At 42.7% G+C, this 288,358-nt stretch overlaps 3 protein-coding genes across 6 annotated transcripts in view; all 3 read right to left on the bottom strand.

Annotated features, from left to right (window-relative positions):
- Window positions 1–76,384: 76,384 nt before the first annotated feature.
- Window positions 76,385–190,115, bottom strand: LOC116990845 (LIM/homeobox protein Lhx3-like). 4 transcript variants are annotated; one of them, XM_033048902.1, is made up of 15 exons: window positions 189,777–190,115; window positions 179,786–179,886; window positions 174,102–174,150; window positions 169,721–169,826; window positions 164,443–164,533; window positions 163,671–163,816; window positions 159,369–159,512; window positions 157,262–157,391; window positions 152,218–152,340; window positions 149,365–149,515; window positions 112,895–113,066; window positions 90,003–90,205; window positions 87,811–87,962; window positions 80,982–81,153; window positions 76,602–78,474 (listed from the first exon to the last, which is right to left on the bottom strand). In XM_033048902.1, exons 1-15 carry the CDS (start codon window positions 190,048–190,050, stop codon window positions 78,062–78,064), a joined length of 2,427 nt encoding a protein of 808 aa, XP_032904793.1. In that variant the 5' UTR covers window positions 190,051–190,115; the 3' UTR covers window positions 76,602–78,061. The 4 variants fall into 4 exon arrangements, with proteins under 4 accessions (XP_032904792.1, XP_032904793.1, XP_032904790.1 ...); XM_033048899.1 differs by lacking the exons at window positions 76,602–78,474; window positions 80,982–81,153; window positions 87,811–87,962; window positions 90,003–90,205; window positions 112,895–113,066 and adding exons at window positions 136,258–140,043; window positions 143,823–144,011 and having other exon boundaries at window positions 189,777–190,110; XM_033048900.1 differs by lacking the exons at window positions 76,602–78,474; window positions 80,982–81,153; window positions 87,811–87,962; window positions 90,003–90,205; window positions 112,895–113,066 and adding exons at window positions 136,258–140,043; window positions 143,823–144,011 and having other exon boundaries at window positions 157,262–157,388; window positions 189,777–190,110.
- A 7,107-nt stretch (window positions 190,116–197,222) lies between these two features.
- Window positions 197,223–266,020, bottom strand: ccdc187 (coiled-coil domain containing 187). Its single transcript, XM_033048635.1, has 28 exons — window positions 265,887–266,020; window positions 263,050–263,184; window positions 259,753–259,890; window positions 256,344–257,092; window positions 254,260–254,342; window positions 251,651–252,369; window positions 250,645–250,774; window positions 236,873–237,021; window positions 234,479–234,555; window positions 233,567–233,700; window positions 230,722–230,861; window positions 228,924–229,093; window positions 227,427–227,617; window positions 226,814–226,901; window positions 225,428–225,574; window positions 224,694–224,866; window positions 223,249–223,430; window positions 218,256–218,368; window positions 217,678–217,683; window positions 217,135–217,255; window positions 215,782–215,930; window positions 214,794–214,930; window positions 213,255–213,328; window positions 209,147–211,869; window positions 207,399–207,743; window positions 205,577–205,723; window positions 204,770–204,889; window positions 197,223–198,600 (listed from the first exon to the last, which is right to left on the bottom strand). Exons 1-28 carry the CDS (start codon window positions 265,981–265,983, stop codon window positions 198,421–198,423), a joined length of 7,617 nt encoding a protein of 2,538 aa, XP_032904526.1. The 5' UTR covers window positions 265,984–266,020; the 3' UTR covers window positions 197,223–198,420.
- A 9,562-nt stretch (window positions 266,021–275,582) lies between these two features.
- LOC116991073 overlaps window positions 275,583–288,358 on the bottom strand; it is a 19,982-nt gene continuing 7,206 nt past the window's right edge. The window contains exons 4-6 of the mRNA XM_033049416.1: window positions 280,039–280,129; window positions 278,078–278,207; window positions 275,583–276,252 (exon numbers count right to left, since the gene is read on the bottom strand). Coding sequence (XP_032905307.1) covers window positions 275,583–276,252; window positions 278,078–278,207; window positions 280,039–280,129 — 891 coding nt within the window. The remainder of the gene's footprint in view (window positions 276,253–278,077; window positions 278,208–280,038; window positions 280,130–288,358) is intronic.

Genomic DNA, 288,358 nt, shown 5'->3' with positions numbered 1-288,358 from the left:
CAATTAAAAATACAATAAATAGGTAACCATAATAGTGCAAAACCAAAGTCCGTAGTGCAGCCAAAGATGCCGTTGAAGTAGGATCTTCACCCGAAACGTCATCCATTCCTTCTCCTCAGATATGCTGTCTGTCCCACCGAGTTACTCCAGCTCGTTGTGTCTATCTTCAGTTTAAACCAGCATCTGCAGTTCCTTCCTACACAATTCATAGCAGATCATAGTTGCTGAGGTTACTGTTCAAGAGCCTGATGGCTGTTGGGATATAGCAACTCTGGAACCTGGTGGTCACAGTTTTCCAGCCCCTGTACTTTCTTTCCAATGATAGGAGTGAGATGAGTGCATGGCCAGAATGGGGTGGGTCTTTGATGATATTGGCGGCCTGTTTGAGGCAGCGCCTCTTGTAGATCCATTCGATGGTGGGGAGGTCAGTTCCTGTGATGAACCGGGCAGTGTCTACCACTCTGTAGTTTCCTTCATTGCAGGGTGTTCGAGTTGCCGAACCAGGCCGTGATGCAACCAGTCTCCCAGCACTGCGACATGTCTGTCAGGGAATGTTGCCGACTGGCCCAAGGCTCTGTGGGGGAAGACCACAGTCTGGGTTCCTTCCACTGTCAGACATTGAGGGGCAGAATCCGGTGGGGACACTCATCAAACAAGGGAGGGGATATCACCCCATGGGGCCACATGGGTGACAATGCTGTTTGGTGTGTAGACAGGTAAGAACACTACTGATTTTGACGTTATTGAATGTAAACACACTGAGAATCCATTAAATTCTTTGCACATTTTTTTGTTTTGTATATATTTTTTATTACAAATAACGCTTATTGCTGGGAGAAAGAAAAAAGCCCAGTTTGGAGCTGCCACATCCATCTGACTCTGACTGTGGGATATCCAGGTAACGGGAGGTGATAGTCATCCTCTGGGTGACTGCGTCCCACCTGCATGAAAAGACCTCTGGTAAGGACAGTCCCACCCTGGCAAGGACAAGCTATGTAGTGGGTTTTGCCTGGTTTGACCAATTTTTCAGATTCTAGTTTGATCTGGATTTTTAACGCTCTCTTTGAAGGTGAATCTACTTTACACTCATTTTTATAAAACATGAATTAAAAATGAAGTCAAAAAGCAGCTCATCTGAAATGGCAGCCTAATTAAAGATTAACGTGTGTTACACAGATGTAAAATCAGTGATCGGGAGCCACTGCAAACAGCAGATTCTCATCCAGCTACAGTTTTCTGTTTGTTTCTTCTTTATAATTGATGAGTGTATCGTGTCAGATAGGTATAGCCGCGTGATATCGTTGGGAAGCTGGAAAATATGAGGTTATGCCGACTTTGGAAGGAAGAATGAAAAGGCAAAGTATTATTTAAACAGAGTGAGATTACAAAATGTTCCCATAGAAATGCACCTGGGGTGGGGAGGTCTTAACATGGGATAGTATGGCACAGGAACAGGTCCTTCAGCCCACAATATCCACACTGAACATAATGCCAAATTAAACTACTCTCCTCTGTCTGCACTTGATCCATATTCATCCATTCTTTGCACATCCGTATGTCTGTCCAAAAGCCTCTTACATGCCACCATCCTTGGGAGCATGTTCCAGGCACCCACCCGTACATCTCCTTTAAACTTTGACTCTTTCACCTTCAAGCTTTGCCCTCTAGAATTTGACATTGCCACTCTTGGAAAAAGGGTCTGACTGTCTACCTTATCTATACTTCTCATCATTTTATGTTATTCTATGTATCCTCAACGCAATTATAGCTGATCTACACTGACGACGAGTTCTCTTCCATGCCCATGACGCTCAGTCGCCTGAAACTGATCTAGCTCCTCTTTGAATATTTCTAATGATCTACCTCTGGGGTCAAGAATTCCAAAGATTCACCATTCTCAAGAAATTCTTAAGCTTTAAATGACCAATCTGATGTAACTATATCCCTTCAAGACTCTCCTACGATTGAAAACATCACAGCATCTACCCTATTATGAGCTCTCAAGATCTTATACGTCTCAACAAAGTTACCTTATTCCTCCACCTTCATCCAAAACACTCACCCTTCTTCATCATTCCACACATAGTTTGCCACCACTCAAATAAAATTCCCTTCCTGCTCATCCTACCCTTCCCAGATCCCTACCATTCATTGACAACTCACTTGCAAAGTCTCCCTATCTTGATTATCCCAGTGCAATTATTGCTCTCAGCAAGATGCGACTGGGAGATGCTCCTATGGGCAAATTGTTTGTAGACGCCAAACCAAATGTAAGCTGCACCTTGTTACCGGAGAATATTCCTACAATTTTCTTGTTAATTGCCGCTTACTTGTTTTATTACACAAAAACAATTAGTTGTGTCCCTCGTCTTAACACTGCAGCGAAGTAGAGACTTACAGCAGGCAGCAATGTATCAGCCAGTATCATTCCCACAAGGGACAATGGATTTTACACATTCGTACCATCTCCTGTTGCTGACTTTACAACCAGACATTGGCACAAGTACCAGCCACAGGGATAGCACCAGAAACAGAGGAGGCTGCAAATTGCAAATCTCTGGCAGTGAAAATATGTTTAACTCAATCACACCTCAAACTGTTCCAGCCTGTCGATGCCCTAGTAGTGCACTTTATAGCCAATTATGTTCTTTGGATGTGCAGCCACCATTGAAATGCCAGTTGCAGGCAGTTGCACAGAACAAGGTCTCACACCACTGGCAATAATGATCAGCTCATTTGTTTAATTCTCCCCACATTGCCTCCAACATCTTCCACATTCTACCACTCACCTACATGCCAGGGGGATGTACAATGGCCAATTGCCTGCTCCAATAATTGCTTATGTGCATCTCTATTCACTTTTCCTTTGACAGTTTTCTGTGAGGAATATTTTACTTCATTTAAGGTCAATGCAGATCGCAGCGATTGTTGTAAAGCGTAAACATAGCGACAAGGAAGAGGAGGTGAGAAATGCTGCAACATATTCAACAGAAAGCCGATAGGGGCTTTTGTCCCAATTCATTAACCACCTCCTTTTATAAAACGTGACCTTGTTTTCTCTCTCATTCCAGGGATTCATTAGCTCCTTACCTATTGAACTGAATATGTTGAGAAATCTATTTATGCCAACCATTTCATCAGTGTAGTTGTTCAGCTCACCAATTGCTCCCTGGTGACAGAACAACTACATCAGGCTGGTGATGGGCAGTATCAGGGGATGTCGATTTCATGCCCTATTTGCAACAAAAGGAAATAGGTCTCGTTGACATGCTGGTGGACAGGAGCTGATAGACCCACGGGGCCAGTTCCTGGGCAGCAATGTTCCGCCACTATTTGACCCTGTGTAAATATGGGAGGAAAGAAAGTAGTGGGGAAGGAGGGGGGGGGGGGGGGGCCATGATGATCAGAGAGACAAAGTGAGGGGGGGGGGGGGGGGGGGGGGGGGGGGGGGGGGAGTGTGTAATGGTGGAGACGGGAGAAGTTGAAATCAAAGTGAGTAAGGATAGAGCGAGGGAGGAATGTGGGAGGGGGAGCAATGGGAGAGGTTGAGTGAGGTTGGGGTACATGATGGTGAGTAATTGAATCATCATCATCATCATAGGCATTTACTCAAAGTGGCGTAGGATTATGCTTCCTCATGGTGAGTCCTTTCTGTGGGTCTATGTCCCTCCAGCTGGACCTCTGTACGTGGCATCTTTTAAGATGGTGTGGCGGCTCCCAAGGGTCGGGCAATTCTAACTGTCAAACCCCTCGGCACGGGAATGGTTCAGTCCAGAGGCAGCCCTTAACCAGAGGGTTTAAAGGCAAGGGTTTGGGTGCCATCTTTCTCTCGTGGACTTCCCTACAACCTGGAAGGACATAAATAAAGGTGCCTCCCGAAATACCTAGCTCCTCGCTTTCATTTTGGGAACTACGCACCACAATGGGAAGACTGGTGCACGGACAGCCACCTCTTTTTTTTTTTTTTAAACCAAAAATAATTTATTCAATTATTTACAATATGTACAGTACAAAATAAATTAAAACAAAACCCACCACCATAATACAAGTCAAACAAATATTCTTCAATACTAAATATACCATTATACAACTATATCACCATCCTTATCAAGGATGTATTCCACCCCCCGCGGTGCCCAGTGGACCCGGAAATCCCCCAGGGCGCCCGTGGACAGCGCGTAGAGGGGCGGTAGGGGGCGCTCGTAGAGGGCAGCCATGTCAGCAGCGTGTCAGTTTTTTTTTTTTTTTTTAGTATGTTTTAAAGTATGTATTTAATGTTCCTTCGTGTGTTTTGTGTGGGGGGTGGTGTGGGGGGGCAAGGGGGAAACCGCTTCGGTCGCCTCCTCCATGGAGAGGCGAGTTTTTCCAGGTCACCTCCCCCGTGGCCTAACATCAAGGATCGACGCGGCCTTTCCCGGAGACGCGCCCGGGGCTTCAGCGGCGGGCGCAGCGTGGACTCTCGTTGTGGAGCGGGTGAGCCCTCGCTGGGGCTCGCTGGAGGGGAGCGCTCCGTTTCGCTGGCCCGGGGCAGCCGGCAGCCTGAAGCCGCGGCCTGCAGAGCTCCAGCTGGTGCGGCGTCTACAGGCCGCGGGATCCCTCGTGGGGGACCCGGGGGAAGAGCCGGCCCGCGACCAACTTCTACGCGGTCCGGCATGGACTTACCATCACCCTGGAGGGGAGCTTCGACCGCCGGCCCCTTGCAGTCTACGGTGCTTCTGGCTGCGGCGGAGACTTTAAATCTCCGACCGATCGGCCTACACCATCTTAAAGCCGCGGTCTCCGGTGAGGAAGAGCCGATCCTGGACTGACTCTGGACTCTAGTCCTTGTCCACGGGGGGGAAATGGAGAGGACTGGCCAAATGTTGTGCCTTCCACCACAGTGATGAATGCTGTGGTGGATGTTTGTGTTACAGTTTTATTGTGGTTGTGTGTTCTTTATTATTGTACTGCTGCTGACAACCCAAATTCCACCGACCCTGGTTGTGTGGCAATAAAATTATATATATCTATCTATCTATCTATCTATCTATCTATCTATCTATCTATCTATCTATCTATCTATCTATCTAGACCCTCTCTAGTACCACCCGGGCGCTGACGTAACCCCGGAAAAGGGGTAGGCAGCCGATTCGAGCAGAGCCTTCTTCCACCTGGTGCCGTGACTCACAGATGGCCAGCTTGGCCAGGCCTAGGATTCAAACGGTCTTTGACAGGCACAGACCCGGGTCCTATGGCATGGACCCCACCACGGTTGGGAATCTCCCTCTGCCACAGCCTTCTTCTGCCTTCTCAGCCAGTGGGATGTTCCACTGCTGGCCAGCCACCATCCTCTCTCTGTTCCATCTCCGAGGTCTTCTTCTTGGGCCGCCCTGTATCAGGAGCCTCCCGCTCGTGAGTGAGTGACCCTGCCAGGACGGTTTCACTGCCAGGACCTCAGGCACACGCAGGCTTCTCCACCACAGCAAGGTGGAGACCCTCGGGGAAGAGTAATGCAATCGTGTCGGTGTGAGGAGGGGCTTGCTGCCAGGGTTGCGGCCAAGTAGAGCAAAGACTGCAACCCTGTGCAGTAGTGTCAAATTACTCAATACCTGATCTGTGCCTCCAAGGTAACTTCTTCATGAATAATCTCCCAGCAGCTGGAGGTTTTTACGAGTGCTGCTGAATAATGCATGGTGACTAGGATTCGGCCTAACAGATGGCACTGGTGGCTGTTACATGAGCTAAAACAGACACAAAGTGCTGGAGTAACTCGGTGGGTAAGGCTGCATCTCTGGAGAACGTGGATATATAACGTTTCGGGTCAGATCCTTCATCAGAATGCTTGTGGTGGGGGGAGGGTGCGGAGAGGTGGAAGAGAGCTGGGAGAGTGGAGGGGCAGGACAAAGCCTGGCTAAGTAATAGGTAGATACAGGTGAGGTGAGGGGGGGATGGGTTGATATACAGATGGTTGGACAAGGGCCAGAGATGCAACAACACAAAGAGTGAGACAAAATGATCGAGCGGTTGTGAATTCTGAAGCTAGAGGAAGAAATGTAGATGGAAGGGAGAGGGGAGAATAGGAGCAAGTCCAGGTGGGCCACGGGAGAGAGGGGGGAGGGGGAGGGAAGGGGAGATGGGGGAAAGAAGGGAAAGGGAGCTGTTATGTAATTACCTAAAATTGGATAATTCAGCAGAATATGAGGTGCTGTTTCCCCAGTTTCCATGTGACCTCACTGGCAATGGAGGAGGCCGAGGACAGAAAGGTCAATATGGCAATGGGAAAAGGAGTTAAAATGGTGAGCAGCCGGAAGATCCAGAGTTGTGCAAGAGCACAATTGTCGGCAAAATGGTTGTCGAGTCTACACTTGGTCTCCCCGATGTATAAGATGCTACATCAGGAGTTGTGACCAGCACCTGCAGTTCCTTGCTGGAAGTGCCTGGTAATCGCAACGTCAACATCTCTACCAGCCGTGCCACTGTAGTTTACCCATCTCCACAAATGACGTTCGAGTTCAGGAACAGCTTTTCCCAACAACCATCAGGCGACTGAACACTACAAACTCCAAACTTTTCACTGTACCTCGGTATATGTGACAATATTACTTGACTTGACTAAACTAAACTGATTGTGAACTAGTGTGTTAAAGAAGGAACTGCAGATGCTGGAAGATCGAAGGTACACAAAAATGCTGGAGAAACTCAGCGGGTGGAGCAGCATCTATGGAGCGAAAGAAATAGGTGACGTTTTGGGCCGAAACCCTTCTTCAGACTGAACTATTGTGAACAGACCACCACAGCCAGACAGAACATTGTGAACTATGTTCTGTCTGGTTTGCACTAGGGACTTTGTGTTTGTTTTGTTTTATACACTATACTGTGTTTTTTGCATGCGTACACACCTGTTGTACTGTTGCAAGTACCAGTCTCATTGTTCCGTTTCGATGCATGTGACAATAAAACACACTTAACTCGGCACTAAAAAGGATATTTTGGCATGGTGGGTAATCCAATAATCCCACTTAACATTGACAATAAAAGTCCCCCTCAGTTGCGTGGATCATGAGGTAAAAAAAGTTACAGAACCACTAACCACTATTGATTGGCCACACATTGGCTTTAGTAGCAACGATGGGACATAACTAGCATAGATATAAAAAAAACCCGAATAAACGCTCAAGAGCTCTCCATTCCTTGCTGAAGTGCTCCTGGCCTTTGCTGTAATCCATAACCTTCTGCTTTTCCATTTTCTCAGGTACCTCTGAACACAAATCATTGTGACAACCCAATCACTAGGGGCCAAAATTTTATAAAACCTCTCAAGTTGTGAACAATGAATCACCGCGCGAGCGTGGCTCGTGTTTTCCAGTAAATCTCGGAAAACCTGGGAGTTATTTTTGAACGTAAACAGCACGCATTCTCCATTAGCTTGCTTTTCTTTTCTGTTCCCCTTTCTGTTCCATTTTACTGACGACTGCATCCTAATGGTCCTTTTAAACTGATGATGAATGCCTATGCTGCATATTGATCGTCCCGGTGATTGATTACTGGATCTGGCTGACAGATGAGCTGCTAAGGTAGCTGCCAATATTGGGCCACAGAGGGGTGGATTACCTCACTGGAGAATCTAATGGATTCTGACCTAAAAGGGCAGCACCACAATTCCCTCATTTTATGAGAAGGAAAACGTTTTTCACTTTATAAAAAGAAATAAAAGAAAGAAAGTCAATTCATGAGCCATTTAACATGGAAAATTCTCGGTCAAAATTGCATGCTGTAAAATATGATGGATTGTAGGATAGAATGAGTAGACTAAAGCAGACTAAATAGATCTGGAAGAAAATTTTTTTTGTCCATCTTTGGTGAAAAATGCTGAACATCTACATACCTCTGCGATCTTGAGGAATAATTTACTTTTCATTCATCAAAATCTTTAAAAATAAAATCTCCATTTGCTTTTAGGTGTGTAAAAGAGTCAAAAGCTAAGTCTTCCCCCACGATCTGTCCCACCTTACAAGGCAGGTTTTCTAAAGCATTTCCTGTTCTCTGGGTTTTGCAAATTAGGATTCTTGTCGCACTCTACGAGTTTAACCCTTTGCTGGCTGTGGATCGGGAGCTGGGGGGGGGGGGGGGTTTGACAGCACGATTCCTAAACCATGGGCATCCTCGTGGGTATTAGAAGAGGAAGTGGGTGGAGAGAGGGAGTCGGAGGAAGGGTGAAGCAGATACAGGCAGCACATGAGGAAAGAGATGGCGTTCAAAGAGATTGCTGACTAGAGTTGAAGAAAAGTGATGCAGTTCAAGTGATACAATCATATAAATCATGTTAGAAAGGCACCATCATTTGTTCTATAATGCCTGCCACCATTCACCAGGCACACTGCCCCATTCAGGATGGATCTCTGGATCGACACAAGTACACCAAAGAGTGAATTAATTTACAATTCAGTAAGAATGATTCATGTTAAAGATGTGGTCTAGGCACTGCATGACTAAGAATGGCATGTATGACGGCACCTTTCGTAATTACCTTAAAGATATAGTCATAGAAACCTAGAAAATAGGTGCAGGAGTAGACCATTCTGCCCTTCGAGTCTGCACCGCCATTCAATATGATCATGGCTGATCATTCAACTCAGTATCCTGTACCTGCCTTCTCTCCATACCCCCTGATCCCTTTCGCCACAAGGGCCACATCTAACTCCCTCTTAAATATAGCCAATGAACTGGCCTCAACTACCTTCTGTGGCAGAGAATTCCACAGGTTTACCACTCTGTGTGAAAAATGTTTTCCTCATCTCGGTCCTAAAGGAATTCCCCCTTATCCTTAAACTGTGACCCCTTGTTCTGGACCTCCCCAACATCGGGAACAATCTTCCTGCATCTAGCCTGTCCAACCTCTTAAGAATTTTGTAAGTTTCTATAAGATCCCCTCTCAATCTTCTAAATTCTAGCGAGTACAAGCTGAGTCTATCCAGTCTTTCTTCATATGAAAGTCCTGACATCCCAGGAAGTCTGGTGAACCTTCTCTGTACACCTTCTATGGCAAGAATTTCTTTCCTCAGATTTGAAGACCAAAACTGTACGCAATACTCCAGGTGTGGTCTCACCATGTGGTCATGCTGTCATAGAGTCATACAGCGTGGAAACAGGCCCTTCGGCCCAACTTGCCCACTTCGACGAACATGCCCCTTTTACACTACTCCCACCTGCCTGTTTGGCCCATATCCCTCTAAACCTATCCTAATCCATGTGCCTGTCCAGATGTTTTTTTAAAGGTTGTGATAGTATCTGCTTATATTTGTTTTATTTTAAACTGGTAAGATTGATTCATTATGTATTTTCCTATTTGAATTTTCTCCATTTCCATTTTGAAACTCATAGCTCCTTCAAGAGATCGCAGGTATTTTCTCCTCCTCGTTTTGAGTGCCTCTCCCAGTTTTCGCGCTCGTCTTGCTCATAGGCTTCCAGCTGTGTGCTTTGGTGTGTCTTGGTAGCAACCCCTCCAATCCATATCCCCTCAGCAGATGCTGCATGACCTGCTGAGTTCCTCCAGCAGTTTGTGTTTCATTCAACATTTCAGCACTTGCAGTTCCTCGTGTTTCCCTTTCTATCAGTTCTGATGAAGGACACCTTTGGATGCAAAGAAGATGGTCTCAGATCTTCCATTGCACTATAGTTTTATGCAAGAGGTCAGGTGGCATCTGTGAACAGAGAAACAGGATTAACTATGCGGGTGAGGCAGCATCTATGGAGCGAAGGAAATAGGCAACGTTTCGGGCCGAAATCCTTTGGGTTTCGGCCCAAAACATTGCCTATTTCCTTCGCTCCATAGATGCTGCCTCACCCGCTGAGTTTCTCCAGCATTTTTGTCTATCCTCAATTTTCCAGCATCTGTAGTTCCTTGTTAAACAGGATTAACTATGCCTACTTTGACAAAGTTCTCCTTCTGAAAAAGAGTCCTGACCCAAAATGACTTCCGTCCACTTCTTGTCCTGACCTACCGTGTTCCTCCAACACTTTGTTTTTTTGAACAGGATTAATGTTTCAGCTCGGTGACATTTTATCAGCACTGCGAGAGGTCAGAAATAAAAAAATGTTTTAAGTTGCAGATTGAGAAGTGGGAGGCATGGAAAAGAAATCAAAGGAGATGCCTGTGGCAGATTAAAGACAAGTGGATGACATATATATTGGCGGCGGCAATGGAGCGAGGTTGGTGAAAGACTATCGATCACCGTTTCAAGGAGTGGATGCAGAATGGAAGTAGAGGAGAAGAGAGGTGAAAAACTTCTCCTAAGAAGTTCTTCTAAGAATTTTGTACGATTGATATGGGTGACCAGACAATGCTGGATGAATGGCTTCCAAAGAGACCATCAGTCAGTGCCCTTTTTAGGAAGGAAAAAAGGAGATGTGCTGGAGGACCTCAGCGAGTCAGGCAGCATCAATGGAGGGAAATTGACAAGTTGACCCTCAGGTTCCTTCATCAGTCCACTCCAGATTTTGCTCAAGATTTTAAGCACCTGCTGTTTCTTGGGCCATCCTTCATCATGATCCGGGTTTATATTTAGTTACTTGAGGTTAAATTTAAATTTCTCCGATGCTGTGTTGGGAACTGATCTCACATCTCGGATACACAAATATTGACCCTTTGATCTCTGGTCTAGTAAACATAACATCGGCAATTTCCTTCAATTCACCAGAGGTTTACAATAGCCAAAAACCCAGAGAACTCCAGGCCTTTTGATTATTTACGATTCAGGTTTAAGAAAAATGTTATTAAGCTGGAAAGAGTGCAAAGAAGATTTACGAGGATATTGCCAGGACTCGGGGGCCCGAGCCACAGGGCGAGATTGGCAGGCGGGGATTTTATTCCTTGGGGTGCAAGAGGCTGAGGGGTGATCATATGGAGGTGTACAAATTCATGAGGGAATTGGTAGGGAGAATTCACAGAGTCTTTCTTGTGGAGTAGGTGAATCGAGAATTGGAGGTCACAGGTTTAAGTTGAGATAGGAACCTGGAGGGGTAACCTTTGCACAAAGAGGTTGGTGGGTAAAAGGAACGAGCTGCCAGAGGAGGTAATTGAGGCAGGTATAATAACAACATTTAATTTGAACAGGTACATGGATAGGAAACGTTTAGAAAAAGGAAGGTACATAAAAATGCTGGAGAAACTCAGCAGGTGCAGCAGCATCTATGGAGCGAAGGAAATAGGCACCGTTTCGGCCCGAAACGTTGCCTATTTCCTTCGCTCCATAGATGCTGCTGCACCCGCTGAGTTTCTCCAGCATTTTTGTGTACCTTCGATTTTCCAGCATCTGCAGTTCCTTCTTAAACACAAGGTTTAGAAAAATATGGGTGAAACGTGGCCAAACGTGGCCTTAGAAAGGGACACGAGGAACTGCAAGTGCTGAAAATGTTGAATGAAACACAAACTGCTGGAGGAACTCAGCAGGTCATGCAGCATCTGTGGAGGCAATTACCAGGCACTCGGATCAGCACCCTTCTTCAGAGTCGATGTGGCATCTTGGTTGGCATGGATGAGTTGGGCCGAAGGGCCTGCTTCAATGCTACATGACTCTATGACGGTAATGCAAGTTCACCAAACAAAATGTGGTGAAAATGAGACTGTTTCACTGTCATATGTAGCAACAACAGAACAATAACATTCTTACTTGGTGCAGCATAACAGGACCTGTAAACACAGTACTTCGTAGATAACATAACAGGCAAAAAAAAATTCAATAAACTAAAAAGCTCAAGATTTTTTTTAAAAAGCCCAAAGTCGTCAGTACAACCAAGACAGTTCTTAGTCTATAGTCTAGTTAGCATTGTGTAAGTGTTGAAGCACCTGATGGTTGTTGGTGGAAAAAAGCTGTTCTTGAACTTGGAGGTCACGGTTTTCAAAACCGTAAGAATGGTGTCAGACCAGGTCATTTTATTTATTTGTCCTGCAAGTTGTGGCGGATGGGTTGCTGAATTGTACGGCAGTCATTTCGCAGTCACTCAGGTACTGAATATTCCCCCTCGCCGCCTCATTAGCATTCCGTCAGGGTAGCACAGCAGCTCAATCTCTGCCGCATCGCAAAGGCTGGAGGTGTAGCGCAGGCCAATCTTCCTTTGAAAACCTTCCTGATTATATTGGACAGATAATTATTGATCGCCTTGCCGTTTATCCCCGCTGACTATTTTCAATAAACAGCAGCTGGAGGAAATCACCAAGGGATTCCATTTTCTGGATTTGTCAGAAACTGGAAGATTTATCTGTATCCGAGTAAGATTCTCATTCGCTGAAAGATTCTGGGATTTGTTCACAGAAAAACAAGGTGATGTTAGCTGATTGTGTTCTGATTTACAGAACTGGGCTTATAGATTTTTTTTCTTCTTTTAAAACACCTTGCAAGTATCCTCAGAGGGAAGGATGACACTCCATATTTCTAAGATACATCAAACGGCACGAGTCTTACAAGTAATTCAACACACATATGATAGACAGAGATTAGGATGCAAAGTAAATGAAGGAATACCTACTGCTCTTTTGGGCCCAGTGCTGAGATACAGCTGGGGATCTTTGCACTGCACACACCTCCTTGTCTGGGTTCCACCTTAAACCAAAGATTAACTTCCTGTTTTAGGCTTCCATCATGCACGAGGCCCCATCCTAGTGAGTGGTACCCCAAGCAAAGTAATCCCCTGTTGGAGAGCCCAACTTTCCCTGGAGGCGAGGCTCTGTCTTGAAGAAGCATCCAAAGTAATCACGGATGCACAATAAACTGCATGTGTTGGAACGTTTAGCTAAACACAAAGTGCTGGAGGAACTCAACAGGTCAGGCAGCATCTGGGGAGGAAATGGATGGATGACGTTTCGAGTCAGAACTTTCTTCAGGGCCTTATTCACCCTGGTTATTCCCTCTTCTCTCCTCTCCCGTTGGACAGAAGATACAAAAGCTTGAAAGCATGTACAACTAGATTGGAAATAAGCTTCTCCCCGCTGGTATCAGACTACTGAACGGTTCTCCCATAGGTTAGGGTGCAGTCCAGATCTTCCAATCCACCTCATTGCAGGCGTTGGACTTTTTCTCTGTAACTGTACTGCTCTGTAAGTGCCGTCATGCACTTGCCGTCATGCACATGCTCCCGATGTTGGGGAAGTCCAGGACAAGGGGTCACAGCTTAAGGATAAGGGGGAAATCCTTTAAAACCGAGATGAGAAGAACTTTTTTCACACAGAGAGTGGTGAATCTCTGGAACTCTCTGCCACAGAGGGTAGTCGAGGCCAGTTCATTGGCTATATTTAAGAGGGAGTTAGATGTGGCCCTTGTGGCTAAGGGGATTAGAGGGTATGGAGAGAAGGCAGGTACGGGATACTGAGTTGGATGATCAGCCATGATCATATTGAATGGCGGTGCAGGCTCGAAGGGCCGAATGGCCTACTCCTGCACCTAATTTCTATGTTTCTATGTTTCTATGTCATAGGTCTTGGTGTTGTGGGCAGGGAGTAAAGCATCATCATTATTACAAAGGAGCACCTGCAACAAGGTGTCATTTCAGATGAGAAACATGTTGGTTAGCCCTCACACTCCAAGAGAGCATGTGGGTGGCTGTGCTGTAATATGAAGAACGTAGTAGGGTATTTAGGACATAGAACAGTGCAGCACAAGAACAGGCCCTTCGGCCCACAATGTTCCTGCTAAACAAGAAACTAACCTCATCTGCCGACACATGATCTATATTTCTCCATTGGCCTCCTCCATTGCCAGAGTGAGGTCACACGTTGATATGAGGAACAGCACCTCATATATTGCTTGGGTAGCTTACAACCCAACAGTATGAACACCTCCACTTTCAAATAATACTTCCCCGATACCCCTCTCCTTCCCCTGCCCCATCCTTCACCCCAGTGTGCACACATTTCCCCCACTGTCTCCCACTTTCCCTTCCTCGATATGCTCATCTCCCATTTCATATTTCCCTTTTATCTTCCCTCCTTCCCTTCTTCCTTCCAGCCATATCATTCCCTGTGGCTTTACATTTCACTCCACCTCTTCTTTCCTTATCCGACACCTTTTGTCTTTTCGTCTCTAGAAACATAGAAAATGGATGCAGGAGTGGGCCATTCGGCCCTTCGAGCCTGCACCGCCATTCAGTATGATCATGGCTGATCATCCAACTCGGTATCCTGTACCTGACTTCTCTCCATACCCCCTGATCCCTTTAGCCACAAGGGACACATCTAACTCCCTCTTAAATATAGCCAATGAACTGGCCTCAACTACCTTCAGTGGCAGAGAATTCCAGAGATTCACCACTCTCTGTGTGAAAAATGTTTTTATTCATCTAGGTCCTAAAAGAATTCCCCCTTATCCTTAAACCCCTTGTTCTGGACTTCCCCAACATCGGGAACAATCTTCCTGCATCTAGCCTGTCCAACCCCTTAAGAATTTTGTAAGTTTCTATAAGATCCCTCCTCAATCTTCTAAATTCTAGCGAGTACAAGCCGAGTCTATCCAGTCTCTCTTCATATGAAAGTCCTGCCATCCCAGGAATCAGTCTGGTGAACCTTCTCTGTACTCCCTCTATGGCACGAATGTCTTTCCTCAGATTAGGAGACCAAATCTGTACGCAATACTCCAGGTGTGGTCTCACCAAGACCCTGTACAACTGCAGTAGAACCTCCCTGCTCCTATACTCAAATCCTTTTGCGAGTTTGTCACTTACTCCACCCATCTGGCAATCAGCTTCCCACTGTCTGAATCCACCCATCACATTCCAGTCTTTGTCCCACTCCCGCAACTTTTCCAGCTTTCTCCCCTCTACTCCACCAGCATGAAGAAGGGTCCCGGCCTGCATTGCTGTTTGTCCATTTCCCTCCGCAGATGCTGCTTGACCCACTGAATTCCTCCAACACTGTGCTTTGCTCAAGATTCCAGCATCTGCAGTTCCAAGTCTCTAAATGTAGGGTCTTTGCGCTGTTCTCCAGTGACTGCCTCTCAGCTGAGATAGCAGAGACAGAGCATGCACCGGTGAAAATTGGGAGGGGGATCACAACATGGTTCAGGAACAGCTCCACCCAAGACCGCAATAAACGGCAGAGAATTGTGCACACAGCCCACTCTATCACGCAAACCTTCCCATTGACTCCATCTACACTTCATGCTGCCTCATGAATCAAGGATGAGTTTCACCCTGGTCGCTACTTCTTCTCCCATCAGGCAAGAGCTACAGAAGTTTGAAAACACACACCTCCAGATTCAGGGACACTTTCTTCCCAACTTTCATCAGGCAACTGAACCATCTCATCTCCAAGTAGAGAGTGGTCCTGACCTACCATCTACCTCATTGGAGACCCTCAGACTATCTTTAATCAGACTTTACTGGACTTCATCCTGCACTAAACGTTATTCCCTTTATCCCTAGGAACACAAAAATGCTGGAGAAACTCAGCGGGTGCAGCAGCATCTATGGAACGAAGGAAATAGACAACGTTTCGGGCCGAAACCCGAAGGAACTAAGGAAATAGGCAACGTTTCGGGCCGAAACCCTTCGGGCTTCGGCCCGAAACGTTGCCTATTTCCTTTGTTCCATAGATGCTGCTGCACCCGCTGAGTTTCTCCAGCACTTTTGTGTACCTTCGATTTTCCAGCATCTGCAGTTCCTTCTTAATCCCATTATCCCATTATCTGTACACTGTGGACGGCTTGATTGTGATCATGTATACAGTAGCGGACTGGGTCTAAAAACATTGGTTGCCAGGAGACAAAGGGGGCCCACTTCATCAGGGGCCCACTTGATATAGGGGGCCCACTTCACTAGGGGCCCACTTGCCATCGGGCAAGCTGACACCCTGGCCAGTCCGCCACTGCATGTATAGTCTTTCCGCTGACTGGATAGCACGCAACAAAAAAGCTTTCTGCTGTACCTCATTACACATGACAATAAACTAAACTAAAAAGTGATGTTAGTTGACATTTTTGGCGGTGTTTACATTTTGTGGTGTGTTACTTTCTCACTAGACACTTGTGAAGGAAAATACCAGCAGTAACTTTAGTTCCTTTTGATTTGGATTGTGGGGATGGAAGTGCATTGGGGACATGGCTGGATAATGGGGTAGAGGGTGGCAATGAAGAATTGGGCAAGTAGGATAAAGGACAAGGAAGAAAAACAATATTTGTCCTAAACATCTGACTTTGATTGTTAACTTTGAAGCATCAGAGGCCGAGGGCAGACCTGATGGAAGAATATACAGTAAAACCCATGAGAAGCATAGATAGGGCAATCAGTCGGAACCTTGTTCCTAGGGTGCATAACTTTTAGGTGGGAGGGGTAGAGTTTAAAAGGGATGTGCAGGGCAAGTTTTTTTTTTAAACCCAGAGAGTAGTGGATGCCTGGAATGCGCTGCTGGTGGTGGTGGAGGAGGAGGCAGATATGATACTGGCATTTATGCAACTTTTAGATAGGCACAGTGAAATGGATCTCAACCCGAAACGTCACCCATTCCTTCTCTCCAAAGATGCTGCCTGTCCCGCTGAGTTACTCCAGCATTTTGTGTCTATCTTCGATTTAAACCAGCATCTGCAGTTCTTTCCTACACAGTAATATGGACCATGTGCTGGCAAAGGAGATTAGTTTAACTTATCATCAAGGTCGGCACAGACATTGTGGGCCTAAGGGCCAGTTCCTGTGCTGTACTGTTCTCTGTTCGATGGATGAAATTCGCAGCTTTTTTCTCTGGTGCCATTTTCAGCAAATATAAATTTCAGTTGTTGCCCTTATACAGCAGATGTTGGTCCTATAGTTCTCTCCAATTGCTCCCTTGTGACAGTTGCTATTGATTTTTTGCCTGGGACTGCATGGCCAGATTAACACCGGTGATAAATGGCTAAGGATTGATTTGCACTTAATTGACAATTTGGTGAACCTGTTTTAAAATCCCTGGGTTTGGGCCTGAGAATGGAGCATTCAAGGGTAATTTATGGCCTGATCAATAAGACTTGGCCTAACATCTATAGTCTTAGTGAGGAGGCAGGAGAACTGTCACATCCCCAGTCAGGACTTATTGTTGCTGAGCCTTTAACTACAAGGCAATAATATTGCCTTGACAACAGAGGGCAGTAGAGTCTTGGAGACAGTACTATCGGAGGGGAGAGAAATCTTGCATTTTTAAGATTTATCTTCACTTTGAAACAGCGGATTGAAATGAGGGGGGAGGGGGATGGGGGGAGGATGGGGGGAGGGGGGTGGGTGGTGGTGGTGGTGTGAAAAACAGTGGCACAGCTGCTGCCTCACAACGCCGCAGATCCAGGTTCAATCCTGACCTCGGGTGCAGTCTATGTGGAGCTTGCATGTTCTCCCTGTGGGTTTCTTCTGGATGAGTGTTCCTGTTCCGGTTTCCTCCCACATCCCAAAGACGTGCGGATCTGTAGGCTAATGGGCCTCTGTAAATCGCCCCTAGAGTGTAGGGAGTTGATGTGAACAGTATTCTTTATCCCAAGTCTCTCTCCTCATGCAAACCACAGCCGTTTAAAATCCAAGCTCCAGATTTCAAATATTGCATCATCTTTTGCTTTCTTTGTCCCCAGCAGTGCCGTGTATTGTGGACATTCCAGTTAGTTCCTGCTCCCATTGATTGTATAAGCAAGGTACACAAAAATGCTGGAGAAACTCAGCGGGTTCAGCAGCACCTACGGAGCGATGGAAATAGGCAACGTTTCAGGCCGAAACCCTTCTTGATTGTGCAAGCAATGTCTTTGCTCAGTAAATGATGAGACTGGGGAACTTGCTACCGCAAGGAGCAGCAGAAGTGGCTGTATAAGTATCCAAGGACCAAAGGATTTGAAGAATGGCTGTGCCAGGACAACAGACCTTTAAGGCCAAGATAAGACTACACTTTTAAGAACTTTGAAACTAAAGGATACAAGATGGTGCCAGAAAAATGCAACTCATGTACTGCCTCAGTGTAATCTGCTTCTCCTACACAGTCTTGTACTTAGATATGATTGTGTCTATGTATTGTAAGACCTTTACTGAATTCAATGCAAAAGTGGAATTTCACTGCACCATTCAACCAGCAGCATAAAGCATGGAAAGCACGGTGGCGCAGCGGTAGAGTTGCTGCCTTACAGCGCCAGAGACCCTGGTTCGATCCCGACTACGCAGTTTGTACGTTCTCCCCGTGACCTGCGTGGGTTTCGTCCGAGATCTTAGGTTCCCTCCCACATTCAAAAGACGTACAGGTTTGTAGGTTAATTGGCTTGGTATAAATGTAAATTGTCCCTAGTGTGTGTGGGAGGAGAGTGCTAATGTGTGGGGATTGGTGTTCGGTGTGGACTCGGTGGGCCGAAGGGCCTGTTTCCACGCTGTATCTCTATAAACTAAACTAAACTATACTATTAAGCGTTGATATAAAGTAAGTAAGGTATGAGGAGGTGTGTGCAAAACCTAAACATCACATGACCTTTGGGCTGGAAGGTAGAGCTGTACATTCACTGGAGTTCCAATCAACAGTCGTATCAACAATTATCACGCATATCATATTTTCATTTCCACGGGCATTCACATGTTTTTTTATAGGCTCCACTACTATTTCTAAGGATTTGATGACGATACTCAGTAATAGAGATTCATACGTCAGGACAATGCTGAAGGAACATTTGCAAACAGGGCCACAAAGTGGACAGAAAAATTCCAACACCACTTCTGCATGGAGTGGCATTATTTACTGCACGACTCATTCTGTTTACATGGTTTCTCTTGAGATTCTACACCACTGAATACTCTTCAAATCATCAGCACAGCTTGTGATACATCTCTCTGATACATCAGCTGCTGCACTAAGCTGCATTGTTCAGTTAAACATCCCCTGCACCAGGCGTTTGGGGATGTAACACATACGCTGGATCCAGTACTGGGCAAACCAACTCTCCAAGTTCATTGTAACTCCATATAGGTTATCCTGATTAAACTATTACAATATAAGACCACCTGCATTATCCAGCATAAACATTACCCCAATATTGTTTCCTAATGTAAAGGTCAAACAATTCATATGGCACCACATACTTCATCTTGCACCTCTCTGTTGCATTGCACTCATCATTGTATTTAACTTTAGTGTATGTATGTAATTTACTCTGTGAACTTCATGCAACGACTTCTTCTTCTTGTGTATGGCGTGCACAGCCTAAAGTTGGAGGACAACTTGTTCTATTTGATTGCGCACACCAGGTCGATTACATTCGTCGAAACAGGGAGGGACCAAGTGAAGATTGCAATCTCCCACCCAATATTCATGCGACCAAGGAATTTCATTGCACCCTAGTGTATTTGACAATAAACAAATCTGAATTCTGGTAGAGCCACTGCCTCTGGGCTCCAGTGTATAAATTGCCCCTAGTGTATAGGGAGTGGATGCAAAAAATGGGATTTAAAAAAAAAAACAGGTTGATCGATAGTCAACGTGGACTCAGTGGACCATAGTCCCAGCTTTCACATTGTATCTCAAGTGTAGGAGTGGATGAGAACATGGGATAACAGAATTAGCGTGAACTGATGATCGATGGTCGGCATAGACTCGGCGGGCCAAAGGGCCTTTTTCCATGCTGTATCTCTGAAACCAAACTAAAAAACATGACAGAACACCATGCAGTCACAGCCAACACACATCACATTCCTTAAGGGCCTTTCCCACGAGCATGCGACCTGCATGCGGCGAGCGCGACCAAACTGGAAACGGGGGCCGCGCGGAGGTAGAGTGAGTGACGTGAAGTTTGAGCGAAGTCCGCGGGAAGTTCGCGCGTGACATAAGGCGTCAAGACGCTGCGTACGGCGTCGAGATGCTGCGCACGCCCGTCGAGGCGGTGCGTACGGTGTCGAGGCGGCTGCAGGCCGGCAGGCTGTTGCCGCGCGGAATTTTAGAACACGGTTAGTTTTTCGGAGCCCCGCGCGATGTCGGGACCAGCTCCGCACAACTCCATACGACTCCGGCGATCGAAGTGGGACCGGCCCCGCGAGGCTGTACGGCTCAAGCGACCACGTTAGGTCGCGCTTGCCGCATGGAGTCGCATGCTCGTGGGACAGGCCCTTTACACTGTACTGACCGACGTGAACCAATATAACAGCACACCTGCCAGCAAGAACTTTTCACCTCACGCCAGACAGTTGAAGGATGTACATGGACACCTGTACATGGACACCGTTCACTGCTCTGTCACGCCGTGTCTTAAAATAGAACAACTACTGAGATGCTTCCAATTGGGTACAATTAAAGAAGGATATTAAAAGCACTTTCAATTGACTTGTGTCTCGGCTTCAATGGTTAAGTCAATTCATACTAAGTATACAATTCATTTTAGAAAGAAACAACTATCTTTTTTTCTGCTTTTTGTTTAAATGTGGGTTCTGAAGGAACAATGGTGAGTAATTCCTCCCTTCACTTCGAGATAATTTCCCATCATGACTGAGACCTGAGTTTGAACACAGACCATTGTCAAACTTCCTCTCAGAGAGGGGGCTTAATTGAATTTCTGACAATGCCAACTTAACTTAATCATGCCAGGTCATCCGAGTTTGCGGATTTTGGGGGCTGGAGTACAGTGAATGAGCGGTTCCATAGATGAAGGGAGCAAATAGACAGTAGGTCCAGGGTGTAGGATCAGATAAGCAGCATTAGGAGTCCAGGTTTCTTGCTCACTGTGTGGTACCTGACCCGTAATGAGATGACCTACACTTTAATGTGTAAACAGAAGGCCAATTTGTTAGGGTTTCGAGCACTTTCACCCACAGAATTAAGTTACCGGCTTTCTTTTCTTCACAAAGCACTGACTTCATCATTGCCTGTCTGTGACTTTTTTTTGCAGCGAATTCAGTTACAAAACATAAGCAAAGCAACAGGACTAATCCCAATGTAATGAGTTTGCAAATGTCACTGTGTAAATCAGTGTAAAGGTTAAGACAGGCACATTGTTTGAAACTCAGTGGAACAGTGACATTATTGGATTTAAATCTCTTGTGTTACCCGTTGCAACCTCACAATTCCAGGTGGTAAATGGGGAGCAAGGGATGGCCATTCCATTTACAGCCCAGCCTCCTTGGTCCATAATGTCTGTGCCGAACATGATGCCCGTATGTGAGCCATATCCCTCCATTCCCTGCATATCCACGTGCCTGTATAAAAGCCTCTGAAACGCCACTGTTGTATCTACCTCCGCCACCACCCCTGGCGCCATGTTCCAGGCACTCATCACCCTCCAGGTTAAAAACATGCCCCACACATCTCCTTTAAAAACTTTGCCCTCTTGTCTTTGACATTTTAACCCTGGGGAAAAAAGTTCTGACTCTCTACCCTGTCTATGCCATTCATGATTTTCTATACCTCTATCAGGACTCGACGCCCTCTGGCAGGCCAGAGAAAACAATCCAAGCCTGTTCAACCTTTCCTGGTATCTAATATCTCCTAATCCAGGCAGCATTCTGGTAACCATTCTTCTGGACCCTCTCCAAAGCCTCCACATATTATTTCTGTAATGGGGCAAACAGAACTGAATGCAATACTCCACAGGTGGCCCAACCCAAGTCTTATCCTGTGGATAGTTGCCTGATGGTTCATTGTATTCTTTATTGTCATGTGTACAGAGATACAGTGAAGTGCTTGGTCTGCATGCCATCCAGTTAAATCATGCTATCCATGAGCACAGTACAATAGAGAGTCTGGACTGGATGCAGAGGTCAATGTTCCAGTGCCATTTCTCAACTTCCAAGTCCCTGAATCTTCTGATCTAAGCCAAAGCTCTTCCTTTGGTGGGAGTGCTGTGCTGACTTGAGGTCGATTGAAAGATACAGCATGGAAACAGACCCTTCAACCCACCGAATACATGCCGACCATTGATTACCTGTTCACAACGGTTCTGAGTTATCCCACTTCCTCATGCATTTCCCTACACACAAGGGACAATTTCCAGAGGCCAATTAACCTACAAACCCACGTGTCTTTTGGATGTGGGAGGAAACCAGCGAACTTGGAGGAAACCTACATGGGCGAACATGCAAACTCCACACAGACAGGACTCCATGTCACAATTGATCCCGGGTCCCTGGCGCTGTGAGGTAACAGCTCCACCAGTTGCGCCACCAAAGGTGTTAGCTTTGAACCAAACAGTGATGGCCAGGGACTGTTGCACATAGGGGTTGGTAATAAATACCCAACTGGCCAGGCTCATCCGCATCACACCAGTGGGTTTTTAAGCAAAGAACACCTTAACACCAGGGGTCATTGAGATTATAATTGAAAACAAATTAAATTAGTATAGTCATAAATCATGGAAACTGATGCTTCAGTCTGACTCGACCATGCCAGTCATAATGCCCCATCTAAAGTAGTGCCCTTTCCCGCATTTGGCAAATATCCCTCTAAACCGTTTATGTCTATATACCAATCCTTTAGATGTATTTATTGTACATGGCTCAACTATTTCCTCCGGCAGCTCATTCCATGTGTGTGTGAAAATGTTACCCAGCAGGTTCCTTTTAAACCTTTCCACCCCCTCCTTCCCTCACCTGAAATCTATGCCCTCTAGTTCTTGATTCTCCTATCCTGGGGTGAAATACTCCATGTATTCACCCTTTATTCCTTAGTTGCAAAATAGCAGATTTAACAGAAAAAGTCAGAACATGGAAGTTTAATAGCCAGCTCAATTTTAAGGGCAACACACCCACAATGGATAGAATAAGCTCAGCTAATGATTTCATTTACATGATTCAAGTCCTCTGCAATTAGACCCATTCTGCCCGATTCAGTTCCCACGGCATCAGGACTCGAGATTAAATTAATGGTTGCAAATATATCTTGCACTAATTCCTTTTTTTTCTGCAATATAGGCTCCTGAAGCCATCGGTAATGAACACTGTAATTTGCTGAGCTGGCGGATATGAAAATTAGTAAGTAAATCTCAAGCAAACACGGCATGCAACGGAATCCATTCATAGGGAAGTCTTATCTTGTGTTTAAAATCTAAGTTCAGACACCGCCGGCAAATATTATTTATAGCAATCCCTACATCCGTGACATGTTTCCTGGTCATCAGTAAACACAACAAACAAAAATTAAACATAACCAATATTATCACAAATAATAACAGAGGCTAAACGAGGCTGGGGAGATTACTCCAGTAAAATGGAACAAACAGAACACAGTACAGGAACATGCCCTTCAACCCACAATGTCATAGAAACATAGAAAATAGGTGCAGGAGTAGGCCATTCGGCCCTTCGAGCCTGCACCGCCATTCAATATGATCATGGCTGATCATCCAACTCAGTATCCTGTACCTGCCTTCTCTCCATACTCCCCGATCCCTTTAGCCACAAGGGCTACATCGAACTCCCTCTTAAATATAGCCAATGAACTGGCCTCAACTAGCTTCTGTGGCAGAGAATTCCACAGATTCACCACTCTCTGTGTGATAAATGTTTTTCTCATCTCGGTCCTAAAGGATTTCCCCTTTATCCTTAAACTGTGACCCCTTGTCCTGGACTTCCCCAACATCGGGAACAATCTTCCTGCATCTAGCCTGTCCAACCCCTTATGAATTTTGTAAGTTTATGTCTATGCCAAACATGGTGCCAAAAACAAATTAATCTCAACTGTCTGCACATGATCATATTCCTCCATTCCTTGCATATTTGTAAGCCACTTAAATACTTCTGTGATATCTGCCTCCACCACCACCCTTGGCAGCATGATCCAGGCAACTACAACTTTGGAGAAAAAATAACTTGCTCAGCACATCTTCTTTAAGCTCTGCCCTCTCACCTTAAAGCTTAAGGCGACCTTATGCTTCAAATGTACGTTGGCCTCTGTTTGTTGCTACATCTATGAGTCAGACAGTTGGGGTTATTTACACTGATCAATAATGGAGAAGTTAAATTATTTTAAAAGAACATATAAATGAAATAATTATATTTCAGCTGACACGCTGTTTTTGAAAGAGAAAGACCACTCAAAGCTTTTGACCAAGTTCATTAATACTCTACGATTGGCCCTTAAGTTCCTTCAAATCAGAATATTGTCCAGTCTGGAAGGAGCCCTTTGGCCTAGCGTGTCTTCTCTAGTTCTCTGCGACTAACTCTTCCACCGGTTCCAATATAATTTAATCTTCAAGTATTTATCCAATTCCCTTATGAAAATTATCGTGGAATCTACACCTACCGCCTTTACAGTTTTATGAAATCCACAACCAGAGAGTCAAGCATAGTTATTGATCACGTGGATTGGCTCTGAACAAGATCAATGAAATCCTGACTTGCCGCAGCTTTATGGACGCATTACATGCAACAATACATATACGATAAATATCAATTATTCTGCATAAACTGGACCATAATAGTGCATAAAAAATGTAGTGCGTAGAGAATCCACAGTTGTGCAAAGTCCCTGGTGGTTTGGAAGGGTGGAGCTAGGCTTGTGGTTGGGGGGTTGTGCAGGGTGGTTCAAGAAAATCAGATGACTGATGGGAAGAAGCCGCCCTTGAACCTAGAGAAGAGGGTTCTCAGGCTCCTGTACCTTTTTCCCCAATGGGAGCAGCATAAAGGGATTGTGAGTGGTGTGGGCTTTTAATGATGTTAGATGAGGGGGCAGCGCTTCCAACAATGTAGATTCCAACAACGGGGGAGGCTCAGTAGCCGTGTAGACCCAGCAATGTCCACTACCCTCTACAGCCGCCTTCATTCCCAAGCGTTCAAAGTTCCAAACCAGGCCACGATGTAACAAGTGCGGTCTCCATTTTATGCCTGTAGAAGTTCGATAGATTATTGGGCAACATGCCAAAACTCAAACTACTGAGGAAGTAGTTATTACAAATAACTCAGTCATATGGCTGTACAGTATTCAAACAGGTCCTTCGGCCCACCTTGTCAATGCCAAACAAGCTGGCATATTGGACGGGTCCCATTTGCCTGCATTTGGCCCATAGTTCTCTAAACCCTTCCCACCCATCCAACTGTCTTTTAATTGTACCATAGAAACATAGAAATTAGGTGCAGGAGTAGGCCATTCGGCCCTTCGAGCCTGCACCGCCATTCAATATGATCATGGCTGATCATCCAACTCAGTATCCCGTACCTGCCTTCTCTCCATACCCTCTGATCCCCTTAGCCACAAGGGCCACATCTAACTCCCTCTTAAATATAGCCAATGAACTGGCCTCGACTACCCTCTGTGGCAGGGAGTTCCAGAGATTCACCACTCTCTGTGTGAAAAATGTTGTATAGTTTCCTCTGGCAGCTCGTTCCAGATACGGACTACTCTCTGAGCGAAATAGTCGCCCCGAAGTCCCTCTTAGTAATTCCCTCCTTTTTGATGATTGTGTTTATTCTCTCTTATTGGAAGCAGTTTCTCCTCTTCCACTGTATCAAACCCTTCATTTAAATCTGCGTGTAATTTGCATAACCAGTTCCCGCCCACAAGTTGGCCTGCACATCTGCCCATGTTACCCTGACCTATCCCAAGATTGATACTGCAACCACCCTTTTTATCAAAGAGTCTTGAATTTATAGAGGGGGGGGGGGGGGGGGGGGGAAGAGTAACAAATCACAGGGCTGTAAAATTTACAACCTTGCAGGATGTAAATTGACTGCTTAGGCTCAGCGACCTTTGAAGCACACCCTTCATTTCTGTAATACATTTGGAAATGTAAATATGCACGCATCAGCCAGCAATCTGAATTTTATGTTAAACGCGCACAATGTTCTGCCATAACTCTCGCTTGCATATAATAACAGGAGAGTTCTGTTCAGTCCATTACGCAAAGAGGCTGGTTATGGGTTTTAGGCCACCTCTCTCGTCGTTTATGGTTTTAAATGGTGAAATGCACTAAATAAAAGTCAAACATGCCCGTGACATTTCTAAAATGAGTGTGCGAAAGGCTCGGCAGCTTTACGAGTCTCCCCCCTCTGACAGATTTGATGACTTCCAATCTGATGGGCATTAGAGTAATGCAGAAGGCAATGACCCAGACCAGTCTCACACGCAAGGGAAAGGGAGAGCTCAGCTCTTCCAAGTGTTCTTTTTATGATGCTAGTCTCGTGGGCTTATCTTTAGGCCCTGCTTCAGCCAGACACATGTTGGAGAAGGCCACTCAGCCCGTAGGGGCCACTGGATACAATCTGCCACATCTGGGATCTCCACCAGCCACTCCCTCACCTACTGCCCCATCACCAGCCCATTCCCTCCATTGATGGCCAAAGGGTAGTACTGAACACAGAGTGATTCTACCCCACAACCCACCCCTTACTCCATTTTCCTCCTTCATATCTCTTTGCATGTTTTCCAATGTTCCATTTTTGATTTAGAACATAAGACACAGGAGTAGTATTAGGCCATTTGACCATCATATCTACTCTCCCATTCGATCATGGCTGATCTATTTCTCCCTCTCAACCCCATTCTCCTGCCTTCTCCCCATCACCCTGGACACTTACTAATCAAGACTTTTGTGGATATTTACTTGATCAAGATTATAACCTGTTTTGTAGATTGAATATCATTAATCCTTTGGCCTTCTCTCACTAAAGAGGGCTTTTTATTTTATCCACTGTTTGTTAAAAATAGATGAATAAAATGCGTCACAAATCTCCTGATATCCATGTTTGATCTATGGACATGGTCTCTTCAGCACTGTGTTTTATGGTCAACTATGCAGTTCTCTCACATTTTATGAATCAGTATTTGATATTTCTTCCATCATTTGTCATCGCCTAAACACAAAGAGCTGAGATCTTTCTCTTTGTATTGTGAGAAATCCCGCAAGTCTCCTTCATTTATTCTTGTATGCAGCTCCGGCAGAATGTGATATTTAATGCAGGCTGAGGCGATCATTTTATTCTGGCATCATGTTCGATATAGACATTGTGGGCACAAGGGCCTGTTCCTGTACTGTTCTATGTTCTATGTTCTCACAATACAACCAATTGTAATGGACAGCCTTGCATTGAGAAACTGAGGGCCCTTTCAAACCATTGACTGTGGGAAACCCATTAAGCCTTTTATGGATTTTATAAGCAAATTATTGAAAGGTTTAACTTTTCTTTACAACATCATTTGCAGTGTTGTATTGATTATTTGCTCCAGGTCCGTGTAATGATCTCATCAAGGCATTAATGAAGTGCATTCCACTCCATTTAGGAGAATCAAACCTTTTTGCTTCGTGCTTCACAGTGGAGTCCACACTCCTTGAGCTGGCAATGATGGAAAGAGGGAGACCAGGCACGCTGGATGTGGATGACAGGAGCTATGGACCCATTTTAAAATGGAGGCTCTTGACATATTAAAACATTATTCACCAACACGAGGACTTGTCAGACGCTAGCACAAAGCTTTACTCTACGACATTCTGGGCCTTGCCCTTGTGGACCAAGATGTTTCCCATCAAGTCAAGTATTATGTAGGTGCGGGGAAATAGTGGGGAAATACTCAGGGGCGGCACAGCGGTAATGTTGCTGCCTTACAGCGTCAGAGACACGGGTTCGATCCTGATTACGGGTGCTGCCTGTACGTTCTCCCCGTGACCGCGTGGGTTTTCTCCGGGAGCTCCGGTTTCCTCCCACACTCCAAAGACTACAGGTTTGTAGGTTAATTGGCATCGGTAAAATTGTAAATTGACTCTTAGTGTGCAGGATAGTGTTAGTGTGCAGTCGGCGCAGACTCAGTGGGCCAAAGGGCCCGTTGCATCTCTAAATTAAACTAAACCAATATTGGGCCTTGCCTGAATGGCCCTTGATGCTTCAAAACCAAGTGCAGGAGTCTGTAGATTTACTTCACATCCAGAGACCAGCAACAGTGTGATACGACCCTGGCTTTGCACTGATGTGTCAGTGTGGGTTGTGTTCCCTGCAAAGGGACTTCACACTGTTTTCTGAGTCAGAGGTGATACAATTAACCCACCTCAATCCGTATCTGGCCCAAGATTAGGTGTAGCTATTCCAATAGTTTGGCTCAGCCCCAATCTCTGAAGATAACTAGTACATCAGTCTGAACACTTTTTCCATTTCCTGCACCCTTCGAGTGCGATGTCAAATTTAGCCTCAACTACTGGGAACTGAAAGACAATTCTAAACTTACCGAGAGTTAGAATGAGTTTGTCCCATTCCATTCCATGTGAAATAACAGCAGGCAGCATGACATCCGCCGGAGATGGATGATTAGCAGTGGGCTGGATAATTACTAAAGGGCAGTCTCACAGCATCGCCCAATATTTAGGAAAGACTTTCAGAAATCATATTAGCATTTCTAGTCCACACACAGTAGTTAGAAGTTCACTCAACTAAGTCGACATCATTTAAAACAGACAAAATTAATATTTGACAGAAACAGATAAAATTACTAATTATTAAATAAAGTCAACCACTGATGTCATTGGGTAACTCCAATCCCAAGCAAATATTTAAATTCACTTCCTATAAATCGTTATCGTTAGTGCTTCCTTAACAAGTGAATAATCTTTACCATATAATCCAAGCTAAATGATATTTAATATGGACATTTCTTAATTATTCCCATAAATCTTCAGGTTCATTAAGATAAAGCATAAGAATCCAGTAAATATAAATCATGTTTTATTTTCCAGCTTCGTTATTGTGCGAGCCGTCTAAAGTATCCAATCAACTCAAAATTAAACTAAGGCCATGTCGTAAACCCAAGGTGCAAGTTTGGAGTGAAGATTGTCCATTGTGATCTGTTCCCACCGGGAAAAGGGCCGATTGGCCAAACAAGCAAGAATTAAGGACCATGTCCTCCACAGATGATGCCTGATCTGCTAAGTTACTCCAGCACCAAATGTCCTCAAGATTCCAGCGCCTTGTGTCTCTAGGAATTAAGGCCAAGTCACTTGTGAGGCAATGTTGAAGGTTAGCAGCATGTAGGGCAGATGAACCATGGCTCCGCATCTAAAATAAGTTACCACAGGCTCACAGTATGGAACACCCACAATCATTTTCCTCAGGGTAGAGGATTTTAAAACTAGAGGTCCTCGGCTTAGGATTAGAGGGGAGCACAGTGGTAGAGATACTGCCTTGCAGAGCAAGAGACTTGGGTTCAATCTTGACAACGGGTACTGTATGGTCATGGTTTGTATGATCTTCCTGTGACCGCATGGGTTTTCTCCGGGTGTTCCAGTTTCCTCCCACACTCCAAAGGCCTACAAGTTTGTAGGTTAATTAGCTTCTGTAAATTGCCCCTGGTGTCTCCATGCTTTATCTCTAAAGTAAATTCTAAAGGGGGCAATTTAAAAATTGGGGCAACTTTTTCCAATCAGGGGGGAGTCTGTAATTGGAATGAGCTGTCCGAGGAGCCTATAGAAGCAGGTACGGAAGCACGCAACAAGCTTTCCACTGTACATGTGACAATAAACTAAACTGATTAAAACTACAACTTTTAAAAATCATTTGAACAGGTATAGATAGGAAGGGAGTTGGAGGGATAGGGGCCAAATGCACACACTGGATTGGAGTTGCAGTGGTCAGCCTGGCTTGGCATTGCTGTCAATGTGCTCCACGCCGCTGCAGACTGTCTAATGGCACAGAATGGAATTCAATCTAATCGAGCCGCAGGCTGCTGCAAGGCCTCCAAGGGCCCACTCCACGAACACATCAAGCCGCAAACCATCACTGTTCATTATGAGTGATACACAGAGTGGTGGAGGTGGCTGCAGGAGGCCCTACAGTCGCCAGGCAAGTGAGGCAAGTGCAGCCTGTGGTAGCTACATGGAGCAATGGTGGAAGGGGCTGACAGCATCGTACTGGGCCAGGCTGCCCCAGACACTATTCTTCGATACAGTGCTGCCATGGACTGTCGTTGAATTTCAGTTAGCTGAAGAATTGCAACATGTAAATATTATTATATTTACATATTATTATTATTATTATTATTATTATTATTATTATTATTATTATTATTATTATTATTATATTCAAATATTATTATATGGCACAGCTGCCTCTTCACAGCGCCAGAGACCCAATTTCAATCCTGATCTCTGGTGCTGTCTGTGTGGAGTGTGCATGTTCTTCCTGTTTCTTCTGGGTGCTCTGCTTTCCTCTCACCTCCCAAAGACATGCGAGCTTGGCCTCTGTAAATTGCACTCAGTGAATAGGGAGTGGTTGAGGGAGTGGGATAACACAGAAGTGGCGAAGCACAGAAGTCCACGCCAACCACCGATCTTAGATACAGCGTGTAATACTAGTGTGTACATGTGATCGATGGTCAGCGTGGACTCAGTGGGCCGAAGGGCCTGTTTCCATGCTGTATTTTTCCGATCGCTCAAAAGACCCCGGTCAGGTCAGCCTCTGCAGCTTCTCCCTTCAGTAGACACCCTGTGCCACAGTGCGTGCAAACATTGACGTGGAATGAAGAATAGGTCTCTGCTGACTGCAGAACGTAATGTTGCACAGAGATCCCCCTTCCCCCACCTTTTAGGTTTATAAATCTCGCCCTGCTCCGCAGCTTATATTCAAGGGAAAGAAAGAGTGATACGCAGAAATAGCATGCAGGTGATTATTTGTAAATGAAAAACGAACACATCAAGATGGATGCTGCACTTTTTGATATACTGCAGCATCTTGAGCACACAGCAAGGTACCTCCCCATCACCGCCAGCATTCATTACAATATTAAAATGGCTACAGCCCAATAAATTGTGCATCATTAACACAGTCCATTGATTTTTTTTTTGTGTGCTGCCAACAGCCCAGGCAGCCAGTCTCTCCACGTCAGTCTATTGGATTGAAATTCATTTCCTATTTAAGGGTCAGAGTCCAGGGCCTCTTTAGTCTGAACTTCCCAGAGGCCAAATCTGATCAATATTTGGAGATATATTTGATCCTTGGCTGGTGGCGTGGATTAAGTGGCCATAAATACAATCAAAAAACGGGGACTGCTGCTAACTGGTGACTGCAAAATGAAAGGTGAGCTGAGAGGAAACTCTCCATTGAAGGAGTCAATGGGCGTTTACGAAAAAGCACAGATGCTCTCAAGCACACATGCGCACAAGGTTAAAACTGTTTACTAGGCTTTCATTTCCATCACTTGCTTTTCTTCAATATGTTTGAGGCTACAACGAGGATGTTGTGAATGAAAGCATCCATTCATAAGGGACCCCTGATTAATATACCAACATATTTAAACGAGTTGGTCACATCTTGCTCCAATCAACAAAAATTGATAAGAATACAGGATAAAGACAAGAAGATTGCTTGGTGAAACGAGGAATTGCAGTTGCTGGAATTTTGATCAAAGCACAAAGTACCTGGAGGAACTCAGGGTCAAGCAGCATCTGTGGAGGGAAATGTTTTAGACCAGGGCCCTCCTCTGGACTGCCCCTTGCATTCAGTTAGATTTTCACATCAGTAAACATCTCAAAGCTAACCCCCCATCGCAGTGCTGCAGTAACAGCAGGTTGTGCGGGGTGGGAGATTGCAACCTTCACGTGGTCCACCCTGTTTCGACAAATGCAATCAACCAGGCGTGCACAAACAGAAGATCAAACAGAACAAGTTGTCTTACAACTTTGCCCGCCATACGCAAGAAGAAGCAGGTTGGGCAGTATCTCTGGAGAACACAGATAAGTGACATTCCAGGTCAGGACCCTTCATTAGACCCATCCCAACTCGAAACCTCACCTATCCATGTTCTCCAGAAATGCTGCTCGACCCACTGAGTTACTCCAGTGCTTAGTATTATTTTTGTGTACGCCAGCATTTGCAGTTACATGCTTTTAATTCCTGTTGGATAACACCAGCAGTAAATCCCACAACCCTTCCCTATCTAATATTTGAAGTTAATTTGTCCATTCACAAGGTAAGCACAACAAACAATATGATGAAAAGTCACCCGAAACATTAACAGCGTGCCCATCTCCACAATACTGCCTGACCTACCGAGCATAATTGTGACAAACTGGACCCTGGTTCCCAAAATAGCAGGGAGTTGATTCCTTACACCTTTAGGTTTATTACTGCCACATACACAGAGGTACATTGAAAAGCTTTGTTTGCAAGCCATTCAGTCCAATCAGATAATACTTTACATCGGGCAAAGGAGAAGATACAGAGTGCAGAAAATAGATCCCAGCATTTTAGCGCAAGAGCTCCTTGGACAAAATCCCGTGTACTCAATGGGATGGAGGTGAATAGAATAGTACCCAGGTTTATGGAAATACCTTTCCAAAGCCTGATAACAGAGGGGAAGAAGCTCTTCCCGAGTATAGTGGTGAGTGTTTTCAAGCTTCTGTACGTCCTGCTGGACTGGAGCAGGTAGACGGGAGAATGACTGGTGTACTCTTCAAGTCATTGATTATGTTGGCTGCTGTTCTGAGGCAGCGTGAAGTGTAGGTGGAGTCGATGGTGGGAAGTCTGGTCTATGTAATGGACTATATCTTGTGGTCTTGGGCAGAGTGGTCCTCAGAGTGAGCTGTGATGCATCGCGACATTATGCTTTCTATGTTGCATCGGCAGACATTTGTAAGGGTCATGGGAGACATGCCAAATTTCCTCAGTGTTTTCAGGAAAGAGTCGTTGGTGTACTTTCTTGGTGGTCACTTCAATGTGGTTGGTCCACGACACATCATTGGTAATATCATCTTTACCCTGCCACACAGTTGTCTGACTGGTCACAAGCCTCCTCCATCACAAACCCTGTACCCCACTCGACCATACAACAGTCAGTGCCCATTCCCCGCAAAGATAACCCTGGTTTCACACATGCCCAAGGTGAATGGAATCCATTCAGCGGAAAACCTGCAATGCTTGTGTACAATGCTTGTGAACAATAACTACATCCTGCACTCTGCTTGCTGAATGCAGATCGACTGAAGTGGTAATTCTGTTTCTCTCTCCACAGTTTCAGCCGAACCTTCTACGTATTTACAGAATGTTCTGCTTCCACGTTTCATTCCCGGCAGAAGCAATTTTTCCAATTTTAATTACTATTCACAGACTTTAACAATGAGCCCTGTTCAGGACAAGAAATGAAGAGCTTCATCACAGAGATACGTTTTTAAGTAGGTGTCTTAAAGTGGGAGGAAGACAATAATAGATTAATAACTTATGAATAGATAAGTAGAGGGAATGTGACTTACTTTAATTGCAGCACACACTGTATTGGACTTCAACATCAGGTATTATCATTACTTTGTATTAACTCCCAATTATTGTTTTTAATGAAACATTCTGGAATCACGGGGCTGGATTTGCTCTGAAACCTGCCTTCGCTGACAGGACAGGGTTCCGTCTCCTATTCTTTAAGATCAAGGTCATGGCCATGTAATATATGCATGCTATTATGTTATTAGGCAGATGAATAATATGCATGAGGATTGAACCTTGCACTTTGCTCTCGTAACCTGACAGAGATGCACTTCTTGCCCAGACTAATCGCTCCAGGTTGAAGCAGTAATTCCATTAGTTTATGAAAAGCATCTGCACATACTCAATGACCTTGCATGCAATTTCTTTATGGAGATAGGCAAAGGAATATTAAAATTTTAGGTACGCAAGACATGTAAATTAACATTATATTTATTACATGCACAAACCGCTTTCAATAATTGTGGCTTCAAAAATACATGAAAGGAAAGTTCAAAGGGCAAGGTACAATAAACAAAGGAAACCATTTGTTTTTTTAATTAATTAACGCAGGTATGTACTAACTTATCAGTCCTGTGCCAATATGCTTAGGAAATCATTTTCAGTTTACAGATAATTAGTCTTAATTTAATGTCTTCGTTCTTCACATAAGAGATTGAATAAATAAGGTACCAGCGAGGCAATATTTAAAAAATAAATTTCTGTAGGAGCAGAAAAATGCAGGGCCTGTGTGCATTCAGCCCATGGTCAAAGGATATGAAAAACCTCCAGGGTGCAGTCAATTCAAGTTAGCAAATTTGGGTTATAGCTGTGGCTTAAAGTATTAGATGTGCAATGCGTCCAGAATTACCATGAAATCCAACTGCAACCCAACAGTGATAGATCAGTGATAGACACAAAGTTCCGGAGGACCTTAACGGGTCAGGCAGCATCTGTGGAGGGAATGGACAGGCAGTGTTTTGGGTCAGGACCCTTCTTCAGACTGATGTGTAAAGGGGATAAAGCTGGAAAAGAAATGGACACAGGATGAAACCCGGAAAGCGAGAGGTGGAAGCAGGTGAGGGTAGTCCGATTTGTAGATGGACAGAGTAAGTGTCTAACGAGACAAAAGGGTGTCAGATAAGGAGAAAGTAGTGGAATGAAATGTAAAGCCAGAGGGAGGGCTATCAATGGGAGGGGGCAGAGCAGAGGGAAGAAAGGAGGGATGAAAGGAAATTGAAGGACTGGGGAATGAAATATGAGTGTAGGAAAGAGAGGAAAGCTGTATTATGACCAGGAGGTGGGGGGAAATGGGTGTGCACTGGACTAGGGACATGGGAAGGAGAGATGTGGTATGGGGCATAGATCTGGAACAAGGTTGTCATCACAATTGGCTGGAGATACAAGCAAAAAGCAGCACAGCTGGACTGTTTTATCAAGTCAAAACCAAAACCAGCTGCTGATGTTTTTGGACTGAGTATTGGATAATTGTCCATCTTGTATCATCAGTCCATTCCTCGTTATCTTTTCAAGCTATGAGTTGCCCTCCAATGTTCGTTGACATCAAGCAACACTCCCAATATAATCAGAGCTTCTTTTTGTCAGGGTGTATAGGAATCTCCGCTTTAATCACAGGCATTCGCAAAAAGAATGAACAATCCAAATAACACACATTGTACAAAGTTCTCACTCCAAAAGGGCAGTGACTTAAATTGAATCAGTGGGGTAGCAATCAAACAATGTTTATGGTTGGGATTTTGCCAGATTCAAGCCTTATTGACATCTCATGTACGAGGAAGCATGAAATATGTTGGACCATTATATGCTTGGCGCAGCGGGGAATAAAGAATGTAATACCTGCATGAACACCAGTGAAGAACTATCCTTTTATCTGTCGATTATAAATCTGTTGGCTCCTGGAGCTTGGTGATGGTGGGAATTTTTTAAAGAGCAGGATGCTAGTAGATACGAATCTGTTAAAATTCCAAACATTCAGTCCCTTGTCAAATCGTAGCAAAAATTAAAAGTCTACGGAGATCTTTTTTGCTGACCAGAAAATCTGTAGTGAGCCTCTTAGAGACCTTAGAGTCCTAGTGTTTCAACAATATAAATTCAAAGCAATAATCTGCAGATAAATTCTGGACAGCGGATTACCTGCTCAAAGAAACAAAGTGCAATTTTCTAAATTAATATCTAAGCCTCCTTCAAAGTAGATAATAATTCAAGGACACTGTTAACTGGCTCCTTAGGACTATGGTCAAATAAACAAATGGAAAACCTGGGTAGACATAGTTGGGCCGATACACACAAATAGACCAAAATAGTGATGTAGCCTTGGCCTCCCAGATGTTGCAAATATTATTCCTACCATTGGTAGATGCAGGAACCAGGTATTAGATTTGTTACCCCCTGCTGCTCCAAGCATAAAATGGACCATGGTGTTTCATGCTTCTTGTACAGGGAACTCTCAATGAGACTCAAATCCTGCAAATCTCAACCAGAAACGTTCGATTGTTGCTCTACCTCTGAGAGAATGTTTACATTGTGCTGTTTGGATTTATATATCTTTTTAATGAAGACTTTAAAGTCTTACATGTCTCAAAGACGCTACAACCAATGAATTATTTTTTATGTGTAGTCACCGTTATAGGATAAGTAATCAATAGCAAATTTGTGCATAATCAGATATTCCCCAGTTAACCTGCCATTTAACGTTAGTTAAGGCGTTTGTATTTAACCAGTCCAACCATGTGCCACTGGCTCACTGAATAATTTTCTAGCCTGAGCCAATAACAATCTGCAGTGGAGAAAGGTTCGCAGATTCAATCCCTAGTTCTGCAATGAGATACCCGATCTTGAACCAGAATGACAATCAAGAGCATAAATCAGTTATAACACTTACCACAGCCAAAAGCATACACAAAGTATTTACTTAAAGTGTTGTGACACACCTTAAGGATGTGAAGTGCACCATACAACTGTCAAGGATTATGGGGAGAGATAGATTAGCCATGATTGAATGGTGGAGTAAACTTGATGGGCAAATGGCCTAATTTTGCTCCTGTCACATGTCCTTATAGAAACATAGACAATAGGTGCAGGAGGAGGCCATTTGGCCCTTCGAGCCAGCATTCATTGTGATCATGGCTGATCGTCCCCTATGAACGATATAAATCCCAATCATTTGACAACTCTCTCAATTTTTTACTCTTGTTGAAATCATTAGACTGCCAACTAATGGTCGGAGTTAATTTATCACGCAGGAAGAAATTAACCTGGCGCTGGGTCTTGACCCAAAATGTCAAAGTTTCTTTTCCCAGGGCAAATGCTGCTCAACTTGCCGAGTTCCTCCTTTTGTTGCAGGTTCCAGCATCTGCAGTCTCTTGTGTCTCCAAGAAATGAACCCTTTTGAGTTGCTACAATAGCAGGTTAATTTCATCCGGATGGGTCCTCCTATCCAAGAGGATTGAAGGCCTCTCCTGCTCCCATCTTTGCATTCATGATTTCCATTGGCAGGATCTACACAACCAACAAAGTCGTGGGAGCAAGGGGGCCTTCCAATGGCAGAGAAGGGGAACAGTCTGCGCAAGGTTTTGACTGAAGGGCCACTACAAACCCATCTCTCACCTTTTAAAGTTTCCAACTTGCAATGGTGGGATAACCTCCAGCACTTGTGGGCAGGAAAGGTAATCTTTCCATGCACACAACCCTGACTTGCAGTATCTTGCCTGCATTGGTCACCATTCACAAGACACCAGCTGGCAACCTCTTTTATGACAGTGGCCTTAAACTAATTTGAACAACGCTGTGAGTTTAGGGAAAGACTGCAAGAAGATTACACAACAATAAACCCAAAAGATGGGGGTGATGTTTTTAGGAAATCCAGACTGCATTAATACTTCTGCAGCAAATTCTCATTTTAGTCCCCTTTTTTTTTTTTTTTTTTTTAAAAGAAAGTGGAAAAATATTTCAAAATGGTCTGCGCCCAGGGTTCAGGAACACACAGATCACAATACAAATCCTAATGCCATGCTCTCCTGACTTTGGCATCACAGATTATCTGAAACTGTACAACTCATATGAAATTAAAAATAGAAATGATTTTGTATTTAAAGCTGTAAGCCAGTTATAAAACAATAACTTTTCTGTAATACACGTGGCCTGCCCCCTTTGCACAAAGCATGGCAAATTATTGCCTTCGGATGCAAGATTAGACTCCTGATCTATTCCTTTAATCTACAATCAATCCAGTGAACTCACCACTGGAATGAATCGGTGCAAGTTCAATCAGAGCAGGCCAGCAGTTTAAAACTATGCTGGATTGTTTAATGAGATCCACTGCCAATTGTGGTACTTAAGCGAGTGCCTTACTAAAATACATATACCAATGTATTCAGAAAATAAAGCCAAAAGGAATTATAATAAATTCATGTAAATACTTATTAAACTGATAAACCAAATGCCAGGTTCTTGTAGGATTCTTTATTTGGGTCAGCGTGATTATTCTAATCCTCTCGTGACTCCATGACAAGTTGCCATTCCTTCCTTAGCTTGTGAAAGAGGCCATGGGTTGGCACCATTTGGAAAAACATGCTTTTCAATGCCTTAATTATTGTACTAGTGGACCATTGCTATCCCAAACCAAAATAACAAACTTATCACAACAGTAGATTTTGATTACCATCTGTGATGGACCCGAGGTGCTGGCAGTGTGAAGTTTGCACATTCTCCTTGTGACTACAAGGGTTTTCTCCCACATTCCAAAAGACATGCGAGTGTGTAGGTCAATTGGCTTTTGCAAATTGTCCCGAACGTGTAGGGAATGGATGTGAACAGGTACATGAATAGGAGCTTTAGAAGGATATGGCCAAACGCAGGTAGGTGGGAATAATGGAGATGGCCGTGTTGGTTGGAGTGGGCAAGTTGGGTTGAAGAGCCCCTTTCCATGATGTATAATGTTAATCCAAGACTTGAAGTAATGGCAGGAACAACTTGCATTGATATAGTGCCGCCAATAGAGTGAAATTTCTCATTCCTTTCCTTGAAGTTTATCAAACTGCAACAGGTCAAGAGATATCCGCCCAGATGTTATGGTTGTTTTGATGTATGAGAAGAAGCACTTGCTGCTTGTCACACATGTATGAATCTAACAGCAGTGTCACAGTTAGTAGCTGGCAGCTGCCCCACAGTACTAGTGAGTTTCCCCAGCAATTTTGTGTACCACAGTACTAGTTTGATCCTGACCTCAGGTGTTGGCAATGTGAATTTGGCATGTTTTCCCAGTGGGTTTCATCCCACATCCCAAGGACATGTGAGTTTCTATGTTAACTGGCCTCTGTAAATTGTCCCTAACATGTAGGATGTGGATGTGAAAGTGGTCGCCGTGGACTCGAAGGGGCGAGTTTGCATGCTGTGTCTTTACATCAATTTCAGTCGAGTGGGGAAATCTAGAAATGGTCACCGATTCCTTGTTCTGTCGCTGATTTGCAACCTTCTCCCAGAATATTCAGTGAATTGTTCAGAGCTCCGCCTGCTAATGAAATCTCTCTGAGAAACTCCCAGGAAATGTTTCACTTTCTTGTATAAAGCATAAATGACATATACAGAGAGAGAGAGAGAGAGAGAGAGAGAGAGAGACACACACACACTAGACTGCAGGTGCTGGAATCTTCAGCAAAACTCAGTGCGGAGGAACTCAGCAGGTCAAGCAGCACATGTGGTGGGAATAGACAGGGGAAGAACAAAGTCTGGCAAGTGAAAGGCAGAAACACAAGAAATGCTGATGCTGGAATCTTGTATAGAATCTGAAGAAGAATCACGACCCAAAACATTGCCATGTCCTCCAGAGATGCTGCCTGACCTGCTGATTGACTCCAGCACTTGTGTTCTAAGTGAGAGGTTGATACAGGTGAGTTCCTAGCTTGCTTTGGAGGTCTTTAAAAAAAGTGTACTAAACATTGTTTTTTTAAACCATTAAAATAGTTTAAAAAGTTTGAAAATGATTAATCCACCTATTCCTTCATATTTATAAACTCTGCTGGTTATTATTTGTAATACGAGGGTTTCGAGGGTTTCAAAGGTCTTTTATTGTCACGTGTACCAATTAAGGTACAGTGATAATCATATTACCATACAGCCATATTAAAAAAACAAGACACACAACTACATAAAAGTTAACATAAACATCCACCACAGTGGATTTAAGTGAGGTTGGCCTTTCTACCTGCTTGATGTTAGTGGGAGTCGGCTTCGAGTGACTCTTGCTAACAACAGATTCTGGAAAGGAAAAATCCTTGCCCCAAATATCCCCAAGTCCTTCGAGTGTGTTTTCTTTGAGGTCAGTATTGAGAACCATTGCGAAATCATTGCCTTCAAATCCAGGCTTTTAGAACAGCGTGATTTGGAAGGAGAAAGAGGAGTAGGTGGAGACAGGTTGAGGAAGGAGATTGCAGATGTTAGAGCTTTAATATCCAGAGGCAACATCACCTTTAGAGAATGAAGAATACGAGGGACAAGAAAAAGCGCAGAGTGAGTGTAGGTGTCTTCGTTGGACAGAAAGGGATGGACAAAGCCACAGAGGGTTTGAAACAAAGGACGATAATAAAGTCACAATGTCACCAAACATGCCCGTCCCATCACGGGTCACTGACATTGGAAGCAAAAACAACCCGTAGATACTGAAAATCTGAAGAATAGAGAACGCACATGCAACTCAGTATAAATGGACAATAGGTTCATATTCCATAGATTGAACAAGAGGTGCCGTAGTTACTTAGCGGGTCAGGCAGCATCTCAGGAGAACATGTACAGCAACATGTTGTTTAAGAAGGAACTGCAGATGCTGGAAAATCGAAGGTAAACAAAAGTGCTGGAGAAACTCAGCAGGTGCAACGGATAGACAATGTTTCAGGTGGGACTCTTCTTCAGATGGAAACGTCGGCAATCCGTGTCCTCCAGAGATGCTGCCTGACCCGCTGAGTTACTCCAGCACTACACAAGATCCCAGTATCTGCATTTCTTCGTGTCTCACTTCATTTCCTAGGTGTGGTGAGGAATATTTCTGACACCCTCCAACCTTAAACAGGATGTTTAAGAAGAGGTTTCAGAGCTGTGCTGAAAATTATGAAGGGTCTTGTTGGAACAAGTGAACTTTTATTGACAGGATGATTAACAAGCAGAGAACACAGTTTTTAAAAACTCAGAGGGAGAAGAGAACAATATTTACACAATGAATGTTTATAATCTGAAATATATTATCTGAAAGTCTGGCAGAAGCAGATTCAGAGCAGGATCTTACAAAAGGAAAATTGGATGATTATTTTAAAAGGAATATTTCACAGGGCTTAAGGATCAGAGCAAAGGGGAAGGGATTCCTCCATGTTATATCTGACAGCTATGTATTTCCTCCACTGATTCCCGTTTCGGAACCACAAGATGTTTTTTTTTTTAGGGAAACATTTTGAATCATTTACTCTACAGCAAACTACAACATACACCATTTTCCCTATTTATTTCGCATATCAACATTGAGATGTTACTCTTTAAAAAAATGTCACAGCTATTGGCTTTAAAACAGCAAACCTATACCATGGTGACTGTGCTTATACACACAGTTCTCGAGTGACCTTTCTTTCCATGTCCGATTTCAAGGTAGACTTTCTCAGTGCTTTCCAGATGTTGTTTATATTGTCTGCTGTGTATTATTGTTGACCCTGCTTTCATATTTTCCTTATCACTTATACATCCCATATACCAGGTAGCATTTAGAAACAGTTTGAACATCATGCATTGAACAGAGATGAAGAATCTCACAATCAATAGATCAAATCAAAGTTCAGCATCCTGATGTATCCAGTCATGAATAGCGAATGAATAAAAACAGCCAACACAAGCTCAGAGAATGTCCATGTCATTAATAATGGCGACTCCCTGGTAAGGAGTGTTTTTCTGATTGATAGATGCAGCCTGGAAACAGGCCCTTCAGCCCACGCTGACCATCAATCTCCCATTCACTCAGTAACTCACCAGGACAAGCAGCATCTGTGGAGCGAATGACCAGACGATGATTCAGGTCATGACCCTACTTCAGACTGAAGAAGCCTGCCTAGTCTTGCAAGATTCCTGCAGCTCATGCCTTCTATCTCCAATGTTCTTAAAATATATAGTAACAATGAAGGAAAGTGAGGACTAATTGCCCCCATAATCATCTCATGTACATTTCTTGCAGAAATAGTGTGAAAATTGATCTTTAATTCCTGGATTCTCCAAAACATTAGTCATCAAATCATACGGCATGGAAATAGGTCCTTCAGCCCAACTCATCCATGCTTCCAAGGATACCCCATCAAAGCTAGTCCCACCTGCCCATGCTTGGCCCATATCCGTCTAAACCTTTCCTATCCATGTACCTGCCCAAGTGTCTTTTAAACGTTGTTATAATATCTGCCTCAAATACATCCTCTGGCAGTTCGTTCCATGTCCCCAGCACCTTCTGAATAAAAAGGTTGCCCGTCAGATTCCTGCGGGATCCATTGAGTGTTGGCAACTTCCATCAGCAGTTTCGAAGGAGGAAATTGAGGGAGGTAAAGGAACCTCGCATTTACTCTCTACTTTTTCCATATGATAGTTCTTTTTTAAATGAAGATTTGACAGGCTGTGTATCGGGCGTCCACATATTGAGCTATAGTTCTGCGATAATCTTTCCAGGCCTTCGCGTTATTTCCCAGCAACAAAAATTGATGACCCTCTTCAATAAATCACTGCTGGTCTTTCCCCCCTCGCAAAGGTTTGACAGTGGAGGATTGACGACAGAAAGGGCACACCCGTGTCAGTCTCTAATGAAAACATCCCTGGTTTCAGGCACCAATACCAGCTGCCTGCTCGCGTAATCTATTGGCATATGAACAAGGCCACTCCAATCTTCCACAAGGTCATTAACAAGAAGGTGAAAATTACACACAGCCCGCCAGCTGTGCTCCCCTGATCTTTCCCTCCTCTCTGCACCAGACTCAGGAACAGCTTCTTCCCCCGTTTTCAGATTCCTGTACGGTCCTCCCAGAAGCTAGGGTAATGTCCTGGTTTTCCAACCTACCTTATTGCAGGCATTGGACTTTTTCCCCTCGGGAACTGCTATGCTGCATTGCTGAGGAACTAAATTCTGCACTCTGGCAGAGTATTTTTCTCTTTGTTCTTGTGTATAACTTGAATGCATTTGCGTTTAGTATGATCTGATTTGTTTGGATGGCACACAAACAAAAGCGTTTCACTGTACTCCAGTACGTGACAATTAAAAACCCAAACCCAACTTCTGTGCAATATCTATACTTCATGTTCCTTCGGAAAAGCCACCAACTTATCAAAGGCTTGTCCCGCCAGAGTCATTCCTTCTTCTCCCTGCTCCTGTCGGCCAAAATATACAGAAGCTTGAAAGTGCGCACCACCAGGCTCAGGGACATATTCTTCCCGTTACCAGGCTTCTGAACAGTCCATCCATAAACTAGGGTACTGTCCAATTAATCTCTACCCCAATGGGACTGGAGTACATGCCCAGCCTAACCTACCTGGTGTGTCTTCCTGCTCTGCATTTTTACAACTCTTAGCCTTTTGTCTCTGTTCTCACTCTCTAATGCCCCTGTCCCACTTAGGAAACCTGAACGGAAACCTCTGGAGACTTTGTGCCCCACCCAAGGTTTCCGTGCGGTTGCCGGAGGTTGCAGGTAGTGGAAGCAGGTTGGGAGACTGACAAAAACTTCCGGGAACCGCATGGAAACCTTGGGTGGGGCGCAAAGTCTCCAGAGGTTTCCGTTCAGGTTTCCTAAGTCGGGCAGGGGCATTACTGTTCCCATTCACTCATTGACCAGATAACTTAGCTTACCGTAAAACAAAGTGCTGGAAGAACTCAACAAGTCTGGCAGCATCTGTGGAAGGATAGTGACATTTCAGGTTGGGACCCTACTTCAACCTGAAACATCACCTGTCCAATTCCCTCCACAATTGCAGTAGATTCCAAGAGCCACAGTTCCTTGCATCACCAGCTTTGTTTACAGTTTATGCCAATGGTCATCTCAGTTAAACTCTATCAGAAACCTTCCCCACCATCCTTGTAGTTTAAAAAGCATCTCTAGTTTCCTTCCCAGCTACAACAGAGGGTCTTTGACCCAAGACATCAGCCGTTTCCCTTCCAACACATCCATCCTGACCTAATGCTCCAAAAGGAACAGGTCAGGTCGCATGTGGAGTATTGTCAGCAATTTTAGGCAATTGTGGACACCATATCTGAGGAAGGATGCGCTGGCTCTGGAGAGGGTCCAGAGGAGGTTAATAAGAATGATCTCATGAATTAGCATACGATGAGCAGAGGAGGGCGATTGGTTAGGAAGAGATAGATGAGCTATGATCGAATGATGGAGTAGACTTGATGGGCCGAATGGCCCAATTCTTCTCCTATCACTTATGACCTGCTAAGTATTTCCAGTATTTTCTGCTTTCATTTCAGATTCCTAGCATCTGCTGGGTTTTTTTAAAATAATTCAGCTAGGGGCAGCACAGTGCCACAGCAGTAGAGTTGCTGTCTTACAGCCCAAGAGACCCGGGTTCAATCCTGACTATGGGTGCTGTCTGTGTGGAGTTTGTATGTTCTCCCTGTGGCCACATGGGTTTTCTCCCACACTCCAAAGACATGCAGTTTTGTAGGCTAATTGGTCTCTGTAAATTGTCCCTCGTTTGTCCGTTTTTCTATATATTTTTTGATTTTTAGTTTGTTTAAAAGTGTGTTTTGGAAGATTTATTTTAGTATTTCTATGTGGGGGAGGGGTAGGGCAAGGGGGAAACTGTTTCCCAGTCACTCCCTGTTTCCCAGTCACTATTCTCCGAGTCGCGTCCGACCAACTGGATTGGCGCGGCCTTTCCTACCGGACCACAGCTTCAGCAGCAGAGTGTTGGGCCTGCTGCTTCAACATCGTGGAGCTGTGGTTTGCGGAGCTCCCAGCCGCAGGCGGCGTTGACCAACATCGCCGAGTCCTGGGATCCTTTTGCCGAGGGCCGCCAGCGTGAATCTCCGCTGGACTCGACCTGTGGATTTCGGGAGCCGCGGTCTCCGGTAAGCGGTGGCCGATTCGGAGGTCCAAGCCGCTGAGAATGTTCTCCCGTTTCGACGTCGGAGTTCCATCATCCCGGCGAGAGGACCTGAACATCGGGCCGCCCGTAACTACGACAGTGGGGGGGCTCAGGAGGCCCCCGACCATGGGTGTACAGAGGAGGATGAATGAACTTTGGTGCTTTCCCTCACAGTGGGAAAGTTTGATTCCATTGTGTGGGGATGTTTGTGTGAAAGACTATCGTGTTCTGTGGGGTTTTTTATTCGTATGGCGCTCACAAATTTCACTGTCACAAATTTATTGTCACATGGTGCATGTGACAATAAATGTCTCTTGTCTTGTCTACAATTCACTGCAATTTCTTGCGGTCTTGGATGGAGCTGTTCCCAAACCAAACTGTGATGCACCCTGATAAAATGCTTTCAATGGCACATCTGTAAAAGCTGGTGAGGGTTGTTGGGGACATGCAGAACTTTCCAAGCCTTTTAAGGAAGTATAGCTATTGGTGTTGTTTCTTGGCCATTGCTGCGATGTGGCTAGTCCAGGACAAATTGCAGGTGATATTTATTCCTAAGGACTTGAAGCTGTTGACCACCTCTACTTCAGCACCATCAATGAACAGCAGGGTGTGTGTCCTGCTTTGCTTTCTGAAGTTAATCACAATCTCCTTTGTCGTGTTGTCATTGAGGGAGGAGTTGTCATGGCCTCAGGTTATGAGGTTCACAAGGTATCAGTTCACAAGGAATTGCAGATGCTGGAATCTTGTGTAGAAATTTTTAAAAAAGTGCTGGGGAACTCAACAGGTCAGGCATCATCTGTGGAGGACATGGATGCTGTCCTCCAGAGATGCTGCATAACCCATTGAGTTCCTCCAGCACTTCGTGTCACTAGGACTGTGGCTTGGAGTTAAGACTCCATATATTCAGAAGCGATGGAAAGGGTGGAGTGGCAAGCTGAGACATTAGCTAATGATCAAAATTGTGCAAACAGATTTTTTTTGCAAAAAAAAAAAACCATACATTGTGTTCTGGCAGAGACAGTTTTGCATAAATATCTGTTCGAATGATTAAAAGTCCTGCTTATTTCATGGTTGACGTCACGAGAGAAGATTTGCACCTGTATTACGATTAGTAGTCAGTACAGTTGGCATCCAGCCTGTCACCACCCTGCAAATTATGAGGTGGTATTGAAATAAATAATGCAATGGAAGTCAGAGTGGTTGGCCTGCTGTTAACCTCCCTCCACCAACAAGGATTAGAACAAAAATGCAGAACAGTTCAGCACAGGAACAGACCCTTTCGCCCACAATGTCAGTGCTGAACATGATGCCAAGTTAAACTAATCTCTGTGTGCATGTGATCCATTCTCATGTACCCATCTAAAAGTTCTCAAATGCCACCATCATCTATTGCTCCATCACCAGTCTTGGAAGAGCATTCCAGGCACTCACCACTCAATGGTTTAAAAAAAACATGCCCTGTACAGCACTTTGCCTATCCAACCTTAAAAATATGCCCTCTAATCTTTGACCTTTCCACCCTGGAATAAAGGTTTTGATTGTCTAACCTAATGAGTTGAAAGTACATTTAAGATGTCTTTAATGGACATTGGTCCTTCGGCCTACCGAGACCATGCTGACCACCGATGTACCCGTTCACACTAGTTCTGCAGATCCCATTTTCTTATCCACTCCCAACCAACCTGCAAACCAGCAGAACATTATGCCTCATAATTTTATATCCTTCCATTGGATCTCACCCCAACCTCTGGCGTTTGAGAAAATAACTTGCATAAAGTTTATTTCGTATTAGTTACGTAAAGTCTGAAGTACTTTCAACAAGAACAGAAACCTGCATCCCCCACATTCTAGACCCAGCCCTTTGAAGAATTGGCAGGCATCTCGCTGGTTTCAATTATACATTATTGCCAAATGTATCCAAGTACCGTGAAATTCTCTGTTTTTGCATAAAAAGAGCATAGAAACATAGAAATTAGGTGCAGGAGTAGGCCATTCGGCCCTTCGAGCCTGCACCGCCATTCAATATGTTCATGGCTGATCATCCAACTCAGTATCCTGCACCTGCCTTCTCTCCATACCCCCTGATCCCTTTAGCCACAAGGGCCACATCTAACTCCCTCTTAAATATAGCCAATGAACTGGCCTCAACTACCTTCTGTGGCAGAGAATTCCAGAGATTCACCACTCTGTGTGAAAAATGTTTTCCTCATCTCGGTCCTAAAAGATTTCCCCCTTATCCTTAAACTGTGACCCCTCGTTCTGGACTTCCCCAACATTGGGAACAATCTTCCTGCATCTAGCCTGTCCAACCCCTTAAGAATTTTGTAAGTTTCTATAAGATCCCCCCTCAATCTTCTAAATTCTAGCGAGTACAAACCGAGTCTATCCAGTCTTTCTTCATATGAAAGTCCTGACATCCCAGGAATCAGTCTGGTGAACCTTCTCTGTACTCCCTCTACAGCAAGCAGACTTCACATAGGCAGTACTCAAAGAGTACAAAGTTTCAATAGTTCTTAGTACAGTCTTATCTGCTCGCAGCAGTGAACCAAGCTTGCTGCCACACACAAAGTGGATGTGGAATGGATGTTTCCACTGGTGGGACAGTCTAGGACCAGAGGTCATATCCTCAGAATTAAAGGGTGCTCTTTTAGAAAGGTGAAGAGGGACTTCTTTAGTCAGAGGTTAGATAATCTGTGGAACTCATTACCACAGTGGGATGTGGAGACAGTCAGTGGATATTTTTAAGGCAGAGAGAGACAAATTCTTGATTAGAACGGGTGTCAAGGGTTACGGGTAAGAGGCAGGGAAAAGGGATTAGGAGGCAGAGATCAGCCATGATTAAATGGCAGGGTAGACTCGATGGGCTGAATGGCCTAATTCTACTCCTATAATTTGTGAACGTGGTCACAGGCGGCCCGGTTCTTTCTCATGGTTCCCTGTCGGGTCTCTCTTTCTTCTTGATAGCCACCCACCAGTTTGTTCTCGGCAGCCCACCTGCCGGTCGTTTGGCTCCGCAGTGCATTCCTAGAGCCTTCTGCCGCAGCACGGCACATCCACGATCCATAATACGTTTAGCACAATCCATGTAGTTATGAGTAGGTATGTTGCAAAGCCTACCTGAAGCGTCGTTGAAAATCTGTCGCTGCCCGTGTGCGCGATTTTGGCGCCGTTTAGAGTGGGCGGGTTTAAAACGCGATTTTCTCTAAGCTGTTCCAATCGAAAATGTTCAGCCTAGTTAATTATTAACGAAAAATCGCTGAAAGACCCCGTCGCAAAAGCTATTATTAGGTTTAAAGGCCTTGAATAATAGTTATAGTAGTTTAAAAATCAATCTCTAAACCCGCGACCGCCAGCAACCGCAGGGTCTCATAAAGCAAACAACTGAAGTTAGGTTGTATATTTTTACATTAAAAAGGGCTTCTAAAGATCCCTTTATACAAAGTTTAATATTGCGAGTAGCTCAATTTGGGCCCATTATATCCCGCAGTATTTTTCTGGGCATTTGGGGCACAAATCTACCGCAATGTGAACGTTCTAAACCAGCGCGTTCCACAGGGACCCACTGGAAAGCTGATTTAAATGGGCATTTATTTACAGCAATTAAACACTAAATTCCTTCCATTTGGTCTATAAATTAATGTAAATGAGATTTAAAAATCATGTTTTATTGTGAATTATTTGTGAATATTATTTGGACATTTAGGCTATTTAAAAATGTTAATCATTTATTAAGAAATGGATAGATGTTTAGATCTAGTAATTGAAGTCTGAAATTAGCTACAATTAGGTAACTAACTAATTATATGCTTTAATTTCAGGTCATCCAAGTAAGATTATTTTATATTTGTTTCAGAATGCTTCAATCTATGATAACTGAAAATTTCATTCAGTTCTCTTAATTTTTAAGAAAGTTATGGGCTTTTGACTGTTCACGATCACAGCTTTTTTGTTATGTCCATAGAAAATCAATAGGGAACAAGATGCTCATTTCCCAGTATGAAAATGGCCATAACTTTTTAAATACTTGAGATATGAAAGTGAATTAGGTGTCAAATTAAACTTATTTTTATGCTTTATCTGATGGGATAAATTACAGACTTGATTTTTAAAATCTCAAAATTTTGTAACATTGCTATTATGAGGGTTCGCCAAATCCTTGCTTGAAGACCAAACTGAATCAATGTCTATGAACCTTTAACTACTCTTGCACCTTACTCACCATTCGCCTGCGACATGCAGTATCAAGTTTCGTTCGATTTTACAAAGTAATTCCCTTTAAAAACTTTAATTAACTTTCTACTCTGAACGGGACAAGTTTCAACGTGACAGTCAGGCCTGCGCAGAGCGCTCCTGCTTGCCGGGCCCGTCAGCCACGTCTGCGCAGTTGGGGGGAGGGAGTTTAAAATAACTGAACATCTCGAGGATCTCTGGCATCACAACGGGTCCACAGGTAGTCTAGTATTTTATATTTCTTAGTTGTTAGTTCATTAAATTAGTTGATTGGTCACAGAATCAAAACATAGGATTTAATTGATGGGAAAAAAATGATTGCTAATTGTAACGTAATCTTTAATATGTGGACAGGTGCATTTTTGACCACCTTAAAGGTTGTGAAGTAGACCACTGTAAATGAAATAGTTTATCATCTCAAGAGTGTAATGATACATTTATTTTCCCCTTTCCCTTTTCAATCTGAAGTACATCTTAATTCATTCCCTTACACCAGACTGTTTCTGTGATACATCTCCTCTTGTTTGGACTGTTATGTCATTATTTGCTTTATTGTGTCACTGTACCCTTGCTAAACACTACCGTTATATTTAATCAACTCTTCCCGGCCAGTTGCTGTATGATCCTCATGAACAATAATTAAGGGGATGGGTCAAGGTGGGGGATAGGGTATGTGGTAAAACATCTTGTACATCCTTATCCTACAGACTGGGTGGACACAGGTTGACCCTCAGGCATGTGCAAGTCCCATTAGTTGCCGGGACCTGCACGGAAGTGAACGAGGGCCATATCCATGACCAAACACTCAGCCATCAATTATTCTAGCTGCAACGATGACACTGAGGCCACGGGGTCAAGGGTGCTATGAACTGTGGATTTATGTCCACTCTTGTGATTTTCACCAATCTTGGTAACAAACATCACTGCAGGTGGTTAATAAGGAATTATCTCCGCTCAGACTGATCGCAAGCATTGACAGAGCGAGGGCTATTCTCTCGTTTGATGCTTTCTCCAATGCATTGATCATGACTTGTTACAATCAGCTCCTTGCCATTATCCAGGGTCATTGGTCCTTCCTGGGTGTCACTGCCAGATGTGGTGGCCTTCATTGTGCTCACAAATCTCCCACCATGATCTCCCACTACTGACACCATGATCTCAGAATAAACCCTGCCTTTCAATACCTTTAAGGAAAGCCTTATTCCAATCATTGAAAAAGGCCGAGCTGCACTTTGCAATTGTTTGCCATTCAAGTGTTTATATTTAAGAATATCAGCAAAAGGTCATCCAATTCTCACTAAACTTATTCCTTTGTCAAAAACCAAGCACACTATATTTCAGCAAAAAAAATTTCATCGTTCATCAACAGGGGTGGGAGATTGCAACCTTCACGTTGATCCGCCCTGTTTCGACGAATGCAGTCAACCTGGCAAGCACAATCAAATAAGATCATGTTGTCCTACAACTTTAGGCTGTGCATGCCATACGCAAGAAGAAGAAGTCCATCAAGAGAACTCAATGTAATTCAACAAAACTCAAACACTCTCTTTTTGGGAAGTTCAAGAAAGCAGTGAAGAACAATAGAATGACACCACCAAAGGATGGTTTTTACAAGGGGTCTTACCAGTAGATTCCTTGGCTGCACTTTCCCTAGTCGTAGAGGTGTACAGCAGGGAAACAGGCCCTTCAGCCCACCTTGTCCATGCTAGCTAGCATATTGGCCATTTGCCTGCATTCGGCCCATAGCCCTATAAACTCTTCCTATCCATATATCTGAACAAATGTCTTTTAAACTATTACATTTCTTTTTACCAAATAATTAACCAATTCCTTTTTGAAAGTTTGTGCTCTCTTTATGCCGAGCAGTTTACAACCCATTCTGTGAGTGAATGTCTTCTCATATTCTGTTGCACTTCATCATTTTTCCCCCACAATTATTTCATATCATATTGATTATAGCAAATGCCCAGCAATCCAAAAGTACTTTAGTAGTAAACTGCCCCGAGGTTGCATATGCTAAAGTCATTGCCTTACATTAACTCTACACAGCAAGTTGTACGTGACACTCTTCCTGGACAGTTGGAGCAACCCTTTCCTTCACTCAAGGGCATTGTGCTATTAACAAGTGAATAAATGCTTTACAAGGCATCTTGGCCCCGCATGTCATACTGTAGTTACAGTTTATAGACACGTTATGGTTAATATTCTGCAGATGGATGGGGAATTTAAACAGAACACACTGCAAAGGTCTTGATTAATAGCATTCACCAAATACATTCTCTGAATAAACTGAAAATGCGAACTCTGCTAGATTTATGGACTCGTCTTGTAGATGGTTCAGTACACCTGCAATGTGGTAATAGTATTCTGCTAATTAATTAAAGTCTGCTCGTGCTGTCATACTGAAGGGTTGTGTGGAATAATGTTGCTCGAGTATTTATCAGACAATTAGTCGGCCATATATTTTCTCTTCAATTAACCTTGCCCAATACTTCGTAGACTACAAAAGTAAAAAATATTAACCCTTGCGTGTTAATATAGTACAGGGAACCGATTGGCCTTGGGGTGTTGTACTCTTATCTTGCAGGAAGGAAGGATTTGGTTTGTGGTTCACCTCATACATTTGAGCAATGTCAATCCAGGCAAATGCAAGAGTGCCCTTCAGATGCAACATTAAGTTCATAAGTGATAGGAGCAGAATTAGGCCATTCGACCCATCAAGTCAATTCAAGCATGGCCGATCTATCTTTCCCCATCCCATTCTCCTGCCTTCTCCCCATAACCCCTGAATAAGATTTTTTAAATGGATTTGCAGCAGCAATGTGAAATAGAGGTAACAGTATTCACAATTCTATTTAAGCACAAGCTGCGAGCTCCATTGTATCATGGTCAATGTATCCTTCAAACCAACATTACTGTAACACCTTTCACAATCATTATCACATTGCTTTTTTGTTAAACATTGGGTACGTTGGTTGTAATATATAGTCCACTACAAAAGTGCTTGCACTTCAGGAAGTATGCCTTCAAATTTCAAATCCTGTCGTCATAAAGGCTCCTATGGAAATGCAAGTCATTTCATTCTTTGTGTACAATGCTAAACAACGAAGATAGAATATAGACCAATACAACTCAGGAGCAGGCTCATCAGCCCACAATGATGCCAAGTTAAACTAATATCCGCTGCCTGCAAGTGATCCATATCCCTTCATATACATGTACCTATCTAAAAGCTTCCAAAGTGCAATTATCATATTTGGCTCCACCACCACCCCTGGCAGCACATCCCAGTCATCTAACACGCTGCAAAAACTTACACTGCACGTCTCCTTTAAACTTTGCTCCTCTCACCTTGAACCCATGTCCTCTAATCTGAAGAAGGGTTTCGGCCCAAAACGTTGCCTATTTCCTTCGCTCCATAGATGCTGCCTCACCCGCTGAGTTTCTCCAGCACTTTTGTCTACCTCCTCGAGTCTTTGATGTTTTTACCCTGGGAAAAATATTTTTTGACTGCGTACCCTATCTATGCCTCTCATCTATATTACTAAATCTCTGTTCTTGACCGCTTTTGGCCTTCTGTGCTGCGATTGCCAAGAGAACGCCGCCACCTACGGCCGTCATTTTTGGCCACCTCGCTCAGAGCCCCCCTCCGCCGCTTGTGTGCCGAGGATTTTTCCCGTCGATTAAAAATGACAGAGATATTAATGTTTTTACAAAATTCCCCATTCTCTCTGCTGCCCCTGCTGGAGGGAGGGGGAGGGACTATAAAGCCAGAAAGTGGTGTGCCTCAATCAGTCTCTGCAAGTGGTGTGCCTCAATCAGTCTCTGCAAGTGGTGTGCCTCAACCAGAGCTCTGAATGACACTGAACAAATGTCTCCACAGCTGTGAGTACCCATAATGTGGTTTGAAAATGAAAATATGGTTAGTTTGAGGAAAAAAGCACTGCCTGCAAATGGTTGTTTGGGTTGAAGTAAAAAGGAACCCTCTCTATCTCTCTCTCCCCTCCTCTCTTTCCCCACCTCTCTCTCTCCCTATCCCTCTCTCTTTCTCTCTCTCCACCCCCGTCTCTCCCTTTCTCTCTTTCCCCCCTCCTCTCTCCCCCCCTCTCTCCTCCCTCTCCCCCCCTCTCCCCCCTCTCCCCCCCCCTCACTTCTCCTCTCCCCCCCTCCCCCATCACCGTCCCTCCCCTAAATCCCCCTCCCCTCCACACACCCCTACCCCCTTCCCTCCCCTCCCTGCTCTCCACCTCTCCCCCCCCTCTCAGCACCCCCTCACTCACCCTCTCTCTCCTCCCCCACCTTTCCCCCCTCACCCACCCTCTTCTCCTCCTCTCCACCCCCCATCCCTCTTGCCCCTCTCTGTCTCTGCCCCTTCTCTCTGCCCTCACTCTATAAACCCCCCCCCCCCCCCACCTCTCTAGATGTGACTGCAAGTTGGGGGCTATGCGTCAGTAGATAGGGTGGTTATGGGGTAAAAGGAGCAAATTAATAATATTAATATAATATCAAGGGGGGTAATTAGCGCGGGGGGGGGGGGGTGATAGTTAGTGTGTGTGACGCTGCATGCCGCCTCCCCGCCCACAACCGCATGTTGGGGAAACAGACCCAACGGGTCTGCACTTGGTCTAGTAATTTTATATATTACTACCAGGTCTCCCCAAAAACTCCAGTATTCCAGAGTGAACAATCAAAGTAAATCTATCCTCTTATACTTTAATCCAGACAGCCATCTGGTAGAAATCCATTCTGGAGAAAATGTTGGTTTTAAATTAACCGCTCTGAAGATAACATCTAAACCCAGGATGTTTCAATGGCAGGAAATGTCCTCCAAATATTTCAGTCATTCTTCATTTGGTAACCCAGTGAGTTAATCCATGGAAAGGATCACAGCAGTGCCTTTACCCAACATCCATAAGCCCTCCTTTTCACAAGATAGCTGCTCTCACTGAATGCTGGCTAGTTCTTCCATGTCATTCCCACATAGATTGGGGTTCAAATGTAGGACTTCGGCTCATTTCAACCATGCAGTAAGTTAACCAGGTTATCCACTGGGAGCAATTCAGCAGACTGCTCTAAGTACCATCCTTATTAGTGCTTGATCAATAGCAGCAAAGCAGGCTCGGAGGAACACAGCAGCCCTGATCTGGAGGCCTATTCATTGTACAATGCCTGACTATACTCTAACAGAGTGCTTGCATATCTGGAATGCATGATCACACTGAAATACCTCAAAATCCTCCCTGATACAAATATATTTTGAATCTGTGATGCAAATTGAAATTGTCTCTTCCGACCCCAGGTTGAGTTTTAAAACTTTAAAGATTTTGATTGGTAACTGAATCTAACTCAAACAAAATATTTCAGTGAAAATAGTGGGGGAAGAAGCAAGAGTGAGGTAAAATGTCAATAAGTGATTAAGACTCCAACGTTACATCCTGAACCCGGGTGCTGTATGGAATTTGCATATTCTCCCTACAATTGCATGGGTTTCTTCCGGGTGTTCCAATTTCCTCCCACACCCCAAAGACGTGCTGGTTTGTTGGTAAATTGGCCTCTGTAAATTGCGCCGAATGTGTAGGGAGTGGATGATAATGTGAGATAACATAGCAGTGCAAACAGCTGATCGCAGGTTGGCATGGACTCGGTGGATCGAAGGGCCTGTTCCCATGCTGCATCTTTTAATCAGTCAAGACTTCAAAGAAAGGATTACAATCAAATACAGTGCATGTTATAATACACAGAGGCTAGCTAAGTGGAAAAAAATGATAAGAATTGAGATACAAAAAAAAAACGAATTCACTCTTCATTACGGAATAATGTTATGATCCTAGAAGGTCTTTGACTAATCTTTGCAATTAATAACTCAATTAGTCTTCACAGACTTCAACCATTGTTGATAGATTTAGGGATAATAATCTGTATAAGCAGGAACGGCAGATGCTGGTTAAAACTGAAGATAGACATAAAAAGCTGGAGTAACTCAGCGGGAAAGGCAGCATCTCTGGAGAGAAGGAATGGGTGACGTTTCGGGTCGAGACCCTTCTTCAGCAAATCATTCCTTCTCTCCAGAGATGCTGCCTGTCCTGCTGAATTACTCCAGCTTTGTGTGTCTATCTTAGGGATAATCATCTATTTCTCTCAGACAATGCACATCCAGCACTAACTTCCACAAGAGATGATTCTTGGATAGAACTTGGACAATGGCTTTCTGCTTGCAATCCTTTAGTCATCGTTCCAGAACTCTTATCCCAAATCCTTCCTTCTCATGGCAATTTATTTTCCTTCCTTCCAAAGCCACTACAACACCACTGATAAATATATTAATGAAGTATTTGATCATCTCAATGATCCTTTACCCCTCGGTAAGCACCTCCACTTCTTTTAAGACAATCAAAATTAGTTGAGGAAACCTCAATATTTATTATAACTTTCTTCTGCATTAATCTTCAATGGAATAATTGGCTTGAACAGATGTCATTTTTGTGGATTGCATCATATCTAGACCCAACGATGCCAATCATAACTAATCCCATCTACCAGCACATGCCCTGCATCTTTCCATTTCCTACCCATGAAAGTATCTGTAAATGCTTCTTTAACATTGTTATTGTATCTGCTTTACCATCCACTAAATGCAAAAACCTAGCCTTGCACAACCCCTTTAAAATCCCCTCCCCCCTCTCACATTTAACCCATGCCCTCAAATATTTGACTTTTCTATTTTGGTTAAAAGACCTCCCCTTTCACTAACCACCCCCTTGCTCCTTAGGATTCTCCTTAATCTTACTTACCAAGAATATTGCATGCCCCCTTTTAGCACTCCTAATTTATTTCCTGCTTCCTTTCCATTCCTCAAGGGTGTTGCCTAATCTCAGCTTCCTGAACCTAATATATGCTTCCTTTTCCTTATTACTATTATCACTGTGGTTTTGGGATGCAAGCAGAAGCCTCCACGTGGCGCACCCCGGGCAATGCTGACGACAGAAACTGTACCACAGTGACTGACTGAAGTAGCCAATTCTGCAACCACCGACCGTCAACCGTCACTGACCGACCGGAAAGACGTGATATGGAAGATGGCCGGACAAGAGGAAGTAGAACTGTGGTTTTAATGGGGATAAATCCGAGATACATTGGTCAGTGTAATAAAACTGTGACTAAAATCAGAGATATTTAGACATAGGGGTCAGTTGTAAAGAGGAGCGAGGGGGAAATTCTTAAAAGTACAGGAATTTGGGAGGGGACAGAGAATGGTGTGTAAAAATATGGTTAGACCACTGGAAAGCCAGTGGCTGGTTTAATCTTGGTTTGTTAGAAACCAGGAAGTTTGTCCCTTGCTCTCCATTGAAATAATGCCATGGCATCTTTCAGAGATCTAGATTTAAAGTCAGCACCTACAATGCCACACTCTCGCAGTTCTGCACAGGGAATGTCTGCCTAGGTCTTCGAACAACATGGGCAAAAATATATTTTTGGTATAGCAACAAGAAGGGTGAAAATATTGTGCAGAATCTGTGGAAAGCCATCCAGTTATTAAGAATGCAGTCATAATAAAGATCTTTTAACGATTTCAGGAGATAAAAAAAGACCCCATTTCCAGAATTAATTTGGATTACCTTTCCCCCTTGTATACGAGCTGAGTGACTCAGGACTGATTGAACCTGCAAAGAGATTTAGAGTCCCAGAGGGACACTACAGTTTATAAACCTGTCAAGACCACAGTGCTAAGGATTATAGAGTTTTACAAGACAATACTGTTGGGATCTCGACCCAACACACACCCTGGGAATTGACTCCAACAGAATTATTTTAATCCTATACTTACCACTGATCTGCAAATAAAATAACGTCAAGTGCAGTGTCATATTTAAAAGGATCTTTGTCTATTTTAAACATGAAAGATGAAAAACAAATTGTATTTAAGACAGAGTTCGGCATCCTGCTGGAAGAACAAGCAATAGGATCAAAGGCAGTTTCTGAATGACTATTCACTTTAACTTGCTTAAAATATTCCCTTTTGAAAAAAATCCATCCCTTGATAATCTAGAAAACAATAAACCACCAAGTCATATAGAACAATGTGCAGAACAGCAGAGGAATATGCCATTTAGTTCATAATATTGGTGCCAAACACGATGCCAGGTTAAACTAATCTCCTCTATCTGCATGCGATCTATATCCCTACATATCCATGTGCCTATCCAAGAGCCTCTTAAAGGCCTCTATCATGTCTGCCTCCACTACCACACCAGGCACCCACCACTCTGTGTGAAGAAACTTGCCCGCACATCTTTTTTTGCATTTTGCCCCTTTCAGCTTAAAGCTATAGATATGTCAGAGCATCCAATGTCACATGAAGTTTTGAAATGTATGTTCTCAGTTGTTGACCTGTCTAAATCGTAGTTTCCTCATTAACCCTTCCATTTGCAATGTCATTTATATAAACCTACCATGAAATTAAAAAACTTAATTTAACTCACTATTTCATTAAAGGGAAAAATAATTATCCAAAGATGGTGTTGGACTTAGATGACTGTTAGTACTCTTGCCTCTGAATTCACAGTGCAGTCCAGGGACCTGTTCATCCAACCTATGCTGATGCTCTAATGCAAGTCCCATTAGGCTGGAGGTTATGACTTTCACACGAGACATTACATTTCAGATTGGTTTAAGAGATCCTGTGTTACCATCCAAACAGCAGAGCATCTTACCGTTTCTTTACCAGTACTTATTACTCAAGCCAGATGAGGAATAAGTTGAGTCTGAAGAAGGGTCCCGACCTGAAACTTCGCACATCCTTTTTCTCCAGAGATGCTGCCTGGTCACTAAGTTAATCCAACACTTTGTGGCTATCTTCAGAGAAATGGGCTACCTGGTCATTTATGCCGTCCACGTTTGGTGGAGGTTTACTGAGAGCAACAAGTGACTGCATTCCTCACAACACTGTCGACTCAGCAGAAATACTCATCCAGACAGCAAGTATGTAGGCTCACTATAAGGATGTGGAAATGGTTGGTATATTGTTCATTCTGGATTGCAGAGAACTGGAAATAAAACAAACCGAGCTGCTGACTTGAAATGCCAGCTAGCTTAAGTGGCCAGCTCGACGTGTGGTTGGGGGAGTGAAGGAGAGCGAGCTTGTATGGTAGAAACACATTAGAAAGGGCTTGTCCAGGTGAGGGTTTAATTCACACCAGGTCTCGAATAATTGAACATAGTACAGTAGAGGAACAGGCCCTTCGGCCCACAACGTCCCAGCCGAACATGATAATAATAATACATTTTATTTATGGGCGCCTTTCAAGAGTCTCAAGGACACCTTACAAAAATTTAGCAGGTAGAGGAAACACATGTAAGCGGAATGAAATAAATAGTAGAGACATGACTAGTACACAAAGTAAAGACAGAATTCAATACAAAACACAATACGAGGCAATTCAAGCACAGATGAAAAGGGAGGGGGACGTGGGACTAAGGATAGGCAGAGGTGAAGAGATGGGTCTTGAGGCGGGACTGGAAGATGGTGAGGGACACGGAATTGCGGTTCAGTTGGGGGAGGGAGTTCCAGAGCCTGGGAGCTGCCCTGGAGAAGGCTCTGTCCCCAAAACTGCGGAGGTTGGGCTTGTGGATGGAGAGGAGACCGGCTGATGTGGATCTGAGGGACCGTGAGGGTTGGTAGGGGGAGAGGAGGTCAGTGAGATATGGGGGGGGGGGGGGGGGGGGGGCAGATGGTGGAGGGCTTTGTAGGTGAGGACCAGGATTTTGTAGGTGATCCGGTGGGAGATGGGAAGCCAGTGAAGTTGTTTGAGGACTGGAGTGATGTGATGCCGGGATTTGGTGTGGGTGATGAGTCGGGCGGCTGCGTTCTGGACCAGTTGGAGTCGGTTGATGTAGGTGGAGCTGATGCCAAGGAGAAGTGAGTTGCAGTAGTCCAGTCGGGAGGAGATGAAGGCATGGATGAGTCTTTCAGCAGCGGGAGGTGTGAGAGAGGGTCTGATTTTGGCGATGTTGCGGAGGTGAAAGAAGGAGGTTTTAATGACATGGCGGATGTGAGGCTCAAGGGAGAGGGTGGAATCAAAGATCACGCCAAGGTTGCGATGCCAAGAGAAACGAGTTTCCTCTCCCTGCTTATCCATCTAAAGGCATCCAAGACGCCACCATCAGATCTGCCCCCCCAAATAAACATTATTCAGAATTATAAATACAAAGCAATAACAGTGGCAATCTTAGCGGCATTCATTAACGTTACATTGGGCAGTGTTCACAAAACTATCATTATGCCAGGTCCCATTGCCACTCATGTGGCCCCCTGGGGTGATATTCCTTCCCTTGTTTGAGGAGCAGCTCCTCCACACCCAGTAATGTGTTCCAGGCACCGCCACCCTCCGTGTTAAAGAAAAAAACGTCTCCTTCAAACGTTGCCCCTCTCAATGCCCTCTAGGACATCTCAACCCTGGCATCAAAGTCTTCACAGTCTACCCTATCTATGCCTCTCGTGATTGTATATACTTGTGTCAGGTCTGGCTTGCTTCACTGCAATGTTCGATTGACTGCAATGGCTGATCAACAGGATGTCAGCAGCGGGATTGAAAGTCGAGGTGAATAATTTTACCCTGTCCTGGGCCACTGCCTCTGCTGCCCGCAGTCCCCTCAGCTCAGACACAGGGCTAAGACACAGGCGGCCACAGTTCAAACAATCTGCTGCTGATCAAAGTCCAGCCTCGCTCCTCTGAGATCCTGTTCCTTGCCCCAACACAGGAGAAACGTAACTGTCAGGAATGATTTACGCCCGACCTGCTGACGAGGTGGCGGCCACCAGTTGTCCTGGGCCGGGCCGGGCCGTTTATGGGGATTAGTGGCTGCGGTTCGCCTGAAGCGGGCGGCGTCCCAGGGGTAGGATGCGGGAGCGGGCGTCAGCCGCGGGGCTTTTACATTGAAAATAAAGCAAATAACGCAATGCCCTATCGATTAAATGTTTTCTTTCTGCATCTGCTAATGCACCGATTGTCTGGATGATTTCTTCGCGAAGCCAACAATTGCTTATTTAATTGTGCGCGTCTAATCGCAAGCCACAGTCTACCCAGGACACCCAACCACACACTATATCCCAGGGTGCAACTACACTGTACCCCGGGCAGACACACACACACACTGTACCCCAGGGTACACAGTTACATGCCAAGGATACGTTTCGCATAGTGAGGTTTGACAGCTCCAAGGGTTGCTATCATTCTCTACAACTCACACATCCTGTACAGTTCCTGAGGCAGAATTGGTTTGTCAGTTAGAATCAGTGGTTTATAAATGCTTGGACCTGGGACACTCCTGGCGACTCTTCGCACCCAAATGAAATTGGAGCGTGTTTAATTGTCATATGAAATTATAACTTGCAGCAGCATAACAGGCCCATAAACAACACTCACAGATAATATATAATAAATAACAAAATTCAATCCCACTGGCAGACCGAGTGGAAATATTACCACGATATGAAGAACGCCAAGACGATAATAGTGACACACACACACACACTTGTGGAACACACCCCTGTGCCACAGCGCATGTAGTAACACACTCCTGAAACACTCATGTGCCATAATCCATGTAGCGACACACTCCTGTGCCACAGTGCATGGAGGAACACACACCAGCTGCACCACAGTGCGTGTACAGACACACTCCTGGCAATGTTTCAAACACTCAAACAGTCCAGGAGTGATTACAAGATCTGATCAATGCCCGAGAGACAGCAGGAAAGACTCCTGATAATTTTGAACAAATATTGATGCACCAACGTCACTTCACAAAAACAAATTATCCCACCCAAATAATAAAATAAACAGCTCTGTAACAAACAGTAACAAGACATGCAGCACAAAGTCTTCAGGGAATTAGTCTGCTCTGCATGTATTTCCCCTCATGGACAGAAATTTAATGGAAGAGCTGAACCTCTGATATACATTTACAAATTCCCTGCTTCCACAGAACTCATTTCAAAACCGATCGCCTGCATTCTCACTGTGGAAAAATCCTTCCTCAGAACCCCACTAAACCTCTTACTTAGACTGGCAATTTATTTTTACACTAGACTTCATGCATAAACTTCCTTCCATGGCAAGGTCAGAAGTGGGGTTATTTGTTCATGGTTGCAACCCCTCAGCAAAAGTAACAACCCACACCTGCACACAGCAAGACCAGGATATCAGCATGTATGAGTAGCAACAGTCACACCACAAAAGTGCCAGGCAGTGCCCATTTCCAACAAGAGAGAACCAAAGCCGATTCTTCCACTATCAATGTTCCAGGAAGTCAACATTGACCAGAAACTCAGCTGGATCAGCCACCACAGTATTGTGCATACAAGAAGAGATCAGAGGCTAGGTACCTTCGGTAGGTGACATGCCTCCAGTCATCACAAGGCTCACCCACTCAAGGCACAAAACAGCAATGTGATGGAATACTCTTCACTTGACTGGAGGCATGCAGTCGTAACTACTCTCCTGAGGCTCAACACCATCCAAGTCAACACTACCCATTAAGCAACCATCATTGATATGATTTAAGTGATTTCCATGAATGCCCATTAGTTCCACACCTAAAGCACAAGCATACCAGCTAACATTTACAATTTACTTTCATCACTGCACTAATTCCAGGTCCAATCTGCTAGACTCCCTCGGATTCCATGGGCTCTTAACTTTTTTTTTGATGATTCTGCTGTGTGGGACCTCGTCAAAAGCTCATAAAAATGCACAACCATTAACTCAACTGCCTTCATCAACTCGGATTGTTAACCACCTCAACAGGTTCAATCAATTGTGTCAGATACAACTTTCTTCACATGCTGTGCCTTTCTTTCAAGGATATTTAGAAAGTCCTTAAGAATAATATCCAATACTTTGGCTAGCACAAAATTAAATTACCTACCTCTAGTTACTCATTGTATCCTTTTCACCCTTTTTAAACAACAGACCAATGTTAGCAGTGCTCTGCTTTCCCTGTGGCCATTGAGGATTAATAATTATCACCAATACAAGACCCCCCTTGTTTAAACAACCTACCCAGGCAACTTATCAATTTTCCAACATCCTAAAAACTTAAATACATTTATTTTACAATGTTTATCATATCCTCTGTTTCAGACTACAAAGTCTGAAGCAGGATCCTGTGAAACGTGGTCTGTCCATTCCCTCCACAGATACTGCCTGCCTGCTGAATTCCCCCAGCTGTTTGAGGTTTGTTCAGTCTTAACTGCAACATTGGTGTCATCTATGTAATAATAGATGGAAAATATTGATTGGAAACCTTAACCACATCCTCTGTCCACACATGGGTTCCTCATCGAACAAACTCTAGGTTTAGGTTTCTCAAGATCTCTATGTATTGATAAAACAGTTTAGGCGATCAGTTGCCAATATTTTCACAGTACCTCATTAGTACTTTCAAAACTTCATTTTTTTATTGTCATTCTTACATTCTCAAATTGTCTAGTCCTTCATCTTTAACCAATAATTACACAATCCAAGCCTGTTTTAATGTTGAACACCTCAATCAGGTCTCCCCTCAGCCTCTTCTGCGGCAAGCAAAACAATCCCAGCAAATCCAATGTTTTAGTCATGGCAAAATCCTCACAATTCTCCACCCACCCTCCCCAGTGTGGCTATGTGTCAAGTTTTGATTAATAACGTCCCTGTGAAGCAGATTTGAAACACTTTAATTTATTGTAGGACCAAATAAATGCAAGTTATTGCTAATATTGGCAGAATGCTGCACGGTTCTGTTATGCAGAAGTCCCCGACTATAAGCATGCACAGCCTGCAAACAGTGTTAATTCATTGGAGCCACAGTTAGCCATCTTGTTTGAGCCAAGCTGCTAATCCATGGAACATAAACATAAAATATTGTCTGGATTCGAGGTTTTAGCTATGGGGAGACGGATGGACAAAACTGGATTGGGTTTTTTTTGAGCGTCAGAGGCTGAGAGGACGCCTGATTGAAATATAAACAAATATGAGAGGCATAGATAAGGTGGACATTCAGAACATTTTTCTCAGGGTGAATATGCCAAACACTAGAGGGCATATCTTTAAGGTGATGGGAGCCAAGTTTAAAGGAGATGAGTATGTTTTTTTTTACACAGAGAGTGGCGAATGCCTGGAACGTACTGCTGGGGTTGGTGTCTGAGGCATTTAAGAAGCTCCGAGATTGATACATGAATGAGGGGATGGAGGGATCAAGTGCAGGCAGAGGAGATCAGGCAGAAGAAAATGCAAATACTGGAATCTTGTGTAGAACACAAAATGCTGGAGTAACTCAACGGGCCAGGCAGCATCTCTGGAGGACATGGATGTTTTGGGTAGGAGTTTTCTTCAGACTCGTCCCGACCCGAAACTTGACCAGTCCATGTTTTCCAGGGATGCTGCCTGACCCGCTGAGTTACTCCAACAATTATTTGTAAACCAGCATTTGCAGATCCTTGTTTCTACATAAAAGTGGTCCAAGTTTTCGAAGTACACCCCCTCTTATTTTACCATCATCACACCTATCCACAATATTCGTCTTCCTCTGACACGTTTTCAACACAGCCCGCGATAAGATGTTGAACCATGAAGATACCAACATGGACTATGTCCGCCCAGAGGTGAGGAGTGGGGCACAGTGTCCCCCTTCTCACCAGCTTGCTTCTTGTCACCGCAATAGCCTCTACACTTGGCCGGGTTACCATGTCATGTATATAAATAGGGGCACATTTATCACAATGTTTCACATCTCAACCCCCCTCCTGAAATAAACGGGACCGCTTTCCTCTGAGCAGACGACCCACTGACAATTAAACTCTTCACATGTTTCAAACATTACAGATTATCTTTCAGCATATTCATTTTAATCAGCAGCCGTTGCCCCCCTCTGTTGTCGCCCCCAGTTCTTCGCATTGTAGTATCTACCCCTCCTCCTGAAATCCCTGAGGAAATCAGCTCCCGCGAACCGAGTCTCGAGTTCACCGAGACCGCCCACTCGCTGTCTCCACGTTGCTTACAAGCCAACACTCTAATGGGCTGTCATACATTACTTTGGTGGACTCTCGTAATAAGATGATAAACGCCACCCATCGTGTAAATATTTAATTCCGGGATGTTTGCAAAGCGCTTTTCACTGGCAACGGGAAGCCACTTCATTCCAACGCAGTCAAGTGGAGTGCCTACAGGGCAGTGAGTACACAGCGCATTGTGGGTGTATGCAAACTAGTGCGTGTCGCAAAACATCACAACTTCAAATAAATGATATCGTGTCGGGAAATAAAGAGGAATGGAAAGAGACATAAAATGCTGGAGTAACTCAGCGGGACAGGCAGCATCTCTGGAGAGATTTAAACCAGCATCTGCAGTTCTTTCCTACACAAAGAGGAATGGGGGAACAGCAACTCATTTCCTGCTTGGGTAGTTTACAACTCAACTGTATGAACACTGAATTCTCCACTGTTTGGTACCTGTGTCCAACCTATACCACCTGACAGGCTTTGTGCCCTCCAGCCTCTTTCCCAGCTTTCTCCCCTCACCCCCACCCTACTGCAATCAGTGTGAGGAAGGGTCTCGACCCAAAACGTCACCTACCCATGTCCTCCACAGATACTGCCTGGCCTTCTGAGTTACTCCAGCGCTTTGTGTGTGTGCGTGTGTGTGTGATTTTAAGAGAGAACTAGACCAAGTGCAGACCCGTTGGCTCTGTTTCCCCAACGGCGTTTGCGCGGGGGGGGGGGGGGGGGGGGATGCGGCATCATACTCACATTAACCACCCCCCAAACACACAGGTGGGGGGGGGGGGTGAGAAGAGGGGAGGGAGGGGAGAGGAGGAGGAGGAAACGGGACAGGTTTGGGAGGGAAAGGAGAGCGGGATAGGGGGTGAGAGATGGGGAGAGAGATGTGGGGGGGGGGGGTGGGGAGAGAGGGGAGGAGGGAGGGAGGGGGAGAGGGGTGGGGGAGAGAGGGGAAAGTGGGGAGGGAGAGTGGAGGGGAAGGGGAGAGAAGTGGAAGAGTGGGGAGGGAGGAGGAGAGGGGTAGCGGGAGTGATGGAAGAGGGACAGAGGGGTAGGGGGAAGGGGGCGGGGGGAGAGAGGGAACGGGGTGGGGTAGAGAGGGAAGGGGGGTGGGGGAGAGAGGGATGGGAGAGGGAGAAGGGGGAGGAGAGAAGGGGGAGAGAAGTGGAAGAGTGGGGAGGGAGGGAGGGGTAGCGGGAGTGGTAGAGGGGTAGCGGGAGTGGTGGAAGAGGGACGGGGGAGTGGTGGAAGAGGGCCAGAGTGGTAGGGGAAGGGGTGGGGGAGAGAGGGGAAGGGAGGGGAAGAGAGAGGGGTGGGGGAGGGAGAAGGGTAGGGTAAGGGGAGAGAAGTGGTAGTGTGGGGAGGGAGGGGTAGGGGGAGTGGTGGAAGAGGGACAGAGGGGTAGGGGGAATGGGGCGGGGGGAGAGAGGGAAGGGGGTGGGGTAGAGAGGGAAGGGGGGGTGGGGGAGAGAGGGATGGGTGGGAGAGGGAGAGGGGTGATGAGAGGGAAACATAGAAATTAAGTGCAGGAGTAGGCCATTCGGCCCTTCGAGCCTGCACCACCATTCAATATGATCATGGCTGATCATCCAACTCAGTATCCTGTACCTGCCTCCTCCCCATACCCCCTGATCCCTTTAGCCACAAGGGCCACATCTAACTCCCTCTTAAATATAGCCAATGAACTGGCCTCAACTACCTTCTGTGGCAGAGAATTCCAGAGATTCACCACTCTCTGTGTGAAAAATGATTTTCTCATCTCTTCCCCCTTATCTTTAAACTGTGACCCCTTGTTCTGGACTTCCCCAATATATGGAACAATCTTCCTGCATCTAGCCTGTCCAACCCCCTAAGAATTTTGTAAGTTTCTATAAGATACCCCCTCAATCTTCTAAAATCTAGCGAGTACAAGCTGAGTCTATCCAGTCTTTATTCATATGAAAATCCTGACATCCCAGGAATCATTCTGGTGAGCCTTCTCTGTACTCCCACTATGGCAAGAATGTCTTTGAGCATTGGGCATTGTGACATCACACGATGAAACGTTCACCATGGGCTGCGGCTGCTTCTATGGGTGAGAAGCCAGTATTTTTTGAAATATTGGTGGGAATGGCTGCGGCATCACACTCACATTAACCACCCCTTTGGGTCTGTTTCCCCAACGGCCTTTGCGAGCGGGGGGGGGGGGGTGCTGAGGCATCACACTCACATTAACCACCCCCCAAACACACAGGTGGGGGGAAGGGGGGTGAGAAGAGGGGAGGGAGGGGAGAGGAGGAGGAGGAAACAGGACAGATTTGGGAGAGAAAGGAGAGCGGGGTAGGGGGTGAGAGAGGGGGATGGGGAGAGAGATGTGGGGGAGGGGGAGATGGGGAGGGAGGGGAGGAGGGAGGGAGGGGGAGAGGGGTGGGGGGATGGAGGGGAAAGAGTGGGGAGGGAGAGTGGAGGGGGTGGGGGGAGAGAAGTGGGAGAGTGGGGAGGGAGGAGGAGAGGGGTAGGGGGAGTGATGGAAGACAGACAGAGGGATAGGGGGAAGGGGGTGGGGGGAGAGAGGGAAGGGGGTGGGGTAGAGAGGGAAGGGGGGTGGGGTAGAGAGGGATGGGTGGGAGAGGGAGAGGGGTGAGGAGAGGGAAACATAGAAATTAAGTGCAGGAGTAGGCCATTCGGCCCTTTGAGCCTGCACCACCATTCAATATGATCATGGCTGATTATCCAACTCAGTATCCTGTACCTGCCTTCTCTCCATACCCCCTGATCTCTTTAGCCACAAGGGCCACATCTAACTCCCTCTTAAGTTCCGATTGGACATATGTGAACATTTGGCATTGTGACATCACACAATGGAACGTTCACCAGGGGCTGGGGCTCCTGCAAAGGCATATGTAAATGAATCCATTCCGATTGGACATCTGTGAGCATCGGGAATTGTGACATCACACGATGGAACGTTCACCAGGGGCTGGGGCTGGTGCTGCTTCTATGGGTGAGAAGCCAGTTTATTTTTGAAATATTGGGGGAGGGTGGGGGGACGGGGGAAGGATTTGATTAAAAACGTGTACTTAAAGACGCCGAAATGTAATGAGGAGTGGATACTTAGAAAGAAAAGTGAAATCTCTACCGAAATGGAAAAGATGTCGGCGATTCTGCGTCTGGTTTCGGAGTTGCAGTGAATCAAAGGAAGAAATGCAGCCGGCAGCCGTACATGTAAATGGATCCATTCCGATTGGACATCTGCGAGCATTGGGCATTGTGATTGGACATCTGCGAGCATTGGGCATTGTGACATCACACGATGGAAATGAATCAAAAGGCAGACAGGCAGCTGGACGGACGTCAGGCGGCAGGCACACAGTTTTATATAATGACTAGACCAAGTGCAGACCCGTTGGGTCAGTTTCCCCAACGGCGTTTGCGGGGGGGGGGGGGGGGGGGGCTGAGGCATCCCTTTAGCCACAAGGGCCGCATCTAACTCCCTCTTAAATATAGCCAATGAACAGGCCTCAACTACCTTCTGTGGCAGTGAATTCCAGAGATTCACCACTCTCTGTGTGTAAAATGTTTTTCTCATCTCGGTTCTAGAAGATTTCCCCCTTATCCTTAAACTGTGACCCCTTGTTCTGGACTTCCCCAACATCGGTTTCTATAAGATCCCCCCTCAATCTTCTAAAATCTAGCGAGTACAAGCCGAGTCTATCCAGTCTTTCTTCATATGAAAGTCCTGACATCTCAGGAATCAGTCTGGTGAATCTTCTCTGTACTCCCTCTATGGCAAGAATGTCTTTGAGCATTGGGCATTGTGACATCACACAATGGAACGTTCACCATGGGCTGGGGCTCCTGCAAAGGCATATGTAAATGGATCCATTCCGATTGGACATATGTGAACATTGGGCATTGTGACATTACACGATGGAACGAATCAAAAGGAAGAAAGGCAGCCGGCAGCCGGACGGACGGATGGCAGGCGGCAGGCACACAGTTTTAATATATAACTAGACCAAGTGCAGACCCTTTGGGTCTGTTTCCCCAACGGCCTTTGCGGGCGGGTGGGGGGGGGGGGGGTGCTGAGGCATCACACTCACATTAACCACCCCCCAAACACACAGGTGGGGGTGGGGGGGTGAGAAGAGGGGAGGGAGGGGAGAGGAGGAGGATGAAACGGGACAGATTTGGGAGGGAAAGGAGAGCGGGGTAGGGGGTGAGAGAGGGGGATGGGGAGAGAGATGTGGGTGAGGGGGGGGGGGATGGGGAGGGAGGGGAGGAGGGAGGGAAGGGGAGAGGGGTGGGTGGAGAGAGGGGAAAGAGTTGGGGAGGGAGAGTGGAGGGGGAAGGGGGGAGAGAAGTGAAGTGGAAGAGAGGGAGGGGAGGGGAGAGAGATGTGAGGGGGAGGGATGGGACGGAGAGGAGGAGGGAGGGGTAAGATTGTGGAGGGAGGGGGAAGAGTGTGGAGGGAGGGGGAGAGGTGGGGGGAGAGGGGGAAAGAGTGGGGAGGGATAGTGGGAGGGGGGAGAGGTGGAAGAGTGCGGAGGGTCAGAGGGGTAGGGGGAAGGGGTGTGAGGGGAGAGGGGAGGGAGGGGGAAGGGAGGAGGAGAGAGAGGGGTGGGGGAGGGAAAGGGGTGATGTGAGGGAGAGAAGTGGCGGAGTGGGGAGGGAGGGGTAGGGGGAGTGGTGGAAGAGGGACAGGGGGGTAGGGGGAAGGGGCGGGGGGAGAGAGGGAAGGGGATAGGGTAGAGAGTGAAGGGGATGGGGGAGAGAGGGATGGGTGGGAGAGGGAGAGGGGTGAGAAGAGGGAAACTTAGAAACATAGAAATTAGGTGCAGGAGTAGGCCATTCGGCCCTTTGAGCCTGCACCACCATTCAATATGATCATGGCTGATCATCCAACTCAGTATCCTGTACCTGCCTTCTCTCCATACCCCCTGATCCCTTTAGCCACAAGGGCCACATCTAACTCCCTCTTAAGTTCCGATTGGACATATGTGAGCATTGGGCATTGTGACATCACACAATGGAACGTTCACCGTGGGCTGGGGCTCCTGCAAAGGCATATGTAAATGGATCCATTCCGATTGGACATCTGTGAGCATCGGGCATTGTGACATCACACGATGGAACGTTCACCAGGGGCTGGGGCTGGTGCTGCTTCTATGGGTGAGAAGCCAGTTTATTTTTGAAATATTGGGGGAGGGGGGGATTTGATTAAAAACGTGTACTTAAAGACGACGAAATGTAATGAGGAGCGGATACTTAGAAAGAAAAGTGAAATCTCTACCGAAATGGAAAAGATGTCGGCGATTCTGCGTCTGGTTTCAGAGTTGCAGTGAATCAAAGGAAGAAAGGCGGCCAGCAGCCGTCCATGTAAATGGATCCATTCCGATTGGACATCTGCGAGTATTGGGCATTGTGACATCACACGATGGAACGAATCAAAAGGAAGAAAGGCAGCCGGCAGCCGGACGGACGGCGACAGCAGGCGGACGGACGGCAGGCGACAGGTAGATAGATAGATAGATAGATAGATAGATAGATAGATAGATAGATAGATAGATAGATAGATAGATAGATAGATAGATAGATAGATAGATAGATAGATAGATAGATAGATAGATAGATAGATAGATAGATAGATAGATAGATAGATAGATAGATAGATAGATAGATAGATAGATAGATAGATAGATTAAAAAGATTCAAGATTCAAGAGAGTTTATTGTCATGTGTCCCTGATAGGACAATGAAATTCTTGCTTTGCTTCGGCACAACAGAACATAGTAGGCATTGACTACAGAACAGATCAGTGTGTCCATATACCATTATATAAATATATACACACATGAATAAATAAACTGATAAAGTGCAAATAACAGATAATGGGCTATTAATGTTCAGAGTTTTGTCCGAGCCAGGTTTAATAGCCTGATGGCTGTGGGGAAGTAACTATTCCTGAACCTGGTCGTTGCAGTCTTCAGGCTCCTGTACCTTCTACCTGAAGGTAGCGGGGAGATGAGTGTGTGGCTAGGATGGTGTGGGTCCTTGATGATGCTGCCAGCCTTTTTGAGGCAACGACTGCGATAGATCCCCTCGATGGAAGGGAGGTCAGAGCCGAACTGGGCAGTGTTTACATGTAGATTTACATGTATAAAGTTCCATTCACTGCCTCAACCATTCACAGCCACGACGTTACTTATTTTATTGCAGTCATTGTGTTGTGCGTTCCATCACCAATATACATAACAAATTAATCGAGGGTAGACACAAAATTCTGAAGTAACTCAGCGGGACAGGCAGCATCTCTGGAGAGAATGAATGGGTGACGTTTCGGGTCGAAATCTTTCCTCAGACAAAATAAACGATGATGTTTATTCTCTGTTAACAACGAGTTGGGCTGCTTCTCTCTCTCGTTTCCCTCTCCCCTGGTTCAGTCTGAAGAAGGGTCTCGACCCGAAACGTCACCCATTCCTTTTCTCCAGAGATGCTGCCTATCCCGCTGAGTTACTCCAGTTTTTTTTCCTGTCTCTCATAGCCTTAAAGATTCAGCAATAAGCAGGGAATGGTCAACAGAGAAGATGCCGAGGTAGCAACGAATATTTAGCATTGCAAATAGAAAAACGCGTCTCAAGTTCCTATCCACACATCTACCTTCTATCAAAGGCCTTCCGCCGCTACCCATGTTCTCCAGATATCCTGGAGAAACTCAGTGGGTGCAGCAGCATCTATGGAGCGAAGGAAATAGGCAACGTTTCGGAACGAAACCCTTCTTCAGACCCGAAGCGTTGCCTATTTCCTTGGCTCCATAGATGCTGCTGCACCCGCTGAGTTTCTCCAGCACTTTTGTCTACCTTCGATTTTCCAGCATCTGCAGTTCCTTCTTAAACAATTCTCCAGATATCCTACCTGACCCACTGAGTTTATGGGGGTCTTTTCGATCCATTTCTTAAGCTTACTGAACCATTCACGACTACCAGGGGGGAAGCTGTGGAGGCGGATACGATTACAACGTGTAAAATACATGCGGGGAATGGTTTCCAGGGTGTCGGGACTGGCTCGGGGAGGCATGTTGGTGGGTGTGGGCGAGTCCCGTTTCGGTGCTGAACGACGTAACGACTCTATGGTCCGATGCTCCTATGACATTAGCATCGCATCAATTCACAGTCTTGTAGCGCGTTCGGTTTAATTGCATTTTGGGTTTCAGAATAAAACATTTCAGAGAAAGTGGAGTAAAATAATGACAAGTACAAATTGGCTGCAGAACACCCGATTAAAAAAAAATTAATCCACGGTGTTTCTAAAGATGTGTGGATTTCAACTAACTTCGACAAGTGCTTTATTTGTTCATTGCATTTCATCGGGAAAATACTTTTCGATGTATTTAAGAAGGAACTGCAGATGCTGGAAAATCGAAGGTACACAAAAATGCTGGAGAAACTCAGCGGGTGCAGCAGTACCTATGGAGCGAAGGAAATAGGCAACGCTTCGGGTCTGAAGAAGGGGTTCGGCCCGAAACGTTGTCTATTTCCTTCGCTCCATAGATGCTGCTGCACCCTCTGAGTTTCTCCAGCATTTTTGTGTACCTTCAAATACTCTTCGATGCCAGTTTAGATTCCAAAGAGGATACCGTCTGAGATGGTTCTTGAGGCCACTATGTACATTCCCTTCCCAGTTAATTAATTTTTATTTCACATTTCATAACTCGCGCGTGTGTGTGTGTGTGTGTGTGTGTGTGTGTGTGTGTGTGTGTGTGTGTGTGTGTGTGTGTCTTTAAATTAACCAATCATTGAAATAACAGCAAAACTGAAAGTGACGGAGTCATGTGCTTGAGTATTGTGCAAAGTGCACAAGGTATTCAGCGAGTCAGGCAGCATCACGGAAGAACACGGATGGGTGACGTTTCAGGACGAGGGTAGCCTTCTTCAGGGATAGGGCTGTTGTCAGGGGACATAGACTAAACCCGTCTCTCTGGCCGTGGAGGTGGGGGAGGGTGCGATTTGAGGGTCCACTGCGTAGGAAACCTCATCACCCCCCCCGCTTTTGCAGGCATCAACCATGACCACCTGCGCTATCCAGAGAGAATGATTACAGTTTAAACTCGCTGGGGTGGAATAAATCGATTAGAACACGGCTTTACCTGGCTGACTTTGAATGTCACGTTTGAGCCCTGTAAATCCACCCGTGGACACACAGTATGGGAGCGCAGGCTGGGTGCAGCTTGCGAGGGATCCGGTGAGCGCTCTCTTGAAACACGAGACAGTCTTAATCCCAAAGACCAGGCACCGGCGGGGCAATGCATGGAGGTTGGGGGTTGGGGGGGGGGGGGGTCCCTGCACGACAAGTAGCGTTTAATCTGAACTATTCGATGCTTTTCGCTGAACAAGTTTCGTTGTTTCTCAACTCACTCATTAAAAACGCAAGGTGCTGGGGGGAGTCAGCGGGTCGGGCCGCGTGTTAACAGGGACTGCCCCACCCGCTGCATTCCTCCAACACTTTGCGATTGACTCAAGATTGTAGCATGTGCAGTTCATTGGGTCTTGTCCAATTCTATGTTGCCCATTTAGGCCCCAAGTCGGCCACTATATAATTCTATACTTTATACAAAATATATGTGTATGAAATAAACATTGGTCGGATAAACGGATAGGGAGTGTTTAGAGGGCCAAAGGCAGGCAAATGGGACTAGCCCAATATGCTTACTTGTTCGGTATGGATAAGGAGGGCTGAAGGGCCTGTTTCGTTGCTGTACATCTATATCTCTTTAATATAAATGTCTTCGCTCTGGCTGCTGCGCTCACTGTGTACACACTGCTCAACTTGCCATCTACCATTGCTCCTTCTCCCCACCGCGCTAATATCTCCAACATCTCCCGTGGAACAGCAGACGGGGAAAGTACTGGGCAGGGGCAGGCAGCGCGGTGGAGGCACGGTTCGTGTTGTGTGGGTGAGCTGCGCCGGAACTTGTTTCTGTCTCCTCCGACGCTGCTGAACAGTTTCTGCCTTACCCGAGCTGCCCAGCTTCTCCAGTGTCTTGCCTTTCAACCTCGCCTTCATCTTGTTTAAAGCATCAGCTCTCCCTCTGATTCCTTTATCTTAAGCGACTTTGAGTCCTTGAGAAGCGCTTTTCAAATAAAATGTATTATTATTTATTATTATTGACAGCCGAATCAAAAATCAGCTGCCACTCAGACCACATGAGCTCTTGAAGCAGAGGTACAGTACACTCAGACGCAAACTCGAAAGACAACACTCCAAGACTGTCAGAAAAAAATAATCGAAGTTAAGATTTGGTATCTGCCGGTTCACCCACCTTCCCCAAAAGTTAACCGCCACCCTGAAAAACGGTTCAGGGCCCCGAACCCTTGCGAAACAAGGGACCTACCGAACCTGACCAGCAACCTCCCCCCACTCCCCTCCCCACCCCAATTCCCCACATCCCTCTCCCCCTCTCCTCACCTCCCATTCCCCACATCCCCTCCCCCTCACCTTCCCAACTCCCCCCTCCCCCTCCCCCCCCCCCCCCCCCCCCCCCCCCCATCCCCCCCCCTCTCCCCCCCCCCCCCCCAGTGCCCCGGTTTTGACGCACAGCCCGAAGACATGCGGGTGTGTAGGCTAATTGTCCTCTTTAAATTGCTCGATGGACACTCGGGTGAAACACATGGGCCGAGTGTATCTCTACATTAAAACTAGAGATAATATATATAAGCATCTGGATAAACAGGGTCTGATTAGAAACAGTCAACATGGATTTGTGCCTGGAAGGTCATGTTTGACTAATCTTCTTGAATTTTTTGAAGAGTTTACTAGGGAAATTGATGAGGGTAAAGCAGTGGATGTTGTCTATATGGACTTTAGTAAGACCTTTGACAAGGTTCCTCATGGAAGGTTGGTTAAGAAGGTTCAATTGTTGGGTATAAATGCAGGAGTAGCAAGATGGCTGAATGGGAGACGCCAGAGAGTAATGGTGGATGGCTGTTTGTCAGGTTGGAGGCAGGTGACTAGTAGGGTGCCTCAGGGATCTGTGTCGGGTCCACTGTTATTTGTCATGTACATCAATGATCTGGATGAAGGTGTGGTAAATTGGATTAGTAAGTATGCAGATGATACTAAGATAGGTGGTGTTGTGGATAATGAAGTAGCTTTCCAAAGTCTACAGAGAGATTTAGGCCATTTGGAAGAATGGGCTGAAAGATGGCAGATGGAGTTTAATGCTGATAAGTGTGAGGTGCTACATCTTGGCAGGACAAATCAAAATAGGACGTACATGGTAAATGGTAGCGAATTGAGGAATGCAGTTGAACAGAGGGATCTAGGAATAACTGTGCATAGTTCCCTGAAGGTGGAATCTCATGTAGATAGGGTGGTAAAGAAAGCTTTTGGTATGCTAGCCTATATAAATCAGAGCATTGAGTATAGTAGTTAGTATGTAATGTTAAATTTGTATAAGGCATTGGTGAGACCAATTCTGGAGTATGGTGTACAATTTTGGTCGCCCAATTATAGGAAGGATGTCAACAAAATAGAGAGAGTGCAGAGGAGATTTACTAGAATGTTGCCTGGGTTTCAGCAACTAAGTTACAGAGAAAGGTTGAATAAGTTAGGTCTTTATTCTCTGGAGCACAGAAGGTTAAGGGGGGACGTGATAGAGGTCTTTAAAATGATGAGAGGGATAGACAGAGTTGACGTGGACAGGCTTTTCCCATTGAGAGTAGGGAAGATTCAAACAAGAGGACATGACTTCAGAATTAAGGGACAGAAGTTTAGGGGTAACATGAGGAGGAACTTCTTTACTCAGAGAGTGGTAGCTGTGTGGAATGAGCTTCCAGTGGAAGTGGCGGAGGCAGATTCGATTTTATCATTTAAAAATAAATTGGATAGGTATATGGATGGGAAGGGAATGGATGGTTATGGTCTGAGTGCGGGTAGATGGGACTAGGGGAATATAATTGTTCGGCACGAACTTGTAGGGCCGAGATGGCCTGTTTCCGTGCTGTAATTGTTATATGGTTATATGGTTAAACAAACATTTGCACTACAACATTTCTGCATGACCAGCCTCAACAACCACTATGGATTGTGGACACCATGGATAGGCGACGTTCCTTGTGCCCTGTCCATGTTCTCCACAGATGCTGCCTGTCTGACCCTCTGAGTTGCCCCAGCACTTTGTGTCTTTTTATGTGAACCTTCATCTGTAATTCCTTGTTTCTACTATATGTTATGGCGTCAGCTTTATTTAGGAATCCTTGGACTTCACGTACAAGGGTAAAGTTTGGGAGCGAGACCAAGGAAGTGTTGGTCATGCAAAGAATCTTCCAACCCGTTGCACCCAGTGTTTAAAATAGCTCTTTCAAATTTGCACTAATGAGTGCACTGATTTGCACTGACGACTGGGTAGACACAACAATTGTGTAGGAGTTATTGCACGTTTTATGTTTTCAGGGCATGTGGGGTCATAATGATTGGAGTAGAATTAGACCATTCGGTCCATCAAGTCTACTCCGCTATTCAATCATGGCTGATCTATCTCTCCTCCCTAACCCCATTCTCCTGCCTTCTCCCCATAACACCTGCACCGTACTAATCACAAATATATATATCTGCCTTAAAAATATCCACTGCTTGGCCTCTACAGTTTCTTTTGCAAAGAATTCCACAGATTCACCACCCTCTGACTAAATAAATGTATCCTCATCTCCTTCCTAAGGAGATCCTCAATGGCTATGACCTTTAGTCGTGGATCCTCCCACTGGTGGAAACATTCTCTGCACATCCACACTATCGAAATGGTTTTATATATATTTTATAATGATTATTTTTTTAAGTAAAAAATGAATATAGAAGGCGACATGGTAGCGGGTGGAGCTGCTGTTTCAAAGCTCCGGCCGCTTCGGTTATAACTTGATCTTTAGTGCTGTCTGTATGGATCTTGCACATCGCCCCAATACTATGTGGGTTTCCCCTGAGTGTTCAGTTTCCTCCCACATCACAAAGGACCGCTGGTGGGTTAAATGTCGACTCTTCAGACTGATTGGAATAGGTGGGTTCAGATTGATTTGGAGTAGGTGGGTGGATGGAGGGATCTGGAAAAGAGAGGTGGATAGATACAAAATGCTGGAGTAACTCAGCGGGTCAGGTCGCATCTCTGGAGAAAAGGGATGGTTGATGTTTCGGGTAGTCTTTGTATCACTATCCCTTCTTTGGCCCGCTCTTCTGAAGAAGGTAGACACAAAATGCTGGAGTAACTCAGCGGGACAGCGAGACTCGACCCGAAACGTCACCCATTCCTTCTCTCCAGAGATGCTGCCTGTCCCGCTGACGAGTTACTCCAGCACTCTGTGTCTACCTTCGACTTAAACCAGCATCTGCAGATCTTTCCTACTCTTCTGAAGAACGGTCCCGACCCGAAATGTCACCCATCCTTTTTCTTTAGAGATCCTGTCTGACCCGCTGCGTTACCCCTGTCCCACTTCGGAAACCTGCACGGAATCCTCTGGAGACTTTGCGCCCCACCCAATATTTACGTGCGGTTCCCGGAGGTTTTTGTCAGTCTCCCTACCTGCTTCCACTACCTGCAACCTCCGGCAACCACCTGCAACCTCCGGGAACCGCACGGAAACCTTGGGTGGGGCGCACCTTCAACACAAGTGATAGGTGGATACAGTTGAGGGGGAGGGGGCAGGGTGATTGGCAGATGGGTAGAGCAAGTAATTGAGGCCCGACCCAAAACGCCGTCTGTCCATCCCCTCCGCAGATGCTGCCTGACCCGTCGAGTTCCTCCAGCACTTTGTGTTTTGCACAAGAATCCTGCATCTGCAGTTCCTTGTGTCTCCATTCGACAAACCTATCTCCGCTCAGGGTCTCTGTGATCAGTGAAATCCGTCCGATATCGTAAGTCGCGCACCAGATGAAGCAAAGGTCTCCGCACATATCATCTTACTTTAGTTGATAAATTTATTAAAGATTTGTCTTACTGGTCGTTCAGAGGGAATAAATAAAAGACAATAAAACATGTACACTTGACCCACAACGACTTTCATATCCAATGCGTATACGTAAAACACCTCACATTTTATACCTCCGGTTGACAAAATGCATAGTCGTACCAACTACTGAGAAACGCAGAAAGTCAAATGGTGACAAGAAGCCTGTGGGTTTTTTTTTTGTGTGTTTTTTTTTTGCTTTCCCCCACCCCCCTACCAAAAAAGTATTTTTCTCTAAAATTGTATCGCTATTTTCCATCCTAAAAATACCGCTAAACAGACTGTTCTCTTTTAGCCACAGTAGAAATACACAACAGAAATACAGAGGGATTTCTCCCCATTTCCCTCCCGGCTGCGAAATATTTGGCAATTATCAGGATATTTGCAAAGTGCAATCGACGTCAGTCCCGACAGAAAAAAAAAATTTGACCCTGGCTTAGAAATGACTGTTGTTGGCCACACAGGGAACAATTCAGCAACACTCCACTACCCAGGCAGGCATTGACTGTGAGGTTTGAACGAAAATGACATGCAGAGATATTCCTTTGCACATCCCGATACGATTCACAATGTATCGCCGCACTGTTTTGTCTTTAGGGTTACCGGGCATCCAGCGTGCGAACGGATAGATGCCATCTACAGGGTGACGTGTACTTCAACCACCATAGCTGGTACAGCCGCTACCTCACAGCGCCAGAGACCCGGGTTCGATCCTAACCTCGGGTGCTGTCTGTGTGGAGTTCGCCCGTTCTCCCTGTGACCGCGTGGGTTTCCTCTGGGCGCTCCGGTTTTCTCCACACATCTCAAGGACGTGCGGGTCTGTAGGTTAATTGGCCACTGTAAAATTGCCGCTATTGTCAAGGGAGTGGAGGAGAACATGGGATTCGTGATAACCCGTGTGAACGGATGGGCCGAGTGGACTCGGTGGGTCTATGCTGTACCTTTACATCAATCCAAACCCCTCTCCTTCCCAGCCCTTGTCTGATAACATGGCCAACACTAGTCCCTGGACTGTATAGATAATAAAATATAGATTGAGAGTTGTGGGCTACATCGGACGTTTAACATCAGTTTTCTAATATACCGTATGCCGTTTTGATCAGTAAATGTTTCCACACTTTTTTTTAAAAACCCTTCGTGTGTGTCATCACTGTTTCGGGAAGATGCATTAAAATGCGCAGCCAGGATCACACAGAATCACATTAACTACGGCCTCTAGCATTTACACATAATCAGATATTAAATAAAAAAGAGAGACCACTTCGGTTGCAATGTCTGCTGCTTGGCAACTTAACACCGGAATCATATTTCACTCGGTCCGTCAGCATATGTTGAAAAAAAGCCCAACGGTGACTTGGTGTCAAGCACAGTGAGTTTTTTGTTCAAAGAAGGAAACAAGAGTCGTGGAGTGGCCGTAGTTGCAACATTCGTGTCACTGAGAGATCTTCAGACTGGAGGAGGACATGGAATCAGCCTGCCCATTCCCTCCACAGATGCTGCCTGACCCGCGGAGTTTCTCCAGGACTTTATGTTTTGCTCCAGATCTCGGCGCCTGCAGTTCCTCGCGTCTCCAACATTGTTTCCTTGATGCATCGTCGATAGTTTAAAAAATAAAACACGGGCGTGCGTGTTAAAACTGTGCGTGTTCCACCTCGTCCAGCCAAGATGCCGGACTCGCCGGGAAATCAGGGTAGCCGCCGCTACTGTCCGTGGAGAGGTCAGAATTGGGTCCGTTTGCTCCTAAAGCATGCATGGCCTGGCTCATGGCTTGTCCTCCGGCTCCCCCCGGCGCAAGAAGACCCAAGCCAGCGTCCTGATACACGAGTCCCGAAATGAGGGGCTGGTGGGATGGAATAGTCTGTAGCGACGCTGGCGACTGGGGGATCCCGTAAGGACTGTTGGATCTCAGGTCGTGGTATTGATCCTGCGACAGCCCCCCGTCCAGAGAGAAGCCTCCGTTGCTCGCAGTCTGCCTGCCCAGACCGGGAGAGGTGTCGCTCATGTTGCTGTACATCCCATTTGGGTCTGACATCGAATGCTCGTCTGCAGGTGCACACGCAACAAAAAAAAAGGGGAAAAAAAAAATCTACATTAAAATCAAACTCTCCCGAAAGACGCCTCCCTCATCCTACCTAGGTGCGGTGAAGCGGTTTGGTCCCCACTCCCATATAACATCACACCGGCACTTGCCCGGGAATTTGGCGGCCGCCTGTGCACTTGCTGCCGCTCTAAGAGGGCTCTGCAAGTGCTGGGATCCAAGCCCAAAACCCGGCTCCCACTGAAACTCCACGCGCGATAACAAAACAACACTCAAATGACCGAAGGTACACAAAAAATGCTGGAGAAACTCAGCTGGTGCAGCAGCATCTATGGAGCGAAGGAGATAGGCAACGTTTCGTCGCTCCTTCGCTCCATAGATGCTGCTGCACCAGCTGAGTTTCTCCAGCATTTTTGTGTACCTTCCATTTTCCAGCATCTGCAGTTCCTTCTTAAACACTCAAATGAACGAGTAGGAACAGCGGGGGCCAGTTTGCGCCAAACGGCACAAATTGCTGGAGGAACTCAGCGGGTCAGGCAGCATCTCTGGGGAATATATTGACAGGCGTCGTTTTGGGGGTCAAGACCCTACTGAGGCATTCTCTCTGGTCAGAACATCCACCTGAAACCCCTCCTCCTTCTTCCCTTCCCCTATCACCCCAACTATTTTCTCCTCCCCCCCCCCCCCCCCCCCCACTTGGTCTCACACCTATTTCTCCCCTCTCCCTTCCTCATCTACTTACATCCCTGCCTCTAGCTTCACAATTCGATTCTCTTCAATCCTTTTGTCTCACACCTTCTGTCTTCCTCATCTCTGACATTTGTTCAACCATCTGCCCATTAACTCCACCCCTCCTCCTCCGCCTCCTCAACCGCATCCACCTTCATTCCGCCCCTTCCGTTTTCCAGTTTTCTCCCCCCCCCCCCCCTAACAATCTGTGAGAAGCGGTCCAGACCTAAACATCATCTATCCACATTCTCCATTGATGCCGCCTGACTGGCTGAGATACTCCAGCACCTGAACTCTGTGGCTCTCTCCACAGATGCTGCCTGTCTCACACGTTTGCATCATGTTCTATGTTATTCCAGATTTCTAGCCTCCACAATGCTTTAGTTTCTAGTTAGGCATCTGATGCCCCAAACCATTTATTTTGCAAGCTGACAAGTTTTTCAACCGCTGTGAGATATTGGTGGGTTTTATTCTTAAAGTTCATCACAAACATTGATCAGTATTACTGGTAATTCCACGGTGAAGGAAACTTTGCAGGTCCGTGAGGGATTTTAAGTTTAGATGTCTTTTAAATTCTCAAAGAGTAAGAAGCTAGACGCTAAGGTAAATAGGAGACATGAGGAACTGCAGATGCTGGAATCTTAGGCAAAACACAGGGTGCTGGAGGAACTCTTGAGGGGGGTCCCAATCTAAAACATTGCCTATCCATTCTCCCCACAGACGCTGCCTGACCCTCTGAGGTACTCCAGCACCTTGTGTTCTACATTACGATAATGAGTTGGATGTAATCTGCAGAACAGGTTTAGAGGGATATGGGCCAAAAGTCAAATATGGGCAGATGGGACTAGTGTAGATGGGACATGTTAGCCGGTGTGGCCAAGTTGGGCCAAAGGGCGTGTTTCCACGCTGTTAGACTCTCTGACCATGACACGTCAAGGAGAAGAGCTTCTAAAAGGAGAAATGTGGCAGATCGAGGCTGGAGACACAAGGAACTGCAGATACTGGAATCTTGAGGAAAAACGCAAAGTGCTGGAGGAACTCAATGAGATAGACAGCATCTGTGGAGGAATGGAGAACCAAAGTTTCGGCTCTTCAGACTGATGAAGGACTGATGACGAATTGGGACTGGAGGGATTTTCCTGAGATGTACAGCAACATCCTCATGCTCCCATTCCTATCATTCCCATCACTCACAGAATGCTCCTCCATCTCATTCTCTCATTCATTGTAAGTGAAGGTCTTGCCATCAAAGAGGTGGCATATATGGTGCTGGTGTTCAGTATTGGGGAAACACTGTAAATAGATACTTCTGTTATTGAACTTTCTGTCCATTTGGAGTTATTGTAGAGAAGCAGTGGAGGTTTTTGGACTTATCATACTTTACCAATATCTAATCAACCAGTCCCACCCTCTCACTCTTTTCCCCTGCAGCCCAAAAAACCTTTCCCTTTTCAATTGTACATTCAATTTAATTTTGAAGGTTACCTTTGAATATTTTGGTACCATTCTTTCTGGCTCTGGTTCTTTGACTAATTACCTCAGATCTGTCACCATTCCCATCAATGGAGATTTCTTTCCTATTTCACTATGTTAAAATTCCTCATAATTGCGGACATCTTAAAACAATCTTCCTTTAACATGTTTTGTTGTAACTACAACAATTCCAACTTTTCACCATTGTTATGCTAGTCCCAAGGAGCTAACGGCTGGAACTGTTGATTGTTTATGGTGGAGAGCACTCCTCAGATTCGGAGCAGATTCCGGATTCATAGCTGGTACAAACCTATGAAGGAGACTTCGGCATCACTGGCCACCCCATCATCTTGAGCGCTGTCTTTATCTGATTTCGAGCTTGCTCGCGATCTCTTGATGTTCCTGAAATACTGACCCCATCTCTGTCTGCCAGCATCTTTCTTCAGTCGTTTCTCCTTTGCTCTTCTGTTCTGAAACCAAACCTATTGGAGGGACAAACAGAGATAAATTATACCCCAAGTGTCAAATCACTTTGACTCACTGATCTGTGGAGTTAGCTGGACAACTGTTTCACTCCATGAAATGTGAAAGTCAGCATCACTGCTTTAAAGGACAATGCTGTGCGCTATTGATGATCAATGGTTCATTGAGTGATGCAATGGAATTACACGCCACAAGACTCCAGACATCTAAAATAAAATCTCGCCAGTTCCGCCAAGCTTGGTAGCATTCTCACCTCTAAATCACACTCCAGAGACTTGAGGAACTAATCCAAGCTGACACTGATCCACCACACAAGACTGACTGAGGTGGTGTACACCAGATTTAATGCTAAACTGAGGAACCACCTGCTCAAGAGGAGCAAGTAAATTATTAGTCATTATCATGTGATTACCACACAGCTCATTGTGGGGCCTTGTTTTACATATATGTATATACATATATAGTATATATCGTTCATCATTTACTACAAAGCGCTTTCAAAATGCCGCAATTAATTTCTCATAACAGGAATTATCCAAATGTAGATTTTTATTTCAATTATAGACACTAGTTTAGTATTTGTTTTCCAACAACATCAGGGATGATACCATCTTAAATTTAAAGCACAGTAACACTGACATTCTTTATGTTCTCCTTGAAATATCAGCATGGATGGAAGACTTCCAAGTACTTCTGATTTATTGTTCACCCTGCAACCTGACAGTGTAATGGTTCAAACTTGCAGCGAGAATTGTCTCAATGGCCACAATTTTGACATTTTCCTTCTGTATAAATACATGATGACTTACCCAGATACTCTGAGGAACCCTTTGCCCTCATTCGCCAAATCATACTCATCCACAATCTATTGTTTAAGAAGGAACTGCAGATGCTGGAAAAATCGAAGGTAGGCAAAAATGATGGAGAAACTCAGCGGGTGCAGCAGCATCTATGGAGCGAAGGAAATAGAGTCTGAAGGATGGTCTCGACCCAAAACCTTGCCTATTTCCTTCGCTCCATAGATGCTGCCTCACCCACTGAGTTTCTCCAGCATTTTTGTCTACCTACAGTCTATTGTTGGACACTGGAGGCCCCACAACACCAGACCAGTACCAAAATATTCAGCTAGAGCATGCAGGGCGAATGTTGGTATATTATGCAATTAATTAATGGAATGGTGAATGAATTGCTGAGGTATTCTGCTCACTTGCAGTAACCTGGGCCAATGTTCCTGGACTCAGGCATAGTTCCAGCATTTAGTAAGCTGCATAACATCAATTTAATTCAAGATATCAGCTTCCTTCTTGCGCAACAATCTCATAAAGCCAGTCAGAGCCCAATGCCGGTATTACATTGCAGCATTAGCCTCCGAGCAAAGCAGAAATCCTCTGCGTTATCCTAATCCTTCCTTTAGGTTGGCATGGTTACAGTCGCATGTTTCCAACAGTGCTTATTTATTCCCAACTCATTCTGAATATAGGCTAAACAGCAGAAATTTTCTTTAATTTTGTACGTTTGGCTATTAATGTTGAGTGATCGCAACTGTTGGTCTCATTGAATGTTTAGTCACAAGCAGTGATTGTGTGGAGTGGCCACCATACTTTACAGCAAAGATGACCTTCAGTTTCAGCTGCATATCGTTCCTGTAACCAAGCACTTACTGTAGATGTGATCATCAGAAGTGAGTCAAAAACATGATACTCCACACCTGGAGTATTGCGTACAGTTTTGGTCTCCAAATCTGAGGAAAGACATTCTTGCCATAGAGGGAGTACAGAGAAGGTTCACCAGACTGATTCCTGGGATGTCAGGGCTTTCATATGAAGAAAGACTGGATAGACTTGGCTTGTACTCGCTAGAATTTAGAAGATTGAGGGGGGATCTTATAGAAACTTACAAAATTCTTAAGGGGTTGGACAGGCTAGATGCAGGAAGATTGTTCCCGATGTTGGGGAAGTCCAAGACAAGGGGTCACAGTTTAAGGATAAAGGGGAAATCCTTTAGGACCGAGATGAGAAAAACATTTTTCACACAGAGAGTGGTGAATCTCTGGAACTCTCTGCCACAGAAGGTAGTTGAGGTCAGTTCATTGGCTATATTTAAGAGGGAGTTAGATGTGGCCCTTGTGGCTAAAGGGATCAGGGGGTATGGAGAGAAGGCAGGTACAGGATAATGAGTTGGATGATCAGCCATGATCATATTGAAAGGCGGTGCAGGCTCGAAGGTCTGAATGGCCTACTCCTGCACCTATTTTCTATGTTTCTATGTTTCTATGAATAATGGCATTGATCCCATTGACTTGGCTTCCTTCCACACTCAACATACAATCTTAGAAATGTACACACATCATAAAGGTCTAAGACTGTAGAATGATTAGATCAGGTAGCTGCACAGAAAATATTCGCCCGAGACAAAATGTGGGGCAGATAAATGAAGATATTTGCTGATTGATCTGATGGGGAATTGAGGAAGAATGTCTTTGCTCAGACACAGTAGAACTTATTACCAAGGGAAGTAGTTGAGAGAAACAGGATGGATATAATTGCAGGGAAGCTAAATAAACAAATACGAGAGATTCCATGGATGAGATTAAATAGAGAAGGGGCCAAGTTAAATAAATGGAGCATAAAGTTACAAGGTAGACAAAAGTGCTGGAGAAACTCAGCGGGTGCAGCAGCATCTATGGAGCAAAGGAAATAGGCAACGTTTCGGGCCGAACCCCTTCTTCAGACTGAGGTAGGGTGGGGAGGGATGGTCGGGAAGAAGAAAGGAAGAGGAGGAGCCAGAGGGCTGAGGGAGAGCTGAGAAGGGGAAGAGACAGTGAGGGCTACCTGAAATTGGAGAAGTCAATATTCATGCCCAAGCGAAACTGCCCAAGCGGAATATGAGGTGCTGCTCCTCCAATTTCCGGGGGGTGTGGGGGGGGGGGGGGGGGGTTGAAGAAAGAAGAGAGGAAGAGGAGGAGCCAGAGGGCTGAGGGAGAGTTGAGAAGGGGAGGAGACAGCAAGGGCTACCAGAAATTGGAGAAGTCAATGTTCATGCCACTAGGGTGCAAACTGCCCAATATGAGGTGCTGCTCTTCCAATTTCTGGTGGTGCTCACTCTGGCCATGGAGGACTGCATTGCAGGATCTCCACTGCATAAAGTTACAAAACAGCTGGCCTAGTTCTGTACTCCGAATGCTTTGTAACTTCGTGATCTCCAAGCATCCCTGCACATAACAAGATAAAGTCATGACCCAATACTAGCCACTTGCCTGATCGAAACAGCAAGCCGTGATTCAAAGCAGTGCAGAAGCAGTGTCTTGGATTTGACAATGCCCATTTAGTACCAACAGCACCCAAGGGCAACACGAGCATGTGATCCTCTCTCAGTCAGTCCCCTCCCTCCCGTAGTGCGCCACCATTCTTGACACAGCCTCCTGCTTGGATCTATGTTTACCAGAGAAAAAGGGGCGAAGGTGCTGACATCACGACTCGAGTTGGTTGTGTTAAATTAATAGGTCTGCACTTCTATATCCTGAGCACCTTTGCCCACTTAGAACATAGAACAATATCGCACAGGAACAGGACCTTTGGCCCACAATGCCCGAGCCGAACATGATACCGTTAAATTGATCTCCTCTGCCTGCACTTGATCCATATCCCTGCATTCCCTGCATATCCATGTGTCTATTTAAAAGCCTCCTAAATTCCCCTCTCATATCTGTCTCTACCACCACTCCTGGCAGCACATTCCAAGCACCCACCACTCTCTGTGTAAAGACGACTTGCCCTGCACATCTCCTTTAAACTTTGGCACGCTCACTTTAAAGCTGTGCCCTCTAGTCTTTGACATTTCCCCCCTGAGACAAATATCCTGACTGTCAACCCTTACTGTGCCTTTCATCATTTTATATATTTCTATCAGGTCTCAACACCCTGCTCCTCTGGTCCACCCCAGTACTTGCAAGGGTGAAGACTACGTTGGAGTAATTGAACCATTTAATTGCACTACAGCTGTGAAAAAAAAGTTGTGATGGCAGCATATTCTCCAGTGTCCTGTTATATCTTCAGTAACTCTGAGGCAGAGTAATAATTCAGATCCAACCAATACTGCAAGGTGGTGGTTTTCATTGCTGATCATCTTGCAGCTTTATTTCACAGACGTTCGCTGAGGCAGGTAGTCTCGAAATAGAGCATTTGGAAACCAAATCTGTGCCAACCATTAAGCACTTATTTACACTAATCCCACGCTAATCCCACTTCATTCTCTCCTCATTCCCATTAACTCTCATCAGATTCTATTACTCACTTACCTAATATGGGAAATTTAGTGGCCAATTATGCTACCAACCAATTTCCAGAAATGATTTTATGCATTTCCTCTTGAAAACAATCAGATTTGATCAATGCTAAACGGGAACATGAGAAATAGCAGAAGACCTATTGGCCTCCAATGCTTGCCCAACCGTTCTATAAAATAATGCTCGATATATTTGCTCTAGCACTACTTTCATCTAACTTAGAACAGTACAGTACAGGAGCAGGCCCTTCAGCCCATCACATCTGTGCTGATCATGGTTACTGTTTATAAATATAACATCTTCCATCCAATCTGCACAGGTGGTCGTCCCTCTGTTAAATTTAGGGCCCCTTTGCTGAGCCATCTTGTACACACCAGAAATAAGCACCAAGCTGTTGGGATATTTAGGCGAATAATGTCAGTTGAAGAAAAGAAGGGATTTGGTTGATTATCAAGTGAAAACGGTCTTTGGGACAAAAGGGAATCAGTTTTGAGAATGACATGGGGTCTGGGATGTAGAATCTCCCAAAATTAATTAAAATAAAATAAAGTCATTTTAAAAGCATAATTTGGCAAGCAGAACATAGAAACAAGGAACAACAGATTCTGGCTTACAAAAAAAAGGCACAAAGTGCTGGAGTAACTCAGCAGGTCAGGCAGCATCTCTGGAGAACATGGATAGATGATGTTTCGAGTCGACCCAAACCGTCACCTATCTCGTTGCCTGTCCATATCTCTCCATAGAAGCTGCCTGAACTGCTGTGTTACTCCAGCACTTTGTGTAGGTTTATCTTTTATAGAACATTGACATTTCCTGCAATAACCCAAAGGTTTTGATTCCTTTATCATCAATATCTATTGATGGTTTACATTTGGGTATATTACACTTGGTCTCCTTATCCAAATCATTGATATAGTTTGTGTACTGCTGGGCTCCATCGCCAATCCCATTGGTGACTGATAGTCGCTACCAGCAAATCTGGAAATAGCCTATTCCAACTCTCGGTATTCGGTTACTGTTTTATGTTCTGGGGCTCACTATGTAAAGTTAAACAATTACTCTGTATAGATTTTTGAGTCATACAGCACGGACACAGGCCCTCAGAGACATTTCCCTCATCCATCTTAACAATCTTTCTTCATCTCCTACCCAGCTCTAAGGTAGAATGTTTTAGTTTGAGAGAGAGAGAGCACGGAAATAGTTCCTTCGGCCCACCGAGTCCACGCCGACCATCAATCACCCATTCACACTAGTTCTGTGTTATTCCACTTTCATGTCTATGCATTTGGGGCAATTACACAGAGGGCCAATGAACCTCCAAAACCTGCAGGTCTTTGCAATGAGGAAGGAAATCCATACAGTCATAGAAGAATGTGTAAACTTCACACAGACGGTACCCAAGGCTAGGATTGAACCCGAGTCTCTGTTGCTGTTGCTCTTATAGAAACTTACAAAATTCTTAAGGGGTTGGACAGGCTAGATGCAGGAAGATTGTTCCCGATGTTGGGGAAGTCCAGGACAAGGGGTCACAGTTTGAGGATAGAGGGGAAGTCCCTTAGGACCGAGATGAGAAAAACATTTTTCACATAGAGAGTGGTGAATCTCTGGAACTCTCTGCCACAGAAGGTAGTTGAGGCCAGTTCATTGGCTATATTTAAGAGGGAGTTAGATGTAGCTCTTGTGGCTAAAGGGATCAGGGGGTATGGAGAGAAGGCAGGTACAGGATACTGAGTTGGATGATCAGCCATGATCATATTGAATGGCGGTGCAGGCTCGAAGGGCCGAATGGCCTACTCCTGCACCTATTTTTCTATGCTTCTATGTTTCAACATAGCTGTGCCACTGTGCTGCCCAAATCTTCAAACATAAACATTATCTCTGTTCAAAACACAACATGCTAGTAGAACTCAGTATGTCAGTCTGCATCTGCGAAGGGTTTGACCCACTGATTCCAGCATTTGCAGTTTCTTGTTTCTACATTATCTCTGTTTCCGTCCCCACGGATGTGACCTGACCTGATGAGTATTTCTTGCATTTTCTATTTTTACATTTCCAGCAACTGTACTTTAAAAAAAAATTTGAGTTGAAGAGTTTGTTAAAAAGCATAGAACAGATATTTTATATTCAGTCCTAATCAATGGCCTGTGTTACTGAGACACAAGGAACAGCGGATGCTGGAATCTTGAGTAAAACACACAAAGTGCTGGAGGTGCTCAGCGGGTCAGACAGCATCTGTGGAGAGGATGGGCAGATGTTGTTTCGGGTCGGGACCCTTCTTTAGACTGGCTGTGAGTGACACTGTATCTCCTGCAATACTGCGTTGATTCCCTGCCTTGTGGTTTGAGAGAAGGCAGTGATGGCATATCCGTACCTGGACCACACGCATGTCAAGTCCCGTCTCGGAAGAGAGCTGCTCCCGTACATGGCGCGCTGGTTTGGGCGAGTTATTGTAGGCGTTCTTCAGCGTCTCCAACTGTTTGGCAGTGATGGTGGTCCGTGGCCTCTTGGCATTGGTTTCCGCTTCTGAAAGAAAATGGAAAACTTCTCTGCGTCATCTAACCAACTAAACGGGAACAGGCCGGCTTCTTGCAGTTGGCCATTGACAAACTCTCAGCACCCACAAGTGTGAAAGGTCTTTTCTCTTCCCGCATCCTTTTACTGACGGCATTGAATGCTGCTGGAAGACATCAACTGGCTGTTCTTTGGTCCGTCAGAAACCTGTTGGTCTCCCAGCGCAGCAAGATATCTGTCAGGGAACTGTAGTAGTACATGGTGAGGGGCGCATTGAAGATTGGTGCAGCTAATGCAAACGCATTGTGGGGAGGATCAGATTCTAAAGATCCTTCCACTGTTGGACATGGAGGGTAAGAGTCTGGTGGGGACACCCGTCAAACAACAGAAGAGACATCACTCCGAGGGGGGAGGGGGGCACATGACTGGTAATGGCGCAATGTGTAAAGAAAAGGGGAGGTGCCAACACTACTGGATATAACACTAGCAATATTTAATGTAGGGACACCAAGAATGTATTAAGAATTTTGCACAGTTTTTATTTTGTACATATTTTTCATCAGGAATAATGTTTATTATTGAAAAACTAAAGTAACGAGCATTTCTGGATATCAGAGTGTATGTGTATGGTCTGCGGAGCGGAGAGGCGGTGCCGGCTTTAACATCGGGAGCCTAGGAGCTCCAAACCGGCGCGGCCTTGTCGGCTCCGGAAGCCGCGGTCTCAAGCTAGGAAGCGGCCGTTCCAGGTAGCCCAGCCGCCGAGAGGACTCTCCCGACGCCGGGGCAAGACCACCCGGTGAGAACGGCCAGGAACATCGGGCCTCCGTAGAGGCAATTGCGGTGGCCTCAATAGGCCTGACTTTGGGGTGAACTGGGGATGGGGACTGGACATTGTGCCTTCCCCCACAGTGGTATCCATTGTGGGGGGATGATTTTTTAGTCTTATGTAATCCTGTAAGTCTGTGTCCAAGATGGCTGCCGTGAAGAGAGAGTGGACGCTGGCACGATTTGGTTGCCGCTGCTCCCTCTTCACACTGTGTTTTTGATTTTCTGTTTTTGGACTGAATTCTGTTTTTAATTTGTGTCTCTGTGATGTCTTTATTACTTATTTTATTCTGATTATATGTTTTTATTTCTATTAACCTATGTAAGGTGTCCTTGAGATGTATGAAAGGCGCCCATTAAATAAAATTTATTATTATTATTATTATTACATAAATCCGTTTGTGTACAACTCATAATGAAGTTTGTAAGTTTGCTATGTGGCTGAGAGCGGGTATATTTTTTTACATACATATATCTTGTATATATTGTGTCTAGATATCAGCATTCACGTGGGCTTGTAGACTCATCACTAGACAAAAGGGACATTTTTGGGCCTTGTGTGTGAGACAGTGTCTTGTCCAAAAGAACGACCCTGTGAGAGACACGAGGGACTGGAGATGCTGGAATCTCCGGCAAAACACAAAGTGCTGGAAGAACTCAGTGGGTCAGGCAGCATCTGTGGGGGTAAATGGACAAGCAATGTTTCAGATGATTTCAATCTGAAGAGGAGTCCCAACCCGGGACATCATCTGTCCGTTCTCTCCATAGATGCTGCCTGACAAGCTGAGTTCCTCCAGCACTTTGTTTTGCTCAATGATGTGCGCATACAGACCTGGCCACGGAAAGTGCCGGAAGCACTGGAAGAGTCTGGTGCCTGAAACATTAACTCCACTGAAGCTGCCTGACCTGAAACAAAGGGTGTCACCATATTTTGGATGTCCACTATTGGCAGGACTTTTAAATTCGAGGATAAATAGACTATTTGTCAAAATATGGTCAGATTCTTGTGCTTGCTTTCCTGACCGTCACATCAACAGCGGGTATCAATTGATTTCTTCCATTGAATGAGTCATTTCTGGCAAATAGAAACATGATTTGACAGCCACCTGATAGTTGCCGCAAGATGTTAAATGTTTAAGTGCTGCTTCAGTGTTTGGAAGTGATGCACGGATGTGATGGTGCTGTGTGTGTGTGTGTGTGTTTATACATCTGTCTGGTGTCACTGACCTCTTTGCTTGGCTGCCTCGTAGTCCCCCTTACAGACCAGCCTGCTGTCCTCCATGAGGTAGAACTCATCGCCCGTGGCCAGTTGCCGCTTGCATACGATGCAGGCGAAGCACTGCAGGTGATAGACAAAGTCCTGAGCCCTGCGGACAACCTGAGTGGGCGGGATCCCCTGCTGACATGCCGCACATTTGGTCCCGAACCGCCTGCAGATGTCAACACAAGAGGAAGCGGTGTCAGTGCTTTGGGTTTCGGATCATTATTGTCACATGTACCGAGATACAGGGAAAAGCTTATGTCTAATTTAGCTTAGAGATACAGCGCGGAAACTCCCTTTGGCCCACCGAGTCCGCACCGACCAGCAATCCCCGCACATTAACACTATCCTACATACACCAGGGCCAATTTACACATACACCAAGCCAATTAACCTACATACCTGTACGTCTTTGTAGTGTGGGAGGAAACCGAAGATCTCAGAGAAAACCCACGCGGTCACGGGGAGAACATACAAACTCCATACAGACAGTACCCGTAGCCGGGATCGAACCTGGGTCTCCAGCGCTGCAAGCATTGTAAGTCAGCAACCCTACCGTTGCGCTACCGTGGTGTTTGCATGTTGTCTGATTAAATCAGATAATGACTGGACAGTGCATGAGTATAGTCAAGCCAAACTCATGTATAAGGGGTAGAGCGATGAGAAAAATACCAGAATGCAGAATAGTTTTTTCTGCTGTGTAGCATAACAGTTCCAGAGAAAATGTCCAATGCCCACATGAGGTATGTTGGAAGATTGGGACTGCACCCTAGCTTATGGGGGGACCGTTCATCAGTCTGATGACTAGAGGGGGAGCTGCTGTTACTGAGTCTGGTAGTATGTGCTTTCAAGCTTTTGTCTCTTCTGGGAGCTGGGAGCTGGGAACAGGGAGCAGGGAGCAGGGAGATGGGAGATGGGAGCAGGGAGATGGGAGCAGGGAGCAGGGAGCAGGGAGCAGGGAGCAGGGAGCAGGGAGCAGGGAGCAGGGAGCAGGGAGCAGGGAGCAGGGAGCAGGGTGGGAAAAGACCTTTACTATGCAGTGTGCTTTGAAAGGGCCTCTTACTCAGAGCTGTGCCGGTGAAAATTACCACAACACAACATACAGATCCAAATCTTGTTCTCTGATCAATAAAGTTAAAGAGGTACTGATTAATTATCAAGAGATGCACCTCCACACATATTGTTCGTAGTTTGCCAAACCCATACAAATCCCGTTCTCTCAAAAGTGCATAAATAAAGGTCCATTCTTTCCCTGAAAATTTGCACATTGCACATCGTAAGAAATTCTGCATTTGATTCACAGAGACTGTTGATAGATATACAGTGGTTGTATACCGGTAAATGGTTAGATAAAGATCATATCCAATGGTATTACAACTTTGACTCCGCTTCAAAATTACTGACCTAACTATTAAATTCTTTTGGCTACCCGAAAATAGTTAACAGGTGCTTTATAAATGGGAGTAATTTGGGTATAAATATAAGCCAGAGCTAATAAATAAATCAGCAATGAACTCAAGATATTCCACACAAAACAGTTATCCTCGTGACAGTGAATATATTTAGAAAACAATTGCAGTATAAAGTATATATCTATTTACTTTTACAGTACATACTTTTTATGATTAGAAACATAGATATAGTATTCAACAATTAATATCCAGATGAATACATAGATAGCATCTAGATAGAAAAGGGGCATTGAAAAATGTTGGGAGTGGGATTCATAATGTTAGATGTCTCAGAGGCGTGTTGCGGTCAGCGAGGCACTGAATGAAATGTGCTCACTGTACGGACTAGTGAACCTGGCAGCCTGTTCACAGTGTGTAAATTGGCCATCTGTTAGTTCGCTTCAGGAGAGCTGAATGGTTAGTTTAATTTAGTTTAGTTTAGACACACAGCGTGGAAAAAGGCCCTTTGGCCCACTGAGTCCACGCAGACCAGCAATCACCCTGTTCACTAGTTCTATCCTACATTCTTGGGACAATTTACAGAAGCCAATTAATATACAAACCTGCGCATCTTTGGAATGTGGGTGGAAACCGAAGCCCCACATGGTCACAGGGACAACGTGCAAACGCCCTGCGGACAGCACCCCTAGTCAGGATCAAACCCGGGTCTGGGGCTATAAGGCAGCATCTCTACTGCTGCACCACTGTGCCACCCACTGTGACATTGATGGAATGTCAACTCACAACTTGGTAACACAAACCCGTGGGTGCTGCCAACTGAATTACAACTAACACTAATTTAGCCAAATAGATAAAAAACTGTAGATACCATACAATACTTGATGGACAAAGTTAAATAAACCTCTGAAAAATATGAGACAACTGCAGATGCCAGAAACCTGAGATAAAAACAGAAAATGTTTGAACACTCAACAAGAGAGGCAGCATCTGTGGTAAGAGGAACAGATTTAATGTTTCATGCCTGAGACTGTTGGTCAGAACAGTGACAAACAGGCTAAGCAACTGAAATGTTAATTCTGTTTCTCTTTCCACAGCTGCTCTCTATGTGTTGGTAGCATTTTCTGTTTTCAGACACAGTACTCAAATGGATTAATGCAAGCAGAAAACTGGGCATTGAATCTTCACATGGACATTAAGATACAGTTTGCAGAGAGAGAAAAATATATAGCATACAGGTCATATGTTTTCTCCACATAGGCACTAAATAGCTAATGCATCCAAACACAAAATGACTGTGTGGAGAAATAGATATTATACCGAGATAGATTGATGAATTCAGAATGGAATGGAATAGTAAAATAGATAAATAAACACAACATTAGGGTAAATAGATACTTTATCGAGTACACCATAGATGTAGTAGCCAAATGGATAAAAAATATAGTGCATCAGATATACAAATTGCACACAGGTGAATAAGCATACAGAAAGCTGATCGATAAATTAATTCAAACAGATAAACTGGTACAGTCTCTGGGATAAAAACACTATCCAAATAGGTAGATAGGATTTAGGTTAAAATAAATCAATATCCAGATGATGATGAAATGCTCGATTTAAAAAAAGTTAGTATGCATATAGATAAATAGCCAATGCATTTAAATCTGGAAATGGATCCACGTAGATTGATAGACACTGAATGCTGATGGATATAGTCATGATTCAGATAAAACATGACCAAATAACTGGACCCTGCATTGAAACAGATGAATAGATACAGTCTGCTGATAGACAATAAAATGTAGCATGGAGGCACAAGAATATCTACACTCAAATAAATAACAAGATACTCTCTGCAGATAAGCATTAAATACATTACTCAGTTTGCAAAAAAACATTATCTTGATAAATAATTAGATACAACACATGGAGTTAAAATATCTAGAGAAAAAAAATGATATTGTATTCCAATATCTAAATAAAATGAATAGCCAGGTAGGAAAATGCATGTAACTCAGCAGATCAATAGAAGCAATAACCTGATGGATATTGATCGTGTTTCCTGATAATTTAATTGATGGAATATCCTGATTGATCAATTGAGGCAGTACACTGATAGATAAATATCCAGTAGATAAATAGATAGCATATCCACATAGAAAAACAGAAACAAGACCTCAATGGGCAGATACCACTTCCAAATAGTTAAATCGAGTACTCGTATAACAAGATAAATGTATATGTTAATCCAAATGTACTGAAAGATGTAGTGGTGTTGTACCCAGATAGACAAATCTCGACTACATCCAGAAAAATATATACTCTATCCAGTTAGTTAAACAGATGTTGTATTGGGATAAATATATGGATATAGAACATTGATAGATAAAATATCCACATAAAAATTAGATAGAAAAACCAGATCATCAAATTTTGAAATCAAGGATGGATAGATAGAAAATAATACTCTTAAAGATCAATTGGCAAAAGCATGCTGAGGTCAAACAGATGAACTAAACAGAATAACTATGACAAATATATTTTTTTGTCCACAGGACCGACATATCCCATGCAAAATTATTGACGGTTCTCAAGTGTCAAGTTCCCAAGGACACTTTGCTTAACCATGTCAAAAGGAAGATCAACCATATACTCCTACCTATCGGCGAGACCCAGCGCAGGCCCTTCTTGGAAACTAGCCCTTCGACGCACTGAGTCCATGCCGATCACCTGTACACAATATCTATCCTACACACTAGGTACAATTTACAGAAGCTAATGAACTTACAAACCTGCTCATCTTTGGAATGTGGAAGGAAACCGGAGCACCTGGAGAAAACCCAAGCAATCACAGGAAGAACACAAACTCCGTACAGACAGCAACCGTAGTCAAGATCAAACCCGGGTCTCTGACGTTGTAAGGCAGCAACTATAACTGCGCCACTGTGCCACATGCCTCTTGTGTCTCAGATAAATTTGTGCTTCCACTATTCCAGTCTAACTAATTCTTGAAGCAGAACAGAAATTCTCCAGCCATGACAAGATCATCTTAAAATCTACTTTGTGTCTGCTTTGATGTTATCACAACTTCACGTTTAGGTTTATGCACCGAGGTACAGTGAAAAGCTTTGTTTTGCATGCCATCCAATCAGATCAGATGATACAATAGAAAAATATAATTAAGACAAACTCAAGTACACAAGGTAGATCAAAGGGGAAAGGTACAGTAGAATGTAGTTCCTAGCCTTGGAGCGCAACAGTTCCAATGACAATGTCTATTGTCCACAATGGGTAGTGGCCTTTGCTTGTGACCTCTGAACGGAGGAGCTGAATGAAACCGAAACACCTGGAGGAAACTCACACATTGAAAGGACAATGTGTATACTCCACACTGACAGGACCCGAGGTCAGGATTGAATCCAGTCCCTGGCATAATGCTGCTTAGTTTACTTTACAGACACGGAGCGGAAACAAGCCACAAAGTCCGCTTGGACCAGCGACCCCCTTACACTTGCACTATCCTACACACAAGGGACAATTTATAATCTTTACCAAAGCCAAAATAACCTACAAACCTGTATGTCTTTGAGTGTGGGAGGAAACCAGAGCAACCGGAGATAACCCAAGTGGTCACGGGGAGAACCTACAAACTCCATACAGACAGCACCCATAGTCAGGATCCAACCAGGGTCTCAGAATCTGTAAGGCAGCAACTCTACTGCTGCGCCTCCATGCCACCCGTGCCAGAATTTGTCTCGCCCCTCCTCTCTTCCAGCCTTCTCCCCACCTTCACTAGAATCAGTCTGAAGAAGGGCCCCAATCTGAAATGTTGCCAATTCATGTTCTCAAGAGATGCTGCCTTATCTGTTACTCCAGCATTATGTGTCTTTTTTAAGTCCATTATTTCCCTACATTGTGGGGAATTTGCCCTTGTTTTACCTATTTACTGAATCTATCAAAGTGTCTTTATAATTTAATACTCCCGGGTGCATTGGATTCAACACTACCTTTCTTTCTGCATTTAACAAATTTGGATGCCAACTTTCAATCCCTACTCTCCAGGTCATTTCTAAGTTGTGTGAAAGATATAATCCCAGCAGAGAACCTTGTGAGATGTACCAGTCACATCTTGCAATTTTCAGTAACTGTTAATTGTCCCTTGTCTGTCTCCTACGTCACAGATAAGGTAATATGGTCATTAATTGACTTCATTTCCGTGAGGTTTGGATTTGTCTGAAGAAGGGTCTCGACCAGAAACATCACTTATCGATACTCTCCAGAGATGCTTCCTGACCTGCTGAGTTACTCCTGCACTTTGTGCCCTTCTGTGTATTAACGTGCATCTGTTGTCCCTTATTTCTACATCTTTGATTTTACCTATTTTGGAATAATTTATTAAATGGCTTCTGAAAGCTCATAAAACTAACATCCATGAACATTTCGAGACATTGGAATCTTGTACAAAGTACGAAGAGCTGGAGGAATTCAGCAGGTCAGCAGGAGGGAATGGGCAGATGATATTTCCGATCTGGACCCTTCTTCAGACTGATCCGTAAACATAGAAAATGTTCTGTCCATTAATGCAACCCTCTATAAAAATTGCAATCATGTCCATCAGGTACACATTACTGTTTACAGATGAAAAGTGACGAAGCTGTCACTTTTCAAGCTATTCACCATATAGACGCACTAGTCAGATAGACAAATAAATAACACTCAGAGTGAAAAAGAACTACAACATTCAGGTAGCAAATGTGACAAATGCAGCAAGCTGACCAAGGGGTAAAGCATTTAGGTCAATGAAGAGAAACAGTATAGAAGCCTCACAGACCAGTTGAAGAAATGAACAGCACTCTGCTAGATAATGGGATACAGCAACTTGCCAAGTAAAGAACTACAGAGGGTGCAGTCTGACTGAAAGAGAGGCGAAGCAGAATAGAGATTCTGCATTCAGACAGCTAAGTAAAATAAAGTGGTACTGCACTCAAACAGATAAAAGAGGCAGCACCTGGAGAGATAATGAGATATCGCATCAGGCTATTAACATGGAACCGTACAGTATAGGACAGGCCCTTCTGCCCACGATGTTTGTGCCAAACATGATGGCAACTCAAACTAATCCCATCAGCATTCACATGATCCATATTGCTGCATTAACTGCAAATAAAATTTAAAAGTCTCTTAAATATCACTATTTGTCTCCAGGCTCCCACCATTGTATTTCAGGCTCCCACCACTCTCTGTGTAAAAAAACTTACCCCACACATCTCCTGTACATTCTGCCCCTTGCACCACAACTAGTCCCTCTAGTGTTTAACATTTCCACCCTAAGAAAAAAGAGAGAGCATGCATTTGAATAGATAGGTACTACGTCCAGGCAGTTAGAGATAGGTCACATCTGGGCAGATAAGGAGATACTGAAGTGTGGAAGATAAAGAGAAGTCTCATCTGGATTTTCAGCGATTTCACCATTTGAGAAATGAAAAAACTCTGGCAAGGGGGTAGTGGTAGATTTGGATAGTTCACAATGTTTGAAGTAGCTTGAAATTAATTAAACATGCTGTTTTTCCAGTGAGTTAAACATTTTAAAAAACCCATCTTAAAAATAATTTTAAAAGGCTATTCATCATGTGATTAAATTATTTGAAGCTTTATGAAAGTTTTGAATAGGCATTCACACACTTTAATAATTGTTTGACAGCCTTTACAGCCAGTCAGGCTTGGTGATCGACCAGTAAATGTCAAATCACTTCTGTATGCACAGTTTGTTCAGACCTGAACAGATTGTGCCATTTATGGCCAGAGGATACAGTTTGCTGCAGCACTTCATCAGAGGAGCACTGTAGTTTAGTTTACTTTATTGTCACATGTCGTTGTACCGAGGTACAGTGGTTGTGGTTGAAGTTACAATTTAAAATCTGTACTAGTTATTATGGACCACATATGTAGAGATACAGTGAGCACTGGCAGTGCCTGTTGGAACTGGACCAATGTGATACTACACTCAGACGAATGATGGGTAGGTAATGAGATTTCGCACCTAAACAGATGATGAGATAAAATACCCCGACTGAAAAATACTGCACACCAATGATGAGATACCTCGACAGAAAAATACAGCACCAAATAGACTGAAGCATCTAATGCCCCTGTCCCACTTAGGAAACCTGAACGGAAACCTCTGGAGACTTTGCGCCCCACCCAAGGTTTCCGTGCGGTTCCCGGAGGTTTTTGTCAGTCTCCCTACCTGCTTCCATTACCTGCAACCTCCGGCAACCACCTGCAACCTCCGGGAACCGCACGGAAACCTTGGGTGGGGCGCAAAGTCTCCAGAGGTTTCCGTTCAGGTTTCCTAAGTGGGACAGGGGCATTAGAGGTCATTAAAGAGACACCCTTTAAAGGCACAAAGAATGCCACAAATTTTACCCAGAAATGCAAAAAGACAGTGAATGCAGCTTAAGGAATAGATGCCAGTTCCAAAAGGTAAACCAATAACAAATGGTAATAGTAATAGTAAATGGTATTATTTAAATTTGAAAAAATTTGAACACATTACACCAATTCTTAAATCCTTACATTGGCTCCCTGTATGTCAGAGAATTGATTTCAAAATCCTGCTGCTCACCTATAAATCACTACATGGTTTAGGGCCAAAGTATATCACTGACATGCTTCTACTATATAAGCCTTCTAGACCGCTAAGATCTTCTGAGACCAATCTGTTAGTGATTCCCAGAGTAAATACAAAACATGGGAAAGCAGGATTTAGTTACTATGCAACAAATAGCTGGAATAAACTTTCTGAAGATTTAAGACTTGCCTCAACTTTGACCACTTTTAAAACAAGACTGAAAACTTTTATGTTTACTTTAGCTTTCAGCTAAATCTTAACTACATTGCACTTTAAACTTTTGCACTTTTTATAATGCATTTTTAACTTTGCTTTTATTTTATTTTAATTCTTCTATTTTATTTCATTTTATTATTTCATTTTATTGTATGACATGTTTTTATGTGAAGCACTTTGAGTCTGCCTCGTGTATGAAATGTGATATATAAATAAAGTTGCCTTGCCTTACCTTGCCTATTAGCAAATAGTTACTAATTCCTAACAATAAATAGAAATGGTACAAGGCCTGTAAAGAAATACTCTACAGGGGATGATATAGGGACACAGTACATAACACAGATACTGCAGCCAGACACGCACACCTGACATTGTTCCCCACAAATATATACCATTCCTAATCTTTCAAACTTAAACCACATCTAATAAAGGCCTGCTGATCCCAGTGAGTCAGTCTGGTGCTGCACACAGCATGTAAAGAGATGCTAATGGTAGACAGATAAATGAATATTGTGTTTAAACGGATGGAGATATTTAAATCAGCAGTAAAATAGATACAGTATTCAGATCGCCGGAGCGAGCTTGTATCCAAACATATAGGGAGGTGTTCTCCTATTTACATAATGATAATGTATTGTCAGATAAAAAAAAATGCATCATGCAGATAAATTGAAACCAGACAGAGAAATTTTATGCACATTAATAATTAGATTAGCTCTCCAGATAGATTTACATAAATAGATTCTGAACCCAAGCGTAAATGGTAATGGTAAATAGTTACAAATCCCTTATAATAAATAAATATGATACAGGACATATAAAGAAATACTCTGTGTGGGTTGATGCAGAGACAAAGAGAAACTCAGATGGATAGTGTACAGAGACTAACTGTCTGGGAAGAAGTTATTTCTCTTCACCTGGTGAGGGATAAAATCTCTTTTTCTAATTGGATGGAAGACCTATTTATCTGTCCGGGTAGCACATTTTTATCTACTGGTGATGGTCAGTCTGCACTTGTCTGGGCGTACCACTCTTCTATCTATACATCAGCAGTATCTGCTTATCTCTTTTGTGGTGTCACTCCTTGAACATCTGGGTCAATGCAGATGGGTAAATATTGAATTGCTTCACGGATAAATTATCTCCAACTTGTCCTGATATACTATCTCTCTACTCTCTTGAGAGTATCTACCTAGAAGATGTGCCTATGTTTCTATCTGCATGGGGTATCTTGGTATCCAGATATTACATCAATGTGTGAGGAAAAAATGTCCACTTACTCATTTAAGTACAATATCAGTGCAGACGTCAAGAATAAGTATCTTTAGTCTAAACTAATGAGGTAGACTATCTATTATTGCAATAATCAATTGTTTATTCATTTGAGTAAAATACATCATTTTAACTGTGTGGATAAGCTATACTTGTATCTGTGTGCACATAATAGTTCGTACTCCATCTGATTACAATAGTTTGTGTGTGTGTGTGTGTGTGTGTGTGTGTGTGTGTGTGTGTGTGTGTGTGTGTGTGTGTGTGTGTGTGTGTGTGTATATAGAGTCTGTACATGGTGCAGGATTACAGGATAGAAAGGAGAGGGAAATGGAACTGATAGGATTGCTTAGTTGGAAGCCAGCGTGGACTGATATGATTGATTGGCCTTCTCCTGCATTGGAATAAGTAAGCATCTAAAAAGATGATGTCTCTATCTCTGTGGTTGCTGTATCTCCATCATTCTGGGCAGAATTGGGATGCATAAACTATTGTCAGACCAAATTTAAACGAAGCAATTCTTAACTTGGGAACTCTGGCTTGTACTGTGCACAAAGCTCAAAGCGTCACACTTGATAGGGTCATTTTAATGATCTCACACTAGTTACGAAAATGGAGAGAGTGTCGGGGAGAAGATCACTGAGGAGTTGGGCCAGACTGAGGGGCAAAGAATGGAGCTATGCGTGGTGTTAAAGGTCAGGTAGATGTTAAGGTTGGACGAGGGCAGATTATCAGTGGGTTGGACAAATGATGGAAAGGGATCAGGCAGATGATACAGATCCAGGTGACCGATGGAGGGGCAGGGGTTGGTGCGGTAATGATAGGAAGCTGAGGTCAGCATAAAATATCTGCTTATCCACGTTGTAACAGTAGCACCAGACTGCCTGGTATAGTATCTCATTACCTGCCTGAGAAGGACATTGTTACTCAAATATATAATAGGAGATACACCAACCACAAAGCGACCTACTGTAGCCAGACAGATACGGGGAGAGTGTACACAGATATCAGGCTGTGGTATCCAATAAGACAAAGAATTCATCTCTCACGAATGGCTGTGAGATACTCTGCCCGAGAAGATAAAGAGATATTCTTAGTGGATAAAAATATACTCTATCTGGACAGATAAAGAGATACCTAATCCAGATAGATGAATAATAAATGAGTTCACGCATAAATAGATATTTTTGTCCAAATACATTCACAGATGATCTAACATAATACACAATATATTCTTTTTTTTGCACCATTATAGTTATCGAATACTACAGTTATTGGTTAACTGTATTTTTGATTATTATCTATTTTCTGTGTGTGTTTTGCATTTATGAGCCTTTTAATCGACAACAAGAATGTAATTGTTCCATTGTTGGTGCAGCTAAACACTTAACTCCTGAGTCTTGATATTGGCAAATAAATAGTCGCAAATTCAGACATTTTTCCACATGGATAAAAATGATAATATGTCAAGGCAGAAAAGTCCTCTACTCAAATATACAAATAGATGCTTTATTCATACATGCTCTATCCAGTTGGATAAGGAGAAGCCATTTGGAAATAGATGATGGTGGCATTCAATGTTTAAACATAGATATGCAGAGAATGCAGTGAAATGTAGGCAGAATAATTTTTTTAAATTTAGCCTCATGTTCTACGTAGACATTTCGCACTTACGGACATGTACCTGTGCTGTACTGTTCTATGTTCAATAAAATGGATAGATATGGAGTACCAGCAATAATAGAAACATGGTCACCCAGTGTACTGTTTCAATAGAGTGGGGAGGTCAAAATGGGAATTTAGTGAAGAGCAGGGAAAGAATGCTCCCTGGTGTCGAAATGAAATATTAGATAATTAGAGTAAAATTATGGAAAATATTTTAAGTAATTAATTAAACAGGGTAAAATTACAACAGTCAGCTTGAAGTGAATAATCATTGAAATTAGTAATCCAAACAAGATCATTCACGATTAAAACATATATAAATAGCCAATAGCATCAAAACATTTCAAAGTAAGGAAGGACAGGCGAACAAGAATGTATAAAAGAATTAGCAGATTAATCCAGTTAACAAATTAATAATAAATGTACTGGAATGGCAACAGGTAGGAAAAGCATACGGCATTACAATGTGGATTGATGGCCAAGGTGCTTTCCCTGCACCTTCTGCATCGTTGGTGCAGACCCTTGTTCCCAGGGTGGAAATGTCAAAGCAGAAAGGGCATAGCATTACGGTGAGAGGGGCAAATTGTAAAGGAGATGTGCAGAGCAGATTCTTTTTACACAGGTGGTAGTGTGTGCCTGGAATGCTCTTCTGGTGTGGTGGTGGAGGCAGATACAACAGTGGCTGTTAGATTGGCACATGGATATGCAGGGAATGGAGGAATATGGATCATGTACAGGCAGAGGAGATTAGTTAAACTTGGCATTGTGTTTGTTCGTTCATCAACATCACTAAGAAGATTGTAGGTAGTTGAGAGCCTAGTATAGATCTTCATAAGACATAGAGGAGGCAGACTGCCAACTTCAAAATGGCCTGTTCATTCCAACTGTGCATGTTCTGCTCTATGACCTGCCTTAGGTTAACACTAATGTGCTACTCAGGCCTTTGAGCTTTAATGTAATAATAATTGTTTTTACAGCACTCAAGCAGACGTCTTTTGAACATCTAGAGACACAGGATCCACCAATATCCCCCTTAGTCACCCCTTAGTTACATTTACCGAACACTTAACCAGATTGATAGATAATGCTCCTGGACAGACACAGACATGCATGGTATAACAAAGGGATAATATGCCTGAATGGGTAGAGAGACAGAAAGACATATTAAGAGGTGCCAGAGGTTATGGTGAGAAGGCAGGAGAATGGACTTTGGAGGGAGAGGATAGATCAACAATGATTGAATGGCGGAGTAGACTTGATGGACGGTATGGTCTAATTCTACTCCTATTCCTTATGACCTAATGATTAAATCAACATACTACAAGGGATAGACTACAAAGACACAGACGGAACATGGAGCTGTAACTGTGAATTCTCCAATTTTGAGTAAACATTGATTTCTGCAATTTGAAGTAAATTTCAAGTAACCCTCCACCTTCTCCTTTCCCTGTCCTCCCAACCTTTGCACTCCCATTTCTCTCATGATCTCCCACCATCCCATTCACCTGCACCTTTCCCTTTCATCCCCAAGTCCCATAAGTCCTCGGATTCCTCTTTTTTCCTCCCCGACCCCTTCCATCCACCTCCCCTCCTCTAACTCTACATTTCACTCCACTCCTCTCTTTATCTGACACCCTTTCATCTCGTTTTCACCCCTAGCCTTTGTCCCAATCTCCACCCATCTGTCAATCACCTGTATCCACCCATCACTTGCTAGGCTTGTCCAACCTACACCTCTTTTTCCCAGCTTTCTCACCCCCCAACTCCATCAGTTTGAAGAAGTATTCCAACTCTAAATATTATCTATCCATTCCCTCGACTGATTCTGCCTCTGGCACTGTTTTTTTGCAAGAGATATAACAAGCTCATCCCCCTTTCCAAAATTGTCCAGCCCTTCCTGTTTGGTATTATATAATCTCTTCCAGCCTTCTAGCCTTTAACTTATCTTGCTTCAATAAATGTATCAAATATAAGGGTCCGTCACTGGTGGACATCCCATCATTTGCCAAGATGCCAACATTGGGTTCCTCTCACTGAAAACGTTCTTTCATTCCAGATCCAGTTCATTCTTGAAGATAATTCATGAAAATCCAATGCTTAAAGAGACAAAGATATATAAAATATATTTCCCTGGCACATTATGAGACACAATGAAAGTAGAGAACTAAGGAACTGGAATATAAACTTGAGCAAAAATACAAAGTACTGGAGGAAGAGCAGCTCAGGCAACATGTGTAGGAAGGAACTGCAGATGCTGGTTCATACTGAAGATGGACACAAAATGCTGGATTAACTCAGTGGGACAGACAGCTTCTCTAGAGAGAAGGGACAGGCAGCATCCTGGAGCGAATGAACAGACACAATTTCAGATCTGAACCTTTCTTCAGACTGATTGTAGAGGGTGGGGGGGGGGGGGGGTAGAAAGGTGGAAAAGAGAGGACAAAGCCTGGCAAATCATAGGTGGATACAAGCGAGGGGTGTTGATTGGCAGATGAGTGGAAAAAGTGACAAAGGCTAAAGAATGAAAGGAGACAAGGGATGTCAGATAAGGATGAGAGGAGGAGTAATATGTAAAACCAGAGGAGGAATATAGGTGGAAGGGGACAGGGGGTATAGGTAAAGGAGGGGAAGATGAAGGGGCAGGGGTTGATTGCCAAATGAGTGGATGAAAAGGAGACAAGAACGTCAGATAATGTTGGAGAAACTCAATAGGTCAGGCAGCATGTTTGGAGGGTGGGTCTCAACCTGGAACATTAACTATCTATTCCCTCCGCAGATACTACCTGACCCACTGAAACACCCCAGCTATTCTTTTGCTCCAGATTCCAACATCTACAGTCTCTTGTGCCTCTGTGTAATTAGATACCATACACAGGCAAGCAAAGAAATACTATAATCAGGTAAATGAAGCAATACTGTTTCTAAGCAAAGGATGTGATCCATAATTTAAACAGACAAACAAAGTGATATTTTGCTGAAATACAAAGTGTACCCAGAGAAAGAGAAATTTACCATAATATTTAAAGACTTGCTTGACTGGGATAGACAAAGTTACTCTGATAAATGCAGAGAAATCTGACCCAGATGGATAAGGAGATTGTGAACCCAGACAGCGAGAAGAAATATACCCAAACTAATAAAGAACTAACACACTCTGTCAGATAAACAGATACCATGGCAATACAGAGAAACAGTATTTTATTCCAATAGATCAATTGATAAAGAAATAACTTAGCAGATAGAAGAAGAGGTTCTACACTCAGGCAGATTAAGGATTATTGTAAACAGACAGAGAAATATTGTACCCAGATGGATAAAAATAATACTGTACACACACAGAAGGATTTATGGCCCAAACTGCGCAGAGTATATTGGCTTTGTGTGCAGACTGACAGAAGTGTTTCGTTTAGATACATAAATGGTCTCTCTGCAAAGCAAATAGGGAATACTGTACCTGAAAATAGACACAAAATGCTGGAGTAACTCAGCAGGACAGGCACCATCTCTGAAAAGAAGGAATGGGTGATGTTTCGGGTCGAGAAACGTCACCCATTCCTTCTCTCCAGAGATGCTGCCTGTCCTGCTGACTTATTCCAGCATTTTGTGTCGATCTTCCGTTTAAACCAGCATCTGCAGTTCCTTCCTACACAATATTGTACCTGGATATGAAAGATGTTTATGAAAGATTATCAAGCTGAAACATTAACTGTTTACCTTCACAGGCATAATTTCTAACATATCCTGTTTTATATTCCAAAATTACGCTAAATATTGCTTCTAATGGAGAGATGCTTCGCACAGGTTTGATAAGTGGTTCTATACCCAGATAGAGAGAGGCATTATCATTAGACTGATCATAAGCTGACAAACCCAGATGGAGATAACTCCTCGATCATACAATAAAGACGTACAGGGCCACACAAATAAAGTAGTACTTTCCATAGCTGGGTAAAGACACAGCACACGGGATAGAATAAATAATACTGCACCCAGGTCGGAACAAGAGATACAATAACCAGATAGAAAGATAATGTGGACATATCAGGATATAATGGAATACTCTACGCCAGATAGCTGAAGTCATTGAACAAAGACAAAGAGAAAGTTTCCCAGATAAAGATATACATTACCCAGACACAAAGGAGACACTCGATCCAGACATATAAAAAATATATTTTAGTCTGTTAAACAGATAGTGTATCCAGTTAGGGAGCTAGGTAGCACTTTCTGAAATGTTATTACATAGTGTATTCAGTTAGCTAAAAAGATCTTGCATGCTATATCCAAATAGATAAATAGACATTAAAAAAAACGTGTATCCAGATAAATTAATAGCTCCCATAACCCTGGACTGCTTCATCATTGGCCTGCTGCCTGTCTTCAAGGCAGATGTAGGGATGCTTGTTGATGAATATGCAGTCTTCAGCTGCTTTTGCAAGTATAATGAATCAGTCCATGCATCTCAAGTGCAAGTCTGCACTGGTTTGGGCCGACAAATTAAATTGGCCCTGAACAAGTGCCGGGCAATGAATGGCCCTCTCCAAATGGAAAGCAACCAATATCATCCACTGGGAACAATAGCCACAATAACCCACCCCCTCTCCACAATTAACATACCATAACCATCAACCTAATTAGGTAAACTACTTAAATACCAAAGATCCTCTAGTATCTTTGATAGATACTGTGGTTGCAAGTGCAAGTCATAGACTGTGTGGCTGACTCACCCTTTCCACCAGCAATGAGGCAGGAGTCAGGAGAGAGTTGGAATCATCTCCATTTGCCTGGATGAGTGCAACATTCAACAAGATTGCTGGACACTACCAACTCTTTTGTACCCTCGTCACTGAACTACCATTCATTCCCCTCTCCACTTGCAAATCTTTGTGGCAATGCGCAAAAGCCTGCGGAGGCCAAGTCAATCTATATTTTTAAGGCAGAGATAGACAGATTCTTGATTAGTACAGGTGTCAGGGGTTATCTGGAGAAGGCAGGAGACTGTGGTTGGGAGGGAGAGATAGATCAGCCATGATTGAATGGCGGAGTAAACGATGGGCCGAATGGCCTAATTCTGCTCCTATCACTTATGACCTTATCACCTTATGCGTTGCAGCTACTCAGCAAGGCTTTTTTTTAACAACACGTTCAAAAGTAATGAAGGCATGATCTGTACCACGAAGGAAGTGGCCGTGGAGATGAAGGAAGTTTTGGTAGTAATCTGTGGAAATCCCTTCCACTCTGGCAGACAACGTGCCTCATTACTATTGAAGAAAAGAGAGATCCAGAGGGCAGGAAATTAAGGGTGATTTAACCTAATCTCTGCCACCGGGAAAATGCTGCAATCTATCGTGAAGGAACCAATTACAGGTCGTGAGATAATCAAGCAGAATCATTGTGGTTTTATGAGAGGGATATTGTCTTTGACTGATTTGCTAGAGTTGTTTAAAGATGTAACGGAGGATAGAAAAGGAGAACCCAGAAGATGTAATGCATTCAGATTTCTGGAAGGCATTCAATATGGTGCAACCCAAAACATAACCTAACCATATTCTCTAGAGATGCTGCCTGACTCGCTGCGTTACCCCAGCACTTTGTATCATTTTGTGTAAACAAGCACCTGCATTCCCTTGGTGCACAAACAGTTGGTGACTCGGGTTGAGGTTTCTTGACATCAGAGGTTCATAAGACCGTGAACACAATTCCCGTCCATCTCTCATCCCAGATATCACTGCATTATCCATTCGGAGTAAAATATGATGGGCGCTCCAATGGCAACGTGTCCTAATCTCACTCCCCCGGCCGGGCGACTTGGGAGACACCTCTGCCCATCGCGCCGATGGTCCTTGTTTTCATGTAGGATGTGTTGGGAACAACATTTGGAAAGTTACGAGCAATCCGTCACCCTCCCAGAGAGTAAAGGCTTGGCCGGAGCTACTGACAGGACGAACTACCCGGTGGACTAGCCCGACGGAAATACGGCACGATGAACTGCAGATGCTAGTTTACAAAAAAAAAGATACAAGCTGCTGGAGTAACTCAGAGGGTTAATGGCAACATCTCTGGAGAACTAGCAGAGTCGACGGTTCCCGTCGGGACCCTTCTACCGATTTGGTTATAGTATGAGGGGGAGGGGGGAGCGGGAGGGGGAGGGGGAGGGGGGGGGGGGTGAAACTGGAAGAGAGGCGGAGATAAGACAAAGCCTGGCAAGTGATAGATGAATACCGTGGATTTTATTAATTGTTATATTAGAAGAGGTTCGATAGTTCTCGTGTAAAGTATGATTTGACTGGATAGCATGTGCAACACAAGGATTTCACTGGGTAGAGACATACAGCACGGGAAAAAGTCCATTCGGCCCAACTTGCTCATGCCGACCAAAATGCCTCATCTACACTTGCCCCGCCGTGTTAAGCACTATAAACCTCTCCTATCCATGTATATTTCCCGTCCAAATGTATTTGAAATGTTGTTATATTACCTGTATCAACTACCTTCTATGGCAGCTCGCTCCATATACCCACCACTTCTGTGTGAAGAAACTACCCCTCAGGTTTCTATGAATTGTTTGACATCTCACCTTAAATGTATGTCCGCTGCACCTAGATTCCCATACTCTGGGTAAAAGACCCCCGACATTTACCCTGTAGATTCCCCTCGTGGTTTTATACACCGGAAGTTCACCCCTCAGCCTCTTGCACTCGAAGGAATAAAGTCCTAGCCTGCCCAACTTCTCCCTGTAGCTCAGGCCCTCAAGTCTTGGCAACACCCTCGTTAAATACATGTCTACAACGTGCACTGAGTTAGCACGACAGGAGCGGCCTATATTTTAGAATATGTTCGGTATATTATGAGAAAAAGGGGCTGAAGGGCCTGTTCCTGTGCTTTACTGTTCAACGTTCTGTCAATTTGTTTTGTTTAATGTGAAAGATGTAATAAGAAACGGAGGTGCAGCGTTTTCACACACAAGGTGGTGGGTATATGGACTTCTCTTGTCTGCTATTTTGTACCCCGTGCCGAAATGCGTCCTGACGTTTTTTTTTGTCATTTTTTATATTTTTAAACTTAAATAAATTACTTATTTAAATAAAATCATTGTAATTTAAATAAAATTATAGCAAATAAATGTATTATTTTAAATGAAGACAGGGTTCCCGTACCTCGGCACCGTCACCACCTTAAATGCTGGTGCATTTTTCTCAGGCAGTGGCACGGTCACGTTGCTATTACTGGTTAATCTATTAACTTTTCCCTTAACAGTGACCACCGTTTGCACCGGCCTTAAATTATGTTCCTTCATTATACATTTGAGCTAAATTAAAACGCAACTCGAGTTAAACATCGGTTCCATTGTTGTTAGTGCTGACCAATCGTATTTAATTTAATCACACGAGCGAGGAAATAGCTGGAAATTAATATATGCAGCCGGTTACATTATAATAAGAAGCGAGCGCGGTAATTAATCAAAAAACACGGTCATTTTTGATCCCAGTCGCCGAAGAGATGTCATCTCGTTCGACGGTTCAACGGAAACAAGTGATATTCGCGCTGAATTCCTGCAGGATTGTGAACCGCAGTCAAGTGAAATGTCACATTTTTCGGGGAGTTCCGGAGCCCGACCCAACTCGCGGTAACAAGCCATTGATTCCATGTAAAATATTACGTGCAGACGTTGGGACTGTAATCAGGTTATATCCGCGGTGCGCTCACTTTAAACAAGACAGGTAGGTACACAGCACTTTAAAATATGGATTGGATCGAACTGTAAGAACGGGTGTTCTCTGCTATCTGACAGACTTGCGGAAGGGTCAGCATCGTTAACTCCGTGACACCCCGCACGGATCCTGGCGCTTGTGACCCTTCTGTTTGGGAAAGGATTTCTCCTGAGCAGTTCAATGCAGAGCGTCGAATCTTAGACTCCCGCAAAATGTCACATTGGCCGAGTCGGGATGGGAGTCGGGTCCCTGCTTTAAAATCCGAATTAATGCCAGTTATTTATATATTATATGCAGAATATATATATACACACACACACACGCGCGCACACACACACACACACACACACACACACACACACACACACACACACACACACACACACACACACACACACATATATATGTGTGAGTGTGTGTATATATATATATATGTGTGTGTGTGTGTGTGTGTGTGTGTGTGTGTGTGTATGTATATATATATATTCTGCATATAATATATAATAATTTGTATAATATTATGTATTATTATTCAGGGGAAACATTTAAAACTCGTTCTAGTGGCGACTTTATTTAACCTGCCTACGAATGAAAGGATGGATTAAAACTGTCCTACAATTGTTCGTGAAATATATATACATTATAAGTAATTTTTGAAAGAAGTTCTTAACTAGAATAACAAGAGCAGATTTGAAAGGACACGGGAAGCAGCGACCTGAGTCCATACCTGAGAAAGATATGTTTGGATAAGTCTCGTTCCCGAAATCAACACACGTCCCTGTCCATTCTCTGATCGGTTGGCCGATGGCCGATGGCCGATAGCCGATCCCCTGTTGTTTTTAGAGCACGACTACATTTTACTTCATTAGTTGAACACTTTCCCACAATGGTGCTGTCCGTATTACCGTTCCAAAATATTTTAACAGTGCGGTGACATTTAGAGGTTGATGTTGTTATCTCACAACAGATCCGCATTTTTAGATCTGACTGAATTTCCTTTGTGAATAAGTGAACCCACCGAAGGCAGATTTCCCAACGTCCCCTGCTCCTACTGACCTAATTAATCCCAAAACGGGATTTAATCGTGCAGGAGTCTTTAGAAAATATTCGTGAATTATACAATGCAAGGGTGTACTCTCAATACAATGAAAAGTTGAAAATTGACGCTATTCTAATTTAAAGGGGGAACAGGGTGCATCGGGGGTGGAATGAGTCTTATTCGGAACGCATTTTTTAATCAAGGTTTACTTTCAGGTGGTTCCTTTTGCAGAAATCCATATACGTTACTCCCCCTGACGATATAGTCACGGAGAAATGACAGGGTAAATTGAAGTTACGAGGCATTTCATCTAACACAACCCCCTCCATCACAACCGACCGAGAATTCGTTTGGTTGCGTCAGTGGAGAAACCAATGTCCCTGATTAGACATTCATAATGTTGTCAGTAATTTTAATTTTGTTAAGAGGAATACATTTTGCTTGCTAAAATCCAAGATTCATTTTAAAAAAAAGGTTGCGTTCAAAAATAAAGTTGGCAACGCTCAGAAAAATATCTACAAAATTAAATATCATGTTTATATTAATAAGTGTCGTGTATTAAGCGCACTGATGTTGCATATTAATTACACGTGAGTAATGACGCGGGGTACTATTCTAGCCTTGGGTAGAGTCCTGTACTCAATCTCTTTTTGCTCGTCCGTCAATGCTAACAAAAGGCTCCTCTTAAAGACCTGGGTAGCTGATTCGGACTCCACTTTCCGCCAACCCCCGCTTGTCAGTGTAGTGACCCAGTTCAGCGGCTGGGGGGGATTTGGACGGGCTAATCCTTTCCTTTCAATCTCTCGTTTAAGCAAGAAGATGGCAGAGAGATATTAATCGTCCTAGCTCAGAAAATAAAAATAAGAAAAAAAATAGACAAATAAGAGGCTTAGTTCTTTGGTTGGATGTGTGACTGGGCCAGCGTGTGTGTTCGCCTGTGTCCACGCCGTTATTAAACCGGTTTGCTTGTTTCTGGACGCTACATTTCATTTAATAACACACCACTGCGAATCTCATCTTATACAATATATATTGTGTGGAAAGGTAAGGAACGATATTAATATCCAAAATAAACGGTGGACCCTTCCGCCTTTGTACATAATTATCACATCAACCTGCCCTATATGTAAACGCCCAAAATATGCAATATCCATTTAGAATATAAATAAGATGTCGAATATTGCCATCTGTATAAAGGGCGCCGCCAGCGATTAGTTTCTATCAGGTACAGAACGCAGATAACCTGTCAATAACAAACCGGTACAGGGAACCTATTTTGTTCTGAGAAAGCTCAGGCCAGGTTTCAAAACCAGAGGAATTCGCTTTATCGATACATCTGCCCCAATATGTAAACGGATTACTGTTAAAGACTAACATATTCTTCTTCTGGAAGTTTGTAATTGATGGCTGAATTGTTAGGTAAATTTAACACATTTAAATTTGATATATTCAGTATCAAAAGACAAACCTTCAGCTTAATTATCTTTTTGCAATTTTCCGTGAACACCTTGTCATTTTTAAACACTGTTGTTAGCCGAAATTTAAAATCCAGACACGTCGTTTCATTTTGATAGAACGCCTTTTATGACCCAGATGCGGGCCGGTACAGTGACGGTACGGACAAGAGATTTGGGATATCTACATAGAGGGGAACTACAGCTTGTAAGTTGCAGGAAACTCTGCAGCCAATGGTTTTACAGAGACAGGGCCCGCAAAAAAAAAAGCGTGATCACCTCCAGGCTTGCCCGGGGTTAGGTCATATGCCGAGGAATTAATATTGGCCACGACATTCCCTGCTCTTCCTCGAAGAATTCTCATGGGATGTGTGATGTTTTAAGAAACAGTTAGGCAGGTACATGGATTGGACAGGTTTGGATGGATATGGACCAAACGCATGCAGGTGGGACAAGTGTAGCTGGGGCAAGTTGGTCAGTGCGGGCAAGTTGGGTCGAAGAGCCCGTTTCTACACTGTATAACTCTGTGACCTTGACTCCGTATGCTCCCGAATTGGTCCAATGATACATCGGATGACAATGCTCCGGTAAACCGCTCCAGCCATGATCTCGAGTTCTCCCCCAATCGCTTGAGGCAAGCATTGAAGTCACCGCGTGATTCTACGAGGTGAGGGAAATTGGAAGGATGGGTAGGGGTGGAGAGATTTGGGGAAGTGGTTGCTTCCACTAAGTCATTGCACCCTACAGCCGCACGCTACATTTAAATTTGTAAATAAACAAGCAATGAGAATATGATAGACACAAAAAGCTACAGGCAGTAACTCAGCGGGCCATGGAGACACAGGTGAATGGCGGACGATGCAGTCTGGGGCAAAAACTGCTGGTGAACTCAGCGGGTCAGGCAGCATCTGTGAAAGATCAGGGACCCGACGAGAAATGAGGTCTGTCCGTTCGCACCGCAGGTGTTGCCTGACCCGCTGAGTTCCTCCAGCACGAGTTTTGCTCAAGATTCAGCATCTACAGCTCCTCGTGTCTCATCCAATGCAATGTTGCCTATTTAGTCCAAACCGGCGACTTATCTGCTCAATCATTAGATACCTTCTGCAAAATATATGTACGTTAAACCAAAACTAAATCACGGCAGGAAGTTCATTCTACAATCTCTTTGTGAAAATAGTTTCTTTTTTTTTTTAAATAAAGCTAGTTCGAAATAGAGTGTGGGTTGCAATTGAAAATTTGGACAGCGACTTTGAGTTAAATGCAACCATCATCTGACGCCTGTTTCCATTGATGCATGTCCACAGTTGTAAAACAATCTCGAGGCACGGGTGTTATTTGCTGTCAGTTTTGGCCTCAGACTGAGGCTTCCCAATGTTTCCTGACTGGGAAGGTGACTGGGATGACAGGTTGAGAGGTAGAGCGACACGCAGATGGGAAGGGATAGATAAAACTGAACTCACTTGAAGAAATCTTCTTTACAGTAGACACTCTCTCCTCGGCTGAAGCATTTCTCGGTCAGTTGTTGCTGACAGTCGCTACACTTCAGGCATTTCCCATGCCAGTGACGGTCCAGGACCTTCAGAATAAACCTGTCCACGATGTGTTGATTGCAGCCGGCACAAAGTGGAATATCTGCACACACAGAACCAAGTTAAACACGAATAATAACACAACATGGGACGTTGTCTCCAATTTACAATATTCAGAAGCACCTGACAATATTACAACGAAACTTCGTTCAAGGATTCAATATATTCCCAGTACAGGAAGAACCAACGTAGCCAATGTTATCCCACTTTTCATAAAAGGAGCGAACGGGGAAGAGAAAACGGGGAATGATAGACAGGTTAGCCTGACTTCTGTGGTGGGGAAGATGCTGGAGTCAATTATTAAAGTATTAATAATGGCGCATTTGGATAGTAAAAGGATTGGTCCAAGTCAGCATGGATTTATGAAGGGGAAATCCTGCTTGACTAGTCTTCTGGAATTTTTTGAGGATGTGATTAGTAAAATGGATGAAGGAGAGCCAGTGGATGTAGTGTGTCTGAACTTTCATAAAGCCTTTGATAAGGCTCCACACAGGAGGTTAGTGGGCAAAATTAGAGCACATGGTATTGGGGGTAGGGTATTGACATGGATAGGGAATTGGTTGACAGTCAGGAAACAAAGAGTAGGAATTAACGGGTCTCTGTGAGAATGGGAGGCAGTGGTGAGTGGAGTGTCGTAATGCTCGGTGCTGGGGCCGCAACTATTTACAATATATATTAATATTTAGATGGTGGGATTAAAAGTAACATTAGCAAATTTGCAGATGACACAAAGCTGAGTGGCAGTGTGAACTGAGAAGAGGATGCTAGGGGGTTGCAGGGTGACATGGACAGGTTGAGTGGGAGGTTATTCACTTTGGCGGCAAACACAAGGAAGCAGATTGTTATCTCAATGGTAGACACAAATGCTGGAGAAACTCAGCGGGCGAGGCAGCATCTATGGAGCGAAGGAATGGGTGGCGTTTCGGGTCGAGACCCTTCTTCAGACCGAATTGTGGATATTTCATATTATGGATAGTCCATATTAATAAGAAATTCAGCTTGCCAGCCAACGTGAGAATCCATTATTGGTACCCCACATCCATACATGAGACACACGTACACACGCAGACACAGACACACACACACACGCCCACGCACACTCACACATAGTGACATTCACAAGGACGAGCCTTTGCAGGATGTGTTTTGTAAGCACTTCCGCTCCAAACCAACCAAGACCACCTTATTTTCTTACTGCGACTCCGATGTTTTTTCTTTAAATCGGCCGATTACTTGCTTCTGATTTGCAGATTTGAGATAATCCCTTTGCCCTCAGTGGGTGGGACAGAGTCTCCACTCGGATTACCATCCAACTCAACTTCCAGAAAGGTGAATCCCTGATATATGGATTCTCCGAACCCGGAAACTGGGAAAGTGGTGAGGCAGAAGACTTGCGCTGCAATAGTAACCTCGAGATTTACGGAACCCGGGCAGAATCCTTTGAATAGTGTCTCCTGGTTTGAGCAACATTCAGAGCAGAACGCGATATATTTAATTATGTCTCTTTATGATGGGTGGCGAGGAGTGGGGAAAGTGAGGGTGGGAGATAATGAGAAAGCAAGTCCAGGACAAAATCCCAGATCCTCTCTTTCGTCGAGCAGGGAATTATAGAGGCGTTTCCTTCCACCCCGCCCTATTCCATAAAGGCCAGTTCTTGACGAGACACAGTTCCGACAAAACTCAGCTAATGGATCAACAGGAAATTAGGGTAACGGAAGGGTGAAGTCGTGTCACCGGTGACACGTACTAGCCAATTGGTGACCGGGAGAGTGGTTGGCCAATCTCGACAGGTGAGTGGACTCGTTGTCCATTGCGCGCTAACCCCGCATCATTTGCCAGCAAACTCCCCAGTCGCACCTGTTCGCACCATCTGGGTCAATTTCAGGTCAAATAGCAGCAGGTGGGATGTTTGGTTTTGCCCAGCGAGAACAGGAGCCCCCAGAGAAAGTAAAATACGATATTCAGACAACAAAGGGCCTTTCTAATTTGTACAGGAGTGAACCTGGTTCTGGCCCACGCAGTTTAATTACATTATTTACGGGTTTTAACCAAGTTTAAAACAAACTAATTCGTTATTATACAGACGTTTTTTTTAAACATAGGAATTGCTGGATTCAATGACCCCCCCCCCCCCCCCCCCCCCCCCCCCCCCCATTCAAAGGCACAAAACTAATTACAGGAACACTGGTGCGAATGTTCAATCCACTTTAAGTTCACTATCACGGATCTTGAAATAAGGCAGAGTGGGGTTTTATTAAAAATGTAAATGAAAATACTTTGGCGTCCAAGCTCAGTCAACAATGTGTGTAGAATCTTGTATTACCTCAGTTGATGCTAACGAAAGTGGAACCGTGTAGGAAAGAAATGCAGATGCTGGTTTAAACCGAAGATAAACACAGAAAGCTGGAGTAACTCAGCGGGGCTCGCGGAAGAAGGGTCTCGACCCGAAACGTCACCTATTTCCTTCCTCCAGAGATGCTGTCTGACCTGCTGAGTTACTCTAGCTTTTGTGTCTATCTAAAGTGGAACAACCCCGCACTGGAGATGAATCCGTGCGTGGAGCGCGCTCCGTTTTTGACGCCACTTCGTCACGGGACTGTGAAGTTGATCAATTAAGCAACTTCGGTATAAGGGACACAGCGGACGTTACTTTCACACCAAACTGTTTTATGTTGGTTCTGGTTCTGGTTGGTCGATAATGCAGCGAGGGGTATTATCCGGTAAATGTAGACACAAGGAACCGCAGATGCTGGAATATTAAGCACAACGCAGAGTGCTGGTGTGACTCTGTGGGCCAGGCAGCATCTGCGAGGGAACGTGGAGGGACGACTCTGGGTCGGTCCCTTCTTCATTAATAAATTCTGTGCGCCAGTAAGGAGGTGATTAACCCGGCAAAGAGGAGGTAGCTACCACCTTCCAATCCATTCCCCGTTATCATTACAACCTCGTTATGATTACTCCAGTTCTTTGTGTTTTTTAGTCTAGATTCCAGTATCTGCATTTTCTTGTGTCTTTTATCATAACCAGTCTGCCGTTAATGAGAAAAGGCATATAAAAACTAGCATATTTATTCAAATTTGATGCCACTATTTCCTGTGTTTGTTCACGGCTATTTCCCATGGATAAAATCCGGCTAAAGTGAATAATTGCAGGGATAAGGACATCGCCACAGTGGTTAGATTTAGGTTCCTTATTCCTGAAAGTGGACAATTTTATTTCGCAAACCGTTTATCCTTCTGATTGTTTTTATACGGGGGAACGGATCAAATGATGAACCATGAACTTGCGTGGAGGTTTGGTTCCTAAACTTCCTCTTGAAATAACACCTGCTCCAACCTGCGGCGCCGCTGAAAGCGACCGCGCGGATCATTAAACGCCGTGTTGATCATAATACGGTTATAATGAGGTTGTAATAATAACGGGGAATGAATTGGAAGGCAGTAGCTACCTCCTTACTGGCGCACAGAATTTATGAATGAAGAAGGGACCGACCCAAAGTCGTCCCTCCACGCTCCCTCTGAGTCACACCAGCACTTTGTGTTGTGCTGAATATTCCAGCATCTGCGGTTCCTTGTGTCTACATTTACCGGATAATACCCCTCGCTGCATAATGGACCCACCAGAAGGGCCGAATGGCCTACTCCTGCACCTATTTTCAATGTTTCTATGTTACTCTCATGGTATTAAAATTATTAATTGACAGCATTCAGGAGAGCAGTAATAAACCAACTTGAACTCAAAGTTCAACAGCTGGTACAGCTGGTGCTAAGCGAAAGAGACCCGGGTTCTATCCTGGGCTCGGGTACTGTCTGTGTGATGTTTGCACGTTCTCTCTGTGTCCAAATGGGTTTCCTCCGGGTGCTCCGGTTTCCTCCCCGCCAGCTCAAAGACGTGCAGGTTTGTCGGTTGATTGGCCTCTGTAAAATAGGCCCCAATATGTCGGGAGTGAATGCGAAAGTGAGGCAACATAGGACTAGTGGGAACGAGTGGTCGTGGTCGGCGTGAACTCGGTTGGGCCGAAGGGCCTGCTTCCATGCTGTATATTTCAATCAGTTTGTACATTGTGGAAAATTGGGGCTCAGGACGTTGGCCATCGCGTCAGCATGAAGCCAGCCTCGTCCCATTGCCCACTGCCTGGGCCACAACAGGTTACAACACTTGAGGGTAGCACGGTGGCGCAGCGGTAGAGCAGCTACTGCCAACCCGGGTTCGATCCTGACTATGGGTTCTGTCTGTACGGAGTGTGTACGTTCTCCCCGTGACCTGCATAGAGTTTCTCCGAGATCTTCGGTTTCCTCCCACACCCCAAAGACGTCCAGGTTTGTAGGTTAATTGTCTAAACTAAACTAAATTAAACCTCACATGTATTGAAGATCTCCGCCACTGAAGATCAAGGCCCCCACCACTCGTTGATGGAAATAATGTTCACCCGGTATATTTATTCCACATTAAACATCGATATTAACATTAACAAGACTGTATGACTGGCGGATAGTTCACGATAAATCGATAAAATATGTGTCCTTGAACATGTAGTATTGGATAAATTCAACGAGGATAGACACAAAATGTTGGATTAACTCAGCGGGACAGGCAGCATCTCTGGATGGAAGGAATGGGTGACATTTCGAGTCGAGACCCTTCTTCAGAACTGGATAAATTAATCCCATGTCTAAGTGTGACACTGTTGTACACACCTGCCGTTTACATAGTAAAGCACCTTGCAAGAGACTGGCCCCCCCCCCCCCCCCCCCCCCCCCCCCCCCCCCCCCCCCCCACACAGTCTATTCCGAAGGCGACCCGCTGACCATGGTACAGGACGCTGGCGGCGGGAGAAATAAATAACCTGGGTGCCCTTGGAAATCATGGGAATGATCCGGGCTCGATCATCAATAATGCAGCAAAATACTGGCGCCCGCTGAAATCCAATAATGTCATCGAGCCGAAGGGTAAAGTGATAACGGCGAAATAAACTGAACTAATGGGCAGTGACGGTCAGGGAGGGGAGAGGAGAGCAAACTAGAAACACGGCTTCACTTACATGTCACATCCGAGCCGTGTGCTCGAAATGTAAGAACACGAGTCGCATTAAAACTGCAAACTTGGGGGTGGAAACGGTGTCAGCAACACACCGAAATACACACGTAGACAAACGCATGGATAAAACACACACACACAAACAACACAAATACACACACTGATGTATATAGACGAACATATACGCACACACATGCACACGCACACACACACACACACACACACACACAACACACACACCCTCATGCAGACGCGCACAATGAGCTGTTAAAGCAACAGGTCTTATACGGAGAGTAAATATAAATATGTTTTCACAAAGCACAAAGTAAAAGCAGGTTACAGATTACTGGATTTTGGATGTTGAGTTCAGAAAGTCTGGTCCCCCCGATGTACTCTCTTTTCAGTTGGAGTCGTGGCCAGCGGAATTGTTCTCTGACGATTCCACGATACTTTCACTAAATCTCATGTATTGTTACCCGAATACAATTCCACGGATTAACCTGTTGTCCCGCGGTATATTTGATCAGTTTCAACGCCCGGTTTGCGGTGAACGGGCGCCGGTGGTGGTCGAGGATGTAGCGACCGATAGTTCTAGATGTCCTTGTGTTTCCTCCGTTCTCGTCAGTAACGGGTGACTAGAGTCGATTTCGATCTATGCTATGCTCTGTGTGAAATGAAATGGCCCCCCTACCCATCCTGATACCCAACGCGTCGTTGTACCCATTCTTGGACCCCCGATTCATTGGGACTTGTGCCCAAACCTTCTCTAACAACGTTGGTTCACCGCTGAAATATTGGCTGATGGTAACGAATGCTCACAAACGGAATGTTAATGCTTGCTGGTGAATATTTGCGTTTATACTAGTAAGCGAAATTTCTAATATAAAACTGGGAATGCGTTTAATTTCACGATGCAATTTAACATAATTTTAAATGTAAAATGTCGACTCCCATTAACTAAATTATGGACCAATGTATCCCTTACATTTATATCACTGAAAAAAAAAATACACTCGAAGACCCATCACAAACTGAACTTTGCCCCATTGATGAACTGCAATATTATGATTTAAATCTTTTTATTTGAATTTCACAGCAATTTGCATACATACAATGATAACAGACAGTGACAGTCAAGGCATAATTGTGCACCAGTATGTAAGCGACCCTCAAAGCCCTTATCCTTACCCACCTTCAACCCACCCGAATCAGGTCGGAACCAAACGGGGACAAACAACACTCACATACATACACATCCACACAAATATGATAAGATAAACGAAACAAAAAGTACTAAAAAAAAAGAAGAAAAAAAAAAAAGGGGGTCACTAATAACAATAAATAAGTAAGTAATTAAATAAATAAGTGTGGGGAGGTGGGGGGGGGGGGGGGAGGTTAAGGGCAGAGCAGCTGCAGTAGAGCAGAACAATGGTGGAGAGCACTCAGTCCTCTTCCGAGTCCGGGGCCAAGTTAAGTTAACAAGTTCCAAGAAAAGGTTCCATGTATCTAGGAATGTCTTGGTAGAGCCTTTGAGAGAGAACCTAAGTTTTTCAAGCTTTAAATTGTAAAGCACCCCCTTAATCCAGCGGGCGTGTGTCGGGGGACAGGTGAGCCTCCAGTTAAGCAAGATCAGTCTCCGGGCTAACAAGGTTGTAAAAGCTAGAACCCGTTTCACCGCAACAGAGAGGTTGGTGTTGGGAGGGGTACCGAAAATGGATGACAGTGGGTTTGGAGGAATAGTCTGGCCGTAGGCTTTGCGTATCAAGTCGAATGTTAATGCTTGCTGGTGAATATTTGCGTTTATACTAGTCAGCGAAATTTCTAATATAAAACTGGGAATGCGTTTAATTTCACGATGCAATTTAACATAATTTTAAATGTAAAATGTCGACTCCCATTAACTAAATTATGGACCAATGTATCCCTTACATTTATATCACTTTAAAAAAAAATACACTCGAAGACCCATCACAAACTGAACTTTGCCCCATTGATGAACTGCAATATTATAATCACATTTTTTTCTTCAACATATGCGGTCTAGCTCAAAGTATCCGCTTGTTATTCTGGATATAAACGGCTCGAGGAGCGTTGAGATGGTGGGGGCAGAAGAGAAGACGAGGCATATGTCAGCCCCCAAAACATCAGTGTGCCCCTAATCCGCAGTCTGGTTTAACCATAATCCGAGGCATTACCGAGATAAGAACCAAGATTTAATGACAAAAGGAAAATAAATCGCCAGCCACAAAGATGAGCCTTGCAATCTGCAATAATGTTAAATTAAAAAATCATATTGCAACGCTAATAACTAATTTGATGTTTTCATTAAAAAATATTACCATAATTATGCCCCAGACATATTGCCAGATTAAAATAAAATACACAAGCTTCTGTGTGGCTAAAGAAAATCACTGCAATAAACCCCGAACATATAGAGGAAGCGTCATCTACAATGCTCAGTAAATTAATTCTAAAGCAAAATTATTAGTATTATAGTTGGGTTGGCGGCCGCTCATTTTGTGGTCAACTGCGCATGAGGCACTATTCCTAAAATGTAAAAGTAGCCGTGAAATTGTTACCCAATGAAGTTGTTCTCGCAATGTGTGCCTATCTTAAATAATTGAGAATGTATGACGTGTTCGAATCCTGAATTGAAATACGTTTGAATTCTGGTTCTGCCTGACCCCTCATGTTCATTACACAGCGTCTAAAACTGGGAGTACAAGATGGGTCAATCTACATGGTTGGGAACAGTGCATGAGCTGTTGGGGGGGGGGGGGGGGGTAGGTTGTCTGGGGTTTGTAATAAGAGTTAAGACAACATTACAATCCCCGTATCCATTGTACAATGTGATCTAGTAACTGGTTCTGATCGGCAGATCGTTGTTTAGTAAGGCCCCCATTTCTTTTGCTGAGTTTAGTGTTTTATTATAATCTACCTATCTTGCTGTTCCTTGCGCCAAAAGCAAGGACTCGAATTTGCCCTGCTTTCCAGGTATGGTTATTGTCACCGCTTGGCCGTCCATTCGCTTGGTGAGGCTCACCAGCCGTGCACACACACACATACACACACACATACACACGCACAGACACACACACACACACACACACACACACACCCACACACACCAACACACACCCACACGCGCGCACATACACATATCTACAGGACACTGGTTCACACATGTACGTCACACATAAACGCCAAAGTATAAACACGTACAAGCACATCCACCCAAACACACACACACACACACACACACACACACACACGCACATACACACACACACACACACACACACACACACATACACACACACACACACACACATACACACGCACAGACACACACACACACACACAAACAAAACATCCTCATATGCAAAACGCACAGAAATTTTAACATAAGCAAGAAATGCACGTGTCAAAATACTCATATACATATATGCAAATACAAAAACGGAGCCCAGACATTAATTCGGATATAAAATGTATACCGAGGCCAGCGCGCGCACACACACACGCAAATACATTTACATAAACACTTTCACACACACAAGCAAACACATGAACACACATTTACAGACACACATACACACCCGCGCAAGCACCCAAGTATATGCCGAATCATCTGCACGCATACAGGCATCTCGGTTTATAAACAGATGTTGAGACACACAAGTACCAGAGACCACCAGTAACCCAACCACTAAAGTCCATGGGAAGAACCGAAACCGTGTGATCCCATCTCCGCTGCAGAGCTTCCTGCAGTGACTGGGCGGTTTGGGACAAGGCGCCGTATTACCAGGTCAGCAGTAAAGACACACGAGTACACAGGGAACTGTAGATGCTGGTGTACACAATATAGCAAATAAACGAGTTTCTCGCCTTGTTTCCCCATCCCCGTCTCCGACACCCGCCAACTCTAATTCCCTAACCCCTCGAAAAATAACTAGGAACAAAAACACAATCTTCTTGCATTTTTACGATAAAAGGGGCTACATTTGTATGTCAGAGTTTTAATATAATTTATAGTGAATGCTATGTCGCTGCCGGTTTTTTTTTTAACGTTTAAGTCCTCTAAATATCATGAATCTTAAATGTTAACTCGATGCACTTCGTCTAAAGACACTTTCCAAAGAAGCGGTTCATAGATACAGAGAAGGAAAGGTTGGGAGGGGTGGTGTGCTTACACCCGCTGAGTTTCTCCAGCATTTATGTGGTTTGGGAAGTCTGAACTATCCACAGTCGCGATGCTTGAGAATTTTGACCAATTGCCGAGACTGTATCTTCCCCCGTGCATAGTTGAGTTTCACATACAGGTGTGGCTAAATAATGATCTCAAACTCAATGCGCTTGCAGAATCATATTCTTGTTTTTTTATTCTTCACAGTTCTGTTTCAGGCGATGGTTTAATTGTCTATTCATTCAAAGCTATATGTTCATCTACCGAGTCTGCGAGTGGCCAGACTCGTTCTGCTCAAGGGGGGCAAATCTCATATTTTTCTCCCTCACATACGCTCGAGGAAACGAGAAGTGTCCATGGCGTTTGTTTCGCCGGTACTGAGCTGGGCGGAAACCTTTGAATTAGTCTGTAGAAGGGTCTCGTCGCCTATTCCTTCGCTCCATAAATGCTGCCTCACCCGCTGAGTTTCTCCAGCATTTTTGTCTATCTTTGAATTATATAACCAATGTTTCAAATATTTGTATGGGAAGTTGAAAACACTAACTTTACTGGATCTCCTCTCGATATTTGAACGAGCATCTCTCCAGTGTTAATGGCCCACACGGTACTGATAGCTTGAAGGTACACAAACATGCTGGAGAAACTCAGCGGGTGCAGCAGCATCTATGGAGCGAAGGAAATAGGCAACGCTTCGGGCCGAAACCCTGATGCTCGTTCAAATATCGAAAGGAGATCCAGTAAAGTTAGTGCTTTCAGCTTCCCATACAGCGTAGGTGAGGGAGAAACCCTGAAGGGTTTCGGCCCGAAACGTTGCCTATTTCCTTCGCTCCATAGATGCTGCTGCACCCGCTGAGTTTCTCCAGCATTTTTGTGTACCTTCGATTTTCCAGCATCTGCAGTTCCTTCTTAAACACTGATAGCTTGATGTGTTTGGACAATTATGCAATCATTCTACCTTTTATAGCACTGGTGTGATACATGCACGATCTGCCTTATCTACGTGTCAGACAAGATGTCAGTGTCATCTTTGCATAACTCACGCTACATGCGGCTAGGTTGAGGTTTATTATTGCCTTGTGTACCGAGGTACCGTGAAAAGCTTTGTTTTGCATGCTATCCAAATCAAACCAGATAATACTATTTAGATACATACGTTCAAGTTAAACTGAAGTGCAAAAGGTGCAAGGTACAGAATGCAGAATATTATTTTCAGCATTCATTGTAGCGTATCATTTCCACAGACTAAGTCCAATGTCCGTATTGGGGTAGAGGTGAATCGGACAGTACTCTAGCTTATGGCAAGAACTGGAAGATATGTTTGAGGTAACTGCGTCAGTTAAACATATCGATCAAATAACAAACTAATGTATGTATGACGAAGGACACTCGGGTGGAGGGAAGAAAAAGAGTCACCTGTGTGGCAAAGCAACAGCAAAGCTTCAATTTCATTCCGCACCTCGTTGGTGTTCTGTACTCACCCACCTATTGTCCCCCGTGTCATGTTATCCTTCTGAACAACACATACATGGTCGGACTAAAGACTCCACTCAGAGACCCGGCCTCAAAAGCTGCCCGCAGTTTTTGACCGATAACACAGTGGCGCTTCCTTCAGAAACCTCCAGGTTTGGCAGAAATTCACCCCAGACTCCCCGTCGTTAAAGCCACAATGTTTTCATCAACAAAAAAAAACACGGGCTTTATTCAGAAACAAATATAAAATGCGGTTGTATTTTGTAAAAGTAAAACGTGTTAAAAAAAAAACCCTCAATGTTTACATTCGAAGTTGCCGGCGCTCAATAAAATCTTAAGTAACCGCCTGATAAATTTTATTGACACTGATCTTTAAAGCCGAGCGGAGCCTTGGGAAATCAAATGCAGCGCTACTGATGTATCTTCTGATGAATTCAAAATCAATGGCCCATTTGTTTGGCTTCTTGGAGTATATCAAACACACTTTGGTGAAAGGTGTGCCGAGCTGCAATGATTATTTCTAACTTTGTAACGCTCCAATAAATATTTTTACGCCCTATTGATCGCTGGCATAAAGGGGTGGTGGCGATGGGGATAAAACTTGGCGTGAGAGTAATGTCTTGAACGAGGCATAACCCCGATCCGCCGGGGTTCAACCATGAAGGGGTGGAGTAGAAGAGAAGGACGCGTAAAGTTGGTCGGTGAGTGTTTAGGAAGTCTAAATCCAACACTGTCGGCTTCTAGAGGTTTATATTAACCTCGACATGCACACACACACACATGCACTAGCACACATGCACACATGCACACACACACACACATGCACAAACACACACACATGCACACGTACACACATGCACACACACACACACACACACACACACACACACACACACACACACACACACACACACACACACACACACACACACACACACACACACACACACACACACACGCACAGACCGGCGCAACTGTGCTATAAAGATAATGGGAGAATAAAGCAAAAATAAAACTACAGATAATGAAAATCCAAAAATAAAACAAATTCCACAAAAAAAACCCAGTCAGCATCCATGGGGAGAATATCGTCAAACCCCTTGACGGAATGTCACCGGCTACAACTTCAACTTTTCTCCGGTTGCTGCCCGAACTGCTGAAAATCTCCAGCATGTTCTGCCTTTATCTTCGTGTTCTAACAGGACAAATGGCTCGGTTCGTTTAACGTCTGACTTTGAACCCCGGTAACTCGTTTGGAGCCGAGACAAATTCCAAATTCAAGAATGGGACATTTCACAAACAAGATTGTTCCATCTTATCCTGGGTGCAGAACGCATCAAAACTCTCACTTGATTTTTTTTAAAGTTATAACATTGGATATAATTTCAAATCGCCCAAATCAGAAGCACGAAAATCTGACCAGTGAAAGGATGAAATTATTTTTTCATGATAACGAGAGTATATTGTTCCCTCGGTACAGTTTGAATCTCACCAAGATTAATCAGCCACACCACCTTTTTAAATCAGTCTGAAGAAGGGCCCGAAACGTTGCCTATTCCCTTCGCTCCATAGATGCTGCTGCACCCGCTGAGTTTCTCCAGCATTTTTGTGTACCACCGTTTTAAACGTTGGTTTGGACTACTAAGTGTAAGAATCGTCACAGTATCGTTCTGTAATTCTCACCCATATACACATCACATATTCTACTGGTTGTGCAAATCACTAAATATCAAGCAATCTAAATTGACATCATGGGCTGCATGGACATCGTGGCCTGAAGGGCCTATTTCTGATCTATGTTCTATGCTCAGAGTGCTGGAGTAACTCGGTCGGTCGAGACATGGATCGGCCACGTTTTTGGACACGACCCTTCTTCAGATTCAAAACGTCGCCTATCCATGTCCTCCTCAGATGCTGCCTGTTCTGCTGAGTTAGTTATTCCAGCACTTTGTGTGTGTTTCTATTTTGTAAACAGGCATCTGCAGTTCCTTAGTGTCTCAGAATACCAGCGACAACTTCCTCCTAAATAAATAATACTGCAGCGAGGGGAACGGTGGAGGAGACGCAATGTAGAAATAAAGGCTGTAAGGGACCGGGAGAGAAGTTACAGGCTCAACATTTTTTTTTTAATCGGTGGTCTGGGTTACCTATAAAAAACGTTTACATAATGTTAGGAACCGTGCGATTAAACACGGCGAAGGCGGTGCAGACGATACAGTCTGCCTGCGGATAAGGTATAATTGCCGATCGAGCAATTTCTGAAAACGACCCTATTTTATTTCTCCTCAACTTGAGTTCCACATTGGACACCAATGACCGCTGCCTCCCACTACCCACACAAAAAAAAAATCATATTCCCTGAGGTAGACAAAAGTGCTGGAGAAACTCAGCGGGTGAGGCAGCATCTATGGAGCGAAGGAAATAGGCAACGTTCCGTTGCCTATTTCCTTCGCTCCATAGATACTGCCTCACCCGCTGAGTTTCTCCAGCACTTTTGTCTACCTTCGATTTTCCAGCATCTGCAGTTCCTTCTTAAACATCATATTCCCGGACACGGGCCTCCCCCTCGGGTCTTCACTGGGCCAAGTCAGGAGAGAATTTGGGAACACGCTCTAAAGTCCTAATTACACCTCACGCCCATTCCCAGCCGACCCACTCCTCCCACACACGCGCAACACATGCGGGTTATAATTGAATGGGACGGGCTGTAGCGTCTGTGGGAGGCTGGAAACTCTGCAGACCAGCAGATATCTGTGGCATCGAAACCTCACCTGACAGGGGCTGGGATACACTCACTTCAACTCCATTCGGGGTTTCGGGGTAGAAGCAGTGGGGTTGGAGTGAGGAGGAGGAGGAGGAGGAGGAGGAGGGGGGTGGTGGGGTGGCACGAAACTGGTGAGTCGTGCTGTTCGAGGTTACAGAATAATACTACTCTGATAATACGCTGTCTCTCCCAACGGCGAACAATGAATGATGCCCCAGTATTGACAGGCCAGACCAGACACGCGCTCTACATCTGTTGATAGAATTTCCTAACAATGAGCCTCATTGCATATTCATAACGTGTACCGCTTGCCAGCGAGCAGAGGGTGGTTAAAGTTACAATTTATCTTTCAAAAATAAAATGGTTAATACAATCCACTCATTGCTTCAAAACCTTAAGAATGTCGCTCGAAAACAGCCCGAGTGTTGATTCGTACAAAATGTGCAGCATATTAAATAGCCTCTCACATTACATTATTCGTTACACATTCATTATAAGTATTAACTGGGACAGCAGAAGGTTTTAATATTGGCTTGTTAAATCATAATGGGATTCGGACGTTGCATGCAAGACTGTCAAACTGTTGCAAACGCATTTAAAATGCTTCCTTGTTCACCTTGTCTTGAATATCTTAAACTTTTGACTGAAATATCGGGGCGTGTTTTGTTGTTTTAGCCCAGGGCCGTTGGAGCCGGCGGCTCAAACGAAGCAACCGCCGAATTATTTGTCGTCTTGAGAAAGGGATGCGCGGGTTTATGTGAAGGTGTGTGCGGTGGCAAGGAGGACCCTGTTCTCTTTTTTTAAATTTCACAGAGGGAGCCGTGTAATTTAGCCGCTGTCTGAAATGCACATTTTAATATCATTAAATTCAAGCTGAGATAGCAATTTGGAATATCGCTTACCTGCACTGCCGTTTAAACGTGGGCGATCTGTGGATTTCGTGCAGCTTGTGGGTCCAGGGTGCTCCAGCAGCATTTTATTTCGAGTTTCGACGGAAATTTTCTTCATAAATAATATCTTAAGTGTATGACTGGGAGAAGTGGCGGGTTGGAGTGTGTAATCCCTCCTGGGTAACCGCGGCAGCGAGTCGCAGCCGAAGCTACTGGTGTCTGTGAGAGAACGAATAGTGGATTCCTATGATCAGCTGACCCCGCAAATCGCCTCTGGGAGGTTCACTCTTTAGCATAACAAATGCCGCTGCAAATTGTCCTCTCCTCGGGCTGACAGGAAGGGGGGTCGCAGTGACTGGTGTGTTCACCCGTGTCGCCAAATACATAGCCAGGCACGTGTCGGTGTGTTTTTTACACAATGGGACGGTGCAGAGAGACAGCCTCCTTTCGCGTAGTCTTTATTCCAACACAATGCCGTTCCTCTCATGAAATTATCCTCCTCAACGATAGGTTGTAGACTTAATTATTAAAGACATATAATTCACATTTTTATCCTTGGATATTGGTATCTGCATCCGTGTAATAACTCTCTCCTCGCGGCACTGAAGGGGTACAGATATTTACACTGATATACAAGATACTGCTGGAAGCTTGAGCAAAACACAAAGTGCTGAGTTACTCTAGCAATTTGTGATATTTTTTATACACAAAAATAGTACATAGAAACATATACCGAGATACACATAAATACACGGTTCACAAAAATGCTGGAGAAACTCAGCGGGTGCAGCAGCATCTATGGATAGCCCCATAGATGCTGCTGCACCCGCTGAGTTTCTCCAGCATTTTTGTGTACCTTCGATTTTCCAGCATCTGCAGTTCCTTCTTATACACATAAATGCACAGACACGGAGATGACAATATTTGATAAATGATAACTGGGCGCCAGCCTCGAGAATTGGGTTGAATTTATTTTTAGAATAAAGTTTCTAGTTCTTAAACTGTGGGACGAATGTAGACTCTGTTGTCATTTTAATGTAGCGATTAAAATAAAATTCCAAAATAAGTGTTAACTTTCAAATGGATTTTAGACAAGTATATGACGAGCAAGAATTGTAACCTGTCCCACTTAGGAAACCTGAACGGAAACCTCTGGAGACGTTGCGCCCCACCCAAGGTTTCCGTGCGGTTCCCGGAGGTTGCAGGTGGTTGCCGGAGGTTGAAGGTAGCGGAAGCAGGTAGGGAGACTGACAAAAACCTCCGGGAACCGCACGGAAACCTTGGGTAGGGCACAAAGTCTCCAGAGGTTTCCGTTCAGGTTTCCTAAGTGGGACAGGTTACAATTCTTGCTCGTCATAAAGACCAGAGTTCATCAAATACTCAGCTGGTCGATCAGTAGCTGGGTGGGTGGGATTAATAGTGTTCGACACTTTTCTCAGAACGGGACGGTAAGCAACCTGAACACGACAAATGTTATGTTGGGACATGAATGTGTTCGCACTGTGTATGTACATTAACTAAGTGCCCTCGGGTTTCAGATGCTGGTTCGGTTGAAACAAATGGCGTTCGTTGGTACACCCTGTTACCGTCTCCGCCTTATTCAGGCAATCAATCTCAAAAAGGGTCGCGACCCGAAGCGTCACGTGTCCACCAATGCTGCCCGACTCGCTGAGTTACTTCAGCACCTTGTATCATCACTTGTTTGTTGTTAGTTTTTGTTCCCCTGTAGGATGGACGCTGAAATAATGCTCGTTAGACACATCATCAAATGTATAGTTAAAGGTAGACAAACAGCGTGGCTCTTCGGGTGGTTGTGAGGGGGAAGAGGCCGGAGCCCAGAATTACCAATTCCTCTGTCTTATATTTCTATCTTCCTACTGCCATCGACATATTTCAATGGCAAGTATTCTTAAGATATTGGCCATTTTTCGTTTAAATGCGAAGTGCAAACATGCTTTTAAAGCGATGCAAAAATTCCCTCACTTTAAATATAGTCTTTCCATACATTTGTGAGGGGGGTGGGGCGAGGGTGTTATTACTGAACCAATCGACATATATTCGAGGGACCATCTGTTTATTGCGAGAGTGTCAGTGAAGGCCAGCCAGTCGTGTTATGTGGTCAACCATTTAACTTCCTTTCATAGAAACATTAATACAGCCCGTTTGACATTAAGGTAACCAGTAACAATAGGCAATAGGTGCAGGAGTAGGCCATTCGGCCCTTCGAGCCAGCACCGCCATTCAATGTGATCATGGCTGATCATCCCCAATCAGTACCCTGTTCCTGCCTTCTCCCCATATCTCCTGACTCCGCTATCTTTAAGAGCCCTATCTAGCTCTCTCTTGAAATTATCCAGAGAACCGGCCTCCAGGCAGAGAATTCCACAGACTCACAACTCTCTGTGTGAAAAAAGTGTTTTCTCATCTCCGTTCTAAATGGCTTACCCCTTATTCTTACACAGTGGCCCCTGGTTCTGGACTCCCCCAACATCGGGAACATGTTTCCTGCCTCTCGTGTCCAAACCCTTAATAATCTTATATGTTTCAACAAGATATCCTCTCATCCTTCTAAACACCAGAGTATACAAGCCCAGCCCCTCCATTCTTTCAGCATATGACAGTCCCGCCATCCTGGGAATTAACCTTGTAAACCTACGCTGCACTCCCTCAATAGCAATAATGCCCTTCCTCAAATCCGCGGACCAAAACTGCACACAATACTCATTTGCAAATTAAATATATTTAAAGGCAATTGGGTTTAAACGTAGTCGGGACCGTGGTACAGGTATGACAAGAAATGTGTGGCTTCGCACACTAGAGCGATGTGTTTAAGTAGCTGCGAAGTTAGGCCAACACCTGCAGCTCCAGCCTCACATGCCATAAAGTGAAGCACTGTTAACCTGTAATCTAGTATCTCATGTTCCTTGTTTCTATACCGACGTCAATGCGAGTTATCACAGCAGATTATCAAAGCAATGTAGCTCTAAACGTCGTTATTCCCGCAATATTCCATCCAAAAATTGCTAATCTTTCCCTGTATGTTCTCATCCACATAATTGATGTAGATGACAAACAGTAACGGGCCCAGCACCGAACCCTGAGGCACACCCTAGTCACAGGCATCCAGTCTAAGAAGCACCATTCCACCATTACCCTCTGCTTCCTTCCATGGAGCCAATTTACTATCATTCAACTATCTCTCCTTGGATCCCATGCGATCTAACCTTCCAGAGCAGCCTACCATGCAGAACCTTGTCGAACGCCTTACTGAAGTCCATGTACACAACATCTACAGCTCTGCTTTTATCAACCTTTTTGGTCTTCAAAAAAAACAGTCAGATTTGTGAGTCACGACCTCCCACGTACAAAAGCATGCTGACTATCCCTAATCAGTCCTTGCCCATCCAAATGCCTGTATCTACCCCCCAGAATACTCTCTAGTAACTTTCCAACTACAGATGTTAACCTCACTGGCCTGTAGTTCCCAATATTTTCCTTGCCGCCCTTCTTGAAAGAAGTACATTTGCCACCCTCCAGTCTTCCAACACCTCTCCACTATTTAAGGACCACTCGTAAATTTCAACCTGGACTTCTGCAATTTCCTCTCTAGTTTCCCACAATGTCCTCGGATATCAGACCAGGCAGCGTTAAACTCCCAGCTTGATGTTGTTGTTTTAATTCACAAAGACAACAGAGGAACGGTTCCATTTATCGCGACCATGTCATTCATTTCAATGCGAGCATGGAAATAGATCGTAAAGTTTCCTCAATTATTAATGCAGGACTCCTTAAAATTCCATTCGACGCAAGCTAGGTTTTGAGCTAACATTAATAATAATTTAAAACCCACCGCTACAAAAAAACACACACCTTACGTTGTCGACAAATGTACAGCAAGCACGAGTGGTGACGAAATGCGTTGAAAATACGGTGGAAAAAAAACTATCTTCTGGAGGAGACACAAGAAACTGCAGATGCTGGAGTATTGAGCAAAAAACAAAGTGCTGGAGGAACTCAGTGGGTCAGTCTGACGAAAGGTTCCAACCGGAAACGTCGTCTGTCCATTCCCTCCACAGATGCTGACTGACCCACTGAGTTCTTCCAGCAATCTGTGTAGTGCTGAAGTTCCAACATCCAACATAGCCGGAGGAACTCAGCGGGTCAGGCAGCATCTGAGGGGGGAATGGACAGACGACGTTTGGTGCCGGGACCCCTCTGGCTTGTTTATTGTTAATGAAGATTCCCACATCTGCATTCCAATCACGTTTCAATCACAAGGATCTCACTCATTTCCCACTGCCCGACGTATGGAGAGGGCAGGCCCGGCCAGTACTTAACACGCTTCACTTACCCTGAATATTTTTCACTTATTTAATTTAGAACAATCATATCGGTTTACGTTAAAATAGCCTTAACCAAACCACTGAAAATCAAAAATGCTTTTGGAAGGGGAAAGCTTGCAGAATCCAAGAAAGTATTTGCTACATGAACTCGAGATTATATCCATGGTGTCCTCTATGCAGATGGTGACGGGGCCAGTTCATCTATTCAGCCATTAGACTCGCCATTGGCATAGCCCCCGGCGACGAGTTTCCAAAACGTTCTTAAATGATGAATACGGATCTGCAAATGTATTAGTAAGCTGGAATCGTTGGTTGGTGTGGACTCAGTGGGCCGAAGGGCCTGTTTCTGCGCTATATCTCTAAACTAAACTAAACTAAACTAAACGAAACCGAACACCCAACCCCAACATTGAGATACCGGGGGATATGCCAATTACCCGACCAGTCAGTTGTGAGTCGAGCGGCAGGACAGATTAAATGACTCTGGCCCCGACACTAGCTGCAGGTAGTGGGGATCAGAATCATCGCGGATGTTTAGCGAATCCGAAGGTAGATATTTTGAGCTTCTTCCAGGTATTTGAGAAGCAGCTGCTAAATAAAGCCGACTCGTTCGACTGGACAGAAATAATGCAAGAAAAAGAGCAAAGGTCATCAATGCTACTTTTTAATTTCAAAATGCAACGTATAAACAAAATAAAATATCCCTTCCCTTGTTTGAGGGGAGTCGCCACTGGACTCTGCCCCTCAATGTCCAGCAGCGAAAGGACCCTGGAACTACAGGCTAGCAAGCAGTCAGTGAAAGAGCGGTTGATGGCGATAGAAATCTTACTGGAAAGTACAAGTAGACGGCTCTTTAGATGGTGGTAGATATGGAATATTGATGTCCTAAAACGCTTCCAGACACATATATTTAGCTCCCTCACACAATAGACAATGGAAGTGGAAAAAAAAAGTCGTAGAACACAAAGTGTTGGAGTAACTCAGCGGGCCAGGCCACATGTGGTTCGAACATAGGTTGTTCTTAATTTCCGTCGAACAAGGTGACTTGTAAACTGGACATGGGGCATAAAACAGTGCAGCACAGGAACATACCCTTCAGCCCACAATGTCCAAGCCATGCATAATGCAAGTTAGAAGGATCTTGACCTGAAACGTCTCTCCAGAGATGCTACCTGCCCTGCTGAGTTACACCAACATTTTGTGTCTATCTAAACTTTAAGTAATTTCATCTTTCTGCACGTGATCCATACCCCTCCATATCCATGTATCTATCCAGAAGCCTCTTAAATGTATAGCTATTTTCAATTGTATGATACCGATAGCAATTTATAATTTGAATCGATAAAATTTGGGATAAATCAAAATTCTCTTTAGTTTAGACACAATACATGGATTTTGCACCTTTTCCAGTCGGTGTTGTGATCTGGACTCAGGCTTATGTTATTTGCGCGCATTACACTTGTTCCCAACATTGGACAAGGCGCCGATAGAATAATTCAACTACGTAATCTTTGCGGGTCTGTATTTCACTGTGGCGAAGAGATGGCCAAGGGCTAAAGGCGTGGGTGGCTCCGGGGGACAGCGGGCTCTGGTCGGCTGACATCCGATACTTGGAGACGCAAGGAACTGCAGATGCTGCAACATTGAGCAAAACGCAAGGCGCTGGAATAACTCAGCGAGGCAGTCAGGGCCCTTCTTCAGACTGATCTCTTCGTGGACTTTGCTTTCATTCTCCGGATACGGAAGGGGCTGAGACGTTCACTTTAGATTCAGTGTTGGAGAATATGTTTAGTATCAGATATATAGCTGCGGACATGAACGTGTAATGTCCCTGTCCCACTTAGGAAACATGAGCAGAAACCCCTGGAGACTTTGCGCCCCACCCGGAGGTTGCAGGTGGTTGCCGGAGGTTGTAGGTAGTGGAAGCAGGTATGGAGACTGACAAAAACCTCCAGGAACTGCACGGAAACCTTGGGTGGGGCACAAAGTCCCCAGAGGTTTCCGTTCAGGTTTCCTAAGTAGGACATGGGGCATAGCCAACGGTGTTTAAAGATGGGTGTATGTGAATCTCTGTGGAGTATGCATGAGTGTCAGCAGCAGTTCGTGATTAGGCCACCAGCATAATCCTGGACAAGTCGCACCCTGGCCATCATTCCTTCTCCCATCGGGCAAAATGTATAGAAGTGTGAAAACGCACACGTTATTCCCTTTATCATAGCTTAATTATAATCAATATATGGTCTTTCTGCTGACGGGTTAGCACGCAACAAAAACGTTTCACTGTGCTTCCGATCACCTGACAATAAACTAAACTCAAAGTCAAACACATAACACAACGTATATTAATCTCAAAACTTCCTTACACTTAGTGACTGAGCCTCCAGGTCTTCTTGGACAATTTCAAAGATTCACTATCATGAGGCTGGCTGATGAAATTGTATCTTATCAGTCCTGAATGGCTAACCCCAAATTGAAGACAGTGACCCCTCGTTTTAGACACACCAGCCATGGGAGTTATTATTTCTTCATCTATGCTGTACAACAGCAATGGATTAATGTATGTTTTCAGTAGGAAACAAGGAAACAGAACCAATAACGTCCACGCAGACCCATAAATAACAGAGCTAATCCCACTTCCCAAATCCTGTCAGATTATATATTATTATTTGGATCTGCCTCTCACATCCATTCATAGCTGCTCCTCATTCAGTGATGAAAATGTTCTTACACTTCCCTAGAATTGTTTCTACTAATCAGCTTAAGTCTATGGTCCGTTGTTATTGTCATCTACTATGAGATGTACATCATTTGTGTTTACCATGTCTAAGCCATCCATCATTGTATACATCTTAATTACATCACCCTCAGTCCCCTTTGTTATATAGAAAACAAACCTCCATCTGAAGTTTCTCTTTATAACTATAATTCTTAATTATGGAGTTTCCTTGCCAATCATACCTGCACCCTCCTCGTTCAGGCTTTCAAGTACAATGGGGGTGATGAAGTCACCATATCGAGTTGGCATCAGACCAAGAAGATAGTAAATAAAAAGATCTATTTCACCGGATTGAGATAAACTCTGCAGAATGTTGTTTATACGAAGCTTTAATGGGAGGAAGGAGAAACCTCACCACTAATCCTAGGAAAGAGTGATGATATGGACAGTATTCCTGCCAAAATCACATGCCTCTCTGAAAATAATGAACCATTTCAGATAACTGGTTAGTCACAAAATAAAATGGCACGAATCAAATGCTTCCTGAAATCTTTCCATCCCGCTCAAGAATAATCGTCAATTCAGCCAGCATATTCTCAGCAGGCAACATGGAGACATAGCAATGAAATAAAAGAGTAGGTGCAGAATTAACCTGAGGCTGAAAAGTCAAAGAAAAAAAATAGCTGCCCTCTCCAGTGCAAATAACTCATCAATGTTTAAATCACTCCATCATATTTTTAAAACAAAGATATAAGGATGAGGGGTGTTCCAGAACATTTTGGGCCATGAGATTACAGATCATGTTGGTGCATAATTCTGCTGCACTTGATGACCCACAGCCACACATAGACACTGCCTTTTGTGCTGCCAGATCAGTCCTGAACATATACCCAGTGCAGGGTGAGGTCACAGAACACAATGGACCATGTCCTCAGCATGCTCTACAAGGATTTGTAATGGTGACTCCGAATAATACAATCAAGAACAGTGCACAACAATGGTTAAAGATATTCCCTTTTGGTTCAGTCAACACATCATAGTCAGATGGCTAATGTTCAGCAGTGCAACTATTGTTGGGCATTGAATCCCAGTCTACAGTTTATGCCCTCCCTGATCTCAATGCTTCACTGTTATGTAGTGGGATTACTGCTTCCTTGGATGATGGTTGTAAATCAGCTATCTTGACCCATGTCACATTGGGTCTGGAGTTAATGACAAAAATTGCCAGGACTGCTTCCTTCTGCCTGCATACAACAGTTGTCACAGCGGCTGGGTCTGCCCTGCCTGTGGAATGGGATGTATTCAGGGTTTGGGATGGAAGAGTCTGGGACATTGGCTATGTTAAGCTGTAGCTTGACCAGTACTGGGTCAATTCTCCTGGTTCGACGACCATCCCTCAATAGTCATGATAAGCACATTGCCTTGTCATACTCCAATTATATTCGCAAATCTAAACTGGTTACAGGTTGCACTGTCTCATCAGTCTTTTTGTTATGACAATGAGTACAAAGTGTTAACGAGTTGGTAAAATTTGGCCAATATTCAAGTGGCAAGCAAGTCTTGTTCACTTGTGAAAGAGTTCATGCATGTTTAGTCTTTAGGCAGATGGAGATGCAATAAACGGGATGCTGCATGGCTCAAGGCATGTCATGGCCTTAATCTTTTACCTGTAGCAAGAACAAACTGCCACTCACTGCTTATTATGTGGGGCGGATACCTGGAAATGATTATTGCGCCTGAAATGCCCAACTTGCAGATTATAAACCAAAATCAAGAATTTCACAAGCTCCTCACAACTTTCAATAAAGACTGTTCAAAGGCATACAAGTTTATTGCAGGATAATTTATTTCAAACAGGATTAAGCGTCCTTGAATTTTTTTTTAAACAGTACAAAATAGTGTACATTTGATCCTAATGAAAATATATGGCATTGACTGACATTTTATATCATGAAGGAACAATTCAGTAAACTGAAAAACCAAGGCAGCTATGAACAAAATAAATAAATTAAACCAGACATCAATTATATTTAAGTAACATTTTGAAAGTGATGGCAGCTTGCTGAATGAACAAATGGCACTCAATCTATTCAAAAACTGAAGCCGACAAATACTGAATGGAATTTTCTTCCCCATCATGCAACGGAATCTTAAATTTCAAGCTGGGAATGGAATGTTATTTCACCAATTAATACTGTAGGTAATGCTACTGAACATTAGTGGGACTTTTCAAATGTTTTAAAGCACAGTTAGGTCTCTAAAAAAAAAAATGATGCTGTTGTGTTGCTGAGGAATGGGATGTTGTGAAACCAAATACAAGGCAATTGGACACTTCAAAGTTGGACAGGCAGACAGTGTTACAATTCAACATAAACATTTCCCTTTTCTGTCTGTAGACATACAGGAGTTTGGTCTTAATACATGTTTTCGATAGCTCAGAGCAAAAGTCTGGAAATGAAACAAAAAAGGAGCAAGATACTTGGAGTGAAATATCAAAGACATCAGGTTTATTTGTGGCACAAGATGAATTAAGAGCTCATCCGCAACAAATATGCTGAGAGAACATCATGGGAATGTACCTTGACTCCAAATTCATAATTTATCAATTGCATTGGTAGAATATTTAATATGTCTTTATAACCTTTCAAGATCAGGTTATTCCTTCTGCCAAAAATATTTTAAAAGACTGAACTAACAGTAATCATTCTATTCACAGGAAAACATCTAATATTACTAAACAAAGATCATTTTCAAATAGAGGTTAAACAAATTGGACATTTTGTCTGAATGAATGGTCCTTGGGCAGTGAAATAAGATTAGCAAGATAGTGGAGAGTCAATAGGAGTGCATCTGATGTCAGAGGAAATATTTCTGCATGCTTAAAAATAATTAGGCCTAATAATATGCAAATCCTGTCTGCCAAAGGAACCTTGATTTCTTGTGGACCGTATATTTCAAATAACCACTATGTTTCACATCTTTGTGTTAAAATTAATAAGTAAGACTGCCACTAGCAAGGCATCAAATCTTTGCCCACAAAAGCATAAGCCAACCCATTAGGTTGATTTAAAAAAAAAAAACTTAACTTATCCTTTAATTTTATTACTCATTAACTTTAAACAAGGCCCTGTTTTAATTAAGTTACATAATAATATTTGACAGTGTAGGAGATCTTTACACTTGCCTTTTAGTGTTATAACGGTATTTTATATGCTAGAGGTAGATATGGAATCCTCATTATCCCTGAGCTCTACGTTCCAGTCCCACTACCCATCATTAAAAAGTACACTAATTTAGAGAGTGGCAGTGATAGGATGGTGGGATTGAGCTTTGAGTTTGTGGGTATCGATTTAGATAACGAGATCTCCGGACTAAGAGAATAAATTGCCTTTCTGCAGTTAGCTCTGTAGTAGATTGTCAGGGATAGTTTTAGCAGGAAGGTTGGCAGGGTGACCTGGAATAATTGGGAGTGATCTTGAGTTTGAAGTAGTTTGGCACACCAAGGCATTGGTATTTCATATGTTAAGAACAAGCTCAGGCCAATAGTTGGCTAACGTAATATTCATTGTTTAAGCAATTAGAACTAATTATTTCCCTATTATTGAGAACTAACACCTACCCCCTAAGAAACGCATAGGCCCTGACCAGATCTTCCCTGAACAAAATGTGCAGCGAGGGAGATCCATGACCACATTTCTGGAGGTTTTGTGTGGATATCGGGATATTGTCTTAGAATAAATACAATATTGTGGCAGGTGTGGGTGTGTTTGTTAGATTTAGGACAACTCAGAATCATTGGGGGCAGCTTTTCTTGAGAAGAACAAAAATGTTGTCACCTCGAGGAAATCGTCAAGCACACAATATAGACTCCTGTTCTTGTGGGCGGGTCTCCAACTGCTGTCAGCTCTTTTTATTTTTTATTCATTTTTTCCCCTCACTGTCCCAGTTTTTCTAAACATCATGCTGGTGGGTTTGCTCATTAATCTTGCAGATGAGCTACTAAAAAATTTAGAACAGGAGGCTTTTCTGAAAGCAAAAATATAAGCACTAGGTCTCACCAGGGCACTCTACCTTAAAATTGGTATAGCTACAACGGTTAAAATAAGGTCAAATTGACTTTCATTCAGGCTTTTTTTTTTTAAAGTATCATTATTTTATCATTGAAAAAATACATTTTCCAAAAATATACTATTTTCACTGACTGGGCAAGGAATCTGATGAAAAACAGAAAATAAATTGGAGAACATTTCTGGCTGGTGTTGCCACATAGCAAGCGCTGCACACCCTGATGCCTAAACCAACACAATTATTAAATAAATGAAATGACTTTATTCAGTTTGGTAAACTTAAATATCATCTCAAATTAGAATTGGAGGCGTAGGATCAGAGGATATTTCAATTAATTAGTTTGGTAGAAGATGTTAGGAGGTCCTCCACGAGACTGATAAACTAGTTAAATTATTGGTCCAGCAACATACACTGGGGAGTTAGTGTGTCTTCGCAAATCCCACTGGGGTAGTTAAAACTGCAGAAGCATCAGATCAAGAATACAACCTCATGCTCCAATCATAAAATAGATCAATAAATGTCCAAATTCTCTCTGCAGCTTTTTCAATTCTGTTCAACTTAAAGGGAAAATAAAAAGAGTAGATGGAAGAAAAAGAGGGAAAACTTCAAGAAAACTTAAAAAGACACAGGTTCATATCATGCAACATATCCCAACTCCTCATCCAATGATGAATAGCACATTTGCTAATTTCAAAACATCATACCAGAATCAGCAATCAGAAATGAGCAGCGCAGGGATGATGTGTGGGCATGATTGTAAATTCCTCCAAAAAGGCACACAAACAACTTAAGTACTTATCATGCTGCCTAAAAGTGATTGAGTTTCTCAAAGATACTCACAATTAAGTCACGCCTTAGACCTAAACATCATTGTCCAGACTGATATTCATAACAAATGGTGGTGTGATCTGGAGATAACAAATATTCTCACCAGAACAGCTACCTATTCAAAACAGATGAGCCATTCATTATCCAGGAATTACATTGTTTTAAACACAAGGACGGGTATATTTGGTTTTCCACCTTTTGGACCTCATTTGGAAATAGAAGTACATGATCATGAGGAAAAAACTGGAAGCTGCATACAACAGGATACAAAGGCTCATGTCCATCCTGGAAAAGCCTACACCAAGAAATGAAATATGTTTCACTTCTTTTCTATAGCTGTCTAGCTCCTGTCTTTCCATGTTTTGGTCCAGCAGATCAGTCCTTTCTCGCTTCACCAAGGCACCATTTCTTGAGTTTTGGTCTATGTTCTGGGCATCGATATTCGGCTCCTTTTGGTTATGCATCAACTGGGGTGGCCCTTTTTCTTTACCTTTCTTTCCATTATCTTTGACAACTTCATTGACTGCCTTGTGGATTTGAGACTCATATCCACTATATTTATAAGAAATATTGTCCACACTGTAATGTGATTTCAAAAATCTCAGAACCTCCTCCTCCTTCCAGGTATGGAGACCTTTGATTTCTTCATGACATACAGGACAGCCATCAGCAGTTGGCCATGCCACTTTAGGGAACATTGGATCCTCACTTGGAGCACCTAAAGCAGCAAAAAACAAGTTAGATAACACTGGAAGATTAACACAGATTGTTATGGAAGTAAACAAGAGTACATTTAAGATTTAAAATGTAAGAGTAAATTTAAGATCAACCTCAAATTACTGGGTGCTAACACATAAGGTGCCCTGTTTTTGGTCCCAGCAAACAGATGTAATCACAAAGGCAGAGCACTGATCAAAATGTTACCTATCCATTTTCTCCATAAATGCTGCATGATCCACTCAGTTACTTCAGTACTTTTTTGTTGTTTTTTTTTGTGGGTCAATGCAAATTACCAGGGTGCTGTCTGGATTAAGAGGACATTAGCTAAAACGAGATAGGACAAACTTGGATTATTTTCTCTGGAGTGGAGGCCAAGAGGTGACCTGATAGCAGTACATAAAATAATGAGAGACATATATAAGTTAGACAGCCAGAATAATTTTCCCAGAGTGGAAATGCCAAGTACTTGAGGACATTGCTTTATAGTGAAAGATTAAAGGAGAAGTGCATGGGCAATTCTTTTTATATACACAGATAATGGTGAGTACCTGGAAGGTACTGCTGGGGTCGTTGTGGAGGCGGATACGACAGTGGCCTTCAATCTTGCACAGAATAGAGATACATGGGTCTTGTGCAAGCAGACGTTATTAGTTTAACTTCGCACCATACCCAGCACAGACATCATGGGCCAAAGGACCCGTTTCTGTGCCATACCGTTCTGTTCTGAGATTATTCTATATTAATTTAACGTTTATGCCAGATTCAAGGTATATTTTATGTCATTATATTTTATATGCAGCTGGGCTGTGAGAATTCTTCTGCCAGTGGAATTCACCCCAAAAAATTGTAAATCTACAACCTATGAAGGTGTAAATTAATTTTCATTTAGAGAAAACTGAAGCCCTCTCTTGCATTGCAAAATAACAGCATTGTTGAGAATAATTAACGAGGGGAATTGTCCAGTACATATTATTAAAAGCATTTAATGCCCAAGCTATATCATGACAATGTCATATTTTCCACGTTTCCAGATGAGGAAAACTCGAATCAATCTAATTTCTGTGCAAAACTGTGATGGCAAAGGCTGCACAGGAACTGCTATAAATATTGCAGCATCAATGTAGAAAAACTAAAGACACCAGTCCTGGTTCTTAACATAAGGTTAACTTCGGAAAGTCTCATGTAGACAGTGCCTTTAAAGGTACGCTGACAGATGCATTATTCAGTTATAACTGCCTCCTCTACCAGCTGTTTCTTTGAAGCCTTTTTTGTACAGGCCTTGGGCCTGGTTAACAATTCATTACACCACATGCAAAACAAAACCAACTGACTCCTACTTTGTGGATTGTGAATGCAGGACTCTCCCTTTCACTGGTTATTGGTCGACAGATGACAGGTTGCATGTCATAATTCTCCAAAGATGGGGCGAGTGCAGGCAGTGCGTAAAGGGCTGAATTTTCAAATGCGACCATCTCTTGGGTGTCACAGCGACCTCTTTTACTTGATCCCTCCAAACAGTCAGTTACAAAAACACAATGGACATGCAAGTCCTGTGCTGCTTATATTGGCAAAATAAAATAAACAACGATCGAACACAGATGTCTTGTAAGCCTTAGTCTATATTTCCTTCATACCGCACAAAAAAAAAAGCAGACTATTCTGATATACAGGCTGAATCACACAAGTAGCCACTACATGTTGACTAGGGTAGCTGCAGCTGCAGAGCACAATTAATTTGTGCACACCCTTGCTGTGGTGTTATTGTACGTTTGTCAGTATCAATCATTGTTCTCGCCATTTGGCCTTGTGTTAGTAAATGGGATCAATTTTATGGATCATTAGACAGGCTTGGGTATTCAGAATATGGTATAGATAGGGAAAAATACATATGGAATAAAATACACAACAAAGCCTGATCAAACTGCCCTCTAAGGGTGGCCCTTTACAAAAAATACAACGATTCATCTATATTGGGGAGCAATAATTCAGAAATACGTGCTTGAGAAGATGCCCTCTCCTTTCTTTTCTGACATTAGCAAAACAGTACTTAACAGTCCACTTGCATTCAAGTGGTAATTGAATACAACTTCCAAACAATGACCTCACTCAACAATGGGGGTGCAAAACAAAGCAGGAAATTTACATATTACATGTTTACATTACCATACGATATACAAAGCCAGGTTAAATTAACTGTTACAATTCCGCCAATTGAAATATTCACGTTTAATCATAAGAAATCTAATTCTGGTTATGTGAACATGGAATGTTAGAGCAACCTCATTTGCGTTTGTTGAGGTATATAATATTTTGATCCTGAGGTGTCCCCCCTCCAAATAAAATTAAATGATACTCGCTGCCCCCCCTCATAATCCCGATATACCCCATACACTAACTAAGCAACAGTGACTGTCCTGTTAGTCCACAAGCGCACGTATACAGAGTTGGAGAGATATAAGCCTCAAGATCTGGATTAATTGAAGGCAGTTGTGTCGATGTAAATACCAACAAACAGCAGGGAGATGGAATAAAAGCAGAAGATCCACTCCAACTGGAAGGAAGAGGATCGCAGTTATATATCCCAGCTCTGTACAGAGGCTAACTGAACAGACTCTCTGGAAAAAAGGAATGGGTGATGTTTTGGGTCGAGACCCTTCTTCAGACTAGAGTCAGTTGGCTCTCTGTTGGCGAGGCAATGGTAATTACATTCCTGACACCAGAATCTTGAAACAGATGTTCTATTCTGAGCCCTTTAACAGGATGAAATTTCTAAGACGACAGAATATAAATGATTCAAGGATGTGTGTGAAGTATCCTTGAAAAAATTTAACTTTCTCAATTGCTCTTGAGGACCCCCTGATCTTCAATGCCCTTTCCCTCAATTGACCAAAGCTACTGCACGGAAATAAAATATTTTACATTGTGGGTACTCTGCTGATCTTTAAACATTAAAGGTCAGCACATACCACCAGGTGGCGCCACGATGGCAGCCTTGCCAAGTCTGTCTGTCTTTTAGTCTTTTATTTGTTATTTTTAGTGTGTTTTAAAAGTATGTTAATGATCTCTAGTTTGTTTTATGTGGGGGTTGGGCGGGGAGGGGGGGGTTATGGGAAACTTTTAAAAAATCTCTTACCTTGCCAGAGATGCGATTGTTTCCCGGATCGTATCTCCGTTTGCTCTGCAGCCTAACATCATGGAGCTGGCAGCCTTGCTCTGGACTGACTTTTAGCTCAACGCGGGGATGTTGACTTACCATCGGAGCCGATCCCGTGCCTGGGATCGACACTCCAACCACGGCCTACGGATTTCACCATCGCGGAGCTCGCAGTTTTGGGTAGAGACTGATGTCGGGAGCTCCAAACGTCGCAGAAGGTTTCAACCAGCCCCGACCCGGGGTCAGATCGCCTGGTGCGGGGGAGCTGAGAACCCCCCCCTCCCCGATGCAGAAGCTTGATCAACCCGATGCGAGGGCTCAAATGCCACCGGCTACGGGAGCCAAGATCGCCCGTCAAGGAAGGCTCAAGGACCCGACCGGGGGAGAACAAAGAAGGGAAGAGATTGAACTTTTTTTAGCCTTCCATCACAGTGATGAATGTGGAGGAGTCGCTATGGTGGATGTTCGTGTTAAAATTTATTTTGTGCGTTTTGTTGCTTTTTATTGGTATGACTGTATGGCAAATCAAATTCCTCGTATGTTGCAAAACATACTTGGCTAATAAAGTATGATGATTATGGCAACACAACCAATGTTGCTTACTTCTAATCAACTTATCTTACCTGCCAGTCTAATGTTCACTTCATTATGCTTTTTCCATAACCAGAGAATGGCACCATCTAGTGTTTGCACTTCAGCCATTGACTCTCTAGCCATTTCTTCAAAGTGTAGCGCACAGTCCCTACAGCCGAAGAAATGATGAATGTATCTTCTGATAACTTGTAGAACTACCTGAGGCCCATTGTCAAAACCTAGACAGAAAAAAAAATATTTAGGAACAAGGAAGGCACTTAATACAAGAGCCTCTGTTCAATGGAGTCACAGCACCGGTAATCCTTTAGTCCTGCAAAATTAAATTTACGAGCCTTACGATCTCTTTTACCCTGACAGGTATTCTGTGAAGGAAAGTTCTGTTTAATTTTTCTTCAGATTTGAAAAAGAACACTAATTTCAAAACTTGTTTTTAAGTCTTAATCATTAATTATTTTCCCAATTTGGTTACACCCTATTCTTTTCAAAGAGAAAATGTGCAAATCATAATTTTCCAAAAAGCATAAATCCAGACTTAATTAGCGCAGAATAAAATCACCCTGATCACTACTGCACAATTATTGCATACCCCTCTTATTTCATCTACAATATTATCCCCAATCATCACCATTGCTGTCTGAGGTTTTACATAAAACTCCCATTAACATTTTGTGCCCATGGTATTTCTTAGCTCTACTGTTAGAAATTCCATATCATCTGAGCTAATATCCCTTTTCACTGTTGCATTAATGTCCTGTTTAACCAGCAATGCTACTCCACCATCATTCCGTTTCTCCCGTTCTCACTGAATACTGAAGGAGAAATACCCTCTTGTTCTGCTTATAATTATCTCCCTTAGCACCCTATTTCTTCAAGTATTTTCCACTCACAGCCAACCATGTTTTCATGAACTTGGGCGCTGTGGCCTTTACCTGACAAGCCACCGCCCCAAACAATATCCAAAGCTGTATATCTGACGGAGAGGGAGATGGAAACAGGGGATTTGTCTACTGTGCCTAGCAGGTACCCATACCATGCTTGCCAATTAATTAATTCGTAGCTTTAACTTCAGCTTCAAAATGCAGTGAAGCAGCATCTGTTCCTGTGTTACATTTCCAACTCGAGGTCAGCAGGAAATGTGGAAGTGCCACTGATTTCCCATGAAGGACTGGAGGATTGTTGCCATGGATCCTGGTTCTCCTGCCACAACATAATCTTAATTTAATTTAAATTACATTAATAGGGTCTTATTAATCTAGTTGGGCCTGAAGGTAGATAGTAAGAGTCTTTTTCGCCAAGGTGGAAATGTCAAACGCAACTCGCTCAGCTGTAAGGTGAAAGGAGAAAAGTATAAAAGATTTGCAAGGCACGTTTATTTGTACCGAGAGCGGTAGGTCATGCTGAGTTACTCCAGCTTTTTGTGTCTCACTGCGGTAGGTGCATGGAATGCGAGAATTGGTGGAAGCAGATATGATGGCAATGAGTAATACGCATTTAGAAAGGCATATGAATAAACAGGGAATGGATGATTGTAGACAATGTGTAGTCAGATGGATTTAGTATTGACTGGTATCGTGGTTGGCATTGTGGACCAAAGGGTTGTGCTATTATTCTATGTACATAATTTATTTTCAACACATCTGCCCACAAAATTAAATGATCTAGCAAACTCTCGGGCCCATTGCCTCTTTCAAACAATTGTAAATACGCAATATCAACAATTCAGAAATATTTCGTCAAAAAGTACTAATAATTATCATTAATGCCAACACATATATCTGACTAAAATACCTGAAAAACAGAATCCAGTAAAGGAACAGCATGAAAAATTAATGAGATCAGTTGTTTATAAGCTGGTGAAATTTAAAAATATGCCATCCATCACACTAATCCATTATGCTATCATGAAAACTCTACCTATTAATGATATTATTCTGCGGCTCGTAGCAAAAAACTCAGAGCTTTCAGTTAATCCTACAGCAATTTATCAGAAGTATGGGACTAACCTTGATCTAGTACACATTACCATCTCAAGTTATTAAGGAAAACAGTGCTCTATAATTTCAGTAAAGAAAGCAACAAGGGGAAAAATAAGAGGCAAAAAACAAGTGTGTTTTTTGTTATATAGGCTGAAAGACAAAGAAATTCGGGACAATTACATATTTCCCCTTAATTTAGTCACTCTTTTTCAATTAATCATTAGGTCATCCAAGTAATTTTTTTTTGTGCATAGCCTACCATTCCCAATTTATTTATCCATCGTGGCCACTCATAAAGTCTCATCTTTCTCAGTTTACTCCATTACCTTATTCTCAAGTAATCATGGATAATTTTCACTAGCAGGCTCTTGAAATGTACACTATATTTCGAAAAGCCATATTTAGGTTGCCCTAAACTGCCCTCAGTCAATTTATCCAGGTGAACCAGCTGAGCACAGTTCTGAACCTCTGCTCTTATAAACGACTGTTTACATGACTAATCCAATTAAATGCCCGAGGCAAGTCACATTATAAGAAACCCAATCTGGAAGGAAAGAACGTGCAAGGTTATGGGAACAGAATTGGGGAATAGGACAAACTGAGCTGCCCTTTTATATGTAGGAAGGAACTGCAGATGCTGGTTTAAACCGAAGATAGACACAAAAAGCTGGAGTAACTCAGAGGGACAGGCAGCATCTCTGGAGAGAAGGAATGGGTGACGTTTCGTGTTGAGACCCTTATGCTACCTGTCCCGCTGAGTTACTCCAGCTTTTGGTGTCTACCTTGCTGTCATATAGCTGGCATGGTTTAGCCAAGTGAAATTAATTGCTTCATTGTTCTATATTTCTGAAACCAGTCCGGGCATTCTTCCTGGTTTCCTGGAATGTCAGCAAAAAAAGTAATTGCATCACTGTACAGCTGCCTTCTGCAATATTCTATGTAACATATTGTAAACTTTTGCATTGGCAATAGGAAATTTGGGCCGGGTACCCCAAAATTCTTAAGAGCAGCGAAAACAGTTTGTTTTATACAAAGCACTAATGTCAAAGGAAAGCATGAAGAAGGGTCTCAAACAGAAACGTCACCCATCCCTTCTTTCCAGAGATGCTGCCTGACCCGCTGAGTTACTCCAGCAATTTGTGTCTACCTTCGATTAAAACCAGCATCTGCAGTTCTTTCCTGCACATTAGCTCCCCCCTGTGGTACATATAGTACAAAACAGACACACAAGAAACAGCAGATGCTGGAATTTTGAGTAAATAAAAACAAACTGATGGGGTAACTCAGCGGGCCAGGCAGCAGTCTGAAGAAGGATCTTGACCCAAAACGTCATCTGTTCATTTTGCTTTACAGATGCTGCATGGCCAACTGAGTTTCTCCAGGAGTTTGTTTTTATGTCAGAGTTGTGGCTCAACTTGCTTACTGTAAAGATCATGAAATAAAGGATTCTTAAAGTGCTGAAGTAACTCAGTGGGTCAGGCTGCATCTGTGGAGGGATTGGAGTCTGAAGAAGAATCCCAAACTGAAATGTTACCTATCCATACCCTCCACATATTCTGCCTGACCTGCTGAGTTATTCCACCATTGTTTTGATTAACCTGCTTATATTAGGTTAGGCAGAGGATACAAATGACCTTAAGAGACATGTCACAGTGACACACGAACAGCCAGAGGAGTTGACAAAATTATTTAATAATTGTATCCATTTTATTTTGATTTAACCATTTTATTGCAATTTACAACCCCAATTAATTGTGAGATTTATTACTTTTTATAATTTGTGCTTTAACAAAGGGTGTACAAATAAACTGTGCAATGCAATTTACAGAATTGTGATACTGAAAGTTATGATACACCAACTTCTGTTGTAACAACATAGATGTACATTTGTATCGTTAAACATCTTATTAAAACTTTGTCAGCTAAGAGATGAATTTATATTTGATGAAAACACACCACTCTTAGCACGTAATCTACCTATCCTCGTCCAAGATTAAGTAACCGCTGACCTCTGCAATTTAATTCATACTAATCTTTAAAGTGTACAATAATATAAACCTACCTGCAGTGCAGGATTAAAAGATCTTCACTGGTTACATGAGACAATGTGGATAAGTCATAAGAAGGAAAAATTCTATAGATAATCCAGCTGACTTAGCTGACCCAATTCTTCAAACAGCATTATAAGAGTAACTCACAACCCATTTCATCTCATTAGTGAACAAATGTCAAACACCAGCTGGTGTTAGGAAGCAAAATGATAAAGCACATTTTACTGATTTTATCATCTCCTCTCCAGCAACTCATTCATGAGAAAAGTTACCATGTTATCTATAGTCATAACAATCATTCTTTAAGATGCTTGAAAAAAAAAAAGCCAACTCTCGATCAAATCTAATGCTATCCCCAGTGTGCATTTTCCAGCAGGCTTTGCATGACCAGGAACATCCTGCAGATTTCTTCTTTGACGCTACAATCCCCGTCCTGCACTCCCCCCCCTCACTAATCTACAGACAGAAGAACAATTACTGCCACCTTATCCTGTTGTGATCAACTAATTTGGCAGCTCATTGATCTAAAATATTACCTTTCCCACTCCACATATGCTTCCTGGGCTGCAGAATACTTCCAGAATTTTCTCTTCTTATATTAGTTTACAACACCTGCAATATTTTGGCTTTGGTTTTATTGTCTGATCATTTTACATTATTTAAGTTTACAAAAAAGATTTTGGCCTCTGCAAATTCAGTGTTGTTAATTTTGAATTATCTTTGTTGCTTATCATTACTCAAGTTTCTTAAAAGAAAGGCAAATCGAGTAGCAAAATCAATAGCTAATTTGTACTTGATTCACATCGATAACAATATTAGTTTAGAATGAACAGGATAAACTTTCTACAATATTTGGATTATTGCTGAGAGGAAACAATATTATACAGGAAATAACATATTGGCATGGGTAGAAGGTTGACTGCCTAACAGGAAACACAGTAGATACAGAAGGGTCTTCTTCTGGTTTGCAAAAAGTATCAAGTGATATGCCACAGGGATATACTGCTGATGCCTCAATTATTTAACTATTTATGCAAATGTAAACATTATTAAATCTGTTGACAATATAAAGATGGGGCGGAAATTAGGTAGTGAAAAGGTAGAGAATTTAGTAATATGGTGTCAAGTTATTGACTTCAAGAAACAGGGCAGTGTACACAAGGAGAGATGCTCAAGTGCTTTCAGTCCTAAGGTGTAAACTGTGAACAACATTGATGTTTGCTCTGGACCAACCACATTTAAGCTAGGCCAAGAGGCTTCCTTAAAGGGCAGTGGAGGCAAAGTTTGAGTATTTTTACGACAGATTTTTTCAAAAGCAAAGGAGTTTAAGATGACCAGAAGCTATGCTGGAAAGTGGATAGGGGACTTGAGGTTATAATCTGATCAGCCTGTATTTTATTTAATCGTGGAGCAAGTTCAAGAGGTCAGGTGGATTTATTCTGCTCCTAATTTGTATGTTTCCAGTCATTGGCATTAACAAATTTAGCACATGTTGTAAATCTCTTTGGGTTACAGTAATATAACTGCTTTTAAAGAATGTTTACCAGCAATGATCTGCATTTCAGGACGCGTCTCGGCATGTACTGTCAAGATATGGAAGAGTGTCCAGAGAGAGCATGGGTAACCTCTGTACTGTGGTTGGCTACCCTGGCAGCCTACCCACTCGACTGTATTTCTCAAAAACATTCCTGATATCTGCAAGAGAAGAACACACAAATAAATACCTAAAGATATATTTATGCCTTCATTATTTATAAGATTTTTCAAAATAACTATACCCAAGTGTTGGAAGATGTTACTTTTCCATTAGCCCTAAAAAGTTGAATGCATAATAATTTTGTCTTGAATACAATTGCTATTTCCTAAAAAATCATCGCCAGGGTATGGGGTTCACTGGTATCATTGCCCATCTCAGGTTTTGCAAAGTGTGCCAGCTTCTTGAACATTGCCATGATTTGTTGGGCCTTACATCATTGCCTGGCGTGGCTTCAACGGCTGCGGGACATTGCCAGCGCCCGCCTGGGGCTCCAACAACAAGACCCGGAGCGCGGCCTTGCATCACCCGGCGCGGCGTTAATGGCCGCGGGACAATTGGCATCGCCCGCCAGGGGCTCTGACTTTGCCTTTGACATTGGGGGGAGAGGGAAGTGCAGGGGAGAGATAAGTTTTTTTTGCCTTCCATCACAGCGAGGTGGAGATGCGCTGTGATGGATGTCTGTGTAAATTGTGTTGTGTCTTGGGTCTTTTTTTTCTTGTATGTATGACTGCAGAAACAACATTTCACTTGAGCCTCTATTAGGTTCAAGTGACAAATAAATTGTATTGTATTGTATTGTATGATTTTGTGCCAATAAGTGGCTAGCCATGTCACTTCAAGAACTCAAGCAATGATACTGTGGAAGAAGTTTCCATTTACAGTTCAGACCAGGTACGGTTAGAGTCATAGTCATAGAGTAATACAGTGTGGAAACAGGCACTTCGGCCCAACTCGCACACACCACACAATGTCCCAGCTACACTACTCCCACTTGCCTGTGCTTGGTCCATATCCCTCCAAATCTGTCTATCCATGTACCTGTCTAATTGTTTCTTAAGCAATGGGATAGTCCCAGCCTCAACTACCTCCTCTGGCAGCTTGTTCCATACACCCACCACCCTTTGTGTGAAAACGTTACCCCTCGGATTCCTATTAAATCTTTTCCCCTTCATCTTGAACCCATGTCCTCTGGTCCTCGATTCCCCTAGTCTGGGCAAAAGACTCTGTGCATTTACCCGATCTATTCCTCTCATGATTTTGTATACCTCTATAAGATCACCCCTCATCCTCCTACACTCTATGGAATAGAGACCCAGCCTTCTCAACCTCTCCCTATAGCTCTCACCCGCTTCTTTTTCTTAAATGCATTATAAGAGCCAAATTGACTCATCAATCTGACAGTTTCAGCATCACTTCAAAAATAAAATAGTTTTAACCTTCTGCATACACTTGAAAAAACAAAGCTGCAACAAAAGCAGCTCAACACATGGAACATAGCAAAGTCCTGTTTGAGCACCCGGTGTGAATTATTTTAGCAAAAACAGCATTTCCGAAAGAGCCAATTACTAAGTAATAAATGACAACAAAACGAAAAAATTGTATGTAAAAAAATGTTGTGTGGAAATACAAAATGATCACACAGCAGGAATTGAGGGAAATGGTAATATTAAGATTATATTTGAATATGAAAACTAGTCTAGTGAAATATTAGAGGTCATAGTTAGTTGAATGTTCAATTTTTTATCATCTTGGTTAAAGGCTCAAGTTGGCGCTAATTTAACAGGTTTAGTTCCTAGCTCAGAAATCTATACAAATAAGCAAAAAAAAGGACTTCCCACTTAAAATAATTTATCAACATCTAATTTAACCCAACACTGACTATATCACCACATATTCACGGTGAGCTGATTCTGAAAGCACGACAACAGTAATTCTGAGAGTTTCCAGCCCAGAGTTTCCTTTCTCGACTCAATTGAAAAAGGACTGCTTGGGAAGAAAGTAATTGGAAGGGTGGCTGGAAATACGTTTCAGTGAATTTTATTGTTAGATCACATTATATATACACTTTATGGGTATAAACAGAAATTTTCCTTAACCCTCTTTAGATCCAAGCTCAAAACAGCATCGCAGAATTTTTATCCCCAACCATCCATCCACATAACAGGAATAATGCATAAGAATCCAGTTCAGAAAAGTCTCATCATTTACATCAATGGAATGTTGCATTAATTATTTTAAAAATTGCCGAAAGCCAAAGTATAAAAGAAAGCAAATGAATAATTAAAAAAATAATAATACATAAAATGTTGAATAGGAAATGAAAAGTAGAAAAGCAAACGGTTATCTGAGACACTTCATTTTGAACCTACATTGAGGGCGTGCGAGCAAAGTATTAGACAACCTATTATGACTAAGGCAGACTCAAAAGGGTAATTATTTTGTACATTTATGACCCAGGACTTGTATTGGCCCTTTTGAGTCCAAAACAGTCAGCACCAATGCATGAAGAAGCATTTTGCACAGAAGAGGAACGGATGCCATGTGGAGTTCTAAGTGCATGACAAAAGAAAAAAAATTGCGAGAAAATAAACTGGTGGAGGAACTCAGTGGGTCAAGCAGCATCTGTGGAGGGAATTGATCTACTGATATTTTAGGTGCAGAGTCTTCAGACTTAAGAAATGCCCTGAGCTGAAAATACATCTGCTCATTTTCGTCTACAGATGCTGCGTGATCCACTGTGTTCCTCCAGCAGTTTTTTGCTCAAGATTCCAAAACTTGCACTCTAGTTTTTCAAAAAAAATCTTACGTTTAGTGTTGAAGAGTATTAGTCTGTATTTTCAATGATCAACTAAACACTTACCCTCATTTTGTTGTTCACCAAATCTAAGATTGCATCATAAGGAATTTTATCCAATGGAAGGCTCACCAACCATTCTTGCAATGTTTCTAGCAACTTCACTACTGGCTGTGGTCCAGGGAAGAGCTGTTGAAAAGTAAAATTATTTGTCAGACAAAATCTTCATCTGAACTAAAGACCAAATAAACTCATCAAGATCTAGAGCATGGCCATTGAATCAGGATTCACTACATTTATTTTTAGAATTAAATTATTGAAGGATAGGCTTACAAAGGATACATTATTAATGATGGCCAAATCTCTTTCTATTACGACATGATCAGCAACATACTCAATGCAAATTGCACAAAATTCAGCAGACTGAATTGATGAATTTCATTAATCTCTCATTTGCTGATCAGAGTTGGTAATTGGGGCAGGTGCAATAATATTTAAAACACATTTGGACAGGTATATAAAAGGAAAGGTATAGAATTTGGGACAAATGCCGGAAAATGGGACTAGCTTAGATGGGATATCTTGATCGACATGGACGAGTTGGTCTGAAGGGCCCGTTTCCATGCTGTCTCTATGACTCCATTGATGTTTTGGGTCATATTTGCAGAGTGAATGGAGATGCTCCATAAAGCAGTAATCCAATCCATGTCAGGTCTCATCAATGTAGAGGAAACTACATTGAATGTTAAATTTAAAGCTGTAAAAACAAATCCAGCATCACGTGAATAAGCCTTTTACGATTTAGATGGTAGGAACGGCGGCAATATTGAAATAATGGCCCAGTTTTACACCCTCTTTTCTGTACATTAATATGTTACCCTAACCTCATGTTCCTTTATTTTAAGTAATAAATTATGTTCTTAGAAGTGGTTCAGAGTAAAGGAACGACGAGGTGTATAGGCATATGGAAGATAGGATTGAAACACATGTACAATGAACAGCAATATTCTAAATGCTACATCAATAAAATTGAGTCATGCAAATAAAATTAATTGCTCGATTCTATTCACAGGAAGAAAGCTATTTTGTTTTGAATCCCTAAGTAAAATTTTGCGAGTCCAGATCAGAAGCCCAAAATGTTAGTACATTTTACGTTGATCAATAGTGTAAGCAAAAGCCAACTGATCTCTCAAGAAATAAAACTGAGGAATATGAAAGAAAGAGGAAGAATGCCATAAGTAGTTTAATGGTGGCTGCAGCACTGAAACTACCAAATCACCAAACTCATCAGTCAAGAAAGAATAAAATAGGATTTAATATTAATCTTTAGAATTTCAGTTCCTTTAAAGGAATCAGGAACAGCCTTAGCTCAGAAGGTTAAAGGAACAGTGTGCAAATACATAAGGATACACAGAAGGATTTGGTTAATGGAAGTTTACTCGGTGCATTATGTACTGAAACACAAAAAGCAAGTCAACCCTTCACAATCCTATGCCTTGATCCCAGGGGAAAATCTACCTTGATCTTTCTAAATACCAATAACAGATGCTATGATTCATTACTCTATTAGATCGCCTTCTGTCCCTGAGGCACATCTGTCAATTGTTGTGTGCAATTTTCTACTACGAGATTAATAAATGGCATTTCAATTCAAAGAAGAGCATTGCAATCAATATAGTTTATTTTATTTGTGATCTTTTCTAATAAACATGGCATGCAATACCTTATTTGACCAAGATCAGAAACCATAATCTAGGTTCAGCACTTATATTTGCATGTGGATTAGACAGAGCTGCTCCACACGTGGCACTGACCAGAGCTGCAGTTACAGTTGAGTAGAATAAAAATGTTAGACATTTATTTTGACCAATTTAAAAAGCAGACATATTTACAGCCTGTTGCATCAGGCTTCAAACAAACTCATTTGTTTAGCATTTTGATGCAGTGTCATGACTGCAGAAGACCTAGTTTCAATATCCAGATACTGATCGCAACACTGATCTTTGAGGGAATAAAAAGGAAATATAGCAACGTTCATTTCTTACATTATAACAGTGATTACACTTCCAAAGTACTATTACGGTGGCAATAAATTACTCAAGGATGTTCCAAGGTCATAAAGGCAAACCTCAAAATTACAACAATAACAATATCGCAATATATAGGAAAAGCAAAAACTTTTTTCTCATATATTCAAGATGTGAGTCTTCTTCAAATCATTAGTTTTTGGTTGATTGGACTTTTAAAAAAAACTAGGAGAAAACAATATATCTACAAAATAATCTATTTAGAAAAGTTTCTCCAGAAGATCTGGATAGGAGAAGTTTGTTCAATGTACTTGGATAAATATAAAATCTTCACATAGATTTCAATATTTGAATTTATCACTTCAATCTTCTGAGAAACAAACAAAACTGCTAAAAATGACTAAGAATCAGGTTCAATAAACAGCCAACATGACTTGTTTTCTTTGACCAGTCATGTCATAATCTTGGAGGATCTGGCATTATGGAATACATTCGTCTAAAAAAAAACACTAATCCCTACTGTCAGTTAAAGGATTAAATCAATATTTGACATATTTTCCTTTAAGAAAGTGGAGTGTTAATCTGGCCATCTCATTATCTCGACCAACTGATTCCATTTTGGTAAAACACGATAAAAAAGATTTCATTTATAAAATGTCTGCGGCAAAAACAAAACAGCCATAGAAAAGAAATTAATTGTCATTCTCTAATTCAGAAAATTATTCAGTTACATAAAATGTAAAGCATTCTGCATGCAGCATGTAATCTGATAAATTAATACCTTTTTCAGAGTGTAGTCAGACATTTTCATATACATTGAACGCTCAAGGGCACTTGAAGCTACCATGAAGTGCCAAGCTATTAAAATGTATTTCATTCATATGAAGACCTTCTAAATAATGTATTAAGGATAACAATAATATTGCTTATATAACTATGGAAATAGATAATTCTTTTAAATTTGTTGATTTTCTATCCAATAATGTGCGACTGGTGAGCCCACATAGTGAAGCCACAATACACGAGTACGTGAATTCACAATTAATGCTCTAATTACTTGCTGTGTTGGACAGAGGAGTTGTCAAACCAATCCAATAGGATGCTTTCTGCGGTGCTTCTATAGTAATTGGTAAGTGTCATTTGAGACATGCCAGTTGCTTTACGTGATTCACTCTCAGGAAGGCCGATCAGACATCTATGACGGTGACTGTGGGTACAGGTGCACCCGAGGCTGCCAGAGTTGGTGATATCAATCCATTGCCCTTCTGTTCAAAATTAGTATACAATGCATTTAGCTTGTCGGGAAGGGATGTGCTCTTGCCACCAGCTTCTCTAGTTGGTGACTATTTTTGACTAACAGATATTTTTCAATTTCTCATTTTTGCCGATATATCTGTCAAGTTTTGCAAGGTGCAAACGATCCATGGAATGCTTATGTTTTGCTGAAAAGATAATTCCTGAGTCTGCACTTGTATTGTATCTTTCCACACTTCAGAGTGCTTCAAAATGTTTTACAATCAATTATGCAATTAGAAGAGCAGTTTGTTACATAGGAGACACAAAATTCTTAAATGCCCACTGCAAGCTGAGATAAACAATAACTTAATTATGTCAATCAGTTTCAGTGATATTTAACCAATACAAAAATGAATAGATGAATCGGCTAGGGAAACTTTTCCCACGCACATAAAAAATCCTCCATGCTTCACTTTCTGGAAATCTCTAGTGTGGAATTACTAATTAAGTTCAAGGCCACAGCCTATTTTCGACTTTAAGCTCTTTCAACATTCAACAAATCGCAGTTACTATTGACAAATAATGCTCATTTAAATAACGGTGAATTAGATAATCATTTATGTTATATTTAAGGCATTATTGAAGCTCAATTCTTTAATCTATTGCATCCTTGGCCAATATATACCGAAAACAGCCACACTTGACCAGTCCTCTAAAGGATTACTTCACAGTTCTTATCTTACTTTAGTCCATAGAATACACACAAATAAGTGATGGTCTGCAAATTGCCAGCAGGAAGCATCTTAACATCCCAATGCCTCTTAATTTTGATAATAATGTGATAGCAGTTGTTCAGAGTGCCATCTGGTGACTTAACCAAGAGCGTGCTACTTTTTCATCCACTAGACAGACTTACAATTCCACCCGCTTCAAAATTGTCCTCAGCTGATAACATTAATTACTTTAGAGAAAATTATGAACACAGTTATTAAAATCTGCAACAAAAAAAATTGTAGCAGCATAACCAGGACACTCTGAAAGTCTGCTCCTTAATGATGTGATGCTGCATCACATAATAGAAATAGCTAAAGTAGCGGTATCAAAGAGGTGGATGCCAAGTTTAAGTTTTAACTAGGTGGCATGGCAACTTTGCATCTCATGAAAAACACAAAGATATAAATAACATGGCATGAGCAAAGATATTTACTAGACTTTGATAAGTATAAAGTGGCAATGAAAAGGGTCCAGTAATACTAGGACAAGTACACATCAGCAATTCCTTCGAACGTTCATCTGCTTTTGTGTCAACAATCATACACTTACTTCTTCCCACCATTGGACTCTGCTCTCTGTGATTCATACATAGATAAAGTATTGGATTGGTGTTGAAGAAAACTTGAGAACTGAGTGAAGTAAAAGATGTATCCGCTGAGCAGTTTCATAACGGCATTTACAGGGACAAATTTAACTGATAATTAGCACAGACAAAATTTCATTTGTGAAAGGTAATGGAAAGTGCCGAGTCAAAGATTACCGTTAAAGCTTGTGTGTGATTGGCTAATGCTGTATGTTTTCTTGAAAGCATCTCAAACATGGATCTTTTTAATTATACATGGCTCAAAAAAGGGCGCATCATGGGGATCAAATGCAGCAAGACCCACCAGTTGCATCTGCCACCATACATCATTGCACTTTGGTAATGCACTTATGAGACCATAATCATAACAACCATGTTTCAGATCCCAATAGCATGCCCAAATTGACAATCAGATAGAACAGAAATTGAATATATTTGTTAATTCATCAAAATTACTACTAAAATTCCACTCAAGAGATATTCTAATTACCTTTGATAGAACTGTAATTAAATCCTTCAGCGATGTCAGTTCAGGCCCCTCCAATATCTTGTGGCTAGCAAGTTCCACTCGAAGAAGATAGTGCAAAGAGGACTCCAGATCAGCAAAATATACCTTACCCCTGAAAAAAATGACAGGTTAAATTTTGAATAGCTATCCATCATTGGAAAATGATCCCTTGAATTCAAATTATTACTTCTGAACACAGAAAAAACCCAACACCGATCGCAGTTCTTAAAATCTATTCCAACTAAAATTGGAGCAGTATTGCCAGGACATACTTACTGAAGCACAGAGACACACGATGGGAAAGTAGCAGGCAATATACATTCTCTTAGCACAATTTGTGAAAAACGGTGGATTAATTTTCCAATACAAAATCTCACAATGGACCAGTATTAGTTAAGTTGCAATACAAGTCATCTGTAAAGTAATTTCTAAATTTCTAATTCCACTTCAATTTGCTTCTCACCACAGTATGTTAACGGCCAATGCTATCTCACTGACACTTCACTCTGCTCTGACAATTTGAATAATTTGTAATTGTGTAATTTGTAATTAATTTATTAGCCAAGTATGTAAACATACAAGGAATTTGATTCGCCAACAGTCATACAAAAAGCAACAAGATACATAATCACATAAAAATTAAACATAGACTTAAAGAGCAACAACGGCGTGTGAGAATCCCTAGGGCACACAGCATAAGCAGAGTCCCACAGCCATCAGTTCAATGTCCGGGCCACACACTCACTCCTTCACCGGGATGTGACCAGAGTTGTACTGACCGCTGTCACTCTCTCTGCAATCGCTGTCCGCCCGAAGTCAGAAATCCGTCCACACTCACACTAGACTCCGGGATGTCCTCATGGAGCCATGTCCCCACAAAACACCAAGATCACTCCACTCAATCCGAGTCCTCACCAGTGCAGGCAGCACGTCCATCATGATTTTTCGGCGACCTCACATTCCCCACTGTGATGGAAGGCAAATAACCTATACCTTCTTTCTTCCCGCGGTCAGGGCAATCGAATCTTCCGCAGCCGGGGTGATCAAAGCTCCCACGATCGGGGCGGTCGAAGCTCCTGTGGTTGGAGCTCCCGCAGTCGATCCTTAACAAAGGGTCCGCCAGCCCCACAATGTTAAAGCCGCAGTGCAGACGGAGATACGATGGAAAAAGTCGCATCTCCGTCGAGGAAAGAAATAAAAAAGGTTCCCCCCCAAACCCCCCTCACACAATACAAAAACTAAAGGTACACTAAAAACATACAAGTAAACACAAACCAAAACAGGAAAAGAAGACAAAGACGAGACAAGCTGTTGGCGCGGATCCTTAACTTCATAATCAGCAGATCTCCATCAGTACGGAATTGGTAACATCGTCTCCTCATTGACCAGCAATACGGGTGCACCTCAAGGCTGTTTGCTTACCATCCTGCTCGACTCTCTTTGCACCCACGACTCTGTGACTAAGTACAGCTCCAATACCATCCTAAAATTTGACGACACCACTGCTGTTAGCTGAATCACAGATGATGAAAGATGGAATATCTTGGTTATATGGTGCTGTAACAGCCACCTCTTGCTCAACATCATCAAAACCATAAACAAAACCAATCATCGTTTGCAGAAAGAGAAAGTCGGGAGACCACTTTCCAGTTTTAATTGGTAGGGTGACAGTGGAGAGAGTTAGCAGCTTCAAATTCCTGAGTGTTAACATCTCAGATGACATGCCCTGGGCCCAGCGCATAGATATAATCACAAAGACTGTGCCTCTACTTTCTTCAAAGTTTAAAAGGATCTGGCATGCCATCAAATACTCAAACAAATCTCTAAAGATATACTGTCCGATTCCATCATTTACTGTCAACTTGCTAATCATGCTTTGAAGCCAGCAAAGTAGACCCTCAACCATGTTCAACTATACATTAGAATTATGGTTGACTCTTCACCTCCACTATCCCTGCTTGTTCTCATAATTCTTTATTCTCTGCGTACAAAACTCTTCTTAATTTCAGTATGAGCATCTACAGTTCTCCAAGGCAGAGACAACTTGGTTAAAGGCTAGAGGACATCAAGTTTTGAAAGAAATACTTACTGGTCATTGTCCTTCCAGGGCTTTAAGGCAGCTATCGTATCTTCCTTCAGTCTCACTGATACTACATTTTGGAAAGGTAATCTCTCGGTTACACCCGGCAATGACTTTAAATTGGAGGTATAGTATGATCGTAACGACCTTTGCCTATTGTAAAAAAAGAGTTAGAGTAATCGTTCAATTCTATAATGCATATTGCCATCACCTTCCCGCTTGATATTATCCTTCAGCATTTTCAAAAGATTCCCAAAGATGTGTCTACGTTATTATACTTAAAAGTTTTGCAAAATTCATTACCAAAGTTCAAGCACGGAGTAGTTTAGTGGTGGATTAATAAGATACATTGCGCAAATCGTTCAAATTATCACTTGCATAAATGTGATTTTATGTTCCAAGTGTTATTAAAAAAGGTTCAGCCTGAACTGATGAAAAATTATACAATGGTCACTAAAAACTAAGCAAACTGCAAACTATTTTTTCCATTAGATATCAAAAGTAGAAATTAGAAAAATAATTCAAGACATTAATAAAGTCCCAAATATGAAAATCTATGGTCAATATTCCCTAAGGAGATGGCAATAAAATGTAATTTTTACCATCATTTACAATACCTTCTTTGTATAAGGACTGAAGTCTGCAATGTTTTGACAGATTAAATTCAAGCATGGTTATTAATTTCTTTGTGGAACAAATCAAAATAAAATGCTATCAATTGTAGAGGTTAGAAAAAAAATGAAGGGTGTTTTTAAGTGGAACACTTTCGCAAACTATTGGAGGTAAAGAAGAAAATGTGAAAACCTATGAGGAGAAAAGCACTAGTGCATACTGTAACATTCTCTGCCTACAAAGATGCATCCTGTTTTTAAATTATTAAAGTTTAATTGCTTAAACTGTATCTCTCAACTTATAGTATAGGAATAGATCAAGAAAGCAAAAAATAGATTACCAAAATGGATTACCAAGAAATTACTTTTCGAAATTTATTTTAGCCTGAAAAATAAATATCTAACTTTCCAGTTCCTTTATAAATTATGAATTACATGAATAAACTGATGTCAGATCGAGGCAGTCCACATATATCAGCAAGTCATTCAGGATAATCTGCTTTTATCCATGCGAAATGGCCAACAAATGTTTAACAGCATGTTACATTACACTCATAAAGATTCGGCAAGCATTAATGCTTGAGAACAATATGCACAGCAAACCTACATTCAGCATGAAGTTTCAATAGCTCGTGGCAAGGACAGTCATGCGAGTAAAATCATGCCATCTTATTTATAAATTTAAAATGTTTAAACAGTAGTAATATATTTTATTTGGTTGTATTTGTGGTAAAGAAAATTAGTTTCAGGGGAATTTCCTAGCATATGCATAATGCAAGTTGAAAATAATTTACATTCAAACCCACCAGAAAAAAAACCATTTGTATTATTTGTTGGTTGCAAAATTTCCAATGAACTTAGATCAAATTTCAATGCTTCAGAACAGGAATTGGTATTCACCAAGTTTGCATTACCTCGAGAGTGGCACATTTTGTTAATTTAGTTTTCATTATTGGGACCATTAATGAAGAGTTTTTCGTTAGGACTGAATGTGAAGGATATTTGAAGAAAGATATCTAGCCCACAGTATGAGAGACATTAAAGGATATAATCTGGGGAAGAAAGGAGCAATAATAGTGTGACAATTCAATAGCAGAGTAAAATATCTCCAGAAGAATGTTACAAATAGATAGATAGATAGATAGATATAATTTAATTGCCACACAACCAAGGTCGGTGGAATTTGGGTTGCCAGTAGCGGTACAGTAATAAAGAACACAACCACAATAAAAAATTTACACAAACATCCACCACAGCATTCATCACTGTGGTGGAAGGCACAGAGCTTGGCCAGTCCTCCTCCATTTCCCCCCGTGGTCGGGACCTCCACCCTCCACAGCCGTTGCTGCGGGCGTCCAGATGGTAAGGGACAAAGTCAAAGTCAAGGTGAGTCCAGGATCGGCTCTTCCCAACCAGAGACCGCGGCTTCAGGCTGGTGTAGGCTGCAGGCCGGCGGTCAAAGTTTTAAAGTACCTGCCGTGCCGCAGCCGGAAGCACCGCAGTCTGCAGGGCCGGCGGTCGAAGCTCCCCTCCAGGGGAGATGATAAGTCCATGCCGCACCCGCGGTAGAAGACGGCCGCGGGCCGGCGGTGGAAGCTTCTTCTTCCCCCCGGGTCCTCCACGAGGGATCCCGGGCTGTAGACGCCGCACCAGCTGGAGCTGTGCAGACCGCGGCTTCAGGCTGCCGGCTGCCGCGGGCCAACGAAACGGAGCGCTCCCCTCCAGCGAGGGCTCGCCCGCTCCGCGCCGAGAGTCCACGCTGTGCCCGCCGTTGAAGCTCCGGGCGCGTCTCCGGGAAAGTCCGCGCCGATCCTTGCTGTTAGGCCACGGGGGAGGCGACCTGAAAAAAGTCGCCTCTCCATGGAAGAGGCGGCCGAAACGGTTTCCCCCTTACCCCCACACACCACCCCCCCCACACATAACACACAAAGAAACATTAAAAACAGACTTTTAAACATACTAAAAAAAATAAAAAAAGTTGGGGGGAAACGGACACGCTGCCGACAGGCTGCTGCCAGTGCAGCGCCCCCTACCTAAACATATCTAAAGTTAGATATGTATTTTTCAGGCTAAAATAAATTTCCAAAAGTAATTTCTTACTACAGGTGTGTAAACAAAGGAAGATGGTTGTGTTTGTTGAAGGTCAGCTATCCCAGTCCCAGGACATCGCTGCAGAGGTTTCTCAGGGCAGTGACCTGCACAACTTCATTGCTTCATCACAAGATCAGAAGTGAAAATATTAGCTCATAATTGCCCGATTTTCAATACTGGTTGCGGCTTCTTAGCAAATTCCCCTCAATCCCCTCCCCCCCCCCTACCGCTCCCCCACCCCATCAACAGGGGAGCGCCATCAAAAACTCAACTGGTTGACCACATAGATACTGTGGCTACAAGAACAGATCGGAGACAACATTTTTGTTTTTTACTGAGTTAATTTGATTCTGTTAGTTTCATTGAAGGAAGGTTTAAAAAAAATTGCGGTGGAACAAGGAATCATACTTTGTGTTTAAACACTCTCCAGATTTTTCTATAGACGGTATAATAATGTTGGTATTTTACAAGCATGACAATAACAAAATCTAGGCCACTGAATTAACAAGTGATTACCAGAAACAGAGGATTTTGGACACAAATTTGCAAACGCTCCCAAGAACGAAAATTTAATTAGACAATAGACAATAGGTGCAGGATTAGGCCATTTGGCCCTTCGACCAAGCACCGCCATTCAATGTGATCATGGCTGATCATCCCCAATCAGTACCCCATTCCTGCCTTCTCCTCATATCCCCTGACTCCACTATTTTTAAGAGCCCTATCTAGCTCTCTCTTGAAAGCATCCAGAGAACCTGCCTCCACCGCCCTCTGAGGCAGAGAATTCCACAAACTCACCACTCTCTGTGAGAAAAAGTGTTTCCTAGTCTCCGTTCTAAATGGCTTACTCCTTATTCTTAAACTGTGACCCCTGGTTCTGGACTCTCCCAACATCGGGAACATGTTTCCTGCCTCTAGCATGTCCAAACCCTTAACAATCTTATATGTTTCAATAAGATCCCCTCTCATCCTTCTAAACTCCAGAGTGTACAAGCCCAGCTGCTCCATTCTCTCAGCATATGACAGTCCCGCCATCCCGGGAATTAACCTTGTAAACCTACGCTGCACTCCCTCAATAGAAAGAATGTCCTTCCTCAAATTAGGTGACCAAAACTGCACACAATACTCCAGGTGTGGTCTCACTAGGGCTCTGTACAACTGCAGAAGGACCTCTTTGCTCTTATATTAGATTCCTCTTGTTATAAAGGCCAACATGCCATTCACTTTCTTCACTGCCTGCTGTACCTGCATGCTTACTTTCATATACTTTCATAAATTGAATTTAAATTTAATTTGTTGCATATATTTCTCTCACCTTCCATCTCCAAATTCACTTCCAGTTTAAAAAGGAAATACCTTCCAAAACCCACTTCACATTGTATACAAGTGTGATTAAGAGAGGTTTTCCCATCACAAATAGTAACGTCACTGCAAATATATATTTTTTTCATTCAAAAGATCAGGTATGTGTTGTGTTTCCTGTTTTACAACATCGGACATTGGGTCCCTAATGCATTATGGTTTTGTTTCTTCCCCACTCCATTTTAGTCTGTATGATCTGGTGAGATTAAGATTTTTTACAGTGCTAAAAAGTAATTTGCACACTCACGTGTAAATCAATCCACGAGAGCCATTGGGATGGAACAGGTAACAGGATGGCACCGAAGTAATATTTAGTTTCCCCATTAACTTTTCATCAGTATTCACTGCTCTTTTTACCACAATATTTTCATACTGCATCAAATCAAGTATCACCTATTAGAAGATAACACACACCTGTAAACATTATAGCACGGTTATTTTGAAAGAAGAGTTAAATCAATGGTCTATTTGCTCTAAACATTATGAATACCAGCAGTCTGCCCAGATATATTGTCATACAAAGAGTCTGGATTCAGCTTCTAAGCCAAAGAGCCAAGTACCTGGTATACAGATGAGTCAAATGGAATGTGCCATCCAACAAACCAAACTGGCACTTTTATTCAAACTAATTCCACAGAAAATAATTTAACACTTTGAAATAAAATCATTTAACTTTGTGTAACTGAATTTAACTTGCATTCACATTGCTATGGTAAACCACATGTTATTTAAGTTTCTAACTTCGCCACAAAGAAAGCCAGACATTGATTGCTTAGGTTTTTGCTTACAGATTCAATTACATGTATGATCACGTGCTTATTCGCACTGCTGGCCTGTTCACTGACAAAGGCATTCATCATTCATGAATCCTCAGATTAATTTTTAAACCGACAAGGTTACTTGACACCCATTCTTCATTTTCACTTATGCAAAACAATATTTGATGCAAGAGACGATATCCTCCATTTTTGGTGAAAAGAAAAGAATTTGGAATGAAATGTTAAAAAAAAATCACTTACCTCCCGACCTACATATGACGACGCTGTTTCAAAGATAACAGCAGTATAATGCTTCTGGTGTTTACCCAAGTCTGATAGGATAGAAAAGGAGCTGAAAGAGAGAAACACATTTAAAAGGCTTTTGAGGATGACAGTTGGAACAAAAATGCATACCAAGGCATCTCCCAAGAAGACTGCTTTTCTAATTATAACAAAACATTAGATAGATGCCACAGGTAATTTTGTAACTTTGAACTAAGTAAAGGAATATTGAACTATATTGATGATCTAAATTTCTGTAAAGAACATTAAATATATTTAGTAAAACTTCAGAACTCTTGTTTGTGAATGGTGGAACTCTAAACTAAACAGCAGGCTTTACAACATCCATGATATTTGATTTTCAGTATGATCAATTTATTTGGTTCATCTTCTGAAGATTAGCTGCATGATTATAGTTTAGCAAATTCTTCAAATACAACACCGTCTTTCCTAAACAAAAATAAATGTTCAAAGAGTACACTGAAACAATTCCTAGTAGGTTATGTGACTTTGGAGCTCATTCACCTAACTCAGAATCTTTTCCTGGCACCATCAACATTCTTAACCTTGCAAACTGGCTTTGCTGCTTATTAGGGTAGGAACAAGTGATCATTTATCTCTTCTGAAAAATAATCATTCAACAGAGATCGTGGTCGTTCAGCAAAATTACTAAGACCTCAATTAATAGCATTAGGACAGAAAAGTGAAGCAATGATCTTAAGGTCTGGCATGTCTAAATACTATGAAGGACAGTTCCTTTTAGTGTATTATAAGAAATCAACATCAATAAGATTGTATACAAGGAATTTAATCAATTAATGTTGTGGAAACAAAGAGAATTTTGCACATGAAAGGCACAAGAGAAAATAATAAAGTAATTCTCAAGGAATTGCTCTTTCATTTCCTAATTGACCAAAAGAAAGGCCGAAGAGTAATTGATTTGCTGCAAAGTGATGCGAGAAAATAAAATGTAGCTGTATGTTAGAATATACACATCTCCAGGTGCCAACGAACCAATTAAGAGGGGTAAAATTTTTGCCCAACTAAAATCGTTGAAAAGCGACATAATGTTTTTGCAGGAGACACACATGAAACAACAAACACAAATAAGATTAAAGGCGAATTGGATAGGCCAAACATACTACTCCTCATTTACTTCTAAATCTAGGGGTACAGCTATTCTTATTAGGAAAGGTATTCCTTTTAAATTAAAGAATACCATATCAGATAAAGAGGGAAGATATATTATAGTTTCGGGTGAAATTTATGCAACCCCACTAACTTTGATAAATATTTATGCTCCGAATTTTGATAACCCCCACTTTTTTGATAAAATTATTGACATAATATCAGAGTTTAATTACCAAAATGTGATAATAGGGGGGGACTTTAACTGTGTTTTAGATTCATATCTAGATAAATCAGCAAAACAAAAGAAGAGTAATTTAAAATCTAAAACTAGCGAACTTCTAAATACATATATAAAAAATACGAATATAATAGATGTATGGAGATCTGCTAATCCAGTTGGAAGGGAATACTCGTTTTACTCTTCGGTGCATAAAACTTATTCAAGAATTGATTATTTTTTAGTGGATATGAAATTAATGCCATATACAAACAACCCAACATACCACATTAGTAGTATCTCAGATCACTCCCCGTTGACATTCTCAGTAAAATTTGAGGGAATGCCGGGCAAAAATTTTTTTTGGAGGTTTAATACACATATTTTAAATGATGTGCAAGGCTATCAATATTTAAAACAACAAATGGAACTTTTTTTCGATACAAATGATATACCAGGTACTTTGCCTTCTTTACTATGGGAAACTTTTAAGGCATTTATGAGAGGAATTATAATTTCATATCAAAGTTTTCAAAATAAAAAGAATAAGACAGAACAATTGTTGTTAGAACAAGAAATCAGACAGTTAGAGATGGATAATGCCAAAGATTCCACGACAGATAAACACAATAAGATAATATTACTGAAATTTAAACTTAATCGAATTTTATCGGCAAGGGTAATAAGACTATTCCAAATGACAAAACAGGAACATTTTGAGTTTGGTGACAAACCACATAAGCTTTTAGCTCGCCAATTGAAAAAACAAGAAAAGGAAAATACTATAACCAAAATTAAATCAGAGAAAGGAGAATTACTAATACTACCTAAAGATATTAATAATAGATTTGCCCAATTTTATCAAAACTTATATACATCTAAAATTAAAAGAGAAGATAGTAAAATAAAAAAATTTCTAGATAATTGTAATCTTCCAATACTGGACCTTTTGGAACAAGAGGAATTAGGAGCTCAAATTACAATCAAAGAAATAGGTGAAACAATAAAATCGCTGAAAAATGGTAAGACACCGGGACCAGATGGTTTTAATAATGAATTTTATAAAAAATTTCAGGAGATAACAACCCCTTATTTATTTAATTTATACTCCCATGCTTTTAAAGAAAACAAACTACCTGAAACACTAACAGAATCAACTATTACACTTATTCCAAAAAAAGATAAAGATTTAGAAGATCCGGGCTCGTACAGAGCTATATCACTTTTAAATACAGATCAGAAAATTTTAGCAAAGATTTTATCAAGAAGATTAAGCAAATATATTAGTAAATTGATAAACCCTGATCAAACGGGGTTTATACCTAAAAGACACTCATTTAATAATCTGAGACGTCTGTTTAATATAATGTACTCGCATAAAGTAGAGGAAGAAGATATATCAATTATTTCTTTGGATGCAGAGAAAGCATTTGATCAGGTAGAGTGGCAATACTTATATAAAGTACTACAAAAATTTAATATGGGAGAGAATTTTATAAGATGGGTAAAATTATTATATGATAAACCGATGGCAAGAATTTTAACTAATAACATGTTATCTCAAAAATTTCAACTATCAAGGGGTAATAGGCAGGGATGTGCACTATCACCCCTGCTATTTGCCCTTATGATAGAACCCCTGGCTGAAAGTATAAGAATTCATCCGAATATTCAGGGCTATAATACCAGAGACTCAAAGAATAAAATCTCATTATATGCAGACGATATACTTTTATATATTACAAAGTCACAAACGAGCATACCAAATTTATTAAACTTAATAGAGGAATTTGGGTCTTTTTCTGGATATAGAATAAACTGGAATAAAAGTGAAATCATGACATTAAAACCTCAAGAACCTACACACTTACTGAAGTTCCCCTTTAAAATCGCAACAGAAAAATTTAAATATTTGGGTATTCAGATTACTAGAAAATATAAAGCATTATTCAATGCTAATTTCATGCCTTTATTAAATAAACTTAATACGTTGATTAAATTTTGGAAAACACTTCCCTTATCATTATTAGGTAGAATAAATGCAATAAAAATGATCTTCCTACCACAATTATTATACCTATTTCAATCTATACCGGTATATATACCAAAATACTTTTTTTAAAAATTAGACTCTAATATTACTAATTATATTTGGGACTATAGATCACATAGAATCACAAAAAAACATTTATGTAAACCAAAAGAGGTCGGGGGACTTTCACTTCCGAATTTTATGTATTATTACTGGGCAGTGCATATTAAGAATATGATTTATTGGTTGGATAGTGCTACCCAACAGACAGAATGGATAAAAATGGAGAAGGAGGATTGCCATCCTAGTAATATAGGAACGATCCTCTTCTCCCCAAAAAAACTGAATAACACAATATATAAGAAGAACCCAATTATATATGGTACAATAAGAATTTGGAAACAAATAAAATTATCTTTAAAATTAAGAAATCTATCACTGTTAATGCCAATAGCGAATAACCCTTTATTTAAACCATCTCTTATTGATAAGACATATAACCAATGGGAAAGTCTCGGAATTAGAAGAATCGGGGATATGTATGAAATGGGAAACTTACTATCATTCCAACAATTACAATTAAAATTTAAATTGAAAAATAACCAATATTTTAAATATCTTCAGATTTGCGATTTCGTGAAAAAATATATACAAGGATATCAAAAAGTAACTCCTGACTTATTGGAAGAGGCAATGAATATTGAAGCTGACTCACAAAAATTAATATCATATTTATATAATAGTATTCTAAATATAGACCTACCATCGACAGAGGTACTTAGAGAAGAGTGGGAACGGGAACTAATGATAAAAATTACGAAGGTTAAATGGGAAAAATACCTGATATATATTCACAAATGTTCAATTAATGTAAGACATAATTTAATTCAATTTAAAATTGTACATAGATTATATTACTCAAAAACAAGATTGAACAAATTTTATCCAAATATATCCGCCACTTGTGATAAATGTCTAGCCCAAAAGGCAACTATAACACACTCCTTAGTCTCCTGCATAAAACTTTATAGATTCTGGAATGATATTTTTGAAATATTTACAAAATTATTCAAGACAAGAATGGAACCTAATACTGAAATGATTATATTTGGCGTAATGGAAGATGGGAATAAATTGAACACATCTCAAAATCTATTCCTTAACTATGGTTTAATAATAGCAAAAAAATTAATTCTTAAATTTTGGAAAGGTACATCAATACCAACGCTTAAAATGTGGATTGCAAGTATGTTGGACACCGCTCATCTTGAGGAAATGCGATTCCTCCTAATGGATAAATCAGACCAATTCATAACGAGTTGGTCTCCATTCGTCGTTTTTTTGGAATCATATGGTGCAACACAATTGTAAAAAATAACTGTTTCAGGACTGGACGAGGGTTGGTCAAGACTATAAATAATGATCTCCTCTTTTTTTTTTTTTTTTTCTTTTTTTCTCTCTATTCTCTCTCTCAACTTTTTTCATTTACTCGTTTTCTTTTTTCACACACTATATATTTCACATCTTTCTATCCTTTACTATCTAACTTCTTTTTCTTATTCTAATCTTTTTTCAGTGTAACAAAAAAAAAAAAAAGAAGTTGTACATAAAATGTATTATGAAAATATATATTAGGCACTTTGGTGCCATATGACTGTACTTACTTCTAATAAAATAAAATATAAAAAAAAAAAAAAAAAAAGAATATACACATCTCCGTAAAAATGAAGAGCCTGCCACAAAGTTAAGTAACAGTAGGGGGCACCCTCTTCAAATATGTAAAAAGCAACATCTCTCTAATCTTGTACCAAGGTAATTATTAGTCACCAGAAAAATCATTGATGTTATTACTTAAAAACGGGTACTTTTAACAATACCTGGCTGGTTCCAGCACAGGGCAAGCAGGGGGCTTGTTTGGATATGTACTATTTTGTAGAAAATCAATCATGGTATGTCGGAACGTCTGTAACTCTTTGTTTGGTCCTGCAAAACAAATATTCAGATTTTAATGAGTTCCCTAATCCATTTTTCATGAGCATTATCATAAAAGTAAACCATATGGGCCTGTCCCACTTAGGCGACTGCAGGAGACTATGCAGTCGCTACAAAGTCGCCAGGGAGTTGCCTTCATGGTCGTGAGGAGTTCCTGCATTCTGGAAACTAGTCACGGACTCATTATAGTCACCGTGAATTTTACAACATGTTGAAAAATTAATGGCGACTAGAATGAAGCCGCCATGGAGAGTAGCGAGAATTCTCTTGCCACAGGTTGGTCGCCAGGAGGTCCTAATGGGCTGCCAGGAGGTCGGCGGTTCTCGGAGGTTCTCGTAGGTTGTAGCCAGTGCTGACCGGTGAATATCATTGGCTCATTGGGGAAAAAAAGGTAAGCAGTAGTTTTGAGAAACAAGGATAAACCAACCGGTAATGTTAAATGTCCGTCGAGCTTCACAGCCGTGTACCTCTGGCTTCTTTAAAGTTGTCTCCACTCCTTCACACCCCCTCTTTTAAAGGACTTACAGTACACTGTGCTTTAGCCGTGTTTTTACAGCGCCAACCTTCCTGTTCATCGCGGTGTGTGTCTGTTTCACCTTGGCTTTGCAGCGTGTGAATTTTTTACACAGCGCTCCCCCTGCAAAACGGGCATGCATGTGCGTGTGTTCCATTCTGATGCCGTTCCTTTTGCCGGTTTTTCAGGCGACTGCCGGCAACCTGACAGTCGCCGGCAGTCGCCTGAAAAATTGCTTAAGTGGGACAGGCCCATAACTGTCTAAAGTTTGAGACTTCAAACAAGAATATCTGACATTTTTTCCAGTACTTAGTATGAATAAGGTTGTTTCCAAAACTGAATACCTCTGAAGCACAGGTTCACCACCGATTATCCAGTACCCTTGGTTCCAGAGACTTGACAGATTATCCATTTTGCCGGACCAACGGCAAAGTCATGTAAGATCATGCAATTATAATTCAACAATACATTCTGACCCATTAATTATACCCCTCCCGTGTCTCTTGAGCACAATAGACTGCTAGAAACTTAAATTAAAAAATATTAAATTACATTAAATTTACAGCAAAACTTTCTTGCACGGGCAGCCCGGGCGCTGATCCATGAGTTGCCCTCGGAATTCCCAATGAGGTTGGCGGTCACCCACATGGACAAGGTGTCGATTTTACAGTAGGACTACCGGGCAACCCAAAATCTTCAATGATGTAATAAAGAAAGGATAGTTTATGGATGACAAGTGTCTATCCGCTACAAAATCAAACAAAATCCACTCCGTTTTTCTTTCCACATAATTTGCAAATCCTCCATAATCGTAGTTCTGCAATTCTCAAGTTATTTGTATTTGGGTTCTGGATTAAAGACACTAAAATGTCATTGCACAATCAATATATTGCTCCCAAATATTGTCTCCAATTGACAAATATATTTCTGTCTTTGCTCTGAAATCAACTATTTATTAGGTCTTTGTTACTGGATTTTTTAAAGTCAAGGCACACATTTTTTCATTATCAACTCCAACAGCGATGCTGCCTGACCCACTGAGTTACTCCAACACTTTCCTTTTTTTTAAATATTGAAAGTCTAGGACAGGTCATTTAATAAACTACATTTTAAATGTTAGCTAACTTGTGGTATCATCTATCTATATATTTAAAACTCTCATCTTGACCACTTCCTGTTTGCACTGCATATTGATTTTAGAAAGATCGCCACCACTTACGGCTGTGGTTTTTGGCCATCTTACTCAGAGCCCCCCTCCACTGTGCAGGACAAGTGGATTTTTCCCATCGATTAAAAATAAAAGAGTTATTAGTGTTTTAAAAATGTTGAGATACTCTCTCCTGTCAATCACTGCCATGAAGGCCACGCGTCTTCTGGTGGGAGGGGGGAGGGACTATAAAACCAGGAAGTATGGGCGTGGCTCAGTCTCTGCAAGATGGGGGAGGGAGAGGTCACTTTGGTGGCCTTGTACCCTGCTTGAAATGGTAGGAAACTACATTTGAATTTGGTGGCCTTGCTCCCTGCTTGAAATGGTAGGAAACTTCATTTGAATTTGGTGGCCTGCACTCTGCTTGAAATGGAATTTCAAGGAATAACCGTGAGTAAACCGCCAGCCAACCAGCCGTGGGTGAGTGAGCTGCCAGCACACCAGGCTTGAGTGACTGAGCTGCCAGCTCAAGAATCCATTCGACCTACAATGTCCATACTAGCCCTCTGGAAACCAATCCATTCAGTCCACAACACCCATACTAGCGCTCCAGAACCCCCCCTCCCCCCGGCCATCAATATTGGAGTTGATGGAGAGATGGAATATTGCGTTCGTGGACCAGCCCTCCCGTGTGAACATGGGACCCAATGGGTCCCACTTAATCTAGTACATAACTAAAACTTTGATCTTGTTATCTTCCGGTATGTGCAGTATTTCTATTTGCGCAAAAACGGTTCGCGATAGCGCTACGATTTTTTGCCAGTTCACTCACAGTTCTCCTATGCTGCGGTTGCAACAAGTTTTGTTCCGATCGGTTGAATGTCGTAAAAGTTAGCGAGGTTTAAAAAATCTTAAAAACCACTCGAGCGCAAATCGATCTCTTCTCCTGCCGTTCAGCGCCGCACAGATTAGTCTCTTCCCCTGTCACTCACCGGGGCGGTCCGCCCCTTCCTGCGCCATCGCGTCTTTATTAGAGCTGAGGATGGCCGGTGGAGGTTTCCAACCTGACACAATTTCCGGAGGGACACAAAGCAGCCCAGTCCCAAGCAGCGCAGCGTCAAGCAGCCCAGCGTCAGAGGCCCAGCCCAGCGTCGGAGACCCAGCCGAGTCCGGAGTCGGATATGTCGCCAAATGGAAAGCGGAGACTCTGATCCCGGCGGAGGAGAACGATCAACGATCAGCGCCCGCTATGAGTTCCCATCGCATCGCCAATTCCAGCCATTACCCCTCTGGTCCCCTTCGCTGGCTCCTCCCCCCCTCCCCCGTGATACCCCCTCTCGCCCATGGCTCTTCTGTCTTTTCTCCGAGCTCACTCCCCCCTTCCACCCCCCCCCCCCCCCCCCCCGCCCACACCCCTCTCCCCTCACAACTTCCCCCTCCCCGCCCACCCAGAAACAAGATTCTATGGTCTGATGAAGCCAAGATTGAACTCTTTGGCCTGAATGCCAAGAGTCACATCTGGAGGAAACCAGGCACCGCTCATCACCAGGCCAATATCATACCTACAGTGAACCATGGTGGTGATAGCATCATGCTGTGGGGATGTTTTTCAGTGGCAGGAACTGGGAAACTAGTCAGGATCGAGGGAAAGATGAATGGAGCAAAGAACAGAGAGATCCCTGATGAAAACCTGTTCCAGAGCATTCAGGAACTCAAACTGGGGCGGAGGTTAACCTTCCAACAGGACAACGACCCTAAGCACACAGCCAAGACAATGCCAGAGTGGCTTTGTGACACGTCTGTGAATGTCCTTGAGTGGCCCAGCCAGAGCCCAGACTTGAAACCAATCAAAGATCTCTGGAGGGACCTGAAAATAGGTGTGCATCAACGTTCCCCATCCAACCTGACAGAACTTGAGAGGATCTGCAGAGAAGAATGGGAGAAATTACCCAAATACAAGTGTGCCAAGCTTGTAGCACACACCCAAGAAGACTTGAGGCTGTAATCGCTGCCAAAGATGCCTCAACAAAGTACTGAGTAAAGTGTCTGAATACTTATATAAATGTGATATTTCAGTTATTTCTGTATAATTACTTTGCAAACATTTCTAAACACCTGTTTTCGCTTTTTTATTATGGGGTATTGTGTGTAGATTGCTAAAAAAAATTTTTTAATCCATTTTAGAATAAGGCTGTATCGTAACAAAATGTGGAAAAAGTGAAGGGGTCTGAATACTTTCTGAAAGCATTAAACACCATTTCAGAGGGTGGTTAGATCGAATTGTTTAGGTGATTGGTAGATGAATACAAAAATAAATCTCAGCCACCTTCCAATAAATAGAAAAGGAAACAGTTATAGTTCTACAGAGATAGAGTATTTAAATGCAAGGCACCACTTATGTTGCAGTCGCAAACTCAAATACCTGCCCACAGTTGTAACTTAATAGCAGAGCTATCCATATCCAAATTGCACAATTTCAAATTCTTGATTGAACTAGTATTGTGCTTCTAATGTTATACATTTAAATTGAAGGAAACATGAAATGCCTTTTCTACAATTTTCTGCTAGTTATTGAAATTCTTCAATAATTGTCTCAGTACCATACCGTAATAATCTTCTCCTGTTGCGAACTGACCCACGAGTGCTTTGAAGTACTGCAAGGGAACAAGTGAAAAATGAGTGATAATAACAACAGATTTCTTACTGAAAACACACAAGAGTCTGTGGATTTAAAACAAATATTTCATTTACCCAATAAGTACATTCAATTGTGAAAATTAGTAAGAAACTTGGCAAGGCACATTTGTTCCAAAAAATCACCTTCAGGGTTAATCTCACCCAAAATTGTGATGAGCAACAACCTTTTCCTAGTAGCCATGTCCTTTAACTGGCAATAGTTAATTTCCAACCACATTAAGCAATTCCGCAGAATTGTGGTGGCGCTATCAAGAAAATCAAAGTAGAAATGTATTTTAATCCCCATGGGAAAATATAATGTGATATAGTCCTCAAATTATATGTTCCAAAGGCACATGCAAATTCTTGACAGTTGAAGAAAATTGTTAGTATAGCTATTCCAGATAGAATTTCTTTGAAATGCCCATATAATCAGCCCATATAGTGTCAATCCAGAGCAAATTAAAAAAAACACTACCTATTGTGTAATACATTTTCTTTATTACAGATAGCATTCTTCTGTCATCAGCTGTGGAGGTCTTCCTTGGCCTGCCAGTCCCTTTGCGATTAGTCAGCTCACCAGTGCTCACCATCTCTTTCTGCTTACTGATGTACCAAACAGTTGAGTTCAAGAAGGAACTGCAGATGCTGGAAAATCGAAGGTGCACAAAAAAGCTGGAGAAACTCAGCGGGTGCAGCAGCATCTATGGAACGAAGGAAATAGGCAACGTTTCGGGACGAAACCCTTCTTCAGAGGATTTCGGTCAGCGTAAGGTTTGGCTGATGTTTCCAACAGTTTTATTCTTGTTTCTCAGCCTCATAATGGCTTCTTTGACTTTCATTGGCACAACTTTGGTCCTCATGTTGATAAACAGCCCCATAGCAGAAGAATCTACGTCGCGGGGCTGGAAACTGGAAGTATCCTGAGCTAATTTTAAGCTTCCGGAGCTAGGCCACCATCATCTACTGTATCTATTGTACCAACTCCTGCAAAGCTACAAGCACCAGCCTACCAAGTTTTAACAAGTGATGGCTCCCACTGATTGTCGCCAGAAGCCATGTCATCAATGTCGAGGGGCTTTCATCTGCAAAACAACAACTAATTGGAAAGCTCTGCAATGAGAATGACTGTGATGTCTCAGGTCTACAAGAGACCCACAGAGGACAGCAACAGCATCGACCTAAGATCCCTGGAATGAAGCTAGTTATTGAAAGGCCACATGAGAAATATGGCAGCACTATCTTCGATAAAAGAGACCTAATCATCAACCAGACTTCAATGACAGAAAGGGACAACATAGAAATCCTTGCTGTGAACCTGGGGAAAACTAATTGTGACCTCTGTTTACAAACCACCAGGCTCTTCATTTGCCTTTGAAGAACACCAAACCATCAGTTACCAACACATGAATGTTACCATTGGGGATTTCAACAGCCACAGCACCTCATGGGGCTATAAAGAAACCAACGAGGATGGTAAGCTTGTAGAGAGTTGGGCAGAAGCACATCTTCTTGACCTAATTCATGATGTTAAACTTCCTCCTTCCTTCAATAGCTGCCGATGGGAGAAAGGCTATAATCTCGACCTGACCTTTACAGGTGATCAAATAACATGTCAAGGCAAATAACTAGTCTTCAAGCCAATACCACACTCACAACACAGACCAATCATCATTAGCATTACTGTTGTGGTACCTCAGAGAGTTCCTCCAGGACGGCGTTTCAACTTTCAAAAAGCTGATTGGGAGCAGTTTGCCAGCAATCTGGACGGAGCCCTATCTAATCTCGAGCCAGTCCCAGCAAACTATGATCAGTTCGTCAAAACAGTGCAAGGCATTTCTAGAAAGTATATTCCACGCGGATGTAGTGAGTACTATATACCTGGAATCTCAGCTGACAGTGCCTCATTTTACGAGAAGTACTCAAAACTGTACGAGGAAGATCCCTTCTCAGAGGAAACAATGAACACAGGGGCAATGCTCATGTTAGCAATATCAGGGTAACGAAGAAAATCCTGGCAAGAACTTATTGAGAGTGTTGATGTAACACACAACAGTAAGAGAGCTTTGTCAACCATCAAGAAGCTAAACAACGACCTCCAGAAGGCAACGCTGCACTCTAACATTACAGGTTGCTCACTAGCTGCTTCTGAATGGCAAACCACCACACAAGAAGCACCACAAAATGAGTCTATGGCTTCAGGGTGATAGAGAGTCAACCTGGTACTTCAACAGCAAGGAACTCCAGACATCAATCAATTCCCTCAAGAACGGCAAGGCAGCTGGCCTTGATGACATTCGCACAGAACAGATCAAACATTTTGGGCAGATTACACGAGAGTTGGTCCTCTTGCTGTTCAACAATTGTGCAACCCTCTGCCAGCTACCTAAAATATGGCAGAAATCTCTTGTGATCGCTGTCCTTAAGCCCGGGAAAGACCCTAAAGAAGCAAATAGCTACAGACCGATCTCCCAACTATGCCAAAGGCGCTCTTTGAGTGCCTCATCTTGAACAGGTTAGGCCCAATCACAGAACAACACCTTATACCGGAGTAAGCTGGCTTCCGGCCTGGGAGATCATGTACCAGCCAAGTGCTCAATCTAACTCAGCACATTGATTGAGGACGGCTTTGAAAGGAATGAACCAAATGGTGTTGTCTTTGTTGATCTGACACTCGCTGATGACACTGTGAACCACAGGCTGCACCTCAATAGGCTCCATGACATGACATAGGACTTCCACTTGACCAATCTGATTCAACAGCTACTGGAAAACAGACGCTTCTATGTGGAGCTGAATGATAAACGCAGCAGATGGAGGAAACAAAAGAATGGCCTACCTCAGGGCAGTGACCTTGCTCCAGTGCTGTTCAATGTATACACTAATGATAAGCTAGTGTTCCCAGGGACGAGAAGCTTCATTTACGTTGACGACCTTGGAATAGCAGCCCAGAGCACTCGCATAGATGAGGTAGAAGCTACCCTCTCATCATCCTTAGACAACTTGACAAATATTACAAGGACAACCAACTGAAGGTAAACCCTGCTAAGACCCGTTAACCTGTTCCACCTTCGTAATCACGAAGCTGGAAGGAAGCTGTCCGTAACATGGAATGGTGTCCCTTTGAGGCACTGTGAACTACCCTGTCTACCGTGGGGTCACTCTGGACCGAACCCTCTCCTTCAAGCAACACATCAAAAGGGTGAAGGGCAAAGTGAGGACGAGGAACAGCCTCCTCCGCAAGCTGGCAAACTCGTAGTGGGGTACCAATGCATCCACACTGCGGTCAACTGCTCTTGCGCTGTGCTACTCTGCTGCAGAGTATGCTTGTCCTGTTTGGGAGAGATCATCTCATGCAAAGAAAGTTGATGCCACCCTTAATGACAGCTGCAGATGCACCACTGGCTGCCTAAAACCAACGGATGTGGATAGCTTGCATGTCTTGGCCGGTATTGCTCCACCAGGAATCTGCAGATCAGTTGCAGATAGAACTGAACGTTGTAGGCAAGTTGGGGACACTCATCATTCCTGTCACTCCCATCACCCAGCCCCAAAACAGCTGAAGTCGAAGAAGAACTTCTTTCACACAGTCCAGCCACTGTCACAGTCTCCTCAAGCAACCAGACTAGCCTTGTGGGAAAAGAAACGCAGTGAAAACCACCACCACGTAAAGATGCCAATCCCAACCAAGGAACAGTTACCACCTGGTCACAGGTGTGACTGAAAGACTTGGAAGTCCCTCATAGGCTTCATACAGGGATGGGCTGAGGCAAGACCAATATGAGCAAATGGGGCTATGCGGATGTGGCAGACACAGAATGTGAATGTGGAACATGTGTACAAACAATGCCACACCTACTAAGATGCCCACTTCTTGGTGAACAATGCTGCCTGGAAGATCTAACGGTGGCAAATGAGAAGGCTGTCCACTGTGCAAGAGCCTGGCCGAACATTTGAAACATAAGATGATGGACACAAAAGAAGATATTGATAAACAGCAATAAGTTTCCAAAGTTGATGGAAAGACTGGCGGAAAGACTAGGTGCTGAGAGGTCTCTTATACCTGCATTAAAGAGGCAATTAAACACACATGAGCAATTACAAATGCCTGTGAAGCCATGTGTCCCAACATTATGGTGCCCTGAAATGGGGGGAGACTATGTATAAACACAGCTGTAATTTCTACATGGTGAAACCAAAATGTATAAAAATGGCCTTTAATAAAATCTGACAATGAGCACTTTAACCACATGTGATTTTTTTTCTATTACAAATCTCAAATTGTGAAGTACAGAGGCAAATAAAGAAATGATGGGTCTTTGGCCCAAACATTATGGAGGGCATTGTATGTGCCTTTTTTACTTTGGTTAAATAAATGATCAAGCATGTACAGATGGGTTAAGTTCTAATTCTCCCTGAAGGATGAGGTTGTGCAATAAACCTTTTTGACCATGTTTTCATCTCAATTTCAACACTTAGGACCTACTGCCATATTAATTCAAATAATTCGAAAAGTACCCTGCTGAAAGAAAAATCAAGGCAAAGAACTTGTTCTACAACTTAACAGTTTGATCATGAGAAGAAGGATGTAAATTGGGGAAGAGCAAAACGTTCTCCTTATGTATTTACTAAGCACCAGCCAGGCTGGACAATGGGACCAAAAAAAAGTTATTATTATACAAGTAATGTAAATGTAAATCAAATTAGAAAGTGCATATAATTAATTTTTCAAATTTCAAAATAGCAATAAATTAATTTCTGTACAATTCATCATTACAAGGTTTATTACAATAGAAAATGTTTCTGGACCTTTTTTCTGCCTGGTGGCATGACAGTCGCAAAGTATTCTGGACAAGTATCTCCCCCAATTTTGTTCACATGTAAAAATATATATAACAGATTATTTTACTGATATCAATCAGGAAACATTGACTTTTACCCTTTGATTCAGGAGTGCTGAGAAGATTTGCATAATTTTAGTTCAGGGGAACTTCTTTCTTCATGGTATGCTCTGCACCTAACTTCTCTCTAAGTTCATGCTGCAGGGAATTTATCCAGTGAGACACTAACTAAGCTGCATGCTGGTCATCCGTGTATCTCTGGTATAGCTCTGGCAAGAAGCAAGTACATATTAAACCAAAAGATACAGCATGACTGGGGAAAAAGTGGGCCAGTCTCTCATTGCTTTAACAGAGACGATAAATATACAGGGGTCACCAGCCAAAATAGTATGATAATAAATTAGATTGGAAAAATGTATTTATTTAGTCAAACTTCAAAGTCATGGGTGGCTTACAGGACAATAATCCACAATAATAAATAAACTAGACTAAAACTAACCTGTAGCAGTTCTAGTTACTATGCACGTTTCGTAATGCAAAGAAAAGGTACTGTTAACTTGGTTCTCAATTATTAAGCTTGTATTTCTCTCCACCCACAAAATTATCTAAACATTCTTACATTTCAGCAGAAAAGACTGCACATCAAGGAACTGAAAAAACTAATAAATAAAAATCTCACTTTAATTTCAAATATGCAAGTTTGCAAAGAAGGATTCACTACACAAAGACATTCACTATACAAAGTATTCTTCATCAACAGGTATGCCCTTACCCGAAACGTTGGATAGAAGTGAATACCATAGTCTGCACATGCGGCAAAATTATTCTCCTCGGCACAATCCATCGCACCGACCCTGATTGCCAATTCCCAATCTGCAAAGAAAAGTTTACTTCATTATTTTCTGATACAAATTTAGCACTTGACAGTGGCCAGATAAAGCCGTTGAGAAAGGTGAATGAGATACTTAAATTTATCAGATGGGGAATGGAATAAAATTGTAAACATTATTAGTCAGGTCAAAATTGAACCTCCAGTCACCACCAAACAAGATAGCTCTGGAGAGGATGCAGAGATAATGCGCATGTTGCCAGGGCTGAAGAATTATAATGATGAAGAGAAACAAAATTTGTTAGGGATTGTGCTCTTTTGGATAGAGCATATTGAGGAGATATTTGAAATGAAATGTACAAAACTATTGTCCCTCTGTTGCAGTTACTCTTTCACAAGATAATTAGCAAATTAGTATACAGAGTCTGTTGCTTTTATTTCCTTTTTTAAAAGTTTGTAAGAAACAAAGTCTTCAATATTACAAAAGCAGTAAGATGATTGCGTTCTACAATTTCCTTTGATTTGAGCTGTCCATTTAGAACATGAAAATTAAGGGAACCATAAAGTATTCACGTGTTAATTGGCTAATTATTCATTGGGTAACAAAACAAAGGAAATTGCAAAGATGTCTGGATTGCCACACACCTTTCCAGACTGATTAAATAGGTATGTTGCAAAGCCTACCTGAAGCGTCGTTGAAAATCTGTCGCTGCAAGTGTGCGCGATTTTGGCGCCGTTTAGAGGGGGCGGGTTTAAAACGCGATTTTCTCTAAGCTGTTCCAATCGAAAATGTTCAGCCTAGTTAATTATTAACGAAAAATCGCTGGAAGACCCCGTCGCAAAAGCTATTATTAGGTTTAAAGGCATTGAATAATAGTTATAGTAGTTTAAAAATCAATCTCTAAACCCGCGACCGCCAGCAACCGCAGGGTCTCATAAAGCAAATAGCAGAAGTTAGGTTGTATATTTTTACATTAAAAAGGGCTTCTAAAGATCCCTTTATACAAAGTTTAATATTGCGAGTAGCTCAATTTGGCCCCATTATATCCCGCAGTATTTTTCTCGGCATTTGGGGCACAAATCTACCGCAATGTGAACGTTCTAAACCAGCGCGTTCCACAGGATCCCACTGGAAAGCTGATTTAAATGGGCATTTATTTACAGCAATTAAACACTAAATTCCTTCCATTTGGCCTATAAATTAATGTAAATGAGATTTAAAAATCATGTTTTATTGTGAATTATTTGTGAATATTATTTGGACATTTAGGCTATTTAAAAATGTTAATCATTTATTAAGAAATGGATAGATGTTTAGATCTAGTAATTGAAGTCTGAAATTAGCTACAATTAGGTAACTAACTAATTATATGCTTTAATTTCAGGTCATCCAAGTAAGATTATTTTATATTTGTTTCAGAATGCTTCAATCTATGATAACTGAAAATTTCATTCAGTTCTCTTAATTTTTAAGAAAGTTATGGGCTTTTGACTGTTCACGATCACAGCATTTTGTTATGAAAATCAATAGGGAACAAGATGCTCATTTCCCAGTATGAAAATGGCCATAACTTTTTAAATACTTGAGATATGAAAGTGAATTAGGTGTCAAATTAAACTTATTTTTATGCTTTATCTGATGGGATAAATTACAGACTTGATTTTTAAAATCTCAAAATTTTGTAACATTGCTAGATTAAATGAAAAAAAAAATATTTTTTAATTATTCAAAGAAATTGAAAAAGGAAGCCAAGTGGCTGCAGAAAATCTTTTTACGAAGGTCTGCAGCAAGCAAGAATTTCATTGTCCTATCTGGGACACATGACAATAAAAAACTCTTGACTTGACTCTTTTTCATGAACCGAGTTTAATAAGAGTGCTGTTGAAAACTACATTGAGAATTGGGCATATGTTTGGAGAGTATGTGTGAATTATATTAGAAATTACTGAGAATTGGTAATAGTTGTAATTACTTAAATTACAGGAATTAAGATTAACCAAGACTGGCAGGATTTCAGGATTTTTTTCTGCTAAGCTTAAATTGTCAGCGATAAACTGTTGAGAAACGAAGGATAGAATGAGATTTGCTTTATTAAATGCAAAGAAAATGTTAATCTGTAATCTCAATAGATAAAACCGATAACTATGAAATCCAATTAAAAGGTCACATTAATTTCTGTAAAGGCAAACGGTGTTTAAAAAAATGCAATCAAGGGTGAAGGTTAGCAAGACCGTTAGGCTATTAACACTTAAATATTTTATTTAATAAATATGTCAGGGATTGGATTGAAAAACTTGTTTTAATTATTGTGCTTGGTGATAATAGTGAGGCAAGACTTCAGTGGACCAAAGTAATAATGATCATATGGTCCATTCGCAGGTCAACTGTAAAATAAATGATTATAGTACATTCAATAATGCCAGGTTTGATCACAAGGAGAAATTACTGGTAGGTAAATGAGTTAGAACTGGAAAAGTATATTTTCCTTCTCAATAGAATCACTCGGGAAAAAAGCCACATAAAAATAATTTCAGGCAGCTGAAAGGAAAAATCAGAGCTCCTGAGATTAAAGGCCAAACTTCACATTGCACAATTTTAAACAACTGCATAATTGGAGGGTTGTAAACAATAAGTGGATTTTGATTGCACTCGAGTTATGGGCAGAAATCTGTAGCATTCAACAGATTAACACTGCTGACAATTTTCTCTTTCAAATTGAACTATTTCATTTGCAGATAATGCAAAAACGTGGCTGTCTTTGAGATTACGTTGTCCCACTTGAAAAACGATCAAAATTCTGTTTTATCCTAAAGAACGCCTGAGATAATAAAAGGTACTATCAGTTCTTTCACCAAAGCAATAAAATTGCTTGCCAATTTTGATGTGACTTAAAGAGTCATCTACTGAGGACAAGTATAATGTAATATACTTGAGGTAGATTAGGAAACTGCATAGGTTTGTATTCTGTTTTTAAAAAAAGACATGTCATGCTGGCTGAGACCAGCAAATTCACATTTTAGGGACTACAGGAAAAACTAAATGAATTTTAAGATGTCTTCCTGGAGCAGTTTAAATTTAAAAAAAAATATTCATCTCCTATATAGATTTGGTGCCAATTAATTTGCCTTCATATACCCAAGCAATATGTGGATCAATGAGCAGCACCTTTTAAAAACAGTTGCCATCTTTGTAAGTATTTTCCCAGTAAACAAATCTTTCAGGAATCAGACATCTACACGCTAATTATAGTTTGCACAATCATCTCATTACTCAATACATTCTATGCTGTATATACGGAAGCATAAACAAGCAGTAGGACACTTTATTCATTGTGTTCAATTGAAGTGACAATTTCCATCCCTCGAACCCTGTCCCCATGCATTAGAAGTAACAACACAAAATCATAAGAGAAACAAAGATTCTACCTCACACCAGCTTGGTGGAGCAAACACAACATATAGTGGCAGTAGAATAGTGACACAAGGAAATACAGATGCTGGAATCTTGAGGAAAACCCAAAGTGCTGGAGTTACGCAGCAAGTCAGCGGTAGACACAAAATGCTGAAGTAACTCAGCGGGTGAGGCAGCATCTCTGGAGAGAAGGAATGAGTGACTTTTCGGATCGAGACCCTTCTTCAGCAAGTCAGCCACTGAGTTTACTCCAGCAGATAGTGGCAGCACCTTTGGAAGTAGTCGGAAAGCAAAGGAAGGAAAAAATATATCCACAAACATAGGATATAAGCCAGTGAAGCAAATCATTTCTTGTTAGTTTCAGAAGAATCCTAAAAAGGCTTTCATAAGGTGAGTGCTTAATATCTTACCCCACAGCTCATTGCTGAAATATGAATTGCCAGTATCTAATGATGTAATTGTCTGGAATCCAATTAACCTGGCACTGATGAGGTGTCACATCACCAAATTACAAAAGTGTGCACTCACTCCCCCACTACCAAAACGGAAGAAATAGTATCTGTGTCATGTGTAGACACAAGCATTAACTGGCAATAGTTAAATGGGGTTTGGAATAAAAACTAAGATGAAAAATTAAAGCATTCCTTTAATACTGCTTACATCAAAGTATGGAGAATACAACTGATGCATTAAATTGAGCTGAAAACTTAAAACAAGACAAAATATTCACAGTGTTTTTGCTTTGCTCTTTTGATAGCAACTTGAAAATGTTCACTGCGATAGTAACAACGTAATTACAAAGCTGCTAAGTGGTATAGTATTAGCTTTGCACATTTCTTTCTACTGCAATACCAGTCAACAGCAGCATGAAAAAAATTCTGCTAGCTGAAAGGTAACTGTTGACTTACATCATCAACTTGTTCTTACGGTCTTGGCACATCTTATGTAAATAAGCCATTTAACATCTATTCACCTGATATCCATGGCAGGCAACTTACTGGAGGTGATTCTGAGGGATAAGTTATCTATGTATTTGGAAAGTCAGATGGATTAGGGATAGTCAGCACAGCTTTGTGGGTGGGAAATTGTGACTCACGAATTTGAGATTTTTTAAGTAACTAAGAAGGTTGACAATGGCAGAGCTGTAGACATAGTCTACATGGGTTTCAGCAAGATCTTTGCTAAGGTTCCAAATATTAAGCAATTCTGGATGGTTAAATCGCATGGATTCCAGGAAGAACTAGCTAATTGGATACATACTTAGCTTGATGGTAAGGAAGCAGAGGGTGATGTTGGAATATATTTTTTTTTGGACTGGAAGCCTGTGACTAATAGTGTGCCTCAAGGGTTGATACTGGTACGATTATTGTTTTTCATCTACATCAACAATTTGGATTAGAATGTGCAAGGCATAGTTAGTAAGTTCCTTGTGGCCTGAATCATCTAAAACTCTCAGCACTTCCACCAAAATTGAAACTTCTAGTCAACATAATAAGTGACACTTTGCCTGTATTCTGCTGTACAGGTAGGGCATATAAGAGAATAAGATTCACTGGCATCAATCCCAATTATGTATACAAGAAGCAGATGAACATCAAATCGTAACAAAGAGGAAAACAGTAACAGTTTTAGTATAATTGTATTGAAATGAAATAAATGATTTCAGTATTGTGTCTCCAACAACTACTATTTCCACTTACGTGCAGAAGCCCATTGAAATAGGGGTACTTCCATGAGAACAGAAATAGGACATCTCCCAATGAAAGATGCTTACTTATATGTGTACATTCAAATCAAACTTGTCAACTAATTTTTCAACAATTTATCACTATTGTGGACTGTACTTACAAAGCCCAGATTAATTTTACATTGGGCAAGTTGTTAACACTTAAATTCAGGAAAACTATGACATAGAATAGAGTTAATGCACAAGAGCGTTGCTATATCTGCTGAAATCAGCTGCAGCTCTCGCATTGCTTGTGTAAGACGACATCAGAGAACATACAGAGGAATTGGTGCAAGCTCGTCGAACTAAAATAACAAATTGAATCCTTACCACTGTCACCTGCTTGCGAAACCTGCTTATGGAAAGCTGCTTATGCAATATCAACTTTATTATTTGAAATATAAATATATTTGTAACATCATATTCCTTTCTCTCTCTGGAGAACCAAGGAGGCAACTATGCCTTGTTGTGCCTTGTTGTGACAATAAGTATCCCATTCCATTCCACCTGCTGTACTGATGCCTGGTATGATTGTACTCAAGTTTTATATTATTTGCCTGAGAGCATGCAAAACAATTGTCCCACTATATCTTGGTACACATGACTGTAATAAACCAAGACATTTGTGGGGAAAAAAGTAAGAAATGGGATGATGCAATTTTCTTGGCTAAGGATTTGAATTATCAACCTTACCAGAACTTCATAGCTCTTGATGCCAAAATCATGTTATGAATTTAACAGATTGAAAAGCCTAAACCATAATGCATAACACCACTTTAGACTCAAAACTAAAATATAAAGAAGATCTAGATGAATAGATTGCCACATAATACAAAGAAAATGATTTAAATGCAAAGTCTGCACTTGTACTAGTTACTGGTAAAAGACATAACATTTCTGATAGTTACATTAAGGACCATTATTCAAGACATCTGCAAAAGCATTCAAAATGCATATACATTTAAAATTCCTACAGACAACCCTTAATTTCATTCACTAGCATGGACATAAGAAAAGAGAAATAATAGATAAACTTAAGCTTTGCTTCCAATTAGCCCAATGAAAACACAACAAACACTCATTTTAACGAACACCTTTATAATGGACTTTGGTTATAGTGAATGGACCGTGCCGACGCCACCCCTGCCTCACACCACGCATTGGCGCTTAGTTTTAAGGTGACGTGAAAAAAAGTGCTGGAGTAACTCAGCAGACCGAATTAGTCTGAAGATGGGTTCCAACATCACCTATCCATTCTCTAAGCAAAGTAGTATGCCTGGCTTGTAGAGGTTACATGGATTTGACAGGTTTAACACAAAGATAGGACAGGTTTAGAGGGATATGTGCCAAATGCAGACAGGTGGGACTAATGTAGATGGGACGTTGTCCGGTGTGGGAAAGTTGGGCCGAAGGGCCCGTTTTCACGCAGAAAGACCCTATAACTCTAAGTTATAACTCTAACCTCCTCTCTCCAACCTGCTGCCTAACCCGCTGAGTTACTCCAGCACTTTGTATCCTTTTGTGCATTAATCAGCATCTGCAGTTCTTTGTTTTAACTACATACAAAAATAACACCCTACTCACTAAAAATGGGAAATCAGCAGTAACGGACCCCCTATTATCCATTATGTTTTACTGTACACATATTACTCAAAGTACCTTTTAAAATAGTCAGAATATTACCTTCACAAAAAAGCCGCGCTGATCATGAGATGTACTGTCAAAAATCACATTCAAATATATGTCCAATTTCCTTTGAACAGTAGTCCAAAGCACAAACCACTATCAAAATCTTTAAATGGTGAATGCAGAAATTAATCTTCATCCATTTCAATATATTTGAACATCTTTAACTAAAAACCGCTGGCAAACAAATATTGACTTAGTCAATTTTTCATTCATTGATTTATCACCATACTTAAGATTAAAACTATAATTGTATGTAAGCTAAAGGCGAATGAGACCATTGTCCAATTAAGCCAACATATGATCAGACACTGTACCGAAAGCCAAAGACAATAACTCTGGTCTAATGGTACACAAAATTGCTGGAGGAACTCAGCGGGTGCAGCAGCATGAGGAACTCCTAATACTCAGTAGGACAACTAGCACCCGCAGTACCTTGTGTCTGTTATTGCTTCACTGCAAAATCTCTTCAAAGTATGCCTACTTTGAAGAAGTTCGCTTCCTCTCCCCGACTGGAGTCCTGTGAGATCCTCTCTCACCGCTCCCCCTCTGTGATTCCTATGCTTGACCATATTCAAAGGTTCAAAAAGGTTCAAAGGTCTGTTTATTGTCACGTGTACCAATTAAGGTACAGTGAAACTCGAACCCAGACTTGTGACAAAAGCCACGTCTCTCCTCAGACTTGCCTTCGCAAAACAACCCTCTTACCCACCTGCATCCATCTATCACTTGCCAGGTTTTGCAACATCCCCACATTTCTTTTCCAGTTATCTCCCCCCTACTCCATCAGCCTGAAGGGTCGTGACCAAAAATGTTGATTGTCTATTGCCTCAGACAGCATAGCTCTCAGATAGCACCCTAGGGAGTCACATGAATGGCAATGGTGCTATATGTAAAATAAAGGGAGATCCTAACACTGGTGAGTATAACACTAGTTATATTTAATGTACAAACATGCAGTTTTTCTCTTTTACATATTTAATAATAATTCATGTTATTTGTGAAACTAAACGCTCCAGATGCTGCCTGATCCACTGAGTTCCTCCAGCACATTGCATTTTCCTCAACCTCCCTGTTGCGTTTTAGACATAGACATAGAACAGTTTAGCACAGGTGCCGGCACTTCTGTCCACACTGAACATGATATCAAGTTAAATTAATCTTCTCTGCTTGCACATGATCCATATCTCTCCATTCCCAGCAGATCCATGTGCTTATATAAACTCATCTTCAACACCAGTATTGTGTCTGCCTCCATCACCACCCCTGGCAGAGCGTTACAGGCCTCCACTCTGTAAAACAAAAACTTGCCCAGCGCATCTCCTTTGAACTTTGCACCTAACACCTTAAAGTTATGCTCTCTCGTCTTTGACATTTGCCAATCTGGGATAAAGGTTCTGACTGTCTATGCCCCTCGTAATTTTATTTACCTATATCAGGTCTCTCCTCAAACTCTGAGTCTCCAGAGAAAACAATCTAAGCTTGTCCAATCTCTCCTTATAGACAGATTGATTGGTGAAATAAAGTTTTATAGTTTTAAAGCTGTGGTAATCCAAAACGTTCAACAGCAGAGCAAAAGTCTGACATGCAGAACCATGATTGGGACAATCCCAATTTAAATGTATATACAAGGAACTGCTTCCTTTACATCGGCAACACCAAATGCAGATTAGGTGATTATTTCGCCGAACACTTGCGTGTGTCTGCCAAGGCCTCCGGGATCAAACCAGTTGCTAACCATTTTAACTCCCCTTCCCATACTAACCTTTCTGTCCGTGGCCTCCTCCATTGCCAGAGTGAGGCCCTATGCAAATTGGAGGAACAGCACCTTGTACTCTGCTTATGTAGCTTACAATCCAATGGTATGAACATTGAATTCTCCAATTTTATGTAACACCCCCACCTGTAATATCTCCCTCCTCAGCATCCCCACCTTGATGTGCATCCATTATCTCATCCCACCATCTTCCACTCCTCACTATCCCATCCCTTGTTCCCCCCTGTCCCCTTCCACTATATCCCTTTCTCCGGCTTTACATTTCACTCCACACCTTATCTGAGACCAGTTTTCCTCTTCCTACTACAATCAGCCTGAACACTTTGCCTGAACACTTCCAACACTTTGTTTTTTGGGAACACTCTGACCTGGTCCCCCTGCTGGTCGAGTGTCGCCTTAACTAGAGAGTACACTGCTGTTCCTTCATCATGACTGGATCTAGATCATAGAACAGCAGCATCTCACCATCAACATTCCCCTTATCTTCCATCCCTCCAGATTCTCCTGATCACCAACACACCAAGTACATCACTCAGAGCAACTAAGAGTAAAGACATAATAATCACACGATTTACAAAAAAACGCACAAAGTACCGGAGTCACTCAGCGGATCAGTGGAGTAAGTGGACAGTCGACGTCCACAGCGTCCTGACCTGAAATCTTGTCTGTCCACTCCCTCCACAGATCAATTGCGTTAATCCACCACTTTTTTTTTGCTCAAGATTCCAGCATCTGCAATCTCTTCTCTCTCTTAATAGACGGATTGTGAGGCTACGGCATGTTTTGCGGCTTTAGTGACGTGGAAACCCTAAACATTCATAACACAGATCAAGGCTCACAGTCAGAGCCAGTTCCGGGACAATCCCAATGTAACTGGAGACATAAAGAACTGTAATGCTGGTTTACAAAAAAAAAAGACACAAAGTGCTGGGGTAACTCAGCGGGCGAGGCAACATCTCAGCATCTGGGTGTCGCTTCGGGTCAGGAGCTTGTAATCAGTCTGAAGAAGGGTCTCTCAGGAGATCATGGATAGGCGAGGTTTTTTTTCTTCTGAAGAGTCCCGACCCGACACGTCGCCTGTCCAGACATAAAATGCTGGAGTAACTCAGCGGGACTGGCAGCATCTCTGGAGAGAAAGAATGGGTGACGTTTCGAGTCGAGACCCTACTTCAGAGCCGAAAACCAACATATGCCGTTCCTTCCTACACACGTCGCCTGTCCATATTCTCCGACAGATGCCGCCTGACCTGCGGAGACCCGCTGAGTCCCGCTGGGTTAGTCGAGCACTTAGTGTGCTCCGAGGTAACGGTGTTAGTTCCCCTGCGGGCCTCACCTTGGACATCGCGGGCCAGCGTTCTCCAGGTGGGGGCGAAGCTAACGCAGTGGCCGCACCAGGACGAGTAGAACTCCACCACCCAGGCGCTGGGCGAGTTGGCCAGCAGCGCCTTGACCGCCTGGGCCTCCAGGATGACCACCGCGTCCTCCCCGCCGTACAGGCTGGCGGCGTGTCCGTGGCGCAGCAGCTGCCCCAGCAGCGTGAGGGTGGCGACGGTGAGGGCGAGCAGAGCACGGGAGCTCGGGCACTTGCCCCGACCCGGCGCCACCATCTTCCCAACGGCCGCCAGCCGCTCGAGCCGCGTCACCTCTCACCCGCGCCGCCGCCTGACGTCACGGGGAGGGGGCGGGGCGTCCGGGGCAACCGCAGCTCCTGTGACGTCACCTCTCACCCGCGTCGCCGCCTGGCGTCACGGGGAGGGGGCGGGGCGTCCGGCTCCTGGGCAACCGCGGCTCCTGTGACGTCATCTCTCACCCGCGTCGCCGCCTGACGTCATGGGGGGGGGGGCGTCCGTCGCCAGGGCAACCGCGGCTCCTTTTACGTCACGGGAGCCTGGATACTTTACGAGAGAAACCTGCAGGAAGGCACTACAGATGCTGGCTTACACCAAAGATAGACACAAAAAGCTGGAACAATAAGCGAGTTCGGTATTCAGACGGCGCATGCCCATGTTACAGGTTACTGTAGATAAACATTGGATCGAACTGGGTCTCCCACGCTGATGGATTGTTACTGGAGTTAGCGACACTAGTTCTCCCTTCTCCACTGGTCCATGCAGAAGGGTGGCCAGATGTACCCGTCCCTGTCTGGTGGCGACCCCGGACTTGCAGCCGGCGCGGGGGGGGAAATAAGCCCCTCTCCCGTTCACCAGTCCCTGTCTCCTCTCTCCCGCCATCTATCCCGCTGACCACCTCTCCTTTGCGGGAACCGCTGCTCACCGATTCCCGTCGCTGCATCGACTGAGGCTGGAGCTCCGGGTCTGGGGAGAATTGCACCTACCCTCCCCCTCCGCTGCTCCAGCGCCGAGGGGGCCAACCGGCAGCCACGGTCACCGGCCCGCCAAGGTCGCTCTGTGACCTGTGACGATGCCGAGGGATTCGGGTCCCACTCACTGTGGGGAAGGGCAGGTGCGATTCTCCCCAACACGAAGCTCTAACCTCAGTCGGTGCAGCAAGAGGAATCGCTGAGCAGCGGTTCCCGCAAAGGAATCATGGGATTTGTCAAATACATTTTTTCAGAATACCGAACTTGCTTATTCAGCGGAACAGGCAGCATCTCTGAAGAAGAGTCTTGACGCGAAACGTCACCCATTCCTTCTCTCCAGAGATGCTGCCTGTCCTGCTGAGTTACTCTAGCAATTTGTGTCTATCGAGTTTGAGAGAAACTTTAACACATGTGGTCCATGTGGTGGATTGCAAATCATTTTAACTCCCCCTCCCCATTCAACAACATCCTTTCTGTCCTGGGCCTCCACCATTCCCATAATAAGGCCGCACTGGAGGAACAACACCTCCAAAACGCTAGGGTAGCTGACAATGCAACGGTATGAAGATAGGTGTAGGAAGGAACTGCAGATGCTGGTTTACACCGAAGATAGACACAAAAAGCTGGAGTAATTTAGTGGGACTCTTCAGAAGGTCTCGACCCGAAACACCACCCATTCCTAACATTGTGGACTTAACATCGGAGCCGATTCCTTGCCTGGGATCTTTACGGACATCACTCATTCCTAACATTGCGGACTTTAACATCAAGGAGCTCGCAGTCTCAGGTTGAGACTGACATCGGGAAGCTCCAAAAGCCGCATGACTAGCCCCGACCTGGGGTAGATTGCCCGGTGCGGCGGAGCCGAGATTTCCCTCAGATGCAGGAACTTGATCGCCCTGACGAGGAGACCTGCCGCCGGCTACAGGGGTAAGATCGTCCTGTCAACGGAAGGTTGGAGGTCCCTGACCACTGGAGGACAAAGAAGGGAGAGATTGAACTTTTTTTCACCTTCCATCACAGTGAGGAATGCAGAGGAGCCACTATGGTGGATGTTCATGTTATAATGTATTTAGTGTGTTCTGTTGCTTTTTATTGGGATGACTATATGGTAAATCAAATTCCTTGTATGTTGCAAAACATACTTGGCTATAAATGTATGATTATGATTGGAGTTCAGAGTGATGAAAATCATGCTGTGAATTCAACTGTGGTTGAGAAGCCCAAGATTGGAGGGACGCTGTGGGTCAGATCGTATCTGTGAAGGGAAGTATATGGATGATACTTTGCGTCAGGACTCTACTTCAACACTAGTATTGAGCTCAACTACCTACAGTAATTAACTTTCATTCCAATTTCACAAAAGATTAAAGTTGTATCAGGTGTTTATGTAAATCAGATTTTCAGATGTAAATCAGATGTGAATCAACCTGGAAATCAGGTTTTTACAGAACATGGAACAGTACCACACAGGAACAAGCCCTTCAGCCCATAATGTTTGTGATGACCCTGCCAAGACAAACAAATCTCCTCAGCCAGCACATGATCCATGTTCCTCCATTCCAAGCATATCCCACCCAAAACCCTCTGCAATGTTTCTACCCTATCTGCTTCCAAACGCCTCCGTTGCCATGCGGTGAGAACGGAGAGGTTGAGAAGAAGTTTCTTCCCAGAGGCCATTTGGCCTGTAAACGCCTATCTCACCAGGGACTAACTCTACTGAACGTTTTTTCTTCCATTATTTATTATGTAAAAGAATATGTGTGTTTATGATTGTGTTTATAGTTTGTTTGGTTGTTTGTCTTTTTGCACAAAAGTCCGCGAGCATTGCCACTTTCATTTCACTGCACATCTCGTATGTGTATGTGACAAATAAACTTGACTTGACCTACCCCTGCCAGCATATTCCAGGCACTCACTCAGTTTGGCCTCAAGTTTGATATCATCTTGCTTGGCTTTCAAGTAAACTGTTGCCGTGTGTCAACGTTTTACATCAAAGACTCATTTGAATGTTGTGCTTCCACAATGATAATTATTGCTATTCTTGTTCTTTCCTTTACTTGGAAATGCCACAGAGCTAGCCCAGAACATGGTCACACTCTGATCTTTCATTGGGCAATTTCAAAATCCTATGCTTGTTTGACTGCTGCCTTCATTGCAGAGGCAATATCAAATGTAAGTGTAAAATTCAGTTTCTTCTCATTGAACAGCCTCCTTTGTACTTACATATTCTGGACTCCACAAACAATTTTATCCTGAAACATTTATTTTCTATTTGTATGATACATAATGTTCATCAAGCTGCTAAAATCTGATACAGCGCAGCATTAGCATCATGTGGATGTTGATCTCAGCCTTTTAACACATAGGACACTCAAGCTGGAATTAAAAATGTTTTTAATCAGCTTTCAGGTCTCAGCATGTAAAATAGACCTCTTCTACTCTGCAGTGTCATTTGTATCAGAAACAAAATGTAGCCGAAATCCTTTATGCCGGAAATTTTAGTAAATCTCTTCAGTACCTTAGTAACACCTTTGCATAGAGGGTGACCAGAAATTTATTCAATACATCTTCATGTTAGGTCTGCATTTGTTTTATGGAATTGTTGCAACATCTAAAAGACCAATGGAAGCAAAGATAGTTTACTTTAGTTTATTATTGTTATACGTACAGAGGTACAGTGAAAAGCTTTTGTTTGCGTGCTATCCAGTCAAAGAATAGACCATACATAAATACAATCAATCTGTCTACAGTGTAGAGATAAAGGATAAAGGGTGCAACATTTAGTGCACGAGAAAAGAAACAATTTTGTTTTCGATGATGTTTTTCACATTCCTTTCCAGATATCCGATACACTTTGCAGTTATCTAAGCTTTTCTGAGTTGTAATTGTTCATTATGATGTCAAAATCAGATCAACAAAATAAATTCGTAAAATATGCAAAGGACTAATTCGTTTTTGTTTCATAGTGTGGAACTAAAGATTGGCCAGACCAGAGCAGAACCAACATTTCTTCCACACTTCCACCCTCAGGACAAAATAAGGACAAGCTGATTTCCAGCTGTTAACAAAACATTGCAAGCTTTATTTCATAAAAATACAAACATGGTTTTAAAAATACAATAAGTAATAAGAACTTTCCAATGGATATATATAAAATTTTTAAGTTTCCATTGTTATTATTTAAATGATTGCCTTGCCATAATTTGGACAATTAAATGTCTCATTTGGAAGATTTCAGAAGTGAATTATCATGATTCGTTAATTTGTATCATAGTCCAACTTTGTTAAAAATTAAAATCTGAGTAATAAATATAGAATACAAGCTCACTGCAAATCACCTTTGAATAACAAAACAGGAAAACTTAGATCACTCAATGACATAGGTACATGGTGAATAATTTAAAATTTAACATTGATTATTATTTTCCTCAAAGCAGAATAATAGCATGCTGTCTGGTTCTTGCAGCAAAATGCTGTAGGAAGTTGATGTATTTCATCAGTGCTTGGGCAAAATTAAAATAGGAGGGACTCAGCAGGTCAGGCAGCATCTGTGGAGGGAAATGTATGGAAGATGCTTCGGGTCAGGACCCTATTTCAACACTAGTTTTGAGCTCAATATTGTCTCTCCTTTGTATTAGACTTTTCCCTAATAATCCGCACCAAGGAAAGACTGATCTCAACATGAAATAACGGAATATTAATTTCCATTGATCTAAATAAAGTTACAAATTTGTCATGATCATTAATCACCTTGAAAGTCAAGCCATTTTTTACCAAAGTTATAAAGTGCAACAAAAGTCAGTTTTCAGTTTTGAAATTGAGAAACTTAGAGCAATCAGGTCTGTTGGCTCTTCAACTCAAAAGGATAAATTTACCCAATTTTATCAATAGTAAAAAGGAAAAATGATCATCCATGTTCATAACATAACTGGTGTTACTGCCACACCATCAATTGCTTACAACTGAATATTTGTAATAATTAAGAATTGTTATAAAACAGCATTTCCAATGAGATTATTACTATGTTTAAAAGTTATAACTGCTTAAAATTAGACATAATTCCACATGGATAATTCTAATTAACGTTCATTCTAATTTCACAAAGGAGTAAATGTGTAGGAAGGAACTGCAGATGCTGGTTTATACCGAAGATAGACAAAATGCTGGAGTAACTCAGTGTGACAGGCAACATCTCTGGGTAGAAGGAATGGGTGACGTTTCAGTCTGAAGAAGGGTCTTGACCCGAAACGTCACCCATTCTTGCCTGTCCCGCTGAGTTACTCCAGCATTTTGTGTCTATCTTCATAAAGGTTTAAATTATTCAATTTTTTTGGTAAATCTCATGGTTATTGAGCCTTTACACATATAGCTCTTGTAGAACATAGAACAGTAGAAGCACAGGAACTTCCCGTCTCTAATGAAGGGTCTTCGACCTGAAACATTAGCTCTATTGCTCTTCCCACAGATGAGGCCTGACCTACTGAATATTTCCAGCATTTTCTCATTTTCTTTCTGATTTGGAAGGCATGTGCTATAATGAGTGGATCTCTGTCACTGAGGAGATTAGAGTCATGGCAACAGCATCCCAAGGCTCAGAAACTGAGGAGGGAAATAAAAAACAAGGCACAGCCAAGTCCCTGATGTTTTAATTTACCTAATGCCTTGTGTCAATGCTGGGGAATTAAAAATATCTGAAACATTTCTACAGCTGAATAATTTTAATAATTAAGAGTTATTGTGATAGGTGGGTGCCTGGAATATATTGCCGGGGGTGGTGATGGAGTTAGATACAATAGTGGTGTTGAAGAGGCTTTTAGAAGGATATGTAGGGAATGGAGGGATATGGAACAAGTGCAAGCAGATTAGTTTAACTTGGCATCATTTTTGGCACAGCCATTGGGGACAGAAGCGCCTGTTCCAGTGCTGTACTGTTCTATGTTCTAGGTTTAACTTCCTTTCAATATGTCACTTTAATCCAATCCAATCCAATCCAACTTTATTTGTTAAGCACTTTAAAACAACCAATGTTGACCAAAGTGCTGTACAGAAGAATAAACAAGACATCATAAACAGACAACATAACAGAACATAACATAACAGCTCACATAAGGCACAAAAATTACATATGAAATACAACAATAAATTAAAAGACATAAAACATGAGTAAAAATAATAGCCACGCAATAAAAGCAATCAAAATAAGAAATTAAATCAAGTAAATAAAGTCGACATCTTACTGGGTATCAAAGGCCACGGAGAAGAGATGGGTTTTAAGAAGTGATTTAAAAACAGACAGAGAAGAGGCCTGTTTAATGTGGAGAGGCAGATCGTTCCATAATTTGGGTGCCGACACAGCAAAGGCACGGTCCCCTCTGAGCTTCCGCTTAGTTTTAGGCCCACTCAGGAGCAGCTGATTATCTGACCTGAGAGAGCGGGCGAGTGTATAAGGGTGTAGAAGCTCAGATAGGTAGGGCGGGGCAAGACTATTCAGGGATTTAAAAGCAAATAAAATAATTTTAAAATGGATCCTAAACTGAATAGGCAACCAGTGGAGTGAGGCTAAAATGTTCGAAATGTGCTCATGTTTACGTGTGCCAGTTAAAAGACGTACAGCTGCATTCTGTACCATCTGGAGACGGGCGATGGAGGACCCACTAACCCCCACATACAGTGCATTGCAGTAATCCAGCCGAGTGGTAACAAAGGCGTGGACTACCTTCTCAAAGTGCTGCCTTGACAGAATTGGCTTTATTTTGGCCAGCTCCCTCAAATGGAAAAAGCTTGATTTAACAACAGCCTTGATCTGATTGTCAAATTTAAGCTCAGGGTCCACTTTAACCCCTAGGTTTGTGATGCTTGGTTTGATATACTGGGCCAGGGAGCCCAGATCTACAGGGGGGGGGGGGGGGGGCCCGTGGTGCCACCAAAAACCATTACTTCCGTCTTTTTATCATTAAATTAAAAAAAGTTCGGAGCCATCCAGGCCTTTATGTCGTTGAGACACTCAAGTAACAGTCCGACAGTGTGTTCATCCTTCTTTTTAAGAGGCACATAAATCTGACTGTCGTCTGCATAAAAGTGGAATGAAATTCCGTGCTTCCTAAGTATGGAACCAAGTGGGAGCAAATAGAGAGAAAAGAGGAGAGGGCCAAGAACTGAGCCCTGTGGGACCCCACACGAGAGAGGAGCAGAGGATGATACAGAGTCCCCAAGGCTGACACAGAAAGTTCGATCAGCCAGGTACGACCTGAACCACTCTAGTGCTATGCCCCTGATACCCACCCACTGCTTCAAACGTGAGATCAATATTTCATGATCCACTGTGTCAAAAGCAGCAGTCAAATCTAAAAGCTCAAGGGTAACACAGTCACCACGGTCAGTAGCTAAAAAAATATCATTAAAAACTCTTAAAAGGGCTGATTCGGTGCTGTGCAGGGATTTAAAACCGGATTTAATCTCCAACTGAAGAATGTTTGAGGTGTGTAATGTCCAGGCTTTTTATGATGGTGGGCGCCTCTAAAAAGTTAAACATTATTTTGTTTTCTGGCGACGTGACACATGTTTACTAATGGTACATTCCGGCACCTTTTTGTCTAGTAAATAAAGCACTGATAATGTCTGATATAAACAGTCACACTATTGGACAGCATTCGGAGAACATGTTGTGCAGATATTAAACAGCTGCCCAGCACCACAACAGATTCCTTGTCACTCTTAATATAGCCATGTTCTGCAGGATACCAATAAATATGAACCATTTACAGTTGTGAAGGTATTTTACAGTTGCGAAGGTATTTAAAAGCTAAATGTAAGAATTCCAAACTTATCTGCTGTGCTCCATATATTTCTTAAGGAGGTTTAACTGCCTAAAGTTGAGCACACAAGACTAGCATAGTCCAGCATGAGTATAGTTCATATTTCAGTTCCATTTGTTTTACGGTCCACCATAATAGACTTCATTTAACACCTGTGTACAGAAAACAACCAGTAAACGCCTGCCTGACTAAACACTTAAGGTGAGCTACATGACTAAATTAAGTCATCCACCCAAAATGCATCTGTGGTAACGCTAATTTAGTGCCTTGGTGAATGATTCAGAAGAGAGAATAATCCATTCAGCACTCATTTCTGTTCAATTTCACAGAAGAGTTACATCTCTCAAAAGGCCATTTAGACTGTCAGGTTCATACCAGTTCTACCCAAGAGCAATCCTGGTACTTGCTCTTCTCGTAGCTTTGCACATTCTATTTCCTTAAAAATCAGATAAAGTCTCTCTCCTTCTAGCATAAGTTTAAAATCCACGTGAGGAGCAGACTCAAAAAGTGCACTTCTTGTATCACAACATTCCCAATTTTCACATGGATTTTGTACAGTCCTTGTGGCAGACGAACCCACAACTTTCAACCTAGAAGTGGGTGCCCTGTGCTATGGTAAGGCCACTGTCAATGGATGGCCATCACCTTGTTTGTCAACTTCCAAGTTATACCATGTCCCCAGTGCAAAACGTTATGTCCATTTGCTCAGCGTTAACTAGATTCCCTGGATTTAATTTTGCACATTAAGTGGTGATTATGAACATTCTGAGAAACATTTTAATATCTGGTTCTTCATCTGGTGTTGCCAGTACATTGTCAATGCTACATTGCCTGAAATTTCATGTGGTGGAGGTGATGAACTCATGCTCGGCCAGCCTCTTGCTATAGATGGTGCTGAGAATATTTGCTGTGTCCTCAACCAGGATGTTAAAGATGTCCTCAGTTAGTCTTATCTTCACTGTGAGCTCATCAGCAGCATACTCCACCCAGTCACTCTCTTCTTCATGCAGTTCCTGAATCTAAACAGGAGAGTATTTTGAGAATACAGCACAGGAACACGTCCTTCAGCCCACCGTGCCCACACAGAATATGATTGATTAAATGATGCAGCATGGAAACAGGCCCTTCAGCACAGTCCCCACTGATCGTTGATCATCTGTTTACACTAGTTCCATGTTAACCCACTTTCCCCACCCACTCCCTCCCTGTAGGAGGAAACCAAAGCACCTGAAATAAACTCACAGGTTCACAGGGAGAATGTGCATTAGTGCCTCAGAATGTGCATCAGTCTACCCAGATAGCACCCAAAATCAGAATTAACCCCAGGTCTTTGGCACTGTGAGGCAGCAGCTCTATCAGCTTTGCCACTATGCAACCCTTTATGACGCCAACCTGATTAATCCCATCTGCTTGCACATTGTCCGTATCCCTGCCTTTTCATGTCTGTTCAGACGTCTCTAAAATATTGGTATTGTATCTGATTCCACCATCTCTCCTGGTGGCACATTCTAGGTACCCAGCACCCTGTGTCCAACCCCCCCCCCCCCCCACGGAAAAATAACTATCTACCCAATACCACTTTATAATCTTTACTGGACAAGGAATATCAGTTTGCACGTGTTTCCATTTAGCTGGGGCAATTTAGAACAGATGTCAGAAGATCTCTGGTACATCAAGTATCACTCTTCACTCTGTCAGCAAGTCAGTAATCCACACAGAGCTCCAGTTAGATTGTTGCCCTATGCCCATCTTGGCAAAACAAGAGCCAGGTACTCTGATTTTCCTACTTCTCTCTTCTCTCCATACCCTCTGATCCCCTTAGCCACAAGGGCCACATCTAACTCCCTCTTAAATATAGCCAATGAACTGGCCTCGACTACCCTCTGTGGCAGAGAGTTCCAGAGATTCACCACTCTCTGTGTGAAAAAAGTTATTCTCATCTCGGTTTTAAAGGATTCCCCCTTATCCTTAAGCTGTGACCCCTTGTCCTGGACTTCCCCAACATCGGGAGCAATCTTCCTGCATCTAGCCTGTCCAACCCCTTAAGAATTTTGTAAGTTTCTATAAGATCCCCTCACAATCTCCTAAATTCTAGAGAGTATAAACCAAGTCTATCCAGTCTTTCTTCATAAGACAGTCCTGACATCCCAGGAATCAGTTCTTATGGTCCAACAAATCCACATTATCCACCACCTGAGCAAACAGTTCTAATCACACCTTGTTCTTGTATTTCTTAAAATGTTTTTTATTTTTCCCCGTGCAGCTAATCTCCTCAAAAGTCAAAAATAACAAGTACACATCGTTATCCTTAACCCTGAACGCATGACGTACAAGATTATTTATTTTAATATATGGCTGTCATGGAATCTGTCTTTACTCAATCTGCCCTGGCTGATTATTGTGTTGAGAACAGGTGCGACAATATCACCTTGTGACCAGCTCCACAAGAGCAGACGAATGGTGTGGCCTTGTCCATTTCCTATGCTTTGCTCAACCCTTCAGCACAAGGCCAGCCACTAATCAAATTGATGCATTTAAAATGATTCCCAATGGCAAGACATATCCATCAATTCCAAAAATAGGATCATGTGTCAGATGGGACATCCATTCAAGGACAATGGCAGCCATCAGTTTACAGACATCTGTGTTTAATGGTATTGTTTGTCAGTCAGCCTGGGGTGTAATTCTATTTTTCCAGAAAATCTAATAGTTTTGTGCTGGGTATCTTTATGCTGTTATCAGTAAGAATAAAGGTAATTCAATGAAGCAGTATTTGGTGCTAAAAAAAAAACTCACATTGAATTGAAATTGAATGAAGTCAGCATTTGTGCCCTTTTGAACTTGGACTTTCAGCATTTTGCGGGAGCTGTAAATCCAATGTCACATTCTGAACTGAAGGTGGGGAGAGGGGAAGAGGGCTGCTCTTGCTGGGAGGCCAGAGGTGGTGTAGTGTAGTTTAGTTTATTGTCACATGTACCAAGGTACATTGAAAAGCTTTTGTCCCGTGCTAACCTTTCAGGACAAAGACTGGCCATGATTGCAACCGAGCCACCCACAGTATACAAATACATGATGATGGGAATAATGTTTAGTGAAAGATAAGGTCCAGTATAATCCGATTTAAGATAGTCCGAGGGTTTCCAGTGAGGTAAATAGTAACTCGGAACTGCTCTCTAGTTGTAGGGAGGATGGTTCAGTTGCCTGACAGCAACTGGGGGAAAAAACTGTCCATGAATCTGGAGGTGTGCCTTTTACACTTCTATACCTCTTGTTTGATGGAAGAGGGGAGAAAGAGTGGCCATGATTCTGTCCTCACATTATAGTGCAGTATTAGATCATCCATGTATTGAAAACTTCTCCGAAATGGCACACAATGGATAAAATAAATTAAGATTTATTTCACATGTAACTGAGCCAATACTACTTCCCACTATTGAACAAAATCAGCACAACTCCTTGCCCATTGCAATATTGCTCATTGGCCAAGGTTGATGAAGTTAAATTCCTATCTCTCTATAAATCCCAATCCTGCACCACAGCCACTTCACCTGGTTGAGACTGGACACATATCAGCTGCTAGACTTATCCACAAAAGTTGCGAGTATCCAGTTCAAGTTCTAAGATTTAGCAGAGAGGAACTGAAGATGGTTCTCCCCCCCCCCCCCCCTCCCTCCCCTCCCCCCCCCCCCCCCCTCCCTCCCCCATTGTTCAACAGTGCCCTTTAATGATTCATGGCGAGACCCTGGAAAAACATGGACCCCTTCCCATTTGTCCAGAGCTCTCTCAATGAAGGCAGCCATTATTGATGAAATTCATCACTGTCTTCAGCGCGTCGGCACATTCATAAACTGGGCTTCTGGCACATAAACCATTTGAAACGTAGAAAGTACATTTAGAATAGTGCTGAGAATCTTGAGTCCATGCACTGGGAGCACGCAGAAGCCCAGCAAAAATGGTGAATGCGATGCACCATCTCCCAACTCACCCACTCAGCTGACATGTGAAGACCCACGTCAACACTCAGCAGATGCAAGCCCAAGGTAGAAACCTGAGCTACAATGACAATGGAAGCCACCTACTCCGGTAGGAGGGGGCCGACTCTGTGTCCACGCCGCTGAGGACGTCCCGCAGCCCCGACGTCGGACTTGTATCATTCCGGCGAGCGGTCCTGGACATCGGGCCGCCCGTAGCTGCAACTGCGGAGAGCTTGGGGAGGCCCTGACCACGAGGCCCTGACCACGAGGAACAGTGGAGGAAGAGACTGACTTTGGTGCCTTCCCACACAGTGGGAAACTTTGATTCTGCTGTGTGGGGATGTTTTATGTCAAATTCTATAGTGTATTGTGTTCTTTATTTTTATTGTATGGCTGTATGGGAATTTCATTTCCCTGTGCTATCTGGCACATGTGACAATTAAATGTATCTTGTATCTTGTTCATTGCAGTTTTTGAGGTAGAAATGGAAGCAAGCCATCCTTGTTCCTAGGGGTCAACCAACCAAGAAGAAAGCTTCACCTCTGGCAACTGCAATGTTCGCACATTTCCTTTTCCTTTAAACAGAACCGTGCAACCCTTCTACCTTCAGTGAGGACTTCCCTTCAGGGTGGAGATAATTACCCCAGGAATTAGCTCAACTAATATGCTGTGTTGTGCTGGATTGCACCAATGCTTTGGTGAAAAGTTCACCTGGCTAAGCCTGAAATGCCTTTCTATTATTTTTATTTAAATGCAAAGAGGAATGGGCAGATGAGTAGCCATTTGGCCTAGAATGATTCCTTTTGTGTTTTAGATAGGGTAGTTGCATGGTGTTTTACACTGGGTAAATAGTACATTGTAGGATCCGGTATACTTTGTGTATCATGGAATACCAGTGAAATTGTTCATACTTCTCAGTAATACAACACAAAGCCACGTGTATTTTATTGCAATTGGGAAATATACACAAGCAGGACAAACTCTGACTGCATTCAGTCAATTGTCCACAATTTACAAATAACTTTGCGAGTATGAATAGTTACAGATGGCTCATGGCAAAGTTGGGGGGAGAGAGAGAAGCAAATGAATTATTTATTAGGAGGTACCGCTGCAATGATATCATAATGGACAATTCTCCTCACTACCAGCTGTTCCCAGAATTCTATTACGCTACACAAAGGCGGGCGTCCACAGACTGTCTGACTGCCTGAAACCAACAGAAGGCACAGAGAAAAGACAGGAGGAGACACTGGTTAATGCATTAAAACTCCTTTTACAAGTCCGAGTGCACAATTCATTTGTGTATGCAAGAGGCAGTTCAATCAGATGCAGCAGTTTTAGATTTGTGGCCACGAGTGTTTAGTTTTAACTAGTTTTCTTTCCATTAGAGACTGATAAATTTAAGGTAATTATGTAATGGAATCATAGGGCGGTACAACACAAAACAGGTATTTCAGCCCACTTTGACCATGCTGGCCGATATCCATCAAAGACCTTTAATCTCCAAATATATCAGTCTAAATGTATTTTAAAAGTCATTTGCACATATTGTCAAGTCAAGTCCAGCAAAATGAACTGGGCCCTGCCTTCATGCAGCATATATTTACAGCAGATCAAGGGGTCATTCATTTGATTCTGTCCTCAACTGTCCACACAAGCCATCACGGAGGACATCATGTTAGAAGCTACAGAACCCAAGTGGAATAAACTCACAGGATATTTCTTGTGCATGCTGAAAATCATCGCTGGTAATTTTTATTTCTATCAAACTTTGTTGCTGGCCAGATGGCGGCTTCTTTGAACTGATAACTGCAGCTGGCCGAGCACTCGATACTGACCCATCACTGCTGCTTACAATGCAGTCTCAAAACCACCTTTGGCCACTGGGCATGATTGATTTGTTACACATTTGAGGGGCGAGGGATTTCCCCATGAATGTTTACACCACCCCAGCAGCATGCCCAGTAAGCAGGATTATTGGTAACACACACAGTTTGCATTTTAAAGGAAACTAGATAAAGTGGGACCCGTTGGGTCCCTGTCACACAGGAGGGCTGGTGCCCAAACGCAATATTCCACCACTCACCCATAGCCCCCAACTGCGCAGGCATGGCTGACGGGTTCCCATTGTGACGCCAGAAATGCCCATTGTGACACGAGTCATGGCAACCCTTCCCAACTGCGCCTCGCCATCCCTCTTCCTACCCCTATCCTACTCCATCCCCCTTCATCTCCCAACACTCCCTCCCCCTCCTCTTCGCCCTCCCTCTCCTCTCCCCTCCCTCACCTCTCCATCCCCCTCCTTTCCCCCCTACCCTCAGTCACTCCCTCCCTCCATAACCCCACTCCCCTCCCTAAGGGGCTGTCCCACTGCGGCGACCTAATTGGCGAGTTTAGAAGAGTATAGGAGAGTTTGAAAAAAAAATGTCATGTTGAAGACCTCCTTCGACTATGAAGACTAGCTTCGACTAGCTTTGGGAAAATTGGACACCGAATAATGGAGAGTGAAGACGACCTCCTTCGATCTCCTTTGACCTCCCTTCGACCATGTTGAAGACTATCTACGACTACCTTTGACTATCTTTGATTACCTTTGACTACCCTCGATTACCTACGAATAACATGCCGACCTACTATGACCTACTTCGACTAATCCTACGAGTAAAAAAAGTATTGATTTTTTCCATGGTGACCTTTTTTTACTTGCTGGGCATTTTTCAAAATGTTGAAAAATACGCGTGCCCTAGTTGAGGCCTCGAGTACGCGGGGACTTCTCTCGAGCATGAGGAGAGTTACAAAGTCCTCCGAGGACCTCGTGTCGAACATGCTGCGAGCCAAGGGCAAACTCGCCAGAACTCGTGGATTTGGTCACCGCAGTGGGACAGCCCCTTTATCTCCCATCTTATCTTGGATGAAAGACTTGGAAAAAAAAAATCTAAATCAACAATATATAAATCAATCTTATGGACACATTTCTACCTCAAAGTATCTTTGAAGCAAAGTGGCTCTCATCTGCAACTTCTTCTTCGCTGGTTTCTCCAAGCGCTTACTATTTCTCCATTAGAAAGCTTTGCAACATTGAAATCGTCAACTATTCCAGTACTACAGGTACTTGGTGGACCAGCAAATGCAAATTTCATTTACATTTGAATGTGTTTCAATTAATTTATAGAAACTACATGAATAAGATAACAGCCAGTAGCCACGTCCTTACCAGAATGATGTCCACCCGGTCCCTTTTGCTCTTGTATTTGGTCAGCTTTTGTATTCTCCTCTTTTCTAGGTCATTTCGGTCCAGATTTAGTAACTTGGTCACCTTATCTTGGATGAAAAACTTGGAAAAAAATAATCTAAATCAACAATATATAAATCAATCTTAAGGACACATTTCTACCTCAAAGTATCTTCGAAGCAAAGTGGCTCTCATCTGGAACAATAGGCATGAGCGTGGAGGCAGCATTCCTCCCAACATTTAAGAAGTGTTAGGACAAGTATTTAGATCACTAACACACAGAAGGATCCGGACCAAGTGCTGTAAATGGGATTAATAGAGATAGGTGTCATGAGCCCTGTAGGCCAATGGGCTGACAACTCTATCACACAGTTTTCTGCTGCATTTAATATATGCTCATGTGACAGAACTGACTGAAATTATTAACAGTTGCTCCTTATTTAATTACATTCACATACACAAATTTAGGACAAATCCAAAGGAACAAACTAAAGCCCAATTTATTCACAATCATCAAAGTGATGGAAGATGTCAATGAGATGGTATCAAGTGGCACACCCACCAATAAGCAGCTTCCCTTTGCTAATCAGGGCTTCACACAATTTGGCTTCAGATCCCATCCCAGCCTTGGAGGGGGGAGAGAACAAGTGAGAGAGGGGTGGAAAACTTGGGAGAGTGTATGAGAGAATTAAGTGTCATTTCTATAGTCTTGCACAACCACAGACATTTTACAGCCAGCCACACATTTATAACTGGTATTCTATTGTTGCAAAGAAAACTAGTATTTACCGTCACTTCTGTCTTATCATCTTTATTGAGAGAATGACCAGAATAGATTGAAGCACGAGACCTGGTTTTCATCCATGGATCTAGTTTTGGCTTTGGTTCTTTTATCAAGACATTTTGAAAAATATCAGATGTCAAATCAAAAATGGTCTATGAACAAAAATGGAGATAAAATAAGATGAAGTCAACAAAAGTGCTGCTTATTTCAGATTATCAAAGTTCTAAAGAACTTTGAAAGAAACCAAGTCACATTCTAAGTCACAAATAATCCAAGACACTCTTGCCATTAAGCGGAAAGAGTGCAGAAAGGATTTACGAGGATGTTGCCAGGACTCAAGGGTCTGAGTTAGAGGGAGAGGTTGGGCAGGTTAGGACTTTATTTCTTGAAGCGCTGGAGGCTGAGGGATAACCTTACAGAGGTGTACAAAATCATTGAGGGAATATATAGGGTGAATGCACAATGTGCTTTATCCAGGGTAGAGGAATCAAGAATCAGAGGGCATAGGTTTCAGGTGAGAAGGGAAAGATTTAACGAAAACCCAAGGGGCAACTTTTCCCCCACAAAGCGTGGTGGGTATATGGAAAGAGCTGCCAGAGAAAGTAATTGAGGCAGGTACAATAACATCATTTAAAAAACACTTGGACAGGTAGATGAGTAGATACAGTTTAAAGAGAGATGGGCCAAAAGCGGGCAGAAGAGACTTGCTTAGATAGGGCATCTTGGTCAGCATAACATGGGTAGAAGGGCCCGTTTCTGTGCTGTATGACTTGATTCACATTCTCCCACCAGTATCCTGGCTGCTGAAACCATGGTTGCCCCAGTTTGGTGTCATTACTTTTAATTTATGTGACTATTTCTTGTGTTTTCAGGTCTTTTCATTTGGCAGTAACAGAAGGGATCTTGGCATTTGCAGCCAGTAATCTTAGTTACTTTAGTCGCAGAGTTACTCCTAAACAGTTTATGTGGTAAAATATCAAGTGATGGAGGAGCTCAATGGGTCAGGCAGCCTTTGCGAAGGATATGGATGGGGGGCATTTCATGTTAGGAATCTTCTTCGCACTGAAGGGTTCCTTCAGGCTGAATCAGTTTGAAGAAGGGTCCCGACCTGAAACATCATCTGTCCATTCTCTCTGTAGATAATACCTGACCCGTTGAGTTCATCCAGCAGTTTGTGTTTTGCTCAAGATTCCCGCATCTGTACTTCCTAGTGCCTCATTGTTTATGTGGTATCTGCTGAGAAGTAAATAACAGCTGGATTAAAGTCTACATCTTCATTTAAAACAGCAGCTTTGTAATTTTTATACCCACACGAGATGGAAGGAAGCCTCTATTTAAGAAGGCCGCCTTTCTGAGAGTGGTTCCGTTTCAGTACTGCACTGGGGAATCATCTCAAAATGTGCTCAGGTCCCTGGAGTGAGATGTACAACAACAACAACAAGAGGAGGAAGAGAGTCTTTACTGGACCACATCTCGACAGAGTCACCAACCTTGTACTTGTCTTTATTCTTAAAACAGAATATGTCATATGATTCAATTCCTCAGAAACAACAGCAAAATAGATAGTGTGGAAACTGGAGACCTTTTATTTTGTGGGGTTTTATTACACAGAAAGTCAAATGTTTTTCCCAACTGATCTGTGACAATGCTTATGCTCCACATGAACCACCTCCTGCTCAGATAACTACCTGCATCAACATCTTCTCTCCCTTTTGTTCTACCTGAATTATCTGTACATTTTCTGTGTGATGTCTCATGTCCTCAGGCTGACCCAACTGCAAGAGGCTCCAGACCTGGAGAGATGTCACCCACCCTCATGACATTCACCTGTTTATATACTCTCTTGCATTTTTCATCAGCATCCATTTCATCAATATCCTTATCCTTCTGGCACTCCAGCACATTGATCTCATTGCCAACTTGATGCTGGCCACGTTGGCTCCACAGGGCATCGACAGTGTTTCCAGCCAGATGTCGAACATCTGTGAAGTTATGAGGCACAACAAACACGGTTTCCTCCGTCCGCCTCTGGGGAACAGAACACCAACAGTCCAACAGAAACATCTGTCCATGGGTCTTCTTGCCCAGGAAGGGCTGTGGCACATTCAGCTCTTTATTATCTACCTCCTGGCTGCTTTCACAGATCCCCTCGTGATGCATCATTTTACATGGCTATTGAGATTAAACAAATGCAAGGAACAGTAAGTCTGAATTGAATTGAAAGACAACATTAATAAAGTCATGTTTTCATGAACAAATGCAAGAATTGCAGGGGTGTGGATTACAATAGAGTGAGGAAGCGGAAATGAATAGGTAACAGCAGAGCAGTCAATGAGTGATGGCACAATCTAACGGCTGTGGAAATAATGACCAGAAAGTGTGTATAATCCAACCTGTTAGTTGAGATAATAAATATTGGTTGGAAAACAGGGACAACACTCCTACTTTAGTTTGAAATTACACCATGTATTTTGTTCATGAAACCCCAAGGAGTGAAGACAAGACATTAGTTTCATGTCTCATCAGAAAGCCAGACTCTCTGACTGTGCAGTAACCACTCAGGACCATATGGAGTCATACCCTAGATTGTGTGCTCAAATCATAGGACTAGGATTAGAGTTATCTTCGATCTGGAGATGGGAAATCACAGTTTATTTTAGTTTGGTTTAGAGATACAGCGTGAAAACAGGCTCTTCAGCCCACACCGACCATTGATCACCCATACACTAGTTCTACGTCCTACACACTAGGGACAATTTACAGAAGCCAATTAATCTACAAACTTGCATGTCTTTGGAATGTGGATGGAAACCGAGCGTACAAACTCTGCACAGACAGCACCAAAGTCAGGATCGAACACGGGTCTCACACATTCAGAGTCAGCTCCACCACTGTGCTGCCCTAACTCAATGGCATGATTCAAGATGTCATATTGGTCCAATGAACATTTTAATTTTACATTTAATGGAAAGGCTCCAAATACTTTTATGTAGAAATGCAGGGGAAAGTAAAATCAAAGGCCAAATTAATAGTTTTATTGATACGTAACAGCAGTTACATATGGAAATTAGCTACCTAATCCAAACCATCAGTTTCCTATAAACAGCAAATCTGTTTTAAATTCAAGGGAGAATGCTAGGAAACCGAGATATCCTGGGGTTCTTGAGATCTTTTATGTCTACTTAAATCACTCTGAAAGACTGAAAGGGTCTCGCTTGGTGTACGGTCCAGGAGACAATAAAATATTGTTCAATAATATTCTGGAAGATTGCAAAACATTAAAGCATGCCACGTGGTGGAAGCAATTAGTTCCACTCTGCCTTTGACAATTCTTTGAAAGGGCTGCTTAATTGGTCCAACACGCTTTCCTTCCCAACAGCATCAAATTTTTCCTTTACACGAATTCACGTAATTCTTCTTTGAAGGTAACTGTTAAATCTGCTTCCAGTAATACCCTTTGATACACAGCATTCCAGATTGGAAGTTGTTGTGTAAAAGTTTCCCTTCTCCCCTCTTGTGCAGTTAATTATTTTGAAACACGTATTTATATTTATACAAATTATACCAGTACTCACAGTCAAACATTCTCGTGCAGGCCAAGGGCAGAGAATTAATTTTTCTTCTCCGTTTCCAATGTGTCTTTCCTTGATTTTTTCGTATTCTTTCGTGGCTTCATCTATGATTTCCGTGATTACATTTTGGGTCACTTTTTCTATGGATTCTTGGCTCCATCCTGTTGGTGCAATTCTAATTTTATCTTGCAGTTGCACACAGTCAATGCTGAGGTGGTCAGTAACACCTTTGTTCATTTTGTCATGACCTATCTGTCCTTTAACTGGTCGAGAGTTTTGCCAACTCAGTTCAGAACATAGCTTGATTTGATGCTTCTCTTGGGTGCACTGATTTTCCAGGTCTCCGGAGCTGGTCACTTCACCCAAAGTTCCTTCCACCAGATGTTCTACGAGATACTCTTCAACATCGTTCACCGACTGCTCACTGTCTTTGCCTACAAGGTGATGCTGAACTAAAGTGCAGACTAAATCTTCTGAATTAAGATGAGTATCTAAGTCCAAATTTGCCTCCACTTCAGCTGACAGCAAATTCTGAGAACCTGCAAAAGATTCTACTGCCTTCGCACACTCCAAAATTACCCGTTCCAGTTCAAGATGGTTGCCTTGGTCTGAAATCAGCCTGTTGTCACTTTCCTGAGAGGCAACACTTTTCTTTTTTACCTCCTCGGGCTCCTCTTCAAAAGAATGAACTTGGCTCAAACTATCATCTAGATCTCTTAGGTTTTGCAGAGGTAGCCCTTCAGAGAATGAGTCTTCACTATTAGAGACATCAGTATTTCCATCAGAATTATCCCATCGGTGGGGAAGCTGTTCTGTAGTAACAAAATTATCACATTTCTCTATGCATTCCATGTATTTCAGTCTACAGGAGGTTTTGTCATGACCTCCTTCTGCTTTATCCAGTTCTGCAGCATCAAATAGCGCGTGTCCTTTAAACTTTAAGGAATCAGGCTCCTTATTATCTACCAGCATTTGTTCTCCTATAGTAAAACACCTTAAATGATTGACCAATTCTCCTTCTGTTTGAGATTGGTGGATACTTGAGGGCTCCAACAAGAGGTGATCTCCACAAAATTGTGTGGAGGTTTCCTTGCCTCTACTTGTTCTGAGGGGGCAATTACCTTTCCTACCCTCCACCATTTCTTCAACAGGCGGAGGAGGAAGGCGATGGAGATCATCAGTGTCCATCCTGCAGTTTCTATCACTCGGCGAAGATTTGTATTTGAAAGAGTTACCAGCAGATGATGGTGCTATGTCTCCAATGTCATATTCTCGTGATGGAGATGGAAGCTCTTCCCTTAGGTAGATCATTTCTTCAGGTGGCGGAGGAAATTCTTCAGTTTCAAATGCGATATTAGCCTCAGCAGGAGGTGAGGAGACTTCTGTTTCAAATAGTATTAATTCGTCAAATAGAGAATTCAACTCGTTCATACTGAGCATTTTATCTTCTTCCATTGGAGCTGGCAGATCCTCAGTTATGAATGAGATTTCTGACACAGGAGATACCTGTTGCTTCTGAGTCAGTGAGTCAATGAGTGGAATGGCCAAGAGTTCCTTTTTGCTACTGGGCTTTGAAACTGTCAATAAATCTTGCTGACTGCATAATACTCCTTCAGCATTCAAAAAAGGCAATGCAACACTTCTAGATTCAATACCTTCAGTGAGAGGTGCCTGATCTTTGCTAGGCAAGGATACCTCTTCAACCACTTCACTTCTTAATGAATTTACTTCCTGTGGTAAAGATGGGAATGTATCATTTCCACACAAAGTATCTTTCACAAACAATTGCACTTCCCTTTTCCCCAGTTGGAGTTGATCCATGCAATTTGACTTATCTTCGGAGCTGGAAACGCCATCAATAAATGAAAGGAGGTTAACTGGGGAAATAGCTTCTGCAGTGCTGGAATCTCTAATAGAAGACTGCTGACAACCTGCCAAACCTGTATTCTCTTTCAGCAAGCAGCTGCTTTGCAATGTAAATGAACCTAAAGCTTGTTCACAGATGGGTGTTTGAGCAGCCATCATCTCCTTGCTTGCAGGTTTGTTTGGTCTTATCTCGAAAGCAGGCTGCTGAATAGAGGAAGGTGCGAAACCAGACACATTGGCAGAAAGAATGGGAATTCCTAACTTATTTTCTTTGATGTCTTCTGCATTCACGACAACAGTACTTGAGTGATTGTTTTCAGATTCCTCCCCTTGGTCTGGTTTCAGTTTGGTATTGCTATTTACCATATGCCAACAGGAGGTCTGTGAAGAATGATCTGCTGCCTTGGTTGGAAAGTTGCTCCAAAAATCACTTGTGTTCGATAGTGACTTCACTTGAAACATTGGTTCCCTCTGTTTTGATGGAAATATGGCTGCATTTTGATCAGTATAACATTTTCTAGGTAATTGGTCATTGTTGCTTTTGGTTCTATAGCAAGCTGAATAGTTGGACTCATTGCATTGTAGTGTCTCTTTCTTGGAGTTGGTGGGTGGGCCAGATGGCTTAATGACATTATCCAAACTGTCAGATGTCTCTGGATTGACACACAGTTGCACAGCTATGCGATGGTTTTCTTCACTCTGTGTCTTGTCGATGAGATTGGGAGGAGGAGGATGATGTTGGAGCTTGAAGCCATATTTTAACGTTTTGTCAAAATCAGATCTACCAGGCAAGGGTAAATCCACAGCTCTAGCTATCTCTTGTGATTTCCATGCCTTTGCCACATCTCTAGCCGCCTCGTCTGAAATGACAATGAGATGATGATAAAACCACGTTCAACCTCTCGTACTCACATAATCTGCGAGGCTCTTATAGTGCCCTAACACTGTGGCCAGTTGGTTCAAACAGGTTTCTGTGCTGAATTCCATGGTCAATTTCTTAATTAAAAATAGCACATAAGTAACAATTGTTACAAGAGTGATTGGCTTGGAACTTGCAGGCCCAGAACTCAAACCTGACCTTAGGAAAAGCAGCCCAGAAAGGTTTGGTGGAATTATGAGCACTGATTTATCCAATTTCACTGTTACTCTGAATGCACAGCCTCAGAGAGCAGATGTGGCCTTAAGACAGATTTATTGCCAGATTGAAGATATTTCAAAGGTTGAACAACATAAGTAACAAGGAACTATAGGCAGGCACGGGTTATTGATTGGGGACGATCAGCCATGATCACAATGAATGCTGGCTCGAAGGGCCGAATGGCCTCCTCCTGCACCTATTTTCAATGTTTTATGTTTTTATATCTGAAATCATTGTTTGCAGATAAACTAAACATTAAAAAGATGTTTGGACAGCTCCACGGATGGGAAACATTCAGAGAGATTCAAGTCAAATAAAGGTAAATGTGCCCAACTTAGGCATCTTGGCAGGTGTCGACAATTTGGGTCTGTTTCCATGCTGTACGACTCTAAATACCAAGAAGGTCACATGGCACAGGGATCAAAGAGAACTGAAAACAAAGGTTATACCACAAGATCTCCTTAAAAAAAATAAAGCAGTTTTAAAATCTTAATTTGAGTGAATGTGACACACAAATGCAATCGGATATAGGAAAGTGTAGCTCAGGAACACGATCAGTGGTCCACAATTTCTCTGCCAAACATAATGCTAAAATAAACTAATCTTGTCTACCTGCATACGATCCACACCCCTCCATTCCCTGAATATCCATGTTAATGTTCAATTTTCAGGGCTAGAGTTATTATTCAGCTGTAATTGTGAAATGGGACTCCATTAAAAAATTAGTTTCTCAGGATTAAACAATGCTTAATATTTTTTTTAAAGACACAAAGTGCTGAAATAACTCAGCAAGTCAGACAGCATTTCTGGAGAACATGGGCAGGTAATATTTCGGGTCAGGATCCTCCATCTCCTCTTTTACCGTTAAATATTTTTAACTGCTTTTACAGCAAAAGTATACGATAAATTTACATCATATAATTAATCCTGTGCTGAATGTATCTGCAAATTGTACACGGTCATGAAACAAACATCTAAAGCACCTTCCAACTTGGTGTTGAACTAAAACTCAATGATGCCAGAAGATGCCAATTACTTAAATCAAGAATGGCATTGTGCTTGGCAGTCGAAACAACCACATATTCCAGTCCACTCAGTGTGCCCTACCTTGTGTTGATGCCAAGTCCTGTGACTGAACCATCATAGCGCCTCGTGTTACTGAACGCTGAAGGAGATTGGATCTGGGTGGAAGTAGAAATTCTTTCATTAATAACTGCTCAGAAGCATCTTCAGTTCCAGCTCAGTCTTGGTGTTATTTTGTTCTGGGCATAGGGATGTGCAGCAGACACTAAATGTACTGCTTTTGGGAGGGATGTGCATGCAAACATCCATTACATTATGAAACAATCACTCGCAAACAATATTACACTATCCATTCTTTGAGTGTAGGGGGAGTGAGGGGATTGGATGGAGGAGGCCCACGCCTCTGCCCTCATTGCACTGGTCAAAGATAAATTGCAAAGCTTCAAGCAAGGGATTGGGATAGGCAGCGTGCTTAAAAATGTTTACAGTTCTCTTTATGTGTTATAATAATTATGTGCTTTAAAGGAGGTTGGAACTGAGCATGTGTAACTGATACTCACTGCAGTCTATTTTAGTCAGATTCTGTTCTTTGCTGCCAAAGGACAAATGGCAATGGTAAAATAATAAAATAAGGTCGAAAGAGTAACAGGACATTTGCTTATCTGTGATGGTGTGGAATTGGGTTCTGTTTACTCTGCTGCGTATTTCAGAGGTGCATGATTTATATTTGTTATAAGACCATTTGGAAGAAGGAGAATTTCCTAAAGTGCTTGCTACAGTACACAGTGCATTAAAGGGAAATTCCGTATATAAGGAGCAGATGTGTCCTTGTTCATTGAGCAATCTCCTAGGTTGCTCCCAGTGATCACTGTATTTGGCGCTCTTAAATAAAGTCTTGATTGTCCAAGCCGATCGCTGTGTTGTATTTTAAAGTTTTCTTTAACACACTCCACATTGCAACTAGTTTGAAATTTTTTTTTTTTTTTTTTACTTCTCTTGTTCACTTTTTTTCCCTTTGGTTCTCTGTGCCTTTTTTGTCCCTACTCATTTACTTCACTCATCTTTCTCATTTTGGTTCCTCCTGCTTTGCTCCCTGCAAACCGCTCATCATTTTTCAGCCAGGATGCAAATGGGAAGAGAGCAGAGGACCATAACATACAAAGACATCAAAGTCATGCTCAGGAACTTAAATATGCCCATCTTCGACAAAGTGTTTTAAATGCACAACATGTCTTCATGTGTTCAAAGATAAATGGGTAGTAGCCTATTTCTACTGACTCCATGCATGCCCCTGACCCGATCACAATCTGTGGCTTTTCAAGTAAACAGTTAAGGGACAGCAAGCTACAGCAGGAGTCCCAGCTGAATTTGTCCTTGGTCCTTTTTCCAAGGCAAGGAGTTAGACAGCACAGACAAGTCGCCATGGCAACTGGTAGCCATGATCCCATGGTAGCACATGTTCCAAATGCAACGCCATCAATTGCCCCCTTTACAGGTCAGATATCAATACAAAAATTGGATAAATATGATAGCTACATTTGGGAATTGGTATTGCCTGCCACATTTTGAAGAAAAACTTAATCTATATGTAGCCTTTAATTTTTTTTTCTATAATCTCTATACCTCTGCAGCCAACGTAAATCCACGTGTGACTTGTACTGAGCTGCGGCAGGGATTTTAATTTGAGGTTTTTGAATCTGGTTGACATCAGTGTCCGAATTCAGTTCAGCTTTTGTCCGACGGATAAACTCATCGTAAGCCTGCAATAAAAACAGCAGGAACATGACAGTCAGAATCACTGGGCAAGTTATCAAACTTAGACAGAAGAAACAGTTCAGAGCAAATAAATACGTCAGTCAGGTGCCATTTTAGACAACTACCACTCTGAATCCGATTGGCCTTTGAATATTCGCCGCAATCACTCAACTCAAAGCCATTCAAATCAATAGGTTCTAAGTAAGTAGGAGTCTTAAATGCAATTTGCTTTAACCACATCACAGAAGTAATCACCAAGATTAAGTGTTGGAAAAACCCAGCAGATCAGGCAGCATTTGTGGATGAAATGTTGATATTTGTTATACCTGCCTCAATTGCTTCTTCTGGCAGCTTGTTCCATTTGCCTACCATTTGCCTACTGTGAAAAAGCTGCCCTACAGATTGCCATTAAATCCTTCACCCTCACTTTAATCCTACGCACTCTAGTTCTTGATTCCCCTACACTGGGAAAAAGATCCTGTGCATTCACCCTATCTATTCCCCGTCTTCATTTCATACAATTCTATAAGATCAACCCTCGGCCTCTTGCTTCCAAGGCATAAAGTCCTAACCTGCTCAGCCTCTCCCGAAAGCTTAGGCTCTCGAGACCTGGCAACACCCTTGTAAAGGATTTGTTTGTTCCCGTTTTAGGCTTCAGCACATACCTCAGCTAAAGGAGACCATGTCTTATGCTGCAGAGCATATGTGTGGCCATTATCAGACCACAGTGTGCAACTTATGCCCAGAATTTGAAACAAGAATGCTATCCACCAAACTGCAGCTAATATCAATACAACAACATGGTTTCAGTTAAGGGTCACAACAAAGAACTTGCTCTCATTTGGCACATGCAAACCTCCAGTTGCCTGCACAGTTCAGCTTCCTCCATCTTTAACTTTTCCCTCTGTCGCCTCCTTTGTTCACTCTGTACACTGCCCATTATCTCTTTGCTGCTCGCCAGCTCATGCCTCAGTGATGAAGTGTGGGGTCCTCTCGCTGCGGGCTCTGTAATGGGAAATAATTCTGCATCATCACAAGGCTTACGCAAGGTCCTATTTTAGAGTCATAGAGGCACAGAGCTATAAAGCATTGAAATAGGCCCTTAGTGTCCATGCTGACACATTGGTCCAGTTCAATTTATCTGCATTTGGCCGATCTGTCTTTATACCTATAAACGTAAGAGTGTGTGTGTGTGTGTGTGTGTGTGTGTGTGTGTTCTACCTTTGTCAAAACACTACGCGCTAGAGTTGAAATTTTTTACAGATTACTCACATTAACCCGGTCGATGCAATAAACAGGTTTCCTTCACATTTCATGCTATATTTCAAAAGTTATTGGCGTTTCAAGTTTTTAAAAAAAGGCAAAAAACGGTTCTCGCACACAGCCTTTTTCCAGGACTTTCCAATGATGATGTCACAGTGCCACTCACAGTGCACCAATCACAATGGGCTCTCAAGCTGGGTTATTCATGATTAAAGCTTCAAAAAAAAAACCCAAACCACCTTTTAAAACACCAGCTTCTAGTGATGTCACAATGTCCCCTTCTCCCCCCCCCCCCCCCCCCCCCCAACGGTACAGAGAAACAGAATATTCCACCACCTTCCAGTGACGTCAGGGGGAGGGCCTAATTTCAAAACCAGCTTAATCAGCTCCCCAACGCACACTGTTGAAGGAGCAGACTTCTGCACTTGATCTAGTATTCCTCCAAACCCTTCCAATCTGAAGAAGGGTTTCGGCCCGAAACGTTGCCTTTTTCCTTCGCTCCATAGATGCTGCTGCACCCGCTGAGTTTCTCTAGCTTTTTTGTGTACCTTCCAATCCATATATTTGTCCGAATGTCTTTTAAATTAAATGTTACCAATTGTTGTGGGAATGGGCAATGGTAGCTGGAACCAATCACCAGTTGTGTCCAATTGGGGACCTGACTGCTGCCTAAGACTGGCCATGACAAATATGGTGATGTGGGATGTGTGATTTTATTCATTATAACTGTGCCATTATTTTAAAACTCATACTCAGTATTATTTAAAAATCAATACTCATCTACATACATTTTGGGAAGCATAAATAATGATCAAACCTGTCAATTAGGCATTTATTGATGGTACCAACCAGATACAACCGTCCAGAACATCAACATAAACAGCTTCCAAAATCCATAACAACATAATCTCTCTTTTTCTAGGCCTGTGTCAGATTTATTTCTCACCATTGATTAGGAAATTCTTCTCTGATTGAATCTTGGCTGCTTTCATCGCCAACTTTTCAGAAGGTTCTGGAACTGTAGAGATCTGTTTCAAAGTTTCAGCAGGTTTCTGTAAATGAAAAACCTTTAAATGTAAATATATATTATTGTAACTACAAATTTCAAAACCCATAGTTCAATTCTAGAGAGGAGATTAGTCGGTCATGGTTGGGTAGCTCACTCGTACTTTAACACCAAGAGACTTGCCATCATTAATCTTGGGGTATCAGGCATTGTGCTGTAGTGTTGCACGATTGATTGGGTATGTGATGCTGGTGTGCTGAGATTGGAGGTGTCAGAATTGCATCAAACTGTTAGACCACTGCTCTACTAGTCTCCCCGTTCCAAAGGTGCCCGTTCTGAGATCAACCTGACAATGAATGGTATCTACTTGGAGAAGCAGTCTCTAAATTAGCAGATGTTCATAAATCCAAAGTATCAGCATCAATGAGTATAAGACTTGCTCTTTTTAATGTTTATTTGTTACTGTTTCAAAGTTTATGACACCTCAATCTTTCAGATGCAAACTTTCACTTACTGTATCTTCCTTACATACGCAAAGGTCTTAGCTGTCAGGTAGCGGTGATGTAAAATTATACAAAAAAATGAGGGGAGATCTCATCAAAACATAGAACATTCTTAAAAGGCTTTCCACACCAGATGCCAGGGGTTATTTTTCCGGTTCAAGAGGTCGGAGAGTTTTCCTTATTCTGAAATAATTTCAGAATAAGGGGTAGGCCAATTGAGACTGAGATGAGGAGAAATGTCTTCACTCAGACAGTAGCAAACCTTCAGAAATCTCTACCCAAGATGTCTACAGAAGCATAGGCAAATACGATAGTAGCGTTTGAGAGATTTTTGGATAGGCATGTGGAGATGCAGGAAATGGAGTGGTATGGGTTATGTGCCAGCAGATAAGAGTTGGTCTTAGCATCATATTTAGCACAGACATTGTTCTCTGTTCTATTAGCCATGATCATAATGAATGCTATGGTAAGCTTAAGGGCCAGTGGGCAATTGGTATTCCCATTTCTTATACTCCTTGGATTTATTATAATTGGAGAGAACATTGAGATTGTGCTTACCTCATTCTGCTTCTCTCCATTTAGTTCATCCATACTCCTCGTTACCACTTTGCTGATCTCAATGTGCTTTGTTGATTCTGGGGAATTTGAACATTCTTTAACATTCAAGTTATCTAATCGATAAGGGAGAGAGATTCACAAAGGAGTATCATATCTAATGCCACTATACAGATACGAGAGATCTCAGCTTCAACAGCTGGTCAATGACCATGGTTAAAGTATCACCACTGGCTGGAAAACTCCTTGATTAGCAAAAGTAGAATCAAAGAGATTCCCACTAGAATTGGCCTGTATTTATGGATGATTTTCATCTGCCTCCACATGCCTCAAGGTACTTCAAGGCCAATGAACCATTTAAAAAAAAAAACGTACTTGCTACTGTAATTTTGCAGCCGTTAATTTTCACTGAACAATGTGGATAAAGGCAAGATCATCTATTTTACTGATCATGCTTGAAGAGCTAAATAAATCTTGGATAATTCTCCTGCCTTTCTTCAAAACAGTGCCAGTTGCTGCTTATACATCTGAGGGACCCAGCTATTTTTTTTCTGGGCTTTCCTGACAAAACTTCCCAAAACCCTATCCCATTGAAGACAAGGCAGCAGGCATTTGGGAATTGGAACATAGCCACCATGCTTCATTCCCTTCACCTTATGCTCATGTCCCATCTCTTTTATTGCCTCCTCTTTCTCCTTCCCCTGATCCTCTCCCAGCCATATCCCTCCCTCCAGCTTGGATCTCACCAAACCTAAAACTCTTTTGTGTCCTCTTCACCTCTGGCCTTTGTCACTTACTCCACCCATCTGCCAATCAACTCCCCCCCCCCCCCCACCCCCTCCCTCACACGTATCCCAAGTTTTGTCCCACTTCTATCTCTCTTTTCCTGCTTTCTCCCTCCCACCTCACCCTGAAGGGTCCCGACCCAAAACAATGACTATCCATTCCCTCCACAGATGCTGCCTGACCCACTAAGTTTCTCCAACACTTGGTTCCCCTGCAGGTTGACCTTTGCTTTGACTAGGATGTACATGTTGTCCCTTCATTGTCACTGCCTCTAAATCGTGGAACCCCCTCCTCAAAAGCAATGGGAGTATTTTCATTGGAAGAACAGCAGCATCTCAACATGAACTTCTCAAAGGAAGTTAATAATAGGTAATAAATTCTGACTTGGGTAGTGACACTAAAACCCATTAGCTGATAAAAAACTGTCAGCCACAAATACATGTAAATGGATTTCAACATAGATAAATGGAAGCTGTTACATTTTGAGAAGAAGAAAGCTACATATTCCTTGAGTAACAAGAAGTGAAGGAACAAAGTGATGCAAGGGCACAAATCATCGAAAATACCCATGAAAGTTTACATTGGAAAAATCAGCTAAGCACTGGGCTCATCTCCAGAGAGATGGAATGAAAAGCAAGAAAAGTTAATGGGAATATGGGCCAGACATTGGGTGAAGTGAATGAGCTTGAATGGGGCATTTTGTTGGACATGGATCAGTTGGACTGAAGGGCCCGTTTCTATGCAGTATGACTCTACAAATCTCCTTCCAACCTCTTCATTTAACCCCATCATTACCTCATGTTCTTTCTCCTTAAAGGACTTATTCAGTTTCCAATTAAATACATCAATGCAATTTTTCTCAAATTGTTCCAATGGTCACACAAACACCTTCTGAAACACCTTACAGGCAATTAGGGAACTAATGAATCTCAAGAATCATCCTGAATTTCCAGCAATTGAAATGTTTTTTAATGTAGGAGCTGGTAATCAGAAATAAAAACAGGAAATGCTGGAACTCAACAGATTATCTGTGGAAAGAGAAAAAGCAGTTCACGCTTCAGGTCAAAGTCTTTCAATCCAAAACTTTAACCATGATTCTTGTTCCAGAGATGTTGCACGATCTACTGACTCCACCCAGCATTTCCTGGGTCACTCTATATTTTCAGCCCTGTCCCTATCCACTTATATCCCTCTCTCAGGCTTTACACTTCACCCTTCCTCCCTCCTTATTTGAAGCACTTCTGTCTCATTTTCACCTCTAGCCTTTGTTGCTTACTCGACCCACCTGCCATTCAAAACCCTCCATCATCTGTATCCACCTATACTTCGTCCTGCCCCTCACCTCTTTTCTGGCTTTCTCCCCAACCTCCACCTCTGTAGAAGGATCCCGATCCAAAATCTCACTTACACATTCCCTCCACAGATGCGGCCTGACCCATTAAGTACTCTAGCGTAGGTACACAAAATTGCTGGGGAAACTCAGCGGGTGCAGCAGCATCTATGGAGCGAAGGAAATAGGCGACGTTTCGGGGCGAAACCCTTCTTCAGACTGATGGGGGGGTGGGGGAAAGAAAGAAGGAAAAGGGGAGGAGGAGGAGGAGCCCGAGGGCGGGCGGATGGGAGGGTGGGAGGAGACAGCTAGAGGGTTAAGGAAGGGGAGGAGACAGCAAGGGCTAGCCAAATTGGGAGAATTCTATGTTAATGCCATAAGGACGCAAGGTCCCCAGACGGAATATGAGGTGCTGTTCCTCCAATTTCCGCTGTTGCTCACTCTGGCAATGGAGGAGACCCAGGACAGAGAGGTCGGATTGGGAATGGGAGGGGGAGTTGAAGTGCTGAGCCACCGGGAGGTCAGGTAGGTTATTGCGGACTGAGCGGAGGTGTTCGGCGAAACGATCGCCCAACCTACGCTTGGTCTCACCGATGTAAATCAGCTGACATCTAGAGCAGCGGATGCAGTAGATGAGGTTGGAGGAGATACAGGTGAACCTTTGTCGCACCTGGAACGACTGCTTGGGACCTTGGATGGAGTCGAGGGGGGAGGTGAAGGGACAGGTGTTGCATTTCTTGCGGTTGCAACGGAAAGTGCCCGGGGAGGGGGTGGTGCGGGAGGGAAGGGAAGAATTGACGAGGGAGTTGCGGAGGGAGCGGTCTTTGCGGAAAGCAGACATGGGGGGAGATGGGAAGATGTGGCGAGTGGTGGGGTCACGTTGGAGGTGGCGGAAATGGCGGAGGATTATGTGTTGTATTTGCCGGCTGGTGGGGTGAAAGGTGAGGACCAGAGGGACTCTGCCCTTGTTGCGTGTGCGGGGATGGGGAGAGAGAGCAGTGTTACGGGGTATGGATGAGACCCTGGTGTGAGCCTCATCTATGGTGGCGGAGGGGAATCCCCGTTCCCTGAAGAACGAGGACATTTCCGATGCCCTGGTATGGAATGTCTCATCCTGGGAACAGATGCGGCGTAGGCGGAGGAATTGGGAGTAGGGGATGGAGTCTTTACAGGGGGCAGGGTGGGAAGACGTGTAGTCCAGATAGCCATGTGAGTCAGTGGGTTTGTATACAGAAGTACAAAAGTACAGAAGTACAGAAGTACAGAAGTACTCTAGCGTACTGTGTTTTGCTCAAGATTCCTGCATCTGCAGTTCCTGAGTCTCCCTCAATTAATCTCTCAATGAGAATCAAAACCTGCTGAGAATCCGAGTGAGAAATGACCCTGATCAGACCCTAATGAACAATGTGAAAATATGCCAAGCATATTGCTGCCTACTAAACCCATAATAGCTGGCAGCAATTGGCAAATACACAAATCACTGGAAGCTTTAGCAGCAATTAGTTTTGATGTGTTTACACTATACTCCAGCCGAGTTCAGAGTATTAAAATAAAATGTAAGTTACCCTCATCTGCTTAAGATACTTATTGAAAGCATCATCAAATTCGTGTTAATTAATTCTATGGGAGCCGCTGCTTATCCTGCTTCATTCTAGCACCTTTCACCTTTCCTGTTGAGGAAAGGAAAAGTTCATTTTGAACTCCAACATAACAAGTTTTTGGCCTGGTATCTGCCAAGGTTCAATGGGAGCATTCTCAGTTGTGTCAGAATTTGAAAGCTTCAAGTTCCACTCCATAGTCTAAAGAAGGGTCCCGAGCCAAAACACGGTCAGTCCATTCCCTCCGCAGATGCGGCCTGACCTGCTGAGTTCCCCCAGCACTTTGTTGGCTGGTCAAGATTCCAGCATCTGCAGTTCCTAGTGTCTCCACTCATGCATTCTGCTGCCTCTCCCACATTGCAACAGCGACAGAAGCTCAAAGCACCATTTATGTATTTAATCTGTGTTTTAATGATCAAAATGCATTTGGACAATGCAAGTGGTGTCTTTTCGACAAAAACAATTTACGGCGTACAATATTGAGAAGTTACTATGTAAGCATCTTCCGATCTACAATTAGAGGCATAGATAAGGAGGACAGTCAGAATCTTTATCCTAGAGTGGAAATAACAAAGACTAGAGGGCATAGCTTGAAGTGAAGAGAAACATTTAAAGGAGATGTGCATGGTGAGTTTTTTTTGGGGTTTTTGCATGCATAGTGGGTGCCTGGAATGCACTGCAAGGGGTGGTGGTAGATGCAAATATGATAGTGGCTTTTGGATAGGTACATTGATATGCAGGGATATGGATCACGTTGGCAGAGGAAATTTGTTTATCTTTGCATCATGTTCAAGACGGGCATTGATGGCCTAAAGGCCTGTTCCTGTGCTGCACTGTTCTTCCTTTAGAAATCAGTTGGGGGGGGGGGGGGGGGGGTCCAACCTGCCCACCTGGAGTGAGCTGTTAATCTAAACCATTTTAGATTCTACTTTATGGTTATGCACACACAAAAAAAATTAAACATGCAATTCTCTCCTTTGTACACCATCAGTTCATGGACAAGGGCATCATCCCCTCATTCATGGCCAGTGGTGTTTGAGTTTGGAGTCATCGGTGGTGGGTTGTAAAATAGCAGGAGCTATTTTCCATGAAAGGGCAGCAAAAGAGGAGAATAAATATCACACTTAACCCTTTCACACACTTCCTGGAAGACAGCCCGAGTTGCAGTTACGGGGCTGGTGTGGGTGGGAAAACGACCGAAGCGTGACTTGAGGCACAAGAGAGGAGAACTTGCAAGAGATCAAACTAAAAGTCCAACAAAGTAATTGAGCTGAAGGCATACCTGTGGAAGGATCCCATGCGTCGGGAACTTGCACCCTGATCCGTGGACTCGAGGTGGTCAAAACCTCCGTCTCAGTCCGGTGAACAACCGGTTCCTCGTTATCCAAAGGTCTCTTCCAGGCCAGCACACCCATGGCCTGCTTCCGCCGTCTCACAAGCTCCTCCTCTCTTTGAAAAAGGATCCTATGAAACGCAAAAGGAAGCCCCCCCCGCACCCAGCTCAGTCATTCACAAGTCAGAGCTGCTGGAGAATTGGTCAGTTGCAAAGTGGCACTGATTCGGTGTCCCTGTACCTATCTATTGGTGACTTCCCTTAACTCCCAACCAAATCTAGACGGCTTTCAGGCAGCAAGGCGTTCGGCTTCAAAAAACAACTCTACTTGGTTCCCAGGATACATAGCTACCCCATTAATGCTTTACCCACTCAGACGGGACAGGAGAAGGGATGATGTTCATTCTGATGGAACAGCGGGAAGAATGGGCACCATATTACGACCCATCATGCGCGGTCCCACCATGACCAGCCTGTCCCACTGAGTTACTCCAGCATTGTCTACTTTCAATTTAAACCAGCATCTGCAGTTCTTTCCTACATATAAAATCTAGATTGCAAGTGTTTTTCCTTGCCGGTGACAGACGGAAAGCCACAACTGGAGTTAAGGAAAGGATCAGGGAGAATGCGTGATTTCTGGGAAAATGTAATAAATTATTCAGACTCAATTTTAGTTTATAAAATCATCCATGGACTAGCCCCACCTCCGTTAAAAGAATTTATAAAGAAGAACATAAATAGGTCGACAAGAGCAGCATCTAGGGGTGATTGTGTTGTCCCGTTTAAGAAAAGTGTATTTGGCCAGACAGTATTTTCCTATAGAGCGTCGCATACCTGGAACGCGATCCCTTGCTTCATACGGGATCTGCCAACCATCACCACATTTACAAAACAACTCAAAAAATGGTTACTGGAAAATCAAACCTGTATTCATAATCAACCGTAATATAATCATCTTTTATTGTTACTTTTTAACTTTATTGTCTGTTTTGTTACGCTTTTTGTTTGTCTTTTGTTTTGTTTTGATTCTTTTCTTATGGATTGAATGTGTTGTGATGTGTTAACCTGGTTTACCAGAGGGACTACAGATGGAAATTAGCCTATAGCTATAATCTTGTGTATTGCATGCAAATTTTTATAAATATGCACTGTCCTTAATAAAAACATTAAAAAAAAAAAATTTGCATTTAAATCGGCACTCATTAAGACATCAGCACACTCAAAGCGCTCGAGAGCTGTTATAATTATGAGCCATATTAAAAACGGCTGAAGAGACTTGGAAACCGATTAGCCTTCTCTACCCTTCTGTGCAAGGATCTGAGATACATTTTTGCGACCTTGCACTGTTCAGCTTGGCTTGTGACGCAGCAGCAAATATTAATGGGGCAGCTCACCTTTCATCCAGCTTGCTGTGCGCATCCTCTGGTCGGTCTGTGGCTGCACTGTCCTCACTCCCTGAGAGCGACCAAGGGGAAGAGCTGCCCACACCCGGGTCAGGCTCAGGACCAGGCAGAAGTGTGGGCTCACCGTCAGCTGTAGGTGGCGAGGCGTCCTTCACTCCTGAAAACTAAACCAGACCGAGAGAGCAGAGTAGTGATGGCCCAAGAGATCCAGCAACAAGCCTGTGCATGGACCACTCACTGGGAATGCAATCCCAGTCACTTTCACTTCTGGTGTACGCTCCTCCACTTGTCATAAGCAACAAAACTACCCAGTTTAAAGCATAGCATGCCACACTTTTGTTTACCACAGCACCCCTCCAATTGCAAGAGCTGATGTGTACAAACGTTAATGATCAACATTTCCGAATGTTTCCTGCACACATCCCACACCCCTTGGTTATTATCTGGTGCAATAACTGAGTCAAGTTGTTTCCAATATCACTGAGAAAGTCAAACTGTTCCAATAGCATCACCTCAGCTTGTTCCATCATGCCACAGACCAACCCAATGTCAACCTTAACCAATGTCTCGTCCCATGAAGTGTGGGAAGGGAGGCGAAACAAATTATTGCCAAACTGGGAGCCAATGCAACGGAGGGAAATGGATGAAAGGGCCATGTTGCGAGCTGGAACGTGAGCTGAGATGTACTGAGGGTGCAAGGTAGAGTCTGCAGAAAGCGATCTTACCCAAGGGCCCGTTGCAGATAAGCTCAGCTGCCGTTGCAGGTTCGCCGTTGACTGGTGAATCCTAAAGATCTCCTGCTGCTGTTTGAGGAGGAGTTTCCTCTCATCGTGGGCAACCCGATAGGCATTCTGGAGGTGCCTGATCTCCGCCTGGAAAAAGAAATGGGTCCGTTAAACCAGTGCAGGTAGCTGGGCAATTAGAGTTTAATTCAGTCACCAAATCTAACGAGAGACTCAGTCTCTACAATTTCAGGAAAGCAATTTAGATATTTGATTTACGTGGCGCCTTTCACCACAACAGGACATCATTTTACAGCACATCAGTGCTTCTTTTAAATAGACAACGAGGTGCCAGTTTCGCATATCATTCCTTGGCATCTATGGTAGATCACCCATCCTATAATTTGTTTAAGGGTCTGGGCGCCTAATTTAATTAATATTTTTTATTTTTTAAACTTTAGTCATCCTTTGGAAATATTTTTCAAATCTAAAAAAGTGAAAATCTTTTTTTTTTTAAAAATAAATGCCAGGATGCTGTCCCCAGATGCAAACAGTCACAAAAACACTTCAGCTCATGAAATGTCTCCAAATCATATTCACTCCTCGGGTTGTTTGTTTTTTTTGATATTTGTAACTCTTTTTTCTCTTTCTCTCTTTTTCTATATTAAAAAACCCATTAGAAGTAGAAGTAATCGACAATTGAAAATTTTAATAATGTATGACTGATGTATATGAAAAGTTTTTTTACTATAATATGTAACTATACTTTATAATATGTCTACTTCTAATAAAAATATTATTTAAAAAAAAAAAAAAAATATAGCAGAAAACCATTTCCCAACAAGCTCCGACAAACAAAGTGACATTGCTTACTGATGGCAAAGAGAGAAGATAGAAATTGTGGTAGTGAGATGGTGATGGTCACGGAGAAACCCCTAGCGTACTCTCCTAATCATGTTTTCAAATCTCTTGGGATTTCATAGGGAATTCAGCTTTGGCTGAATTGATCCTGGCATTAACCAGTACCTCTTAGAGTGAAGCATCCCTCATTACTGCAATTTCGGAAACCACCACATCAGCACGTCAAGCACAAGATCACTGCCCACCAGGTCAGGGTTGACAGCAAGCAATAGTGTGAGTGGGGCAAAATAGGCAAGATTGTGAGGGTCAATCAGGAAGGGACAACAGGGGCAAATGGAGGAAGGGGGCAAGAAAGGGAGCAGTGTTTACAAGGGGGCAAGAATGACTGCACTGGTAAGTGGAGTGAAAAAGGTATTCGAAGCATGTGGATTGATGGTGGAAGAGCGAGGGGTAAAGTGAAGTGATGGGTCAGGAGGATGAAAGGGATGTGAAGGTCGTAGACAGGGAATGCACGCCAGGATTCCTCACCTTCTCCTTCTGTAGCTTCAGTAAAACCTCCCGCTGCTTCCTGATGATAGCAGGCCTTTTATCATCTTGCCCTTTGTCCAAGAGACGTCTGTGGAATTTATCAATTCAATGAAAATGGAGGAGTCATGTTTAAAGCATTTCATAATCTGCATCCATGAATGTTAATGTCTCCCTATTATGCCTGTATTATAAAGTCTGACAGCCTACATCGGAGAAAATAATGATATTTCCTCTTCCTGCTGGACTGCAGGCAAACCATTCTTGCTCGATGAAAGGTGCAAGATCCTGCCTGAATGGTCGCTTTCCCTAACGAACTTGCTGCTCTATCACCTATCCCTCTCCCCGTGATATTTGGACAGATATATCGACAGGAAGTGTTTAGAGGGATACGGGTTAAATGCAGGCAAATGGGACTGTTAATAGGGCTGCGTTTAACCTGTTAAGCCAACTTGGTGGGCTTCGACAAGTTGGACCGAGGGGCTTCTTTCTGTGCTATGGAGCTATGTGCCTCGGTGCTCGATGGGCCAAACTGCCATCTCTTGTTCCAGCACTTTGTTCTTATTTACCTTTCTCCTCTAAAACCTGCATTAGCAAACCTGAAAAGAGGGCTCACGTTTTCTGCTGCTCCAGCCAGGCCAGCTCGGCCTTGGTTTTCTCCTTCAGTGCTTTCTCCCTCAATCGGAAGAGAGCCGATTGGTGCCTGGCTCGAAGGTCCTCTTCCTTCAGGTACTGGTGAGCCATCTCCAGGGTAAAGCGGCTGAACGTGTCCTGATTCCCGAAGAAGGGTCTCCCCATTTCCTCCCACTGAAACAAAAATAAAAAAACAAATGTAAAATCCTCGACACCCAAGAGTCCCAATCTACACATCCTTGGGCACTGTGGTGATGCTAACATCACGAGAGTTTCACTTTCTCCATGTGTCCTGTCATTAAATGAATCAGCACAACACCAAATGGAATTAACATAACACCTTGAATGAACAAAGGTTCCCAAAGAATGTCACAGGAGGCTGCACAAACACTTGGTCTAAAAAACTGCTTCCAACAGTTGGAGGTTTTTCAGCCAATTAATCCTGCAGGGGTGCTAGTTGCTCAAATGGAGCTGTCTATTTCAACCTTATTCTCTTTTCTTTAATCTTCTACAAACATCCAACATGAATATGTATCAAATTCCTTTTAATTTTACATACTTAGAGGTGAAACATTCAATGCTCTAATGACACAAGTGAAAATATTTCCTGTTATACTCAGCACTCAGTTTGTAACACCAGTATTCCAATATCCATCCTCACTTGAACATGGGAGTCTTCAAGTTTTAATCACTGATCACTGGTTTAAATCAGTGCTGTTTAGATTTCTCCTCAACGCTCCCTGTGTTCAAGGAAATGCCCAATGTTATCATGGCATTTCTCCCTCCTGGAAGAATGAGCAATCCTGCACTTCTTAGCTATAGACTACGCACCCTTCTGCTGAGCCATGTTGTCCTTTGCAACCACCTTCTCATTGGCGCCAGCTTATCATTAAAAATTATGACCTCCACCGTTATTAATACTTCACGTTGACAATGACTATATTGACTTGATAGGGCATTTCAAGTCACCAAATCAGGCAATTTTGAGTTCCCCTCATATCTAAACAAGCAGCAATGTCGCTCCCTCCCCACCCCTCTCTTACCCATGCCCCACCTAGATGCACGTGCATTTCTCCCATTATCCTGTCCCCTTTTCCCCCCTTCACCGCTTCCCCCGTCCACTTATATCCCTTCCTCCGGCTTCACATTTTGTGCCTCTTCTCTCCTATCTTAAAGCTTTTTGCCTTATTTTCATCTCTGGCTTTTGTCCATCCATATGCCAATCAACCCCCCCCCCCCCCCCCCACCCCACCCTCCTCACCTGTACCCACCCTCCTAACCTGTATCCACCCTTCACTTGCCAGGCTTTGTCCTGCACCTATCTCTCCCCTACTACAATGAGTCTGAAGAGGAGACCCATCCTCCAGTGATGCTGCCTGACCCACTGAGTTACTCCAGCACTTAGCGCCCTTTAAAAAAAAATCAACCAACATCTGCAGTTCTTTGCTTCTACATCTTGCTTTTGTATCCACAGTTGTACCTTGCTGAAAGAATTGCTCGGTGTGTGACGTACACTGCGGTCCCCTGAATGCAGGCTCTTAATGCTTTCCATTGTCTGCCTATAATGGCTCTCAGAAGGCAACAGGGACCACTGCTCCATTGGCTTATCCTGTCTCAGTGATCCGTCAGTGACACAAGTTTGAGCAGCTCCTGTAACAGATTCAACAGGTGAGTAAACTGAACATTGACACAGTTTCCTGACACAACAATGGTCTGCTTGTCCAGATGTGGCTTTGATCTAGATTGTGATAAAAGTTCAATTTTCTAATAGAAATTTGCAGAATGATAGCCATGATAAGTGGAGGGAGAATTTTCTGGGCAATGAGACAGCCAGGCCTCCTGAATACCTTATGAGATAGGAGAACACAACTAAAAACTATACATGGTCACAGCAAGGGATGGGTAGGATTAGAAGAACAAAGAGAAAACAAAATCAAATCAGGTTGATGGTGGCTTTCTATCTGAACCAATGCATCCAATCTTGACATAATATCACCATGGGACAATTTACAGTGGGCAAGAGTGTTTAATTGTTAGTACACAAAAAGGCTGGAGAAACTCAGCAGGTGCAGCAGCATCTATGGAGCGAAGGAAATAGGCAACGTTTCGGGCCGAAACCCTTCTTCAGTAATAATACATTAAAATACAATAGTAGTACAGACCCAAAGTACAGAGTGCAACCAAAGAAAATCCATAGCAAATCATAGTTGCTGATCGGTTGTATACTGTTCAAGAGCCTGGTGGTTGTTGGGAAGATGTTCTTGAACATGGAGGTCAGAGTTTTCAGGCACCTGTACCTTCTTCCCAACAGAAGCAGCAAGATGAGAGTGTGTCCAGGTCAGATGTGGGCCTTTGATGATATTTGACGCCTTTTGGAGGCAGCGCCTCCTGTTAATTTACCAATCAATCAGCATATCTTTTGCAGATGGGAGGAAACTGGAGAAAACCTCCACAAACACTGGGAGAACGTGAAAACTCTGCGCAAAGACCCTTTTGAAATTAATGGCCATGCTCAATCATGCAGGTGTGGGGATACTCCGCAAGAGGGAGGAATAGTCAGTTAAAAGGAGAAAGGTGGAGACACAAGGATCTGCAGATGTTGGAACCTTGAGGAAAAACACAAGGTTGCTGGAGGAACTCAAAGGGTCAGACAGCATCTGTCGAGGGAATGGACTCACAACGTTTTGGGTCTATGCCCTTCTTCAGACTCAAAAATAGAAAGGTTAAGCCTGAGCAGAAAATAAAAATATAGATCTTATATCGAGGTCACGAACACACGTTCATGGGACAAGCAACATGGCAAAACTTTTTTTATCAACAGCACCCCAGACATGTAGCAGAATGAGCCATGGCAGGCACTGTAATGTGATTACCGTGAGCTGTTAATGAGGATAGAGAGACTCACTCACTTGCTGCTGAACAACCTTCTTTTGTCATCTTCCCAATTCTGACAAAGAGTCTTCAGCCAAACTTTGACTCTGTTTCGCTTCCCGCAGATGCAGTCCGACCTGCTGAGTGTTTCCAACACTCTGTTTTTACTTTCAATTTCCAACATCTGCAGTTTTTAAATTTTCTGGGCAAATAAATACTTTGGAACGACAGAAGAAACCAAAGACACATTCAGGGTATTGTGCATTCACAGAACAGAAGAGAGAAAAACAAAGAACGATAGAGAGAGAGAACTCAGCCAACCTCATTTCCCAGCATCATCAAAGTATCATCATCATCATACAATAATCTGGAGGTAAACTTTCCTGGCAGCTTGGTAGAATGTGTACCTTTCCCATTCACTGAGCTCTCCACATCTGCCAAGCTCATAGTGTTCGCCAGATGTTTTGTGGATTCGGGTGATACCAGGGATCTATTCAGCTCCAAAAATGAGTCTTCTTTCAGCGAAATATTCTTCCTGTAGCGGAAACTACAGAGAAAGCAGATATCAGAATAGATCTTTGCTCACTATCAAGGACAGGGTGGAGTTTAGAATTTCCTGGCTTGATGGTGCATGTTAGCTACATCTGTGCTTTTTAGTGATAGTACTCATCGGTACGGCAAACCAGCACCTCGAAAAAATTAAAAAGTAGATTTTCAAATGTTTGGATTTTTTTTAATATTGCAAAAATTAAATTAATTTTTTTTTAAAGTAGATTTTCAAATGTTTGAATTTTTTAATATTGCAAAAATTAAATTAATAAAAAATGAAAATGTATTAAATTAGGCACATAGAGCCTTAAACATGTTAAGCAGCTAATAGTAAGTTCCACCATGGACACCAACAGCAAGGAACAATATGCATTTAGGCACCGTTCAGTTTACAAAAGAAAAAGCTCTGCCCAATACCATCCCAGCGCCGTTCAGTTTCACATGAAAATAACTCCCAATTTCCCCAACACAGGCACCAGACTCACACTGTACATCCAGGGGATCTCCCTATCCCGCTGAGTTATCCCAGCATTTTGTGTCTACCATACATTCGGGGGATCTGTGAGAACAAGGTGGTAATATTGTTTTGGGCTCCTTATTCAGCAATCAAGGCTGCTCTCTGTTATTTGCAAGATCAGAGATCAAATGTAAAGCGATGGACCGTTCAAGGATCTTGTCGCTGTTGGAGGTCGACATGGAGTAAACAGGCACCTTGGCTTCCCCTGGAACACCCGAAAGCCCTGATTTACCTTACGGGGCAAGTTATTGTTTTACATCCAAAGAGTGGTGGGTGCCTGGACTGTGCTGCCAGGGGTGGTGAAGGAGGCAGATTTGATGGTGGTGTTTAAGAGGCTTTTGGATAGGCACATGATATGCAAGAAATGGAAGGATATAGACCATGTTACAAGTGGAGTAGATTAGTTTAACTTGGCATTGTGTATGGCATAGACATTGTGGGCCGAAGGGCCTGCTCCCCATGTTGCATTTTTTCTATGTTCACATTGTCCAGATAGAGAAGGAGATCCAGGTTCTCAGTATTCTGCATAAAAAGAAGCCCTTGTTCTCACTCTACATTTTGTCCTTCATTTGGAATCAGTCTACCTCAGTCCTTGAACACACTGTGCAAGAGAACAGTTTACATATTTAGAACCAGACATTAGAACCACAATTCACTGTCAATTCTTATCAAAGCCAATCAAGTCCTTACACAGCTTTATCAAATCTCCTCTCAACCTCATTAATCCCAACAACAACAACCACTTCTTCAATCTAACTTTCACATTGTAATCCCTTCTCCCTGGAACCATTTAGTAGCATCAGTCTGCAGAAAGATGCCAATCCAAAATGTCATCTGTCTGCCATTCCCAACCACAAACGCTGTCTGACCCATTATGTTCCCCCAGTACTTTGTGTTTTGACCTTTTAGGAGATTTATTTGGGGCACTGGCTTCAATGTGTGTTGGCCAGAAATGTCCTCTTTACCGAGTTCTTAGTCTCTTTTCAACCTTTGTCTCTTTTCAACCTTTACTTTCCCATTGTGAGCAGGCTCGGTTAATATGTGGTGAGGGAAGGGTTCATGGAATCAATATTCTATGGAATCAATATGGGCAAATTAAATCCAATTATACCCTAGGCTTTTAAGAATGACTCACTGGATTCACTACACGAGAATGATAGCAATAATTCCCAGAGGGCATATTAACCAAACTCTGGGTGGGCAACATTTAGGATTGGATGGAAAGCTATTATTTTGCCCAGCCATTATAATTCTCCATGAAGACTGAAATTTGGTAGGCTGCAAAAGTAACATTGTACATGGCCCTATCAACTGAGTGGCACAGTAGCATAGCTGGTAAAGCTGCTGCCTCAGAGACCCCAGTTTGATCCTCGTCTCTTGTGCTGTCTGTGTGGAGTTTGCATGTTCCCCCTGTGACAGAGAGTGTTTCCTCCGGGTGCTCCATGTGGGTATGTAGGTTAATTGGCCTCTAAAAAAATGCCCCTCATGTGAAGGGAGTGGATGAGAAACTGATCCCAGAGTATTATAAAGGACATTTCCCACCCCGGACACTCCCTGTTTGAACTGTTACCGTCAGGCAGACGGTACAGATCTACAAGGACAAGGACAAACAGACTTAAAAACAGTTTTTACCCCACTGCTATAAAGGCACTAAATGTAGCCGCCAAGGAACGCAGGGGCGATACATACATACATGAAATCGACAGAAGGATGTAGGGCTGGGTGTTTATGCGTGCTATTTTTATGATATTTATTTTAGTTGTTTATCTTTTTAAATATTTTACTTTGTATGTATCGTTAGCTTTTAGAAATGTTTGAATGGTGCACTGACTGGCTGACATTTTACAATTTTGTTGTACATGGTTCATGTTACAATGACAATAAAGAAACTATTCTATTCTATTCTGATCACCCATTCGCACTAGCTCTGTATTATCCCAAAGTTTGGCGTGGACTCAATTGGCTGAAGGGCTCATTTCCATGCAGTATTGCTGACCTAAAGCAGGCAGATTAAAGTAGTCACCAGGCCAGATGCCACCTCAGATGGCCACAGAACCCCAAAGTAGAGAATACAACATGGTGAACTCAGAGTAGGCTGTCTGCTGACCAAAACAGTCGGACAAACTGGGATCTACTTAAGAGAGTAAGGAATCGGGTCCATGCTCCAAACCATGACCTTCCGTCACCTTAACTCCTCAGTTTCATCGTGGAGTTGCTTCATCAGCTCAGTCAGCCTCTGGGTCATGGGGTTCTCCTTTCTCTTCGTCTCATTTGTGGTCAACTTCGAAATGCTGGCTGTAGGCTTGTAATCATCCAATGGCTGAAAAGAAAAACATCACCTTCACTTAATTGTGTGCCGAAAGGAACATCAACTGTATTTGTACGGTGCCTTCACACTGGGAGACAGTCACAAGTGCCTCATGAAATATATCAGTCAAAATTTGAGTGAAAGCCATATCAGAAGATAATAGGACTGGAAAAAGGCCTGAAAATCTAAAAAAAAAAAAATCTTACAGAGAACAGAACAGGCCTTTTGGCGATAATGGTGTTCGTTGAGAAGTTAGGCAAACTAGATCTCTTTGCAGCTTTGGAGGCTGAAGGGAGACCTGATAGAAGTTTATAAAATGATGAGAGGCATAGATAGGAAAGAAAGTCAGAACTTTTTCTTCCCTCGGTGGAAATGTCAAAGTTTAGAGGCCATAGCACTAATTTGAAAGGGACACAGTTTGAAGGATATAAGTTTTAAGGGTGGGGTAAGTTTTTTTAAAACAGAGTGAATGGTGGGTGCCTGGAATGCTCTGGCAAGGGTGACGGTGGAGGCAGATATGTGGGGAGTTTAAGAGGTAGGTACATGATATGCAGGGATATTGATCACATGCAGGTAGAAGAGATTAATTCAACAACATCATGTTTGGCACGAACACTGGTGTTCTGTTCCATGTTCTGTACAGTTTTATGTTAAATTTATTACAAAGAGAGCAGCCAAACCTGGAAGAAAAAAAAAATCACGGGAAGAATGAAAGAAAGAGATAGGTTCACTCCTAATGTGGAATGTGTACTTTAAGCACAATCAGAGCCATTAATGAGGAAAGTCTTACCTTTCCACTCTGAGTGGAGAGACCATAGCTTCTGGGGGAGCGAGTCGTCTCGTAATTATGGCTGTGTTCAACATTAGCTGGCAAATTAAAGAATAATGATTGATTAATGGTAAAATCAGAGTGGTGACGGTTACGATGAGACAATTTGGGAGCCTAAACTCAGAGCCATCTACAGCTGATAGCCAATGGAATACGTGAGAAGTTTAAACGTTTAATTCTACACAGGTAAATAGCCCCACAAAACCATAATTTGTGATCAGACAATCTGTTTTCTGTGATCATGAATGAGGAATGAATATTAACAAGGACTATTGCATTTTAAAGTATACTAGACCAAGTGCAGACCCGTTGGGTCTGCTCCCCTAACGCAGCCGTTCCCTACCCGTAGCCCCCACGGGAGACGTGGTCCTCCAACTCAAGCGGCTCAGGAATCAGCAGTGCGGCTGTTTTTAAATGGCGTCTTTGAGGCGAGATGCGGGCGCCAGCAGCCGTTATGGTCGCTGGCCAGCAGGATGCGACAAAATGAGTGAGTGAGGGGGTGGGGAAGGATTTTATTAAAAATGTGTACATAAACACGACAAAATTTAATGAGGAGTGGATACTTGGAATGAAAAGTGAAATCTCTACCGAAATGGAAAAAAACTCGTCGTTTCTGGGTCTGACGTTGGCGTAGCAACGAATCAAAGGCTGGCAGCCACAAGTCAGAAACACACACAGCCAGCCAGGCAGCCAGCCACAGAGTTTTAAATATAGATAGATTTTCATGGATTTGGAAAGAGCAGGTGGGGGTCCCTGTGCTTCAGTACAGTCGTTCTAAAAGCCTCTACTTTTTGCATTCGGGTGACTTGCATTGAGATTTCAGTTTGTTTTAGGAGCAGTCTCCAATTACGCAGAAAGTCAAGACTCCTACATTATCCAATGCCCCTAAAACAAAATATTAATCTGGAGCACAACTGGAACAGGGGCCTGAAAACTGTTACAACCTGTTTAAGAACAGCTTCTTCCCAGCAACCATTTGATTAGTACGGGTGGTAGAGGCTATGGGGAGAAGGCAGGAGAATGGGGTTAGGAGGGAGAGATAGATCAGCCATGATTGAATGGCAGAGTAGACTTGATGGGCCGAATGGCCTAATTCTGCTCCTATCACAAGATCTTATTAATTTATGAGCTCATGAACACTGCACAACACTAACCACTTATCTTCTCAGGACTTTTTTTGGTTGCACTTGAGACTTCGATTTAGGCTACACAGCAATACAATTATTAATTTAGCGTATTGTTGATTAATATATATTTGAGCCTTATTGTGTTAAAGAGCCTGTTAAAGCAGCAGTAAGAAAGTAATTGTTTCATTGCCAGTACATATGATAATTAACGCACTTGACCCATCTCCTGACGTGTTGATACCTAGAATAGGGGACAGGAATACGGGAGAGGATGATTATTCATTAAAATAAATAGAAGAATTTGAAAGACAAGGAGGTTTCTGCTGTGGAGCCTCTCTCAAAGGTAAGGATATTTTGGATCTGCTGGAGCCCCTTGCAGGCTACGCAACAGTCTGTTTTTGCAAAGGGATTTTGATTTGGAAGCAAATCCCTCATTAATATCCAGGGAATTGGTTGTGACTGGCTGCCATTTTATGTCACAGACATACATTTTTAGATGAAAAAAAGATGATTATAATTAACAGGCGGAATGGTGGCGCAGTGGTAGAGTTGCTGCCTTACAGCGCTTGCAGCACCGGAGACCCAAGTTCGATCCCGACTGCAGGTGCTGTCTGTACGGAGTTCTCCCCATGACCGCGTGGGCTTTCTCTAAGATCTTTGGTTTCCTCCCACACTCCAAAGACGTCCAGGTATGGAGGTTAATTGGCTTGGTATAAGTGTAAATTGTCCCTAGTGTGTGTAGGACAGTGTTAATGTGCGGGAATCGCTGGTCGGCGCGGACTCAGTGGGCCGAAGGGCCTGTTTCCACGCCGTATCTCATAACTAAAACTAAATTATTATACTGCAAGTTTTATTAAGAAGATGAATGCATATAATGTGATTGCAAGTTGGAAGAGAGACAATGAAAGACTTTGGTTTTTCCATTTGGCAGGTTGGCAAAGGTGAACAATCTCCCAATAAAAGCAATTTGAGTTTTGTACATATTTATCCCCTATGTGGACACAGTGGCATTACTTGTATCTGACAAATAAAGGATGGATGCGGTGCAGGATTGATAAACCTCTGGGCTTTACATCCCATAATTGCCAGGATGCTCTATCCTCCAACCACCACAGGCTTCACATGAATGTGACCTTGATTGTCAATAGATTCTGAAGGTGGAGTTACCACAAATCTCCTTCCATCTAAAATACCCAGAAGGGCATTGATGCCAGAGATAGATACCCACCAGACTCCTCCTCTCTGCCAGGCTGCTTGACCCTTGGAGGTGAGATAGGCATTATCCTGGATGGTGACCTGTGTGAACCCAATCTCCTACTCTTCTGCAACAAGAGGGATTTGTTGCCACCTTGCATTTTGCTTGTTTCACAAGTTCTCCTGGGATGGGGAAGAGAGAGAACTGTTGAACAACAAAGCTTTATAATTCTTTAAAACATATTAATTACACAACATTAAACAAAATAGAAATGGGCCACTTAGCCCAATTGTCCAAGGTGGTCATTATGTTCCGCGCAAGTCCCTTCCCATCCAACGCGGACCAACTCCTGTTAGAATGTTAGATAAAGCCATGACAGAAGCAACTACACATAACAGCACACCATTATAACGACTTATTGTTATGGTCACACATATATTACTAGATGCTTAATCGTTACACATATATTACAAAATGGCAAACATTGGACTGAATGTCAGCTACTGACTGGACGCATCACGTCCTGGTTCGACAACACGAACGGCCACAAACGAAGGAGACTACAGAGAGTGGTCCACACTGAGCGGTCCATCACAGGGACTGGCCTCCCCACCATCGAAGGGGTCTACAGGAGGGGCTGCTGCAAATATCAGCTACTATCAAAGACCCACATCACTTTGGCCGCACTCTCATTTTTGCTCCATCAAGATGGTGGCATAGGAGTCTGAAAGCCATGACCATCAGGCTCAAGAACAGCCACCAAGTTACTCCAGCACTTTTTTCCCCCAAGAATAGCTTCTTCCCAACAACTATCTTGAACACTAAACACCAACCTCAAAGTATGAACTTCTATAGATTACCTTCGGTTGAACTAAGGAAGACAGGTTTTTTTGTGTGGTTATTAATCTATTGGATTTTTTGTGTTTTGTTTGTTATACATTATCTGTGAATGTTGCGTTTGTAGACCAGTTATGCTGCTGTAAGTAGGAACTTCATTGTTCAGTTGTCAGTACACATGGCAATAGAACACTCTTGACAATTGGTGACCACATACTTATGGCTCCTGCAGAGGCAGACTGTTAGAGATGATTAATTCAGAGGAATCCTAAACACTGGGATTCATTGCACAGGCACAGGCAGCATCTGTCAGATGCATGGCTAACATCATTGGAGTTGTCCACAAACCTATCAAGTATCCAGATGATACGTAGTTATTAACGGAAGAGACTATACAGATGCTGAAATAGAGCAAAAAACTGATGGAGGAACTCAGAGCGTCGGGCAACATCTCTGGAGGGAAATGGACAGACAATGTTTTGGGCCATCTGAGTTCCTCTAGTTTGTATGTGTATGGGTGTGTGCATGTGCGTGTGCGTGTGTGTGTGTGTGTGTGTGTGTGTGTGTGTGTGTGTGTGTGTGTGTGTGTGTGTGTGTGTGTGTGTGTGTGTGTGTGTGTGGATTAGGTATAGCCTGGAGAGATTGGAAGAGAGAGCATGTAAACAGACCCTTTGGACCACTGAGCCCATCAAATACTTGTTCATACTAGTTCTATGTTATCCCCTTACACATTAGGGGCAACATAAAATTGGCCAATTAAGCTACAAACTCTCATTTATTTTGATATGTTCTGTGAGGCAGCTACTGTGCCACTGTGCCCTGTGCAGTAGTGTCAGCTATAAAGGTAGTATCTGGGATGGGTATTCAATCCTCAGCCTGAAACTCAAGAGGCGAAATAAAAGGACATGAAGGATGAATATTCCCCGAAAGGAAACTCTGGTTTGCATAAACCTTGGAGCAATATTCTGGGGGGAAGAACATTTCTTGCCTACATTGGCTCACACTACGGATGTATAATTGCATGGGAACACAGCTGTCAATGGGCTTTACTCCACAATCAGCTTATATAAATCTCATTGCATTGCTGCAGTAATAAGCTGTTCATTTTCCTGGCAGGGAATAACAGAAAAACAGCCAAAAGAGCTTAGCAGATTGTGCATTGTCCCAAATACATAGAAATAGCAACATTATAACATGGGACAAGGTCTAACCAGCCCCATGAGTTTCAACCAAACATAGCAGCAAATAATTCTAATCACATTTACCCATTCTGTTCCAGTTTTACTTCCACCCCATTCTTTGTCTGCATGTTTGGTCTCCTTTTTGAATTTTGTTAGTTTCTGCTTCGAACACCAACCCCGGAAAAATATTTGGCTGCCCCACAACTTTGCCTGAAGATCTTTCTCCAACCCTCATTTCGAAAATCCCACATTCCATCATTTTCCAGCTCCCCAATCTCCCCCCCCCCCCACCCCCCCGGTACTTCAGTCTGATGAAGGGTCCCAACCAGAAACCTTATCTGTCTATTCCCACCACAGATGCTTCCTGACCCACTGAGTTCCTCCAAGTCTCCGATCTCTCAATTTCTGGAATCCCAGATTCCTACCAAAAGGTTATCATTTATATCTAATCTGCTGTAAACCCATGAGTTTCAACAATTCTACCACCTCATCAAGCAATTTTTCGACGAAAGAAACCCAAATTTTCAATGTCTATATATTTTATCGAATCAGGGCGCATTCTAGTTAATTAATGCTCCACGTTCTCTTAAAACCTCACCATGTTTCCAAGAGAAATAAATTTAAATGGCTCACAATTATTTTTAAATCAGAAGATACATTGCATAGTTTTACTTCGAAATGTGGACAAAAGGCTTAGTTTTCAACAGGCCATCACTTTTGACATTGTAATGAACAGATCCTGAAGAAAGGTCTTGACCCGAAATGTCACCTATTCCTTTTCTCCAGAGATGCTGCCTGACCTGTTGAGTTACTCCAGCACTTTGTGTCTTTTCTTGTAAACCAGCATCTGCAGTTTCTTTTGCAAGTCGCCTTCCTCCTCCCTTCCCACTCTGCCCTTCCCTGCCACATCACCAGACTGATTCCTGGAATGTCAAGACTTTTGTGGGGTACCGCAAGGCTCAGTGCTGGGACCCCAGCTATTTACAATATATATTAATGATCTGGATGAGGGAATTGAAGGCAATATCTCCAAGTTTGCGGATGACACTAAGCTGGGGGGGCAGTGTTAGCTGTGAGGAGGATGCTAGGAGACTGCAAGGTGACTTGGATAGGCTGGGTGAGTGGGCAAATGTTTGGCAGATGCAGTATAATGTGGATAAATGTGAGGTTACCCATTTTGGTGGCAAAAACAGGAAAGCAGACTATTATCTAAATGGTGGCCGATTAGGAAAAGAGGAGATGCAGCGAGACCTGGGTGTTATGGTACACCAGTCATTGAAAGTAGGCATGCAGGTGCAGCAGGCAGTGAAGAAAGCGAATGGTATGTTAGCTTTCATAGCAAAAGGATTTGAGTATAGGAGCAGGGAGGTTCTACTGCAGTGGTACAGGGTCTTGGTGAGACCACACCTGGAGTATTGCGTACAGTTTTGGTCTCCAAATCTGAGGAAGGACATTATTGCCATAGAGGGAGTGCAGAGAAGGTTCACCAGACTGATTCCTGGGATGTCAGGACTGTCTTATGAAGAAAGACTGGATTGACTTGGTTTATATTCTCTAGAATTTAGGAGATTGAGAGGGGATCTTATAGAAACTTACAAAATTCTTAAGGGGTTGGACAGGCTAGATGCAGGAAGATTGTTCCCGATGTTGGGGAAGTCCAGGACAAGGGGTCACAGCTTAAGGATAAGGGGAAAATCCTTTAAAACCGAGATGAGAAAAACTTTTTTCACACAGAGAGTGGTGAATCTCTGGAACTCTCTGCCACAGAGGGTAGTTGAGGCCAGTTCATTGGCTATATTTAAGAGGGAGTTAGATGTGGCCCTTGTGGCTAAGGGGATCAGAGGGTATGGAGAGAAGGCAGGTACGGGATACTGAGTTGGATGATCAACCATGATCATATTGAATGGCGGTGCAGGCTCGAAGGGCCGAATGGCCTACTCCTGCACCTAATTTCTATGTTTCTATGATTCCTGGAATGTCAAGACTTTCATATGAAGAAAGACTGGATAGACTCGGCTTGTACTCGCTAGAATTTAGAAGATTGAGGGGGGATCTTATAGAAACTTACAAAATTCTTAGGGGGTTGGACAGGCTAGATGCAGAAAGATTGTTCCCGATGTTGGGGAAGTCCAGAATAAGGGGTCACAGTTTAAGGATAAGGGGAAATCTTTTAGGACTGAGATGAGAAAAACATTTTTTACACAGAGAGTGGTGAATCTCTGGAATTCTCTGCCACAGAATGTAGTTGAGGCCAGTTCATTGGCTATATTTAAGAGGGAGTTAGATGTGGCCCTTGTGGCTAAAAGGATCAGGGGGTATGGAAAGAAGGCAGGTACAGGATACCGAGTTGGATGATCAGCCATGATCATATTGAATGGCGGTGCAGGCTCGAAGGGCTCGAAGCACCTATTTTCTATGTTTCTTTGTTTCTATATCCCAGTGCCTCGTTTACTCCCTCTCAGAAGTTTAAACTGCTTTAAACCCAAGCGTAAATTGCACACCAAGACTCTGTCTGGGAAGTACATGGGGGGGGGGGGGACACAGATTGTTTCTGAAATAAACCTACAAAGCGAGCGACCTTGATCTCTGAAGAGAGTTAAAATCTAAGGCAAGTGTTTCAACTGTCTAATCCAATTGCAATTGTGAACTACCAAACAATCTCCTTAACACGGATCTCCTGCTGTATTAAGCATCGCTACATCTATTGTTTGGGGGAGTATGCATTAAAAATATTAATAGATAGAAAAAGAAATCTGCATGAAATTATTGTTGCCCGAGGAATCCAGCTCCAAGTGTTTAGCAGATTAGTAGAAGAACCTTTCACTTCAGAGCCTCTCTCACTGAAATTAATTTAATGATATAAGCCCTTGAGATATAGACCATCATCAGTTCAGGGAAGTAGACTGTGATGTTAAGATTATTAAGCTCTTTTCTCAACCCTGACTCATCTGCCATTAAGTGGTCTTTAGGTTCAAAGAAAGATTATGCTGTTTTCCAACAATTAAAAAAAGCAATATAGTAACAATGCACATCCACTTCAGATTGTGGAAGTGTCTTTGTTCTTAGGCTCCAGTCTCTCTGGTTAAGTCAACCCTTTCCTGGTTTGGACGATTTCTAGACTAGACCCCCTCAGCCACACAACCTCGTCATTCGGCCCCACAGGCCCATGCCAGCTGTTGAAGTAGAGCACCCAGCAGGCGATTGGTGGAAGCAAAGATCGATACTGTCACTAGGAGACCACTTGGGCCATAGTATCTCTGATGGGGTTCCGTGGTGAGGCTATCTACTTGACTGTTGGGTGTTATGCTAATCGACACTGGTCAATTCAACAAGCAAAGAACAAAGTATTGGATGAATCCAACAGATCAGACAACATCTGTGGAGAGAAAAGGACAGATGATGTTTTTGGTCAGGACCCTCCTTAAGTTCCAAAATGGCGTCTGTCCATTTCCATCCACAGATGCTGCCTGATCTGCAGCATCACATCTTGGAACAGTATTCAGCACTGGAACAGGCCCTTCGGCCCACAATGCTTGTGCCAAACATGATGCCTAGCTCATAGATGCTGCTGCACCCGCTGAGTTTCCCCAGCAATTTTGTGTACCTTCGATATTCCAGCATCTGCAGTTCCCTTTTGAACATGATGCCTAGCTCAACTGTTCCATATTCCTGCACTTCTAAAAGCCTCAAGCGCCACTTTTGTATCTGCTTTCACCACCACCCCTGTCAATGTTTTCCAGTCCCCCACCACTGCATAAAAAGAAACTTGCCCAGCACATCTCCATTAAACTCCCCCCCCCTGCCCCCTCACCCTATAGCTATGGCCTCTATTCTTAGGCATTTGCACCCTGGGGAAAAAGGTTCTGACTGTCTACCCTATCTATGCCTCTCATAATTTGATATACTTCTATCAAGTCTCTCCCCAACCTCTGATATTCCCGAGAAAACAAACCCAATCTATCCAACCTCTCCTGTGGCCGAAACTCTTTAATCCAGGCAGCATTCTGGTGAACGACCTCTGCAACCCGTCCAAACCCTCCTTATCTTTCCTGTAATGGGGTGGCCAGAATTGCTTAAGCTTACCCAACATCCAAGAGAGTTGCACCATGACTTCTCCAACATGTTGCCTTTTACTCAACAATCCAGCATCTGCAGTCTGACATGCCTCCTGCAGTCATTTTAACAAACATTCTTTTGTTTCAGTAAAAATGTTTAAGTAAAGAATGGTGGATACAAAGACAGGAAAACACCATCAGGTTGGTAGGGATGTAAATGTTCAGCACAACTAGCCGATGCTCCCGATGACTCTCATGGACTGGGAAAGCACAAGGACTTTTTCATTTGGGACACTGCATCAAGGGAGCACATTAAGAGTTGGACGGATTGCCAGGTGGCAGGTAATTTGGCACATGGGTAAGGATGGAACACAGGTAACATTCCAGAGACTGGAAAGGTAGCGAGTTGGAGCAATGGCAGGTCACAGGGAAGGTTCACTCCACAATCTCACATCTTGTGGACACATCAGAACCAGAGGCCATTTTGAATGCTGGATACCACACCAGAGAGTTGACAATGCACAGCTTGAAACATTTGTTTCCCAGGCAACCTGTTGGAGATTTCAGCTCTGAGTGACCACACACAAAGCAGAGAGGCACCAGAGTTCAGGAAAAACCACTCTGCCTTCACCTCAGCCATTAAACTTCTCCTGATTTTTCCTACAACTCCACAGTTCAGAACCATGATGTGATCAGCTTGATTGTGTAGATTTCAGACCATTATTTTTCTTCATAATAGTAGCCAGGGATTGCAAAAACAAAGTTTCCCTCATTTTTTGTGCCTAAAGCAACAAATAGCAACAATACAATTCACCGCGAAGCCACAAGCCACATTTATAAAACATAAAGCACCACATACTAACAATAAAACGATCGCTCCAAGACACAACTGCTATTGTGTCCAGCCTGATAATCTCCAGGCAGAAAAAAAGGCTTTTTCATTAAATAGATGCAAATGCACTTCACTAGTACAGCCTCAACCTTAAGCTTCAGATTAATCCTCCAGAGACATTCAATCTTGTCGTACTCTCAGCAATAAAGGAAGACCACAGATAGATAAGCTAAATATATAACATGGAAAAGTACAGTTCAGGAACAGGTCCTTCAGCCCACAATGTCTGTGCCAAACACAATGCCAAGCTGAACTTCAGGGCTACTGAATGGGAGGTAAATATTTGAGGATTGTTAAAGTGAATATTGGGAGTCACACAGCAAGATCTCAGACAGCTGTTCGTTCATTGTGATTGGTTATGCTATAAATGTCAACAAGAGGATATTGGGTATAATGCATATCGGGGGAAGGTTTTGCAGATTGGTTGTGAGAATTCTCTTGTACCCACCTCAAAGCCTTGACATCTCATCCAAAAAATGACAGGTCAGACAGTGCAGCACTCCTATAGTACTGCAGTGTCCAGCAGTCTTAGACCTGTGGGAGACTGGCATTGCACCCATAGTCTACCAATTGCGACTCTAAGCATCACTAATAATCAGACCTGCCGTCAAAAGCAGGTAAATGGGATAAGATTAGATGGGGCATCTTGGTTGGAATGGACAAGTTCAAGTTCAAGTGAGTTTATTGTCATGTGTCCCTGTATAGGACAATGAAATTCTTGCTTTGCTTAAGCACACAGAAAATAGTAGGCATTTACTACAAAACAGATAAATGTGTCCATATACCATGATATAAATATATACACACATGAATAAATAAACTGGTAGTGCAAATAACAGAAAGTGGTTGCTAATAATCAGAGTTTTGTCCGAGCCAGGTTTAATAGCCTGATGGCTGAGGGGAAGTAGCTATTCCTGAACCTGGTTGTTGCAGTCTTCAGGCTCCTGTACCTTCTACCTGAAGGTAGCAGGGAGATCAGTGTGTGGCCAGGATGGTGTGGGTCTTTGATGATACTGCCAGCCTTTTTGAGGCAGCGACTGCGATAAATCCCCTCGATGGAAGGAAGGTCAGAGCCGATGATGGACTGGGCAGTGTTTACTACTTTTTGTAGTCTTTTCCTCTCCAGGGCGCTCAAATTTCCGAACCAAGCCACGATGCAACCGGTCAGCGTGCTCTCTACTGTGCACCTGTAGAAGTTAGAGAGAGTCTTCCTTGACAATCCGACTCTCCGTAATCTTCTCAGGAAGTAGAGGCGCTGATGAGCTTTTTTGATAATTGCGTTCGTGTTCTCGGACCAGGAAAGATTTTCGGAGATGTGCACCCCCAGGAATTTGAAGTTCTTGACCCTTTCAACCATCGACCCGTTGATATAAATGGGGCTGTGGGTCCCCCTCCTACTCCTTCCAAAGTCCACAATCAGTTCCTTGGTTTTGCTGGTGTTCAGGGCCAGGTTATTGCGCTGGCACCATATGGACAGTTGCTCGATCTCTCTTCTGTACTCTGACTCATCCCCATCAGTGATACGCCCCACAATAGTGGTGTCGTCAGCGAACTTGATGATGCAGTTCGCACTGTGGTTCGCTACGCAGTCATGGGTATAGAGTGAGTACAGCAGGGGGCTGAGCACGCAGCCTTGAGGTGCTCCCGTGCTGATTGTTATTGAGGCTGACACATTTCCACCAATACGAACAGACTGTGGTCTGTGGAAGACCTGCCCCTGCCTGTTTTACAAATGTTTGTCCAATCTCTCCTTGTAGCTAATGCCCTCTAATCCAGGAAGTATCCTGGTGAACCACTTTTGCACCGTCTCTGACGAAGGGTCTTGACCTGAAAAGTCACCTATTCGCTAAAGAGCCTGCTTCCATCCTGTATGACTTCATGAGGTTGCAATCAGTGCTACCCATGGCAGCATGCAGACAACCAATGTCTGGGCAGCTTCTCCAGTTCCCCACCTCTCCCCCACATCCCACAGTGCCTCAGAGGGCAATTGTGGGCACAAGAGTCAGGAAGTGATGTTGCAACTTGATAAGACTTTAGTCAGGCCACTAGGGAGTATTGCGTGCAGTTCTGGTCACCCCAATACAGGAAGGATATGGAGGATAGACAGAAAATACTGGAGTAACTCAGCGGGTCAGACAACATCGCTGGAGAAAGCGAATAGGTGACTTTTCAGGTCAAGACCCTTCGTCAGAGACGGTGCAAAAGTGGTTCACCAGGATACTTCCTGGATTAGAGGGCATTAGCTACAAGGAGAGATTGGACAAACATTTGTAAAAGAGGCAGGGGCAGGAATATTATGGAAGGGGTATGCGAGTGACCACAGCAGCCCACCTACAGATGTCCAGAGTTAATGAGAAATTCCCGTTCTCTCCCACAGTGAAAGGTGAACACGAGCCAATATTTATACGGAGGAGAGGCGGAAACAAATAGAAAATGATCAATGGAAGGTACACGAAAATGCTGGAGAAACTCAGCGGGTGCAGCAGCATCTATGGAGCGAAGGAAATAGGCAACGTTTCGGGCCGAAACCCTTCTTCATCCAGCATCTGCAGTTCCTTCTTAAACAGATGATCAATGGACATTGGGATATTAATTAAAACTTGACTGGTTGAGTTACTTCCAGTTAATCAATTTCCAATCGAACATAGCACAACAACTGATCCCACAAAGTCAGTGCCGAACATGATGCCAAGACTAACTCCTATCTGCCCGCACATAATCCATATCCCTTCGCTCCCTGTACATCCACATGCCTGTCCAAAAGTCTCTTAAATGCCACAATTGTGTCATAATGTCGCAAGAAAAGTATATCTGCCCCTTATTGGCTGAGCATCTCTCACACAGACGATTGAAGCTCTATTAAGGTCAGAAGGCAGAGGATTAGAATTAGGCCATTCGGCCCATCAAGTCTACTCCGCCATCCAATCACGGCTGATCTATCTCTCCCTCCTAACCCCATTCTTCTGCCTTCTCCCCACAACATCTGACACCTGTGCTAATCAAAAATCTTTCTATGTCTTTATTGAATAGAGAATTCAAACAGAAACTGTGTTGAAGGTGAAGAGTTCATCAAACATCGGTTTTTACAACCCCATCTTATGGCTTTCCCAATATTGATCGATCGATCGATTGATCAATAGAACATGGAATCCGACCCTTTGGCCCACCAAATCACTTTTTCACACTAGTTCCATGTTATCCCATTTTCGCATCCACTCCCTACACATTAGGAGCAAATTAACGGTCAAATAACCTACAAACTCACATGTTTTTAAGAATATTTAACATAGAAAAGTACAGCACAGGAACAGGCCTGACATTTGACATTTCCATGTTTGGAAAAAGGAACTGACCATCCACCCTATCTATGCATCTCATAATTTTATAAGCTTCTGTCAGGGTCTCCCCTTTGCCTTCAAATTGCAGAGAAAACTGTCTACATTTGTCCAAACATAAATAATGTTACAATAATTTTTCCTTAGCAATCGTAACTCAACCAAGACAATTCATAGGTTCATTTATCAGACACATGTTAACATCAATCAATATTCAGGCAAGTGACAGAAGGCATGGTCAACGTGGTAGGGTTTGAGGAGAATCTTTAAGGAAGAGTGTGAGGCAAAGTAATGAAGGGATTCCTAAGTCTGGGGTCCTAGATGGAGCACCAAAGACTCTGCAGAGTCTGGTCTGTGGGTAGTGTCGTGGGAGCGGTTTCAAACATGGTCCACAGTCCTCTGGAGCCAAACTCTCATGATAATTGGAGAACACAGGTGAGAATTTTACAACCAAAACAACAACAGATTGGAGGCCAATTTTGGTAGTAAAGATAGGGATAGTGTGTAGTTCAGATAATGTAAAACAAAACAATTCCCTGTACAATCTCTGGAAATAAAATAAGAATTCAGAATGGCATCAAAAAGTGCAGGACCTGCAGGTTTGCACCAAGGAAGAGGGGAAAAAAAGTGTCACACTGCCATCCCGTGGACAAAAGGTATACTGCAAACTCTTTTCCCATTATACTCCTTTTCCTTTTCCCATACTGACTCTCCTGTCCTGGGCCTCCTCCACTGCCAGAGCGGGGCCACAATGTGTACTGCAAACACAGGACAAATGGCCTCAAAAAGGAATTCATAATAATTTCTCGCCTTTCACATCTGTCGGAGATACTAAAATGGTTTGCAGCCAGTGAAGAATGATTGAAGTGTAGTAGTTACTGTTACAAAGAGAATTGTAGCCATCAATTTGCATACAGCAAACATCCCCAATGACCTGATATACCTGCACATTAACTTTCTAATCTATATGAAAGTTCCAGAGGTCCTTCACAATATCAGCTATATCCAAATGCTCACATCTTCTAAAGAAAATAGTTTTCTAATTCTTCTAAACAGTGGACATTTTTACTCTTCCCAGTACTTTTGTGGACAGCTAGCTGCCGGAACGCACGTTTAACAAACATACATCACACTGCCAGAAAATGAAATAATGATGTTTTAATTTTTAGAGGTGTAGACCTTAACAAAGAACTCCATCACCAATTCTTCCTCAACTATTGTTCATTTTACCTTTATACCATCGGTAATACTTTATACTGAATATCCTCCACCAATTTATAAATATTCTTGTTTTGTTTTTTGTATGCTGTTTCACACTTGCTTTATATTCTTTTATTCTGTTCGAAATAAAGAATTAAATTATAAATAATTTTTTTTTAAAATAAATAAATAAATTTACAGGCACACAGAAGCATGAAGCATTTGGAAATAAGCCCCAATTGGATATTAATGAACCCATTCTAAGCCAATCCTATTTTTGTTTGCTATCGCATCCCCTCTCACATGCCGTTTAAAGTCTTAACCATCTGAGGGCAGGGTCTCACATTGTGGGGTACTGGGGTAGTTGATGAGTCCCACATGAGACTTATTTTGCTGCAGAGCAGACAAATTTGCTTCATAAGTCATGTGTGGGTCTTTTGGGAGATAGTGCACCTTCTTCCATCTGTCGCACTGTGCCAAACCCCAATGCATGGAAAGAGGGTGGTCAGTATCGTCTGGAATGCCACGATTCTGGACAAGAGATTCCCTGGAGCTGCACTCACTCAAGGACATGTTAAGCACATGTTTGGATCAGTTCCTTCATCCACCTAGTAATCTCTTCTTTAGAATAGAATAGCTGATGCCGACTTATTAATGTCCTGGACTGCCCAAAAAAGCCGACTGCGCGTGCGACTGAAACCCAAGCAGCATTTCTGGTCGGTCACACCCTGTCGCTCAAACAATCCATAGATGAGGTGGACAGTCAGAATGCTTTTCCCAGGATGGAGAAATCAAATACTACAAGGTATAGTTTTAAGGTGAGAGGGGCCAAGTTTAAAGGAGATGAGCAAGATAAGTTGTTGTTTTTTTTTTTAAACCATATGACAGACAGAGGATGGCGAGTCCCTGGAACATGCTACTGGAGGTGGTGGTTGAGGCCGATTATGATGGTGGCATTCAAGAGATTTGTGGATGGACACACGAACATGGATACACAGAGAACGGAGGGATATGTATTATGTATAGAGACAAGATTTGCTCTTTGTCAGATCCTCACCTTGATCCAAGTCTTGGCATCATGTTGAGTACAGACATCGTGGGCCGAAGGGCCTATTCATGTGCCTCACTGTTCTATGATCTAACCCATTGGTTCTTGTCAGAGTCCCAATCCAACACCACAGAGAGTTTGCCCCTCTTCCTCAGGACAGAGTTGACAAGTGATCAACGTAACTTTGTAATCAAAAGGTGGCACCACTGAGCACTCCATCAGAATGGCATTAGAGAATCTGCCGAGCCAATGCTATCTAGTGTTTAAGACAGTCACTGGGCACTCTCCTCCCCACTGGCCAAGGTTAGCCTCAAGGACCCTAAAGAACTAATGAGCAAAGGCAGGAGAATGGGGTTGGGAGGGAAAGGTAGATCAGTCATGATTGAATGGCAGAGTGGACTTGATGGGCTGAATGGCATAATTCTGCTCCCAGAACTTATGACGTGCACATGTTGCCCCACTAGTGGCACCTGGGATAGTTATAGTCAGTCAGCAGTGCTGAAGTGGGGTGGAAGATTGCAACCTTCACGTGGTCCGCCCTGGTTCGACTAATGCAATCAACTAGACGTGCACACACGGAAGATCAAATGGAACAAGTTGTCCAACAACTTTAGGCTGTGCACGCCACACGAAAGAAGAAGTGCTGAAGTCAGTTACCTGGTCATTATCACAATGTTTTTTGTGAGAACTTGGGGCAGTGTTTTTAACAACGACAATCACACTTCAGAGGAAACTTATTGCCTGTAAAATACTTTGAAATCAAAAGCTAAAAAATGTAGACATTGGATGTTCCAGATAAAATCAAAATGCTAGAAATACTCAGCAGGTCAGGCAGCATCGATGGAGAAATAAACAGAGATGGTGCATCAGATTAACACTCCATCATCAGAAGTTTCATAGCAGGTCCAGAGGTTGAATCTGAAGAAAGGTCCCGACCCAAAACGGCACCTGTCCATTCCCTCCACCGACGTTGCCTTAGCCACTGAGTTCCTTCAGCATTTTACATTTTCCTATATCATATTAAGATTTGTTCTTCGGGCGAAATGCAAAACCTCCCACATATTAATTATTCCAACTATCTCACACTACCGGAACAATTCACTTTTATATGATGCCTTGAACAGAGCTGCAACATCTCACTTGCATCCTAGCAATGCCACCATTGTGTTAGGATGTCATCGAGCTTGTTGCAAAAGGATTGGGTTTAGAAGCTAGTGTCTGCAACAAGGAGCTTCAGTTACCGTCTATCTGCTTTACCTTCTGCCCAGGAACATGGTCTCAGGTTGGTGTGCATCAGTAGTAGTTCCATCCACACACGCTTTCCGTTCCAGCTGATGGTCTCCTTGACGGAAGGTCCCCAGAGCATCATCGCACATTTCTCCCAACCCTGAGATAAAAAGGCAAAAGGAAAAGTCAATCCACCAACTGCACTCACAGAGGGCTGGAGCTCAGCAAACCTAACAACTGATTCCAGGGTCTTGGTAAAAAATTATATTTCATTCAGGTTATCAGACTCTGGTCACATGCCAGAGAGAAAAAGAGAATGAAGATGGAGAATTCATGAGTTTCTCCAGCATTTTTGTCTACCTTTGATTTTCCAGCATCAGCAGTTCCTTCTTAAACTGAGAATGAGAATGATGGATCTGTCACCTCAATTCAAGTTGCTTTCAAGGGACAATTCCAAGTTATTGGAGTAAAAGGAATTTCATTCTAAGATATGAATCACACGTTGCTTTTCTTTGCTTTTAATCCCATCACATGGAGAGGGAGATGGTTCTCCATGACTTAGACTTTATGACACACTACCAGGTACCATAACCCAACAGGAAATGTTGGAAAAACAGCGTAAAACCTAAATGCGACACAAAAACTCCTTCAGTGAGCAGATCTAGCTGAAGAAGGGTCTCTCCAGAGATGCTGCCTGACCCGCTGAGTTACTCCAGCTTTTTGTACCTATTTTCCTATACACATCACCCTTCCATTCTGGAACATGGACAGGCCTGCTTGTGACTCCAAACTTTCACTCCATGATACACACCTTTCACAACAGCCATGCAAGTCACCCTATTGTATATACAGTACCTTTCCCAGAGGATACAGCACCTTCAGTTGCTTAGGGCAACTGGATTGCAGGTGGCACCTACATCATCAGGCAGGGTGAAACAGAAGTATCAGACTCTGCTGAAACCAGAGGGACCATGCGAGGTAAATGGGGAGTAAAACCAGAGGAAGCTGGACTCAAGCACATAATAACTTGTCCTACCTTTCTCTGCATCCAGCAGCCATTTACTTGACCCATTGGGTTTGCAGACCAGTTCACGTTCTGTTGAAGGTTCAGAGTCACTCCACAGGAAGTCACCACTCTGAGACGAGGGACTGTGCAGCAGGTCGTCCACCAGTGTCTTGACTTCCAGGTCACTTCCAGTCCCAGAACACCTGTTATGTGATCTCTCAGCTTCTACTTGGCCTCCACTCTTGTGCGGAGATTTGGGCAGGAGACTGAAGTCAGTCGGCACGCTCGGTGATGTGTCCAGGCAAGCACTTGGGACACTCTGCCATTCCATTCCATGGTCATGGTAACTAGCCAACGTGACTGCGGCATCAGGTCCCACAGGTCTAACCAAGCCACCTCCGCTCCATTGGTCATTGACGCATGTTCCTGGACCTGACAGACTCCCTTTCTCCACACCCAATCTCTTCACTTCATCCTCAATTCGGCCGCTGAGGGCATTGGCCATGGATCGAAGGGCCTCCAGGCGCTGCTGCTTGTTCCTGTACTCAAAGGCCGAGTGGGAGGTGATGTTGTCACTCGCTTCCTGCTCCCGTGTTGCAAGGGGCCGATTAGTGAGCAGTGGAAAGGATGGAGACTTTGGTGAACAACGATGTGGTTCCAGGTCTTGAACTTTCAGAGGGCTGCACTGTCCAGGCTGTGAGTTGTGAAATGGCCTTGTGAGATAGTGCAGCTCCTGTTGGCTTGACTCACTGTGTAACAAAAGACATATCTTTACATAAAGCACACCATTAAAAAAATTCCAATTGACCAGAAACTTATTGTGGAATCACATTTGCACTCCATAGTGAATTTTAAAGACAGCAAATGCTAGAAATCTGAAAGAAAAGCGGCAACTGTTGATTGATTCAAAGATACAGTAGGCAAACAATGTATTTGGCCCACTAAATCCATGCCAATCATCATCACCCATCCACACTAGTTCTATGTTATCCCACTATCTTATCCATTACTTTCACATGAAAGGCAACTTTAGAGACCAATTAACCTACAAAACCACAAGTCTTTGGGATGTGGAAACGAAACCAGAGCACGAGTGCTGGAGTAACTCAGCAGGTCAGGCAGCATCTCTGGAGGACGTGGATAGGCGACGCTTTGGGTCAGGACCTTCCTCCAGACGCAGAGTTACTCCAGCACTGTGTAGTCCAGCATCTGCAAGATTCTAGCATTTGCATTCCTCGTGGCTGCTCCTTGCTCAGGCCCTGCCCTTTTCTCTGCTCTTTTCCACTCTGAAGAGTGAAGCACAAGAGACAGAACTAAGCAGGAACCTGAATTCTTGGAGTGACCCTTGGCCAGCATGTTGCACGCTGCAGGGGCAACCAGAGGAGTCCTCAATTAAACAGAATTAAAATCAGGCAAAACAGTTTGAGAACCCAATCAATTCATGTGAAGGCTGGAATTGGCACGTGACAGGCCATGATTGAAGGCTTTGCAAGACTGAGAATCAGAGTACTTCCAGCTTCAGTGCAGATGTTCAACAAGGGAATAGATAAGCTTGGAGCAGGAACAATTTTCAGAACCTTTTACCCCAGAATGGAAATGCCAAAGATTAGAAGACAAAGCTTTAAGGTGAGAGGAACAAAGTTTAAAGGACAAGTTTCTTTTTCTTTACCCAGACCACGGTGTGTGCCAGAAATATGCTGTCAGGAATGGTGGTGGAAGCAGATACAAAGGTGATGTTTGAGAGGCTTTTAGATAAGCACATGGAATCATATTTGGCACAGACATTGTGGGCTGAAGAGTTTGTTCCTGTGCTGTACTGTTCTATGTTCTATTAATTAATAATCTCTCAGCTCAGCGCAGGGTACACTCAGTAACTGCTCGTCACGGTGGGTGAAGTACACTTTCCGTACCTCCGCATATACTGCCAGGCCCATGCGAGTGCCAATGCAATCACGTTTGATTCATTCATCATGCGAGTGAGGGGCTATCTCTAAAACTGTCACATTATGAAAGGTACGGCATTAGCTCCAGCCCCTAGTCAAGCTTCCCAGTGTATGGTTGATGAGGCATCACAGAGTAATGCCCCTGTCCCACTTAGGAAACCTGAACGGAAACCTCTGGAGACTTTGCTCCCCACCCAAGGTTTCCGTGCGGTTCCCGGAGGTTTTTGTCATTCTCCCTACCTGCTTCCACTACCTACAACCTGCGGCAACCACCTGCAACCTCCGGGAACCACACGGAAACCTTGTGTGGGGCGCAAAGTCTCCAGAGGTTTCCGTTCAGGTTTCCTAAGTGGGACAGGGACATAAGTCACCAAACCAAGACCTTCTTTACCCTCTCACGGCTTTATTGTGCAGAAGAGAAGAGGAGCAGGAGCCTCAGCCCCTCTGGTTTCATGTCGCCATGGTCGGAGCTGAACTTGGACCATTTTCCTCCTTGACCAAGACTGTGGAGTATTCACTTTCTTCAGCTGCATTGAGTTAAGCCAACTATGACAGCACAACACCACAGATAATGCTGTCCCGATTCCTGCGGCTTGCTCCTTCATCCGATGAAGCATTTGCTCATGTAATCTGAGGGAGGAATATTAATATTGGAAACATTTTCACAACCCCAAACATGGCTCCAGTAAACCGTACCTCTCCTCCAAGTGTCCAGACTCTGGCCTGCCCTTTGTTGCTGCCCGATCTGTTATCAATGGAGCCGATCCCAAATTCTTCTCCTGGGAGGTAGAAGTGAGACGTTCAATAGTCAGTTACAAATTCCAGCACAAGAACACACGGTGTACAAGAACATTGGTGGTTTTAGTCAAACAACTTCAGCCAAGTTACAACAACATCCAGGACTAAAGTTACTGGCTGCAGGTATTATTGCAGTAAAGAACACAGAGTGAGGCACCAGATCATAAGGAATATACAGCCCCTGGGATCGGTTCCACCATTCCCCAGCAATGGGGTCAGGGATCATTGTACTGGGGAGAGATAGCACACCTGGTTGACTGGTGCCACGGCAACAACATCTTGCTCAACATGAACAAAAACAAGGAACAATCACCAACTTCAGAGAGGGGAAGTTGGGAGACCATGCACCAGTTTTCACTGGTGGACTGGAGATGAGAGCAACTTGGCAACTTCGACATTTCAGATGAGCTGTCCTGAGCCCAGCGTGTAGATGTAATCGTGAAGAAAGTGCAACAGCACCTCTACTTTCTGAAAAGTTTAGATTAGTCACCTCATCAAATATGCTAACAAACATCCACAGATGCACTGTGGGAAGGAGACTCAAAAAGCTGGAGTAACTCAGCGGGACAGGCAGCATCTCTGGAGAGAAGGAATGGGTGACGTGTGGGTCGAGACCCTTCTTCAGACCCGACCCAAAACGTCACCCATTCCTTCTCTCCAGAGATGCTGCCTGGCCCACTGAGTTACTCCAGCTTTTTGTGTCTATCTTTGGTTTAACTAGCAACTGCAGTACCTTCCAACACTGTAGGAAGTATCCTGACTAGTTACATTATGGCCTGATTTAGGAATTCTAACGTGTAGGATTGCTGAAAGAGGATGCAGAGAGTGGTGGACAAAGCCCAGTCCATCACCAACACAACAATCCTCATTGAAAGCATCAACACGAGGTGCTGCCTCAAGAAGGCAACATCTAACAAAGGATCCCACAATCTCTCTTCTCAGACAATGCCCTTTTCTCAGTTACCTTCCGGCAGGAAGTACAGAAGTCCTACACCACCAGGTTCAGTAACAGCTACTTTCCTATAATCAGGTTCTTGAACCAACCTTCATCTAATCAAATTCACCCTCGGCAACAGAACACTATGGACCACCTCTTGCACTTGCATGAATATGGTTTATAATTGTTGTACACTAATGTTTTATGTTTGCACAGCCTTTTCCTTTTTAATATCTCAGATAATCAATGCATAATTTTTGATTGTGTGTTGTCCATATTCTACATGCCAGTGATGCTGCAGCAAGCAAGATTATCATTGTACTTGTACCTCACCATACTAATGTATATGACCATAAACTTGACATTCAATGTAAAAGCAATGAATTTGTCTTCAAATTTCCCATCAGAACCCAATATGAAGAGGTTTTCAGAATGGACAAGCTAGAGATTTTCACCAAGTGGATTGTTTTTTGATAAGCTTTTCCCATTGAGAGTAGGGAAGATTCAAACAAGAGGACATGATTTGAGAATTAAGGGGCAGAAGTTTAGGGGTGACATGAGGGGGAACTTCTTTACTCAGAGAGTGGTAGCTGTGTGGAATGAGCTTCCAGTGGAAGTGGTGGAGGCAGGTTCGATTTTATAATTTAAAAATAAATTGGATAGGTATATGAACGGGAAAGGAATGGAGGGTTATCGTATGAGTGCAGGTAGATAGGACTAGGGGAGAATAAGTGTTCGGCACGGACTAGAAGGGCCGAGATGGCCTGTTTCCATTCTGTAACTGTTATATGGTTATATGTTATATGATAATACACTTGGACAGCCAAGGTGTAACTTTAAGGTAACACTGTCCCTTTATTCTGGATTCAACCACCAGAGGCAAAAGTTATTCTTAACAGAATCATTTAATCTTCTTGAACAATTTGATAACAACTTCTGCACACAAAGAAATATAAACCAAGACTTATACAATCTTATGGAAATATTTAGTCAAATTTGATAATTGAAAATGGGTGAAACGATATTCTGAGGGGCAGGAACTTACTGGCTTTGTAGAATCCCGACACCCGTCCACAAAGTGCTGAGCAGGCAGAGAGCCTCGCTGCTTCCATCTCCTCTGCTTGGAGACAGCCTCCTTCTGTTTCCGGTAGACTTCCTGCAGTCTCTTCTTCTTCACCTCCATGGCCTGCCTTGCTGACCGTTTCCTTTCACTCTCCTTCCTTTTATGCTTGGCCATCTGCCTGGTCATGTACTCACGGACCTCATCCGTGTTGTAACTCCGGGCCACAGGGAATTGTGTTTGGACTTCCATCTTTGCTTTGTTCTGCAGCGGGCTGGAGGAACTTGCTCTACACCTTGGAAACAAAGGTCGTTTCTTGGCTCCTAAATGATGTTTCTGTTTCATAACACTATCGGTGGTTGGCGAGGTGCTGCTCCAACGGTTTGGGCCACCTTGCTCATCTTCAGGAGATAAAAGCCGTTTGTGTCCCTTAGGAGTCACGAGGCTCTTCTGACCATCTTCTCCAGACTTGCCCTCAAGACTTTCACCACCATCTCCCATCTTCCAAGGAATGTCTAGGTTAATTGCAGCTGTCTGTTTCAACTGTGAACCCTCCAAGGATATATTTACCTGCATGGATTCTAGATGCGGCTGTACAGCATCCAATGATCCTATTTCCATGGAATTATAATGTTTTTCATCCTCGTTTGCAAAATAAAGTCTTCGCCTCGGGCTCTTTACAAAAGGTGTTGATCTTGATCTTGCACCTTCCATGGGATTTTTGACTTGCTCATCTGTGTTATCAAACAAAAAAAATAAAAATACCACAAATTACATTGAAGTGCTGCATTATCAGCAGGGAATGTAAAGCAAGAAAAAAAACAAACGTGGGTAGGACCAACACAGAGCTAGGAAGGTTTTTCCAGGGTTTTGGAACATTTACATCTTGGCAAACTCATTAAAATGATTAAATACATCATAACATTAATTGCTATTTTAATAACAGATTTATTCTTTTCTATACAGGGTCTCCAAACTATACCCGATTCAAGGCAAGTTCCAACAAAAATCCCACCACACACCTACAACTAAAACATCCTTTCAATTAACCTATGCTCAGTGCATTCAAAAGAATGCTAAAAAAAAAAAGAACTATTCTCACTGGATCCTTAATGCCAATCTGAGAATTCATTATACATTCAGAGGGATACCAATTTCCTCTCTAATAAACATTCTGGAAGATATTTGCAGCCGTTATAAATGGGTATCTTTATTGCTGAATGAGACTCGGCTCTTGCTAAGTTATTGCTAATATTTCACAAATAGCACAAGCAGTTTCTCAAGTCACACACTGCTGATTTCCACTCACTCTTTACCACCAGTTTTATGCACAAACATGTGCAACAGAACTAGATGTAGAACTAGATGCCAACTTTAATGGAGCCCATCACATAGCCAGCAATTGAAACAGGTTAAAAATCTCCCGGAGTTATGTAGCACATTGCGATACGCAGAAGTATTAAGGAAGTTACGATAGTTTGGATCGCACGCAAACAAAAGCTTCTCACTCTACCTCGATACACGTGACGATAATTCGTATTGGATTATTATTGTCACATGTACCAAGGTAGAGAGAAAAACGTGTTTCTGTGCTATCCAATTCAATCAGACCATAATCTACACAAGTACAATCAAGCCATACACAAGCACAACAAGATATTTATGGATTGTCTCCACAACATTTGTTTAGGTATTTACAAATTAGAGATTATATTAAATCCAATACACAAGATTATAAAGATAAAGAAGCAGGATTGTTAGACGAACTGTTTAATTTATATCCAAATACAGAAAAATTAATAGCCTATATATATAACATCATTTTGGATAAGGAGAATCCAATAACGGAAATATATCGTCAAGCATGGGAAAATGAAATGGGATTGGCTATAACAAAAGAAAACTGGGAAGAAAGTCTACAACGAATACACCGGTGTTCATTAAACGCCAGACATATACTGATACAATTTAAAGTATTATATAGGTTACATTATTCGAAAACTAAATTAAATAGTATTTTTCCGAATCTCTCCGCTATTTGTGATAAGTGCAAGAAAGCAGAGGCAAATTTAATACATAGTTTCGTTACATGTCCTAAATTGAATTATTACTGGACAGAAATTTTTTAAGTTATTTCTGAAGTCATCAGAGTTAAATTGGACCCTAACCCAAAGCTAATAATATTTGGAATTCCGGATTTACATCTATCACTTACAGTAAATCAAAGAAATTTCTTTGATTACTGTTTGATAATTGGGAAAAAAAATCATATTGAAATTTTGGAAGGGAACATTATCCCCCACAACCAAAATGTGGGCAACAGAGATGATGGAGACGTTACATCTGGAAAGAATTAGATTTGTCCTATTGGACAAGTATAATTCTTTTGAACAGATATGGTCTCCATATATACAGTATTTAGAGAAGTAGCTGTTCTTGGCAACACAGCTCGGCGTGCACCCTGCGGGATTTGGTGAGAATAATTCATTTTTATATTGGAATTAACATATATCTTTATCGATAATATCACTTGTAGTAGTGTTATTAATAATACATATTGTGGTTTCTCAATTTTTATTTATTTTTTTTATTTTTTTTTCGTTTCTCATTTCTTTCTTATATATAATCAAATTATTATTTAATCACTCTCTTAATGATTTATAACTGTTCTATTCTTTCTCTATCATTATTTCTAAAAAAATAGTAGATAAGTATTACTAGTGTTTTACTTAATGCAAATTGAATTAATTTGATATAAAGTTGTTTGAAGCATTGTAATTGATTACCTTTAATAAAAAAATATATTAAAAAAAAAAAAGAAGTATTAAGGAAGTTACGATAGTTTGGATCGCACGCAAACAAAAGCTTCTCACTCTACCTCGATACACGTGACGATAATTCGTATTGGATTATTATTGTCACATGTACCAAGGTAGAGAGAAAAACGTGTTTCTGTGCTATCCAATTCAATCAGACCATAATCTACACAAGTACAATCAAGCCGTACACAAGCACAACATGTGCTGCAAAGAGAATAATACCAGAGAGCAGCATATAGTTTTACAGTATTGTAGCATTACAGTTCCTGAGAAAAGGTTCAATGTCCATAATGTGGTAGGTTGGAAGACCAAGACTACACGCTAATTTATGGAAGGATCATACAGTAATTTGATAATAGATGCTGACAGTTGATGATAGCTGACAACAAATAATAATTATAATAAAGGAGACAAAATAAGGGTTTATTGAGCAAGAAAATAAACATTGCAAAGAGGAATGCTGACCCCCAAGCAGAATATATCAATCATCACAAAAGGCATGATGAGTGAGCAGGAGAAGGAGACACCAGGAGGCAAAGTCACCTGTTCTTTCATTGGACAGTTTTGAAGATTACCTGAAAGATATTTACTTTTCCCGTCTTCTGTGTCGCGTGTAGTGGTTGGACTCTTTGGAGGCATGGGGGGTGGTCCGAGCAACTTCCTTATCAACCTCTGGCTTTGCTTCCATGAAAAGATATCAGAAGAGTACGAACCTAGCTCGGACACAAGAGGCCGTAATTAGCTTTGAGAACATATTTCATGACCAATCTCTTCCGCCACATGATTCAGTACTGTGTTTACTGGCTTCTCTTCCAATGGTTCAACATCTGTCATAGTCATGGAGCTGTATAGCACAGAAAATGGCCCTTCAGCCCATCTTGTCCATGCCGACCAAGTTAGCAGACTAGGTAGCCCCATCTGCCTGCTCTTGGCTAAACCCTTCATACCCAAATGTCTCTTTTAAAGTCATAAATGTATCTGCTCCTATAGCTTCCTCTGGAAACTCATTCCAGATACAGACCACCCAAAAAGTTGCGCCTATGTCTGTCTTAAATATCTCCCCTTTAAGCCTCTATTTTTATGAATCCTCTACCATGGGAAAAAAAACCTGTGATGTTCTCTGTTTCTCCGAATGAAACCAAGCTCTCTCTGAATGGCATGGTCCTTTAACCTGTACATTGCCCCAACAAGGATGTATTTAAGGGGTTCACAGGTAACCTCACACCTCAAGCGGGGGATGGGAGGGGGGGGGGGGGGGGGGGGGGGGGGGGGTGTTGGCATGGTGTTAGTTCAGGTCTCAACTGTAAGGATCAAAACCAGAAAATACCAGAATAACTCTGCTAGTCCAGCAATTTCTGTGGAAAGATAAACCAGTTAAATGTTTCACATCAGGGACCCTTCCATAAAGGATTGGTGCAGACATCACGCCTGATGTAGTTGTGTCCACGACATCCAGTAGAGGAAATAGTGTCCTTCTGTCTGCTCTGCAAACTCATGGGAGGGAATAGGGGTGTGAGAGTCCAGGACTAGTGGCCATAGACCCAGAATTAAAGGACATTCTTTTGGGAAGGAGATGAGGAGGAAATTCTTTTGTCAGAGGGTCTGCAGAATTTGCAGAATTATTTGCCACAGGAGGCTGTGGAGGCAACGTCAGAGGTGTCAGAGGTTGTGGGGAGAAAGCAGGAGAATGGGGTTAGGAGGGAGAGATAGATCAGCCATGATTGGATGACAGAGTGGACTTGATGGGCCGAATAGCCTAATTCTTCTCCTATCACATATGATCTCATGAATGCAGAAAATGGTAGGTCTTAGTTCCAGAGGGAACAGAATACTGAACGAGTGCTGAGACTGGAGTGGGAGGCGAGGATGAAAGTGGTTGATGAAAGTGGAGAGAGTCTGTGATGGGGACAAAAAAAGGAGGCAGCGTTAATACTGTCTCACTCGCAGTGAGGAAGCAAAGAGAAAGGAAAGGTGACTTTGAGACATCCTCATCAACTGGCGCTCCAAACAAACATCAAAACAAAATAAATGGACAAGTCCAGAAAGCGAAGCACTCACAACTTTGTCATGTAACTGCAAAAACAAAATAGATATATTAAAAAAACACTATGATTGCTCCCATTAAATCCTGTGGCACTGGCAACGTGACCTCTGAACTGCAATCCATCTTTGAGCAACACTGCCCTGACATCATGGCTGACAGAAACAAATGACCGATAAAACCCCTCTGACAGTGGTAGTTACAATGATAAATGCCACTCGTGTCACAGCCTTACCACAGGGTCTCAGAGGGAGAGCTGGGCTTTTTTTTTTTTTTTGCATTGGCAATCTGTTAGAAAAAATAATTTTAATGCATTTCAAAGCAGCGCAGAAGGGCTGGAATACACAAAAGGGTTATAATGTTCTCCACTGCCAATCAATACATTATATTCTGAGATTAACCTTCCCCATTTTTCTCCTGTTCGACCTCCCCAAAGCTTTGCAGGCACTCAGGCAATGCTGCATCTCCGCAGAGCTTTGCTGTGCTCAGCAGTCCTATCTTCACATGTGCCTTTCTCCATTTCCTATAGATATTACACTGAACTAACCACCACCACTATGTCACAGGCTGTCATATTGAGCAGCAACTTACTCCAGGGAAAGTAAGCAATTTTGTTTGGTCTTTGTCTCTGACCTTCTAGCCGCTGGCTCCACCTCGCCTGCACCCCCCCAGCTCCCCCTCCACCCATTCCCCCCCCCCCCCCCGCCTACCCTGCCTCACCCTCCCACCTACCCCATCGCCACCCCTCCACCCTCTCCCCTCCACCATCTGCCTCCCCCTCCCCTCCACCCCTCATTGGGCCCAGATGCAACAGCAGTTCAATCTTCCCTACTCCGCGCCTCATTTATAGAGCAACGTTCAAGTCACAAAATATCTTGAGGGTTTGTGGAGGTTAGTGGGTTGCTTCACAGGTTCGAACTACTAGCCACATCAGGGGGCATTGTTACAGGTAAACAACTGGGTGAGATGGAAAGGCAGAGATACTTAAGGTGCGAGTGTCAGGCTGTGAAGGTGAGGAGAGAAAAGGTGGATTGAAAATGACTTCTGCACTTCAGTATGAAAAGCCCCAGAATTGGGAAGTTTGGTAGGTTGCAGCTGAGATTGCAACTGAAGTAATTTATAGATCGGGTAACAACATCCAAGAGTCGCCACTTCACCATCATTGGAGCAAAAGATGTTTGGGTTGCACAAGATGCTGGAACTGGAAGAGTGCAGGGAATGGTGGAGGTTCGTTCGGCTGGATGCTGGAGTAACTCAGCGGGACAGGCAGCATCTCTGGAGAGAAGGAATGCGTGACGTTTCGGGTCAAGACACTTTTTCAGACTGCAGGTGTTTAGAGAATTGAAAGGGTTCTGGCCCTGGAGGGATACATACACTCAGCCATAGTTTTATCAAAGTGTGCTGTGCCAAGCTAGGTCAGAGAGCACAGGCAATGAAGCAAATGGGGGATGTGAAGAGAAGAGGGAAGATTTCAATACAAAAACATCCGTAATTGGGAGAGGCTGGAAGAAATTACCAGGTTGTTGCTGACAAAGCAACCTGGTAAAACCTAAGCAATTTTGGTTTTCAGGTCAGGGCCCTTCTTCAGATAGAATGTAAAGAAGGGATCCAACCTAACGCATCACCTATCCATGTTCTCCAGAGATGCTGCCTATGGTACTCCAGCATTTTGAGTATTTTTTCAATGTTATAATGAACTATTCCACAGATCATTATCTTCAAAATATAAACATAGCACTGCTGTGTCTGTGTTATGAAAAAAACATGTTCACAGTTTAACTTTCCAAATGTGTCACAAGCTCTAAGCTGTAAGGTTTTCCCAAATGCTTACCATTGACATTTACAGTTTCCTTTAGGCTCATTATCTTTGAGCAGCTTCGAACTTTGCGTGATGCCTCGTGATCCCTGCTGGAATTCTGCTGCCGTTTTCTTCCCTTCTCTGGATTGGAGACTCGGAGACTATTATCTGTGCACAATAAATAAACTGTATTGTACTGGTGGAAACAAAGGGGGAAATAAACAAAAAGTCCTGCACCACGGAAAGAATGGAGAATTGTTCACATCTACAACTTCTGATAAAACACCAGCACGTCAGCAGTATAGAGTTTGTTGCATGTGGTTTGGTTGGACGAGCAACATGTTGCTGAGAATGCAAACCAAGCCATCCTCAGTTAAAATCCCAGGTCAGCCTGGCTTGGTGGCAGGAAAAGTGATACAATTGTTATCCCACTTGCTCATCCACTCCCGACACTGGAGGCAATTTTACAGGGGCCGGTCAATCAACAAACCTGCACGTCTTTGGGATGTTGCAGCTCTACCAGTTGGATCACTGCGCAGTTGGAGGATAGCAAATGCCAACAAATATTCAAGAAAAGGAGACATATATTCAGGAAACTGAAGGACAATCTGATGGTTACAAGGTTCTTCAGGAATTTGTTCCAATTCATTCATAGGCTAAATCATCTCCCCCATCAGTTATATATTTCAGGTAGGAAGGTGGGTGGCACAACGAACAGCGGCGATGCCAAGTCATAATGCTTCTGATCCCCACATACATCAATCGAACCTGACTCTCAACAAGGCACGGAGCTCACTGCCTCAGTGGAATCTCCTGGCCTTGGCTGAGCACGTGGTCCCCGCTGCTGCAGATTCTTGCAGCACCCACAGAAGGCGGCACATTGGGGAAGAGGTGTGTCGTGGACATTATTTTGCTACTCTTGGGCAACTTCTGTTTCATTGCTCCGACTGCTTGATATTTAGAAACATAGAAAATAGGTGCTGGAGTAGGCCATTCGGCCCTTCGAGCCTGCACCGCCATTCAATATGATCATGGCTGATCATCCAACTCAGTATCCCATCCCTGCCTTCTCTCCATACCCTCTGATCCCTTTAGCCACAAGGGCCACATCTAACTCCCTCTTAAATATAGCCAATGAACTGGCCTCAACTACCTTCTGTGGCAGAGAATTCCACAGATTCACCACTCTCTGTGTAAAAAATGATTTTCTCATCTCGGTCCTAAAAGACTTCCCTCTTATCCTTAAACTGTGACCCCTAGTTCTGGACTTCCCCAACATCGGGAATAATCTTCCTGCATCTAGCCTGTCCAACCCCTTAAGAATTTTGTAAGTTTCTATAAGATCCCCCTCAATCTTCTAAATTCTAGCGTGTACAAGCCGAGTCTATCCAGTCTTTATCAGAAGCTGCGAGCTTCCGTAAGAGTCACAGGCTACAGAAACAGGCCCTTCCACCCAACTCTTCCCTACCGGCCAAGATGCACCATCTAAGCCAGTACCACTTACACCTGCATTTGGCCCATATCCCTCTAAACATTTCCTATCCGTGTCCCTGTTCAAATGTCTTTCAAAAATAGTTATAGTACCTGCCTTAATGACTTCCTCAGGTAGCTCATTCCATAAATGAATAGATTTTTAAATTGGTTTATTTCCCAATTTATTTACAGTCTAATATTTTACTTGAAAGAATAACATTTTGTAATATACTATGGCATTTTTTGCTCTTCCGGCTTCATTTGTAAATTTAATCGATCGAAAGGAATGAAGTTCTGTTTATTGTTTTATACATTGTCAAAGATTTCAACATCTTGACCAAGGTTGTGATATTTTAGGTGAAACCAAGATGTTCAAGTAACATTGTGGCAGTCCCAGAGAACAGTCAATTAATGGTAAAATTGCAGATTTTTGCAACACGCTCTCAAATTAATCAGAAGGAAACTAGGAGCTGACGTGAAGCCTATTAACAGATATAGCCGAGTTACTTCATGGGCTATCTCTACCACATAAAGATTTGGTGACACATTGACTTAACTCCCAAGACAAACAAATATGTCAAGAAATTTCCAAGCATTGAATGCCCAGCATGCTGCAATGGTAATTATTCTCCCACACAAATTATGTTGCACCTTAGTCATTGTGAGGAGAGTTCCAGCTGGCAGTAAGTAGGTCTCTATTTTACCTTGTGTTACAAAGGGCACACCCATTTTATGCAGGAACCTTGACCAATAAATGAAAATAAAGTGTCTTTGGATTAGCCCCCCCCCCCCCCCTCCCCCACCCCCTATTATTTTACTTTGTGGAAATAAAGATTAAAAACAAAGTGAAAAATAACAAATAAAACAAAAAATAAAGTCTGAAGAATTGCCCCGACTTGAAACATGCAGGTCCATTCCCTCCTCAGATGTTGCATGACCCATCGAGTTACTCCAGCACTTTGTTTTGTTCAAAAAATAACTGAGATGCTTGCACTGAGCCTTGTAATTTCATGACATCACCAAGTGCTTTACAACCAAGTAACCTTGGTGTTTAAGTATACAGCCATGCAGGGAATGTTAAAAAAGTGACAAACCCAAGTTTGGAATTCCTCCTCAAGATTTCTGTCAACTCTTGAACTTGTTCTCCCAATTGCAAAACTTCTGAAAACTGCTGAACAATCAGTCTCCAACGGGATTTTTTTTTTTTAAACAACCTACGTGAATCTTAGGCGGAACCATTATCTAAAATGCATTTTCAAAACATTCACCAGCACATCGTCCTTGAAATTAAGCCAGGTTTCCTAAATCTCCCCTCGCCGCTGTAGGATGGCCTGAGTTTAATCTTTCACGAACTGGCATACGTGTGATTACTGAGAATGGCTTCATCCATTTCAAACCTGCTTCGTGATATCCATAGTCCCTGTGTGGCTCGAGTCCCCTCCTGCTGGTGTAAGTGTTCACTGCAAGAGCCTCTTCTGACTTCTCCACACCCATGGAGCTTTCCTCGTCAGAAGTCAACTTGACAGCATTGAAACCTGCAACACATTGCAACAGTTCAACTACTTCTGAAGGTCACATTTGGAGGGCCAATAATCAGGAGAAACAGGTTTAAATAAACCGGTGAAAATACCAAGAGGGTTAATACAGGTTTAAAAAAATAATAATTTGAATGAGTTGTTTAGATCTAAAATTCCCAGTCTGATAACAGTGAAAAAGAGTCCATTCTAACTTCAAAAAATATAATCACATAAATTCTAGAAGGGGAAAAAAAAAATTTCTTCAGACAATCTTTTGAAATCCATTATGTCCATTAACAAATTTATTGTTCGGTTTCTAGTTTTCTAATTTGTTTCATTTAAAAATAAATATTTTCTCCTATCATCCCTGCTAAGTGGAATGTTTTACTTATCTCAGGAGATGTTCTGTCCAAGCAAGGTGCAGTACGCCTCTTAATTTTGCCTATTCAATAAAAACCACAAAGCGATGGAATTCTTTAACGCCAAAGTCAGCCTGTGACTGGGAAAAGGTTTTGAGGAAACATCAGGGGAATGGAGCAGATTCACCAAGTCTAGCGGGGATCATGAGAGAAGCCTTGTCGTGGCGATCCCCAGAAACGACAACACGATGCATACTGATGCGCCGGGCGACCAATTCTACCAACATGTTGAACGAGGACAGAAGCCAACAGTGAGCTATATGTCATCCTACACATGAGCGAACCAACCAAGTCTAGTACAGTACCAGTGCAGGTATAGTAAAGGGTCACAGGTTACCTCTGGTGCTAAAGGAGGTGTAACACCTGCCCTTACACCTTTTCCCTCACCTCCGTCCAAGGACCCAAATAGCCCATCTAGGCGAGACAGAGATTCAACTACACTTCCTACAACCTCATTGATTGTATTTGGATCTCTCAATGTAGCCTCCTCGACATCGACGAGACCAAATGCACACTAGGTGACCCCTTTGCTGAACATCTGTGCTTGGTATGCTGTGGCTATCTGGAGCTACTGGTTGCCCAGCCCTTTTAGTGCCCCTTCCCATAACAACCAGTCTGTTCTTGGCCCCCTCCACTGCCAGAGTGTGGCCAAATGCAAACTAGAGGAACAGCACCTCATATTTCACCTGGATAGTCTACAACTTAATAGCATGAACATTGAATTCTCCAATTTTAGGTAAACCCTTTCTCGCCCCTCCTATCCACTCTAGCCCTCCCACACACAACTTATTTCTACAATACTGGGTGGCACGGTGACACAGCGGAAGAGTTGCTGCCTTACAGCGCCAGACACCCGGGTTCGATCCTGACTACGGGTGCTGCCTGTACACAGTGTGTATGTTCTCCCTGTGATCACATGAGTTTTCTCCGGGTGCTCCAGTTTCCTCCCACACTCCAAAGATGTACAGGTTTGTCGGTTAATTGGCTGACTAAATTGTCCCTTGTGTGTAGGACAGTGTTACTATACGGGGTGATCGCTGGTCAGCTCGGACTCGGTGGGCCAAAGGGCCTGTTTCTGCGCAGAATCTCTAAACTAAGCCAATATCTCTGAGACCACATCACACAGTTCCTTTCACCCCCTCACCCTACTCCTCCATCTACCCATCACTCTCATACTCTTCCACTGGATCCACGTTTCCCCCCCCTTCCCCCCTTGCCCATACAGCTCCCACCCCTTGCTATTGCTCCCATTTTCCCCATCCTTCTTTATCCGGTTGCACTCTTCCCTGACCCAAAACATCATCTGTCCATCTCCCTCCAAAGATGATGCCTGACTCGCCGAATCCCAACAACAGCTCTCTTTTTCCTTTTAAGGCAGCACAGTGGCGCAGCGGTAGAGTTGCTGCTTACAGTGCCAGAGACCCTGGTTCATTCCTGACTACAGTGCTGTCTGTATTGGGTTTGTAGGTTCTCTCTGTGACTGCATAGGTTATAGGACCGAGATGAGAAAAACATTTTTCACACAGAGAGTGGTGAATCTCTGGAATTCTCTGCCACAGAAGGTAGCTGAGGCCAGTTCATTGGCTATATTTAAGAGGGAGTTAGATGTGGCCCTTGTGGCTAAAGGGATCAGGGGGTATGGAGAGAAGGCAGGTACAGGATACTGAGTTGGATGATCAGCCACGATCATATTGAATGGCGGTGCAGGCTCGAAGGGCCGAATGGCCTACTCCTGCACCTATTTTCTATGTTTCTATGCTCCGGCAGCTTCGGTTTCCTCCCACATTTAAAGACATGCAGGTTTGTCCGTTAATTGGCTTCTGTAAATTGTCCCTTCGTGTAGAATTAGTGTTTGGGTGATCACTAGTCATGGCAGACTCAGTGGGCTAAAGGGCCTGTTTCCACTCTGCATCTCTAAACTAAACCTTTACATAGATTCCAACATCTGCAGTCTTCTATGCCTCGGACCATAATTTACAGAATATAGAACACCATAGCACAAGAACAGACCTGTTGGCCTGCAATATCTGTGCTGAAGGTGATGCCAAGATAGAACAATCTCCACTGCCTGCATGCGAGACATATCTTTCCATTCCCTGCATATCCATATAACCATATAACAATTACAGCACGGAAACAGGCCATCTCGGCCCTACAAGTCCGTGCCGAACATATGCCTACCTAAAAGCTTCAAACGCCACCACCACTGACTCTGGCTGTATGTTATTGGCACCCACCACTCTTTGCAACCTGCTTTGCTTTTTCTGATGACCAGGAGTGCAGGCAAAAGAGGCAACTAAGCTACTGTGGAGGGAAGTTATGTCCTCTACCAGGTTGTATCGGTTTCTCTGAGCCCTCAGGAGCATTTCTTAAGGGGTTGGACAGGCTAGATGCGGGAAGATTGTTCCCGATGTTGGGGAAGTCCAGAACAGGGGGTCATAGTTTAAGGATAAGGGGGAAATCTTTTAGGACCGAGATGAGGAAAACATTTTTCACACAGAGAGTGGTGAATCTCTGGAATTCTCTGCCACAGAAGGTAGTTGAGGCCAGTTCATTGGCTATATTTAAGAGGGAGTTAGATGTGGCCCTTGTGGCTAAAGGGATCAGGGGGTATGGAGAGAAGGCAGGTACAGGATACTGAGTTGGATGATCAGCCATGATCATATTGAATGGCGGTGCAGGCTCGAAGGGCCGAATGGCCTACTCCTGCACCTATTTTCTATGTTTCTATTTCCCGTCCCCACATCATGGCAGTTTCCTCTGTTTGAGCAGCAGCACTTTCCAACAGCTGGCAGAGTGTTGTGTTGTGTTATGTCTGTTTAAGCACTGGTTGCCAAGATTACTGCTAGGATATTTCCCAACAAATGCCAGACCCGTTTGCAATAGATCAGCATATCTTGAAATGAACACAGCCAAGCATTGCACCGGGAAACCTCACAAAGGATGATCTGTGGGACTTTTACAAACCGAGTTTGGGTAACACATAATGTAGCACCATTAACAATTAGGAAAGCAGTTCCTATCAGCTCCGTTTAAAGAGAAGAGGAAACAGGAGCTGAAGCAAATCCTCCTATAACAGCAAAGCATTTCCTCTGACTAAAATGCCGTGAATGGAGGATAGTTACACGTAAATAACGCACTTAAAATTAATTTCAGTCACTTACAGCTGTGCTAGTAAATTGCCCAATCATCTCCACTCTGCGATTATAGCATTCTCACCAAAGGCGGTCATTTCTCTTTTAAAGTGATGCAGGCCAAGTGATGGATGTCAGCCAAGTCATTAATTTAAACGCAGCTCAGCTGAATGGAGCCACAACTGAAAATTACAACAGCTCCTCTGCACTGCGTGGGTCTTGCACCAACATCACACACTGACAGTTCTCCACGCATGCACAGGGCATAACAGAGTGCAGGAACCCAAAGCAGAAAAGGCAGCTTAGCCCATGTTGTTCTGACACTACGATAATTACTGACTTAATAGGTCCCAGGAGAAACCACTTCATCTCTAATGCAGACCTGTCACAGCGATATGTGCCAACTGTGTCATTATCATACATCTCGAGCTATTCAATTGGCACTCTCCTTCACAAGTACATGCATTGACAGGAGAGATAGAGTAACACGTCTGGCCCAAGGCTAACTCCTCCGTCACACAGTCGTCAGGCTAATGGCCAGAGCCATCACTTGTTTTGCACTTTGAAGTGCACTTTCTGTTAAAATGCCTTGCCTGGTAAGGTGCAATAACAATGCATTACAGCGGGAAGAGGGAGCAGGTAACAGTGCAGTGCCTGCAAAGTGATTATTTGAGGTTGTGGGGGACAGGTTTAAAAAAAAAGAGATGAGCAGATGCAATAAATGTGATCGATCAGTTATGTGGCACGAACAATGAGATTAAGATTGTTACATGAATTTGCTTGTGGTCCCCTGGATACAACAGTGCAATGGTAAATTTACTGGAGCAGAAAGGCTAAACTAAGACTCCAGACACAGATCAAATGCAACCATGGTAGCATGAGGATGGGAATTTATTTGCAAAATAATGCCAGCAATACTGTAAACAGTGGCTGTCAGTAAAAATGACTGTGCAGCAGGAAGATTGTTGCAAAGACTCAAAACATTCATTAAAGTGTTTTTGGGAAGTTATTTAGCCATCCTTAAGCAGTCTGGCCAATATGCACTTAAACTCCACAATAATATTCCAACCTCTTAACAGCTTTCTGAAGTCATCTAACTAGCGATACTATCTCAGGATAATTGGGGATTGGTGACTGACTAAGATTGAAGGTCAACAACTGAAGAGTATTAGCGGCTGCTTCACATCCAATATTACATGACACCTGGGATCATAATTAACCCAACCAGAATCATTGCCCAAATGGAGACAAATCCTCCTGCTGAGCCAGAGGCTGTTGTTTTTCCACAGCACATCAAATTATCGGACTACAGCCTGATCTGATGAATAACACAACGCTATAACAGTCTTCATACCAGACATTGGTTTAGGTTTATTATTGTTACATATATTGGGGTACAGTGAAAAGCTTTGTTTTGCATGCCATCCAAACAGATCAGATATACTATACAAAATATAATCCAGTTAAACTCAAGTACAATACTTAGAGCAAAGAGGGAAATAAAGTACAGAATATATTTCTCAACGTTGTCGTGCATCAGTTCCATAGACAAAGTCCAATGTCCGCAATGGGGTAGAGATGAATCGGCAGATCCTCGTTTGTGGAAGGACCATTCAGAAGCCTGATAACAGAGGGGAAGAAGCTGTTGCTGAGTCTGGTAGCGATTCAACCTCTGCAATTACTAAGAAATCAGTGGGTCTGTCCAGAATATCCTATTGGAATCCAACTTGTAAGCTGGATCTCCGCTGTTCATCCCCTGCAGATATCCATGACCACTGAGATAGAAATTAAAGGTAGACAAAACTGCTGGAGAAACTCAGCGGGTGCAGCAGCATCTATGGAGTGAAGGAAATTGGCAAAATTTCGGGCAGAAACCCTTCTTCAGATTAAAGGTTCCTTTAAAAATAATAAATCCTTTCAGTATAACTCGCCAGAAGGTGATTATGCTCCCCACACTAGTCACCAATTAGGTTTGGTGGGAATCTCATAGTGACTCTATTTTGGACTCGGGGTATGTTTATTCCATAGTTACTGATGTACAGGATTCACATGTCAACATAAAATCTCAACACATTATTAGCTTACCCAGTACCTTCACCCCACCTATCACAGCTCATCTGTTTATGATATTAGTTCAGTTGGAGTGTAAAATTATTGCTAAATGTATTCTCAAGCGTAAAATCACTGATCACATGAAGCCAGAAAGCTGAGCCCAAAGGAAATGCAGATCTGAAACAGAAATACAACATCCTAATTTACACTTCTTTCAAGTGCAGCTGTAGATTAGGGCCAGGGAAAGATTTAAAAAACACATAAATTCCACGTTTCATTTAATGGCAAATCAAAATCCTCATATGTTGCAAAACATGCTTGGCTAATAAAGTATGATTATGATTATGCCCATGAATCCTCCCCCCCCCCCCCCTTCCACCGCCCACCCACACCCACCTGTCCAGACCTGATAGTAGTAGCCAATTAACCAACTAAATAGTTGGGGGAAATTAAACTGGAGAGTGCAGGAAGAGGTGGGTGGTGGAGAAAGGAGACCATACTAATTGCACACAGGTAGCAAGGTTCAGAATCAAAATGAGGTGACTGGAGCAGTGAGACAGCTGCACTTCCAACAGCTGCCCAAGTACTTGATGCCAAACCAATCAAACAGAATGAAAAATTGGAATGCGTTCAAGATGTGGGATGTACTCCGGTCCCTATGTAGTGAATGTCATATTTGAACTCTGTACAATAATACTGAATGTTACGGCCAATTTTTGGTCCACGTTCATCCTGTTTTAGCTCAGCATTCCTTGATGTGTCATAAATTATTACAATTTTCGATGTGTTGTGGTGTCTGCAGCCAGTTCCCAAGGAGAAATTCCACAATATGAGCAACACTCTCCCTCTCACTGGGAAATGAAACTATTGAATGAATGCAAGTTACAGTGATAATAAGTGGGGACATGCAAGAGTGCAGCCAAGAGCTCATAGGGATCTGGACAAGCTGGAGAAACATAGTGTTTGCAAGGTTCACATTCTTTTTATCAGGGGACCAGGAAAAGCTCCAGAATTAGTCTGGTGCTGGTGGGAGGATGTTGCCTGGGAGATCTCAACATGAAATGCAGCCTGTGAGTACTTACTCTTCAGTACCACAAACTACAGTGGTGCTCAGAGGCAGATATGACAATGGCTTTGAAGAGGCTTTTACATGGGCACTTGGAATGCAGAGATATGTAAAACCTGTATGTATCATCAGGCTTAGATAGAGTGGATGTGGAGAGGATGTTTCCACTATTGGGAGAGTCTTGGACTAAAGGTCATAGCCTCAGAATTAAAAAGGACATTCCTTTAGGAAGGAGATGAGAGGAATTTTGTTAGTCAGAGGGTGGTGAATCTGTGGAATTCTTTGCCACATAAGGCTTTGGAGGCCATCAATGGATATTTTTAAGGCAGAGATTGATAGATTCTTGATTAGTATGCATGTCAGAGGTTATGCAGGAGAAAGGGGTTAGGACTGAGAGATAGATCAGAATTGATTGAATGGAGGAGTAGACTTGATGGGGGGCATTGCCTAATTCTGCTCCTATTACTTATGACCTGTTTAACTTGACAAGTTTAACTTGGCATCATGTATGGGATAGTCATTCTTAGACAAAGGGCCTTTTCCTTTGCTGAAGTGTTCTATGTTCCATTATGAACCATGCTTCTCTACGATTATATCCTGACTACAAACCTCATGTTGTGTTGTATTATAATGAAGCAAGCCAGTTCGGTAACAACAGTATGCGAAAGGCAACTGCGCAAACAACAGATGATGACCATGTAATTTAATAGGATAAGTATTAGGGTGTTGCAATTCACAATCTCCAATCTACTAAATTTCCTCAAAGCAAAATTATCCTATTTCATATTTCTTATCCTAACTTTGAAGATAGAACCTTTTATCAACTAAGTGGAGTAAATGGAATTATCGAACATGGAACATTACAGCCTCAAACATGCCCTTTGGCGCACAATGTCCACCCCAACACAATGTCAAGTTGAGCTAATCTTGTCTCCCTGCACACGATCCATATCTCTCGATTTCCAGTATATCCAAAAGCCTCTTAAATGCCACCATCACTAGTGCCTCCACAACCACCCCCAGCAACATGATCCAGGCACCCACCATTCTCTATGCAAAAAAAATCACCCCACACATCTCCTTTAAATGATGCCACTCTCACCTTAAAGCTACGCCCTCTCGTCTTTGACATTCCCATCCTGGGCAGAAGCTTCTGACTGTCTCGTCCATCTATGCCTCTCAGATTTTATATCGTTCTTTCAGAAATATAAAATCAACCATGGTCTATTTGAAAGCCAGCACAAGCTCATTGGGCTGGATGTTCTCCAATCATTCATGTTCCTCCAACATGTTATAAGCCATGTCATTTAGTCAAGGATCAACTGTAGAGGAAAATAGCCACTGAATGCGTTTGAATAAAGTTCGAGTGGATAGTTTCATCTTCATTGATGATATTTGCTGTATCTATTTTAATCTTATCCCAAACGATAGTTTGTGCAAGACCTTTCTTCACCTGGTTCTTTGAAAAGTGATCCGTGTTGGACTAGACGTACATTTTAGTATCCATCTTTATTTATCTTTGACAATATGACGACACTTGCCTGCAAGTTGATCAACAGAACCTGCTCTTCAAATTGCCTTTTGAGCTTGATCAATATAAAGCAAGTTAGGTGTGTGAATACCTCCAAGTTTGAACCTTTAAGTGGTGGTAGAGTGGATGTATTCTTATACCTATGTGGAAATAGATGCATGTATGCAGCACTTACACGATGCACAGACAGATTCATCTATTTATGTGAATTTAATGTGTGGTGGGCAGCAATTTATACCAGCATTGAATAGAACATTCTCCATTCGTAGAGTATTAAATTAAGAGGGGAAAAAAACACCGCTAATGGGGTCAGAAGAGATTCAACAATATTAAGCTGCATCTGTAAAAAGTGAATAAATCAATTCACAGATGTTTGAATTTAAAAAAAAAATATTTCTTAGCACACCCTATAACTGTACAGAAGCAACAAAGATCTTGCCTTTGCAGAATCCTGATAAACTGTTAGCACTATCACAGGGTACAAAGGCTAGAGGTTCAAGAAAACTGTAAAAACTAGAACCAATTCAAAGACAACAATAATTTGCAGCATTTTCCATACTACAAGCTTCAAGAAGAACATACAAAAACTAAGCCACTTATCTAAAAAACAGACGTTATTGGTCAGATTTTGATTTAAACTAATATGTAAAATGAGAGACGAGTAGAAATTTAAGGAGATAATTTCAGCACCTCCGGCCGACCGAATTTCGGAGCTTCTTAAGGGTGCAGCGTAGGTTCACCAGGTTAATTCCTGGGATGGCTAGAGAGAGAGTTACATATAGCTCTTAGGGCTAACAGAATCAAGGAATATGGGGAGAAAGCAGGAACAGGGTACTGATATTGGATGATCAACCATGATCATATTGAATGGCGGTGCTGGCTCGAAGGGCCGAATGGCCTACTCCTGCACCTATTTTCTATTTGAAAGAACTGAAGGCATACCAATGATGGTGTGAGTCAAATCGGCAACTGTAAAAGTCCAGGTACTAAGTCAAACAAAATAGTATGATCTACCAGGAAATCAATGACCTGACTTGTAGGGGGGAAAAAAAAACACTGGAGTGAATAATAGATTAGTGCTTATCAACTGAACCATGCTGCAGCAAGCACAGTTAATTCATTCTATTAGATAGAGGTTTTTAGTAAGAAAATAAAGTCCATGTGGTAACAGAATGAACTGCAGATGCTGGAATCTTGAGCTAAACACAAAGGGCTGGAGGAACCTAGCAGGTCAGGAAGCCTCCTTGCATGGAATGGACTTGGAGTAATCCGAAACATTACCTATCCAATCCATCCACAGAACCCACTCAGTTCCTCCAGCACGTGTTTTGCTCAAAGGTCAATGTGGTGATAACCCCCGAAACAATGAAATGGTCACTTGCCTTTGTAGGATGGTGCTGGTCGGGCAAAGGTCACTTTCCTGATCAAGCATTTCTCTGAACCACCCTTGTGGGCCTTCTGCCTGTGAAATGGGACAGGATGTTCTTGAGGTAGATTTAAGATGGTCCTTGCAAACTGTTGCTCCTTCTGCAGCTTCCTCTGCAGCCTTATCCGCTCCTTAAGCTCCTCCAATTTGTTGGTTGGGGATTTGCTCTGTTTCAATTCCAGGCACTGCATAAGTGGACCTCTACAAGGACTAAGGCAAGACGCAGCTACTAAAGGCTCTGGAGAACTTTTCCGATGTGACATCTGTCTTTGGCTACAAAAGTGAAATGTCAAGTTGGCATCATTGCCAAGTGGAGGACCTCCTTCCAGGTTACATGTGTTGGATCTGCTGCAGACATCTTGCTCACTTGCCTGGTGGCGGCCTTGCTCTGAAACATCCCAATTAGCCAACACTTGCAATCTTGCTGGGACAAGTCTAGTTGGTGAGTTATCATTTGACGTTTGCTTGCTGGTTATCAGTGTCTGATTAAGATCAGGCAGTTGAGCACCTTGATCAATTATCTCATTTCGCAAAAGTTTTGTTCTCTCATTCCAAAACATTCCTCTCGAAGAATCATAATTTTCCATTTCGTGTTTGAACATTCCATCGTTATTTGACCTGTTGGAGAATTTGAAGAACACATGACAGTGCTCGAACAAGCAAACGCGTGCATGCAAATAAGTTGATAACTTACTTTCAAATATAAATAATCATTAAATTGTCTTTTCTGGCCCCTTCCCTCCCCAAATGCTAGCCGAGTTCCTTCAGCAATTTGTCTTTTGCCCTGCTCCTATTTTGTGTTTCTGCGCTTTGAAGTAAAAAAGAAACCATGGAGTATAATCGCTTGGTGGTTGAGATACTGAACTCAAATTCAGAGCCCGGGGCTATTGATCCAGAAAGACAAGTTGGAATTTCACCATGGTAGCTGGGAATTTTTTTATTTAAATAATGAAACTATATAGAATTAAAATTCATTGTACAAATTCATTGGATTGGTGTAAAAACTCATCTGATTGACTAACTTCCTTCAGAGAAAGAAAAATATCTGTCCTTATCCAGAGTGTTCTCAATATTAATCCAAACACATTACTTTGAAAACAACATTTTGTCAATTTTACTTTTGTCATTAATATTCACTTCCCATGTATAAAAAAAGCACACATTGCTTGTAGATACTGGAAACTCTCTAAGGAGAGTAGAAATGCAGAGCTAGGAAGAAATAGCAGGGAGCAGAGGACTAACAAGCGAGTTCGGTATTCCGACTGTGCATGCCTAGGTCAAAGGTCACTGCATAAATATTGTGCAGATGAGCTGTGTACTTTTAGACCTTTATCTGTTTTTCCAGCTTTGCTTCTCCTAGGTAAGAAAATACTACTTTCAAACTATGTATTATTTGTATTTATTGTTCCTTCGTTAAAAACTAAGATTATTTTGTCGTTTTTATTGCTTTATTATGCTTTGGTGAGTGAGCGAGATTGTGCTCGTCTGTGGTCGGGGTCGGGCCAGGTCTCCGGTGCTGTGGCGTTGCTGCTGGGCCATCCTTGTCCCCTCCCAGGTGTCTCATCCCTGTCCGGGATTGGTCGGAGGCAGCCGGAGGCGTCAACCCGGGCTTGCAACCGACGCGGGGAAGAGGCACTGGCTTCGGCTCCCGAAGAGGTCCGTTCCCCGGCGGGCCGGGGACCATCGGCTGCGCCACTCTCTTGTCCAGTGGCTAACGGTTGGTCCCCTCGGTGCTGGCGGGGGATGGAGTTGGCGCTTCTCCATGCTGGCTGTTGGCCTGGAGCCACTGGTGTCGTCAATCCGGGGCTGTCGGTTGGCCTGGCACGACAGGCGGAGAAGAGCTGGGGTAGCGTTTCTTCTCCGTGCTGGCTGTGGGCCGCAGGTATCGTCGGTCCGGGGTCGCCCTGGATGTCTCCGGCCACCCCCCAGACGGGGATGGGACACTCCGGAGAGGGGGGCGGTCCAGTGGCGGTTCAGCAACGCTTGCGGCGCCAGGAACCCGGTTCGATCCTGGCTGCAGATGAGGCGCGGGTCTGTGTGCACGCTCTCCCTTGTCTCCCACTCGCATCTGCCCTCTCTCTCTCTCTATCTCGCTGTTACACCCCACTCTCCCGCTACCTGTTCTTTTGGGGGGGGGGGGGGGGGGGGATGAGAGTTTTACACAAATTATGAATAAAGATAAGAATTTATACACAGTTTCTTCAGTCAGCGCTTTGTTCGCTTTTTCTTTATAGTGAATGACCTCGACAAATCCCATGATTCCTTGCGTTTTTCGGAATACCGAACTCGCTTATCGTTTAGTTCTTTTGAAGGCAGCACAGGCACACTGAATGAACTCTAATAATAATCACCATTTGTTCATCAGATTCATTTGCTTTTCTCATTTTGCAAAGGGAATCCCAAATTCCAGGAATTAAACCAAGAACAATCAAGATCAGTTTACCTGCTGAAGGTGGGAGTCCATTCGCGAGACAGAGTCCTCTGCTTGTCCAGTCTGCAGTTCATCATGGAAGTTGGTCGATACAGTGAACTTCTCACACTTGGAAGGCTGCTGGTATTCTTTGCTCTGCATCCTACAACAACAACAATGGCAGGTAAATTGTCATGGTAACCGTTCCTAAAAGTCCTTCCAATATAATTCACCCCATCAAGGGTGGCAGCCACGTTTGGATTACACAGCGAGTTTTTGAATCACATGTCAAACTTTTACTTTTAATAGAAACAACACACTAATGTTTGCTCTCTCCCTGTAGGTCAGTAGTTTCCAGTGAACTGACTCCAGAACAAGTCCAGACATGTCACAGCCCATTATATTCATGGGTTGATTAGTTACAGCCCATCCCTCAAAGCAGAGCTGGTGCCAGCAACAGTTCTTTGTTTCACACCAAGGAGTGAATCATTCTAACAGTGAACTACTGATGTTGCCATTTCCTTACAACATAAAGGCGGCCATTCGGCCCACTCAATCAATGCCAGCTCTCCGAGCATTCATATCCCCTCATTATTTTTCACTGTAACCTTTTACACACAACATAGAATGGTACAGTATGTAATAACAAGGATGCTGGCTTATACCAAAGATAGACACAAAATGCTGGAGTAACTTGGTGAGACCAAAGAGCGGTTCCTATCCATATTCTCCAAGGATGCTGCCTGACCCATTGAGTTACTCCAGCCATTGTGTCTATTTATAGAACAGTACAGCACAGGAACATGCCTTTTGCATACAATGTCCGTGCCGAACATGATGCCAACTTAACTCATCTCATCTGCCTGCATGAGCTTCATTTCCCTTCATTCCCTGGATGTCGATGTGCCTATCCAAACTCCAGCATAGATGCGTCCACCAGCACTCTGGCAGCACGTTACAGACCGACCACTAGGAAGCTCTTTCACCAAACATTCTCAACAATTCTATCACCCACCTACACGTTACAGCAGCCATGTAACCTCTGAATGCACACACTTTTGGATGTGGGAACAAAGTTGAGCAGAGAGATTTAAGAGGGACCTCAGGGGCATCCTTTTCACTCAGAGGGTAGACCGTATCTGGAGCGAGCTGCCAGAAGCTATAGAAGCAGATACAATCATGTTTTCATGATATATTTGGTCAGTTATATGGATAGGAATGGTCTGGAGGGCTATGGGACAAATGCCGGCAAATGGGACTAGCCCAGCATACCAACTTGGTCAACATGGATAGGGTGGGCCAAAGGGCCCATTTCCATGCTGTACTGCTCAAAAAATAACAAACGTATATGGTCACAGTGAGAACATGCAAACTCCACACAGTCTCACAGATCCGCATTGAATGCCGTGAAGCAGTTGCTTTACAACCTGTACCACCCTATTTATGCAACGTCCTCTCAGAAATAATCTGCTTCTTTGAAACGCACTCAGTCTGAAAAGAGCTGAAAGAGGCAAGTGCCACCACCATGCCAATAGTGAACAACCTTGGTCATTTCCCACTCGTTCCCTTTTAAGTATTATATATCAGCAATACAGCTGGCAATGATACTTTAGCTTCTGGTATTCACAGTCATGGTAGCCCCTCACTATACGTCCAGCAAGTTTCAGTGGAGTCAAACCACAGATACCAGTCACACTGCTTATTACTCGCTGTTTTATAAAAGACTAAATCACTTGATATAGAAATCATTGGAAAACCATTATATTTACAACCTTCGTCGGATTTCTGTTGAACTATTTAGTTTGTCCAACCATTTTGGTTTGAGTCTTAATAAAACTTGAGAGAAAGATGAATGCAGACTTAATAATAAAGGGAATTGGATTCATTCTTAAAAGGGGAAGAAAAAAAAGGAAAGATCCAGTGGTGGAAACCAATCAATGCCAAAGACATGATGAGCTGTGCCAATTGAGGAAAAAAATGCTTCACCAACTCACCAAATGCCTCACGCTGCAAACATTTTCGAATGCTTAGCTCCGGATGAAAATCCTCCTCTTCAGAATTCAACTTGCTCTCGATCTGCTCTAACTGGAAATTGACAAGAGCCACATACTTAATCCCACAACGCAGTTAAACTCCAATAGTCCGCTATCTGATGGTTCAGAAACACCAATTGTTCACCAGATGATGTAATTTACATTATCCCTTCCGAATCACTGAGCACCCCACCGCCAGCCCATTCCCAGGTCCCCTTCCAACTCAGTAGCAGCATTCCCAAGCTCCCTTCATATTTACTGGATTCACTGGAAAATGTATTATAATGCAGTATGACATTTATAAATCGTTAAATCTGCTCGTCCGATACCATAAAAATGGTGAACATGCCAGTTTAGTGGTTTCATAGAACATTGGTTTCACTTTTCAAAGGCAAGGTGGAAAGACCAAATGCAACTGTATCGATCTTGATTTTACATAATGGTTTAACACATGTGTGCCATTTAGACTTCTCTCTCCATCTACAATTCTCGTGGCTTTGTGAACTTGTGACCTTCTTCAAACCCATTATATATAACTGCGCAAAGTCAACATCAACTGCACTGATTTCCAAAAAGAAAATAAGCATCTTTTGTCACGGACTACTGTAAATGTGAAGCTGCCAGAGATGGTATTTGAGGTAGGTACTGTAACAGCATTTAAAAGACCTGGACAGGTACATTGATATGAAAGATTTAGAGGGATATGGATCATATCTGGGCAAATAGGACAAATATAGATGAGGCATCTTGGTCAGCATGGACGAGTCAGGCTGAAGGGCCTATTTCCATGCTGCATGATTCTATGACTCTTGTTTTCTCCTTACTTATCAATTGAATAAATTATTGCACCACCCACCTAGTAAAGGGCAGCACACATTGTTCTGTACTGTGCTATCACTCCTCTCCTTCCACATACTGTGAACAATCACATACCATGACATTAACTAATACTCTATGCAAAGTACCAGTGGAGAAAAATTAATCCCAATCTAACCATAATGTGCCTTTGAAAAGTGGAACCAATTAAACTAGAACCAATCAATCCCTTAGATGAGAACCAAGTGCAGTCATCACCTGTGATGCAAGGTCAGAAGAAAATGAGGTTAAATTATGCCAAGGGACGTGGGTGCATTTTTTGTCATTTAATTTGCAAAACCTGTGGCCAACTCTTTAAATGGAACAGTCAATGCATAGCCATTATATTATACTTTCGTCATCCTACCAATGGCAGGTTATGGAGAGAAATGGATGAAGTTAAGAAATTCAAATTAATATATATAAACTTCTCCTGCCATCAGGAGAAATTAAATGCCTGCTTTTAGGTTGGTTCAATTACAATCCTGTTACCTTGGAGATACCTTGCACCAAGGAGCACTGTTTAAGAACAAGGGATCACCTACAGTGTTTCAGATCGGAATGAGGAGGAATTTCATCTCTCAGAGGGTCATGAATCTTTCGAATTCTCTACTCAAAAAGAGCTGGAGAAGAAAAGTAATTGAATGTACCCAAGGCTGAGACTGAAAGGCATTTAAATGACAAAGGAGTCAAAGTGTGTGGGAAAATGGTGCAAGGCCAAGATTGGATCAACCATTATCTTGTTCTTTTTTTTTTTTTTTTTTTTTTATTTATTAGAAGTACGGTAAATTACAATAACACACAACACATATATCTTAATACATTTTTTGTACCGCTTCATTTTTTTTTTTTTTTTAAAGCTTTAAGAAAAAGATAGAAGTAAGGAAAGTAAAGAAGGTGCGCAAGAGTTGTGAAGTGCAGAAGAGTGTTGGGAAAAGAAAGCCCCTTAGAAAAGAAGTTAGAGAAGGAAGTAAAGTAAGAAAGTAGACCCTAGAAAAGAAAGAAAAAGAAAGTAAGGACAATCGCTCTATTATAACATTAAACTCCGCAGAAAGACTACCAACCAAGTCTGTTTTTGTTGTTTTATCTCCCAATGCCAGGTCCTGATACCATTTATTTATCATGCTTGTAATAGGTCCATAAACGTAGACCACGTCTTTTGGAATTGGTTTGCTTTATCTGCTAAGAGGAATCTCATCTCTTCCAGATGTAATGTTTCAAACATATTTGATATCCACATTTTTATTGTTGGTGTGGGCGCATTTTTCCAGAATTTAAGTATGAGCTTTTTTCCCATTATTAGCCCGTAATTGAGTAAATTCTTCTGATACACGTTTAATTCAGGGATATCTTCCGATATCCCAAAAATGATCCATTCTGGTTTTGGTACCAGTTTTATTTTAATTAATTTTGAAAAAATATCAAATATTCCATGCCAGAATTTTTGGATTTTTGTACAAAAAATAAAAGAATGCGCTATGGTAGCTTCTTGACACAGACATTTATCACAGATTGGTGAAACATTGGGAAAGATTTTATTTAATTTAGTTTTTGAATAGTATAGTCTATGTAATGTTTTGAATTGGATAAGCGTATGTCGTACATTGATCGAGCATTTATGCACCTGTAGTAAATGTTTATCCCAGCTCTCTTTTGAAATTTTTATAGCTAATTCTTGTTCCCAGTCTCTTCTAATTCCATCTGTTGTGGGTATTTCTATGTTTAAAATGATATTATATAAGTACGATATTAAGTTAGCTGATTCCGCCTTTGTCTTCATTGCTTCATCCAGTAAGTCGGAAGGCATATTATGATAGTCTTTTGTGTATTTTTTCAAATAATCACAAATTTGAAGATATTTAAAATATTGGTTATTTTTCAAATTATATTTCAGTTGTAGTTGTTGAAATGATAGTAATTTTCCCACTTCATACAGATCTTCGAGCGTTTTGATTCCCATTCTTTCCCAATGTATAAATGATTTGTCTATGATTGATGGTTTAAACGATGGGTTATTGGCTATTGGTATTGAGAGAGATAGGTTTCTTAATTTTAGATTCTGTTTTATTTGTTTCCATGTTCTAATTGTGCTATGTATAATTGGGTTTTTATTATAATTTTTATTATTCAGATTTATTGGTGAGAGGATAATCGCTCCTATATTACTCGGGGAGCAATCCCCTTTTTCCATTACAATCCAGTCCGCCTGCTGGGCAGAATTGTCCAGCAGGTGAATCATATTTTTAATATTTACTGCCCAATTATAATACATAAAGTTAGGGAGCGCTAGACCCCCCCACTCTTTTCGTTTATTAAGGTGTGTTCTTTGTATTCTATGGGGTTTATAATCCCATATGAAATTTGTAATGTCTGAGTCCAATTTTTTGAAAAACTTTTTTGGGAGATATATAGGTATTGATTGAAATAGGTATAGAATTTGTGGTAAGAAAATCATTTTTATAGCGTTTATTCTGCCTATTAAGGACATCGGAAGTGTTTTCCAGAATTTAATCAAATTATTTAATTTCTTAAGTAGGGGATTATAATTGGCTTTAAACATATCCTGGTAATTTCTAGTAATTTCAATTCCCAAATATTTGAATTTTTCTGTAGCTATTTTAAAGGGGAATTTCCTGAGATGTGTTGAGTCTTTTGGTTTTATCGACATAATTTCACTTTTGTTCCAATTTATTCTATATCCTGAAAAGGATCCAAAGTCCTCAATTAAATTTAATATATTCGGTATACTAATTTGTGGTTTTGTGATGTACAGTAGTACATCATCGGCATATAGGGATATTTTGTTATTTGAATATTTTGTATTATAACCGTAAATATCCAGGTGTGTTCTTATTTTTTCAGCAAGGGGTTCAATTACCAAAGCAAATAACAGCGGAGATAATGAACAACCTTGTCTATTGCCCCTTGATAGTTCAAATTTCGAGGATAATATATTATTAGTTAGTATTCTAGCCGTAGGTTTGTTATATAATAGTTTTATCCATGCAATGAAGTTCTCTCCCAATTGGAATTTTTGCAATACTTTAATCATATAATCCCATTCTACTTGATCAAACGCTTTTTCTGCATCCAGTGAGATGATAGCTAACTCTTGGTCGTGAGATTTATGTGAGTGCATTATGTTAAGCAAACGTCTCAAGTTATTGAATGAATGTCTCTTAGGTATAAATCCTGTTTGATCCTCATTTATTAATCTACTAACATACCTGCTTAGTCTACTGGCTAGTGTTTTCGCTATTATTTTTTGATCCGTATTTAACAAAGCAATAGCTCTATATGAACCTGGTTCTTCTATATTTTTATCTTTTTTAAGTATTAATATGATCGTTGATTCTGCTAGTGTTTCAGGTAAGCTTTGCTCCTCAAAAGCATATGTATACATTTTCTGTAATCGTGGAGTAACTATGTCATAAAAAGATTTATAAAATTCATTACTGAATCCATCTGGTCCTGGTGTTTTTCCATTCTTTAGTGTTTTTATTGTGTCTTCTATCTCCTTAGAAGTAATTTGTGCTCCCAGTTCCTCTTGTTCCCTCAGTTCTAATTGTGGTAGGTTACAGTTATCTAGAAATTCTGAAATTTTATTATTGTCTATTAACGTTTTAGATGTGTATAGATTCTGGTAAAATTGAGCAAATCTTTTATTGATATCCTTGGGTAATGTTAATAATTCCCCTCTATCTGATTTAATCTTTAATATTGCATTCTCTTTTTCCCGTTTTTTCAGTTGGCGTGCTAAAAGTTTGTGGGGTTTATCCCCGAATTCGAAGTGTTCTTGTTTTGTAATTTGAAATAATGTTATAACTTTCTCTGACAGTAATTTATTTAGCTTGAATTTCAATAATAGGATTTTATTATGTTTATCCATAGTTGGATCTTTAGCATTATCTGTATCTAATTGTTTTATTTGTTCTTCTAAATGTCTTTGTTCATTCTTATTCTTTTTATTTTGATAAGCTTGAAATGAAATAATGACTCCTCTAATAAATGCTTTGAAGGATTCCCATAATAGCGTGGGGGATATATCTGGTGTATCATTTATCTCAAAAAATAGGTCCATCTGTTTTTTTAGATATATACTCCCTTGTGGGTCTTTTAAAATTTGCGAGTTAAACCTCCAGAACGATTTATTCATAGACATTCCTTCTAGTTTTAAAACAAAAGTTAGCGGGGAGTGGTCTGAGATCGCATTAGTGTGGTATTTAGGGTTCATAGTGTGCGGAATTAATTTTGTATCCACAAGAAAATAGTCTATCCGTGAGTATGTTTTATGCACCGTTGAATAAAACGAATAATCCCTTCCCGTCGGGTTTGCAATCCTCCACACATCTACTATATTTGTGTTTTCCATATATGTATGTAAAAGTTCACTGGTTTTAGATTTCCTATTACCTTTTTGTTTTTGCATCGATTTATCTAGATAAGGGTCTAAAACACAGTTAAAGTCTCCTCCAATTATGACATTTTGATAAGTACATTCTGCAATTATATTCAGAATTTTATTAAAAAATTGAGGATTATCAAAATTGGGCGCATATATGTTTACCAACGTAATTGGCGTATTATTGATCTCTCCTGCTACTATAAGGTATCTCCCTTCCTTATCTGAAATAATATTCTTTGATTTAAATGGAATTCCTTTACGAATAATGATAGCGGTACCTCTAGATTTGGAAGTAAATGAAGAGTGAAATGTTTGGCCTATCCAGTTCGCCCTCAGTCTCGTCTGATCTTGATGTTTAAGATGCGTTTCCTGTAGAAACGAAATATCCGTGTTGTATGATTTCAACTGAGCTAGTATCTTGCCCCTTTTAATAGGTTCATTAATACCCCTTATATTCCAACTGCATAGTGTGATTCCTCCCATTTTCTTTTGATTGTCGTCATACATTTCTACCTATTTTGATGACCTTATTTATTATGGTGCATTCATACCTCAGGACTCTGGTTATTTTGGGAGCATTTATAATATAGACTTCCTTGGTAGTTTCCCTCTGCGATTGTCCTTGAAAAGAAAACACATAGATGTGACATATTGTGATAATAAAAAAAAAAAGTATATCAAATAAATTTACGGTGTCTGAGTTTCGGACACCGTAGTGAGTGACCCACTCGTCTGTGGGGTACGACATCTATATCGCTTCCGGTGTAGATGTTAAAAAATTAGCCCCGCTGCCTTTATTACCCAAACCCTAGGGGGTCGGTACCGTTTCCAAATAAGTTCTATTTCACCCAGTTGCAGTATATATATATATATATGTTTCATTCCAACTTATCAAATCTAATCATGTATTAAGTTACATATATTCCTCACTCTTTATCTCTTAACTATTTGTAAATGGTTTTAGTATTGTTAAAAGTGATTTGTTCGTTGAAAGGGTTAACCGAAGACCATTATCTTGTTCAATGGCAGTGCAAGCTTGAGGTATGACTGACATTTACATTTTTCTGTCCCTTACATTCCCAAGATTTCAGGAAAAGTTTGTGTTTATCCTTGTTAGCTGCCATGGTGGAAAAATAACACAAAAAAACAGGGCAGTGAGCAGTGCAGACCAGTGGTGAATGGAGATCGAGTTGTTACCTCATCGCATATACAGAGTTTTGGACTCAAATTAAATTCAAATGGCCAGATTTGTGTTTAAAAAAAAGTTTTTAAAAAACAGGAGATAACAAAGTAATTCTAAATTAACAAATAAACTTGATTGATTAAACCAATGAGATTGTTCAGAAGGAATGCATCTCATTTTTTAATGAGTTGTAAAAACACCTCCAGCTTTGACAGGATGGGGATGGGTGGCATTGAAGTGAAGGCACTCCCCTGCGAACAGGAAACGTCCATAATTACATGCTATGAAAGAAAATAACACAAAGAAATAAAAATAACGCCAGAAAAAATTCCAACAAATGCAGAAAAAGTAATAAGATATTCTGTTCAAACCAGAACAACAGGTTGCTTCATAGACAAACTCCAGCACACAATGCGAGGAGACACACACACACATTGAGGGGAACCCACCCAGAGAGGGAAGCCACCATTCCCGGCCCAGTGGATGGAGAGGAGGGAGTCCGAAAGGGGGCGAGTAAGCGGGAGGCAGTGCAGTGCCTTGATGGTGGGGTGTACGCTGGAGGGCCTGCAGCAGGCTGGGGCTCAGCTGGACTGGGCAAGGCTCTACAGGGCCTAGCGCTTTAACCGGACGCAGCCTGCAGCAGAACAGAGACAGATACCAACAGCCACGCATGGGCAGGCTGACCCTGCCTCGCCACCGGCACAACAGGCCTGCACAGTCAGGTTAAGAACTCTACACTTGGACTTGGTAATGGCGCCAAATCTGGCGACTCTGTAAACTGACTCAGTGTACAATGACTAAACACTTGTACTGTATCTGAAATGCTTATCTAAGGGCTTATGTATAGTGATGCTTGTGCTGACTTGTATATACAACACACTTTACTGTAATTCGTACATGTGACAATAAAGTAACATTGAAATTAAGAGTAAATACATCTCAGAAATGTCAACTTCAGAACCTTGTAAAATGAGAATAGGTTACACAAATCTATCTCCATACTTTAAAAACTTGCTTGATTAGTACAGGTTTCAGAGGTCATGGGGAGAAAGCAGGAGAATGGGGTTAGGAGGGCCATGATTGAATGGCAGAGTAAACTTGATGGGCCAAATGGCCTAATTCTACTCCTATTCCTTATGATCTTATGACCTTGCTTTTGAAATTGTAAAATGTTTGTATCTGTTCCACAAGAGAAATGATCAAACAAAATGTGACACCCAACCACACAGCTTGATATTTGAACAAATGACCAAAACAAAAGGCAACTTCCAAGGAGTGTCTTAAAGATTCATTGAGAACTAGAGAGGTGAATAAAATTAAGGAGGGAATTCGAAAATTAAAAAAATTGAGAAATGACATTTATTAATTTGAAACTAGATGCCAAGGGTTGAAACGTGGTAGTCAAATCTTTTGATGATTCCCATCTGATCTCCTGCCTTAAGAAGGAGAGAGCCTCCTTTTAGCATCTCTCAAATTAATTCAACATAATTTACAAGCAGCAGCAAAGGCTGTGAGAAATAGGCAAGTCCTGACTGGCCCACAAAAAAAAAACAAAAAAAAACTGGATTCTCCCAGAGCTGCAGCCAAGTTAAATATCAGGTGGAAATGAAAGGTGTTTTTTTAATTAGTTCAAAATCTCCAAACGATACAGGATTCATGTTTGATGTGGTGAGGGAGGGAGGACAATGGTACACATCAGCCATCACCTCAGCAGATGAGTCACAGAATCGCAAAGAAAACAGCACAGGTGCAAATTCTATATAATGTCATAAAACTGAACTGCAGATGCTGGCTTATACCAAAGATAGACACAGAGATACTCCAGCATTTTGTGTCTA

This window comes from Amblyraja radiata, chromosome 32 (genome assembly GCF_010909765.2).
Source record: "Amblyraja radiata isolate CabotCenter1 chromosome 32, sAmbRad1.1.pri, whole genome shotgun sequence".
Lineage (NCBI taxonomy): Eukaryota > Metazoa > Chordata > Chondrichthyes > Rajiformes > Rajidae > Amblyraja > Amblyraja radiata.
Note: the sequence above shows the minus strand (reverse complement) of the source record. Positions and strands in the feature narration are given on the sequence as shown.

Excerpts from the sequence above, each read along its gene's own strand:
- LOC116990845 (XM_033048902.1), bottom strand. The coding sequence starts at position 190,050 with ATGGTGGCGCCGGGTCGGGGCAAGTGCCCGAGCTCCCGTGCTCTGCTC. Across the intron at positions 149,516-152,217 it reads TGGTGAACAACAAAATGAGG|ATATCAGGAATGTTTTTGAG; the intron begins GTAAGTGTTTAG and ends CTTCTCTTGCAG. Across the intron at positions 81,154-87,810 it reads TTGACATGCGTGTGGTCCAG|GTTTGGTTTCAGAACAGAAG; the intron begins GTACGGATATGC and ends TCCCTCCAATAG.
- ccdc187 (XM_033048635.1), bottom strand. The coding sequence starts at position 265,983 with ATGGGTGTGGAGAAGTCAGAAGAGGCTCTTGCAGTGAACACTTACACC. Across the intron at positions 250,775-251,650 it reads GCTGCTGGATGCAGAGAAAG|GGTTGGGAGAAATGTGCGAT; the intron begins GTAGGACAAGTT and ends TTTTTATCTCAG. Across the intron at positions 205,724-207,398 it reads GCAAGAGAGTATATAAACAG|ACCATTTTTGATTTGACATC; the intron begins GTGAATGTCATG and ends TTTTGTTCATAG.